The sequence below is a fragment of the Lathamus discolor genome, chromosome 12 (genome assembly GCF_037157495.1).
Source record: "Lathamus discolor isolate bLatDis1 chromosome 12, bLatDis1.hap1, whole genome shotgun sequence".
Lineage (NCBI taxonomy): Eukaryota > Metazoa > Chordata > Aves > Psittaciformes > Psittacidae > Lathamus > Lathamus discolor.
The window spans coordinates 9683381-9971738 of record NC_088895.1 but is presented as its reverse complement, the minus strand read 5'-3'; the positions used below and the strand labels follow the sequence as shown (position 1 = coordinate 9971738).

The window sequence follows — 288358 nt, the reverse complement described above, 5'->3', positions numbered from 1 at the left end:
ACTAATTCACATCTGTTCACTCATACCAAATAGGAAAATAAAAAATAAAAGCACTTGATTTCTTATAATGCTTCTGTTGTATGAGAAAAGCAGATTCAGTTCAAAATCTTTACTAGGCTGAAATAATAAAATCTATTTGACAGCTTGCAGTTCTGCTGTCAGTGTAAATATCCCTCAGAGCACCTATCTCTTTAATGATCAAACACTAACCTTAGTAGTGAATAGTATTCCTATCAGGCTACTTTATGTTGCAGGGCTTGCTGTCAGTTCACAATAGCTGAAGAACTAGATGATGTCAGTCAGAGTTTTCACTCTCCTTTACTTGTTTCCAATGAAGACTCAGAAATAGCTTAGTTACAAATGAGTTCTAAAAATGACAAAGAACCTTATCGCACTACAGTTAGGCTGTTACTAGCCAGAGCAGCAGCAATCTAATAGACAAAAAGTATATCTAAGAAGGCTTTTTTATTTGAATTCATGAGCTAATATTTTAACCTGCTTCATCTGATGGTAGAATTTTAAAAGCTGCTTTGGCTGCAAGTTACATACTCATAATACAGTAAAGTGCAGTGATTTATAAGGACCAAGTCTTGTAAGATACAGAGGCCAGCTTGAATAAGAGTTCAGTGAATAAACTAACCAGTATGTGGATATCAGTAAAAAAAAAAAAAAAAATCACTATAGGAAGAAATACATATCTCATGACAAAATTAAAAGACACAAACAAAATTGCTTCTTCCTGATTGGATTGAACTTAAGCCTCCACAACAGTGAAATGTGATGTATTAGTACCAGTACTTGCAAGATACAACAGGGAAAGTGATCTAAATGGCTGGAATGTAAGTGTTAACATGCAAGAGTGTCCAATCTGAAATCTGGTACCATTCTCAATTGCTTGTAGGAGCAGACAACATGAAATAACAGAACAGAGAATGTTACCACGACTTCTAAAACGTAACTAAAGACGAGCTGACATGATGCCTTAGAAGTAAAGAGGACAAAGCCATTTAAAATTACTATGGAAACAACACTAACATTTGCCTGCATGCACTGCCAGCTTTTTTTCCTTTTTATTAAATGTCTTTGTTTATATAAAACGAAAATGAACAGAGGAATAGGACAGATTAGCATGCTGTGCTGTCTTTCCTAGTGGCTAAAGCAGATAGATACATAGGGAAGAATATAAAAATAAGGGCAGAATACACAGTCATTCCCTTGAACGCTCTCTCAGCCTTCAACATCTGAACCAGCAGTGGTATCTCTGTTCTTAGAAACCCTCAACAACTTTCCCTTTTATAGGTTTCCTCTTGAACCCATGTTAAATTTGGGCATCAACATCTTGGTTCACAAGGAAAGGATCTCCACAGCCTGACTACACCTCACATTCAGAACCCTCACTACCTACTCTGCACCCAAGAACTTCTGACCTTTACTATATGCTCGTGTTGTTTTGTTTTGAGAAAGAACAGGACTCAGCTGTCATCCCTGAAAAACCTACAGCATATTGAATATGAACCAGAAATAAAACCTTTGATTTGTGTCTCTGTTGTTACCCAGACTAAATAAGAAAAAAATCATGGTGTATATATAAAAAAAACTTATTTTCTGTCTTTTCTGATAAATTCCATGCCAAGACTTTTTTCATATTTAATAATCTACTACAGATAGTGATTTTTTTATCAGAGGATTTCTAATTCCTCATTTAGACCCTCAATTTAATATAAACCCTCCTGAAAATACAGTAATTTTATTAAACAGGATTAAAATGCAACTTTTATGCTTCATCAACTGACACTTTTTAGTCTATGGCTCATTAAATACAGTAATTATATTTTTGTAACACCATACTGTGAGCAGGGGCTAGATCTTCAATGATTAGAAATATTTTTGAGAACCAGTTTACCTGCTGTGCCAAACATCTCTTAGAATTAAAAGGAACCCAGTCCTGCCAAAACTCTCAGATACAGCATTTATTAATGCCACATACTGATTACTGTGACTTAGATTTAAAAGGTACATAGTTTCTCAAGACCAAGTGAAATATGGGTCCAAATACACAAACACAATATAGCCCAATAATTCGGAAGGAATGAGAAATTCAAATTCAAATACAATTCAAAGAATAGTAGCTTTGAAGAGCTTGCAATCTTTCATAAACATATCTTTGTAAACACATATGGTGTCTACTTGTGTGTATACATTAGACCTTAAAACAGTTGCCTATTTGGCAGTACAAATATTACTCAGCTTCATAGCAAAACAGGCTTGCTGCTACGACAAGCATCAACCCTGTTTTCCACCAGCTGCTTGTCAAAGATGGAGTTCTAGTGACCCCTAGTGCTGGATTTATGCGGTGCGGCTTCACACAACATTTAAGACTCATTGCAGGAGGTGCATTTTAGAGGTTCTCTGAAATTAAACAACTGCGTCTAAATAAATGACAGAAGCGCGGAGATAAGGGAACTAAAACAAAGGCATTGGAATAAAAAGTATAACTTCCAATTTGTGAAGTTTTCTATTTACAGATATCAAAGATTATAGTCAGAATAGTCCCTTAAAGCATGCTGACTGTATCTATTGCTTTAGTAAAGTTTCAAAAAGCATGGGATTACTTAAATTAGCTAAGCAAATGGTGGTTTGAAGGACAAAATAGTCTTCTGACTCCCTTCATGAATCTCTACTGGCTACTGAAAAATTGGTGTTGTCCAAAATACTGACTTCTTCTGAAATACTGTCTGCCTACTGAATGCTACGTATTTTAGATCTCACTGTACAGTAAGGGTTGATCTATAAAGTGTAAGTCAAATAGATTTTTAATGAAGGATAACCATTCTGCATGATGGGTTCTTATTACTTGATTATAGGTACCCAACACTGAAGTGCTTCTTAAAATTTTTAGTACTATATATGTATTGTAGTGCTATTAATTTAATAATTTATTGGCTTGTTATAAACTATGAATGGAAGATTAATTATAGCAAAATGAGTAGCTATATGTATATATATGAGCCAAATTCAAACCTAATATATAAGAAACAATGTCTTTTAACACCAAACATACTTTTGCTCATTTCATTCTTTCAGTATGATAAGAGCTAGGAATAACAAACACATCAAGAGGGAAAATTCTTGTGATATAGAAACTTAACGAGTTTTTAAGGTAATTTCCACAAAGACATTTAAAATTAAACAGTTCCTCTTCTTCCCTTCTTCTGTGGGTGTTTTGTTTCGGGGGGTATGTTTAAGATGCAGACCTATATACTCTTCCTGCTCTTGCCTCACTTAGATGAGAGACATCAGACATAATCAGGGCAGGCAGGTTTTGCAGAAAGCCTTAAAGTTATGTTAAACATCAGTACAAGCACTATTATATCACTGTGGTTAATCTTTAGCAAAGGTATATACCCTCTCCAAAGTGGAGTCACTAAGGTCTAAAAGCCACTTCAATCAACTGAAATGACTGCAAACTGTTTACTGAATTACAGCTCTTGAGATGTGTTCAGTTCCACTAATTCTCCAGGCCTCATACCCATCATATTTTTTACACAGAAAATGCTTGATCAGAAATGTGGAATAAACAGAAGGTAGAAGAATTCATGACATGTATAAATACACATATTTACTTTTCAAAGCTTCCCTAAAGCAGGCAGCTATTGTGCACAGTTCAACTCCAATCACACAATGAAATTTCTGCCTTTTTTTCTAAACTGCTCATTCTTATCACAGATGGGAGAGCATATGGTAGAAAGCCCTTATAGTATATTGGAAACAGCTTCCACATTATAGTACATTTCATACAGAAACTACAGAGTCAGTAACTGGGAGGAATCAACCGAAGATCTACAGTATTTTAACCTTCTCACTATAAACACTTGCTGTCCTCTCAGTTGGAACTGCAGGAAAAGGGAAGACAGGAGGGTGACATGACACTAGCTCCACAAACGTGTGGCAAAAAACCTCACTCCACCCCTGAAAACAAGATTCTGTTAAAAAAGATACAAAATTACATGGAAAACTGGAAAACAAGAGGAATTAGAACCTGCCAGGAACTTAGAGTAGCAAAACTGAAAGAAAAAGGGAGAGAATAAGATTGTTTAGGAGATCCACACAAAGTTTAACTTTTCTTACAGCTTGCTACTAAACCAGGTTTTTAGGGACTACCTTATGAGGCTTAAAATTCCACCTGAAGGGAACTGCTGGCAGTCAGTCTGACAACACTGCTGTTCTAATTACAGTCCCCAACCCACAGAATGCTCAAGTTTCTTGGCTGTTACATTTGTTGTGTGAATAAGAGCTGAAAAGTGACTCCAAGAGTCCACTAAAACCCATATGGCAAAATTAAAAGTTTTGTTTTCTTTTTCAGTTTCTACTGGGAAAATGGAACATAAACTTTTAAATACACGGAACTGAGTTGATACTGCACTCCAGTGTATCATAGGAGAAACAGTCCTGCCAATGGAGGCTGGCTGATAGAGAACAGGCAAAGGAAGTAGCCAAACAGTCTTTTTCCTGCACCAATCATAGATTAACGTCAAGCCAATTTAAAGCACAAACCAGATCACTGATGCAGCAGCTCGACCCTCTATCCTCCACAATAGTTTGGTTATGTTATTCCCCAGGGCAAAAATCACATACGACCAAAGTCTTTCCCAAAGAAAATCTTTCATATATAAACAAAAAGTTCCCAAATAATCAATTAAACATCAGTCAGCACGTCTTACTGGAAACAGGTGATTGTTCTGTACTTAGAGGTGTTCCCACATGTGCCATCCAGCTAAAATGCCTTAGAAATAAGTATTCTTTCATTGCACTGAACAATGTTAATTCTACCATATATTTGCATCTGTGAGTTCCCTTCTTCCAAAGAGCTTGTTTCATGATTTGGGCTGTCATCCAGAATGTTGTTCACACACACAGACACAGAGGCTTGAAAAACACAACACTTTCTGTAGTGTTAACCACAAAAAATAAACAAACAAACAATACTTATATTTTCATAACGCTGAAAGATACCTATGACTACTTTAGCCATCAAACCTGAAGCAAGTCTTTGATTTTGGAATATGAAGCTGCAGCTATCAAGGATGCTGGTCTATGGATTACCTATCCTGTTTCAACCTGCACAAGACCAGTGAGGGATGCCTAGGCTCAAGGTCACCAGAGTGACCTTGATTAAGCTTTCTGTGAAGTGCCATCATTCTGAGTATTATTTTAAGCTCACTATACTTTTGGGGAGTACTAAACTAAATGCTGTCACCCTTCAAATCACTTTTGTTCCATCTAGATCAGCCATTATTGATAAATGCTGCCTGTAGTTTGATCTTTGCTTTCTAATGTGCACAGGCCCTGGTCTTGGACATAACAGCCGTGACTTTGCTGCTACAGAACAGCTCTTCTCCAGAGGTCCTCCTTTGCAAAGGTTCTTAGGGCCTCACTGGTAGTCCCGTAGGCACAAAACCATCTAGTTTTAATCGAACCTAGATTACTTTCTCTGAAACCTTGATTCAGTCTAACGTGAGGTTATTAACTCCATGCAAATGCCCAATGATGCTATAATACTAGCACAAAAATAAAATCCTCTGAAAACACAACAGAGTCACCAGCTACCACCTCAGAGTCTACAGAGGACAAACACGCAGCTCAGAGAGCACCTTAGTGCCTAAGGTTATTAACAACTAGTTTTTTCTGAGGTTAATGAACAGAAGCAAACATCTTCTGTGGAGTTGATGCTCCCAGGAAATGCCCTGAGTCATGATCACTACTATGATATACATTCAATGTAAATGCTTTGTATTCAATTTATACAATTTTCTACCTCAGCATCTCAGAATAGCTTACAAATGTAACAGCATTCTTCTTATGCATCTTAAAGATGAAAATCTTAAACAGAAGGGGAAATGAAGTAACAGCTAGATCACAAAGTGCTGTGTAGTACAGATAGAAGCAAAACCTGGATTTTGTTATACCTAATCTTGAGAGGTTTTTTAGAAAGTCTGTTGTGCCACGTTCTCATCTCTACAATTAGCTTTATGAGTGCTCAAACACTATGCAGAATACTAGCTCAATTTCACAAAGGATTTTACAGATGATTCACTCTGTAAAAATATTTTCTTTCTATATCAACTTCTATAACAAATAGAGAGATGAAATATAAAAAATGAAGCCATTACAAACTGAAAGACAAACATTTCATCACTGCAGGTTCAACTTTTTACTAGTATTCTTCCAAAACAAGGTTCCAGCTGAACTGACCAAATCTCAGTCTCAAATTCTTGTATCAGCATAGCTAAATAAAGTTTCATCTCTGTTTCCCTGCTCAGTGTGATTAGTAGCATAATGCCTGCAAGCAGATAAAGTGCAAAGGGATGAATATGGGGAAAAACATATTGCAAGACTGACACTAGCTCTTAATACTTGAAAGACAATATATTAAAAGTCATTATACTTTTGTTATTTGTTTGGGTTTTTTTTTTTAACATCAGCTCAGTGCACACCAGTAGTCCAAAAGTCTAACAGGAATTTAGGAATGCTTACGAGTAAATGATGCTGTAATCACAATAGCATAAAGACATGAGGAAGACAAGACACAGGCAGAAGCAACATTTGTCTAAGTTTGAAAAGTAGTCAAAGTTTCAGGTAATTAGTTTTCTTTTTAGATTCGAAGCATAGATTTTTAAGTTAAATGTAAATTAATATCAGTATCTCTTGACATTACTAGACATATTACATATCTGAAAATAGATAAATGCACAACATACTTTGTAAATACTACATTCAGGTCTTGTCATTGCCTCAGTAACACATAGGAAAGACAGAAGAAATTGTGAAGGGAAAGCAAGATCATGTGAGGTGTGAAATAGCTTCGCAACAAAAAATAAATCAACTATGACTCGATCTTAAAAACAAAAGTACTGAAGAGAGGCTAACATTGCAAATAGTAATTACTTACACTTTTACAAGGATATACAATCCATTCACAGGGATTACTTCCGAGCCTCATGGCAGCAGTGGTGGAACTAGACCTTTAGGTCCCTTCCAACCCTAACCAATCTATGATCCTATGATTTACCAGAACGTAATATATTAATATAGTGTTATCAGTCTCACTAACCTCATAGTTTCACTGTCATAATCATATAGTTATGTGAAAGTTACACGTGAATGGAAGCACTTAAAGACCCTGACTGACAGACTGAAGTATTTACTGGGGTAAACCTAACACCTGTAAAGTAGCTCTTATAGCAAATTTTGCTTATTCAATCTTTCTTGCCATAGACAAGATGTCACTAGTATCTTTGCCTCTCTCCAAATAAATCTTCAGAAGTTAACACTATCTTCTTCCTATTTTTCCCAAACTTGGCAGAATTGCTTCACTGCAGTTAGGACAAGGAATTACAACATAGAAAGAGTATAGGATGAAACCCATAGACTTTACTTTACAGGCATATAGGAGCTGGTCGTGATAGAAGCTCCTCATCCATTTCTTTGAAGACCCCACTGACTTCAAAATTGAATACGTATTTTCCCAGGGCCAGAGACAAAGGCTGTATTTCTATTAGCATCTCCATTTTCTGAACGTAGAATTCCTATGAAAATCTCACAGTTGGACTTACAGATATTTTAGGGAAAGAGTAGCCTTTATGACAAATTAACTGAAAGTACATATCATTGCACTGACTGTCAGGAATGGGCCAGACTGTGATTGTACTTTCTCAGGTTGGCATAACTCAATTTGCCAAGAGCTTTCAGCCATTTAAGAGAGATTAAGACAAGTTATGATTTACTTCTGTTGTTTTTCACAACCCTGCCCAAAAGGCTTTAACAATGTAGCCAGTGATCTGATAGCTCTTGTAAAAGCTCCATGAAGATCTCTAAATGGGAAAGTATAGAAGGGTATTTCTTTTCTGTTAGAAAGATCAACAAGAACACTCAGCTCCTTCAGGTCACAAGAGAAGCAGCACTATTAAGTATATGGCACATTCATGATCTTTCTTTGGAACCAGTCTTTGAGCATCAGTGAAATATACTCAATACATTCTCACTTTGATCACTCAGGCACATTAAAAACAGTAGGGCAATTGAGAGGCAAGACTGTAAGAAGTACCAGGATTCAATTAGTCCTCTGTAGTTCTAATTGTGTGATACCTTTGAAGGTCCTGTGTTTTTTTAATAAGCCAGCTGAGGTAAGGTCCCGATACACATAGTTTGTCAATACCATTGCTGATATTTTGCCATAAGCATACTACAAGCATTGCAGTACAAGCACAACAACCTACTGCATCTCAGTCAAAGTCTCACTTGCATATGACCATTTTTACTTTCTTGCCTGCATGCTACTGGTTCTCAAAGACAAAGAGTAAGAATTTTCTAAACCAATATACTTTTTCTACTACAATCATTACATGAAGTTAATCAGCACTCTTATAAGTAATTAAGCCTCTGCTAGGATACCTGATTGCCCATGAGGAATCCTGCCATTCCATGAGGAATCATGTCCAACTGCCTGCTCTTCCTGAGATTTTAAGGGCTGCCAACCACCACCAAGCAACAGCTCTGTATCACTTACTTCCAATTTCTGAGACACTCCATTTCTATCATGCAGCTGGTCATATTGCTTATGGGTATCAGCTTAACTTTCTTTCCTAGGAGAAGTATAAGTTTTGGTCATGCTCTTAGCATTTGTTTAATTCTTAAGTGGGTATTCTGCAGCATTCTAAATCTCATTCAAAGGTCAAGAATTTGAACTCTCCACTTTTGTAATGAATATCAGCTCATACAGGTGGTTACACGCAGGTCAGAAAGACTTTTGATGTGCATAGCTGTTTATCAATGGGAGTGAGGACATTCCTAATCTGGCACTCATCAATTTTCTCACCTGCGATTTAGAAAGAAAACTGCATCTTAACTTTTGTCCAGCATCATTACAAGTTGTTTTATACTCAGAAGCTTAAATTGACAATAGTCATGCTAGTGCCACCATTACACAGTAATAATCTCAGTAATGCACATTTAGGTGATTTAATCAAACAGTATCAATTAGAACATGTAGTTGATGCAATTCATATTATTTTATCTGAAGTGATGCTGTATAGGAATGTAATGAAGACAATTTTTCTCTGCTTTCTGTACTGCTGAGAATCTCAGAGTCACGTAGTCCAAGGCAAGTGCAATGTTGCTTATTAGACTATTTATATAAAGTAACAGCTTTTCTGTCACTACCTCATTTTTTTTAAGTTCGCAGAGTTTAACAATCCTTTCCCAGTGCCCATTTCATGTGCAGAAATAAAGCTCTCTTCCTGCAGCATTATTGCCAGCTCTTAATAGCTGCATTTAATCTTTGTTTAACAAGTAGTATTCCAGAAAAATTTACAAGTACTTGTCAGAAAACATTGCAGGATCTTGTTACATTATTACAGTTTTATATTGATTAAACACATGGCCAGTAAAAGGCATAATTATAAAATGGAGCTCACAAGCTATGCTACATCCTTTTGCAACTCTTATTTAAGAGCAGCTGATTTCACTTTCATTTATTTGTTCTACTCCCTCTATGTGAGCTTAGTACATTTTAACTTAAAAATGTGGCATAGTGTTGTAACGACTCTTACACTGCAGGACACTAAGAGCCATTGTGCTTAGCAAAAATTACAGCATTTGAAACAAGTACTGGCCCTTCATGAAGTCTGTTATAAACATCACTGGATTAAATATTAAACCATAGCAGTTTAGATTATGCTAAACTTTGTAAATGGTCTGATCAGGAAAACTGACTATTTATGTCACACTATGACATGATTTGTTTTGTTTCTAAAGTAGTTCAAGATAGAAATTAAAGCTGTGCACTCCTCAAAGAGAGTTATTAGCCTATCAAAAGCATTAAGTAAAACAGCATAAACAGTTAACACACACAACCATTCCATCTAGTTAAAAAGATGAAAATAAACTATTTGTCATTAAGGGCACTATGTGCATTAAACAGCCAAGCTATTCAATTAAATAATATAAATTATTTTGCCTATCTTACATAAACAGTACCTGCATTACAGGAATTAAGAACCTTTGTATTAGTAAAAGAAAAAAATGGTTTTAACCCCAGACTATGCAAGAAAGTTGTGTCTTTTAGCATCAAAGACAGCAGTTTGAGATATGCCTCTCCACCCATTTGACCTGGCCAGAGACAATAAAATGCAACCCAGTTGGCACGCCATCCACCAAGCAAAGTGTGGTGGGACAAGAAACTACATTGTCCTTCATGGCAGTGTAGGGAGCAGACTTTGTCAGCTGCAAGTCTGCATCACCACATTCATACTGCTGGGCCAAACCTGGCCATCCCATGGATGGTACCAGCATGCCAGCTCACAGTCGCTGCTGCAGGGATCTGCCCACTCTCCTGCAGAAAGCAGAATACTGATGGCTTCCTGAAGTTCACCAGCCCTAGCACCTCATTACTGGGATCACACTTAGTGTAACTTCATAACTGGGGAAAGATTTAGTATGTTTTTCACCTAATTAAACTTTATCAGGTCTAACTGGCAGCCCAACGACTCTACTAGGTTCCACAGTTTCTTCTTAAAATGCTTCTTCTAAAGCCCCATCTTAGAATTCGATTTTCTTTGCGTAAAGAGCCATATAGTAAAATACATACAGACTGTGGAAGCTCAGCAAAAGTTTACAGAATTTTTAAATCTGAGTTCAACTACAATGAAAAAGAGGCTATAGCTTGTTTTTTTTTTAATTTTACTGGTACAGCCATATTTTCCAAAGCAGTTGTTTCTTTCCTTTAATACTGTCAATGCCCCTGTCAAATTGTGGAAGCAAAACTGGACTGTTTTTCAATGTAGCTTGTCTTCTGTATTTAGGAAATACCCCAAGCTTCTAGAATTGCCAGTACAGAAAACAAAAAATCCCAAAGAATGAGAGGGTTCTTGCCATGGAATGCTATCTGCCTTCCATTAAAAATAAAGCAAAACAAAACCAAAATTTTATTTATCCAGTGTTCCATTTTCCTTTTTAAACTGTAACTATACATACTTGCTTTATGTGAACTAAGTGTGCGTACACATCACCTTCTGTAAGATGGGCTATTCTGCTTGTCTTTTTATAAAAGTTTCATTGACTATAAATAGGAGTTAAGTAGGTGCAGAGCAGAACTGCTCAGGACCATACTTTCCATCTCCACTTCGGATATCTAAGTGTGGGGGTTTTTTAAACTGTAGAGACTGCAACCCGTTTCTTGTCATTAAGTTATTTTCCCAAGCCCAGAACAAAGAATTATGATTTTAAAATCTGTATCTTTTCATTCCAGTTAACATTTGTTGCTGCTTTTTCATCTAAGCTAAGACTGCATGTCACTAAATGGTTGGGGCAGACTTGATGTATGTTTTTCTTCCCCTTCACCTGCTCCTAATAGAGCTATCCCCCTTCAACCATTAGTCACTCAGAAAAGAGCATTGCCTTGTTACACCTTTTGTTTCTCCATTAACTCCATCCAAGTGACCCCTTGAGTGTTGTAAAAGCTTATCATCTATTTCCTAATTGAATTAAAGTGAAACCAGACAGCAGACTGTGTACAAAACCTCAGTCAGATCTTTGATCCTTCGAAAACAAAGCAAATCTGAGCACTACAGGATTTAGCTGTGTGTGAAGACTAAAAGTACAAATCTGATTATTCGCTGCAGGGTTGATGGGAGCAAGCAGTTCCAAATCAATGCTACTGGAAAAGGCTACAACAAAATCTAATATTCCCTCCCAAGACTTTCCCCTCTTGTACAGTGTCTACAAAAATCCTCATACATTTTGTTCTAAAGTTTTGGGTTTGGTTGTTTTTTTGTTTTTAAGAGAAAAAGCCTAAAATGTCAAACCCCACCCTGCTTAGAAAAGTAGTTTAAATATCACGATTTCATGCATCTGTGAAGATCTACACTAAATCAAATCTTCTATTAATTTGGTGATTTGAGGGACACCTAACTACCAAAAGAACCAGTTTCAAAGAAATGTAAATATACATGAGACAATACACACAAATAAACCACACTACCAACTGCTTACAATCAACCATGCTTACGAGCTATGGTTCTTTCAGCATCACACACAAAAATGGTTAGTGATGAAATCTGGTCACAGAAAATATCCTGTTCAATTTCTTTTAAGATAGTGATCTTACAAAGATATAAATGAAAGCAGATTTTGGCCCGTAGCACATACTTGCGTGCAGACATAACTTCACAGAATAAGCTGTTAGACTAGAGGATGAAAAAATCCTTTTGCTTAACTGAACTGGAAATGATACAGTGTGCATAAAGTAGCTATTTATAGATTATATTTCCTTTGCAAGTAGCTTGGTGGCATTTTTAATTTAGAAAAGCTATAACATTAACTGTAAATATAAATAACAGCAATGTTGCTATCATACAAGGACTCTTGGCCTCTAACTCACTTATACATTCTCTTATGCCTCTGCTGAGAATTAAGCACTTTTTCAGGTATTTAGATTTCTTGATCCACTGTATGCTTGGCAGAAAAACAGAAAAAAGAACAGAAAGGGCATGGAAGGTTGCAGTTTATCCAAGTATGAGGGGGATTGGTTTGATTATTTATTGTTCACTGCATTAACAAGACTTTGTAAAGCTAGGACAAAAGGAATTATTGGTGCTGTGCATTTTTTGCCTTCTAAATATTATAGAAGAAAAAAACAAAAAATCATTAATATACAATAGATTATAGGCATTTTCTTTGCGTGAAAAACCTATGGATTTATAGGTTTATCTAAAGACAGCACTGGTGAATTTATACATGAATTTATCATGTGAAATACTGGGATACTGATGGGATTTACTTCTGATTTCATAGAACCAGTATTTTTAACTTAAATGGACTTAAATCATCTGCATGTCTTACAACAGATAATTCTGGCATTATGTTTCACTTTGCACCTATGTTTGTCATAAATAAACAAGGCAGTACATTTACAGTATCTCTAAGTGGACTAAAACTTCATTTTCTGCACAGGTTAGAGAGGAATCTAATAGTCCAACAAAGCAAGAAAAGAAATGTTTGCATGACTCATCTCCATAACAACCCATTTAGCTTTAACTATTAAGAATAAATGTTATAACAGAGAGCCTAGGTTTTGGCTAAATACTGTAACTCTTATTACACGTATAAATCAAAGAAAAAAATTAAGATAACTTTTGCAGCCATTTATTTACACTTTCCTGAATTATAATTAATTTCTACCTTGAGGCATGCACTGATAGAATAAAATGGCTCTCACAGCAGAACCTTATTTTATATAAGGAAAACACAATTGCCAGACTTTGTACAGTACCTCTGACATAATGATAGTTGCAGTAGTTGTTTTCAATCTGTTTTCATGTACTGTGGAAGTACAAGAAACATCAAAAGAAAGCCTAAAAAAGTCCATTCTGAGTTGACATTCTGCAAATTGGGGATTTAAATGTGCATTTCTACCACGCAGACTGGACATCACTGAAGTAAAAACTGGTCCAGACAGATAATGCTGAAAACAGTCAAACAGAAAAATTAACTGTTACTACTGTCCTTTCCTTCATCTTTGCAGCCCAGATAGCATTAGTTTATATATCATTTCAACTGTAGCAGTGCATAAAGCCTTAGCCATAACTAGGACTCCATTGTGCAGTCTGGGGCGTAAATGCAGAACCTGTTTTAAATACCTATTTTAAATACCAAACACTTGCAATGAGTTGTTCCAGGATGGAGTCAAGGCATAAATGTACTGCCTGATGCATTTGGTGAGGTTTCTTTACAAACCAGCAGAACCTTCAAAGTAATCAGATAAGAGATAGGTGTATGAATACTTGGATGGGCTGGAGTGCTGCCAATTCCCATGGATGTCAAGTCATATCCTTTGCTGCACACAACAAGCATAGGTGAACACAGGGCACAGCAGCAGCTGTTACAATGAGGAGACAGGAATATTGGAATTACTGTAGATACAGGATCTTCAACAAATAATAACGCCTAACTCCGCATGAAGACCTTACACAACTATAAGATGTCTTTGTAGATGCTGCTTTAAATCTGAGGTTATTTTTCTATTCTGTAAAAGGAGGTAACCACTGCCATTTGGGTACCAACGCCTACACGTTGTACAATTGCTGAGGCATTACTCCCTTGACCTTAGAAAAAAGGAGGGGTACTTGTTGAAGTCGCAGAGGTTGTTTCAGTCTTGAACCTGTTACACCTGCAAAATCAGTCTACAGCTGATTTGCAGGCCACAGGTGGATATACATATGCATATATGAAATGCTGGCCTGCCTCTGGAAAGTGATGACCTTGGGTTGCTACTGCCTGATTCAGAAAAAGGAACTGAATTTGTTCATAACACCAACAAGCCAAAAACTCTGGTGATAACAAAAGCTTGGTTGAGAGAGGTCTGAAGAGTAAACAGGACCTGTAGAGCTCTTGAACTGCACGTAGCTGTCTGCTACCAGGAGGAAGATAATTCATCATGATAAAAACAAACATCCATTTTAAACTTGCTCAGCAATGAGGACGGCCTTATTTGCATAATGATGGTTATTTGAATATGAGAATTTGCCTGTGCAAGACTCAAGCTCAAACACATTTAGATGTGATACAGTCTGTACAATTTTCTCAAGGATTGCAATTTAATACTATTTATCTAATGAAAGAAAAATAAATATTGGCTGTAACATCCCATTATGCTTGAGAGCTGGTTTTAAATTGCACTTGAATAAAGTAACTGAGTGTGGGATGTTTCCATTTCCTCAGGGAACGGTAACACTTCCCAAAATAGTGAAAAATATCATCCTTCTCTGAGTAGCCTCCATCTCAATAATGGGACTGCAGAGATAACAGTAACAAAGTGGGGCCTATTGCATTTTCAACACTGAGTATCAGCCATAGCAGCAATGAACCAAACAGCATTTCATCAATATAAAACAGTATCAAGGAGTCCTAAAGCCAAGTTTCAGGAAAAAAAGCCCGAGTATTTAGAGACTGGTGAATAATCATTGACCATGTTTATACTGGAAACCTCACACAAATTTTAACAAAGAGGAGCACTGGTCACTGGAATCATTTAGTAAGGAATGGTATGGATGGAACACTATTTAGTATGTTCAGAGTGTTGCCATTAGCTCTGATAAAGGCATTTCTGGGTTGGAAACTGCTGTTACACACATGACCAGAAGGCAAAAGTTCTTGTCAGGATTATGTATATTCAAATGTAATTGTGAAAAAGAGAAGGAAGTACCCCCAGTTATCTTTAACTTTTGTACTTTCATCTGATCCAGACATTGTGACAACCTCTAATGGACGTGACAAACTCCAGTTTCATTTCTGAACACTCCTAAACCCTTGGTAAGATACAGTTCTAAATCAGAAGTTTGCCAAATCTGTATCAAGTACAAGAATTTTTTGCTATTTCATTGTAGCAAAGCCTCTACATTTTTCATAATCTCAGATCCCACCTCTTGTGAGAATTGACAGAATTTCAAGATTTTCAAAAGCATATCTCAATGAGAAGCACAGGCTTGGAAGCATGGATAAACTGCTGTTGAATGTGTACGCACTGCAATAGATAAACCTACATATAAGCGCAACAAATTAAGCTAGCATTTGGCTCTTGGTAATTTCAGATGTCAAGTGTTTTTAGCAAGGATGCAACTGTCTGATTGTAGAACCATGTATTTGTCTTGCCAAACCTTAAATAGCATAGGACTGAATTCTGTGCTGCAGATGATGTGGGTAATTAACTAGCAAATCCATCCATGTGAGAGGTTATTTCAGTTGTGTCTTCAAAGGAATAAGAAAAATTATGCCTAAGCTTAGTTCAAAGCTCATCCTGCTCCTATTAAAGTCCATGGAGGGTTTTTCTGCTACTGAAGTTAACCTAAAATGACTTAATTGTTCTAATTAAGAACAAGACTATCAAGAAAGCTTTGTTCTTATAAAAGAAAGTGCCCTTGAGAAACAATTGAACTACCTGAAAGTATCATCTCGAAAAGCTAATAATGCACCTCTAAAAGAGAAAAGGACACAAACTAGTATTTTTAGTGCAATTCTAATAAAGAGTCATTTGTAAAGTTAAACAAATTAAGTAGATTTTTTCTTTTATGATAGCTTTCTCTTCTCCTTGTGAACTTCCACTGTAATCTTCCAGTGTGAAACCACATCACAGAAGCATCTATCACTGACTAAAATGCCCAAAATCTTAACGGAAAGTTGCCACCCATTTCATTGTGAACTGAGGCTGCCACCCTGCCACATGTAAATGCCTCTATATGAAACCATCTCAAAAGTGGTTATCACTTCAGACTTGTTGCTGGAAGTTCTGGCTTCTTCCTTTAAAACTAGGGTTCTATTCCCTTGATGTTAATCTAGTTCATCAAGATCAGCAAGCAGATCATTAATAAAGACTACTACAAACCCAGTTCACATTTCAGAGACTTAATTTGCAAAATGTGGCATTATCATCTAACATACAGAACAATCTGGCATTCTATACATCCACTTGGTCAATTCTAGCACATTTAAAAAAAACGAGAACAGCCTTCTTGACATTTAGTGCCTCAATACACTGATCTTTTTGCCGAAGCTGAGCCCATTGGCTTTCTCCACCATGGTGTGCAGAGTGCATGGCTTTGTTAGCAATTTAATTTCAAGACATTTTGATCAGTTTTTACAGTTCAGTAGTGCCATTATTAGAGTCATTATCATTGCCATTACATCTAGAAGAGTTAAAGGAAATGGAATTTCACTCACACAACTTGATAAATCATTTCATTAAAAGAAGGAGAAAAACAAAGAATTGTTCCTCTCACAGTGGCACACCAACCAAATGCCCTGCTCAAAAGAGAAATCTGAAGAGTGCTGGGAACATTGAAACTACAGTTTTAGATAATGTGACAAAATAGAAGTGACTGTAACCATAAAGTGCATTAGCACAGTTGAAATAATAATTTAATAGCACAACATTACCTGTCTGGAAAGCAGCTTGTCCCTTCATCTATTTATCTATTTAATCACACATGAATGGCCAGTCCACACTTACAGGAGTATCAGTTCCCTTTTGCACTGTGACCCATTTTTAAAGCTTTAATATTTCCCACAATATTTTTTTTGGTGGAGAGTGTATGTCTCTTGCTGTCTCTTGCTACTCCTGTCTCTTGCTAACTCCTAACATCCCATATTGCACCTCTGCCAGCATACCCTAGACTTACTATGAAAAATTTTTGAAGCATTTAATATAAACCTACAAACTACATGGAATCTGCCAAAATCCAAGTATAAAAAGTACTCAATGTGCTAAGTTGCTCAGTACCTCAAATACACTTTACCAACTCCCAGTTTTCTCGCATGCTCATGTAAGACAAAAGTAGTAAGTCCTTTTTACTGCCCTTCTCTTTGAAAATATCAACTCTAAAATAAATTTCAGAGAGCATTACGAGCACCTGAATGCTAGAGAGCTGCCTTGGGAACAATAAGTGGCACAGAGGACTTCAAAGGGAACAAGAAGCCATTGTTAAATGAAGTACCATTATTATTAAATGGACAAAATTGAAGCAGTGGCACTACCTGGATCTCCATCTATCTGTGTATTCAGTCGTCTGCTGGATTTGAGAGGCTTCCAGCACTGAATCTCTAAGTAGCTTGCCACTGCCTCCAATGGAGCAGGCCTAGATCTCAGCTCATGGGAATCAATCCAGCTACACAGACCTCAGTGGAGCTATACTTGCATATATACATCTATAAGTATACATTTACATCTATATATACATCTATAAGCTATACTTACATATTTGCACGTGGCGAAGCATCTGGCCATGTGTCTCATTGAGGATGCAGTTCTCAGCAGAACAGGTAGCCAGCCACATGCTGACTTGAGTAGGTATTTCCTCCACACATTCTGCATTTTTATTTTCATATATACTTAAATATTCCTTCCAACTGAACTCTAGTTTTGCTTCTTCTGTGTTTTCATGGGGCAGTTGTTTTGTATTTAAGATTCTAATATCTTTACCACAGATTTACATCTCATTTGGCAGTCAGGCCCCTAACCTAGATAACTAAGTTTGAGTTCAAGTCTTCCAGTTTAGGCTTCCTGCTAAGTTCTCAGGGTATAAACATATAAATAAATACCTTAAACCCACTAGAGGGTAAAAGGGGCAACACATATTCTATTTGTCTTTTTTTTTTCTTTTTTAAGAGTACATAGTAAGTAGAAATTATGGTCACACCTAACATGCCTAGATAATGTCATAAAAAAGAATTTAATTACCTGCATGTAATCTGTCAGTATCAAAGTCATCATAATTGTAAACTTTTCATAGCAATGCAATCATTGAACCATGCAAATTTACTGTTCCACTAAAATTAGATGAAATAGGAGTAGGTAAGAAATGAATCTGAATGGCATTTATGTCTTCAGAGAGCTCCACTGGTAAACAAAACAAGGATAGGTTCATGCTGTGTAGGGAGAAGTCAACCTGCATTCTCTCCCTTCCTCCATAGCCATTGTTCAGCATATGATAGTTGCACAGAAACAGGAAAGAAAAAGCTCCTTATGGAGACCTAGAAGATAAAAAGGTCTAATTCCCACTTTTTTCACAAGACATTTCAACCATCTCATGTTCAACTTTCCCATCAGTGAAGTGGGGGACAGTGCATCTGTATTTCAGAATCACATTCCAAAGACAAAAATCAGGAAGGAGTAGTCTATGTAAGTTCCTGATGTGGCTTGGCTGTATTTTTCTATGGATTTCTTGGGTGAAAGACAAAAACTGTGGAGTGCAGGGTTTGGTAGGCAATGCAGTAGCCATAGCTCATGCGCAATTGACTCTAGAAAGCGGAATTTAAAGTGTCCAAAGTAATTTGCACAGGTGCTATAGTCTCCATGAATCCCACTGCTGCTGAAGCTATCATGCATCCAAAATAGAAATATTTTTCTGTACATTTTATATAAACACTTTATTTACACAGTCATATTTATGCTAATTTCTAGTATCTGCCCATGCTCTAATAAATGCATTAAAACTACCTCACATACACTGACATTTTTCATCTGACATACAACTTAAAAACATTTTAAATCAGACTAAAGGTCAATTTTTGTGACATATATACCTCCACTGTCCTAGCCATTTATGGACTACCATTTCTCATCTGTCATTTACAATCAGATTGTTTCAGCCTTCTAAGCAACCTACTCCCCTGACATCTGTATCAAGCTTTAAAGCGGGTTTCAACAGACTATTTTCCCCATGAGATTTTTTTAAACAGCAAATTCTTCACTTAACTGGGCATGCCTCTCATTTTCTGCCTTAATTCAGTTTCATTTTCCTCACAGACTTTTAACAAAATTACTATGATGGATCATGCCGATTTTATATGATTCTTTACAACGGAAGAAAAGATAAGCCAAGTAAGGCTTTTTGTATTTCCCTAAACATAATACTGCTTAAAGCAGAAAGAAGAAAGTAATGTTTGCCAGAAGGCTTCAGAGAATGAAATCAAATGCTTCAGGTTATACAGTCAATGTTTGTCCAACTTTTCTCTCAATTTCACAGGTACAGTGAAAGTTATGCTGACACATCAAGAGACCTTTGGAGGAAGGTACCACATCAGAACAACACTGCTTTAGATCAAGCCTGCTAATTAATTCAGTTATCAGAGAAACTGTCACAGCATCAAGGACTCACTGAACTCCAACATGTGGAGATAGCAAGACTGTTAACAAGACACCTTGTGCTTCCCCAGATGTTCATGTTACAGAGTTCCATCATTAGGCAGAACAAGTTCTATGCTTATTAGCACAAAAGACAGTAATCAGCTGAAACAGTCTGGAGAGGAGCTGATGTCTCTAAGCCAGATGGGGACAGTTTAGACCAAACAGATCTGATCTTCCACAGGCTGGTAAATAATGTGCTCAGAGCACACTGGATTTTGGGTCTTGCCCGATTATTTGAAACTTTCTCTACAACGTGTTAGTGTTCATCATTTAGATGCATCTAAATATTTCTAACTAGAAGAAGAAAACTATGTGTCCACTGCAACAGAACTACACCAGTAATCAAAATACACAACTATTCTAGTTTTTCCCCAGATATTTTTTCAGTTTTAAGCAAACAGCAATTTCCTACTTCTCTAACAATTTAAATTCTCAAATCAGTTTAGGAACACTATGCAAAGAAGGAACTTTCTATTCTTTGTTTTTTTTCAGATTTCTGTTTATGTGGCTGTAGAAAAGTATTAATCACATAAAATTATTTGGCCTGCATATAAGGCTTGAGATTAAAGCCTTAAAGCCTTATAAAGACACTGTAGCTGCTACATTTGAGTAGAATATGATCCAAACAGTACCACTCTTTGAAGAAATAACATTTAACATGGTGCTGCCCAAGCTTAATGGGTTGGTTTTTCTGCCAGCAATTAGTGATAGTTTCAGAGTTGATTTGTAGGCTGGAAAAATAAGGTTTTAATACTGCTGCGAAGAGATACAATCTTTTCTTCATGGGAGTCTGCTAAATATTTATTACTGGTCTTGTTTAAAGCAATAGAGTGGGTAAGTCTTACTTAACAGAAAACTGAAAATACAGATGAGCCTTCTCTGAGAGAAATACAAATTCCATAGCATCATTCAGGATCAGAAGAGGTTTATGCAACCAAAGACCAGGTATAAGACAAGAGGAAGGGTTTTACCTACTTTTCACAAAGCAGTGACAACACTTACATACCTATTCCCAAATGGACTACTTTATTCATACATGCCAGCAATACAGATAAACTTATACGTTTATTACACTTTTGATCCCAACAAAAATTCTGTTGCCATTTGGAAATCAGCAGTAGATTATTATTTGTGATTATATATTGTGATACTGATAGCCTACCACTGAAAGCACAGTCCAGATGAATCAAAGCTGCATGGAGTTAAAAGTTGTAATCAAACTACTGTCTGAAATAGAAGGTTGTATTATCTTCTAGAAAGTAACCTTATCAACAAGTCTTCCAGGATGTCAGCAGCATCATTATACATCAAGATCATACACCCCAGCACAGTCAGGAACTAAATCATTAGGAAATGGGAAAAAAGTAAGGTTTAGTTGGTGTGGGAACATAGTAATACAGCAGCACGTAAGCTTCCATCAATTTACCATTTAAAAACCAGTCAAGTATCTACTCCTAGTACAAATAGGTGTCCCTGGAAGGTTTACATGAAGATCTAAACTGGAACAAGTCTTCAGAAGCTTAAGAAACTTTTAGAGCTGGCTAAAAACTTTACAGGTGTTCCATCAGTACAATAACCAAGATCAGACTTCCTCAATACACCAAAAGTAATGACTTCTAATTTGAAGCATTTTAAATTTGATATTTATTTGCTTAAATTCAATAGCTTTTATATTAAGAATGGTTTCATTGAGTTTTTTCCTGAACATTTAATAATTTAGCAGGAGGTGTCACACATCAGTGTTTATAATCACGGTCAGAGTCATCCTAAAGCAGAATGACTGCTTTAGGGTTAGCTTTACTGCATAGCCTGGAGCTTGAAGAATACTGTAAAGCAAGTAAAATTTGAAACTCAGGTTGTTGTTATTTTAAATATTTTACAAAAATATTTGTTTGCTTTCTAAACAGGAAATAATCAATCTGTTTCAGAAAATATTTTGATAATTCAAAATGTAAAGCATTGACAGTGGTAAGGAAATTATTCCAGCAGCGTTTCTGCATAATGAAGCAAAGTGTAACAGTTTCAATCTGTAGGGTTATAATTCACTGAAGCAACTACAGATATAAAAATACTAGACATTTTATGGTAGCTTTTCCTTTCCTCACACTGGTTTATTTTTGCTCTGGAAATGCAGCATATTCATTAGCCTAAAAATTGCCACCAATTAAGTGGTACATAAATTGTCTAACAGCATATTAATGAGGAATGAGGGGGTGTTTGTTATGGTGCCTTTATGCAGTGAAGAAAGAAGCATTTTTCTCAACTGTTGATATCTAGTTCTTGGATTGTTCTCCAAAGCAAAGCAAGACAGGTCTAGACTTAGACTTCTTGTTGACCAAGACCTGGCCAGAAATGCTTACTGAAAAAACATCTTTGAAGCTGCTCATAATTTGCTGCTTTTTTTGTTCAGTTCTATCCGTGCTTGCTGGACAGTTAAAAAGAAAAAAAAAATTGCTGTGTAATCTTGGCCTCAAAATAATAATAGACTAATCATAAATATTGCTCAGGCAATGTCCCTGATTAGCGTTTGCATTAGTATGTCATCTAGAGTTAATATATCAAGAGCCTGTTGTATTGGGTGTTATACACAGAAGAAATTGTTATGCCTGAGAGAACAGCTTATGAATGCAGTATATCTTGTGTCCTTGCTCCCTACAGCACTGGAAAGATCTGTTAAAGCAGTTACCACCTACTCTGCAATCTGTTTAAAAATTTAATCCCCAAGGGCAAGTCTTTGTCACACAAGGCATCGTCCATAGACAACTGAACAAACAGCATCCAACACATCACCAGAATGGGGAATAGTAAGAGCTGTAGCAGTTCAGTCACAGCACCCTGCTAAGATAACTGCACTACTTCCAGACTCAAGCTTACATACCTTCCAGGCACTCCATAATGCAAGTAGAATAGCTCAAGCCTGCAGAGGTTGGCACTACCTATGGAGACGCCACAGATTATTCTCTTTCATAATGCAAACTCATCTTGCGTCCCCTATGCTTCAAGTTACTTTAGCAAAAATAGTGGACTTTCTGCTATCCCTTGGAAACAAAAGCAGATCTCTTTCCCTTCAAAAGAATATCAAGGTTATTCCCTCACATCAGTTAGCATTCCTCAAGTAAAAGCACTCTGTGCTACAAAATGCAGCTGCATGGGACTGGCAGCACTCTGAATTTCAGGGGTTGAAGAAGCTCAAGGATTTGGTAGCATCATCTCAACTTAATATACAGTGGAGTATAGTTTAGACAGTATACTATATACAGTCTATAAAGTATAACCTTTTTATGTTTTTACCTATTTCCTCTGTGCATGGGCCAGTCTCTCAGCTGGTGCTAATCAGTTCCACTGCAAATACTGCTACATAACTTGATGCCCCTTTCTTTTACTTTACACCATAAATTAGGCACTTAAGCTAGGATTTCACACATCCTGAAGAAAAGGATTTTACAACTGAATTTGAGAACAGCCAGAATTATGCATTTGTACAGACATAAAAGCTTGGAGTGTACTACCACAATGACTATTTCTGCATATGCTGGGGTGCCCTTCTTGGGGGCAACTGAAATCCTGAAGTCTTATGATTTTATTATTATAGTTGCATTCGGCAGAACTGATTCAGTCATGTCTCATACCCAGAGGCATGATGACAACTTGATCATTTTACTCTTGAGCTAGAAGGGTTTATTCATATGGCACTATTTTAAGATAGCTCATCCATTATACAAGGAATATAAATATTTTATTCATATTAAGTAATTTTTAGAGCCCGATTGAGGTTCTAGTATCACAGGATCAACTAAGGTAACCAGATGGTTATTACTTGTACCCCTACTGCCAAATAAAATCTGAGCATCCTCTCTCAAATGCTTAATTTAGAGAACTTAATTTGGGTGCCTTTGTTGTCAATCACTCAAACTCATTTACCAAAATAAAAAATAAAATAAAAATCCAACAGACACTAGCACACACAATAAATCTCTGCTAAACTACCAGCTAACCCTGCTTTTCTCTAACATCAAAGACTGCACTATAGTAAACATGGCTTCAGATTATTTGCCTTGGGGATTCTGTGAGTACTTGGCTTCAGACACGTACTGTACAAACTAAAATGGAAGGCATTAGCATTTTGAGCATACTGAATTTTTAAGTAAGCTTATGGGGAGACCATTTTATTTGGAAAAGAAATTATACTCCTATGCTTAAAATGTTCTATATTAGTTTGGAGAGATGGTGGCTGACTAGGAAATAAAAAAATAAAAATAAAAAACAAAACCCCAACAAAAACCCGTAACGTTTTTCCTCCTGATATTTTTCCAAATAACACATGCATTGGATAAAGACTTTCCTGACATCTTTTCTCACTTGGAGTATTTTTCTGTATATTAAAATTATAGGATAAAATGGCTGTTAAGGCATCTACCTTTACCAAGATAAGACATATAGGTCATTCATAACAGATAGTTGTCCAGCCTCTTCTTGTGGTCCTCCCAGTGATGAACAGTACATACACAACCATATGCCCTCCCAGGACAATTTGTTCCAGGGCACTATCTCTACTGCCATGTAAGTCTCTTAGCTGAATATTTGCTTCCAATTTTTTCTCTTTCTGTTCACCCCAGGCATGAAAACATTACCTCCTTTGTCTCTACAGCAGCAAAAAAAGCATGACCTAGTGTGTTCACTTGTTTGTAAGGACTGGACTTGATCCCAGACTGTCACTGAACATTTTTACATTATTTTTCATTGCTATATGTCACTTCAATGTACATCTGTCTTCTTTCTTATCAACTGCCTTGCCCAAGACTTGGCTAATCTTTTGATCATGACATGCACATTTACTTCCTGTCTCACATGGGTTCACAGCTAAGTCTCATGCTCATGCATTACAATACTACACTGACCTCTTCTTCACACCACCAAATGCCAGAGAACTCTGTAGTTCTAATTTAGATACAATTCCTATTGTTATATTAACAAATAGCAATATTAAACCCCAAGACATGCAGAAAATGTGAGATTTCCTAATTAAAGAGTATAGTAATAGAATCTTCTGTCAATTTCTACTGATTAGGCAACAACCTAAAGAAAAAGAAAAATAAAAAAATCAAAAAAATCCAGGAACCTAATTTGTAATTGAATTGAACATGTCCTTCAAAAAGGCCATGACAAGTTTAGTGAACTGTTACCTGAAATTAAATCTTTACAGGAAAAAAATACAACGAAAAGAGAATGCAATGATTAACATAGCTTGAAAACGATATGTTTCTTGACTAAAAGTTCAGCTGCCAGAAATCTGAGAGCTGAATATTAACTGTCTTGGTTAGATCATCATTTAACAGAAAGGTGAAATGATCATCCAAAGCATGCTTTTGTTTGTAGCAAAGTAACAGTCTGAATTCCAAGTACTGGATTCATATTACTCATGAGTCAGCTTTAAAAAAAGAAGAAAAAATTAATACCAAGCTATCTGGAAATACTTTTGATTCTAAAATCCTAGGTACACATTTCATATTTCTTCTGGTGTGAACAACAACTTTGAGTGAAGTCATAAACGGAGAGGGGGTTGTAGAGTTTTTTGCAATGTTTTTGCACCCTGGTTTCTGTTACAGACAGATGCAGTTAGAATCATGTAACACATCTGTCAAGTATAATCATTATTTTCTCTCAAGACTGAGTCAGTTGGAAGTTGTTTCATTTATGCTAGGCATTAAGAGAAAATATAAATATCACAGAAAATAATTACAAGTCATCTGTGAGATAACTATCAACAATAGCTGTCATTGTATCTGTCATTTTGTAATGACATAACTGCAACTTTTTTCCCCAGAGAAACATCCATAGAAAAAAGCAGTGAACACATAACAACTACAAGATCTGTATATGATGTATAAAATAAAGAAAATTTTATCAAACTAGCATTTCAAACTGTTCACTATTTCTTCCTCTTTACAGTTCTATTTATTTTTATTTTCCCCTTCCTTAAAGGGGAAAAATAAGTTTGCAGACTGAATGGGCAGTTAGGACCAAAGTTTTGCTCCAGTCCTCAAATGAAGATAACAAAAACCTTCATGTCCTACGAGACTGCACATAGAGTTTAGAAGGATGACCAATTTCAACCTTCCATGTGCAGCCTAATAAAAATTTATTAAATATTTGCTAGTGTCAGAACCAATGTGGGAAAGTACTGTGTTTAGATTAAAAGAATGAATAATCCCATAGGACAGGATTACCCCCTTCTTCAACCTAAGCACATTCTTAGCAGCTTTGCATAACTTTACAGTTGATGAAATATATCCTATATGGCCTTTATACTTGTTCTAGTTTTTGAAATCTCTATAAGGCAGTATATCTGAGGACTGGAAAAATTAGTGGATACTATGGGCACACTAGCATCTTCTACCATGAAGACAGGTTTTCCTAAAGCAGGATTTGGATATCCAAAGCACATTTTCTGCATTTTGCCCATATATCTGTATTGAACATCTTCCTTGAACTTGGTTTTGAATCTACCTCTTTGCTCAGGAAATGGTGCATAAAGGCTTCTTAGTCACTACTAAACCAAATCAGAAAAAGACAGCCATTTTACCCAATACAGATTCAAACACTTTCCACACCTTTAAATATAATCCCTCATCATGCTGGTTCACTCTGACATCAATTTCATTAGATGACCTAACACTTCCTTTGCTTTAGTTCATATCCATTTTCCCACTGAACACTTATTACCAATATTTAAAATTATAATGTATTGTGAAACACTACTGGAAATTTGTTGGCTAATAATTACTATCTTTTTACAAGAGAGATCCCAGTTCACTTCAGTTTTCCATAACTTAAGAGTATTTCAGCAAGGCTGAATAACTGACAGTAACCCTAGCAAGTGTTTTGTTCCCTGTATATATTCTCTGAAGATACACGAATTTTATCTGTGACTGACATTATTAGTCTTTTCTGATACATAACATACAAAAATGTCAGATACTGTACTTATTCCCTCTTCTAAGTGCAGATTTACCACCATAATCCAAGTACCTTATTTTCATTTCAAGTACATATTACATTCAGTATGTGTTAAGCGCAACTTTATTATTTGTAACTCACAGTTTACAAGAAGATTCATATCTCTTTCTAGCCTTCTGCTATTCCGATTTCTGCATTATGGCAGGTGACAGGCATCTCTGGAAATCTGAAGCAAGCTGAGAGAATTACACGTAAAAATCAATATTCTTCAACTGGAAATGGAAAGGTCTGCTCCTAAAATCCAAGCTTTAGCATTGCATCTAGTTAACAGACGCATGTAGGATGTGGATAATCGGAAAATAACAACTAGGGTGCCAGACTGTGGTACATCATATACCCAAAACAGCAGCAGTTTGAAGAACTGTACAGGCAAAAGTTACAGCCCTGGTGAAGACTAGGTTTTTTTTTCCTTAAAAAGTGAGCAACAGGTCTTTTTCTCCAGGTGACAGATCAGAGACTATGCATAGGGTGGCTCATGAAAATAAAACAGCACACTGTGCCTGGAACTCTTAGAGTGCCTAGAGTTAGTGCTATTTAAGTATTTTTTTTTTAATTCATGCTTGGTGAAAGTACACAGAATTTAGGTAAGAAATGAAGCAGTATTTTAATCTCTTTTTATTGTTTAGCTAAGTCAATCAATCTCTAAGGAGTTCATGCCTGTGTTATAAGCAGGACCCTTGTATTTGTAAACCAATATATGAATTGTATGAAACAATTAAAATCAGTACAGCGGAAAAGCATGTGAAAACTTAGTGTCTAAAACACCTTTTCTAGAAAAAGGTCTTTTCAAAGTCAATTTTTCTAGCTATCTTTCTGTATGATCTTCCACCTTCTTCATCTTGCTTGTACAACGAGTGACCTAGCTCAGACTTGAATTGCTAGTAAGCATGGCTATGAAATTTCCAGGATTAGCTCAGCTCTGGAAGCAACACAGACATGTCAGCACAGAGCTAGCTGCTGAGGAAATAATGCAGAAAGCTCTAGTTTTTGCATAGAGGACTGTGTAACAGTCAAACTACAGCTCAAACACTTCTAACGCAGTTTATTCCAGCTGGATTTGAGGGTGTCCTTCCCTGAATCCCACAAATCAGGTCAGGCCAAAATCACTGTAGCAGAAAGTGGCTTTTTTTAAGCTACTGTATCAATCAAGATTTTGTGATACAGCTTTTTTTCATAATCACCTTCCTAGTTAACTGCATCTACACATTTGTTTCAGTTGTATTATTTGAAATGAAAATACAGCAAATGGAAGAACTGGGAATACTTCTGTTTTATTGAACTATAAAAGTGAATCATAATTCACATTTATGATTAGGTCTGTTCTGTCCAGTTGCTTGGCCTGTTGTTGCTTCTCATCTCAATTAAACCCAAAGAAGGTAGCATAGAATTTTGCCAAAAACACAGGGACATAATAGAATCTGTTTAGGGAAGTCTAAAGTGAAGTCAAATAGAAGCAGATCATAGTTAATTAAAAAGTAGTCCCAAATGCTGGGGGAAAATCACTCCTGTAGGCCTCAGGGAAGTTCCCTAGGAGCAATCAAAGTGAGAAATGGGTATCACAATCATTTGTTCCAAGCAAAGACTTCAAGAAATGACCTTGCCAAAGAATAAATACATCCTCATTTTGCAAAAATTATTTAGCTCAGTTTAATTATTTTGCCTTTGAAACATGAGTTCTTGGCTGCAAAATTATTAGGTAGCTCCTCTCAACTTCAACTTAGCATATTAAATTATTAGAAAACCAATAAAGCCGTGTTTTGTAAAGAATTAAAATAAAATATAAAAAGTAACTCAATTCACCTTCAAAACAAGCTCCATCTTCGCACAAAAGTAGTATTTGAAATACAGGTTTTGGGGAAAGCAAAAGTTTTAATAGCAGCCATCATGAGCCACTAATCTAAACCAAACACTATGCAGCTGTCAAGGTGATAATGGGGGGGAAGTCTTATGGTATATTTCAGTGATTTTTTTTTTTGTCATTCAAATGCTTCAGGTAACAAAACAGCAACAACAGTTCCGTATTGAATACTTTTCATTTGATTTAACACGAAAAAGGCACTTCAGCTAAAAAGCTGCAGAAAGCAGATGGCGCCCCTTTCATGATGGTAAAGTAACAAAAGCCTAGGAAGGACCCATTACTGTAAGGTAAAAAGGCACACTGATGCTACTTTAACTGTAATAAGAATAAATTCCATATAATTTCACATCTGCATTACTTGAACAAATTATGACATAATCTACATCAACAATGTTAAAAAAAATAAGCTTGAACTCTACAGACTTTAGCACCAATGCTTTCAAACATATATCCCTGCAGGTATGCAAAAAATAACATCTCAGTTAAATTTCCGGTGGATATAAACATGAACCAGGCTGAAGGTGTACATTTGTCATAAAATAATGCTGTTTCTTTGCCCAGTCTAAATGCCGAACTGTAGCAAAATTTATAGAGGCTGAACTTCGGTCTTACAGGAAAACATGGTTACCAACATAAAGAAAATGTTGATGTTATTTATTTTTATATTGCACATTATCAATTTATAAATTAAGTCTTGACAGATTCCCTTTAACAAATCTCAGCATTTTACCCATCTTTTTGAAATAAAAGTATGAAAAAGCAGTGCTCTCCTATTAAATTTCACAAATTTAATAGTGAAAAAGTAATATATTAGGCTTCAAATTTAATTTCTTCTCTGGGGCAACAGGAATTGTGAAAATATTTACTCATATGAATATTGTTGCTAAATTTAAAGAGTAAAATTAACCCAAATGCTTTCAACATGACGAGTTTCACTGGGACCTAAATGCATGTAAGTAAACCTAAGGTGCGCTTTGTTCATGTCTTGAGCATTAACTGGAAAATAAAGGGAAGAGGGAAGGTATGCAGCTAACATAATGATGAACCCAGGAGATTTTAAAAAGCCAATGAACTGAAATACTTTCAGACAAATTGAGTAAATCTTAACTGCATATTCAATTATGGATAATTAAGAGCATGTAACAAACACTTAGAAGTTTCAGCAGATTTCAAGCTATTACCTTTATGTCTCAGAAGTCTATTCCAGTGCAGTGCCTTTCTGAAATAAAAAAGAAAAAACATTTCAAATCTAACCCACAAAACAAAGCAGGGCCAACAATACAGATACAGTAATTTGTTCCTTTTCAAATGCTTGTGTTTGGATTTTTTTTCCAAGAAAAATTATCAGCAAAATAGATCATTTTAAGTTAAACAGTTCAGGTTAAGGATGTGTGAAAAGTTTGTTACTCATAAAGAATTTGAGTTCTGATCTTTTTCTATATGATGCAAGGTTTACCTCAGTCAGCAATTACACTGCTAAATATAGCATGCTGAGTGAAAAACAGGTTTGCGTAAGTTTTTACAAGTGAGATCAGATACATCTAATTCCTTCTGTCAGAAGAATGTATCATGCATTTCTAGGGATTAGCATAACTGTGGCTGAACAGAAAAGGCAAGCAGTCTCTCAGAAAATGAGGGAAGGGATAGGATGAGGGATAATGGTTTTAAACTGAAAGAAGTTAGATTTAGATATTGGGAAGAAATGCTCTACTGAGAGAGTGGTGAGGCCCTGGCACAGGTTGCCCAAAGCAGCTGTGGCTGCCCCATCCCTGGCACTGTTCAAGGCCAGGTTGGATGAGGCTTAGAGCAACCTGCAAGGAAGGTGTCCCTGTACCAAACAAAACCCACTGCTAGTTCCAACCCCAAGATAAACAAAGCTTAACACAGGCAAAAGGAGCGCAGCTGCCATCTTGCTTCTGCAGCCTTGTCTATTTTTAATTCTCCATAATGCTTAATTTAATTTTAGCATCCCCCTCTAGGTCCCGAATTTACCTCACAGCTCAGCCCCCCTCAAGTCCTCTCCCTCTCCCTCTCCTCAGAACTGTAGCACAGCACAGATACCCCAGAGAAATTTACCCGATTTCCTGCTGCAGCTCCTCACTCTCCAGCTGCTCCCTGAGCCCCACAGCACCGCCCTTACCCACCTCTACCACCAAGCCAAGCCTCAGAGGACCGAAAACGCGAAACACCAACAGAAACAACCAACAGCCGCTGTGGCCCCAGGCTAAAGGGCGGGGGGGGGCCGCCGGCAGCCAGTCGGGGCTCGGCAGACGAGATAGAAGGGGCTGAAGAGGAAGGGGCGCGAGGCGAAGGCGGGAAGGTGTTGTCCGGTCGCTGTAGGGATAATGGCGGCTCGTTTGAGGTGAGAAGTTGACTGCTGACTGCTGTCTGCTGTGAGCAGCTTGCTCTAGGCGGGTAGCACGCTGCCCATTCTGCAGGAGGGAGATCCTTCTAGTTGTCTGGGTACCTTGTAGTGTTCTGCAGGTTGTGGCTTCAAGCACTTGTATCCTTCCTCTTTCAATAAATAAGAATTCTCTTTGTGGAAACAGAGGCTGTAGTGCTTGAGGTAAGTCAGGACAGCAGGCTTTAAGACTGATTTTCCTTCCTCAGGTAGCAGTCATCTCTACCCCTGCTGAGTATGCAGGAGAAGGGATATTTCTTCGCATGTTTCTACCTGCAATGTGACCAGGAGAAACAGAACTAGCTTCATTCCTGGTGCATGATGAAGCTAGTCCAGCAGGGCCAGCATTAGTTGGTCTAAAATGACCTGGCTTACCCTGCAACCGGGAACACTGCAATTGAATTGTGTTCGCGTCATGTTTAAGCTGCTTTGTCTTTTTAAAAAAATATTCTGGCCTGTTGGTAATCACAGTTTATGGCACTTGTTAAATTTCTTTTTTCCCAAAAGAGTTTTCAAATAAAAGGGAAAAGGAATGTATATTTTTTGTTTTCTTCCTTTAACTTTGACATTCCAATAGAATTTTCATTGTTGCTTGGGGTTTGTTTTTTTTTGCTATCCCAAGGCTTTTTTCCTGAGTCAAGATCGGTAACTGATAATGCTTTCAGATTTATTTTTCCTAAGATGTGACATAACCATCACAGAAAAGAGGGATGTACTGGAGTGGGTGATGTCAAAGAGCCTGAAACATTAAAGTTGCTTCTTCAAAAGTGCATAGCTACTACTCTGAGAAATCTCTTAACAGATAATACTTCAGATTAGGGCTTACTACAATATATTCAAGTGCAATAGAAATAAGAAACCTCAACAAAGCTATGTGTTTGGGTTCAGACTGCTGGCATGGCAGACAGTTGCTATGTATTATGTGACTGAAAGGTCTAAACTCAAAATTTAAGGTCTTCTAATACATAAATAATTTCAGCCTGACTTGCAGTCATGTTATTTAGTCATATAGTGTATGTAAGTGATAAAAGATTCCCCATTGAGTTAACTTCCTGAGGGCATTTTATTATAGTAACAATCTGCAGGTCAAAAAAAAAAGTCATGAAGCAACCTTAGGAAGTTGACTCTCTGATTCTAGAGTTGCAACCCTAATTAATTCTTATTTCCCTTTAATAAGGTTTTTACACCTGATAACTATATCTAGTTATTGTACTGCTTGTCAGTACTGCAAATGAGCAAATTTAGCATAATGCTGCTTTCTAAGTATTTGCTGTTTAATACTGACTTTTTTTTTTTTTTTTTAAAGAAAGCAGTACCAGTGGTCATTGGAAAGAAGTTTCAATGTTATTAATGCTAAGTTCTCTTTGGGGGAATAAATCATACAGTACATTTGTTGTACTTTATGAAGTTTGATGTTTCCATATGGTAGTAGTTAAATGACTAGTATGTTAACAACAATAACATCTGCCCATATTGAAGTCGAAATAAAACTTGCTGTTGGTCTTCTTGGGCTCAGGATTTCACAGGGAGAGTTTTTGGCAGTGGAGCACCATTGCTAAAGCAGCTGAGATATTTTGTCTGGTAATATGTGTATTTACATTAAATGAAATGCACAAAATACCAAAGCTTGGAAGTGCACTCCTTATGTCACTGCTGAAGTTGGGTAATCCATAAAGTATCTAAAAAAATCTTAAATCTTTTCTGATTTTTTCATTTTTTGGAACAACTTTACTAGTATCAATATGCATTTCTCCCTCAGCTTCTAATATATGGGAATGTCAATAATGCCTTGTTCTCTAAAATGCATCAAGTACTTTCATATTGCTTTCAGATACATAAAAGTGTTCTTGAGCTGACAAACTGCAGCTGTAAAACAGGTTGTGTTGAACCAGAAAGAAAAGTGATTTTTACTTATTGACCCAAAGGTTTTAAGAAATAGGTCTAGCTTCTTAGACTTGAATTTCTGTCAGTGAAGTTTTGAAAAATGATGATCAGTGTACATCTTAATTTTAAAGCTTGTTTAGGAAAAAAGTAGATCTGATCCCAACCAATAGAGGATCTGATATTTAACTGACCTCTTTGTTTTGAAGTCTTTTGCTATTTTAGTGTAGGATGAATGAAGGCAACATCTGTACTTGTTATTTCCATATGCTTAGTACTGTAAGATGTGCACAGAATAGAGTTAACATTATTTTTAAAAACAAAATCAACTATTCTTATATTTTCTTCTCTACACCTAAAAGACAGTGGTAAGAGGCTGTAGGTGAGTTCAGAGTTCTAATTTCTGCCAACTAAATAATGAGACCAGACATTTTAAGCTTACTTTGATATTTGGGGTTTAACTTCAAGTCTGAGAACATGTATTTTTCTTTTCCTTGGTATGTCTTCCAAGAACAATCTTTCCTTTGTTTGAGGAAATAATTTTTGACATACAAAGGACTCTGGAAAAAAATATATGAACACTAAATGTTTTGTGCTTCATATCCTAAAATAGCTTTGCAGTATCTTTCAGATACTTGCCACAAGTTAGTAAGTCTTAACTATCATAATAGTATATTTCAAAGTGAATAAATAATTATAGTCATCAGCACATGAGCTATGCATGGATTTGGTGTTGGAATGGGATGTTTCCTTTCCAGCAGGTTTTTTTTGGAGCTTTTTTCAGAAATATCCTCAGACTGTCATGCATGGTTGCTCTTGTAGATGCAGGAGGTACCAAATCTTCATTAGAAATTCACTTAAGTTTTCAGGAGCATATGGAAATATTATTTAATCCTCACTGTGGGGTTGCAGGAAGGGCACTCAAAAGTAAAATGGCTTGCCCTGTGCTATGCAGTAAAGAAGTTGCTTCATGCTGACTTGAATAACTGGTAGTACTGTCACCAGTAGAAGAAGAACACTTGAAAGTGATAACTAGAATTTTAATGTGCTATATGTGGGCATAAATGGAAAAGTGCTGAAGCTGCTCTGTGATACAGACCAGCACAAGGCACAGAAGGCTTCCTGCTACAGTTGGCATAGAGATACAAGGCTCATCATTTCAGCTATGAAACATGAGCAGTGGTACCTCCTTGCATAATGCACAAGATGAATCATGAATCGTTTCTTAGCATCATTGAGGGGAATTTTTTAGAAGAAATTTAAGTTGGTTGTCGGAAATAGGTTTATTTATGGCCCAATTTGCAAATAGGCAGTTCCAGATGAAGACAAGTAGTTGACTTATCTATGATATCTATATGTAACTTTTTGTTATCAGTAAATAATGAAATTTTCGCTATTGACTATATCCTGCAGAGCAGGATCTATAAAACTTACGATTCATCATTCTGCTTTGTGTGTACTTGTATCTTTTAATATCTAATAAACTGCTTTTAAGTGAAAAGGTAAGTCTTCTCACAATAGTACTAAAGGCTTTGTAGACATCTATACTGTACAGTTTGAATGCAAATGCTACCATTATATTGGATTTCTGGAGGTATAATTTGTGGTTACACAAGTTCAAAACACTGGTGAACCAAAAGCTTATTTCCTTCGGATTTAATGGACTTACAGAAAGTCATTGGCTATATTTCGCTTTGAAGAGCATCTGTCAAATTTCTAAATTTCTGCTTGCAGGCTCCTTCTACAAGGATCCAGTGTTTGAGATGTCAGAGCCAAATAGGTTTTTAAGGTCATATCTAAGGTTCATCCAAATATGAGGGTCTTTGGAGATGATGCCTGTGATGAGCAGATGAAACAGTATAGCAAAGATGTTCATTTGTAGCCTTGCTCTTCTTTATGCTTCCTACTTCAAATGCACAAATGTCAGAAGTATGAAGAGTAGTAACTGGAGTTTCCCATGCTGTCAGTCCTGTGCCTGTAATGGCTCTTCATGCATCCTTGCCAACAGGTGTAATTTAAAGTAAATGTGAATTGGCATAGACATTGGTGTGCTACAGATAGCCTTTAAAAACTGCTCTGATGCTTTCGTCCAGTTTACTGTGGTGGTCCTGGCTGTAGATAAGAAATTAAATTGTCATGTTGCCATTTATTTCTGCTTATCTCTCTTAAGTAGTTCACTCTTACCTGCTTTTAAGTATGCAGAGTATATTCTCATGGACTTACTGGAAAACTGTATTTGGTATTAACGTACAAGTTCAAGTATAAATGAATGCAAAACTTAATTAATTTTTAAAACTTAAAATAATTGCCTAAGTCACTTCTGTTTAATTCCTGTATTTGATTTTCTGATTAAAATGTTATAGGAACTTTAATGTCTTACTGACTTTAGACTGAGCACATGTTGTTTTCTCTGGTAGTATTTTCAATTATACAGATGTGGTGTTGTATTAATTTGGATCTCTTTAGTAAGAGAGCTTCTTTCCTGTCCTTAAGAACTCTTCTGCGTCTGCCTTTATTTCTCATGCAGTTATTCTGGCTTTTGACATGCACAAATCTTATTTTCCATTCTAGCCAATACAGCATTGCCTATGTGAATTCGAAGCCTGAGTCTGCATTCAGAGCTTAAAAAAAACTTCATGTGAGAGCTGCCTAAAGTGCTGCTTTGTCACTTGAACAGGGAAAGATCTGCATGCATTATTACATATACCTCAAGAAGGTCTCTTGTGGCTTGCGCAGATTTATTTTGCTGTATCTACAGTTGTATATTCATGAATTGGAGCAGCATTAAAATGAGGCTGAGAAGAAGCTGGAATGCATGATACTTCCACAAGCACATTGCCATACTTACCGGTGGAAAATGGCAACTGTAAATATCATTGACAGTGAGGCATTTTATGCTTATGGCAGTCCTTTAGCCCTGATTTAAGGTGCCTCTGCCACTTAATCCCAAGTGTTTTGTACAATTCTACAAGGAACATTACCAACTTTTAGCTATCTACTAAATAAAATATTTGTCAGCTTGGTATCCAAAAGTAGCTGAGTAAATAGCATTTGTGTGAGTTTTTCTCAAGGGAAAAATTGTGATCTAGTGAAAGGGTCACAAATAGAGAAATCGGAAATCCAGATTCTTAGTTGTGGCTGATACTGACCTACTGTGCAGTCTTGAACAGAATACATGAGGGACAGTGCTTACAAATCCTGAATTTACACCAATTGTTAGAATCACAGAAGTGCTTGTCACTTTTTCAAGAAAAATATTTTCTAGAAAATAGATGTAATGGTACTGGTGTGCCTTAGAAGAGTTCTCAAGGCTCTGAAAGGTTCTTTTGTGTCAGCTGGGATACTTCCTTGGCTTTTTTTCTGAAACCAAAGAATCTTCCCCCCAAAAAGTGGAAAATGAATGATTTATTTTCTCTGATGTGACAACTAAGTTTCCTGGCTTATCACTTTAGAAACAAAAGGATATTAACTTGTAACTTTTTTCTCATAGAAGCACTCCTAGAAGAACACGAGAAGTGAAAGGTTTTCATGCTTCTATGGGAAGGTAAGAGTTTATCTGACCAAAATGCTCTTTATGTACTTTGCAACTTTTGGAGATCTGTCCCTTTCCCCTGCTTAAATATCACATGCAAGAAACCAGAATTTGCATTAGCCATCAACACCTGTATGAACTTTCTGCCTAAAACCAGTGTAGAATACCTGATCTCTGCTCTTCAGCATGAGATGATTTTGGGAAAGAAAAATTCTGGCTTCTATCATGTTGCCTATCACTTTTTCTCCTTATAAGATACCTTCAAGAGTGTTTTCAGAAATAACTTCCTAATATTGAACGATAATTGAGAATTTCATGAAATAGTTACTTTTCTACCAAACCAGCTGGGTGGTTGAGTAAACAAATGTAATTCTCTTTAGAGGGGTCTAGTTTTCTAATATGTGATTTCTATTAATGATAAAAGCTCCTATCATTAGGAAAGAGCTATTCATACATTTGTCACTCTGAATGGGAAAGTATGGAGCTTTAGCAGCACCCTAAATAACTTTTAAAAATGAGATTGCTTTGCACTTTATCAGCTTATATAGTGATAGATGCTAGCAAATGCCTGCTGTCACTGAAATTCGCAGTGCCAAAGTCCATCAGGGTAGGAGACAAAGCTTTGGCCCCAGACGTATTATTTTAGTCTGTTCCCCAAAGAGAGACTGAAGTAGATATTTGCTTTCGCCTGTCTCTACAGCTCAAGTCCCAAAAAAATCTAGAACAGGATGATTTTGTCAAATATTTGCAAAAGATAAAGTTAGTACAGAAGGGCTTTGAGTATCACACTACTTAGCGCGTAAACTCCTGGAATAAAAGTAAAAAGGGCAAGTGAGAAGATTGAGAGCACTGTCTGGTGACTCTTCAGACTAATAGCAGCGTGCTGTCCTAATCTACTCCTAATGTTGATGTTCATGTCATTATGTAGCCTCAAGAGCTTTCTAGATAGGTGCACAAAGCATTATCAGCAAAAAGATCTTGCACACCAAATGACTGGATTGTACATATTAAGAGTGACTTTACAGTTCTGTTCTGTATGAGTTGGCTTTCTCCTTCACTGCTCCACAGAGGAAATGAATCTGCTTTTGGTATTAGAAGTGGCTGCTTCAGCACAGGGATGGGCCAAGATACCAGCTGTTACACAGGTGTATTGCTTACAGCTACATCTGAAACATCAGTGTTTGCTAGTTACCACTGACCCTCCCTTTTTGTGGAATTTCTCTAGGACCTATAGTTGCATTTTTTTCCTCTAAAGTTGAAATGGGCTTTTGTCTGATCACTCCATATGTTGTGTATTCTGGACCATCCCCACCACAGATGTTCCTCTCCATGCATTAAAACTGGATTTCATCTCATTCGGCTTAAGCACTTGACTTTAAAAGGCAAACAAATCAAATCCCTTTCTTGAGGGTATAATGTATCATTTTCCCCTCTTTGACTGTGTATTATCGTCCTTTACATCTGATTGCATCATCAAAATCTAACTTCCTGCATCTGTGTTGGCTAATTAGTGCTTTGGCTTTAAACCTCCTTTCAAAAATACACATTTTCTGAACTAGTCAGTATTTTTATTTATTTTATACCAAGTGTTCGGAGCATGTTTAATGAAAAGAGGAAGAGTGATGATTTCTCTAAATTGGACGCAACAGAGTGAAAAGACTGGGATGCAGAACCAAACAAATCAGTAATGGGGGGGGGGTGGGAAAGCAGACCTTAGGAGTGAGCAAGTAAGGCTAGTGATGCTTCAGTGGCAGCAATCAGTCAGGTGGACCAAGTGTAATGAGAGATTTAAAAGAAAAAAGAGAAAAAAACCAAAACTTTTGCTCAAAGCATGTGGACTGTTAATGATTTGACTGTAAACCTTTTTGAAAACGCTGTTTCAAAGAGGCAGAGATCAACTGAAACAAAAACGGGAATGAAACTGTTCTGTAGACAGAAAACTGATGTGTATTTGGTGTACTTGGCTAAAACTCCACTAATCTCCACTAATCTAAACATTGTGTATGACATAGGCCACTCTTACTTTCTTCAGTTTAAAATCGTTTGGTAAATTAGAATACTACTTTTTATTGGCATTATATACTGGTTTTATTTTTGAGCAGGTTTTTGTGTTGCTGTCAGATGTATCTAATTAGTTGCACAGTGTATTCATTCAGTTTAATAAAAACTAAGTGATTTAAGTCTGGAAGCAATTTAGTGTTAAGTATATGCTGTCATCTACTGGTTATCCCATGTAATCTTGTTTCGTACGTACAGCTTTTATGTCACCCTTACTGGAGAAATAGGGGGTCAGCTGTAAGGTTGCTTCCTTGTAACTGTCTTGATTGCTGTATCTCTTCTAGGTGATGCAAAAGGTAAAAAATAACTGGCCAAATATACAAACAGATAATTTGGGGGGGCTTTAAACAAGAACTAAGTTGAGTGGGAAGGAAATGAAGGACTGCTGTGATAATTGTACCTTCAGAAATAATGTTTAGTCCCATCTTCTGGTTTTCAGTTAATCAGGAGCTGGAAGCAGGAGATAATGTGAGATACTATGTATTCTGTGTATACAGAGGTAACTTGATTTTGCACACACTGAGAATTACTTTCCGGAGAAGCTGATTATTTTCAGCCCATGTTCAAATGTTATTTGCTTGCATTTCTTGTTTGGTCATGAAGCTCAATGCCCAAAGTCATGCCTGCAAGAGCTCACACTCCTTTGGCATACTAAGCAATGTGATTACATCTGGTTTTAATTGTACTATTTCAGATATGCTGAATAAAAAATTACAAGTAGTACAAAAAAAAAAAATGCTTTTGCTACAGACGAGTGTTAGCAGGTGATCAGCTGATGTGTTCTTGGGAAATGAGGCTGTCCACAGAGAATATAGCTTCATCTGTCTCCATTGGAAACAATAGAGCATGGAGTCCTTGGGCAGAACCTATTATTGAGCCTTTATTGGAAGATGGGCAAAAGAAATTTTAATCAACTCTTGATTAAAATGTGCAGCTCAATTTCATCAACTGGAGAAAGCTAAACCCTAACAAATGAGGATTTCCTGAATGAACTTCTGCTCAAAAAGATCGTCATAAATTGCTGGGCTTGTTTTATGGACATGAGTTATATTAATGTTTGAGAAACACCTTTTCTCCTATGCTCTAATTCCATAAGAGCAGTTGGAAAGGTAGTTTGGACATGGTAGTGTGGAGGAAAAGGTTTCTTCATACCCGTATTTTTCCTTACTTTATGCACATGCAGACTTTTATCTCTCTGCCTTCTTTGAGGGTTGAAGATTAGTGCTAAAAGTTTGAGTCCTGGTGATACTGTTATTATGCTTTCTCTTCCAGTTAACCTTATGCAGAATTCTTCGAAGACCTACTTGCTTCTTTTTGTTCCTTATCCACATTAACAGGGATCCATTTCAGCTGTAAGAGCAGAAACAATAGCGTGTGGAGCATAAAATGGTAATTACAGTTGGGGAAGAAAGGTGTGATGTGTGGAATTGTGGTTCTTGATGATGCCAAGATATGCTTGTGTATGTTTACATTTTATGGTGTGTATCATAGTTTGTTACTAGCAGAATACTGGAAATAGGCACTGTTAATGACAATCGGACCTCAGTGCATTTTCTAATGATATCATATTATTAGCAGCAGTTGCTTTTACAATACCTAGAAACCAGGTACAAATAAAATGACAATGCTTTTAGTCTGTGAGAATTTAGTACACTTTACAGCCTTCTGATCGTTTAGCCTACATAATTTGTATACTTTATTTTAGTACCTTTAATAGCAAGTATTCTGTCCACTGAGCAAATGTAGAGGGACAACTTTATTCAGACTTTCATGTCTGAAAATCAACATGAGTAACATTCTAATTTTGGCCATGCGTGCTCTAAAATAATATCAAAATACTGGGTCGTAATAAAAATCAAGGTAGTATCTCTTTTCAATAATGTCTTTCAAGGAAGTATCTTTGCTTGGTTTTTTGAACAGAACACTTCTGAGTATGTAATTATCACATTAGGATTAACTTTTTCAAAATATCTGCCAATAGAGCAGTATGGACAGAATTACTTTTCTAGAGTGGGAAAGACCAAGTAGAACTTAATTTTTATTTTCTGCTTTTCTGTTAGAGTAAATCATACTTGTTGCTCAGCAGCAAGGTTGTTTAATTTCTAGTGTAGTTTTAGCCAGGACTCCTGGATGAAAGTATAGATCCTAATACTTTGATGTCCAGACATCAGACGGTTCTTACTTTACTCAACCCAGCCAAATTCTATATTAAATTTCCAAATTTATTCCTGGATTTGTTACATTTCCAGTAAAGATGGTCCTGATGGAAGTGCTGCAGGCATTTTAACCTTGATTCTTCTAGATGTGGTCCTGAACTCACAACTAATGGCAGAAGAAAAAAGATCTAAAGAGGTCAAGAAACAACAAGTGTTAGGATTTGGATTTTCAAAGCCACTTACTGGACTCAGGCCTTCTGGAAGTTAATGGGACTTGGCACATGGCCCAAATTCAAAAACTTATCTAAAGTGCCAGTGGCCTGTGTAATGCAAGACTGCCACTAGCTGAGCTGCTGCAGCTATGTTATGGCTGTGGAGAGCAGTATAAAAAAAGGAATCCAGTGTAAACAAGGCCTTTGGGAGCAAGATCTGCAACTCCTCCCAGGCCCCTTCTGTGACCTTGGGCACAATGGGTGGGTGCTTTGAACAGGCACAGTGTTAACTCACAGCAGGGCTTGAACTGAGTCTGTTTATGAGTTTCTGCAGTAAAGATTGTGGTACACAAATGCCCATACTTAGTTGACTAAGGAAAAGGGATGAGATACAGACATTGTTTATTGAAATTAATGGAATTGGCAAGTGTTTAATGGCAAATTTGTCTTTACCAGTGAAGTAACTTAATGTAGTCCAAGTACATCTAATGATCAGTAACTTTTTCCAATCACAGCATCTTTTGCAAAATATTTGTGTGGCTTAGAAAAAAAAGTATATGAAAAGTAACTCATATGTTGAAAATAATTTTAATATTTCTACACAAAATATGAAATGGCCTGCAGTGAACATCAGCCTAAATCTGTGTGAATGTTGGCATAGAGTACATTGTGCTGCTGCTTTTCATCTCCTAGTATACCACCTAGTAGATAGAAATAGACTTCAGATTAAGTCAAAGCCCTTAAATTAGGAACTAATCTACTAATATTCAATAAAATAATACAGATTGACTTCCTGGCATTTTAAAGAAAAGAGTAAGTTTTAACAGACCTAAATTGGGTCAAGATTTCAGCTTAGGATAAGTCATGTTGCTTTTATTGTTTTATTTTGTGTATTTAGGCAGTTATTCTTAAGCCCATTGTAGTATCCTTGTGCTGACTGAGATTTTGATCAACATGGTTGATCGTACTGTCATTGTTCAGTAAAATGTACACCTCACATTTAAGGAGAGAACACGTTTTCACTCCTTTCTAGAATCAACTCTTTATATTTTTAAAATGCAAAGTTGAATGATTTACCTTGTTTGAAAGGCACAGATAGAATTACAACACAAATATGTTAACTTTGGTTAGGGATGAGACTGGCACCTTGCTTGCACCTACAATCAGTACACAAATTACAGTGTCATTTCTCAGCAAAAATATTTTCTTGGATTCAGTTTGGGAAGTGCTCTGTAACTTAGGCATGCCCCACCAGCCTACCAAGATGCTGTTTGTCAAATTTCTTTCCGTAAATGCAACCTTTCTTAAATAACTTAGCTGAAAGAGAAATGAATGTTGGATAATTCAGTGAGACTGAATGGCAGGAATTTTTTTTTTTAACGGCTTCTGCAATGCTTCATATCTGAGCAAGGAAGAACTGCTAAGTTCAGAAATGCCAGGATTGTTCATCAGCCCTTTGTTGAAGTGATGTGATAAAATGTTCATAGCCTGTAGAATATAGAATTTTGTTTTGCCCGGATCTGCCAATGTATTTTATGTTTGGTTCAGCCTCATTGTAAAATCTGGGGGAATTAAAGTAACTGAGTTCATTGATCTATGAATGATTTCTAAAATGGCACATAAAATGTAACAGGGAAGGATATATCAGCTTGGAGTACTTTTTATGCAAATTATGTAATTTATCCTTTGGCATTCGCTGAGCTGTGTGTATCTGCCACAGCAGTCTGAAGGTGCTGTAAGTCATGGGGTCTAACCTGCTGCCTGTTGAAAACAAATTGGAGGGCTCCCAATTGACTTTGTGGAAGCCAAGAACTGTTTGAAAATCTTCTAAATGGAGAACTTTACCAATTGCTCATATTGGCTAGGAATTGTATTCCATGTTATACAAATAACAAAAGCTTCGCTCCTGTGATGTTATAGATCTGATTTCATTTGAGTCAGACTCATGGAAGAATAAGACTGGTAAGAATAAGATGAATTAAAGCAAGTTCATCTATGTTGTGTAATTCCAGTAAATGTTTGCTTGAGTATCTGCTCTGAAGCAAAAATAGCTGACTACTGTTAAGACAGTCATGCGTTACTGCCCCATAGAACTGCTACAGTAGTCCATTGTTCTCCATCCTGTACACCCGGTACACCTTAATGTACCCCAAATAGTCAAAACTTTAACAAAATTGAAAAAATCCCCAAGTCTTGCACATGTGTGCATGATGTCAGTGTCGAATTTGAAATACAGATGGCTTTTTCCTTCTTTAAATGTTCTTCGAAGGTAGGTGATTATATATAAATATTTTTTGTATCTACATGCAGCTGCTTCTGAAAAATGTCTAGCCAAAATCTCACAGAGATCAGTGGTGAGCAATAGTTATACCTACACAAAGATATGTATTTTATATCTGAAGATCTGAAATGTCTTCAGAAGATCAGATAAACAGTAATGAGGAGATACCAGGACTTTATGCAAAGTCGAATTCCCTGTGCGTGCCATCCTCAGCCTTTCGCTTGTCAGGGAAAGCTGTATTGAAATGATGGCGGTAGTGAATGCTGACATCTAGTGGTTATAGGGCACAGGAGAGAATTCAACTTCGTCACCTCTTTTGTTAAAGGTTTGAACCGTGCTTATCAGCGCTGCAGCTGGGTAGTAAGCTTTGTTTTTTAAATGCAGTTTCTTTCAGTTTGCATTTTTTACTTTTAAAGGCTTTGTAGTGCATGGTTTTAATTCTCAACTGCATGTTTCTCTAGCTTCTCAACATCATGTAGTCTAAATACTCTGTAAAAGAGAATACTTTCATTTTCATGTGAGTTCAACATAAGAATGTATGTGGTTATCTAATTGGAATGCAATAGAAAAGCCTTTAAATGGTTCTTGGATTTTCATGTAGGAATCGAATGGTATTAGAGGGAAGGCATTACGAGCTTGCAGCCCTGACCAGTGGCTGTTCCAAGATACAGAGACAAAATCCTGGCGTCCTGTTCAGAGAAGTATGTTAATTTGCTTTCCGAAAGCAATACTGACAATATATGAATTTGGTATTTGTTGGTCATTAGTGATTTCATGCAAGAAACGATTACCAAGAACTGTTAAATTCAAGCACATTTACCATTTTGGAAGCTTGTATAGTCACAATTTTTTTTATACTGGAGAAGTGTTCTCAGAAGTATCACTCTTTCTGGGCCTTATTCTTATGCCTTTGCTGGTGCTGTGGCCAGAGATGGGGTACTAGGCTACTGTATCTTTGGTATGACCTAATAAGTCATTCCTTGTGATTAAAGGAATAATATTTTCATTTTCTAAGTAGTAACATCCTTAACTAAGCATCACAACCATTCTTTTCCTATTTTGTTGCTTTGAGATAATTTGTTTTGTCTCACATTTTAGAGATGTACTCTGCAGTTCTGTCTCATGAATAATAATCTAGAAAAAGTTCTAATATAGAGAAATGCAAAAGATTGTGTTACATTCTAAAGACCACATAAATCTGTGTTCCCTGGCATGTATGGGCTGCTGAATTCGAAATTGCCTGATGCGATTAACCATTTTCTTCATCTGTATTCTAGCACTTATGTCAGTTTAATTTCCCTTTTTGGAAAAAGATCAATGGTAAAAGGAAGTACAGAGAATGTTAAGATGCACCCTTTAGCATTTAATTGTATTGTGTGCAGAATCTCAGCTAGATAAAACTGAAAAAACATTTGCTGTTTTGCAAAATTCAGAACTGCAACATTTTAGGCCTGAACGGTGCCAAAATCAGGCATCTCAGCCTCTACCATGGTTTTCATCATGTAATTTTGGATCTGTTGCTGCACTGTCAGAAGGGCTATCATCCACCTATATTCCTTGATGTTTAAAGGCTTTAATCCACTCTGTTATGCACTGTTCTGGAGCAGTGACACATAATCTTGCAGCAGTCCTCTGTTTGCTACCTTTTGGGAGTATTTGCTATGTTATCTTAAAGCAAAATGAGTCATAATTTCTGTGGTATGGTTATATATTACATACATATTACACTTGGATCATAGCTGCAACTAAGCTTCGTTTTTATTTGAACTTGTGTTTAGGGAATAATCTAGATCTGGAAGTACCAGAACACTTTGCAGTTTTATTGTTAGGGGGTGGTCTTAAATTCATGGTTCAAGATTTTTAATGTACAAATAACATTTTGTTTTTAAATGATCTCTATTTTACTTCTGTTGCTTGATGCTGAAATTAAAAAGTGGGGTTTGGCAATGAAAGTGAAATGAAGTAAGGTAAGCATGTATTTGTTGGAAGGCGGTTCTTTTGGCTAATGCTGATGCAGTACATATGTTAGACCACCAGGTAGAGCTACATCCAATGATTTGAATCGGGTTTGTGCTATGTAAATTTTCAAGGGTTTTGGTAACTCTGAGTATGTTTGAGAATGGCTTTTCACTGAAGTAATGTGAAATAATGGCTGTATACTTGCTAGTGGTGAAATTTTGCTTCTCAGTAGACAAAGTGAAAAGATGAAAAAGGAAATGCATGAAGACCATTTGGTTACAAAAGCTGAAATAGACTGCCGTTTAAAAAAACATTCGGGGTGAGGGTGATGTTACTACAAAGAGAGATATACTTGTGACCGTTCAGAGGCTTTCATTAGGAATAGAATTTAAGATGATTCAGGTTCCAGTTTCTACATTAAGAGTGAGTATTTTACATTTAGGATAGGTTGTTCTAACTATGAAGCAGCTGAAGTGTAAGTTATTGCTTGATTCTGACTTCAAAAACTCCTGAAATATGTTTGCACTCAAGAAAAGAATGACTAGTTGATTAAGGTCATATTTTTTAGACACAATATATCTAATGATATATTAATGATAAACTAATGGTATGCTAAGAAAACAGGTTGTCCTCTCAGGAGTGCAAGAGTTTCTTCAGTGCTGTTTCACAGCTGTGGACTTGTAGGTCAGAGAGCTTGCATGCTTTGCCTCAGTGTGCTTGTATCATTAGGAGATTATACTATTTCTTAATACATATTTTGAAAAAGTTTTGTTGCATAACATTAAATATTTCACCAAAAGTCTAGAATGATTAATGTTGCCTCCCTTGTTGCACCTTCTTTTACATTTCTTTTCTCATGTAATCTCAATCTATAAAGTCAATATATCTCTTCTTTCCCAGAAAACATTTGTTTGTCAGAAAGGAAAAAAACTTTATTTTCCTTATACGTTCATGCTTTGATGTTATATGGTATATGTTGAGTTTGATCTTGAACTGTGTGATGTGTAACAGTATATGCAGTGTTTATTTGGCAAGGCAGCTCTGAATTTGTCATGTAAAAATGTTCTTTTCCCTTCAGTCAGCTTAATGCCTATGTGCCATTCCAGAGCATGATGACTATACATGCTGACAGTCTCTTATAGTGAAGTAGTGCCCTGAGAACATTCTTGTACAGAAGGTAGATAGCCTGACTTTTCTTGGGGGCCATGCACCTGTAACTTGTGGTTGGAAGCACAACGTGATAAGCAAGAGTGTTGCTGCTGAGGAGTTTATAGTCATGGCTGGGAAATCTTTGTTTCTCTGAAAATTATGGCATGGGTAATGACAACAAATATGTGGTTGAATGACCTGAAATAGTTAAGATGTAATGGAGCTCCACTTATTTCTTATTTCAAGGAATAACAGCTAACAAGAACTCTGTTCTGGGACTATATGCACTTTCTCCAGATTAAGTCAAATTTGTCAGAAGTAACAGGGAATATAATTTTTTTCATGTGCCTACATCTAGTTTACGTTTGTATATACATAGTTCTTTATGATTTTCAAGTTAAAACAAGCCAATAAATATATTGCATGTACTATAAGCGTAAGCTTCTGATGCTGGATTTTGATATATTAAGCTGTCCAGCATCTTGCAAACTGTATGTGCAGACAACAGGTTTGGCAGTTGTAGCCATTTTAGAGCACTGAAAGAGTGTGCAGTGATGTACTGCAGGGAATACAGGGGGGGAATAATTTACAGTGCTTAATTCCAGTATGAAGCAAATTGTGGAGAGTTTTGCAAATTTCAGTGTAACATACTGCAGTTTCTTGTGGAACAGTTTTTGATGTGGAAGTAAAGCTTCTGTTATATAGGAATGGTTGTGGAAATAAAGCATAATCATCTTGAAGTGCGCCTAACTTTTAAAATGCAGATAATGCAGGGATTCTCTGATTAGAGAACTGGTGCAGTTTTGCTCATGTAATCAGTGGTGTATGAGGAGCACAGTATGGTGAGACTAGTGTAGTTCAGAGACCAAAGCATCTTAATATGCATAAGATTGGCAAAGAGAAAAGGATTAGGCTCTTTTATCCCCTACAGACAGGCTGAGCAGTACCAGTCATGCATTTCATCACAAAGTATCCAAATCAGACATTAAGAAACACTTACTGATGGATATAGAAACAAGTATTGGGATAGGTTTTTCTGTGGCAAAACAGGTAGGCAAGCATTTGTCTTTCTGGAGTGTCTTATAATGGAGATGATCTTGCAGTAGAGCAAAGGGTCTACATGACCCCTGTAGTTTCTTCCAGATTTAATATTTTATGGAGGTTTTTGTGGTTGGATTCCATCCGGGCTTCACCTGATGAAGTGGAAATGACCCTTCCTTGCAACTCTGTTCAGTTCTTTGAGTTAGTGTAATCACTCATGTATGCAAAGCAAGAAGTTCAAGGGCTTCAATGATTTCTCATCCCTCTTGCATTCCAAGCATTTGCTTGGCTTAAATGTGATGGACTTTGTCCGCATCCTTTCCCTGCTTTCGACTTCCCAGCTTCTGTTATTCTTAATGCTTTTCATTTGCTGTATCTGGCACACACTAGTTTCTTTTATCAAAGGACTTTCACACCTGAGGCCTCCAGTCACATACTTGCAGTAAAGTAACAGCTTAAAAGCAAATCCTTTTAAATCCTGAGGCCAAAGACCGTAACAAACATATCTCCTCTAGGGATCAGTTTCCAAATGTGCTTTTGAACCTAAGTCCCAGCAGGCATTTGGCTTTAAGTGTGTGATAGGGCTTTATTTATTTATTTATTGTAGAGCCATCCCTCCTTTATTGTTCGCATCTCAAGATGTGCTATTTAAACCTATACCTCTGGTGAATTCTGCCATTGAAGTGTAGATTAGCAGAGTGCTGCTGGGTGGTGAAACATTGCAGGACAAAAAGACTTATCAAAATAAAATCTTATGAGTATCAGTTACAGGGAGAATGCCTATCTCTTGTTTCAGGAGGGAGGGAGAAGGTAAATCTTGGTTGTGAATCAACGCTTTGAAAGTGTGCTGTATATGGGCCAAGGCACTCAGGCTGTGGCAGTGTGAAGGCGACTTTTAAAATATGAGTGATCTTTTGAAATACTGTGCAAGATGTGCTGTAAACTAAGGTGCAAAATGGGTCTCATAATGAGGTTACACATGAGATACTTTTAAGTAGTAGTTTCTGCATTCTGCAGGTCAGTATGCAAATGGGGACCTGCAAAATAAACTACGTACCTTAGGAGACAGCATACTTTATTGTGTGTAAAATTATGTGAACTTGTAGATTAATATTGGCACTTCCAAGGGCCTGTTCAGACATGCAGCTTTGCAGTTTGCAAGTAGATGATGACTTCTGTATTTTTTGTGGGTATTATTTCTTGGGACATTTAGCCTTGTGTGAGCTCAATGGTAGGTTGCATTATATAATATCAATTGTTTCTGTCCATGCTGAGTGTTGCCAAACTGTAAAACAAGATCAACCCCACGTACAGGAGCACAGTTCCCTGAGGACAGGGCTATGTACTAGGTAAGGATTGATTTTTATCTTGCTTTTGTCAGCTGTATCTGCTGACAGTTCATTTTCAGGTGACTGTACTATAATACCACCACTCACATTCTTTTCCTTACTCTCACAGTCATGTTAGGTTGTTATTCTTGTTTGAGGAAAGATACCAAGTAATCACAATGTGAAGTTTAAAATTAAGAAATGGTTGCACAGTTTCTTCTTTTTTGGATCTTTCTATGTCTTGCAAATCAGAGCAATTGCAGAACTTCGCTATCTGCTCACATTCTCTCAGTCTAGTAAATCTTTGTTCCTTCTCCCCCTCTCACTGTTAAAAGAGGGTTTGTTTTTTCACACTGTGGGACTTAAAGTACTAAGCAATCTCAATTCTTCCCCTTTCCCTGAACATTCCTTTAGTAATATTTCACTAAGGGGGTAAAAAGGGATTGTTAGAGACTAAAGTTATAAAGTCCAGTTCTTTAATTCTGTTTAAATCTGTCTGTCTAAATACCACTCTTCCGTTTGCCTTAGATACCCTTTGATACTTTCCAGACCTCTGACATAATTTTGTTACTCTGTGTGTTGTTCCCCAGCTTGGTGGGTGATGGAAATCTGGGATTTACCTGCAGTATATTGTAACACCAAAATAGTCCTTAAGATTTGTTTCTAATTCAACTTATTCACCCATGCAAATATCTAGCTCAGTTGACCTGATGCTTTAAATTCAAGCTAGTTAGTTTGGTGAAAAGTCAAAGCTTTGATTTGCAACTGATGCTTGATGTACTTGGCTCTCAGCACTTCAAGTTACCCAGGCTATAAAATGCTAATTTAGCTTCTCTTTGTAGACCAACTCTTTTCAGTTTGGTTATTCTTATATAAGACATAACAGTTTGAAATACAGTATTTCAAGAAAGTAACTTGTGTTAGGGCTTACAGTGAATGAAAGTAGAGTAATTGATCCAAGACATTGAATTGAAGAAAAGCAGGCAATTCTAAGGCTAAATGACTCTTAACACAATGACTTTAAAGTATTAAGCCCTATAAAAATATAATGAACTTTTTAACAAAAGAGGGAAAACAAAAAATACTTAAAGCTAAATATGCTACAAACACTATGATGAGTCAGAACCCTGTCCAGATTTTTTCCATGCTGAAAGTTACCTAAATGAGGCATGTAAATAGAAAAGTGGAAAAGAGTGATTATTTGTTCCAATTCTTTTGCACCAAAAGAGGGTGACTATTTCAATCCTTTCTTCTAAAGAATCGGAACCCCAAAGGCAGTCTAATGTAGCCTAAAGCAAGAGATTCATAAAAATATTAATAGCCATATGCTGCATTTCAGCTAAGTACCCCAAGGCAATGTGGTAATCCTCCCTGATTCTAGAAGTTACGTATAAGTCTAGATATGAAAACTAATATAAATTGAATCTATGACAGAATAGAACAGATTGTAACCAGGTTGAAAGCATGTCCTTTGGGCACAGTCAGCAGAGGGAATATATTGAAATGTAAATTAGTTGGAACACAGACTATTGTTATCAATTTGTTTGATAGAGTTTAGATGTATATGTTAGTATACTACCATTTCCCCCCTGTGCCATCCCCTTAATCTAGTCTGCATTTTGTAAAAATGATAATGGTTGCAGTTTTAGGTAGCCTCACATTGATTACAATATCCAGTAAATAGTTTTCCCATGGGAGCTCAGGTCTAGCCACAAGGCTTTGACCTCTTCAGCGCTGTAATTCAGATCACAGTTCCAGTGCAGGTTGTGTCCAGATCTTGATACAAAATAGCTTGTACTATCCTAATAAATACAACCAAGCTGTGTCATGGGAAATGTGCTATGTTGCTGTCTTGTGTTAAAGATGTCAAAAACACATGGGATTTCTACTCTTTTGGTCTGTTCGTTTTTATTCTTTTGGTCTTGTCAAGCAGTATGAGCATATCCCCAGAGAAGCTATCTTTGCAGTGTCTCTTTCAAGTAGAACAGTTCCATTATTCCTCTTGTGCAGATTAAGATTTTTTTGAAGCTGCAACTAAGAAGGGTAAATTTTGAAACAAGTTAAATGCCAAACTTTGCCGAAATCAGTGGAAGAATAAAGCCTTCTATATGCTACTGTCTCAAAAAAAAAAGTTAATCCTACAAAAAGACTATGAAAATGTAGGAAAAAAAAAGAAAACAAAACCCAAACCAGTGTAAACTGTACAATCAGCTGGAATGGGTTACATATTCAAAGCTTTATTTCCAAACTTACCAAAACTTGTGGAGGAAAACCATCTGGAAAGTATGCTTTCCAGGTCTTTATTCCTGATATTGTCAAACTTGCTATATGCTTGCAGGTCAATTCTACAATATATAGATATTTCTGTACTCATTCTGGTAGCCACTTGTTTGTGAGCTCCAGATGTGTGACAAGCTTATGTTGCCAGTAAAAGTAGTGTTATGGTAGATTATCAGCAAACTGGTGATGGGATTGACATGCATGATCACAAGTACTTGAACATTCTTTTTTTGTTTTAATTTCCTTTATTCCCATTATTCCAGCAGTCTGCACATGGAAACTGTAAAAATAAGAATTTGCTCTCATAAACTTGTCCCATGACTATTTCCTGTATTAATTCAGTGCTTCAACAGATAGGTAAGATTTTTTACAGTGGCAGAGATGTTTATGGAAGAGACACAGGAATGAATTTGTGTTCACCCTGGTCTTAGCTTCCAGTGAGCATCTGCTGTAACTCACTTAAGATGGGTTTCACTAAATGTTACCTTCACTAAATGAAGAGAGCTAGGAAAGTCATGTAAAATACATACTGCTTCTTAATCTTCATGTATTTGCAGCCATATAGGGGCAGAGTTACCAGTCTAACATTGCCTAAAGCTGAAACATACATCCCAGGTGGGTACTGACACATGAGGTTTAAGAGGTTAATTAAAAAATGAGAGTAAAAAGGTGTCTAATATTTTTCCTTTCTTAAATTTCTTATATATATAAGAGATAAATATACCTTGGAGAACTCCATCTAACAACACTCAAGCATACAAATGCCAAACAAACCTCCATTAAGTAAAAAACAGTATAAAATAAAAATAAAAAAAAAAGATTGATTTCTTATCAGTGAATCTGCAAATACTGTACTTTACTGTGGGGTGTCAGTGACATGATTTCAGATAAAGTTGGTATAAATTAGATATGTACTAATCTGGCCAAACATGCCCTTAATCTATATTTTGTTAGGTTAGTTCTCAGATTCCTTAGATTAGGAGCTCGTCATATTTTTTTTAGAAACTAATAGCATGGTCCTTTTTAAGAAGATAAACTTTTATCTTGCTCAGATAGTGTTCTTGGAGTGTCTTGCCCCTTCTGCCCTAAATTACTGAGTTTAATGTCATTGTATTTATAGTGATGTTCCCTGCTCTTATCCCACATTCCTTTTCCTGCTGTCCTTTCTTTGATGTAGCTCATTTTGTTGTTATACGCACTATATGCTACATGTCCATTCAGTGATTATTTTATATCGAGAGTGTTTTCCCATTGGCCTTGTTTAAAAAAGGTAGTAGGGGAACACTTGTTGGTTCCACCACATATGTAGCTGTGAAGAAGCAGGAGGAGTAGGATTCTGCAAATCATAGTGCCTTTTTTTATTGTTTACCTGCTCTTATCAGTTAGTTTAAAGACAGAGGCAGAAAGACAAATAGAAATGTTTAGGGGGTTGTTGAGGTTTTTAATCTTTAATGAAGCTGTGGTATAACAAAATGAACTAATTTAATCAGTGCAAATGTTGACAGGTATTCACAGGAGCCAAGGAACTTCATATGCTTTGACTTTCAGACAGAGTTTTAAAGTTTGTTTCAGGAACTTTCACCTCTTTGCTAGCATTTTCTTTGTTCCATAGTAACTTTTTTCTTTTAACTTGTCTAGCCGATTAGCATAATTAGGTTAAACCTGTTTTAGCTCTTTGTTGTCAAAGCTGATGGAAGGACCATGGGCCCATATGTATTTTCTAGTCAGCAGATCCAACAAAAGATACTATTCCCTGTAAGCCTTGTGTTTAGTGCTGGTTTGTGGTGATTACAGTTTGGGCAGAATTGTGAACAAGTCAAAAGACTGTACAAAAGTAATGTTACATGACAGCATATTAAAAGTATCAATTTCTGGGGTTTTTAGTATTATGTATTTTGATGTTTGTTTATAAGTTAATATTGCCAATAATATCAACAGTTCTCATTTGCCCTGCCTTTCAACCGGGAAGCCTTCTCTTGTAGGCTAACCAGTCAGCACACCCAAAGTTTGGAGCCTGTGCTGCCTCTAACCCTCTAATGAAAACAGCATGCATGGAACTCAAATAGATATTGTGCTGGTGTTGTAATGAAAAGAAAGGTGAAGAATGTAGAACATGAGAAGAGCTGGAGTTTTGTGGGTGCATATGAAACCATTTTTAATAAGAATATTGACATTCATTCAGCAACTGTGCTTTACTGACTGCTAATGTGCAATAATAGTTTCAGCCCGGCACAGACATATATTTTCTCCTTATAAAATAGAAGTAATGTATTTCCTGCATGTAAGAATTATATCCTATTATATCAAACACAGAGCAGTCACCCTGCTCACCTGTAGAAAGAAAAGCTTCCACTTAAATTATAGTACTTTAGACACCTAGGAACCAAAACAGGAAATGAGGATGGAAATAATTCTAGATTTAGTAGTACAATGCATCAAAACCTCAATTATAGATCTGATTAGTAAAGCTGTATTGAAGTCATTGAGCTGTATCTAGTTACCACTGTAACTAGACTGTAGCTCAAAATGTGTATGGATTAAATCCATCCTCTGTGGCACCACTTCAATGATTACTGTCAATTTACAGTACTGATGTTAATATTAGCAGCTCCAAGGGTCCTCAGGGATCAGGAGTCTGCCAATTAGACACCTTGGGGTATGTTTTTTTAAGTACAGTTTCCAAAAGAGAAATCAAACTTTTGTATAAAAAATATACTGCAATAGTATGTGAGAGATGGAGAAGAAACTACAGACCTACAGTGCATACTGAGCCTGCAGGAAAAGATCACTTGCCTCTAGCTGCAGAATGGCATTAAGGTGTGTCAGTGCCTGCGGTAAGCTGCACAGATCTAGGGAAAGGAGCAAGAGGCTTTTTGACACCTTTTGATTTCTCTATTTTTTTATATACCATCCATTTATGTTAGTCCCAGGTTACTTTGATTGGAATCAGAAGCTGCCTTGTGTAGGTGCATGTTTAGCTTTTCACACATAGAGCAGTATCTACATTCCTCAAGAAATTCTGTAATTCAGAGAAATCTTACAGTGACATCGAGACTTAGTGGAAAGCACTTCACATCCTAAAATTTTTTTATACCTTCTGTATATAAAATAAATCTAATTTTAAAAACCTGCATTTCTTTTCAGGCACAGTTCCTTTGCACAAAATCTCTATGTGGAAAGCAAAGGTTAGACTTCCTGCACCCACTTCACACCTGCTTGATTTACTGAGCATTCCTTAGCTATACCTTACAGAGCCAAATAAAGGGCTGTTATTGCAGCTCTGTTGTGGAAGAGCAAGAGAAAGAAATCTGTGAAGAGAATCAGGACAACTGTATTCTTGACCTCAACTTCATTGCTTCCTTGATTTTCTTATTGTTTAAGCACATCACAGAATCATAGAATAGTTAGGGTTGGAAAGGACCTTAAGATCATCTAGTTCTAACCCCCCTGCCGTGGGCAGGGACACCTCACACTAAACCATGACACCCAAGGCTTTGTCCATCATCATCCTTTGTACTTATCATTCTCTCTAATATGACATGCCATAGGGATGCGTGCAGTGTAAGTAGTCCTTTTAAGTTTCCTAGAACAAAACCATAGCAGCAGAAGGAATAAAGTTGCTTGATTGGCTGCATTTTAAGCCCACTTTGTGTTGGATTGTAGAATAAATGAGAGGTGAGAATACACTATGAGAGAAAGGTACTGTCTTGTCATGGAGATGATATTTATGGATTGGTACAGGAAGCTGATATTGCTGTCATTCTGTGTTAAAATGTAGGATTTCTATTTCTCATCCTAGTATTTACATGATTTTTTCACCTGATGTCTGTCTCTTTCAAAGACAGTTTAAGAAGCTTTGATATCCTACATGGGAAAGCTATACAACCGCACAGAGCATACTAGGAAATATTCGCATCATCTTGACTTCAGGTGGGATACAGCCATTTTGCAGGAAAAGCTCTGTTGAAATGTTGCTGGCACAGAGGTGTGTGTATTTCTAACCTTCCTGCAAGCTATTGAGCTGTTGTCTAAAACATGTATGAAAGTAGCTTCTCCTGATGTCTGTCTTAAACCTTTGGAGGGCTGAGCACACCCTTAACTGCTTTAGCGCTCTCACCTGGATTTGGTTTCAGTCATTCCAACTGGCTGTTTAGGCTGAAAACAATCATGCTAAACAGAGGTTGTTTCTTTCATGTTTTCCAAATGCACAGTATATGATCCTTATCTGCTTCATATAGGCTCTGCAAAGTAAAATCCTGGGCCTCTAGCTTTCTGGATGAATGGCACAATTGTAGAAAAGCCAGGTACTGGGATCTTTAGAGCAATCATGCAGTCCAGTGGCTGTCAGGAACCAGGATTTCTATTCCTGATTCAGTCACTGACCTGCTAAATAAACTTGGGCAAATAACTCTCCTGTCTTTCTGCCTCTGTACCTCTAAATGTTTGTCTGCTGCTTAGATTAAAGCAGGTGGTAACTCAGGCTGTGCTATGCTAGGAATAATTATCACAGAAAAAAAACCCTGCTGTTTTCTAGAATGTAATAACCTCAAATTTTCAGGAATTATTAGAGAGGTTTCTTGTTGACTATTATTAAAGCTGGGACAGTTTCTGTCTCAAAACAATTACAGTCTAAATGGACACACAAAAGGGAATGTGGTGGAAGTAGAGGAATAAAGCAGCCTGCTTCAAGGCTTATAGCAAGTCAGCAGTAATAAAGATTCTTGTTTCCCTGTCTTCATCAGCTCCTTATAAATGTGTTTCCTGCTGGACTACCTAGCTACTTTGGGTCAGATTCTGTCTTACTTATATTCCATAATGATATAAATATTACATATTTACTTGGTCATCTAGAGAAACTAGTACAAGAAGTATCTTTGAAAAAATGATAACCTTTAGCTTTTGGCTTCCTTTGTTCTCTGAAATATTGTTCATTAAAATACATAAAGACAAAACTCCTTTTATCTGAGAATACCAAGGAATGTGATAAATACCAAACTGCAAATCACACCTGATAAGTAGCTGATAATTATCCCTATTTTATAGCTGAGGAAATAAAGCAAGGATTGAGTTGTTTAATTTTCAAGTTTTTGTGTGTCTGATTTGTATTGGAATGACAGCTGAGTGTCCAGCCCTGAAATTCTGACTGATTCTATGCTATTGCCATATTTCTGAGAGGAAGCAGTGGTCTTCCGTAACAGGACATAGCACACAATGTAAAGCAAGCAAAAGCATTTACTCAGACGATGGTGGATATTGGGCTACAAGTAGACTGCAGAAACTTGTCCATAATGTTACAGGTCAAAAAAATGTTTCAGTGGACATGATAACATGTCACAGGCAAATACAGTGTTACAGGCTTTCATTACAGGCTTACTGATACATCAGACTTTGCACTGCTCTGTAAAGCAGCTTCAACTTCAGATAAGGAGCTGAAGGCATAATGCTTAATCACTGACCATTCACAATTCTATTTCCTTTGGCAGTTTATGTAAAGACAGTTTTGCTTCTTGCATTGGTTCATAAGCATCTTTAGTAGTATGTTGGATAAAGCCCTGATAAGACAGAGCTAATTTGTTTCAGTTGTTTCTACGTATATTTTGATTATGAAGGCTTTTGCATTAACTTAAAAACACAAAATGTTATAAAAAAAAAAAAGAGTACTGTCTTTGTCAGAAGAAGGGTGTATCACAGAGAATGGAAGAAATTAGGGAAAAGTGAGCATAACTCTTCTGCTGTAAACCACTGCTGGAGCTATTTTGTGTTCCTTTTTCCAGTGAAGGCTAAATCTTTGAGTGTGTGAGCTGTACTCCAAATTTTGAAGGAAGGACAAAGGATTAAGAGCAGGAAAAAAACCAAAGATGTAAATTTGGTGAAATGTTTACTTGTAAATTTAATGTGTAAATTTAAATAACTATGTCAGTGTATTCAGCACAATTCAGATGTATGTATGATGTAAAATAATTCTGCTTGTCCAGGAGAGGCATTTTGCTGCTGTTGCTCATGTAGAAGCAAGGACACCATGTACTGTTAAATAGCAAGAAAGCCTTCTATGAGTTCCAGCCTTGCAGCATGTTAGACAACTCTGAGGCACTGTCCCTGGGACAAAAACACAAAAAGGTTCTTTACTGCCTCTTCCTGCTTCAGTGTTATATGTGGGCTGCAAGTCTCTCAGAAGTACAGCCAGAGCCTACAGGAGGTTACAAACTATGGCTGGATGGAAGTAGCTGCTAGCATGTTTTGCTGAGCTGGCAGCTTTATTTTGCACCTGAGCTGTACCTGAATTGAAACCCAGTTCAACTTCTGTTTCCCAAGCTCAACTTTGACTCCAAAGTGGATTTATTCCAAACCATAACTAGAGGCTCTTATAATTCATGTTTTCCTGACAAGCCTGAAAACTATCACTTCTGCTCTTTTTTATCACACCCCAAAATGTAAACCAGTGGAAAATGGCTGGTTTTCCCTTCATTATTTTTCTGAGTTTAATTTTGAGAATTAGATAAATTTGATAAGACATGCTTTTTGGAGGAGGCATTGGCAACTGTAGGAGCTCTCAATCAGCTTTCCTCTCCTTTTGGAGTATACATTCTTTTATTTATACCAACTACATTTGCAGCCAACTGCCTGATGACGAGATAAAGGAGACTCATGCTTTAATGTATCTGAACTCTGGTGAATTATGAGGCATAGTATAAATTATGTTATTGAAGTCTTCAATGTGCCATACTAAGTCTTGGTTTCAAAATAGTTTTACTGTAGATCATAGAATCATAGAATATGGTTGGAAAGGTTGGAAAGGACCTCAAGATCATCTAGTTCCAACCCCCCTGCCATAGGCAGGGACACCTCACACTAAATCATCCCACCCAAGGCTTCATCCAGCCTGGCCTTGAGCACTGCCAGTGATGGAGCACTCACAACCTCCCTGGGCAACCCATTCCAGTGCCTCACCACCCTAACAGGAAAGAATTTCCTCCTTATATCCAATCTAAACTTCCCCTGTTTAAATTTTAACCCGTTACCCCTTGTCCTGTCACTACAGTCCCTGACGAAGAGTCCCTCCCCAGCATCCCTATGGGCCCCCTTCAGGTACTGGAAGGCTGCTATGGGGTCTCCATGCAGCCTTCTCTTCTCCAGGCTGAACAGCCCCAACTTCCTCAGCCTATCTTCATACGGGAGGTGCTCCAGTCCCCTGATCATCCTCGTGGCCCTCCTCTGGACTTGTTCCAGCAGTTCCATGTCCTTTTTATGTTGAGGACACCAGAACTGCACACAGTACTCCAGGTGAGGTCTCACAAGAGCAGAGTAGAGGGGCAGGATCACCTCTTTCGACCTGTTGGTCACACTGCTTTTGATGCAGCCCAGGATACGGTTGGCTTTCTGGGCTGCGAGCGTACACTGCTGGCTCATGTTCATTTTCTCATCGACCAGCACCCCCAAGTCCTTCTCTGCAGGGCCGCTCTGAATCTCTTCTTTGCCTGATCTGTAGCTTGCCTGGGATTGCTCCGACCCAGGTGTAGGACCTTGCACTTGTCGTGGTTGAACTTCATAAGGTTGGTATCAGCCCACCTCACAAGCGTGTCAGGGTCCCTCTGGATGGCATCCCTTCCCTGCAGCATATCAACCGGACCACACAGCTTGGTGTCATCGGCAAACTTGCTGAGGGCGCACTCAATCCCACTGTCCATGTCAGCGACGAAGATGTTAAACAAGACCGGTCCCATCACCGATCCCTGAGGGACACCACTCGTTACCAGTCTCCAGCTGGACATTGAGCCATTGACCACAACTCTTCGTGTGCGGCCATCCAGCCAGTTCTTTATCCACCGAGTGGTCCATCCATCAAATTAATATCTCTCTAATTTAGAGAGAAGGATGTCCTCAGTTAACCTATTGCTTGGGGAGATCTGCTGTTTTGTACTAGCTTCTATAGCGTACATATACAAAGGAAAATTTGTTGTTCCTATCCTAGAAACATAAGGCTTCTATAATGTTTTATGTTTATTAATATATGTGGGGAAAAAATCAAGGCTGGGGTTAAAAGTCTATTAAGAGAGGCTGAGCATCTATATCTCCTGGGCTGCTCTGAAATATATCTTCAATATTGCTACATTCCCCATCAAATAATGTATTCCTTATTTCTTGAAGCCATTTATAACAAAAGCAGCATCAGATTAGGTAAGGATATATTTTTTATGCTATATAAATTGCATAACATGTAATAAACATTTACTGTCTTGAGCTGTCATGAGATGTTCATCTGTGATACTTGCTGAGGCCCATATATTGCTATTCCATTCCATTGGGGTCTGAAAGACTAGACAGTGCTCAAAGCAGAGCCCTGAGCAAGAACTGCATAAACTGCATCCTTCTCTTGTAGGAGGCCCCATGATTCAAACACATCCGTCTGAGTCAGAATTCCCTCGCTTTGCTGCTGCTCTTAGAAGGTAGCAGTTTTCCTTCTGGTCTGTGCTGGTGACAGATTACAACACCTAACATGCAAATGCTGGCTGACCTGTACTGGCCACTGAGAAAGAAGCGAATGGAAGTGAATTAAAATAACTAGGATCCTGTATGAAGGTATATAGGCACAACCTCCTTGTCTTGAGGTAGTCTGAGGTTCTGGGGGCATTTATGCTTGTAAGAAATATAATCTTCACTCCTCTTCAGTGTCATTTTCCATACATGAATCTCCAACTAGAAACAGTTTTCCTTGAATGACTCCTATTGATTGATAGGAGCTTGACTAGAGGAATACATGAAGTGAGCTTTTTCTGCTTATCAAACTAATAGGAATTTTGTGCATCTGTGGCATTTAATAGGTGCAGGTCTGTTGTCATGAGCACATATTACCTGAAACCTAAACCTGGATCAGCTGTTGCAGGTATAGAATATAACTTTTGTTTTAATTGACTTAGAGCTATACCAGTATGCATTCCCAAGGATTATTGCAAAGTTGCATCCATTTTAAGAACAATATCTACAAAAAAATCAAAACAAGACTCAAATTTGGTGTAATTTCAGATCAGAAGTAGATCTTCAGTGCAGTACAGTCCTGGGTTTGTATTGACTAATGACTTCATAATGACTAATCAAAATAAGTTAAGATAAAAATGCTTCCTATTTTACTTCCTAGTTCCTGTAACAAAAGAAATCTGGAAAATTGTTCAAGGCTAAAGTCCCAATTATAAAAGTACCAAATTCTCAAAGCAGTAGCTTGTTATTCTTGCTCCCCTTCCTGCATCCCTCTTCCTCCAGGAGCAGCAGTCTTCCAGCTGCCTGATATTGTGTAAAAAAGCCCAGGTCATGTAGATGTCACTTCTTTGCTCTGCTACTTCGTTCCTTGCATGCTCCTTGAGATTGCTAGAGTTCGGCATTTGATTTTTACCAATGTGCTAATTACAGAGGAATTTGAGTATCTCCAGCAGTCAGCTTTCTGACAGCTTTCATTATTGCAGCTGTGATATGTAATTGTAAGATTTACCTTAGTAAATCCACAGACAGTCCATCCCATTATCAGTCTGTATGCTAGATGGAATAACCTGGTATGTGCCCTTTTAAAGAAAATTACTAATGGACAGTGTAAAACTCCACACTAGGAAATGATGAAAGTTAGGCTTTCATATGAAATACATTGCTGGAGTATAAAATACTGTAAAGATTCCAACAGGTGAGATGAAAATGCAGTCCCATGCCTATCTTTCGAAGTTTTAGGAAATAGTAACAGTATTTTCTTAGCTTTGTTTTCATTTTCTTAATTATCTTTTTTTTTTTTTGAGATCTTTGTGTATTTATGGATTGTGCTGGAAACTGCATCTGTTCAACTGAGAGCTTAATCAAATGTGCTGTTTACTAGTGCAGTTTATAGGATTACTTCTTTTTTGGATTCCCCATCTTCTCTGTGTTTTTGTGAAATGAGCTATATTGGTTAGTTGTTCAGATCTTACCTGCACCTGAAAGCAGCACTGCACAGCGTCTCCTCCTTTGGAACCTGGCTACAATGATCTCAACAGCATGTATATGCACTTGGTAGCCTGTAACTCTCCATCCTTTCCACATTGGGAAGATGCAGTAAACTTTACAAAAAGTAGGGCTTACTGGTTCTTAAAGAATTTGAACCATGAATTGTTTGTTTCTAACTTCTGCACAGTGGGCAGCACGAACTACTTCCCAGTTCACAGCCCCTGTGGGGTTTTCAGAATGTGCACTTCACACAGCATTGCCTGTAATATTTTAAGAGATTGCATATCAGAACTTCTGTTGTGATCACTTCAGACACCATGTCTGCACCATTACCTGGTAATATGCTTTTTGCTCAACAGTCAATTTTTACATTTTTTTACTTTATTTTTAAAGAGAAAGTACAAGAAGGTTTATATACAGCTCATGAGTTTTCTGTAGAAGTGTGTTTCATTAGTAGACTTCAGATCTATAAAACCTTGTACATGTGCTTCATTTTACTTGCAGTTGTCATCTCCTGATTTTTGAGGTGATTATTCCATCACTGAAGTTCAGTGTTTGCCAGGTGCACAAATCTGAAATGGTTTTCTTAACTTTTTCATTGAATATATGAGATTGGAGCTTTTACAATAAAGATTTTTAAGAAAACATCCACAAACCAAGCTGCAATCTTTGCAGAAAGTGTTAAATTCAAAATAATCTTCACCATATTTAAATACCAGATGCAGTAGCTTTGGGATCAGACTGTTGTCAGCAGGAAGCATTGCTGTGCATAGACACTATTAGCAGTAGACTATTCATGAATGTACATGTTAGAAGATTAAATTTTCTTGGCAAGCAAGGTAGCCCAGGGGTTAAAATCATGTCTCTTGAAACATCTGCATGCTGGTGTCCTTCAAGTTTTAGCATGCTATCTTCAGGATTATGCCACAGATTAAAGAGTTTTATTTTACCATCAAAGTTCTATAACTAGAATCTCTTGGAATAGGAAACATGATCTATTTTGCTGACTGCTCTGGGGGATTTCTTCTTTTCACAGGTTTGAAAATTAATGTTCTTTGACATTCACTTTAAATAGAGACCTGATATCCAGTAAATCAAAATAAAGATATAAATTTGATGTACAGAAATCAAGATTAGTTTAATGTTTACTATCCTTATGCAATTGGATTTCTCTTCCTGTCTACCGAGTGACAATTTCAGAGGTATTCCTGATGTGCATGTTGACATCTTACAAACTAGATCAAGATTTTGACTAATGAGTGTTTGTTTAATGCCTGCCAGTTCATACATATATGAATCTTTTATGCATTGTTAGTTTAATTTGCCTTCTGTTTCACTATGTGAAACTATAATATTTCTATTTTTATGTCAAAGCTTTTCCCTGTAGTGAGAAAAAATACAATGTATGTTGATGTATTTGATATGTATTTCTTTAATTACTTCATAGCTTCTTATGTTTTCATTGTAAGCAAATGTTAAGACTGAGATTATAATTTCTGTTATTTTCTTTTTTAAAGAAAGGCTAGTCATAAGCATAAGTATCTAGACTGTGAATTGAAAAAGTGGCAGTAATTTCCACAAGCCAGCTGTGGAGATCTTGGCAAACTCTTGTACCTCTTCTCTGTATCTTCATAGGCCATTCTTCCATACTCTCTACCTTCAGTTCTACATCTGCAGCCTTACTGTGCTGCTTGCAGGGAAGCGGAACCACAGGTACCAAGCTGCACAAACCAGCTCTCAACACATTCTGCCCTAGAAAGGCTTGTTAGACACACAGACTGCAAGTGATATGCAGATGACTGATTCTGCTGGCAGCTCAGATCTCCATTCAGCTAAGGCTGGGCTCAAGGTAATAAACCTACTCAGATATTAAGACAGTTTAGGTGTGCCTGTGCCATGTGTCTGGAATCAGAAGCTTTGGGAAGCTTGTTGTAAATAAACCTGAGCTGGCTTTGTGCATATGTATGGCTGTGTGCCCAAGCTTGTAAACTTTCCTCAAACAGCCATACTGGGGCTGTGTGCAAGACACAGACTGGCCTTTGGGAGTTACTGGGGTCTGGAAGCAGTATTGTACTGAGATTTCTATTACCTCTGGAGTGAGATTTGCTGTACATTCTGACAGTGCATACTAATAATATAGTAATACAACAAGTCCTGAATATGCAGTGGACACTGTGCTATTGTAAATGCAGCTAGTATTTTAGAAAGACGTTTTTCATACATTTGCACTACAATTAAAATTATGAAAATAATTGTAATAGAGTTCCTTGAGGGTAAACGGGTAAAACAGGATTTGCCTTGTTAATAAGGAGTAAAAAACCCAAACAAACCCAAACTAAAACCAAACACCAACAAAAAACACAGACATCCAAAAACAAGAAAAGAAAGAACAAGCTACCACACACCATTTTCTTCTATGAAAAAGTATGCTTGGAAATGTATTTGAAACCAAGCATATATATGTCAGATTTATGAGATGCAGAGATATGAGTTTGCGCAGGATGTTTTCACACATTAATATTTTCTGTGCTGGCACAGAAAAGACCATTTACTGATCCAGATCTCAGACTATTTTAGAAAATGTGCAATTAAAAGGGGTGTGTGATGGGGGGAGGAGGTAGAATTCCTGGAGTGGAATCACTCTTACTCAGGTTGCTAACCTACTTTTGAAAAGTGGAGTAATTTACTGCTATACCATGGCCATCAGCTCATTAATGAAGCTAGGAGAAAGAACTATAAAGACTTCAAAAAGAGATAACTTGGTGGAGTTCCTTCCCTTTTACCATGAACTGAAAAGGAACAACTCCTTACAGTGAAGAAGGAGTAAATGTGCAGCCTTGTGAGCCCTGTGATAGAGCAATATACGAGATACAACAGTACTGTGTCATCAGTGAATGCTTCTGAAAACATACAGGATTGGCATTATCTGGTTTAGACTTTACTCACTATGCTATTTAGCTATTGCTGTAAGTTGTGCGCTGGTACACAGACTATGGTCTTACTTGGATATCACTGTCCTTTCCTGAGAATTGCCTATACTGTCATAAAGCATAATAAGGGGTTTGATATGATGAAATTATTTTACCTTGGATACTGCATGCATTCTGTTATGCAGCAGTTGCTGTGAATCAAGTGGAAGTTCTTTCTAGTATTTGAGCTGGATCTTCAATGAGAGTAGGCAGCTGCTGCTGTGAAGTCAGTGGAGCTAAGCCAGTTTGAACAAGGTAAGGGTTTGGTTCCGTACACTAGCAGTAGACGCAAGTGATTGCTGATGTATTTGAACTATGAGAGCACTACCTGCTTACTGAAGGGGCCTGTAGGAATAGGTTTTGTTGTACAAACCAGAGAGGAGACACTCTCATTTTAGATACACAAAAAATAAAAAAGTAAAAAAATCTTATATTGAATATTGACAGCAGGAAATCTTTTGTTGTACAGAAATGTGGTGAAAAGCCAAATGTATCACTTAATGGTTGATATGGATAAACTACTGGCTAAGTGGAAAATTGTGAGCCATTCTGTTAATCAAAATGGTACATTAAGTATCACTTAGGAAATTTGAAAAGTAAATACTTAGACACTCCTAGCAATTGAATGGTTCTTTTAGTGTAGGTGAATAGCCCCACCTAAAACCAGGCCCTATCACTCCGTGTTTCATTCATTGGATATAAGTTCTCTTGGTAAAACCCTATATGGAACAATCTTATGGCATAAAGACATAGAAAATTATGTAAGATCTTTTCTTGATTTATTTTTAAGTTAAACAGAAACACAGGTTTGATTGAGTATTGATATCAAGTGGGTGTGCATCATCTTCAGGCAGGTCAAGTGATATTTGTAAAGGGTGCAAGTACAAATTGGATGTCTCAATACAGGAAAGCCATGGACGCAATATTTAGGCATGTGATGGCATGCATGATACTCTACCTGATGATCAAAAGGGGAGTGCTTCTTGAAGCCAAACAAACGGGTATATCAATATTGTGAGGAAGCTGGGAGGGTGTAAAAGACTAAAAGGATGGGCACACACAGGTGGTTATGGATGTACCCCATTGAGTCCCCAGACTTTAAAATGTGAACATAAGATGTATCCAAGAAAGTGCTGCCTTTCCTTTATCTCTCAAGAGGAGCTGATGTGCACATACAGTGGCTGGATACTTTAACCTGATAAATAGAGCTAGGCTAATTTGGGAAAGTTTTGGGCTCGCTGCAGACTCAGAAATGGCAATTCCTTTTCTGTGAAGCTCTTTCAAGGCCACAAATGCTAGATCCTAACACTGTTAGTATCAAGCTTTTCTATGTATAAGAGAGGAAGCACGGTCTTTGTTAAGAATGTGTAGGTTTATCTGTGGGTTTACTGAGAGTGCCTTTTGCTGCTGAAATTGAGATAACTGTTAGGACAGCATTTCTATTTCTAATACCTGGGGAAAGAAGGACCATAGGAGTCAACACAGATACCAGGATTAGAAAAATAAAGTTAAATACAGTATTTGAATTGCTGTAGCTCAGCCACTGACTGTTGAGGGGACTAGTTTTGGACGAGGTCGACACTTGGGCTAAAAGGCATGGCACTGAGTGAGTGCATCAGTGCAGTACAGTTTGTCAGGGTGGTAATGGGACAGCTTCAACAGCAGCTTGTGTCAGACAGCATTAATGGACAGGTTCTGATGTGTAGCATATACTGTTAATTTTCTATTATAGATTTTCAGTACCTTTTAACTTGTTACACTTTTGGCTATAATCTAAGACTGTTAATCACAATAACTAGTTACAAATTTTTCTTGTGTTTGCAGGAAAGCAAAATACAGTTAAAGATATGCTAACATGTATGTTCCAGTGGGCTTTTTTTTTTTTTTTTTTTTCCTAGAATACAGCTTTCTAGGCATTTTCTTTAAACCCTCTCTTGTGGATGGACAATTTCACCTTTCATTTTCTTCCTAGCCTCTAAATAGCATTTTCTTTGCTGTGGGCAGTGCAACAGCTATGCTCTGCTCTACTTGTCATGTCCCATTTGCTGGCACCCCAATCAAAAGCAAGTGATTTGGCACATCTCTGAGACAGCTTTTTTAAAAAAACAATGTTCCAAGGGCATAACTAGACACTGCCATTCCCAGGAACCAGCCTGCCTTTCAAAGCCCATTTGCTTTATTTTATGTGCTGCTTCCTGTTCTTTTCACATTCTCCTCTCTTTTGTCTTTTAAGCTTGAACTGTAGAGATTCTCAGGGACAGATTATAACTTTCCTCCCAGGTGAGATCAAAGAGGGTCTGTTAGAGGCCTGGTTGTCTCTTTTTCGCTTAAAAAAAATATAAAAGCAAACTTTCCACCATCTGCTAGAGCCAGCAGATGTAAATACGTTGTAGTGTATGGTAGAGGATCTAAGGTAACTTTCTGAAGCTGTTTTCAACACCTTCCTCTGCCCTTGATAGTTTATTTTAAAGGATCTAAATGCAGAATCTGAGTTTGTGAATTATGGCAAAGGAATCAGTGGGGTAGGCTCTTGAATTCCTCATTTCCAGCTGCTGTATTCCTATTGAGATACCAAAGCACATAAACAAGCTGAGATCTGATTCATTAAAAAACAGGCAATGCAGTGTAACTTCTAAAAGGTGTTCACTGATTTTGAAAATTCCACTGTTAAATTGAGAGTAATAGGTCAGTATCTCATACATGCAAGTGTTACCTGGGTAAAGTTTTATAACTGCTTTCCTGGAAGTGTTGCCCCTTTTTATCTCAAAATCTAAAAATTTGCTGTGTCAAGGTCAGCTTTTACAGTCAGGAGAAGGTAATGGATACAGGGTCTACTCATTATCAGAACCTCCATACAAAATTGATCCCCTTCTCCTACTTATAATTTTTCAGCTTACCCACTGCCTTTTTACTTTCCTTTCATCTCAGCATTCTGGATTTGTATGATGTGTTTTGGTTCCATGTGGAATAATCGGTGTCATACACCAATGCAGCTGAATTAACTGGTTTCTAATCCCAAATGGAGCAATCAGAAGCATGCAGTTAGTTGCTTGTGCTGAAATAGTCTTGTGTTACTAAACCCATAGTTGACAACTATGGCAATAGTTAAAAGAAGGGGAAAATATGGAAATCCCTGTAGAGTCTGTTTGTTGGTTTTGTACAGGAAAGAGGAACGGGAGATGGCAAAGCTCCCTTATTGTCAGCATAAGAACTTAGCATGGAGACTTGAGCTGAGGGTACGTGAACCTTCAGGAGAGAGACTGAGGAGGGGAAGAAAATCTGCAGTAAGACATGTAATTTTGCCCTCAGCTGCAGAGACTTGAACAAGTATTTGAATTTAATGTAGAAAAAAATGCAGTTGAATAAAAGGATTGGAGAAGGCGGGAAAAGACAGAACAGCAGGAGCTTAAGAAAGCAACGAATTCTCAAGATGGCTTGAGTTGAGGAGGGCAGAGGGGGTGGCTGCACTACTACATTTATTCCTTCCCTGTCATTAGAGGTTGTGCGTGTCGTGCATGTGTATGAAACATCATTTCTCTTAGAGCCATCCTTAGCTAGCAGCATTTGTATGACTTCCACAAAAGATCAAAACCAAGTTCCTGTGGACTTCATAAAATCCTAGGAATGTCCCCTCTGGAAGGGTCAAACTCTGCTGGGAGATAGAAGGTGGGTTTAGATTTTTTGTTCAGCTGTTACTCTGTAGGAGTGCAGCAACCTAAAGGCTGTTAGTTTGGTGACTGAAATCTTGGACATGAAGAGTTCTTCCTCCAACATATGCCACTTCATCTAATAAATTTGTAATTATTCTTAGCGTCTTGCTTGGTTGTCCTCTTCCAGAAGGGCAAAGCACAGAGAGGGCCAGAAGAACTTACAGAAATTCTAAGGAAAGTCTTCTAATTCTGGAGAAAATTATTATAGCAGCTGAGAAATACCACTGGGGTGGTGGTAACTGTGTGGTGTATTGTTACATAAGAATATTGCGTGGAGATCTTTGTCATGTTGGAGGCTTCTTCTAGGTAACAGGCTTCATAGCTGCAGTTCAGTCAATACAGCAAATGATGGTAACTCTGATACAGACTGGATTTTTCCACATCACCAAAATGTTTATGACCAAACTGCACATTATAGCTTCAAGGCTTGCAAACATACATGATGCTTTGAAGAAGAATGTAGTGTGTGAATTCCTTCAATGTATATACTCCCTGATTTCCCCCTCAGGTATAGACTCCTGCATTTCTTCATTTGAGACTTCTTTAGCACATTGTACGCCAGACTGCATCAGACAGTTACTTCAAAGTTTTCTTTCCTGCACTGCACTAAATTTGTTTGTTTGTTCTGCAGCCAAATGCAAAACCTCCAGCTGAGGAGAGTTTAACTGAGGATCATCCTTCTGAACCTTCCACAGAGATTTTGAAATGGTGCACTGCCGTACATGTGGAATAAGAGGTGAAAGAGCACAAAAGATTGTTACATGCTGGTTTTATTTGGCATCTGGTGAAAATTGGGTATTATTTTATTCAGCGTTGAGTTACTTAATTGGTGTATCCTGTCAATCTCAAAAATGGCAAAGGATCATACTGTGTATGGCATGACTATCCATGGTTTATAGCATCAACCTTGATCTGCCTAAAAAGCTTCCCTGTAGAATACTTGTAGTAACTACTTAAATACACTTCTGGGTAATCCGTTACTGTGTTGGGCAAGGATCACTGTTGTATAAATTGTGGGACAGAATGTAGACAAGCCAGTTTTACTTGTCTTCTGGGTGAAGCTGGTAGAATATAGATATGTTTTGCTCTGTTCCTGGACTTCGCTGAATTCTGAACTGTATAAAGGTAGTAGGATTACCCTGTGTATACCTGGGAACAGAATTTGGATTCCATAACTTTTTAGACATACCTCTAGGTCGATCCTTTTGATATTAGTTTGTGGGGTTGCTTTTATCTTATGCAGTACTCCTCACATTAGGTCTCCATGTGGTTGGTTATTAGTGAGATGATGGTTCATGCAGCATATGTCCTAAGGGGAGCCTGGGATTTCTAAGTGGGTAGTCTCACAATAGCCAAAAAAACCCACAACTGTTGCCTTTGTGTCCTGCTGTCCACTTAACTGAATATAATTGTTCAAGCACAAAAAGGCTTTTCAGCACAGTTTCTCTGGGTTTGGGGTGCTGCACTGTGACTAGTCTTGGTACTACATCAGCTTCTGTAGCCAGTAGCAAACATGAGAATGGTGCAGCTACTATTGCTATATCCCTTTGGTCTCAGACTGTGAGACCAGGTACTCAGCTACAGCTGGACTGCCTGGGAAGTAGGGTTTGTCACAAGTCCAGGCTGAAATGGGTTGTTCATGCTGTCCTGCAAAAACATGTCATTGCAGCATCTATTTCTGATAACATAAAAATTTATATTTATGCAAAATGTTGGCTGTTCTAGTTGGAATAAATCTGTGTGAGAATGTGAGTAACGGAAAGGCACTTATCAAAAGAAGCTCAGTATGAAAGGAACTGTAATTTCAGTTGCCATTGATACTCATTACTAAACTAGTGATAAACTCATCTGCTTAGGAAATAAATGTCAATGTACTTTTGTAATTTAAATGAGAACTTGTAATATGGAAAATATGCTTCCTGTTCAGATCCTTGAAGGTTTGCTTTGAAATGGGAGTCCCCTGTGATGTCTGTTTCATTTTCTTTCATTGTTAAAATGTTGTGTCACTGATGACATTTCTGCTGAATGCTGCCCAATTATAACATTGAACATCTGCACAGGGACATTATACCTTCCCAGGGGAATTATGGGAAACAAGCACATTGGTAAACAAAAGAGTAACTAAAATTATTTGTAGGAAATTTAGTCACTTTGTTGGCTGCCAAAGGTTATGGCTTACTAACAAAACATTTTTGCCTTTTACAGCTAGATCAAACATTAAGGGAAAGAAAACTTTTATAATAAACGCAAGGGGAAAGTTATGGTTTGCACTGTACTTATAAAAACAATTTCCACGGGTAAGTGGGTGTTTGGGGGAAATTGCTGTAAAATATGTGTTTGTAATATCCGTACTACTACCATATAGGGCAACTTTTAATTTATTCTTTCTGTGCAGAAAATTAAAATCTACTAAAATGCCCAGGATTCCATAAGATAATATATAGATGTAAATGTCATGTATTCAGTCTGAAGCTAAAGCATATTATCTTGGTGCCAATGTTCTGGATATTTAAGAATTCACTTGATGTTTTAATTCCAATTATGGCTTTTGTGGTCAGACACTGAAATGATTAGGCACAAAATTCCCATGCAAGTCGATGGGAATCTCATGTGTGCAAGTTTTGCAGGCTTGGGGCAATAACCACATGTGAGGCTATTTCCAGTGCAGCTTTTGCCAGAATCCTTTGCATTCAGACCTTTGCAAGGAGGAGACTGAGGACGCAAGTGGTACCTCTTTGTCTCCCACTGCTCTTTGCCATTGGGGTAAAAGTGTGGAGGGAAGACAAGTATATAGTCCAGTCAATCCATGCTGCAGGGACCTTTGAATATTCTGAAAGACCTGCAGTCATGGCAGGATTTTGTCTGTGACAATGTCTGTCCTCAGCCCACCCCTTCTTCACTGTTTTGTCACTTGAGTTTCAGACACTTCTTCCAGTCTTCCTTCTGCTTTATCACTTTCTTCTGGTTTTCTTTGTCTTTCCTTCTAGTTTATTCCCTATAAATTGACAGCATTAGAAAACCTTGATCATCTGACTTGGTGCATACTGCATCACACAGTGATACAGACGTAAATTATGTATGTGTTTTCATAAACTGTTATGTCTATTTGGACTTAAGACTGGAAGAACAGGAACTGATGACCACTGCCTAGGGCAGTGGGATCAATTCTTGCTTGGTCATTATGGGCTGCGTTATTAAACCTGACTTATATGTATCTGCAGTGGAAGCTCAATACTTTCAAGAATTGGTCTCCATTCACATTTTTTCCTCATCTTTGTGTGTTGGATTAATCAATAGCTTGCTGCCACCCTGGCAGTATTTCAAATGTTGAATTAATTTGATTATTTTCTTTCAGTGAGTACTAAAATGATCTTCAACTATTACCCAAAATACTACAATTTAAAGTCTTACTGTAATGTTCAAGACTGCATCTGAGAAGCATTGTTCTTTAATTCTTGCCTATTAATTTTTGAGGGCTAGAGCTGTTAAAATGGGTGGGAGGCATTCTGTCACACAGGAACTGTTCTGTTTTTTCAAAATGGGTAAATATTGAATATCTTTTGGTTTTATCTCAATATACCTGTCTGCAGTTCCTGCTTCCTTCCTGCCCCAAAATAAATAGACCTGTTGTTGAAATAAGAGAAAGTATATTTCTATATCTTCAAAATAGAACTAAAAATACCTGCTTGACCTGTGGGTTTTAAGGCAGCTCACAGTTGTGGTTAACACTAGCCCCCCTGCTGAGATCAAAGTCTGGCCCCATCCAGCTTGAAACACTGCTGTCAGTACCTTGTTGTTAGGCAGAAAGTAAGAGAGTGTTCCCCTCTGCTGTGGAAAAGCAATGTTTATTTGATCTTGGGCCTCTTCTGAATAATTTTGCTAAATCTAATTGCTCTTGATGTTTAGCCCACTACATCATGGGCTTTTTCAGAAGCAGCTTTTTATGCAATGGGTGAAGCATCAGAATACAGTAAGGACCACTTCAAATATCTCTCATCAAGGCAAAGAACTCTAGATAGATTACTGCAGATCAATCTGTACAAACCCTGCATAAACACTGAAGCTCTTTTAAGTTAAAATGTGCTTAAAAAACCCTTGTATTATGAAAGGTGAAATACTCTAACTACTAAGAGAGTTATGTAAAAAGAGGTAGAGAGGTCTGGTTAATTCACTCGTTCCTGTCAGTTTATGATGAAACAAAACATATGATTAAAAATTATACTTATTACCATACATTAAGATTTTATGTTCCCAAAATGTAAGCTTCCTGTATGTCAAATGCCAACCCTCTTCATAAAAGTGAGGCATGGTTCTAACATGAATGATGCTATTGCTGCTGCATATTGCTTGTTTGAAACCAAAACACTTACTGATAATTATTGTGAAGGACTTTGCAATGGGCTGTGACATTTGGTTGCTGTTCACACTTCTGGCATGCAAATGATTTGCAAATTTTGCTGCTCATATGTAAGAAGTTTCAGGGTGAAACCATAAATGAGAACAACAACAAAGTAGAAATTTCCTTTGAAAGCAGAAAATGTAAGTGAGCTTTGCTGATGTCATATCATACTGAATGATCATACACTGGGTGTTAAGCAAGGGTGATTTGTACTGCCTCCCTTAACTGTGAGACTGGGAAATGGGGGTCCTCTTGCAAAGTTCATTGCCAGTTTGATAGATGACATAATCTGTGTATTAAAAATCTCTTTTCTTGACACTTCAGACACCTCTGTTTGACCTGTATATGTGTGTGCATGCTTGCATCAAGGATGATGTTCCCATGAGTCAGTCTGAATGCAGGAGGGTTCTTTAGGCATATGCAGAGCACAGACTCGTGGGTACCAGATTTTCTCCCTTGGGCAAGAGCAGACCAGCTGCTCAAGCACCATTTGTTTCCTCCTTTCTATTACTTTTGCCAAGGAAGCTGTTAAGTTAGGTGTATAGAGTTGACAGTGTCTGGGGAAGAGAATGATCAGGAGACAATCTGCAGTTGTCTGACCCATTTTTTAATAACTGTAGAAGTAAAAACACCATTAGTAAGGGCTTTTGGTTCCACCTCACACCCTCTCCCTTGTTGAGACAGAAGCGGGCTCATCCCCTTCCTTTCTTTTTTTCTTCCCAATAAGGTGTTGAATGGCAACAGCCAAGAGTATGGAAGAAAGAGTGGGGCTGCTTTGAGGTCAATTTCAGTTTTCTCTCCATTCACCTACACAAAGCCATTTAAACACTTGGCCCTTGAGCCTTCTTGCTTAACTTTTCCAAAACTCTACTTCTCACCTCTGGCTTTAATTTTCTCTCCCTGTTCTTTCATTTTACTTCACAGAGCAGCCTCTTATTACCCCTTTCTCCAGCCCCCAGCTGATTAGGTTGCTGGCTAGCCTTCCCATTTTTCCTACTTTCCTAAAGACATTCCTACAGTAACTGTGTATTGCTTCATTAATAATGTGGTGTTCTTTACCTCTGGACCACAGAATTCTGTTTCGTTTGCTTAATATGATCTGCTTTGCTTTGCAGATTAGTCTTGGTCTGTGTATGGTTGGCTGTGCCTAGGAAGAGTCAGTTACACAGAGCTGCATGGGATGCTGAGCTACATCAACCTTAATCTGAGCCAATATAGCTGCTTGGATTTTGTGTGGTGTTGAGAGGCTGCAGCAGATCTATTGCTGCTTTGTGACCTAAGGGAAAAGAAAACTCTTTACTGCACGAAGCCTGTCTACTTAATGAGTAAAGGAATTCAGATCAATAAAAGAAAATAGCAGCAGATCTGGAGGAATTCCCTAGGGCCAGATGCATTATCTCATAGTCTTTGTACAGTATTTTGCTTCTGTGCAGTTCAGGAAGAGCTTTTCCACTGGTGCTAGACTTGGACCAGGTTAAGTTTTTTTTTTTTTTTTTTCAAAGGCTAATTTTAGCTTGGGAGATTGGAATTCTTCCACTCCTTCCACAATCAGTGGTGCAAAACAGGCTGCTCTCAGCCATGGATCAGAGCAGGAACTTCTCAGGCTGAAGTTTGCTATTCTTCCCTTCTGCTCAGTGCACAAGCTCTGGACTTACCCTCTGTACAGGGCTGAGTTTTGTTCTGAGAGGATGAAGTGATCCCTCCTGGTACACACTTGTGAATTCCACCTTCCTTTTTCATTTGATGGGAGATTTATAAAGACAGAACTCCTCTAGTCATTATCCTTGGCATTTATTTCAACATTAGATAGAATTTGTGATTAAAATCATGGCTCTGATATATTAAACCAAAGTTGGGGCGGGGGGGGGGAAGAGAGATTTTCTCTTAAGTGTTAGGATTAGTTGCTTTATTTCTAGGTTTTTCAAAGCTCCTCCCAAAAAACCTTTTAGTTTAAAGACTTTAAATTCAAAACATTTATTAATAATGTAAAGGACTGCCTGTCACTCAAAAGCTATAAAGAAATTCTGAAATCAAAGTGAAGTTGTTTTTCATCAAAGCTCAAAAACCCTGTAACTTTGGTACCAGCTTTGGTGGTGCTTTGCTTTGTTGGTAAACCCACTTAAAAAACAAACTCGTATCATAGTCCTCAACACACAATCAGTCTATCTCAGCTGGTCACTACTCATCTGGATGGTACAAAGTACTGAATTGTAAAATGTCTGGATTCTCTTTCTTGTTATTGATTTTTTTATTTTTAGGTAGCAATTATGTCCAGATTTTTAAAAAGTTCTCAATTTTTAGTGCTTTAAAATTTGAGGTATCTAGGGAGAAACATCTCCAGTCACTGCAATCCTGCAGTTTCCGCAGAGTTTTTAGGGCCTGAACATTCTGCTGTTTTTGAAACTGATGCTTTTGAGAAATACCACATTTGATCCATATGTAAAATGGGTGTTGTGGCCAAAGAGCAGTAAAACATATCTAGCTCTATATTTTCTAAGTTGTTTAAGCATCTTTGAGCAAGGGGAGTGCTGAAGTGTCCAGCATAATTCAGCCTTGTTAGTACACTTACTGGTCAACTGCCTTCCCCTGAGAGCCATTAAGATCTTTACTAAGGGTAGCTGTTAGTATCACATTACAAGAAAACAATGTTAAGGCAACCTCAAAAACAAAGGTGACTGGCAAAATGTTTTCTCTTGGTGGAAATGAGCATCACATTACATTTCACTACTATTTGTTTGCTCTGGAAAGGGGAGGCTAGGGATTTTCGCCTTGTCCTTAGGGCAGCAATTTGCTCACCTTACACTTTCTAGTACTGAAAACATTTGTTCAGATTACTGTGTTTTCATCTGATCTGCTTTCTTGTTTATATAGAGGTTGCTTTTCAGTAAAATCCAATATAATTATTGACACAACTTGCTCTGCTCTCTAGATTATATCAAACTGGCTGGAACACACAGTAGAAAATGGGTTCTCTTTGTTGCTTTAGGTCACTAAAACTCCTATTGAAGTCAGTTAAGCCAATAGACGTTCCAAAGGGTTGTCTTGCTGTACTTCCAGAACCTCCACACACAGTATTTGGAAACAGATCTAAATGTACCTGACTGACTTTAGGCTTCTCAGCAAAATGAATGTAATTCTGTTTTGTGGCAGTGGCAAATTGTGTTGTAGGGGCAGACAGAAGGGAGGTGTGGGAGCAGTCAGGCAGTGAAGCTGGAAAATGTGGGTAGAGGTCTGAGGGAGCTGGAGTGTGCGGGTGATGCCCAAGAGTAAGTTAAGAGATCAAGAAACCAGGGTATACTTTAGAGTGTGTTTTGTATATGGAAAAAGAAGCCATTATCAAATCCACGTGCTTTGGTTCTGGACTGGATTTGAAACTACTTTCCCATACAATAAAACTTTCATCTTTTTCTCAATACTTATCATGTAAGCCCCAGTTATCTCTGTTTCTCTTCACATTTTAAAATTCCGATTGCCTCAGTGGCCAGATTTCTGGCCAATCTCTAGAGTAGAATTAGTTTCTAGTTTCTAGATGTACAAGAACGGATCATGACTACCTTGATTTGGAGAGGACCATTTCTATCTCTAAAGTTTATTTTGACTTACATAATGCTCTTGTTCATGTTTAATGGAGATTATCTTTTTAATAATGCATCACGACTATATATGTTTTCAGAGATCACTGGGAGTTAAACTAAATTAAAATGCTGTGATACTTCACTTATCGTTCTATTGAAGGTAATGATATAAAACCTCTGTAAGAACTGCTGAAATGTCCATTCTTTTGGTCCAGCAACAGTGAAAACTCCTGACTGGCACTTTTAATTTGTGCCTGTGACCTGGATCATTGAAACTTTATCTGCAAGAAGAGTGGAAATCTTCAAAATGAATTTCCAGCACCAGCTTCCTGTTTACATTGTTCAGGCGTACTTACAGATTGTTAACATGTAGTTGCTGTTTATGGTTAATGATACAACTGAGGCATCTCTGTGCAGTTCTCAGCCATTTAAAACTGTCGTAAAATAACCCAAATAACAGGATGATCAAAGCAATATCGCTGACTCTGCATGATAGTGTGACTGCAGCATTTGCAGCCATTACCGTAGAGCACTATAAATACATTTGGAATAGCACAAAAGAGATATTCAGGTTACAAAAACTATAGTTTGGACCAAGATAGGATCATTAAATAAATATCCAGCTCCATTTCCTCTCCTTGAATATTGCCGAAAACTGTCTTTCAATGCGTAGTATAATATGCCTACTTTGCAGTAAACAGGTTCCCATCATTTATTTGAGAATCAGGATTCATTGAAGCAGCACAAATCAAGCATACAAACACAAGAGATTCCAGAATAATTAGAAAGCCTTTGTTGTTTTGATGTTTTTTTCTCCTTCCAGTTGGGTACTTAAGGCAGGTGACTTCTGATTTCTTTGTGAGGGCTGTGATACATATGCTTTGCTGGGTCTGGATGCTTTCAGAAAATAGTGTTTTATTTTTCATGAAAAGCTTTTAGTTGTCATTGCACAGAGTGTTGCATAAGTCAATGATAAATCAAACTAATAGATTTTAAATATGAAGCGTTAGAAGGTTTTGTAGTTTAAAAGAAATCACAACAAAGCATGAGTGCTGACTTTTTATCACTTCTCCTTTGAGACCCAGTTTATTTCATCATTGATGTGAAGCATGTAGAACAAAACAAGATGACCTGTTTTCATCCTTGGTATAATTCCACTAAAGTAAAAAGCCTTATGCCAGGAATGCATTGGTCCCTATGTAAAAAAGGTCCTCACTCTTCCCAAGAGAAGACTGAAACTAGGTTCTGTCTGTTTTCATCAACACCCTTTATCTCACATCAAGGGTAGCTGATTGAACACAAGGAATTCCTAATATGAGTCACTTGTCATTCAAGCTCTTCTGGTTGGGGATACACTATTTCTGGCTTTCTTTGGCAAAGTGAAAATACCTTGTTTAGCAGGGCCAGGGACTGAATGTGAAGCTGGCAAGTAACTTGCATGTGTTCAGTTTCTGAAGGTGGCGAATTATACTGGAGTGATTTTGAGGTTTGGGTATAAATAAATCATAATTATGGTGTTTTCTTCTAAATATATTTGCAGTATTGGGATGAATTTTCCATGCTTCGTTCAAGGAGCACTCCAGACTTGACTGCAGTAGCATACCAGTAATAACAGAAAGGATAACACAGCTTTTAGATTTTAGTGATCATTTAACTGCGGGATTTTTGATTAACATGTACTTTAGAACAGCATTCATCATATATATCTCTCAGTAGGTAAATTGTTATTTTTTAGCATGTGCTAGACACTAAAGTGATGGTTATTAAAATGCTTCCTTGCTAGTTTCCATATATATAACTATAGCTATTTCACATTACAGCAGAATTTGCTCCTCAAAGTAGGTGCACTTCTTGTAGTTTTCTGTGGCTCTTATAACAAAAATTCTTTGAATGTAACTTTAAAGGTAGACTTTTACTTTAATTTCTAGGATTGGCAGTGGAAATGACAATACAAGAGAAGCAAGAGGCAGGAAATGCTTAACGTAGTTGCAATCATTTGCCTTGCCATTTTTCCATCATTTTCATTTCTTGGTACAGTGAGAACCCTTCCAAAACCCTCTGAAACAACATGCCACTGCTGCTTGCTTGACACTGCCAGAGTCTGAAAGGGACATTAATTAAAGTTAGTGGGTAAGGAAAACTTTCAAGATGTTCACTATTATAATTTATTTTGAGTTCAGCAATTTAGGGGGCAGATAAGTTGTCTAAATCCACTTGGGGTGATAAATCCTCTAAATTTATAATAGATCTGAATAATTTTTATGTTTTCCTTGAGAACAGCCATTGCAAGTGCAGATGTGAGGATCGTTATCTTAATGACACCACAAAAGTCTGGGCAGTCACAAAGGCTTTCTCACATAGTCAAACTGTCCTGGGAGAATCTAATTTGCTGTTGAGGTATAATACCAAACAAATGCTTTTCATTAAGGAGCTGCATGAAACAGTATCAGTCTAACAAGAAGACTAGGCCTTTGAAATGTAAACAAAGTAGCTCTCAAGGTAACATCCATTGCCTTTAATTGAATCTGCCTTGAAACTAGCAGTTTCCTTGGCAGAAGAAAACAAACTTTTACTGGCACACTGCTTCACCCCTCCAGCTTTTACCTTACCACATTTGGTATCAGGAGAGGTTGTAAGAAAATGAATAGTTTTTCCGAAGTGCTACAAAACCTTATGCTGCTATCACAATGTTTGAATATAGCTCAATGGTGGCAAGATGTTAATATGAGGGTCTGAATTACAGCAGTCTTCAAACTTTTGGCATGCTGCTTTACTTTGAAAAATCATGATTTTATATCCCATGCATGTACCTCCAGTAAAGCCTTGAGGTTATTCAAGTGAGGAAGACATTGCAGGACTGGGGTGGTTTTTCCTGCTTTGCGACAGTCTAAGGCTTGACTGTCAGCAGGTATTCAATCCCCGACACAGGACCCTATATTTATGAGGATTTTTGTGTACAATCACAGCTATAAAGGTATAAAAAGAACCAAGCACATATACAAATTTAATTTATAAGAAAGTCTGTTCATTATGACACAGAGGTACAGACACTAAAAACAAGGAATGAATTCGGTGTCATTCCGAAGTCATGGTTACTGCCACTGTAATGTATATTTTATGTTCCTTTCTTCCCTGTATTGGTGCCAAAGGATACAATGGATGATCTGTTAGAGTAGACAGAATTAAGAGCAAACACTCAAGCTCGACCAACTGAACAAATGAAAAGAGGTCCGTGGGCTACCATATATATAGACCAGAAGAATAAGGTATCCAACATTAAACAAAGCATATGCAAACTTCAAATAACATAAATGCAAAAAGATATGATTCAGGCATTGTGTGTATATATTTATTTTTGTATATGTGCAACTAATTATGCAAATGTAATTGTGTTGGTATTTGCATACAGTAGAACCATGGATTGAAAATGCATCTATTGAAATGAAAATGAAATTAAATGACTTAGCTATAGGAAAAAACATATTTCTGGACCTGGAGACATGGTTAATGGTTTTTGAAATATTGTCTGTGTTGACATTGTTGCATGTATGGAAAGAGAATTTTACCAATTCTGGTTCTCCTAATGATAGTTCAATCCATAAAACTTAATTCTCACTGCAAGTCGTCAAGATAGTCCACTGCACAGTGCTGCTGTTTCAGAGTTTGGAAACTATGGCAAGGAACAACAAACACATTTGCTATAGACATTAATAACCTGCAGTTATAAACCACCAGTCTCTTAAATTCTGTAATCAGCAACTGTCATGCATTAACACATTATTCATTAGCTGCTTGTAATTTAAAGTGGAATGTAAGAGAATGTGTACATTTCCACAGTCCAGGTTGCATGCACACTGTCCCATTTTGGGTGGGATGTATTATGGAAAATGTGAAAACAACTCATCACTGGAAAGTGTGTGTTTCCAGCCATCAGGAAGAAATGTTCAGCTAAGTGAAAGTGGCCTACCATTAGTATAGACTTTCACTACATAGTCTTGTAAACTTATTTGTCAGTCCTGCACTTTTAATGAGGAGCAACACCCTAAGAACTCCTGGGGTTGGGGTTTTCTTTTGATTGTGGATAGTGTTATTTTCTGGTTTGTGGGGGTAAAACTTGGTTTAATGTTTTGAGAATAGTCATTAAAGTCAGTGAAGAGACTCTGGAAGTGCATTAAATCAGATTTAAACCTGCAGTGAGGATATTTTGAGAATGTAGCTTCCAAGTTTAGTCTCAGCAACTGGAACCTTTTTGTTGGGATTTTGATTCAGTGTGCAGTAAATGCAGCTTCAGCCTCGTGAAGAATGTGTTTCAACTAATTTTTGTTTTATGGGTGTCAGTTAAGAATACCATGTGTTTTGATGTCAGAAGCTGCTGCTTTTTACTTTGTGGCCTTGCGGTTAGCAGCTTGTCAGACTGGGGGATGGTTTTCTCTGTTTGAGCTATGTCTAAAGCTTATGGGAGGTTTTACACCTGGACCATGAAAGCTCCTAAGAAATGTGGATCTGATTTCAAGTGCAACATCCTCAGGATTTCTGTTTGATTCTTAGGCTCCTGTGTCAGGAATAGAAGGGCACATGCCAAACCTGATGATGAATTCAAAACACAAACTATCTAGAACTAAACCCAAATCTTCATACGTGTAATAGGAAAGGATTTTCCTAGCATTTTCTTTCTGCTCACTGACATGGCTTACACCCTATATGGGTATGAATGTGCTTTTGCATTCCTTTAAGTGTGCAAAATCTTGGTACCAGTTTGGTTTTTTTCCTGTAGCCTTGTACAAAAACCAAGAGCTATCCTGAACAGAATGGAAAAAAACATTTATGAAATGTCATTTAAAGCTGAAACTTCAATTCAAAGTGAAGGAAAATGCTTGTTGAGTCTGTCTCATATTTGTATGTAAAGAGACTTCCTGGGACTGTTGCCTGTGTTCTGATGGGCATCTTTCTTTGTCTGGTAATGTAAACAGTGAAAATCCACAGAAAATAGCAGGTTCTTAGAGGAAGGTAAAGAAAATTACAGAACATCCACAGCACTATGGAAAATACAGCACAGGCACATCTGCCTACCTGGGAGAGCAAAAGCAGATAGAACCTGGACTCTGCTGAGAGCTGGTGTATCTTTGAGGGTAAACTGAACTGCTGCTGGTCAAATCTTTTCTATATGACCACTTTAGATTGAGTTCTGATGAAGACTGATATGCCTAATTTGTAAGGTATTTACATAATGTGCATTTCCTTCTCATGCTTGAACTGCATGTTGACTACCTGCTTACTGGGCAGGGAGGCAACACAGGCTAACTTACACTGCATGTGTGTATGGTCAGCTATTTGCAGGCCATTATATGGGGTACTAGTATTGCCACAGACAAAAAGATAATCCTTCAGTAAAGCCTCATAATGTAGCAACCCTATGTACCTTCAAATGCTGGGTAAATTTTGGTGTAGTATTCCTGGAACTGATGTGTGGAACTCCAGTTACGAACCAGAATACCTCTATAGTATGCTCTGTATAAGTGCTAGGGGAAGGAGAAGATGATCAAAGGAGATGATGATCAAGGATCTTATTTCTTTGCCTTATTTAGTTCTTGTTGCTACATAAATAATGCAAATATGAGTGCAGTCACAGGGATCCCAGTCTTCCCTCAGCTATGAATATATTCCAATAGATTTAACCAATTATAACAAAGAGACAAAAATTACAGAAGTCTCTATTTATTGTAGTGGAGCTTCTACAACACTTTAACAGCACCAATAAACCTTAATTCTTCTTTGAAAGGTTTATTGTATGAATACCAGGCTTTGGACCGTTCTGGGACCTGAATTATAACCATCCGTTGGGCAGTAGCATTGCTGGGTAGGAATGGGAAGGTGGGCAGCTTGAAAAGAAAGAACAAAGTCATCATTCCAGTGGCTTTAATTTGTTAAAGATCTTGTTAGAGCTATAAAACTTTACCAGGTACTGCAGTCTCTCAATTTAAGGAGGGAGGTCTGGTCTGGTCATTTCATACCAAGCCATTGTTCAACTTCCCGGCCTTGAGGTTTATAGGCTGTCATGTATTGAGCTGTTCCTGAACCATGACTTTATTGAATACTTTGAGATGTTGAGGTTGTCTTTCCTCTCCTTCCTGCCTTAGATTATTAGTACCTACTTGAACCTGAAGCAATTCCACCAAATATGTAGCAGGATTTTGTATATTCCTTTGGAAGAGAGAAAGGGTTTTGTTTTCTCCCTCTTCCATGCAATAGCTCAAAAGAACAAAGCAGTCAGGTAGCATACCATTTTTTGCTGCTTCTAAACACCATCTCCTTCTAATAATATGGTTAATATCTCTAGCATTCATCAAAGGATTATTTAAAAGAAACAGAGCCTGTAGGTGTGATACTAATTGCATATGTGAAGATGGATGTTGTGCCAGGGCTAAGTGTCTGGCTTACTGGTGATGAATGTAAGAGGGTAAGGCAAAGGCAAGGCCACACCAGGAAACTTTCTGGTTTGCATCTCAAATTGCTTTGGCAATTACAATCCCGAAGTCCACAAACAGACATTTATCATATTCTTATCCTGACATGTAGGGCCTGAATTATAGGTAGTTCCAGTAAATGAAGAGACTATCATTTTGGCAAGCTTTGGATAATGCCTAAAAGCACAATTCACTGCAGGGACAGGTACAACTCTAATGCAAATGTGATCTAATTCATAAAAATACATACATTTGAACAAGGACTAATGCAGAGAAACAGGGTGACAGGGCTTGCTCCCTAGCAATTTACTTTCTTTGCATAAACTTTCCAATTGAATGTCTTGGAAAGAGCATTCTCCCAAGAGCAACATCCACAACTGTTCATGGCCTGATGTAATCCTGCCCTGCAGAGCAGGTCTGGGGTTTGACTCCTTTTGGTGGCCTGGGTAGAGACCTGCAGTAGGTATGAAAATAACAGCAAGTGTCTTTCAGCCATGATGAGTATCCTTCAGCCTTGCTAATGGAAGAGCTTGAAAGATGCTTCGTACTCAGGACAAAAAAAAAAAAAAATAATCTTTTTGGATTTTAGGAACTCTTTCAAGTTTCCTGAATTCAGTTCACAACCAGTTAGAGCAAACAGAAAGACAAATCTCAGGAAACTGATAGGGGAAAAAAAAAAAAGGCAACTTCAGAGAAGTTTGCATCAGGCCTTTGGAGGGCAGTGAATGGATGAGTGTTCCTGAATTCGTGACTGTTAGCTTCAGAGAATTTGCAGAACAAGTGAGTTTGACCCATTGTTTAGTAAATCTTGCACTGAGATTGGAATTAGATACCTTAAACTGCTATTCTGGTTCCCTTATCACCTGTGTGTAAAGAATTTGACAGTCTGTATTTTAAAGTATTATTAATAGGATTTTTAAATTACACTTATGCTTGAATGAACTAAATACTTCCACATGACAAATTGATATGAATGGTTTTAATAAACAGAAAATGAGAAGTAGGTTCATCTGTCCCTGGGGGCTTAGCTGGTTCCATTCATTCTTCTTATTAAATCTTGTCTGTATGGCACTGTTGTTCACATTGATTGATTACCTGCCTTAACCTGTAAGCTTGGGTGGGTTTCTCCTGTGCTACCATTTCATAAGGCAGTGAGATCCCAGGCTTGAAGAAGTATCTCCACTGATAAGGAAGATTAATAGGTACTCTGTGGACCAAAACTTGCCTTGGCTACAATAAACGTTCTCAAAGGAGACTGGACAGCAACAGATGAGTCAGACCTGCTGCAGCTTAGACTGTATTTTGTCAATATAAATGCTTCTAGCGAGCTCATTTGGCAAGAGATTAGAAGCTGAGCAAGATGAACTTCACTCTTTCCCTCTTCAAAAAAAAAAAAAAAAAGCCCCAAACACTATAATAACAGCTAAATAGTAATAAAATCAAACTGGCCTATAGAAACAAGAGCAAGCATTCCTCTTTCCTTTCCTGTGAAAGATAATCCCCACTACATAGTAGCAGGCTTTAATCTGGAATAAACACTATAAAGTTTATGACCTCTGTCAGCAAGCATTCAGCGTGTCAAGAAGGGATGTGTCTGGTTTCTGCTTTACTTTTGGCAGAGTATTTTTGTGAACACTTGGTCTGCAATTAGAAGAAAGACTGCAGGAATACCTGGGACCAGTAGAAATAGGGAGATTATGGTAGCTATATTATTTCGCTGTTTGACATGTAGAAGCAAAATGAGAAGTAACCAAACTGATGATAAAATTATTCTAATACCATAAAGTATCAGCTAATTGAATTTAAAGTTGAATTTTTAATAAAGCTAAAGCCAAGGACAGTGGAAACATCAAAAGCGTTAGACTAGATTCTAGGAACTGTAACTGCACAAAATTAGGGATGCTGGAGCGACTTCCCAGTTGTGTCATGGACTTTGAATTGCTTCTGACTTTAAAATATTCTGTTTTAGAGACAGGATATAAGAGGAACCCTGTTTCTCATGGTGGAATTCTCTACTGTGCATCACTTCGGCATTACTTAAGGAGCTCAAGTGATGCATAGACCTTGCTCAGGCCCTTACAGAAAGATGATCTTAATTTACAGTAAATGTTATCATTTTAGATGATAAATTGCATGATTTGGATTCTCCTGTCACATCAGGGTAGATGCATATCTGTGTCATTACAATATATGAAGTGTCCCACCCTATTGAAGAAGCCAGTGCTGATTACAAAGGGGGAAGATACACTGTGATGACCTCAGATTGTTTAGATATTGATGGGATTATAGTGTTGTGACTGATGGTAAATACAGGTAACTTAAGGTCCTTTCCAATCCTAACTATTCTATGAAACTATTTAGATTATTTAAATCTTGCCATAGCTTAAGATGAAGTCACCAATCTTCCTACAGGTCATCAAGGGTAACTACATCTTAAACTAGGCATAATAGGTAGAAATTCTTGTTTCTATATACTGGCACTCACCTATAGCCTGAAAGGGTATCTGAATGGTCTGCCCTTTTGGATCTGTCACTCACCCTTGAGGTGTGGTCTCACGGTAGGCTCCAAAGTCGCATTTGAACATGACCCCTCCAGCTACAAAGTCCTAATTCTGCATCAGTCAGCAGAAGTTTTAATGTTGATTTCCATGAAGGCAGATTTGGTCTTTTTTTGTCTGCAAGACCAGCAGCCCTGTTTCTCAGAAGGCTCCTGCCTGTGGAGGTTTACAATACGAAGCTCAACACTTCCCTTGCATTTGCTCCCTCATTGCACTTGGACAAAGCAAACATCAAATGCTATGAAATCAGGATTTTAGTATTTTACCCTTGCAACATACCCATTTTATGGAGATATTTAATGAAGCGAGAGGCCAAAAATGAGTATCAGGCAGACTGAAAATAAGTAGCTTGAAATCATAATCATTGTGAGTGTGTACTTTGATATTTGAGTGGTAGTTTGCCAACCACTGTAGTGGAATGCCATAATGGAAAAGATGACAACATCAAGATTGTTGTGACAATGTCTGATTGTTATTTGTGTGTAATTTAAGGAGTAACCTAATCTTCTGTGCTAACACACATCAAAGAAACAAATCAGTATTGCAAAGAGAGGGCAGTTTTATAATTTCCAGACTGTCATTCTTATAATACTATTCTTGTACAAACTATCATTAATTTTGTGCCTAAAGTACATTTTCAGCATAGCTCATTTGCCTTCTCCAAAACTTTTTCTCCACTAACCTTCCTTATAACCCTTAGTTTCAAGTTCTCTAGCTATGTACAACCTACAGTTGAAGGACGTCATGTAACAAGAATCGCATTAAACCTGTGTAAAGAAACGTAATTCAGTTAATATGTGATAAGATTGTACCTTCATAGTTATGTCTGTGCAAGATAAGACAGTGACCAAGTATTTTCAAAACATTGTCCCACCCTTTTTAAATTATATTTACCAGTTTAAAGCTGCAAACCACTTTAATAGCAGGACATAATCAATCCCAGACTAGCAAGAACTTACAAGTATCCACAAGTAGTTCACCCATACCAAAAGACCCTGTAGGCATTTCAGTGCCTGATACCTGTGCACATAGGCTTTTATTTATAAAACACACATGGCTGTACCTATGTTATGCCCATGTAGTATGCGCATGTAGTATATGCATTGTAGTATTTAGGTAAGCAGTTAATTCAGTTTGCATATTTACTATTGATGTTTATAAATAAATCTGTGTCCAAGAACAGGCTTTCCATGGGTAAAGGCTATGCAATTTACTGAGTTATAAAAGAACTTACCAAACTAAGGAGGACTGCCTTGGTTTTAAAAGGAGGCATTATAGGAGGTCTGAAGTGACGTGCATGTACATAGACACCAAAAAAAATTTGTCTTACAAATACATACAAATAAAAGTACATAGGTATACAAATGTGTATACATATTGCTTTACGTATCCACACTCACAGGCTGCCATTTGAGAGCATGACGATTCTAGAATCAATACTAGCTAAATTTTATGCCTTGTTGTGGTGTTAAAAACATATAAATATTGTTAGGGTTGATTTTTAAGATGACTCAATTTTCCAATCCTACTCCCAGCACGACCCCACAAACAGCTGTGTTAGCAAAACTGGTGGAATGTGTGCTAGCCTGGGAGCAGCAGCACGCAGCAGAGGCTCCTCTAAAGGGGAGGGTAGGTACGTGTTAGGTCGGTACTGCTGCTGGAGATGGCGTATCCTCAAACCACAGCCTTGGAGATCCCTCCATACTCTTTAAAGTACAACCTTCCTTTTGCATATAATAAGGGAATTCTGACAGCGTATTGGCACACCCACCAGGAACAAAGCTTCAACAGGCACTGTCAGCTGCCCCAGGGCATTACCTAAGAATAAAAGATTGAAAGGTGTGCTGTGGGGATGATTCATATACCTGGGGCTCTGACCAGGTGCTCTGCAATTAACTGCATTAACCTGCAGCTGGAGTGAGTTCAGAGCGAAGGTTAGCTATGCTCAGTTCAGTTGGTTTAAAATCTGTGCTGGGGATTATATTCAGTTATTTATATGGCTGGGCTTGGGTTTTTTGTTGTTGTTTTGGGGGCTTTTTTTTTTTTTTGTCTGGCTCTGCTGAAATGTAAAAAAAAAAAAAAAAAAGAATGCTATCTGAATGCTGAGCTCTAATAATATTTAATGCAGGGTGTACAGGAATTCTCCTTCTAAAGTTAGAGGGAGGCACCGCAAAATGACATTTACAGTTAGGATGACATTTGTTTGGAATATCCACTCACTTTGGGTAGGTGGAGATAGACAGCTTTGAAAAGCAGACTGCTCACAGGGATGACCCTTTTTCAGTTTTACAGAACATGGCAGGGCTTAAAAAATGTGCCTGCCTTAGCACATGGACAGACTACATGATCGCTTTTGAAATCTGCACAGGATCTTTTTACCCGCTGGGTTTAATTTCAGAATCCAGTGCAGTCATTAAAGAAAATAAAATTATGTTTGTTCTTTCATCTGGAGCACAGAGCAGTATCAGTTTTTCATTCCCTCCTCCTTTGCATTCCCCCTTCCAAAAAAAAAAAGATGTATAGATGGAGGAATTCACCCTATAGCTCCCCTAAAATGTCTGAACTTCCAACAGCTGCTTTGAATTGATTCTGTATACTTGGTTGCCTAATGTGTGCAACATGTAACACTGGTTTTGTGCTCTGGAACAGGAGATTAACAAAACTGGACTATTTTGTGTACTGAACTTGCAATCGGTCTGGAAAGGCCTATGTGTCCCATTTGTCCCAAATGTCTGAATTTTCTAATTACTTTCTCATGGAGTAACAGTATATTCCAACACTGCAGTGTCTGAGCACTTCCCACTCACTAACATAAAGCAGAATGTTCTTCATTTAAAGACAGGGAAACACGAAGTTAGACAATAGGCTTGTGTACACAGAGGCATTTTCCAGTAATACTATATCATTATAGTTAACCCATGCTGTCGTCTGTGCACTTCCGTATGCAGAAACAAGTATTTCATACTAAGTGGGTCTTTCACCCACCCTGTTTCAATAATTTCCAAATAATAAAACTGAATATGAAAAAAAAATAAAGTCTGGACATCTGAAAGTGATCTAAATGTAACACTTCCTCACCATATTTCATGCTGGTATAACTTCACTGTATAGGACAGTTTTGTGTGTCTTACTCTGTACCATGCTGGCAGTTTGTGTATTTAAGCCAGATTGACTCAGTCTCGTGCTTTGGCATGGGAAATACAGCCCAATACAGATACTGGATTTTGTGACGTGAGGATGGACTGTGGTGTAGGCTGTGAGTGAATGTGGGGCTCAAATAGTTTGCAGATACTCTGGACTAAAACACAGGCTGTTCAGGTTTCTCTTGTCCTGCAGCCTGACATCCTAGAGCAGAGATTCTGCCAGCCGGCTACAATAGTTTTTAGTGTCATCAGTTGAATGACAGGCTGCACTACAAATACATCAGCTGTGGCTTTTGGACAGAACCAACTTCTATATGTGACCTTTACTTTGTGAAACTTGACATGCCTGCCTTAGCTTCTGAATCAGTCTCTCCAGTGCCTCTTGCTAGATACACTAAGCATCTCTTTTTCGTGATCTGGAAATAATAAATAACATTCCAAACAATGGTATTTAAATTTCTCACTTTTCATGCTTGCTTCAGAGAATGTGTGATTGTCATCACGCCCTTAAAATGCCAGATGGAGAATGTCCAAGAGCAACACACAGCAGTGATTAAACCCGTATCACCCATTTGTGGTACCTAAGAACATAGGAATGTGGTTTGGATATGTAGGTCAGGGCAAAAGTCTGTCTAGCATGATACCCTGTCTCTGACTGTGCCCTCTAGCAAATGCCCAGGGTAAAGTCTGAGAATGGGTAAAACACAAAGCTATTGTGGATTTGATACTTTCTCAATATATTATACTATATATTGAGGAATAACATATACCTATGGGGAATATCATATACCTACCATATACGGATGGGAAACTTTTAATTACTAGATTTTAGTTCAAATCCACCACAGGAGCTGCATCATGGAAGTCAGATTTCTTTTGACCCAAACTGATGGATACTAGTGAAATTCAAGTAGATGCTGATTTATTCTAGAATAGGTGAGGGTAGAATTTAATGTGAAGCTACCAGGACATGCTCTCCATTTTGGCATCACCAACAAAGAATCCAGTGCTGTAAGGAGACAAGATAGCCAGTTCTGTAAGTCCACAGGCACCATATGTGCCTTTCATCTCCGGCTTTGGAGGGTTGTCCAGTGACTAGCAGGTGTTGCTAGACATCTGAGAAAGAAAAAAATTCATTCAGGAGAAGGAGCAAGGTTTGAATTAGAATGACAGTATTTTATTTCTCACTGTGTTCTTTCAGTTTCTTACACAGAGTACATACTCTGTATCACATTTTATCCTTCTTTATATTGATTATAAAAGGACTTACCTGCAATATTGAATAAGAAGTTTATTAATCCATACCTGCAAAACACTGACAAATGTGGGTCTCTATTATAGTCTCTTTTAAAAGGCTCTTATGAAGAGAATAGAACTTGAGACAGGAGGGTAACTTATGCCAGGATTGGTTTCTACATGCTAAGGCAGCTGATGTATCAGGCTGGTTTTATTATAGTGGTCTATATGGAGCATGAGAGAAGGTACATTGCAGGTTTCCAAACTGATTATTTCAGATATTATTTTTTTTTAATAATGTTAAGAGTAAAATCTTTCCCAAGAGATAATGTGATACATCAAAGAAAACCAGTCTAGTATTAGGAAAGTAAATGTCTCTTACCCATCTTCTGAAAAATTATTTGAAAACCTTTATTCAGAACTTCAGAAAAGGGTGCTACTGTGGCTGCCACCACCTTTACTGTGAAGTGCCATACAATATAACATGTAGTGCTGTAAAGGAACTCTGTTAGATAAAAGGACCTGAGAGATCTTTACCATTTACTTCATGAACATGTGAGAATCCTGTATCTCTGCAGCAGGCAAACGAGCTGGCCTAGGCCTCTCTGGCTCACCAAGTGGAGCGTCAAGGACAAAGGGAGGGTATGTCAGCAAGCTGCTGCATTTCAGCTCTTGTAGTGCTCTCAGGGCCTGAAGTTGGGCCAGAATGGCCCTTGCATTAGGTTGCAAATCACTAACTCTTCCAATATGCTTTTGTCCCTGCTGCAAGGATTACTACTATTAATTTGACATTTAGGTAGGTAGATAAAACTGGCTCATGGACTGTTAAAGGTTGAAATTGATACTATTATTAAATCATGCAGATGCAAATTACCTTAAGACAACAGCTCAAGTTAAAGATGGTTAAAAGGCATGAGGGTTTTCATAAGGAGGTCTGGAATTTTAGCCTGCCTCCCAAAATAGAAAATCACCTTCAATTCATTAAATAGATTGCTAACCCAAGTTCACTGCATGACACTGTAGAGACTACTGATAAAACTCTAGAATTGTTCTCTTCTTCTTGTATGGGACAAACATACAGGCATTAAGAAGTGAGGCACTGTAAAAGTCTAAACCAATCTTCTGAAGTGACAAAGACCATAGAAATAATGCCAGAATAGTCAGTGGTTTGGGAAGACACAGGATAAAGAGAACTGCCTCATCTGTTGCATCCCAACTCTGCTGCTGAACAGTTGATGAAAGACAATGCCATCTTCTTATGAAATAGGGCTATTGCAAAAAGCATGTAAGAGAATTAAAGAGTGTAGTTGTCAGTGGTTTTCAGTGAGGGAGATTTTTCAAGTTTTGTAATTCAAAGCTTCTAAGTCATTGGGTTTTTTCTTTCTTTTTAATATTATACCAAGAAGTGTAGAAAAAGTGAAAATACACTGATTTTCAGATTTTTTTTCTTTGTTTCTGGATAAGTGCATCATCTTCATGCTTTCTTAAATCTGGATAGTTAGAGAAGTACCAAAAGGACATATAATCTTATTTATTGCCTTCTAGGTCACAAGTTGGGTGATCTTTATAAAGCTTTTAACAACTTTCTACTTCGATGTAAAAAATGTAAAAGTATCAAAATTGAATACTGAAAACAGATTACTTTGGTAAGAAACAGGTTGTGAGTGATGGACACAGAACACTCAGTGACATCTTTGACACTTTTAAATCCTGGGGTTGAGGATGAAAATGCTTCACGTCAAAGTACCAGTTCCGTTCAAGGTAGATGATGCAAATAGTTGCACTGGAATGCTGTTAGAAAGATACTTTAGTGATGCTTTACAAAACAACATAGAATCATGGAATTATTTAGGCTGGAAAATACCTTTAAGATTATCAAGTCCAACTGTTAACCCAGCACTGCCAAGTCCACCCCTAAAACCATGTCCCCAAGTCTACACATCTTTTAAATACCTCCAGGGATGGTGACTTCCCTGTTCCAATGCTTAACAATTCTTTTAGTGAAGAAATTTTTCCTAATATCCAGTCTAAACCTCCCCTGGTGCAACTCGAGGTCATTTTCTCTTGTTCTATTGCTTGTTACTTAGAGAAGAGGCTGACCCCACCTCACTACAACCTCCTTCCAGGTAGTTGTAGAGAGCAGTAAGGTCTCCTCTCAGCCTCTTTTTCTGAGGCTAAAGAGCCCCAGTTCCCTCAGGCCTTCAAGAGACTTGTGCTCCAGACCCTTCACCAACTTCTCTTTTTCTTTGGACCTGCTTCAGCACCAAAATGTCCTTCTTGTAGTGAGGGGCCCAGAATTGAACACAGGATTCGAGATGTGGCCTTACCAGTGCCGAGTACAAGGGGATGATCACTGCCCTGGCCCTGCTGGCTGTGCTGTTGCTGATACAGGCCAGGATGCTGTTGGCCTTCTTGGCTACCTGGGCACGAGAGCATGAGGAGTCAAGATTCTTCTGTAGCAGGGTGGTTCATTTTTTCTTAAATCAGAGAAGATTGAGGGCTGGAGATTAAAATTTTTCTTCTCTTGCATCATCCAGGTTGTACACAAGTAATGTAAGTTATACAAAGTAGTGCCCAGAAGTGGGAGTTCCATGGATCTGGTTCATGTGCCTGCAGTGCCTGATGCAAGTGCAGCAGTAGCCATGTAGACCCTTCAGACCCAAGAGACTGTTTGCTTGAGATTTTAATACTCCCATCTATTGTTAGCTGCTTGCATTTTTATTTGTGAAGAGTTACAGATTCGTGTCTGAACGAGAGTTTTAAAAAGATTGGGTTTATCTTGAAAAGATTGGGAAATTTCCATATGGAAAATAAGGGAGAAAGTGACTGGAAGAGAATAAACTAATCCTCACTATCATATGCGGCTTTCTGTACATTTATGCTGTGCCGAGCCTAGATTTGGCTGCAAGACATGCAAACAGTGCATGCAAAAAGAATGATGAATGAAGTCTATTCAATGGTGTATATAGGAAAAGAAAATCTGTGCATTTTCCTTTTTACTAGGCCTGTCCTTGGTTTTAGTCCCTATAAAACTTTCTGCTGTGGCCTATGCTTTAAAACGATAATATCCCTGTAATATTAGGTTGTAAGTGAAAGGATATTCTCCTATCTTTGAGTCATTTTAGAATTATTGGATTTATTTCTGACCAAGGATCTTTTTTATTCTGCTTTGGCTTTAGTTTTGTTTGTTGTTTTTGTTCCTAAGAGGAGAAAAATACTGTATCTTTAAATTGGGAGTAGCTGAATAATGAATCTTGGGCAGTGAAAAGGCTAATGTGCTGTGGAAGAGAAGGAGTTTAATCTAATTTAGTTGGAGGGTGTCTGTCTGTGGTGTTGTTTTCTGGACTGTGGGAATAGAGGAGGAAAGCTGCCCCAGTGAATGGTTCCTCCTGAGCCAGAATCAGTGGGGAGTCCCTTAGATGCCACTGATCCGAAGCCAGGCCATGAAAAGGGGATTAAAGAAATGTTCTGATTTGCAATTCACACTAATGCACCCCGTCGAACCTTTGGTAATATTTCAAACCACATTTCAAGGGAAGTGCCCTTAAAATAGCCAGCTAAATTGTATTAGAGCAATACTATACAACCCACTCATCCATTTATGATTGTTTTTGGTTTCAATTCTTTTAACTGTTGGTGGTGGTGGCTTTCTAAGGCAATCAAAACTTTTGTGCATTGTGAATATTTGCACTTGCATGGGAATATTTCTCAGTATGCCTGTCCTATTAGGCAGACATGTTTATTTAAATATTGGAGGAAAACTGCTACAAGGACTTTGGGGCTACGAAAGAATAAGGCCATTTGGTTTAAAAATAAACATTTTTGCTGCGTGCCATTTCATTTTGTGAATAGCCAGTGGAAATGAAGTAAGAAAGGCAGGCTTCTAAAATTGCTGAAACAGTTCCCAGCTTGCTTTTTCTCGTGGGTGATGTTTTTCTTTTGCAGTTGCTATGTTCTAAATGGATAAATTTTTATATATATAGACACATATGTATATATATATTTTAGAATTTCTTGCCAGAATGAACGATGTGGCAAATGTAAGCAGTTCAAAAGTGCTTGAATGAATCAATACAATTACAGATGAGGACAGGATTATTGAATGGGACTAACATTAAACTGGTCTCTATGTTTTGTGTAATAAACAGCTGGCTAAAAATAGAAAACCTGAAAACAAGGTATAGGTACAGGCTTCAGTATAAGATTGCCAATATCAGTTCATGTTCTGCCACAACACTATTGTTAATTGTAAGTAATTTAGACTATTTTACTGAAAATCTTTGATGTATTAATTAACTCTTCAACTCCCTGAGCTTATCATTTCATTCCTCTTTGCTGCAGAAGTGTCAGAACATTTTATCTCAAATGGATTATTTGGGTTTTCTTTAATCCCATTTCAGAAAAACATGCCCCACACTGTAATTTCCATTGACTCCAACATGTACAGAATAGATGAAACTTTGATTTCTACTGTCCCCCATATCAAAATATTTTATTAAACTGTCACTGCAACAGATTACACAGCTTAAACTTTGGCATTGCAGGGAAGAGTGGTGTCTTTTTTTTTCTTGTCTTGTTTATGGTTTGCTTTACCTACAAAATATTTAGTTATGGTGTGAGTTATCACAGGCCTTAGTAAATATTCAGGGGTTTATAATCTTTTGATTATGGGACAGCAGAGCTGGACTTCAAGATATAGATGATTCCTCTGCACATTTTGGGGAGGTGGGGAGATAGATAGCTAGAGGGAGAAATGCATCTTTCCTGTGAGTTGGCACATTATTTGAAATCATGTTTAATTATAAAGTTTCATTAAAAATCTTTTGCTTAAAATTTTAGAAGCCTAATAAGATTTCCATTAATTTAAACATATCACTATTCCCACAACGGCCCAAATGCTTTCTTTTTCCTCTTTCATCCATGGTTAAATATGTAAATAAAATGTCTAAAGTCATTCTTCAAAGAAGACAAAAGAAAAAAGAGCTGAGGGAAAAGACAGCCATAAAATTCCTCCCAATTCTCCATAACATTTGCCAGAGGGGGGCCAACTCCTAGCCAGGGCCTAGCAGCAGGGGTGCCTGGCTGCTCCATAGAATCACACGTCTCAAATCCCACACACAGGAGAAAAAAAATAAAATAAAATATCTTTTCAGCTGGAGCCATCAAAAGGCTCTTTTCATTTATTAGTTACAGAGGTATCTTCCAGTTGCTGATTTCTCAGCGCTCTCATTTTTTCTATAATAACGTTCTGTTTGTTGGTTTCACTGACTCCAGCTCCTTGAATGGGAGAGAACCTCAGACAGCTCTTTAAAAATATAGAAAGTAAAAGAAATGATCTAAAGCAGGATGCTAAAGTAATGGCTGGAAAAAACAAGGCTGGTTTAAATTGCCACATAAAAGATCAATTAAGAGAGACACAACTACAAAGGTTAAGGGTTCCCCCCTGCCCCCTTTTTCTTTTCTCACTTTCTTTTGTATTTCTTTTTTGCTCCTTAGGAAAAAAAGGTTGCTATCAGTGCTATAGAGGAAAACAGGCCATGGTTTAGTTCATATATTTAGATTAATATGAATGGTGATATTATGTGCTTTATAAAAATACTTGTTGAAAAAAACACGTATTTTTACTAAAAAAATAAAACCAATCTTCCAAACAAGATGAACAAACCAAATATTGAATATGTTCATCTTGCACGTTATTTCAGTTCTACTTTCATTATTATTTAAATCCTACTTTTTAAAAGTAGAATTTACTTGTCCCATGTAAAAGCTTTCCCCACACTTCCCTCCTACCCCCAGCTGAGCTCTCCAGAAAAGGAATCAGGATGCATACAAATACTAAGAAAACAGGCTTAGATTAATGAAGAATGGAGATGCCCCAACACACACTCTCTCACACACATACATACACACAGACACACTAAACTAAATAAAGGGGGTTTGCCCATAACCCTGCCTGCTTTTGTAACATTCCCTAAGGAATTTCAAAGTGCTTGAGGAAAGGTCAGCCCCTAAGACCAACACTCTATAAGTATAATCTCCTCCGTCCACTAAAAAGCCACAAGAAGGAGGACTACTCATTTAAAACATTTTTATGAGGGCTTTTACTTTTAGGCAGAAACTAGGCACATCTTCAGGGGCTTAAAGACAACCATTAGCCCTGGTCTGTTGTCCTTGCTTGGCTCCATGTCACCCTTGTCACAGTTGAGGAAGCCAAGAGTTTCCTCTCTAGAGCCTAGCGGGGTATTAACTCCGACCCTGAGGGATTTGGTAGTTTCCAGGAGAATCCGTGTTCGCTTCGATAAGAAACAGGCACTAACAGAGAGGAGCCCGGGTTGTGTGGGCGAGCGCAAACGCAGAGAAGGGAGACTTTCCTTCCTCATTAATATGTTCGCTAAAACTAAGCTCAAAGGAAAAAGAAAAAAAAAAAAAAAAGTAAAAAGTAGAGCTAATCTTTTGACTTCTGATCACAGGTCTCCTTTTTGGTCTGTAAAACTGGGAATTCTAGTTTGGCGTGGGATTTAACTTCCTTCTTCCAGCTCTGATAGACCAGTAAGCAGGGTAAATCTCAAAGCTTAATTTATAAAGTAAACACAACTCACTTCAGAACGATCCCTGTCTGCAAAACCTGTTAAGTACCTTTTCTACAGTGGATGAAGTAACTTTCCCAAGGGGATGTCTCTAGTTCTCTTAGGGTTCCTTATTTAACGAAAAGGAAAAAAGAAAGAAAGAAAGAAAAAAAAGGCAAGCAACTTTTGAGTGATGCCGTCCTTTGATTAAAACCATAACCAGGTACTTGCAAAAGCCTGCCTGTCCTGCTCATTTAGGGAGTCGAGACAAAGCAGGACATTTGAAAACAGCTGAAAGCAGCCCTGGTTTATGGCCCTGACAGCGAGGACTTTACAGCGCTCGCCATAAAACACATCCTCCGCCCCACATCCTCCTCTCTGCTACAGCATCGCCCCCCCTTCCCCCGAGGGGGCAGCCCGGGAGGCACCACCCCCCCAGCCGCGGCTCCTCCTCTCCGCTGCCTACCTGAGCGGGGGCTCGGCCGGCGCCTTCTGCGGACCGGGACTCGCTAAACTTTCGGGAGAGGGCAAGGAGAAGGGACGGGAGGACAGGCAGGAGGGGAGAGAAACAAATGGGGCTTTTTCTAATCTGTGCTGATCAAGGAAAACCTGTAGGGGTCCTTAAGGAGGTTTCAAGGCGTTCCGAGTGATTGGAAAGTAATCACCGTGTCAGCTTCACCTTTCTCATGCAAAGTGGATGTCGTATGCGAGGCGGATCCTGCACAGGGTTGTTTTTTATGTTTTGGTTTTTTTTTCTTCTTTCCTATTTTATTTCATCCTCGGACTCAGCCGCCCCCAAGCCCCAGCTGCTCGGGCCGCGGGAGCTCCTGCTAAGGCGGGGACCGGAGCGGGCAGCGCTCACACACGCGGGCCGGCCTATTGCAAACCCAGAGCGGAGGGCGGCGAGAACTGGGTGGGGGTGGATTTAGGTCCCCCTCCGCAGTGGCTTAGATATTTCCTCCTCCTCCTCCTCCTTATTCTGCGCTCGGATAAACCAGTTCTCACCTCTCGGCAAGAAAGTCCGGAGCCGTGACCCGCTCTAGGGAGAGGAAAATCCCCGGAGGAAACCCGCTGGACCGACACGCCGCCCGGGACGTGTGCAATTTGAAGCCGTGGTCGCTCGGATCTGCCCAGACCCGAACTGCTCCGGCATCGTTCTGCCCGTGCTCCGAGGACGCAGCGGCGGGAGGAGGAAGGGTGGTGGAAAGACGGATCGTAAAAGTGAAAGCCCAGGGAAAAGAAAGTTGCCGGGCTCCTCGCAGTAAGTGCTGCGCATCTGTGGACTGCGGGTACTTTCTCTTTCCTCTGCTCTTTGGGAAGTTGCCCCCCCACCTCCCTCGCTGCCTGGCCCGGGCTATGGTGACCTGCGCGCCGCCGCCGCCCGCCGCCGAGCCCCCGCGGGCGGGCCGGACCGGGTACCGGTGCCGCCCCGGGCAGCAGCCGCTCAAGTGACTCCGCCGCCGGGAGCCGAGCTCCGGCCGCACGCCTGGGGCCCGCGCCGCTGCGGCCGCCGCAATGGGGCCGGCGGCGAGGAGCGTCCTGCATCCCCTGCTGGTGCTCTGCGGGCTGAGCGGCCTCTGCGCGGGGATAAGCTCCATAGACATTGACCGCCCCGGTGACGGAAGGTGCCAGCCGATAGAAATCCCCATGTGCAAGGATATAGGGTACAACATGACAAGGATGCCTAACCTGATGGGACATGAAAACCAAAGGGAAGCTGCTATTCAGCTGCACGAGTTTGCCCCCTTGGTGGAGTACGGTTGCCACAGCCATCTGAAATTTTTCCTGTGCTCCCTCTATGCTCCTATGTGCACAGAGCAGGTTTCTACGCCGATCCCAGCCTGCAGGGTTATGTGCGAGCAGGCCAGGCTGAAATGCTCTCCTATTATGGAGCAGTTCAATTTCAAATGGCCAGACTCCTTAGACTGCAGCAAACTGCCCAACAAGAATGACCCCAATTACCTCTGCATGGAAGCCCCCAACAACGGGTCAGATGAGCCACCGAGAGGATCTAGCATGCTGCCACCCATGTTTCGGCCGCAGCGGCCCAGCACTGGCCATGATCTGCAGCAGCATAAGGACAGTCTGAGCAGAACCTCCTGTGAAAATCCTGGCAAGTTCCACCATGTGGAAAAGAGTGCTTCCTGTGCGCCTCTCTGCACGCCAGGGGTTGATGTTTACTGGAGCAAGGATGACAAAAAATTTGCTGTCATTTGGATTGCCATCTGGTCCATTCTGTGCTTCTTCTCCAGTGCTTTTACTGTACTCACTTTTCTGATAGATCCTCAGCGTTTCAAGTACCCCGAGAGGCCCATCATCTTCCTCTCAATGTGCTACTGCGTCTATTCAGTGGGGTACATTATTCGCCTCTTTTCAGGTGCTGAAAATATCGCCTGTGATAGGGACAGTGGCCAACTCTATGTCATCCAGGAAGGACTGGAGAGTACTGGCTGCACCATTGTGTTCCTGGTTCTGTATTATTTTGGTATGGCAAGTTCGTTATGGTGGGTAATCTTGACTTTAACTTGGTTTCTAGCAGCTGGGAAAAAATGGGGGCACGAAGCGATTGAAGCAAACAGTAGCTACTTCCATTTGGCAGCATGGGCCATTCCAGCTGTGAAGACCATCATGATCCTAGTTATGAGAAGGGTGGCTGGAGATGAGCTGACAGGGTTGTGCTATGTTGGAAGCATGGATGTGAATGCCTTGACAGGGTTTGTACTCATTCCTTTGGCTTGTTACCTAATCATTGGCACTTCTTTTATTCTCTCTGGTTTTGTGGCCCTTTTTCATATCAGGAGGGTGATGAAAACAGGTGGAGAAAATACTGACAAGTTGGAGAAACTTATGGTCAGGATTGGTGTCTTCTCAGTCTTGTATACAGTGCCTGCAACTTGTGTGATAGCTTGCTACTTTTATGAAAGACTTAACATGGATTATTGGAAAATTGTGGCAACTCAGCAGAAGTGCAAGATGAACAACCAGACAAAAAATTTAGACTGCATGATGAATAACTCTATTCCAGCAGTAGAAATCTTTATGGTCAAGATTTTTATGTTGTTAGTGGTGGGCATTACTAGCGGGATGTGGATCTGGACTTCCAAGACCCTTCAGTCCTGGCAAAATGTTTGTAGTCGAAGATTAAAGAAGAGGAGCAGGAGAAAACCTGCAAGTGTTATCACAAGTAGCGGCATCTACAAAAAACCTCAACATCCACAGAAAACTCACCTTGCAAAATATGAATCGACATTACAACCACCCACTTGTGTGTGACCAGGTTTTAGAAAAGACTTTATCTCACCTGACAGACTTACAAATGCCCACAGTAGCAGTCAGAAATTAAACAAGTAAATGGTGCTTTTTTTTTTTTTCTCTCTCTCTCTCAGAACAGTTTAATATCTCAAGGCAAAAATTGTATCACGCTGAATTCAGGACCTGGTGAGAAGCTGAAGGTAAATGTACTCATGGAAAGGTTTTCAGTGAAAGGAATATTGTGTATTAAACCAGTCTCTTCTGTTACTAATCTGTAGTTAAGTACTTCATCCAGCCCTCAGATTTATTTAAAAGAGATAAAAAACACCCTCTTTAACTTTTTCATGTAGCTGAGCTGGATTTCCTGCAGGTTTCTGAGTAACAAGCTATAGTCGAGTTTTCTGGAGCAATGATCTGATTTTGAAAGTGCCCAGTGAGCATTGTCTCTGCAGGGAAACTAAGGTCCCAAAGAGGCCTGTCCTCAGTGAGTGCACTATCCGGGAGAGCAACTCTATGCTAACTTAAAAAGAGAAAGAGAGAAATCCTTTACAGCTCATCTCAGCCTAGTGAGTTTGGAGCGCCTAAAAATAGGTTCAATCTATAATGCTCACCAATATTCTTTCACTAAAAGAGAAACTTCCTGCACCAGACACAAACTTTGTGAATAAGAATAATGTGCAATACATTTTTTTTCTTACCATGACATGAAAAGAGAAACAAGTATTTTGCTGTACATAATGACAACAAAAGAAATCTCTTAACAAAAGAACTAAGAGGTCTAGTCCTCAGAAACCTTTTAGTGTTACATTTTGTGGCTTTTTAATGGAAATCAAGCCAATGTTATACACGTTGGGACTGATTTGTGCAAAAAAAAATGGGGGGATCAATTCAAAGAGACCCAAAGGGCTTATTGACTCTTTCTATTGTTAAACAAATTCTCACTATGAATAGATCAAGAAGCACTAGATTCTGCAAAGGGAAGCTTTGTATAGAGTGATGCTCTTTACTGTGCTGGGGCGCACAGTGTGTGCTGTATATATTTGTAATATACAATTATTTTTCATGCTCCGCTATTTTATTAAAAATAAAATATGTTCTTTAGTTTGATAATTTTGTGTGTTCTAAACTTTCTCTGATGTGCTATGTGGTTAATAAACTCGTTTTCTCAATAACTTGCTAAAAGCACACATGGAATATAATACTTGTTGTTATACTTGCTTGCAAGTATAAGCAGATAGAACAAGAATTTCCTCCAAAGATATTGCAAGTTGGAATTAAACAAATGGGATTTTGAAGTTACATCTTTCTGTGAGCCCCTGCAACTGAGAAAACTGAATGGGAAGAAGCTTTAGTGATGTAAAAAAGCTGCAGGGGTGGAGAGTAGTAGTACCGTGTTTACAGAGCGCTGAGATTACAGCAGTGACCCTCGGTTAACACCCCTTTCAGATTTGCACGGGGTATGTTCAGCATGTTAAAGATAGCCCGCTCACTTCAGCGCAGTGTGAATGCAACTCAGCCTCGACTCTTCAGGGATTTTTCTTCTACCACTACTGAAAGTATCAGTGTTATTTGGGAAAAGACTTAGGGAAGATTGGGAGAAATAAGAGGGGAAATGAAATCACACTATTTGAATACTGCTTTTGAAAAGCTAGCTGTTAAAACTATGTATGCATTTTCAAAAAGTTTAGAGTGGAGCATGATTTTGAATTAACCTGAAGTTTTCCATGCAGTTGACTGACAGGCAGTATGATCACCTGGGGAAATAGTAACATAACCTCACTTTCTCACAGAGCCTGTTCTAGAAAACCCTTTATCAGGTGTCTCATCACAGAAAGAAGAAAGGTCTTAATGGGCTTTGGTGGAGTGAGGATCCCTGTGACAGTCATCTTGTGTCTAGGAACTCTGTAACAAAAGGATCCTTTTTAGTGGTCTGGTTTTTCAGTTTATCTGTGGAAGTGTGACAGATAAATGTTTGTCCTCTTATAAGCTTTTTAAATGTTTCTAGCAACAACTAGGAACTTGAATGACAAAAATTAGGTTGCAGGTATTATTAATAATTTTTGTCTAAATTGCATATGTACAAAGCAGGTTTCAATGTAAAAATTATCCTTTGGGGGAGGAGGAAATATATTTTTCCTCCTTTATGCCTATGTGCACTGTTTGATACACAGCTTTTAGGTGCCCTGGAAGTTAATCCTGTCAGAGGACACCCTGCTGGAGCCAAAGTAGGACATTCCATGAACCAAAACCACTCCTGAAACCACTGAATTAATGCCTCTCCATCTGTGTATGTTCTAGTTGAGATGAATTATATTAGATCTGAGAAATACAGTTTTAAAATCACCTGTGTATTGCAAATTGCTACAGGAATCCTTCAAGTATGTGTTTGTTATCGTGTGTGGCGCGTTGTCAGTAACCTACCTGACTCACATCAATTTCATCTCTGATATAAATGTTAGTGCTGGTTTTACCAGTGAAAAGATTTGTTTGGAGAATGGTTTCAGGCTTCACTCCAAAATACATTAGCCACTGAAATAAACAGCTCACTATTTTTGTAGACTATAGACAATTATTTGCTTTCATTGTTGATCATGCATTTTTACAGTCTGCTACTAGGAGTCTGGAAGAGGCAAAAAATGAAGAAAGATGTTCAGCAGTGGCTGAATTCCTGCTGCCTTTCTGAATTTAATCAGTTGTCAGCTTAGGCCCTTCATTGTCACCAGAGCAGAGCTGCAAGTTCTTCTATGAAAATACCAAATATGAATGCTTGGCTGGATGTATCACGTTACAAATAGATTCTCGCTGAACTGTAAACTAAGTATTTAGATTTTATTTCAGCTTTGCAGTTATTAAATTATTTTGTTTTATTTTTCTGGTAAGCAAACTAGATTCTTCAAGTATATAATGATGCCGATTTCATTACATCAGATCTAATGTACTGTAGATGCAGCCAAGTATAATGATTGTCTTCAAGGACATCTTAAGAGTGAATTATTTCAGAAATCGTACTTCTTCTTGTCCCATAACTCTGAACAGCCTTAACAGTTTCATACTGAAGTTGCTACTTAAGGAATTGGAAGTTTACAACTGTTAATGGAAAGTGATATACTTATTTTCACAACATTTCCGTGATTGAATATAACATTATTAATAATTTAACAGAGAATCTTGTCTTAGAAGGCTGGATATTAGCAAAATGATAATGATAAAGAATTCTAAGAAAATATCACAAAAAATAATCTATATTAAATGTATTTACTTGTCACAGTAATCTTGTATTTTAGTAAAATCATGTTACAATTTGTTGAATTTTATTGGATTTTTCTCTTAGTACTATCAAGACCTGTTGGGTATTTGCTTATCAGCAGACTCTGAAGAAAAGTATCTCCATGTAGATGTATTAACAATGCAGTCACTCCCCCACAAACTTGTTGAGGAAGGAATACAAGTCCAAATGTCCTTCTGGAAAGGAAGTTTCATCACAGTCCAGTGGCATTTATCAGATAAAAATATCTCACAAAAAATCATTCTGTTAGTGTATAGATACACTGTAAATCAAGAATCAGACGTTTGCCACAGGCCTGTGTGCAAGTGCTCTGTTTTCTTTGGTCAAAGCTGTAGATGACCCATTAGGGTAGAAATTGTCTCAAAGTAGGTAGGTTCTGAGGATGCAGACTGTGTCTCAGCATGAAGTATAGTGCAAGCACCATGGTTGAAAGGATGTGACGAGCTCTATCAAGAAAAGTTGAGATCTGTTATCAGATTTTCCCCAAAGTTGCATTTTATATGTATGTTATTAAAAAGCTATTTTTCACATATGGCTGTCACAACCATGGCTTCAGACTTTATGAAAAGCCCAGTAACAACAACGTCTGTAACATACACTTCTCTTATTCTAACACTTAAAATCCATGGCTTCAAGGGGATAGTTCTGTAATGATGGGATATTATGTGCTCAGGTGGTCTTTTGATGACAGGTGGTCTCCAAAAACAGATGGCCTCAAAAGAGGAACTTTAGTGCATTTTAGTTTAAAACATTTACACATTTCTTTAAAAAAAATTTGAAATGTTATCCTTGTGTAATGCTCTTAAGTATTTTAGACAGAGTAACCGAGTTATTAACACTGACAGATGATAAATCAGGGCATCTTTTAAAAGGTGGGTGATGGTGATTATGTGGTCTTGCAGCTTGCTTTGATCAGAAGTGACAGGCCTGTAAGGTCTGTGCCACTCAATCCCCCCTGAAGGGAGATCAGCACCTGTTTGCACTTTGAGGCTCCTCTACCTCCCACTGCCTTCCAGCACTATTTCATCTTTTCTAACACACTTGATGTTGATTAGCTATAAGCAAAGTCATTATTCATTTACAAAACACTCCTTGATGGAGCTTACTCAAAACTGTATCTCAGTAGCAGTGTTTGTGCTGTTACAGTTAAGGTTGTATCAACAGTGCCATAACAAAAGCTTTATTTTCAGTGAGCTGCAAGTTAAATTAGCCTGGGTGCTCATATAAACCTGTTTGGGTTTTTTCGTCCAAACAATAGTATATATTGCCCATGAATCTGTTTTGCTTGAGCTTTCTGTATCTTTACATGTGTATCTAGAAGAGATGGATGATCAGGTTTGAGAAACAAAACAGGTCCTGGTTTGTAAGGTCAAATTTTAGTTTTCATAAGTAATGTTCCAAATGGCTTTTTTTTTACTTGTGAAATGCAATGGATATTTCTGCAAAATAGCACAAAGCAAGTCCTTGACTTCACCAAGGGCCATATGGCAGATCACATAAGCAAACCTCTACAGATTGTTTAATGTTCTCTATGGAGGACTTTGGTGTGGACTTGCCAGTCTAGATGCAAATACATGCTGCAGTCAGCAGTGTCTCATTAGTTAATTCTGGTGTGTCTGAGAACAGATGTGATTTGTGCCTGTCTGGTTTGGGAGCCCAGTTCTGCTTTTCCTGTAGTAACAAAATTAAAGCTTTGGGGAGCTGGACATCAAAGGCTGGACTGAGTGATCATTGTGTATATTTGTAAGGCATTGTTTAAAAAGGAATTCCTTTTATTTGTTGTCACTAGTTTCTTCCTTCTATTCTTCAAGATCTCCTCACAGATCTGCTCCACTGAAATCAATGGGTGTCCAGCTAATTTCAGCATATGCTTTGAATTGGACTTCCTATCCCAGGGAAAGCATGTGCTACAGGAAAAGTCATTATTTTGACTTTTTTTCCCCCACATCAGAGCATTATTTTGCAAATCCTGATAGGACATAAATTTGTTATATAGAAAAAAAATTAATCAGCAAGGGAAATTATTTCAATTATATTTTCAAAATGTGAGACTGTCAGAATGCAGAAAGAATAGTGTGTTGCAAAACCAAGTGTCATTTCAAAATGGATGTTGATCATGTTGGGATGGAGTGGAAGTTTTGTATTTATTTGTTTAACATAGTCTTTTTTGAGAACACTGCACATCTATTTATTGCAGAATGCTCAATATTAATACATCTGGATTTCCTGCTGTCAGGATACCCTATCAAGCATTCTTCACTCACTTTATATCTCTGCTCATGAGCCTGCCCTTTACTAGGGGGCTTAGACCTATATCATCCATGGGAGCTATCAATGAGCAGCAACATTTTGAGTTGAGCCCACAATGTGCTCCTTGTTTCCTGCTTTCTTCACTGATGAGCACTTCTGTTCCTCTTCCCCTCTCTTCGACTGCTGATCAGTCTTTCATCGTGTGCATGTGACTTGCTTCTGTTACCCTCCTCTCAAGTGATCCTATCCTTTTAGTCTCTAATCTGCCCACACACAGCTTTCTGTGGTACTGGCCAGTAGCTGCGACTGCTTTGAGGTTTTTTTGTTTGACATAAACGAAAAGATATTTCAAAACTTGTGTTTTATCTTCCTTTTTGGGTAAGGACTGTGGTAAGAAATAGAGGTTCAAAGTTCTGAGCTACCAAAGGTGCAGATGAACACAGGCGACTGTTGAGAAGAGACTGCCAGCTCTGAGCAGGTGCCTGAGACTTCAAAATACACTTTGTGGAAGACAAGCATTGTTTGGTTCTGTCTTGTATATTTGTTATTTTCTATTTCCTTTATTTGAGACTAATATCTTTGTGAAATAATAAACAGCAAAGGGAGAAAGAACATTTGATCAACTGATAAAACGGGAAAAAAAACCCACCTTGCACTCAAAAGCTTTTAGCCTGAGGAGAGGTTTGTATGCCTCAAAGCTTGCAAGTTTTTCCCAGTTATACCCAGCTGGTCTAATAGAAACGTTCTGTCTGCCTTCAGCCCATCTTTCTCATATCCTTAGTTCCTCACAGCTGTAGCAATGCTACCCTTACAACTGCATTACGAATAGCATCCGTGAGACTGATTTTGACCTTCATGGCTCTTTAAACAGATTTAAAAACTGGACTATGATCCCTACAGTAATTTGATAACATTAGAAGTCATGGTATTGAAATCTGAACCTTTGATATTCTTTCAGTTAGTCCATTTCTCTTCTTTTTAAGATTTAGTGAATCTGGTAAAAAATACTTCAATTTCATATTTTCATTATTTTGTCTTGTAAATGGATTTTTCAAGAAAGGACAGATTTCTATTGAGGTTTTAGGCTTTTTAATTACTGTAGGTGTTGGTGGGGTTTTTTTTGTTTTGGTTTGGTTTTTGTTTTTTTTTTAATCCTGTCATCTTTTTTTTTTTCTTTTTAAAATCAGATAAAAGAACCTTTTTTGTTCTTTGGGATACTGATTTTAGTAATGAGATATGACAGTTTCCCTAGACTTCTCATCTTTTTGCTACACTCTCAATGCAGCCTTCTAGCTTCTTCAATAAGCCTTTCTTGTTTGACATAAGACATGTTGGTAACATTTTTGTAAGTTATTCATAGACACTTAGTAGAGAATAAAACCCGAGTTACATGTCTACATGTGATTTTTATGCTAACTTAACTTGATCAATTTAAAACCAGATTTAAAAAAGTATTTCATTAGGTTGATGCAATTCCCAGTGTAGGCATGGCGATAACTGTAAAGGTAGTTTTAAGGACAGAGCACTGAACCATGTACCATGTAGAGTAAATTTGAACTGTAGGGTTTGGAAGATCAAGTCTCACTTTAGATGTTTTGCAGGTTTGTTTTTTTTTTTTTTGTTGTTTTTTTTTTTTGGGGGGGGGGGGATGTTTGGTGATTTCCCTCTTAGAAATTTTGTCTGTTGAAGCATAATGCGAGGACCGTACGCTTTCAATGCAATAGTACCATTCTGCTAACTAACTGATGTACGCTTTTGAAACAAATTCCAGTGTGGTGACAGGGGAAGTTTTGAAGAGTAATCCAATTCAGAACTCCAGCCATTACTGGTTTTGTTAATTAACTTATCTGGGGCAACAGGTTCTCCTGCATGGTGCTTTCAAATTTCTACCCTTAGAGCCCACATAGTTTGGTCTGTGAAGGGCTGTGTTATGCAGCTCTTTGATCAGTTTTGAAAACTACTCTGAGCCCTTCATTTGCAGGATATGATAAACCCAACATTTTAAAGGCAGAAAAAGGTATGTTCTCTACTCATTTTTTAACATCCACATTTGGCTTCAGATGAGCTGTTGATGGTTAGTGACCTCTGAACAAGGTACTTAATAAACCAGCTTCTGCTTTTATTAGGTAGTACAGGAAACACCAATGAGACTTGGGTATTGCTGCATTTAGAGTGGAGATCAGCATAAGAATGACTGGACAGGTTCCAGCTGTTTGTTTATTTCAGCCCTAGGTAATCAGAAGCCGCCTTCTTCTGTGTGTATTGGAAATATTATGAAATGGAACATTTGTGACTTTGCTTTACCCTCTTCCAATTGCCATCATCCACAGGGTTGCAAAGCATGACACAACACCAAAGCAGAATCACAGCCAGAGTAAGTGCTCAGTGGATCATACACTGTCTGAGAAAAAAGCAGATTCCTTTTATCTATAAATATTATGTATTTCCTAGAAAAGCAAAATTCTGAAAGAAGCAATTCAGAAGTTATTTTGAGAACTCAAGCTTCTGTTTCTATTGTACAATATCTGCACTCAAATCTCTGCCTGCTGAAACTCCCATGTATCTATGAAGCCCGGAAAGCAAACTCGTGGCTTTCTTTTTAAGTTAGGAACCATAAGGCTCAAAAGGGCTGAAAGTGTCAGTGACCTTTCTGTGAAACCTGCTGAAGTGTTGGGACACAGTTTGCAGCTTTCATCTCTGCACTGCAGCTGTGCAGATTGGAGATCTCCATTGTATAATGTGGACATGCCCAGACTCACTGTAATGCCAGTCAGGAGCATAGCTCAGGTCCTGTCATTTCCCATCCTGTGGTGGATCCTATGGTACCTAAGCCACGGTCCCTGTCCATGGAAGAATTCCTGCTTCCAGCCTGGAGAGGACCAGGGCTTCTTTCTTTTTCCCTTTTTCACTTAGAGTAGCAGTGGATGTTTAAAATATCAACAATGGCAGTGACGGGTTTTGGTTTCGTGTATGCTTTTGTGCTAGTTTGAAGTAATTTTGAGGTACAAGCTGTTTCAGTTTGGCAACCCTTGGTTGGTATCCCTTTCCTGCAAGTAATCTCCATTTGACTGCATGTTCCCACCTTCTTGTGTTAATGATCACTGTTCAGCTGGGTATTTACAGCATCAAAGAGCTGCTGTTTGAAATGCAAGCTTAAGCAAACTATCCTTGTCTACAGCAGGACTCAAAATGCAGGAGACTGATGTTCTGCTTCCTTGTTTGATGTGTTTAACACAACAGACATATCTACAACTTGGCATTTAAAAACATCAACAAAAACAAACAAGTTGGTTTCATCTGCATAACAAAAAGTTTCTTGGACTTGCAGGGAGGTTCCTTTGAAATGCACAATTGTTTCTGTCACTGATGGGAGAGGGATCTGGCCAGTCAGGGGCACAACCATTTCAGTGAGTCAAATCTATACCTGCCTCATGTTAGGGCATTTAAAACCAAACCAAACAAAAAACTGCGGGGGCTCTACCATGATATATTTTTCTTGAAGTTGTCTTTTTAAAGCGCTGATCGATGGCAAGCTTTGCAACTGATTTTAACAAGTACAGAATCAGTTTGTGACTGATTAGAATGCTACAATTCGTAACACAGTTCCAGTAACAACTTTGGGTCACTCCAGTGGGTGATTCCTGACTTGGTTTTACATTGTATTTGTTCAAAACCATACAAGACTCAAATAGCTGTAGTCTGTGAGTAGTTTAGTAAATGTATGTGACAGAATATCCTTTTCTGTCATCACAATCTGACCATGCATAAAACTCTCACTATGAGAATATTGAGTATGTTGATATTTCACATCAGTGAATCTTATTTCAAGGCAGGTTTATCTTTTGGATTTGTACTTTAAATGTACAAGCAGCACTTCAGGAAACTATGTGGTTAGTTTTTTCTTTTTTATTTTTACAAAGGCCTCCCTAAATTATCTCCTGTTTATTCTGGTTATTTGCAGAAGTAGTTTCTGAAAACAAGAAAACTAATTAGCAAAGCAAATTCCCAAGTTACTGAGACCTGTTCATGTTAGGAAAGGAATGACTGGTTTCCATTTCTTTTCTGTTTCCCATGGGATGAGTGACACATGACTAATGTGTTACTGGTATATGTTAGACCTCTGATGAAAGATAAATGCTAGTACAGTAAAAATGACAGTAAAGCAACCCCTTTAAGTATACTGTGGCACTCTGTGGTGCTGAGTAGGGCCCAGAACCATGTGGCAGTAACCACAATAATTGCTCAGAATTTCATAAATTTGCATACGCTATCTTAGATCTTTATATGGCTTCAGTTAATGTAATATCTGCTTACTTCAAACTAGCATTTGTTCATCTAAATATTAACACCAAAGCTACATCATCCTATTACAGATAGCGAACTGAAAAGCAACCAAGTGTGGACAAATCATTCCCAGGTAGTAAGGCAGGAACAGGTTAGAAGACAGGCACAGCTGAATGGCTGCAGGCACTGTGGGGCAGCTGACTCACATGGGGATGGAGGGAGAAATCACCCCCAGTCAGCCGAGCTGGGAGCCCCATTTTTTAGATACAGCATCAACAATATCTTACATCTACATCGAGCAGTGGTTCCCACAGGTGCTGTGGAAGATGTGCTTTGGGATCACAGCAGGAGCAGAGTGTCACTGTCTTTCAGAACAAGTTAGAGCTGACTGATGATATCTAGCCAGTGTGCTCCCAGTTCCAGAGAATTCATAAAGCAAGCCACTAGACTTGTTGTCTCCCATGGGGCAGGCTGATATCTTGGCAGGGCTCCCATATCCTCCTGGATTCCTGTGGGTAATTGGGAACCACCTTTTTTGTATAGGGCAAGACTGATATCTTGCCTCGGTGCTGACTCTTTCATCTTCATAAACTCAGTGAGAACAAAATCTTGAATTACCAGTTTTAAAAGTAGGAGTGAAGCTAAGGCAGAGCAAGAGGAGGTGTATGGCTTTTGAAGGGGAGTTTGAATGGTAGAAGGTTGGGAGAGAGTGGAGCTCAGTCTATGTAAGATATGTGAACGCTTGGTGACTTACTGAATTCTTGTTGTTTTATAAAATCAAAAACCTTGTTGGGTGTCTAAAATTCTATTTTCTTATTTTATAAATGTTCAGAAAATAATAATGAGGTTCTGGGAATAATCAGAACTTCCTAACATGGGCAGTAAAGATAGATAGTTTTTCCTGTGACAATATGATTGTGACATATTACACTAGCATCTCCAGTCTGGCACTTCATGAAGTAGCTGCACCTCAGCTTTGGATGTTCCAATATAACTATTGATTATTGATGATTTATTCTGCTAGTGTATAGTTACTGTATAGTCAAGAGATTCTTCATTGCAGTCACTCCTTTTTGCTGGAGAAGTTTCATTCATCTGCAGAAATCTCGCATTTGCACAGGTTATCTAAGAAGATAATCTCCATCAGGAATTTAAGACTTAGTTTTCATTAGTTCATTTTGTATATATACATATGATGGTACCTCTAGAACTGAGTTCAGAACTGCAAAAAGACAGGCAAAGTATCTCTCTTTCCCTTCCAAAAACTGAAGCTTGTGGAACATTTCTGAGAAAGGGTGTGAATTACAAGATGTAGGATTATTTGCAAGCATTCTCTGGAATTTTCACAAAAGAAGTGGTGAAAACCAGAGATGATCTTCACTGCATGAAGAGGACATCTTGTTTTCAGAGCCATGTCACAGGCAGTGAAGATAGCACTTGAGATCTGCTACCATAGAGTCCATGCTCTGTCCAGCCTCTAAAAGTTAGGTAACTGTAAGAGAGAATTGAGGCAGCTGATCCCATGAGCACTGTGAATCATTCTTGTCAAGAGAAGAATAGATAATAAGGCAAGTTTACAAAATCCTATCCTAGCTCTTATTCCCCAAATAGGAATCTTTAAAACATGTTGGAAATGATGTGACCACATTGTATTTTACTGCAGTGCCTGTAAAACTGCTGTAGGTTGAGGGGGTTTTTGAACTGAGTTCTCTTTGTTCATGCTCCCGGCACAGGCTGGGGTTGGTGGCTATGCTTTGGGAGTGCCTGTGCCAATCAGGAACAGTGCTGATGCAATTACTGGAAAAGCATCTTTTCCTGTCAGTTAGGAATTTTGTCAGTGAGGAAAAGGAAAAAATGGCCTATGTTTCTATTTTTTCCTTTAAGCTGCTCCACCTGTTAATTAGGCCACACACCCTCAGTAAGCACAGTATGGACAAGAAAGACTGGCCTCAGTAATCTTAATAACTGCAAAAACCAGTATGTCTATTGCACTCGGGCTTCAGCAGATAAATAACATTCAGGGACACAGGAAATGCAGAACACCTAGAGAAAGCTCAACTCATATATAGGAGGAATGAATAAATAAGAGGGCTTTATCTCCAGTGATTTACCAGTTATCATTGTGGTTTGAATTGCATAAGGGTAGGAGGGGAGCGATGCCCCTTTCCACCCATCAGTCTCCACCCATGGCAGCATGGTGCTCATGGAATGTTAGGCATGGGAGATAATTAAAAGCATTGTAATAACTGTATAGAATGTGTCACCGTTGCCTGAAGCTTCACCATCATCTCAATTCACACCCTACCCCTTTCTTTTTTTGCTCCACCCAAGCTTTGGTTTCCTTCACCCACTCATGACTTTTGCACTATCTTTCCATGCTGCTGCAACAGCCTCCCACTTTCTGTTGCCTTTCCTCCAGAATAACTGGTCTGTTCATCATTGTGCAGCTGTACACATAACGACTGAATTCATGGAATTATCAAACAGATCAGTATCCGCCACAATCAATATTCTTATCTATTAACAACTCACCATAATATGCATGCAGGTAGGATAAAAGCGGGGCTGAAAGTACATCATACAAGTTGAGCAAAATCAAAGAAATAGGTATGTTATTAGTGAGGAAACACGAATCTCAGCTACTCTATCTCCTGTGCTGAGCTGACATTCATGCCAACCCTTTCACAGAGGGCAGGTTAGATGTGACTGGTTTATGACATGGTTATCTACATCATGCCCAGAATAATATGTGACTTGAAGCCATTGAAATAGATTCCTGTGGAAGCAGCATTTTTTCAGTAATGCTTCACTATCTGCCTTTTCTTTTCCCAGTACATTGTGCCTTACAAACAAATAGGTTAAAAAAAGAGGAGAATGCCACATAAGACAAAAAGGTTCAATTCCTAGCTCAGCTAGGACCCCAACAGCTAAAGGGTTCCTCTGGTGAGCTACAGGCTTTAAGACAGCAATCCAAGTTTTAGGTGGGCCATATAATTTCTCAGAAGTGAGTGCAAATTTCTACTTTGATTATGCAGTTTTTGAGATGAAATGCATCAGCTTAAGTAAAAAGGCAAATCAGATCTTGGCAAAGCTTTTATCAGTAATGGACCATACAGAATGATCATACATTTTCCGGCTGACAGGACCGATTCTGTTCTTTCTGATAGCAGTATCATTGAGAAGTTATCCCATCAGCTTCAACAAGGTACATAGATGCATTCTGTGATAGCTGAGAAAGTACTCTTATAAACTATGTATGTGCCTTTTCTCTTAGCTTCTTTTCCTAGTTAGATTCTGTTGGAAAGCAGGCACTGTTTTCCATTGGCAAGCTCTGAAACTAAAATGAAATGAGCTCAGTAAGTGTATGTAAGGTATCATAGCTTAGGAAGGAATCTGGTGGTAGGTATTTCACTAGCTGACTGTAAGAGACAGAAAGGATATTTTCCATTTTTATGTATAATTTGACTACTTTTTGTCCTCAGGGGTAATCAAAACTCACTGAAAAAAAAACCCCACATTATTGGATTATTATTATTTTTCAATATGGGCTGTTCTGACTATTTTAAACCCTTGAGTATTAAATGTTGTTGTTTTGCTAATGTGGGGAAGGGATAGCTCTTACAAAAGAAATTCCCCTTCTGTCCAAACTAAAATCTCATCACATCTTTCTGACAACAGTTAAAGCTCTGGTTCTTTTTTTCTCTGAAAAAGGAATGGAGTGGAAATATTGTCATCCTCAGAGTGTACAAAGTGAATTCTATTTTTTACCTTTTTCCCCCCCCTTCTTTCTAGTCCATGACAATTAAGCTCTATGGAAAGTCCCAAATTTCTTTTTGCATGGTGAGTCTAAACCCCCTTTTCTATCTTTCTCTGAAGCACTGGAGGTTGGCCACAGCTTGAGGGTGGATTTGGCAAGTGGTATTAAACTCTTACAAATTCCTGGCTGATGAGTCTTGCTCACACACCCAGAGTTAGGCTGATTGCCTGATTGGGGGTCAGGAAAGAACGAATTTCCTCTCGGATCAGACTGGCACAGATCATTGACTTCTTTAGACTGCTTTTTGTTTGTTGTTTTGGTTTTTTTTCTTCTGCAATGTGCAATACACACTTGTAGAGTAATTGAACAAATACAGTGCTTAGCAAAAACATTTATCACTTGTAATGTACTTAATTTTTTTCTGCCCACTCCTCATAGTAATTATTACTGCGTCGTTCAGCCTTTTACTTCGGGTCTAAACTTCTCTATGTGATGGTGGGAAGTGTCTGTGAAAGGTTGGGAGCAGCAATTTTGTGGACCCTTCTGGATGAGCATCTATTGCACAATTATCTCTAACTGAGAGGTCCTGGGTTTGATGATTCAGATGCTCTTTTCCAACAAAAAGCTCCTATGAGAAAGAAAAAACCTGTTTGAGACAAACAAAGATATTTTTATTGCTATGAAACGAAACAATTGATCTGTTTATCTTGCACACATAATATGTTGGTTTTAAACTCAGATGATAGGCTGAGAAACTTGGGGCTGTTCAGCCTGGAGAAGGGAAGGCTGTGTGGAGACCTCAGAGCAGCCTTCCAGTATCTGAAGGGGGGCTATAGGGATGCTGGGGATGGACCATTCATTAGGGACTGTAGTGACAGGACAAGGGGTAACAGGTTCAAACTTAAACAGGGGAAGTTTAGATTGGATATAAGGAAGAAGTTCTTTTCTGTTAGGGTGGTGAGGCACTGGAATCGGTTGCCCAGGGAGGTTGTGAATGCTCCAGTCCCTGGCGGTGTTCAAGGCCAGGTTGAACAAAGCCTTGGGTGGGATGGTTTAGTGTGAGGTGTCCCTGCCCATGGCAGGGGGGTTGGAACTAGATGATCTTGAGGTCCTTTCCAACCCTAACTATTCTATGATTCTATGATGCAGAATTTTGTAGAGGGCAGGGAGATTCTGGGTCAATATTAAGTTTCGTCCTACAGTAGAGATCTTCAGAATTGCATCCTTTCTGATATCTGTAAACATGGCAATATTTGTTTCTGCAGACAACTAGTTCCCGGTGAGAATGACTAATTCCATGTCGCTCCTACCCAGGTTCCTGTGTGACACAACAGAATCAACAGGTGATTCAGCCTGTATAAGGATCTAGAAACCTCTAGGCTCTCTGTCCTTTGATTCAGTTACTAGACCTCAGTGAAAGTACAGGACATGAGCATAAAGGCTGTTGTCGGTACCACAAAAATGTAAATTGAATATGCAGATCACCTAGTAACAGATGCAGGCAGGTCCCTGAGTTGGTAATTGCCCCAATTACCAACTCAGATGCAAGGATGTGGAAATGCAAGAAGAATGTTTATTTCTTTTCTTTTGTATGTTTGAACTCTGAGAGTTTGAACTCTGAGTACAACCCTAGAGATACCAAAAGTCCTGGTGAAGCCTTTGGCACAGCTTCTGGCCTCCATGAAGTTTCTTTTCTGGCCTCCATGAAGTTTCTTTTCTGGCCTCCATGAAGTTTCTTTTCTGCTTCTGCAGTTCTATAGATCATTTCCCACACAGAATTTATGTGCTGAAAAGTGCATTTTCTGTATCTCCAAGAATGAACATTGACCTCATTCTATATGTCACATACTTCCTTCTATTCACTTTCTGTACCAAGAATTCCTTTTTTGGCTTTGGTGGATTAAAACAGCAGTATCTCTTTGTCATTCTTAATAAGGAATAATGAAAATACTCAACATCATCTATGTTCTATTCCAAGAAGCTGAGTACTTCACATAAGTATTTGTTCAACAAGATTTTTCTAGCAGTTCACTTTTTGTTGTGTTTATCCACATTAAAATATTATCTGCCAGGTGATTTCTCAATTCTTGTAGTGTTATGTAGTCCACATAAATAACATTGGCTTTCAACCATATTAAAAAAAAAAAAAAAGGTAGAGTGGTAACCAAGGCACATTCAGCCCAAAGATTCATTGATTTTGTAGGAGATTCCCCAGTTTTCATCACCTGAACATTTCACTCCACAATATTTAAATGAATGTTTCATGTGGTTTAAATTAAAAGCAGACACTTACAAATTGCACAGAATCTTCTGCTTTTTTTTCTGTCTCACTGATTTCCACAGTAAATGTACCAGTTGCCACTGTTAAATAATGCTTTTTTGACTGCCAGTCCTCCACGTTCATTTTGGACTGGGAGAGTGGGATTCTCTCCAGTCAGTACTTCATCACTGTAATTAAAGTCTCATATGCAAGAGTATACCTTTAGTAATACTCCTCCGTTACATTGATTTCATCACCACTTGAAAGGTTCTTATGCAATTAATGATTTTTCACAAGCATAAACAATTGTCCTGTGATGGACAGAAAGATGACAACTGACATTACTAAGGGTGGCCAAACCAGAAATGATGGCCTAACTGATTTAATTTCTTTTAACTGGAATATTGATTTCATTCTGTTGTCTTTATTTTATTTTTTTACCAGGATGCTATTTTTTGTTTTGGTTTTGGGTTGGTTTTGTGTCGTGGGTTTTTTTTCTGCTTACAAAGGAAACTCCTGCCCTATCCAAGTTAAAATCTCAACACTGCTTTCTCACAATAGTTTGCCAATAAGCTTTGATGCTTCCCTTCCTTTTGTCATCCTCAACCAACACTGGGTGTACAACCTGAAATCTATTTTTGCCTTGTTTTTTTTCGCTGTAGTTCATCACATCCAAGCTGTATGGAAAGGCTTAATTTTCTGCTTGCAAAACATCTAAAATCCTTCTTTTCTTCCTATCTATATGGGTGAAATGTAGATACCACATATTGTAACTTAGTATGTACAATGTATTTCTGCCCATATCAATGAATTCCATCTTATCTCAATTTTATCATCAGCACGTTACTACAGAGATTATCTTCCTGATATCTTGGTTGGATTGTGTTGTGGCATGATCTGCTTGTGGCTTGCCTTTACAAGATGCCCCTTCTTCACCACTTCAAATATTTACAAGGGTGTTTGTGGATTTCATTAACTAACGTCTTTCACACACTACCTATGTCATATCCACAACTACTCCTTTTGATGTCACCTTTATCACTTAATTATTATTTTTCAGTTAGGCCACTTTGCTTTTTTTGTATTACCTCTGTGTACAGGTGGAACATCTCTTAAACATCTCCTAAGTAATAGCATTGCAATCCCTGTAATACCTTTTAAGATGTCTACTCTGCTGTGATGTCTATGTAAAAATAGTGTTGGTTAAACACCTGGTGTAATATAATTGCTTCTTGTTGTGCTGACTGGTATCAGTGGCCAGCTTGCATGTGTTTTTCCTGGGTAGAACCCCTGGTTCTTTTGTATGTGTTGGGGCATTGCAAAGTGGATTCTGATCCATCACCGAGGCTCTCTAGCATAACTGCAGTGAAAATAATACATGATGATAATTATTTTGGGTAATTGTGTGACAACTGGCATTGTTTTTTGTAAGCTGGCTAATCAAATGTTCTGCTTCAGGATATCAGCTGATTGCCTCTTTGGTTGGGAAAGAATTATTGTAACACTTGTAACTAAGCCTCACAAAACCAGTCAGGTGCATCCTTTCCTTTTTGCCTCCCTCTAAAGCATTTGTTGTGTTTCTGAGTCATAATCACACTCCATCACATTAAATGCTTTTTCAGAAGTGACAGCCTGTAATAATAGCTCTTCCCCTGTTGTCCCAACCAGGGCCCCATTCAGGTCTGTTTTAAAAACACTTTGAAAATCCCACCCTTTGTTACCTTACTTTAATCCTGTTCATCTTTATGGTAACAAACCCTTAGATATGATTCAAGTATAAACTATGAAGATGTGTAAAAATGCTCACAGCTGCATGAGTCTTAAGGTTTTGTTCCCTCTTGATTAAATATTTGGGGTTTTTGCTTAGCATTCATTAATGCCAAAAGAGCCTTTGATCTTTCTTCCATGGGGGCATGGAATCTGCCTCTTGTTAGCCAGTACCAAGGCTAAACAGGTACTGAATTACTTTTGATTACACAGCTCAACCTCTTTAACAAAAGAAGGATATTTTGTTTACTTATCTTTATCTGTAATAAGTCAGGTGCATCAGAAGCTTGTGGAAAGACTGTACAATGAAAGCCTTCACCAATGTAATCAAAATTGGATGCCATTTTGGTTTTCAAAGTATAAACTTTTTACAGAGCCTCTTAAGATGGAAGGCTAAGCATTCTGAATAAGGAGGTCCCAGAGTCAAGGGAGAGCCACTGATTTATGACAAGCATAAAACAATTCAAGAAAGCTACTAATAGGAAGTTTTTCCTGCCTTTGTGGAGCCACAGGTGTGAACTGGAAGGCTCTGAGTCAAGCTCTATTGAAACAAGCTCTTTCTCAAGTGTTATAGATAGAAAATGCCTCTTTTTAATGGCTGGTTTAATAAGAGAAGAGGAAAAATAGAGGAAAGAGCAGTAAAATATAGAAATGGAATAGGAAAGAAAGGAGAGTGAGAAATGGAGCAAGAAACTAAAACCAGGTCCTGATCTGATTACGTCCCATTCTGCTCTGCATTTGCTCTTCAGCATCAATGTGGCAGGTAAAAAGTGATGTTATTTTTGAGGTGGTGGTTGCTGAAGGGAACCACACCATAAGACAGGTTTCTAAGGTTTTACACACAATGAAGTGTGCTGTATGCTGCAGTCCGCGTCTCCCTTTGCTTAGACCTTTCCACACTAAGGCTTTAGTCTCTCTCTGGCCCAATTCCTACATTTAAAATTGGGAAGACAGTATTGTTCATCTTTACTGGAGGGAGACGGGGGGAATCTCATTCATTAAATGGTGTGAGGATGCTATTTCTTTGATAATAGAGACCATATAAATATATATAAGAACCAGAAAACCTATTAGTTTTAAAGGGTAGACAAAACTGTAGGTGAGGTTTTTGACCCATTTTGAACTTGCTCTACCAAGGAAATAAAGCTAATGTTTTCACAGTGTTTGTCTGTTCCCTCCCTATATTTTTGTTCATCCTGTCAGCTAATTTCCACTAAACTTAAAAGAAGGGTGGAGATCTGAAGAATTGAAATTCCCACATATTTCAGGAGTTCAGAAGTCAGTGAGTAGAAGTCAGGGAAGGCTTTGTTCTCCTATGCTCAGTATAGGCAGCCTGCTATTGCAGGCATATCTGATGGCCTAGCAGTACATACATACCAGCTGTTTAACCAGTGCAAATGTTGATTTGTGCCTGTCAAAGCTTTTCCTATTTCTTGCTCATCCAGGAGGGCAAACAAAGGTGGATGGGGAAGGTGGGAGAAAGCTGTTTTGGGGAATCATAAAGGCAATGAGAAAAACCAGGGTGTATTATGGAAAAGGACTTAAGGCTTGGTTTGGTAGTGGGAGGATCCCTGGAGGTATTGCAAGGATCGAAGTTGCTTTTACCTAGACGTATTGTCTCTGGTGATGGAGGGAGGCAATATGGAGACAGGCATAGGGCTTGCTTTTCATTCTGGAAAAAAGGAGAAAACATAAGACAAAAAACTGTAAACTTTGATTTCTTTAATTTTGCCTTTTTATTTTTTCTATGAAAATAAAAATTAAAATCAGAAATAAAAATCAAGAGGGACAACAAACAAAAAAGTAAGGGACAGATACTCTAGATCTCTACAGTGATTTGATCATTTATTTGTACATTTCCTTATTCAACAAATTCAAAGCTCTTATTAACTCTAAAGTCAGCATTGTTAACAAAGAGCAGCTGGTACAGTGTAAACATGCCTGCCTCACCATAGTCTAAATTAGAGAACTGGAAGCAAACCCACAAAAATGGAGCCATGGCCATCTTTTATCCCTTTCATGTACATTATACATGAACTTCAAAATCTTAGCTAAAACAGTTTAAATACTAACATGATTAAGCACATTCAGTTTCATTTCATTTTTCCCTTTAGTTAAAATGAGTTTATTAATGTAAAGATATTCTATTAATTCAACCTCTGAGTTAAAATCAGAACAAGTCAGAAAATCCTAGAGTCACCATAGTCTATCCTATGAACTCTCACACTTTGCTTTTGAGACAGCTCTCTTTTTCATGCAATTCTGCTGGAGACAGGGTAGTTCCAGCTGCTTACAGGTAAAATATGTTTCTGTTTGTGGAAGAAGTTGTATTATTAACCTCCACTGTCTGCACTGAGGTAGAACAGTCTCTACAGCTATACATCTAAAGAGGCAAGTGCAAGCAAGCAAACCACAAGTACAATGGGATACCACAGAAGACAAATGTATTTGAGCCCTACCTCCTCCTGCGGCCCAGGAAGAGAAGCTGCACATCTGGGTTATGCCTGAGAGGAGGGAAATTAAGTTTCTGCAAGTGTTTGGAGAGGACGGGATTCCGAAGATGGAGCCAGGCAGTAAATGGCAGAGGCTGAAAAGGCTGTGTTTGTATGGATTGTTTAACACGCTCTTGATCCTTATTGGCAAACATCGCTTTAAACTGTTTTCATTAATCTGTTTCCTAAATCATTCTAATAATAGTCAGCAAGTTACATACTAAGGTATGTGTGATGTGTCTGCCAAACAGTCCTTGCTGTCATGCACAAACATGTATTTCACACACGCAGCCTGGGTGAAAGAATAAACGGATGGACTGTTCTGAGAGCAGGGGTTTAAAAGGTTTTCAGCTCGTAACACTGTAAAGTACTTGGAAAGTAATTAATGACTTGCCCACTCTGATACAAGAAGTCTGAGTCCCCATACAGATTAATTTTTAGGTTTTCTGATCATAGTCTGAAGCCAGAACAGGACTATATTCTCCTTGCAAAATATTCTGACATTACACAGTGCCCGTCCAGTCCATCTCATTTCAGTGTGAATCAGATGCTTTTCCGATATCAGTGCTTTTCAGATATCAGTAAGGATTAAATGTTCTTTTGTCCAAAATAATTTAGCCCAGAGAAGTGATACCGATGGAGACATATGTCTGTTTCCAACCCTCCCTGCATCGCTTGTCAGCATTTTCACATAGGTCCCCTGCAACACTCAGCAGTTACGATGCCAGGAATAACTAATATCTGGGTTTATTTATTCTGTATTGTTTGTGCTATATAGAGGCTTACTGTGTCACAGACAGACTAAATGAAATCAGCCTATATGGGATGATTAGCCTATACAATTAAAGCCACTCAAGAAGCTGAGATCATCCATTCTGACACAGCCACTCTGTGTCACACACATGCACTTAAACAGAGAAAGGGATCTTTAGCTTACCAGGGAACAAAGCTTGGTATCACATCCAGCAGGCCCCATTCAAAACCCAAGAAGAGGATGCTATCTAAATTCGTGAGACTTTCAAGCTAGTTTGTTGGATGTTATGGATGCAAAAAGCCCTTTGATGATACAGTCACTCGGCTGAGGGGAAGGGAACAGCAGCTGTTGAGTTATTTGCAAGTTCTTCAAACAAGGCTTCCTTTTTTTTTGCCTCTGCATCCTGTTAGCCCATGGTTCTGTGTCCTGTTAGAACAAGTTAAGATGAAAATCTCATTCCTGCTTATTCTTGGCCCCTTTATTCTCTTCTGCTGAATGAATGCTTTATTTTGGTTGTGTCCCAAAGCAGAACTGTGAAATTTTCTGGTTTAAAAATAGTAACTAAAGTAGAAGGAAGGTTCACTTTTGTTGGTTTTGTTTTCAAAACTGATACAAGGCCCAGTACAGAGCTCAACCATCCAAACACTGAATCAGCGAAATGGAACAGATGGTAATCTGTGACAGACATGCAGAAATGAGCGGCTGTTGTAAGGGAAACCAGGAATCGGTTTTGCTGGACTTGTGGCCAGTGGAATAGTAATACCAACTCCTGCATGGCCTTATACTGCCATGTTTGTGCATTGCCTCCTTTAGACTGCTTTGGTGCACTAGAAATTTTAGCTAACAGTGTTAAGAGTTGTTTCAGTGGATCATTACCATTGTTACCTCCTGCTATGGTGAGTAGCTGTGAACAATACACCAATAATTCAGGAGCAAGGAACTTAAGGAAATGAAAATGTTGAGGGATGGAGGCTGTAGAAGGGCAAGTAAGGAAGTAGGTGACGTCTGAAAAACTGGAGGACAGTAGGGTCATTATGGATCAGAAATTAAGTGAGTAAACAGGATAGCTTTTGTTCAGATTTTAGACACATTTACATTCCCATTTCTCTATACAGTTACAGTTGTACAAATATATTTAGCTGTCCTGCTACCACTCATATTGTAGCAGTACCTCAGAGTTTCAATTCTGGCTCAAGACATCTGTGTGCTAACATAGACCAAAAAGACTGTCCCTGCCCTAAATAACTTTTTCTAGCTAGTACAATATGATATTAGCAGGGCTTTGCAGCTGCAAGAATCAGCTGTAAAAGGATATTAAATCTAGGCCACTGCAAAAGAATCTAGAAATAAGGGGAGGGATGGAAAAGGAAGGAAAGAAAGCGAAATAGTAAAGATTATCACTGGGAAAATATGTCCCACTTTTGAGGTTTTTTCCCCCATGTTCCCCATTCAGAAAAGGGCACAGGTGAAGATGAAAGGGAACTACTATAAATCACATCACAAAAAATGGCAACGTGACAATGTGAAAAAACCCAGACAAATGGTTTGTGAGACAATCGCTGCAGCAATACTGGAGATGTCAGCACTCCAGACACAAGTGTTCACTGAGAGCAGAGTATAATTAAAGGCAGAATTTGTCTTACCTGACAGGGGAAATAAAGTGAATGTACCAAAACCTGCTGTCCTACATACTGATGGAAGGACAAAATAAAGCTTGACACCAACAGCCTCTGATGTTTGAAGATTACTGAAAGTGTCATGATAAGAACAAATGATAAGGAAGGCTTAAACAGTTTGACTCAGCGGTGTGATATATCTCATTATGCAATGATAGGTAATGACTGATCCAGGCATGCCTTCAAACCTATTACAGATCTGTTACTTCTTTGACTTGAGTACTAAAAAGTCTTGTGGAAAAGCCCAAATGTGAATTTTGGAGCAATGCAGAAGTTCTGCTTGCACAGCTAGGTCAGGTACAGATGATATAATATATAGTGATGGTATAATATACAGTGGTAATGATATAAATTGTCTAAGGGAGTAGAAGGATAATCAAGACAAGATTGAAGTGCTCACTGCCAGATGACATGCCTGCCCATCATAGTGTAATTGAGGTCTAAACCTGGCAGATCACTGTGTGGCACTGTCACACTGAGTAATAGTACCACCAAAGTGGACTTTTCCCTGTCACTGGTCTGAGTTGCTGAATTCCCACATTGTGGAAGAGGCTATCACCGGAATCAGTCATTGCATATGGCTGTAAAATCAAAATATTCATTATTTTTCTAGCTCAGATCCAGTTCCTGCCTGCTGGGAAAACTCAGTGCAGTGTAATGAAGTGGGTGGTGTGGTATCAGTAAGGAAATGAACTTCTGATAACTTAGTTGAAGCAGAGTATTTATATTCATCAGATTTTACCGGTGTATCAGTAAGAACTGGAGTTTCCAGGTGACCTAAAGGAGAGCTTGTCAGCCCAAGAACACCCATATTTTTCCTCCAGCTGTATCTAATACTCTGATAATATTAATTACTACCTCTTCCCATGAACCCGGTCTGCCCACACGCTGCGAGGACACTGCAGAGCTCTGCTGCTATTGCATCGAGTGCAAGCAGATGCTGGTGTAAGTTATTAACTGTCACTTTCAATTGAACCTGACAAGAATGAGTTAATGGAGGAGCTCCATTACAATGGTAGACAGGAAAATAAAAGCCACACTGAGTCTACTTTTCTTGTCTCCCTTGTTTTCAAAGACAGTGCTACTGGCATAACACAGAATGCCCTGTGCATTCATTTGCTGATAATGCTTCTCCCTTTGGGGGTGAGACACAGCTACTTCATGGATATAGAGTAACTTATTCAACCACAAAGAGAAACCTTTTCCTTCCTTTAAACTGTTCTCAAACTACCAAAGCAGCTACTGATGATGACCTACATATTGCTGGCTACTTTTCTCACTAATAGCAATTGAAAACTGGAGATAACAATCTTGTTTTTTCAAGTGCCTAAGATCTTACTGCTTTCATTTGTGTTTCTGTTACATTTGCCAAGTAAAACTAAGGGATGTATTGTACTGGGTGAGTCTATACCAGAGAATTTTAGAAAATGCTTGACCTGGGGTCTGATATCTGTATTTATAGTTAAAAATACAAATTAGCAGGTTTAATAAGCCAGACAGAGAACATAGGACAAAGCCAGTCATATCATTTCACCAGTGGAAATGCACAAAGCTTGTATTCAGACCAAGAAGTTCACTATGAAATGGAATAACTAAGAGAAGGCTTTTGCCTACTACTTAAACTTGGATGGAATCAGGGGGTTTTGTTGTCATTTCACTGTGCTGATTTTAAATCACATAGATTATATGCATGATAAAGTATTTGAGTGGCTGTGTCTTAGACCACTCTCCTGCAAAAGTGCCTGCATATATTATGTCTTTAAAATTTAAATATTCTTCAAGAGACTTGAGAGAAATTTCATACACGTTTAAAGTTGAAGAGTTTGGAAGTGTGTGTACATTAGTTGTCCTATGCAAGTTTTCCTGATGCACCCATGGGATTTTGTATTGTAAAGTTAACATTTCTACAGATACTTAGATTTAACTACAATTGCAGTATGGCAAATTGTATAGCAACATAGTGCAAAAACAAGTATGTCTTGTTTTGGAAGTTTTCTTTATGTCTCTTACTCCGAATGTTTCTTTTGAAAACTATTTTCTTTAATTGTAGCTGCTTCCACAAAAATGCTAGTGAAGTGCACACTTAGACACTAGACATGATCAAATACAACATCTTTCCTCATCTTCATGCTCTGTGTCTTGTATATTGTAAGAATAGTTACCAATCCCAAATCTTGCTGCATTGCTATAGTGTTGGAGCACCTTGCCGCCAGCTTTGCTTTTCTCGTACCTAACAGATCAAGTAAAATTCTTGGAAGATCACCATCCTCTTTGACTTCTTCCTGATACTGTCTTGTATTTTTAGCTGACATCCATAAAGATAATGTCTCTATGTCTTTAAAGACATAGAGACATTAAAAAGCCTTTCTGGTAATCTTTATGAAGATGTTACGCCCATGCACAACATCTGCTGAGCCATTAAGTCAGCCCCATGCATAGTGTTACAAGTACCACCTACACCAGTTGCTGCAGGTGGTTCCTAAATTTCAAAGACTGTCAGGACTTCTTAACAACTGCCCTTCGATTTCCAGCTAAAACTCATTTTCATCTTGCAGTTCATTCTGAGGCTCAGCCCACGGGAGTTTTTTTTACTGGGGCAATGTGCATTCAAAAACCTGAAAAAGTTGAGTTCTTTTGAAAGTAGCAACACCCCTCATCCCCTTTAGAAGTAAGTACATATGGATTCAAAGCTATGAGCTTTTTAAACTCTCTTTAGTCCTATTTTTTTCCTTCCAAGTTGCCCTTGATTTTGCCTCTTTGTTGCTGATTTCTCCCCCTCTCCCTTTAGTACTGTCCCTGATTTATATGTCAGAGCGGAGTGCATCTGATCAAAACATGGCAAAGTTGCTGGTTCAGCACTCGCAGCAGGGGATGGGAGAAATGGGCTATGTCTAATCCTACTTTGTAATCACTGTCACAACGCTGTGAGGCTGCCGGTTGGCACATAGGAGCAACAGCGGAATTTGGAGGAGATAATGACAGGTACTCATAGAGCATCTAGGACAGCACGTGCTGCAAAACAAGTCCTTTACGTACCTGCTCAGACTTCAAAATGAATAGCACATTGGTTTCAAAAAACAACCTGCTGTTAAAGAGTGTGCAAGATAGTGCAAGTGGCAGGAAAACTGAGCAGGCTCTAGAGCAACGTCTAGGTATGTGATTGTACTAAATTATATCTATATTCAGTCCTGCTTAGAATGAAGTGGCTGTAAGAAGCTCAACTAGGTAGGGTGGTGGGGTTTTTTTAACTTCAGCCTAAGAAAATTTTGTGGGAGGAGTCACTTTGGAAAGGTGGGAAAGCCTTTACCCTCAGGTTGCCTCAGTAAGAAGCTCCTGCTGTGATACTTGAAAGCCCAATAGACATGTCTGAATTTATAATACACTCTTGAAGTGTTCATTCATAATCCTGTAGGGATTTTCAAAGCCACAAAGAGGATGTATTTCTTTTAACTGGCTACAGGGAAAATATTAGTTCCTGCTGTAATAAACAAATAGTCTATTTTGGTGCAAGAGGAAAAATTTGAAGAGTCAGAGCAAAGGAAAGGGAACAGTTCTGACACTCCTGGAAGTTTCTGTTTTTCTAAAATATGTGATACCCTATGAACTACTTCTATTTTCTCCTCATTCTTTACTCCCTGAAACTTCACTGGTATAACCCGGTGCTCCACCAGTGTGAATCAAAATCATTGTATTCATACCAGGTAAGCTCCTTAGCCAGACTGCTGTACAATTAAAAGAAAGGGAATACTCAGATTAAAAAAAAAAATAAAAAAAATGAAAGGGGTCTATTTTTCCCTTGGATCATCTGTCCCACAGTCTCCAGGCATATCGCTAGAGAGGATCTGTGGCACTGCATCTCTACTTCATGCAGCCACTTCTGTTGCTTCCACAGTTTTGTGTGGGCTTGTGCAGGCAAATTATGGTCAGAATAACACAGGCCTCCAGGAACATGGGCCAGACTGGTGATGAGTGGAGGCTGGGATGAGCATGCAGTGGGATTCTGCTGCTGTAAGATTAAAACTGAGTTTGTGTTGCTGAAAACAAAAATAGCCATTTCTAATGATTCTTTTGATTCCTAACCCATGTCAGCGAAGTGCTCCTGCAGACTTTTACCTCTTTTGCAGCACGCTGGGACAAGCCCTAGTATGCATCACAGATGTTGGAATTTAAGCAGTATATATCCTTTGTGCTTCATCTGCACATGAAGTGAATGTCAGAAATTAGCACAGATGCTTGCTAGCAGGTGAGGTGGCTGCAGACTCTGTGCTGCTACTGCTGAAATCCCACACTCAGAGGGACTTTACTCTTCTGACTTTTGGCCTTCTGCCTTCAACACCCCTGCAGTGAAAGTGAGATGTAACAACATGTGTTTTTAGCCAACAACAGCCTAAACCTTTACCACTAACTCGTACCATCCTTCTGAAAGAAGGGGCCTATCCCATTCATGTTAATTTTGATTTCTTTGTGAATGATGTGATTTGCTGTTAGAAACAGAAAAGGAGCCGAATTTGAATTTGTTCTAATATTTATTTATCTATTCTAGATCATTTAATATACGTCTTAATCTATACTTTAGGCAAGGCATGACAGCTACTTAAATTTATCCAGCCATAGCAACCCAGCATAGGAAATGAGAAAGAACAGTTTATCCAAGTGAGGCTACAAGGAAGCTTTAAGCAGGCACAGTGTAACTTCATCCATTTTGATGAAAAGAATCCAAAAAGATTTGCTCAGAAGAGAGTGTGCAGCACCTCAGTTCCTACCGAAAGTTCCAACAAATCCTCTGACGACCGTATGTGATCAGGACCAAGTTGAACTTGTTATGTCACCACATTTCCTGTAGTGCAAGTTGGTTTTGCTAGAAGTCTGTTAATCCAGTGTGGAGTCAGTCCAGCTTTGTTCAGCTTGCGAAATCAGAGCCCAAGGTGGAATAGATGCAGATCATACTATTTGCCCACATCAGAGATCCTTCACAAGATACCTATCTAAGAGAAGATACGGAGAGAGAATTAACCTACTTGAATAACTAGTGGTTTTAGCTGCTCTGAATTACAAAGGTTTCCCTGAAGAAGGGAACTCAAGTTTACCTGGATGACCATGCTTTAATTATACATCAGTACAGGGACAACATTCTTACTGTTGTGTCGTAATTTTATATTTTGTCTGGCTTAATGAATCAACATGCACTTCTGCCCAGTCTGAGGGCTTACAGACAAACACGTTGTAGTCACCAAAAGAAATGTCACATTCTAAAAGCTTGGGACAGCAAAGGGGAAATTGGTGGACTAAGCTGAGCACTAAGAATCCTTATCAACAGAGGACAAGGTTTGTTAAATTGACAGTAAATAAAAAAGCACCCAGAAACCAGGTAAATGGCTGAACTGCAGACTGCAATGTAAGCACTTCAAATTCACCACGGCAAATTCACTTTGCCATCTGAACCTCCCATCACCCAATCTTCCCTTACCTTATTTAGAACTGAGTAACAGCAGGGTCTTATCTTGGGAAGTCACTCTCAGCTCAGCTGGGGAACAGTATACTGGAAGCAGCATTTTCCTCTATAAACACATTAATTGGAGTCCATTTTCCTCACTCTGTATGTGCATAACTTGCACTACTAATGGGAGCTATGCGGGCTTGTCAGTTTGCTGGAAACCTCCTTCTTTTGGGTCAGTGCAAGCTCAGCTGTCTTTCATGATGTACACATTCATCCACTTTATTCATTTTCCTCGTTGAAAATAATGCTTTTACTTCTGTAGTAATACAGGTATTGAGATGAAACCTGATATGTCAGGTCCAGGTTCTAAACATCATTGCTGGTTGTTATGAAAGTACAAGGCACTTGGCTGTTGAAAAATGCTCTCATTTGCAAAACTGAACATTATGAATTGGAATGGTCAATGGGAAAACAAAAATTTAATTTAGAAGATATCAGACATCAGTAGATATTGTTTGTAATGCATAAATCAGTCCATTTGTAATGACTTTATAAACTAATGTACTTATACTTCATTTTGGATTTTATGTGTATCTGGACCACTAGCTCATTGAAAGTGTGCATGAAAATACAGGTACAGGAAATCTACAGCAAAACACGCTGACATTTATTCTGCTGCAGATTTTACTTCCAAGCCCCACTGAAAGAGAATTTGGGCATGATGTGGACTCCAGGCCAAGCCTGATGTGCCAAACTAGCTTTCTTTTAGGATATGCGTAGATATTTTACAGCTGTGAATTTCACCCTGAGAACAGAACTTGTCCTGGGTTTCTACTCTTTATAAACTGGCTCATTGCCTGAAATCCTGGACACTTAAACTGTTCTTTAACTGCCTAGATTGGAAAAGTTAACAGTAAACTGTCCTTCTTTGTGAGCAACTTCAATTTTTCATGCATATTTCATGTAATAATTTTCCATCTTAGTGAATTTAAGTCCACATTTAAATTCCTTAATATGAATTCTGCTATTAAGCCTTTGGTAGGAAGCCTTTTTTTTCTCTCTCCTTTAAACTACTTTGTATTAAAATAATTACTTTTGTTTCATATATGATCAGAGACTCACCTGACCTGTCTCTGCAAGAGATTTGACAACGCCCAGGTCAATATTTTCCCTAGTAAGAAAGCTCTTTGTACAGCTCACCCTGGGAAGCTGCTGAAAAGTCTGAGCTGCAGCTAATGACAAGATTAGTTTTCCCATTTGGCAATTACAACTTCCGTGGTGCTTGAATGGTGGAGGAAATTACTGCAAGTGGAAAACGAGCAGAGCAGAAAGGATGGACACTTCAAAAGACAAAGATTTTCTCTGTCACAATTACATTGCAGCTGCCATGAGCTAATCAGACCTTGCTGATAATGTGGGGAAATATCATTTGGGGATCTTACAGCTAGATTACAAAGTAAAGTGAAAGCAAACTGGAATCCTGACTTCAATTCGAAAGGAAAAAATTGTCCTTAGATGCATACATGTGGCAGCTACAGATGTAGATAAAAGGTGCAGATATGCCTCCAGGAATATAACTTTGTCTATGGATTCAAAGGCTTGCATCATAGACAGAGCTGGTATTGCAGCCTATTATTAAAAGTGACCAGCGTTAGCCATAATATGATCCTGTGCTAAGAAATCTGATAATTTTTACTTTGAAACACTCTAGATACCTTATACTTTTGAGTAAAGACTTGGAATTTGGTAGGAGGATGTTCTTTGCGTTGTGCATAGGCTTTTTGATTTTCCTTTGAAAACTCATATGAAGTTATTGAAGATAAAACATGCTATAGATTATCTTCCATAAATGAGCAATATGAATACCTGAATCTCTCAGGAAGTTTGGATTTGATCGTACTGTTCTTTCACCTCCTCCATCCCTGAGAATGACTGGACAAAGAATACTGAAAATAAGAGAAGGAGGTCACTACAGAGTGTCAGGAGGAAGCAGAAGTGTCAAGGTGAGAGGGAGACATGAAGTTGCTGGAGAATTTTAGTTTGTATAAAGATCTTGGTAAGACCGGAACTGTCAGGATAAGGAGACTGGCACTTGGAGTCAACAGGACCAAGAATTAAAGAAGAGTTCATGAAGAATTTAAAGTGTGTTTAATCACAAGCTTGCATAAAGAGGGAAGATGGTTTCCTAGTTACGGAATCTGTCCTGGGGAGCTGAATTCAGCTGTGGAGTGTGATGCCACTGCAAACATTTAAACCACATTTTTCAGAAAACATTATTCATTTATGTATTTCCCAGTCCACATCTAACTGGAGACTCTTAAGTCTGATTTGCAGAACAGCAAAGCAATTTACACTTAATAATAAAAACTAGTCTGAAGAAGCTCAGGCCTTCCCTGTCTCAAAGCTTAAACTAATGAATATTTCCAGACTTCATATCTCTGCAATTCTCCATCTGTTAAAAAGGATAATATTCTCTCATCTCAATGTCATATTGTAAAAATAATTCATCCTATGTATTGAAAGATAAAAATCATAGGAAAAATAAGATATACAAGGAAAAACAGGCATCATATTGTAACAACTGCTGCTAATGGTGCAGTGAGGGCTCTATAAATGCCCCTTTTGTTCAGCAGTGATGCTGCTACTTGCTGCTTGATTCTGTTGCAATAGAACACGCCTGCAGACACACCCGATGCAGTGTTGGTGGCAGTACTGCTGGTTCCTGCTGTACTGCTTTTGCATCTCCCATGTACTATTGCTCAAGATTAGGATAGCCATTGTTATAGCAATGGTCCACAATACAGTGTCATCATTTCAGAGAGACTGCATAACTGGAACAAAATGTGCTGATAATGAGACTTCATTATTGGCTGAGAAACCACAGAAATTAATGACTTGAAGACTTGACAAGTCCTCTTAGGCTTCCTTCTTCATTCCTCATCCAGAGAGAGATTCTTCTCAGCTCACCTGTCTTCAGAAAATGCTGTAATACCTTCTTTATTAGCTGAGTTTCTTCATGCCTTTAGAAGCATGATGGTCATAAAAACAATCACCCTGTCCTCCTCCAACTCCAAAATATTTGAAAATCTGAAAGTAGAACTTTGAATGACAGAAGTGAGAAATGTATTAGGGTAGATACTGTAAATGTGAGAGCCATGGTCTAAGGGTGATGACTGCAATTTATTGTCAGAGTTATAAGCAGCCACCATATCCATCCTCGTGGAGAGAAGGTGAAGTGGTCATAGTAAAAAAATGCTTTAGAATCACAGCATTAGGGAAAAGCTAACCAACAGCTAAACCAGACATTATATGGGTAAAAGACAGCACCAGACTTGAAGAAGGGTTTGTTTCTAAGATGGCTGCATATTTCTTTTCCTGTTTATTTCGAATTATCAGCTCTTACTGCTTTCTACCACCTTTTCTATAATCTTTGAAAAAACAGCCAACATTATGGCTGTGTACCTTCTGAAAGAGTTCTGCTTCAGGATTATGAGATGCCTTCTTGCACTCCTTTGAAGAACAGCTTGTAACATGTGCATGTCCAAGTTTGCAATGCAATTGTGTGTGAGTCATGATGGCAGTGCTCCAACACATGGGGAGACGACCTCGAGTGATAAAACCCACAAAAGGGTAGATGTCAGGGATTGCTGACTCTTCATGCTTATTGGTTTATATTCCTTGTGGCTAGAACCCTCCATTAATTTGCAAGGCATGAATCAAGGGTGACTGTGAAGGGGCAGATGGTGCTGAATCTGACTGTGATTTAAATGAGACATCCATGGTGTATTGCTTTATACTAGGATAAATTTCAGTCTCCTAAGCATAACATCGAAATTACATTTTGGGCTAACTGCTCCTGTCCTTTTCTGATTTCCAGGTGTTCACTGTCAGATTAATGTTAGAGGTAGGATGCAGGTTAGGGCTTGTATCCATGTGATTCTGTATCACAGTATGGCAGTTTGAAACTATTATGAAGTAGTTTTACAGATTAAGGTATCTATATCACATCTCTGACTCCTGTAAGTTTAGTGATAAGTGAGAGGTACTTTTATACTGAGATAACTGTGCTATGCTAAGAAGGATGACACACCAGTAAGCAAAAAAACCCCAACCCAAACTCATAGATAAAATAACCCCCCAGTAGATCTAAACCAGTATTTACAGTAGGCTCTACGCTTACCCTTGCAGAAAAAGATGTTCCACAAAATGTTTGTGTTTCGTTTGATAAAAGAACAAGAGCATAAGTGCTGACTGGTTCTGAGTTTTGGCTTCTGCTATCCTTTCCGTCTTGCCTCTAATGAACATTTAATTGGTTCAAGCTATGTTTATCCCTACAGTGAGCTGGCAAGCCCAGATAACTGTCTAGATTCTTAGGTGATATAAATAGGCACGCTTCCAGTGAGTTTAAGGCAGAAATGCTGATCTACCCAGCTGAAAGTTTGGCCTGCTACATTTCATGTTTTAATTTTTTTATTCTTTTTCCATATGGAACTATATCTTCTGACTGAATGCAGATGCTTCCTAAACATAAGCCTTAGGATGGCAGATTGAATCTGCCTAACATATCTTCTTCCATCCTGCAGCCTTGTAGAAGACAGAAGGGAAGAGGATTTCTTTAAGTTAGATATTTTCTAGTAATCTTGTGTCAATGGGAAATCCCTACAGTTGCAAGTTTGATCTCTGTATCTATGTATGTAAACTTCTAGGGAATAGATGAGAGAGCAGCAAATGCTATTCAAAAATAAATACTATAATTCCTGAGGATTGTATATCAGTAGAACTAGTTGTATATTGCAGGCAGCTTTTTCTTGCAGCACTTTATATGATCTCCTAACACGCAGGTAATTGCACACTTCCTGCCAAATACACAATCTTTGGGGAGAGATTTTTCAGGGTTGCCAATTTATAACCAGAAGTCTCTGCATGCATTGACTAGAACTGGCAATTACTGACTTGGTTGCAAATACATGTGGATGCATGTGAGCAGAAGTTGATTCTGGTTTGATTTTTTTCCCTCCAGATTTTTCAGCTTCCCATTGCAAAAAAAAAAAAAAATATCCATATCAAATGGACACGAAGCAATGTCTGTTACTCTTCTTTTTCCTTATACAGGTATGTATGAATAACACATCATGCCCGCCCGAGTAGATGAGCTGCAGGCTTTTGCAGAAGTGGTAGGGAGATAGTAACAGACTGCCATGGGAGAAAACCAAGATGCTTTAACTCAATGCACATGTTGGAGAAAAAAAAAAATCCAAGGGAAGGCTTCCTGGTGATAGGAACCCAAAGCTTTTTGGAGGGGCAATAAGCATTTATAAAGCTACTACTATTATGTGTGCAGGAGGATTTTAGCTACTATACCAGAATTGAGCCTGCAATACTCCTCAGTGTTTGGGGAAGGGAACAGAAAGGCTGCCCCATGCTGAGCAAGGACCTTTTGTACTCTGTAACTGTCAGATCTGACGGAATGGAAGCCACTGAACAGCTCTGTCGTAGCTGAGGTAATGATTCTTGTTGACTGTTTTCCTGTTGCTGCACAGATAGGAAGAGTCACACTGTGCCTGACATCTAAGGAGATTCCACAAGCAATTCGCCTGAGTCAGCAGGCCCTTTGCTGCTGCCTGCAGATAGAAGACATGAGCCAGAATTGGGCTATCTAAAGCACACCTCTTGGGCGGGGGGAGGTGTGGTGGAGGGAGCCTTCATTGTGCCTAGAAAAGGACCAGCTTTCATTATGCAGTTCAAATATCTTATAAATATATGTAATATAGTGTAGTTGTTTCCAGTCCTGATCAGCTTTGAGAATCCCACCCTTTTCTAACTGCAGCCTGTCACTTCCTTGACTAATCCTCCCTATAGCTGCCTTAAGTTAACACCTCTTTATTTCAGAAATTGGCTTTTTCAGATTTATGCTCCACTAATTGGCTTTTTCACCCTCTGAACCTTTTCTGCTTCTTCCTGCACGCAACCCAGCCTCTTTCACCACCTAATCCTCTCTTTCCACACTTCGATTCCACCAATTCTCTTTTCCCTTCTTTTTATTTCCTCCTGAAATGAATTTGTTCTCTTTTGCTACAACCCCTGAGGCTCTGGTGTTAAAAAATCTCAGACTTATGTTGTGGTGTTAAAAAGGTCTGACTTTCTCTGACTTTCATTATCTGACACTTGTGAAATAGGCTCTGATCCTACAAACATGTATGGACATGCCAACCTTAAATTTGAGTGCAATGAGACTTGTGCCTGTGTTGCCAGCTTTTATGGTTTTTTCATGACTTGCATTGTGTTTATGTTTCTGTTTCTGAAAATCCAAATATAAGGAGTCCATGTTAGAAAGGTTCTGCTTCACATAGGGAAAAAATAAGGAAGAAAAGAAATAACTTCTCATCCTCCTGCTTGTAGAAGGAGGCAGTTAAGTGTAAATCATATAAATCTGAAAGTCAGAGGGAAAACAACTCAGTTGTCTCCCTCTATATGTATTTTAAATATATATTTTAAATCTCTTCATTGTAATCTTATTATTCAATCTTATTGAAGCTGATACAGATTTTGAATGCCTGCAGTTGGCAATGCTGAGCATGCAGTTAAACATATCTGCAATTATTTGCACTCACTTATTAAGTTATCACTGGATTTTTCTAAGCAGAAACCAAATCAGTCAGAAAGATGGATTGCCTATACAGTAACAGAACAATGCTGTGCCCAATGCATACAAAAGATTCAAAGAAAGGAAAACAGAACCAAAGCTGTGCTGTTCCAAAGGGGTATTTTAGGAACATCTGGTCTGCACTGGAAGAAGCATTTCTCCAAAAATGTGGGGGGAAAAATATCAAACAAAAAAAGTAAAATCTTTACATGTATTCAAAAGCAAAACTTTAACGAACAGGCTTTGATCTGCAAATGTAATTAGCATTAGAATTAGAGATGGAATGGAGATTTGTCTAAAAGCATTAATTCAAATCCCACGCCTGATATTTTCTTATCACTGCTGTAATTCTAACAGTGCCTGTGGCAGATTCAGAAATCAGAAGAAAGGGACAAGGGCAGTAGGTCTCCCACTGGCAAAAAAAAAAAGGGGGGAGGAGAGAGAGGAAAAAAAAGTGATACGGAATTAATCTATAATATCCCCAACCCAACTCTATTTTCAATGTATGAATTATTTATCTTCCAATCTCCAAACGCCAATATATCTGTATGCACCATTACTTTGATCTCATGCCGCTACCCAGCAACTCCTAAAATAAGATGGCTGTGGAAACCTATAGGCTTCAGGTATATTTAATTCCAATAATAGACCTAAACATCAACTACAGGTTGCTTTTGAAAAGTCTGGAATAACCCATTTTCTTGAAGCTATTCCTTCTTTTATCCTCCTGTCACTGTGCGTGTGTGCATTAGGATGCATTGTGCCTGCAGTTACACCTGGGTAAGCCTTATTGAATTACCTCTGACCGCAGTTACAGTAACAGTGAGCAGAGTTGGCCCTGGTTGTTTGGTAGAACATGAACTGAGGTAGAAAGGTTAAAATGGTCTCCTTTGTAATGTGTGGTCCTTTGTATTAAGATAGCTAATCAGTATTTGAAGGGATGTTTGAATTTAGGATTAACCTCGTTCCGGAGTCCCGTGAGCATCAGAGCATACATACGTGCAGACAAAGCTTTTTGTTTGGTCAACAGTAATACCTCCTATGCCACTTTCAATAGGGAAGAGAAGGCAGCTCTCTGCTTTGATTCCTGTGTCACAGGGCCTCCCAGTTTAGTCACATATGTTTCTAAATGTGCTTGTTTCTCAGTACTGGCAACAAGGCTGTAAAAACTTTCAAACCTGTGACATCCCTTAAACATTACAGATTGTGTTCAGGCTAAACTAGGTGGCCAGGATACTACTTCCAGACAGAAGTCAGAGTTCATACCTCTCAAACTCCTTTCCAGCCAATTCATTCATTTTCTAAATTGTGCTCTCTTTAGAAACAGAAATAAACACATGATGATTAAGCACTTATCAGAGGATTTGACCAAGCATTTACAGTTTTCAAGTCATTATTGTTATTACTATTATTAAATTTGCAGTTTCTCTTGATCGTGTTACAGTTTTCACTTCCCCCCCCCCCCCCCCCCATTTCCTAAGAAGGAAAATAACTTTAGCAGGAACAAAGGCTGAGAGGCTGAGCAAAAGGCAGCCATAAGAGTCTTATCAAAGCCCCAACAGAGTGGGAATAATTATTCACACTCTGTTGGGGGTTCTAGAAAGACCATCTGAGGAAAGGGATCACTCAGTCTTTTCAACATGTGAAATTAAAGAAAACCACTAGAAATTCAGTGCGGGGTTGGGAGGGGGAAGTGAAACAGGGGCAGCTGAGAAAAAGACGTGGCTTCTCCTCTCACAGTTCATTCACACCATTAACTGACCACTAGCCGAGCAGGCTGTGCTGGACAGTGCTCACAACAGTAGTTTCGTAACAAATCTCTCTTAATAACTTTAATGAAAGGATAATAGCAGAGCTGAAAACATGACTGGATTATAAATCACATTTAACTGATGTGTGCTTCTCACTGTCTCTCACCAGTGTGCTAGTTGTTTATTCTGCAAATGTAGAAAAATACATAGGCTTTAACTAACCAACCTAATTGTTCGGTTTCAAACACCTTTGTGTTATCTCCCACACTTGCCTTCATTCTTGAGAGGCATCTCTTAAATATTCATGGTACAGCCTTACCTTGCATCACTGAAAACTTTCATTTTTAACTACCTGACTGCTGTTTTTTGACGATCACAACCTGTCGTATTGATTAATACAGTTTCACTATTTTGCTGGACTCTCCCATCTGTATCCATTTCTTATTTCAAATGGCAGCTCTGTCTTAGACAAACTCCCTCATTTTCTTATGTTTTTCATAAAACCTACCTCTGTGGAATCCTGTGACACATCTTCAGCACTGCAGTAATGCAAAAGTCAATAATCTGAATAGGCTGAGATTTGTCAGATTATCGTGTGCACTATCTCCTTGGGAGTTAGACAAATAATTTTATCTCCATTACACAAATGGGAAACCGAGGCAGGGAGGTGTGAAGTGACTTACTCAGGGTCACAAAAGAGGTCTGGGGAGAGTAGGGATTTGCATATACCTTTTATAAGTCCAGGGCTAAATATATTGACCACTATGTCAACTTTGAGTTTACTTTAGAAAATTATGTATATATATATATATATACACACATATATGTAGTTAAAATTATTCAAAATCAGTAACGGGGCTTGACATCTAAAATGCTAGCAAGAATTGAATCAACTCTAGTCTTTTGTAAATCAGGGTCTATCTAACTAACTAGATAGGCTTTGGCATATCAGAGCTCTACTCAAACAGTTTGGGAGTGTTTCTCCTCCTGAATTGCCGCTCTGAAGTCACCTCAGGGTAAAGTAACAAATTGCCACACTGGGCAAAGCCTGTGATTTTTTGAGCACTGCTGCACTGTTGCATGCTGAAAAGCCACCATTGCCTGTAGCTAGCTTCCATTCCATCGGTGGTCCTGCAAAGAGAGATGTGGTTGCAGCAATATACAAAAATTATTATTGAAATGATGGGGTTTATGATCTTCTGAAGAAAACTGCTTGTACAAGCTGGGCTGAATGTTCCACTCCAGCCATTCACACAGCTCCCAGTTTGCTAGCTCAGCACATTAGTTCACTTTGTGTTATGTTTAAGAATTATTAATGAGGGGCTTGTAAGGCTTGCTTTATTTTAATGTATGATTCAAGACAACACTGGCAGGATTAAAATCTCAATTTTAAATGAAAACTTGTTACTGGTTTTTGTTTGCTTGGGAGTAGGTTTTACAGTAGCTTCACAGTTGGCTTTGCATTGGAGATTAGGCTGGTTATTGCCCAGATGGTACCTCACCTGCAATTACAGCCACGCTGAACGCTTTTCTTACTCAAATACTTTTCCTTCTGACTGAAGTAGCTTTTGAATAAGCACAAGTAAAATTAAAGGTGATCTCTCTGTCCTTTGGGTTTCCATTATGAAGCTGTTTCTTGACTATGTTAAACAAAAGACACTAGGCAGTTTTCTGGCCTGGGGTTTTCACAGATTTGTTGAGAAGCAAGTTAATAAAGTGCAGATTGACTCAATAGGTAGAGTACCAACCAGGTATTGAGTCAGTGCTTCATCTCTGAGCAGCTTCTGGAAATAAAGGATACTATTTACTCTTAAGAAATAATAGGTCTTCATCTCCCCACCATGTCTTGGGAGCTCTGCCACATTTTTCTGAAATGTTGGCATCCTGTTGCCATGTAAAAAGCCCTTTTTCATCTTCTTTTCAAAATCCTTGGGAATGAGCGTAGCTTGCATTCACCACACCATTTCTTACAGTGCTATGACTGCTGTTTGCCTGCCCTTTAATAGGCTGGCAGGGACTTCACTGCCTGACCTGGCATTCTGGACAGTGACAGCACAGCAATTTTGCTGCCAACAGGGGACCAGTGTAGGCAGCCCCTGGTCTTAGGCCTGTGACTTCTGTGGGCTGGCAGCTCTGGAGGAGAGGTGTATTAGGTAAGGTAGAATACTAAGCTCAAGATTTATTTTATATGGGGGAAAAAGGGGAAAGTTTCCAGTCTGAGTTAATAAAAAAAAAAAAAAGGCAGACCAGAGCCTGAAAACAGCCCTACACTGGCCAAGAAAATGAACTAGGTGATATAAACAAGTTACCCACATGTCTAAATATTGCAATCCTAAGAACAAATAGAATCTAAACTGTTCACTGACATGTGCCTCATGTTACATCTTATTTAGTACTTTATTCTATGCATTCTGCTAGTTTCTAGCTGATATGACACACTTGCCAAGGTGGTGAAAATGACAGGTGGCATAGCAGAACCTGAGATTTGGGAAGTGATTGCTACAGGTAGAGGTTGGAGGCAGAACCAGACCCCAGAGTGCCTTGCTAGCTAAATGTCAACTGGCCTTTTCCTGTATGGGCTAAATCTTGATGGGTTTGTGTTAGGAAAATTGCAGATCCCCAGCACTGTATTTTACCCGCAGGGCTAGCTGAGCTGTGTTAGAAATGTGCTGTATACCAAGGGAAAAGTATTCTCTTGTGTCAAAAAATTGTTGGTGTTGCTTTGATTATTTCTTAGAAAAAACACTTTCAAAGTAAAAAAGAGGATTTCTTTTTCTTTTTTCTCTTTTTTTTAATCTTAAAGGGGAAAAAAGCAGCAGGGAGTTGCTTTCCTTAGTCTATCTGCCCTTTAAAATCCAGCACAGAATACCCTATTAATTTATTTCCTCTTTTCCAGCATCACGTTTTGAAAAATGCCCCTCATATTGCAGATGTGCAGCTGAATTATTATTACACCCAATGCAAGGATGGAGGAATTAGAAACAATTTCTCCCCCTTTCTCCCCAGTATTGGGGACTGGTGGCCACATGGCAAGAGCCCTGCTGATTTTTCCTCCAAAGCGAACTAAAGCAGATAAGGTCTGTCTCTCTTCACTGACACACAATGTAGGGATGTGCCGCTGTTATAACCCCTGTGCCACAGTTATTGTTAGCAGGTCAAAGCACTGAATATCAATAGACTAATACCTTCACCCCTCCAACCCGTCCTCTGACTGGAATGTACACTTCTATTGCACAGCTTTCACCTTTGGCCCGCACCATCTTCATGGCTCCGCACTTCAAAGAATCCTGCTCATGTAGAAAATGCCTTATTGAAGGAATGGTCATAGCTGCACAATTATTTCAAAAAAACTCGACATTGTATTTCAGCTGAGGACAGGAGAACTGGCGAAAGTCTGAATCACTTTCAAGATTCAGATCTAAATCCTGAGGTTTAGAAATATGAAAGTCAAAACTACAATAGTCCAAACACACAGAGCCTATTCTTTGCGCCTTGAAATGTGGGAAATTAAAGAGCTGCTCTCAGTTTGACTACTCACCTTTCCATTTTCTGAGGCACCCAACAAAGTTCCCTGTGCTAATGAATACAGGTTTTGATTGTTGGATTACACAGATTATTTTCTGTCATCTTCCAGTCCTTTAAACAATTGCTTCCTTTGAAATCCCTTATGCAAGAAGCATATGACCTTACAACACTCCTATTTCTCTTTTGTATTTAACATCACAGTCCTCTCTGTGGTTATATACAATATGGGGAAAGCTATAGGTCAGGGCTATGAGGTGGTAGCTAAAAACGTAGGGTGCTCAACTATTGAATTTAACACAAAATGCACAGAAGAAAAGAGGGCTACATGGAGAATGACTTAAAGGTAAACATCTTTTTTTATATCAAATTTTCTTAGGGTTCCAAAACCCAAGGGAGAGATGGTTGCACACAGGATAGGATATAAATCTGGGGACAACAGGAAATTAAATGAGACATAAACTCAATTGCTGAAACAATCTGAGATTAAAACTTGTTTGAAGTGTGGTCAAGAATACCCGTGCTTGTTGGAATTTATACTGGAAAACCATTCCTACCCAACCAATTTTTCTCTGTCCCTCTCTTTCTCTGTGTTTTCTTTGCTCCCTGAAATGTTGTCCTGCTGGTGCACCAATACCAATCTGTCATGAATTTTCCATAAACATTTCATTTTCCCATAATCCGCCTTTATTCCACAGCATCTTTCTCCCTTCCCTGCTGGTATCCAGCCACCCCTCCAGCTCTTGTACCTTCTCTCTAGGTGTTACGTTGTACAATGGGGGCCAGACTGTCTTATCACAAAACAACAGAGGAACATCTGAGCCTAACAGAGAAATAGCTTCTCCCTGAATCTAGTGCTAAAAATGTTTCACATTTCCACAATATCTCCCATTAGCACAATAATGCACTTCACAACTAGAATTACCTATTTTTTGATCATCTTTCAGAAACAGATAGGCAACATTTAGAGAAACGGAGGCATTACTATTAAACACCAAGAAATGTTAAGTGCCATGTAAGAGATGAGGAATATTTTCAATTCCCTGTGAAGCCACAGACATGCTATAAACACAGCGAAGCTTTCACATACTTTCTGAAGGTGATTTTTTTGTGAATGTTTATTATGAGATTTGTTGTGCAGTACAATTCCTAGACTGGGATTTAAATGCAGGAAAATGCTGTGGGCACAACAATCTTGAAACAATAAATGGAACCTAACTTTGTCTAACTCAGCATTTAGAATTTTTATTGGCAGAGACTTGAAGAAAAGAACCAGAAATCGTAATTCAGCAAATTCCTTCTATCACTGCTCAACTTTCTGTCCTCGTAGTAAATTATTCACCTCAGCAATGACTCAGTTAGCAAAAACTTAAAGGCTGGATTCCAGCACCCTTGCTGTTACTGGATGGCATTATGGAGCATCCTGTTGAAAGCTACAAAAAAATTATTGAAGGTAGTACAACTCTATACCAAGAAAGGTATCAGTAATTGTGTTAATAGTCACAGTACAAAACCTCCTTGAAATACCATTTGACAGTCAACTCACAGATTTGTATCACAGTGGGGCTGTGAAGCATTGCTCACTTCACAGCCAAATTCCAGGTAGTGGAAAACCGTACCTGGCCCTTGAATTTCTCAGTCCAAGACCTTAGGAGGGGCCTTATAAGGAACAGTCTCAACCATCGCACTCCATTTTATGTCATAATTCTCCTTTTCTGTGCAGGTAAATATAAGTATCTGTCATTTTACAGTGATGTCTGTGTATTCCACATCACTGCTTTAACCTTTGGCCGTATCTTCAGAGGAGGTTTAGGCTGTAATGACTTTGGCAATGTTCGTGTGCCCTGGCATGACAGCGATTTTTGGAATTGTTTCCCGAGGCTTCCTGATAAGCACAACCTCTTTAGCGGAATACAGTGTTCTGCCTTGTTACTCACAGGACCAAAGTGGTCTGCAATATATAAAAATTTGACCTTTCCCATGTCAATATATAGGCAACAAAAAAATACAACCCTGTTGAATGGCAGAAGTATTTCATCCTAAGGCTTTTTAGTAGAATTGTAAACTCAAATAGTTGCTCAGTAACCAGCTATGCATCTGGCTATTTGTAGCATCACAGTTGATTCATCTTTGCTTTGTATCTTGAGCAATCACTGTGGAGCAAACTAGTTGTTGGCTACTTCCATCCCGATCATTCTAAGCTTTTCATATCAACTGTGTCCTGCTGTGCAGAAGGAAAGAAGCAATGAGAGATCACATTTAAAATGTCCAACATGAGCAATTACTTTCAATAAACGTAAGAACCAGCACCTTTCTTCATAGGCAAAGTGTGTCTTAGTGATAGCACAGCACCAGTAAGTCAGAGGTGCTCCCAGAACACTGCACTGTGCACTGGGAGTGTTTTTTGTTGGCAGTAGTCCTTAAGAAACACAATGTTTGCATTGCTCTGTTGAAAGATGAAATGATAAATTTCCCATAGAATATTTTTGAAATCATATAAAATAATCCATATGTTACATAGGCACAGACGTTTCATCTCTTACTTCTCTCAGCTATCATGAACTGGGAGTTATCATTTCAGGTTTCTGGAAAGCACTTGATGCAGTCAGTTCCTTTTAAAACATATTTTGTTGGAAGCTGTTAGAAAATTCAATAAGGAGACTTTGATCATAATCCATTCATTGACTTTTTTGGACTAACTTTTATATGGGATTTAAAGTGGATTCGAAGCTTCTGTTTCAAAAGCAGAGCATATTTTCCAAATTCCTGCAGTGCTTCATGGCATCAGCTTTGCTTTTGAAATAGAGAATAAGGATGCAGAGATATTAAAGCTAAGCTCAGAGAAACATGATTTTTCACCCCCTCTAGAAAAACAGGAATATCCTTGCTCTTCCTTTGAATACATAATTAGTGCTAATTGAAGACCCAGGACAGGATGTAGAATGCACAGGAGGTTTTGATCAGTGACAGAGACAAGCAAATGAAGACCTGCAATTTTCCTCTTGATGGAACCCCATGTCGTATGTGAGACCTACATGCCATAAGTCATTCTCTAGTCATACATAGTCCTCATAAGTGGTTCCCCAATAAAACCATACTGGTTCAAAATCTTCATCTGTTGATGCCTAAATGAGATGCTTGCTTAAAAATCTTAGACTATTTCATGAGACTTCATGCCAGCACTGAACTCACTACTGTTCTTTATAGCATGCACATGGATGTATGTGTGTACCACGTACATAGCTCAAGCTAGCACACACCAAGATCTTGAGGGAGCAGTCTCCTTTCTGTACCTACTAATGCAAGGGTGACTTCCATGGGTGCTAACATCTCATTTCTAACTCCCCCATTCATCAAGATGAGAAAATTGTATAACACAAAATCCCCATTCTGCTTTTAAAATTTTCCAGCCGTTAAGCAATTCCCTGGATCCAAATCAAAGTCTGCAGATGCTCTGGGAGTAAAGTCTCTGTTGAACTAATAGCACATTCTGGATGCAATTGCATTATTAAAAATGTTCATGATGGCTCCATGAATTTGCCTGGATGTGGATCAGCTGCTCCTAATTCAGTCATATGCTACATATGTCCTTATGTCCTTGGTATCATTATCCTTTTCTGATACCTTATGTTCTTGCTTCCTTCAGAATCCTTAGGTCTCCTTCCATTCCCCTCAATTTGACATTAAAAAAGTATCCCACTGCAGAGGTATATCCAGACTAATGTGACATCGAAATGGCACCAAACGGCATTGCCAGCTTTGGGAATGTATATAAGGCAGCTCCACGTTTGGTTAAACTAACAAGCAAAAAACCTACAGCTCACCAGTTCTCCGGCTTTTCCACTTGTGGATGTTTGCTCTAGATCCAAATGAGTGTATCCTTTACTCTGGAACTGGAAGAATAATTCACTGCACTTGTACAGTAAGAATTAATGGAAAAGACGTTTAGAATGTGATCTGCCTTTATGCATGTGGGGCTCAATTCAGCAAAGTGCAAAACAAATGCTTAATTTTCAGATAAATTGTGTTTTTAAATATGCATTGGGTAAAAATTCATCCTAACATGTATAAGTCCGTAAAGACATCAAACACCAGCAGTAGTCAGTATTTAATTCGCAGAATGAGATAACTTGTGAATTTTCTAATTGCAAGCAGACATTGGCTCAGGCTTTACGGAATTTGTTTAATCTTTCTGCCTTTATAAAATGTGGATATTGCTATTGGAAAGGTATACCAGCAAATTTCATTAATAGGCTTTACTGGTATAAACTAATTATACCTTTATACAGGGCACTAATGACATAAAACACTGCAGAAGGAAATTGCAGTGTTAAATGTAATCTCTGCTAGAAGGAGACCAAAAAGTACCAAGATGTTCTGGCCTGGAGGGCAGGAGGGCCAGCAGAGACTCCTTGCATTCCCCCAGGTCAGTTTTCACTAGGCTGTACCATGGAGTTCCTTAACAGGAGGGCTTCCTTCAACATCTGGGTCTTCCGAAGGGATTTCAACGGAGCTTTTTGCTAAAGTCACTCCGAAAACATTGCACACTGTCATGGATGGTAGAAAGACCTAAGAGACTTATAACTATTTCCTCGGCTTCAGCAGCACCAGACTTTACCTGGGCTCATTTGTCCCACTGCAAAGTAGTGAACATTCAGTCACTTGCATTCAGTTTTAGGTTTTTTACTTTGCTAATTCATGTTGATACTTTATGCACTTAGAACTGAAACAGAAAATGGTGAATTTTGGTGCAATTAACTATGATGAGCTTTACCATATGTTCTGCTTTATGTCAGTGTACATATAAATGCTATAATGAGTAAGTAGCTCTTCTACATCACAGTGGCCATTTAAAACGGTTGTTCTGAAATGGAATTATTTTATTTTCCCGTACAAAACATGTCAGTATAAAGATTTGTGTTGCAGTGGCTGATAAAGAAAATCCAATAACCAAGCAAAGTAAAACCTTCAATAAAGTCATAAGCTAAGAAAGACTTGAAGAGAAACTGTTTAGCTGTTCAAAAGTAATCATGTTACACAGTGCCTATAGCTTGGTGCAAAGCAGTTCTGAAAAGTTGAAGAAATAGGATGTTTTGGACAGAGAGAGCAAATTGAACTAAAGAAATATTTCTGAGGTTAGCAGTTTCATTCCCTGTCAAATTGTTCCTTCTTCAAAGATGAATTATTTCAAAGGGTAAAAATGGACATAAATAGGACAAGTCTTCTTTTTTTTTTAGTATGAGGACTTAAGTGCAAGGTTTTCACTCCGTAAAATATGTGAATTGATTTATTTGGCCTGATGATAGCATAAAAACATTAGATTTGTATTACATGGTTTGGTGAGGGCAAAATAGAATTTCTACTATACTGCAAAGAGAGTGAAAGAATGGAAGTAAAACACTTTGCTGTGCTGCAAGAACAGTTATCCCTTGGAACAGATATATAAGTGACACTAAAACCTTTGAGAGTATGGGAAAGTGAATGAAAATCTCTGATGTTCTGTTAAACAGGTTGAAATAAAAATCTTTAAAAGGGTTTGCTTTGTGATACATTCATGAAGTTGGAGATCTTCTATTGGCAGATAATAACAGCATGTGATTTCTTTTAATTTGCTAGGAAGCTTCTGCCATTGACTGTAGTCAGAAGCAGGAAACAGCACAGATGATCTGTCTGATAGAGTCCCGTGTCTGCAATGTGTTCTAAGTAAAATTCTGATGCTCTTATGAAACCCTTGTGCACATGTTCTAGGTTCCTTCAAAACCTAACAAGAAAGTTAGTTCAATTCAATAGTTAGTAAATTCAAATATTTATTCCCCTTGATGTATGCTTTAGCCCTGCTTTACCTTTAGTCAGATTAGTTTATTTATTCTCTCTTGCTATTTAATAATTATGCAGTGCCATCAGAAGATAAGCTGGGAATGAACCATGGATGAAACTCCCAATTGATTTTCCCAGGGTGGGTGTTTTGGTTTAGGAATGGTCTCCCTTGGAGACACCAGTAGAAGTGTCAGTACTTGCAGAAGGTAATGTGCTTCTGAGGCAGAACCTGGGTGTCTGCAAATTCCTGCAATTCAAATGGATCTATAATGTTCATAATGATTGAAGTTGCATCCTATATTGCAGTACCGAAGAGTCTTCTGAATTTTCCAGTGTGGTTTATGACTGTGCTATCCACTTGAAAAAATAAACAAAACCAAACCAAAAGCTGGTAAATGAGACAATTAAATGTCTTAGGTTGAGATGCTCCATAATTTATTGCAGATCTATGAGAGAACATTTGTAGATTCTATTTAATTCATTTAATAGTAATGCAAACATTGATATAAATTAAAACTCCGGAACGCTCTCTCACATCTTTTCTCTCCCCATGAGAGGTGAATGAGAATGATTTATTACTCACAGATTATAATTGCTTAAAATAGGTTATGATGTAAGAAAAAAAAATCTAATCCCTTCTACCAGGCAGGAGCAAAATTCTACAGACAGAGAAATTACATCTAACGCCAGTGTGTTAAGGAAGAAACATTCTTCTTCTCCCTTTGGGGAAACTCTAAGAACATCTTTTTAGAACTGTCAAAATTCACAAGCTGTAATAAATTATTCTTTTTCATTACCCATTTATTAAGTAGGCTGTTTGGTATAATAGCAGAAAAAAATCTGTCTAATTTTTACAGCATTACACTACTGTGATTTCTCATTTGAAATAGACAAGTTATCAAGAGCAGTGATGTGTTTTATTTTGTACATTGGGACTATCTTTCCTCTGAATTCTGATGAAGACAACTTTTGAAGCATGTAATACTCTGTCTGTCAGGACGGTTACATGTCAGGATGGTTACATGTCAGGAAGGTAGGCTGGCTCAGTGGAATTGCCAACCTTAGGGCTAGCTCATACACAGAACTTCGACTGCAAGCTTAGGAAAGTCATGCATGCAATACCCACTACTACATTTCTGCCATCTCTTTGCTAATGTACATCACAGTGCTCAGTACTTCTCCCCCTTCAAAATGCTGGATCCCATCCTCTTTCTCTGTCAGACACTGAGGGACAATTTATGAGGAAGGGAGTTAATTTACTGCTTGTAGTAATTGTATTGATGTGTCTGATTCATTCTTATTTACAATTACCTGAAGAGCTGAAGTGGACATCAGATGCAAAATTTAGTACCATGTTAAACAGGAAATCTGAGGTAAAACAGACCATGAAGGAATTCCACAAACTTTAGCAATGTTGTAAATACTGGCTATAAGATGCTGCGGGGATCTCACCAATTGTAATGCTAATGTGAAATTCTGAATGAAACTTTATGCTGGATAAATGGATAAAACCCTGGTTTAGGAGATGAGAAATCTGGAATAAGGTCTTGGCTCCATCACAAATCTCTGTATGATTTTGAGAGAGTAATTTATTGAAGATAATAATTTAGTCTATTATAAATATATGAGGGTATTATACTATAATTACATTACTATAATTTACATTATATAAAATATATAAATATAGTACAGGCCTGCCCAGGTAAAGCTGCCTTGCTCCTGGTGGTGGAATTGAAACAGTAATGACTTTGGTTTCATAAAATGAAAGTCAAAATACATATTCTTCAGGTTTGCTTAAGCTGGAGCAAATGTGCGCACTCTACCCGAGGTTTATTATGTGCAAAGAGCTTTTGAATAAAAGATCCAAAGTCAAAAACCAAATTGTAAGTGGTGATTATAATGGGTTTATTTAGAACACTGTCAGGTGTCTCACTCACGGGCCACATTTGCATCCATCCTACCCATGCTCAGAATCAAATGTCTGAGGTATAATACTACAACTGCATTTTCATATTCAATGCTCTGCAAGCCCAGGGGAGGTGTCTGGCCAGATCCTTAGCTGGCAAAATGAACCCTTGTGGGTCACACAACATTACACCACGCTTCTCCTGAGGTTCAACTGCATTTTCTATATGGGCTTGCACACATGGTAACATGTAACTACACAATGTAGCCCAGATAATGTGACTACAAAAGCAGAGTGAATAGATGGCTGCAATAATATTTTTAGGAAGTTTGTGAGAGACCTACAGTCCTTCTCCACCCCCTAAAAGGGACACACAATGAAAACAAAATAAAGACAAAATAAAAGCTACCTATCTCCTATGCCCTGAATGGCAACAATGAGCCAGGAATGCTGCCTTATTGGCTTTGGCTGAAAATATATAAATAAATGGTGGTTATAAAACCCACATTGTATCTTCACAGCCAGCAGCGACATAAAGCTGCTTTCTTCAGCTAGGAAGTGGATTACATTTTTATAACTAATCCACAGCTCTTGCACTGAAAAGATTTTCTAAGCCCCCCTTGCTACTCTCTCTTCTAGGTCTGTGCACAATAAAAGCTTCCTTCCACCTTCTTCCACCCACTTCCCAAAAGTATATCCATGGTTCTTTTTTTGGACTTTGTGCCTGTGTACATAACTTTGTGCCTTTTATTGTTAAACAGGATTCACAGACAGGGGAAAAAAAAACCCAACACCCAAACAACGCAGTGCTTCGCTGATCCATAAAACCATTATAGGCAATATTTCAGTTTCAACAAGTGCCAAAAATTCTCCCACCACCACCCCCACCACCCCCCCGAGTATAAAAAATAAAGCAGAAACAAAAATAACAAGGCTATTAATCTTTCATTAAGTTAAAGGGATGAAAAGGAATCGCTTAAAGTATCATTCTTTACTTGCACCACAAGATTGGATGCCCCCTGCTAACTTCAAAGGCTCGAGAAGAAGCTGGTTAATATTGTTGGCACAGAACCAGATTGTGGTTTACTTTAGTTTTTCTGATTTTTTTCTCCAACAAAAGAAAACATTAAGGCTTGGACACTGATTGCTGAGTAACAGCTATTGAAAGAGAGTGCCTTTTGTGCAGCTACCACTAATATGTCAATTTTCAGACATGTAATAGCTGTTCAAAAAATTGTGTCAGCCGCTGCATGAGGGCAGAAGTCTGTAACATTGCTCCTGTTTGTTCTGTGGTTTCGGATCAGATACAAATCACCAATTTTGCCTGTATGCCAGAGTGTTTGGATTTGCAATGGCTTCAGTGAAATACGGACTTTATCCATCCCAAGAGAAGTAATAGATCCCCCATAAGCCACAAAGTCACTCACCTGCTTCTCTGCGCAATTGCTATTACATTTTAATTCCTCCCCAGCCCCAAAGTTTGTGTATATTGAAAACAAAGCTAATTGCTACTGAGTGACATAATTTTGTGGTTACTTCTCTTTGTGCAGGGGTTTCTTGTCAGTGTAGTGCAAGCTGTTAAGCTGCAGCTTGTGGTTGCCGCTGCCTGGCAAAGGGTACGTAACAAGAAGCAGGGAAAAGGAAGGCAGGAAGTGTTTGTGATTGTTTGATGATGTGCTGATAGCTTAATGTGCTTGGCTGAGTTGTGTGGTGCAGGCTCATGTAAATCCATGTTGCTTGGTGTGCATGTGTGGCAAAGGGAGAAAACGTTCCATGTATTTTGCTTTTTCTGATAAAGAAATAGCTCAGTCTCCATTGCACGGTCAGCCTTCAGCCTTTTTCCTTAAGTGGATAGTAAGGAAATACATGCATGACCACGCAAAGCAAGGCCTCCTGGGCTTTGAGTACCTTAATTCCCTGGGTTTCAGTGCGACTTGTCTTGGGCACAGTAATTGTAAAGCCCAAAGAACCTTCCCACATCCACACAGAATAGCTGCTGTGCCAGATGCTGCATGCGTAAGCAGTGGTGTCCAGTTGGTCAGCTGAAAGCAAACAAGGCTACCCAAATGGCACAGGCACAGGGAGATGGGGGGGCCTGGCTTCACCCACCACTGCAGCTGGCTGTGCACAACTGGGAGGACAAAAAGCCCCACTTGTGCTTCTGCACAGACCAGATGGAAAGACAAACCTTGGAGTTAAAATCTGCAAGTGGCCAGTCCTATAGTACCTGGAAGTTCTATTCCTGTAAAAGCAAATCACTTCCAGCCTCATGTCTGGCTAGTAACATCTATGACACTAACTTCTAACATACAGGCACTGGCATCCAGACCTCTGCTGACCTGCTGTAATGTCTTGGGTATAAAATGGGATGAGAAAGTACCAGCTGGAAATTTCAGTGCAGTTTATGGAATTATTCTTCATATAAAGGGAGTAGATATTTTTAAAATACAAACTATATAAAAATAGGGTAATTGCAAATATCTATTTTATTTCGTCTGCTGTCATTCACTCCCCTATGGCAGCACCAACTGGATCTGCCCTTTTGAATCCATATTACCAAATGACGCAGGGATATCCCATTTGTCCCTGTGAAGTTCTTTTTCTATTTGCACCAGTCTATTAATGCATAACAACTGCAAATAAATTTGGCTACTTTCCCCAGAGTGTATTTCCCCCAACATCTCCCTGTCACGCTCATATCCATTATCTCCTCTAACTATTCCCTCTGGGCAAGATTCAAAATTCATCATATAGCTTACATTTAATCCAACAGTGTTTGCATAAGGCGTATATACATTCTTGTGTACGCCAAATATGACAGATATCTTAAATTCCTTCTTTAAACCCTTTTCAGGGGAAGTCTATTATGCTGTTGCTATGATGAATAATGGCTCCCTGACTTCTAATAAACTATGTATTTTGTCTGAGTTAGCCCATAAATTCTTTGGGGCAGGAGGAAAGGGCATGGCCATTATCCCTTTTGGGTTTTTCAAGAAACAACATATATTTCCTGCGCAAATTAGGAACTGGAGGCAAGTTGCAGTCTTTGGGAGGCAGGTTGCCCTACGCTTGCTATTACCAAACACGTTTCAGTTACTCCTAGTTCTACCAAATTGTATCTGTTCTGAAATGTGGGATCTCAGATGGCTGGCTCAGGCATTTCTGGGAGTATGGTGAAGGGTACATTTTTGGTGGTTTTGCGTTAAAATATTCTGTCAAACAGAGCAGGAAAGCATAAGTTATGTTTTTTAAAATACTGATACTTCAGCGTTAAGTGCTACAGAAAGGTGCATTAGGAAATTAATAACTCTGTCTCAAGGCCAGTTTGTGCTGTGTACACACCAAACACTGGAGATAAAGAGAAGCATTAACCAGCACCTCCATGTACTGAATGAGGCCTGGGTTCTCTGGGGGAAAAAAAGTGATCATGTAATTCAGAACTCTGCCATAATGTATAAGGAAGCAGGACGCTTATCCTGCTCCACGAGCACCTCAACTCCTGGCATTTTCTTATTTTTAAGTGCTTGAGTTTGACCTGAATAACTGTCACCTAACTTGTTTCTCTGTGTGTATAATAAATACTAGAGACTAGTGCAACAATGCAAAATGCAATTATTTCATTTGAGCAGCTGTATGAATTGCATCCGTTTCAGGTAGAATGGCTCCTTCCCTAAAAAATTAATTTTCTCCATCTCTCAAATTTTCTGATGGGGTTTCCAGCGGGACAGGACAGGGAGTAAATTCTGCAGAACCTGAGCAGGGATGCAGAAACAAGAGCATCACCTCAATGTCCTTCCCGGCCATGGCATCTGTGCTGTCCCCAGCAGGGACATTATCCTGAATTTTTGTCAGCAAACATCCATCTTGCAGTCTTCCTGACTTCAGTGGCCTCTGGATCAGGCCTGGGCATGTGTCATGGATGTAAGTGTATGGAAAGATTGTATTTTAACACTACATACAGTCCGGCTGCATGCTGCAGCTTTGTGACTTTTACTGCATTTATGCTTCACTTTGTGTAATGTTTATCTTGAAAAGAAGAGGTTTAAGCTTGGCTAAGCAAAAAGACTTTTCAAGAGGGGGAATGGCTGGTTCAGGCTTGAGACAGCTGTCTGTTAAATGTTATATTAATGATAAGATCCTAAAAGAGACGGTCGGGGGTGAGCAATCTTTTTCTTTCCTTTTTTACACTATCTTTGCTGAAGTTTCTTTTCCTCTTGTAGTGAAGGGGAACAGTTTTCTTTTGCTCTCTCTCTTTTTTTATCACCAACTTCAACCACAGGGTCAGCTTTGATTTGGGTGAGTCAGAAACATATTTATCTCTGAAGTTCCCCTTCTGTGCCTGGGAATGAAGTGTTTCTCCTCATCTCAGAAGAAAGAGACATATTTTAAATAATAGCAGTGCCAAGAAAAAAAAAAAAGAAGAGGTAATGATAGGTGTTTGTTTTACCTGCTGTACAGCAGGCCCAGTTTATATGTTGCTGGTACATATATGATTTTAAGAGACTTCTTTAGTTTCTCTGTGACACTGTTTATAGTTTGTTTATAGAAAGAGATCTGTACTCCAGATTTTGTTCTAAACTCTGCTCAGCTCAGACAGTTGTTACAGCAGATAGACTTGACCTAGTACTCACCCTGTTTAAGATGTGTTTTATTTTTGCTGGCATTCCATAGTTGCAGGAAGCACTCAAGCCTTAATCTGGACCACTTGTCGTGTAGTGAAAGAACAAAAACAATTTAGGGAGCAATCCTCTTGAGAAACCATACACAGGTTTTAGGGAGAGCTCTGCAGGCCTGCAAATGCTGCAGGCAGCTTTGAAATCGCCAGTTTAAGACGGGCCAATGAGGCTTTGCTGTTGATGCCCCAAGGGAAAAGCCAAATGCAGCACTCATCACAATGTGAATGCCTATCAAGAATAAACTGAGATTTTGCATGGTTTGATCATCCTCTTCCTGCCTCCTTCTGCAGTTTTGGTGGAAACAAAACTGCTTAGAATCCTGGAAACCCTAGAATGGAAACATGCTGGTTCTCAGACTCTTAACAGGTATCTCCACGGTCTTCAAGACTGAATTCTTTTGTCTCCATAGCTTCTGCCCTTGGGCAGGAGGAGTACATGCCATCAGTGCAGCTGCCTATCTGTTCAGAGGGCTGTCCGCATTGAGCAGCAAGCATATGCTATTCTTGGCTGTGGTTCTTTGTGAGTATTAGACGTCCTGACAAGGGTCTTTGTAATGTTCTTGGCTTCTGTGGTCTTCCCTTGCTGTACCCATAGTAACTGGCTTGTAAGTATGCCTGGTATCACCAATGCCAGGCTGTTATACAGGATCTCACATGGTGTACATTGTAGTCTGGTAAGAAACTCCTAACATTTTGAATCTCAGAGCAAGCAGTATTTGCTTCATCTTCCTTTAGTATTTGAACTATCACTCTTTTTTCTTAGTATGGCTAAACTAGAAAGAATGAATTTCAAGTATACTTCAGAGATACTGCTGTGAGCTTTGATTTCCTTATTTTAACCAAGCACACAATTTGAAAGAAGAGGGTCTTGGAGCAGACACAGAATGTAAGCAGTGGGTGGTGCTCAACATCTCTGAGAGTTAGCCACAAGGATTTTACACTATGTTCATGACATAGGCTTAGTAAGTAGCCTGCTAGTTCCACAAATACAAACAAGAAGATTGGATATGTAGTTTCAGATTACTCTGAATTATGCAACAAAACAATTCACATGTACTTGTGGCAGATTTGGAGGTGGAACTTGCTTTTCCTATTACTTATCCAGCTGCATTTAGGTAGATCAGGGAATTAGAAAGTTCTTCTGGTAATTTTTGGAGGGAATCTTTTGATTTCTTTATTGCAAATCCCAGTTGGAGTGTTGCAATTGCTACATTTCTGCAAGGTATATTCTCTCCAGTGCCATTACTATATTTCCTTTCACTGTACAATCCTTTTGGAAAATGAGCTCATGGGAGTAACTGGGTTGCACAAAAAAAGGAGCAGTGGACAAGTAATTCATATGTATGTGTCCATGGGAAAAAGCTACTGTATATGCAAACCTATTATTCTGTGCAAGCACTAATGATATATGGGGGCTGCGTTACTGGAGTATCTAAAGTGTACAAGCTCTCTATAAGTTTCTGAATGGCGTAGGTTGAATGCAGCTATGTGGTATATCCACATGAACTTGAATTAACTAGATGAATGTTTTGGTACTAACAATATATAATTATAACTTGTTTTTACTGTCATTAAAAGGAACTGATTTGCTGAGGTGATCAATCATTTATGTCCATTTGGGAAAAAACACATGCCTCTAGAGATACGTCACACAAATTCATATTAAAATAGTGGTCGTAGTGCATTTTGGCTTGTAATAGAAATGTTACTGCTTAAAAGCTTTTAGAACTGCACCAGTACAGACATTAATGGCTAAATAGAGAAGGACAGATACTCAGCAGATGCAAACTGCTGTCATTTATTTCCACTGAACTGCTGCAATTTATGCCAATTGAGAGAATCACTGTAATGGCCACTTCTGTCTTCACGCTGAATGTTGCCTGAGTAAACAATTAGTTTTACTAATTTAATGGAAACTCTTTGCGTGTTTTCCCACATGCACTAACCTCGGTTTCAAGATAAGAAAAGCACACAGTGGAGATCAGCTCTGGCACAGAGAATGTTATCCAGGCTGAAGTCAAAGGGTGACAGCAGTAGCTGCTACTTGCACAGTTTCTCCTTGGATGGGAAATTTGGACAAAGGGACAGGAAATTCCACAGTACTGATAAAAAATAATTCAAGAGTATGATGCTAACAAGTACAGCTTCACCTTGCAATAGCACTGCTTTTCACTGTCTGTGCTCAGAGCATTTCCACCACTGACTTGCCAGGTGTTGAAAAGGATGTTGATCCGATTGCCACTGCCTTGTGCTCCAGACTCTTGTAAACTTGGCAGTGATTTTGTATTTCTGAAAGCTTCGTGGAAGCCAGCCACTTCTAGAGTGCTTCAGGGTAGTTTTCTCTCAGGCCTTGTTGCTCCATGACTTCTGCAGAAAATCTGCTTCCCTACTTTCCTGGAGTGCTATCAAGCTACATACCTGTGAACAGAGTATGGGAGGAAACAGGGTTCATGTAGAAGTGGAAGAACTAGCATGACCAAATAATAACCCATGTATGGTGCAATTTCCAGTGAAACTGATGGTAGGAAAACTGCTAAAGATTTGAGAATTAATTCTTTTACCCCTCTTTCTTGGACTTTCTTTCTATCCTCTAAGACAGAATTTGGACTATTTAGCTTATGATGTCTCTTTTTTTGTGCTTTCCTTTCATTTAACCATCATGTGTTCAGATTTACTGACAGAAGCACATAGCCCTGAACACCGAGCATATGCATAGAAAATAAGACTTCTTCATAGATGTCTTTGGATAATGTTTAATGAATTAATGGGTTAAAGAAAGGGATGGAAGAAATAGAAATAGCTTATATTTTAATATTTTATTCAAGAAACCCTCAACAGATGTACACATTCTATTCTTATCAAGCTGGGAAAACAAATAGAAAGTTACTGAAGCAAACCACTCAGCCTAATATGAAGATTACTAGCCACCCTGGAAAAATGACATAAATGAATAAACAGGCTTCCTTTTCTTTCCTCTAGCAATGCTCCCTCACAGAGACCTGAGACCAAATCTAGTGTGATAAATCATTCCTGCTAATACTGACCATTATGAAAAGTTAAATGTAGAACTGAATGGCGATCTTGTCAGACCATTTCTTCCTTAGTTGCAGCATACATACCATGATGCATTCCTCAACTGTTGTTAATTTAAAGGTTTGAGGCTGAAGAAAGGATATTCTGGAAATGTCATGCTGGTCCATGTGGGTTAACTTAGTCTGAGGTATCTGCATTTTCAGCTTGAGGATTCAAAGTGACTTGGTGGCAGACTTATTTTTTTCTCTCTACTATTTCTCTTTAATCTGAAAATCAAGAGTTCCAAGATTTAGTATTAGAATTATGCGCAACAGATTGTTAGCACTATTATGAAAAACAATTCATACCTTAGATCATAACAAATAGAGGAGGTTTTAGATGTGCATAGATAAAAAAGAAAATACTTTATGTTTGGGAGATTGTACAGTGTATTTCACTAGGAATGGTAAGAGGAAATGTTAGTTTTGCTAAGACGAAATCATGCAGATTTCAGATTTGCCATGTGCCACAGGAACATATCTGTATCCACATAGTTAAGATTTTAGATTATTTTGGCTTTTGCTTTTGTAAAAGGCCTATATCATTATCTATCCAACTATCTGGACTCATTGTCTTCAAGCTTTTAACATATGTTCTTAAGTATGTTTTCAGGAATCAGTGGTAAATACCTTGTTTTCGGTAACACATTTCCTCTTAGTCCTTTCTCCATTTAGGAGCTATGCAATTCTGACTGAACATCCCTGTACAGAAAAAATATCCCACTGCTCGAAACTTCTTCACTTTGCTGAGTTCTGTTTTCGTTTAGAGAATAGTCAAAATTCCATACTTGATCAGCCTAGTGGTATAGTTAGCCCAGTATCCTGTCTTTAAGAAAACCTAGTAACAGATGCTGCATAGGAAGGGAAAAGGAATGCTTCAGTTAGTAACCCAGAGGTAACCTGCTTGCGGGGAGAGATTTCTCCCCGAGCCACAACAGTGTGAGACAGAGTTATGCCCTGAAGTATAAAGTTTTATATCCCTTTAAAAAACAGCTAGCATAATTACACAAAACTTTTTGTGAAGTATCTGTTTTTTCATAGAGTCCCATTAAGTTCTTGTCTCCACAGTTTGTACAGTTCAATAAACCAATTATGCTCATTATGAAAGAGATCTCCTTATTGTCACTTGTCTGTTTGATCCATTTCAATTTAATTGAATGGTCAAAAATTAAAGTCTATTTTTTCCATCTTGAAAATAAATCCCTCATTGTAACTTTTCAGAAAATAACCTATCTACTTCTGCATATTTCCTTTGGAGTAATTCTGAGTTTTTACACTGATGAGAGGTTACTTAAGCAACCACCTCACTGATCTGCTGTAAAAACAGTATTTTAAAGTTGCAATTTTCTGTGAAAGAATCTAGTTCAACATGTAATTCTCTTCTGTCTTTGTAGGATCGTTTGCTCAGACATAATGAATTCTGCTGAATCTGATAACTTTATTTCTTATAATCACAGTAAAATAAGAAGTTACTGTATCATCATTTTTGCTTGCCTTTTACACTTGAAAAAAGTACTTGAGTTCTTGATTAGTCTTCTTGTTTTAAAGGACTTGTCTTCTGCCAGGTTGAAAGAAAAGAATTATTCAGATTCTTTACATTTGATTCACCATTGCTCTGAAATAATGAACGGTATCCTTTCTTATAATGACTCAAAACATCAAGGGTGGCTTCCTACTCGCTATGAAAAGGCATAGGTCCAGCTTTTTCATTGGGATAAAAAGCTAGTTAATAAAATCAGCACAGTAGTTCAGATATGTTGGCCTGTTAGAGCTCTGACAGGAAAGTCATAGATCTTAAGAAGAAGAAGAAGAAAAAAGGGCAGGAGAAACAGAGATTCATGGGAGAAAGAAAGGGGGGGAAATGTGATTTTAGATGGTATCAAACAAAAGAAAAGAATGTTACTGTCAGTCCTCTCCCACCAAATTTGTCTCTGCCCAGTTCAGTGCTGGTTCCACTGCTCAGGTCAGAGATGCATTAAAATGCAATAAAATGATAATATTTCTGGAAAACTGGAACCATCTTGGAACTACTTGAAGAATTCTTAAAGGGACTGATCCCAAACCCACAGAAGTAAATAGGACCTTCTGCATTGATATCAAGAGGCTTTCAATTAGCCCACAATCCTGCACTGTTGAAACAAATGCTGAATTGGTTGTTGGCAAGGTATTTGTGGGGAAGCCACTTCTACTGTTACTAACAGAATTGATCATTAATAGAATTGAAACGCCACACTATTCCCTGACATGGTAACACCACCACTGTACAATAACTATGTAATGAAAACCATCACAAACTTCAGATTTTTTAAATGTTTGAAGAATTAAAATTCATCAGAAGTTTGAAACCTGTTCTATTAAGACTATCTGAAAGGGCTTGTATTTACTTCCCAACCAGCACATTTCAGAAGTCTGTGCACTTTTCCAAGTGCTATTTCATGTCCTGTTCCCAGTGATGACCTCTACTATCTGTGCTGGACTTAGGTATTATTTTTTACTGGAATGAGATCTCTTTAATCAGCTTTAAAAACATTGTGAACTGAAACTGCTCTTATTTAAAAGTTTAACTTTACTTTCATCAATTTATAATCAGAGTTCCTCTGGTATATTTGATTCCTGACAAACAAGGATAAAAGTCTTGTGCCCCCATTGCTAATGAGATGATAAAACAGCAGGGATCAAGTTTTTAATTACTACAGGCTATGCACTGGAGAGGTACCAATGATATTTTCTATTGCATGTCTAAGTTGTAACTTCAGGCTTATGACAGTCATGCTGTGTTCCTCTGCCTTTGATGATCACTCATCTTTGTCTCCTGAGAACATACAAAAATTTCTGAGCTTGGATCCTGGGGGGCTTGCAATTATTGCTGTAACCTGGCACAGGTTCCAGTGTAGTACCATTGCTGCTCAGTGAGGATCCGGTATCTGAACGGAGGGTAGGACATGCAAAACATCTATAAACTTTTCTTCTCAGACAGTCTGGTTTCTCAGTCTAGTTGCCCCTTTAAGAATTATGCTTTTAATTAAGCTGAAGAATCATTTAATATTGTTTCATTTTTTCCTATTAGAAGCACAATCTATTTATTACCTTCTCATACATAAAGGATTATGGCCACAGGCATACAGGAATACACATTTTTGGCACTAGAGGATTCAGGTCCTGGAAAATTGACAATTCAGTTTTTGGAAACGATCATGTTTATAAGCTTGTTGGGCAAGTTTTTTCTTTGAATGAAATTAATACTGATGTAAGAGATTAAAATGCATTTTCTAGTAATAAATAGCTCCATTATTAGAAAGATGGAGCTGAAGCTGATGATTTTGCAGAACCATCCTTCCTCACCATGGTTTTACAGATCTCCACCTCACTGATCAGCCTGTGTATATTTGGCCATTACTCTGGTTATTCAAATGCTTCTTTTTTCTTTTGCTCCATTCCACTCTTACATAAGAGTGACTATTTCCTTTGGCTCCACTGCAAGGCAAACAAATGAAGAGCCATCAGTTGTGCTAACATAGACAAAGCCCAGATGAAACCAGAATGAGGATGTTTGTAGGTTACATGGAAAGTCACCTCTCCCGGTTGCCTTAGGACTGAATCACTGCTTTAGATCGCCAGAAATGTGTGGGGAGGAAAAACAAAGAGGAAAAACATTGAAAGTATCTTCTCACTGACTTGCTGTAAGTTTTTTCTCTTGAGTTTGAGAAATCTGAACATAAACCAGATTCTTGAAATCAAGAAGAGGCTGTCCCAGTACAGGCCATGTACCCACCCACCAAAATTTGCTCTGAACCTGGTGCTGCTTCTTTTCTGCCACAGCTGCACAGCTCTGCCACTGTCCCACGGAAACCTACAGACATAATTTCCTTTAAACTCTTTTATGCTGAGAGAGCACTCTGTGACAAAATTTTTCCTCCCTATTTTGTGTTGCCCTTTCTGTTTAATCTCTGCTTGATATGAGAGAGGTATCTCTCAGCCTTCTTTCCTAACAAAACAAAGCTGCTATACCTTTCCTCAGTTCCTTCACTTCCTCTCTGCAGCTAAATCTTAACCAAGGAGGGAGTTTTCCATTTGGGGAAGGAGTTAGGACCACAGAAATAGTGACATCTCCAGCATGAAGTGGAGTCAGCATGAGGAAAAGATGAGTCTGGGAGGACCTAAAATACAAATAATGAGGAAGTACTTGTCTAAACTTGCAGATTTTACAATAATATCATTTGTGTATGGGCAAAATATCACAGGGTGTGCCTGCATTCAGAAATAACTGCAAAATACTCTATGAAAGCAAACTTTAACTAATATATTCATTTCAGCAAGAATTATGACTTCTGATCTGACTTGGATTCTCCAGAGACTCCATGTCAGACAAATGCTACAGAAATCAAGAGACCAGATGACCCACTTCTCTCTAGCTTGAGTATAAAAACCCCACTGCTTGGTAGCCCCATCCAAACTGGCTGTAAATAATCATTCTTAAGAAAAACAGGGTGATAACATTAACTTCAAAAAGTACTTCACAAATTTGAAAACTTCTATTAAATAACCAACCATGATTAATGCACTTGGCTGTAGAATTCAATTACATTTTAAAAGCAAATAATGAAGGAGATTTCATACTTGTTTTCTTTTACAACTGATACGACAGATCAAAAGTGTTAATGCTACAAATACTGAACTGACTAGAAACCAAATACGGCTTAAATGCACTGATTTATTTTACAAATGTAGGACATCCAAGTGGTAGACTATTGTTCTGTAGAGGCAGTCAGTGGCACTTAAGAACTATACAGCTTGTATCAACTCAAACCAATGCATAGACAGAATCAAGAGACGTTTAATATGCTACATAATGGAACTTGAAATTAAGTTGACCATAAAATGTGTATAATCTGCAGAAATCACTCCATTTTAACAATTAGTTTCCTAAAAAGAAAATGTAAAGTGTTTAAAAGATTTAGCAAAATGTGTGCATAGACCGAATAAATCATCATGGGTATCAATTATATCTTGAAAATTGTGTACTGCTTTTATAACATCAAGGACTAGTCTTAATCACAGCTACAGTGTAACTAACATTTTCTTAATGAGTGTTGTTCTATTATAAGATTAACTTGTGCTGAAGCTGAAAGAAGCTAAAAGAACTTTGAATTAAAAGAATTCCAAAGACATTTGAGAGGTACGCAGGGCAGCAGATTGTTCTAAAATATGTTGAGTTTTTGGCCCAAATGCTATTCTACTTTCTCACTCCATGAGATATCTCATAGGAGTACAGCAAACAAGAGCTGGCTTTTTTTCCAGAATTGTAAAATGTAAATATTGCAGTGGGCTACAACAGCAAAACTGTAGTAAATTCCTGTCTATATAAGGAAAAATTGTATAAAATAAGCACAATACATTATTATAATCCTTAATGTAGAGGTACATCAGTTACAACAACTCTTAAGTTTCTGTGTTTAGTTGCACATCATGCTTGACTGACATACTGTATCCATATTGAATGCGTACCACTATAATAGCTCTGACACGGCAGCATCACTTTATCAGCTAGGCAAGCTATTAAGTGAAGACCAGAGAACTTGAAAGACTCCTGAATCAAAACACAAACAAAAAACTCCAGTGAATTCATGTTTATCATCAGCATTACAAAACACTTTCAGATTTTATTATTAAAGAATACTATTATTTAGTTTACTACAGAGCAGGGTAGAGAACCAGTAGTTTGAGAGGTGACAACAATTCATTTTATGGGCACTCTAGTTCTTGTCCCCCTCTTTGCCTGGCTTACCCAAAAGGGAATCATGGTCAACTGCTTGCTATTTGTGTTCAGGATTTTGTTAACTTGGTCCATTCTCAGGCTGCTGGTCATGAATGAGATCTAACATGGGACATAAAGAAGATCGACTTTATGATCCACAAACAATTTATGGGAAGCAGCTGGTTTAGTGTGAACACATAAAGTGTTAGTACAGAGATCGTTCAGCCCTGAAAATGGGCTCTTCAATGCAGGAGCAGAATACAGCATCATTTTCTGTTATACTAAAACTATACCGCTATGAAATTAAAGGAAGAATTCCAAATGAAAATATTCATGTTTACTGAAAAGGGAACATAACTCTTGAGGCTACTGCCATACCTCAAGCCTATAATTTCTATATGATGAGAACAGAAACATTTGCATTTGGCATCTCATTTTTCTTCAGCAAATGTCTTTCCTCTGACTTTCTCACTGAAAGAGCTGTAGTGTGTATCGAGAACATTATGGTACTTATGCAAAAGGAAAACTAGATAATAGGTGTTTTTTATGTCAAAAGATTGTATTGCTTTCCTCTTACTGCTGGGTGGTCATAATATTTAAGTCATAAATGGGCAAATGTCAAAGCAGGTCTCCTGCTGTGCCTGACTCCCTCTAATAATTAGGTGCTGTTTTATTGTTCTGTGGCTTAGTTGTGAGTACAGCTGTCAGCTGACATAACTGGTAATGGAAGGACCACATTCCTCATAGCTAAACAACTCCCTTCAAAATTCACAGCATATTTACAGCCATCAGATTTGCAGTATCAGGTTCCAGACTATAGCTGTGCACTGCAAAATAATATCTGAACTGATGTGACTGCACTGTTAAATATGTGCATTTAACATAAAAAAATATATTCATACCAAATAAGAGGATCATGTTGGGAGCCCGTCCACATGTAGACAGAAGGCTCCCATCTGTATTTGCCTAAGGAAAAGTGCAATAGCCATTTACGCCTTGCCTGTCTTGCTGCTGTTTGAAATGTGTTTTACCATCCTGCCTCAGATTCTCTCTATAGGCTCCCGTGGTACTTCGAAGGTCAAAAAACTTCTGCTGGGCCTGATAACTGATAAGGGAGAACCTTCCTGACCTATCTTTTCTTTGAAGGCTTCAGGTCGCAATAGAAAAGCTTGCTTTGCTAAAGTTGTTTCCTGGGTGAAAGGAAATAAACTGTCTTGGGAAAGAGGGCTTATGGAATGATTGGTTCCCCATTGCATGGGCCACACCAGGAGCTGACCCGCTCGAGGCGACTCTTCGCAAGGTGTACTTCAAGGACACAGGTCCATGTTTCCCCCTGTGCAATCAGTCATGGGGTGGCCCACAGTGATGATCATTCTAGACACCTCTTGTCGCCTGAAACAATTCTGATGCAACAAGAAGAAAGCATAGATCTAGGAGGTGCTGATGTGTTCCCTCAGACACAAGCAGGAGATTTCCTCCGCACTTGAAAGCCAGGTATGAAATATGTGTAAGGGTGGTTCTCAGAAAGAGCCACTTAAAGAGGCATTCTTGAAAAGGAAGAAGTTACAACTTCTTGCTACTCCAGCCAAAAGGTACACAGGTTTAATGCTGCAGGATTATTTGCTCTTTGTGTACTTAACAAAACATGTCAGTAATGTGCTGTATAAAAGCTTTCCCGTGGCAGCTGTCAGACTTGTTACAAGTTGTAGTTGAGCAACCAGTCAGAACATGTGGTTTTCTTGGGGAGAGGATTGTTATGAAGATTGCTGTGTTTATTCCAGAAAATTAAATTAGCTCCTTGCTAATTTATCCTTGCTAATAATTGCTATATTCTAGCAATAACTTCCTACCGAAAAGGCACCCTCCTTCAGCGGGGACTTAGGAAAACAAGCTCATGCAAAGCTAGTAGTGTCAGGAAGGACATTTAGAAAGAATTGAATCCTTAACATCTCAGTGCCTAGCCTTTATTCAAGGAAACAGTCTCTGTGGCACCCTTTTTCCTGGGCAGAACCCGTAAGGGCATTCCCTTGTTGCCAGAAGACAGGTAAGAGACCAGACTTTGGACAGAGAATTTATTTGCCACAGCATGCTCCCGGACACAGAAATGATAAGAAAAAGTTTACTGAGAAGAAAACCAACCAATAGTATATCAGTAAATATTAGGGTTTACTGGCAGTCCCATACTGACCCTGATGAAGATGTTAATTCACTTTAGCTGTTATTTGAATAGGAAAAAGCTAGAGTGAAAAAACCAGCAAACAACATAAGACATTTTCCTGCTTTCTAAACAGTGGCTAATCACCCACCCGATTTTTTGCTAGATAAGAAAGTTCTGGTGGTGGCTATTTGCGAGAGGCTTCATGCAGTGAGAGGTTTTTTTAATTATTTTTGCCCAGGAGACAAATGTGTAACCATATGATTTCTCCCCCTGCTATGTTAAAAATGCATTTGTATTTTTTCAAGCACACCCCGATTAAAGAGGGCACATCTGTTTTAAGTCCTTCTTTATGAAAATTACTGAGCTTCCTCTGAAAGCTTATCTTTTAATTTCAAAATTCTTTGTAGCAATAACTTAGATAATAACCAACCATATTTCTGTCTTCTTTAGGAAAAAAGGGAGAGAGAGAGAAAGAAAGCACCATTTTGAGCTTTGAACTCCCCCTCCCTCCCCTCCTTGGGTCTCCTTTGAAAAGGCCCCCCTCATTTGCGTTTAAAATGGATGTTTCATACTGGTTGATTAGTGTTAGTATGGGATACCAGCCGCTCGGAGCCCAAGGCTCAGCTTGAGATCTGCGGATTATTCATCAACTTCCCCGGCAGGGGGGACCGTTCCTCACTCTCGCTGCACAGCAGCAAAGTGTTCAGCTTTGCTTTGCAAGGCTTTTTTTTCCCCCTCTTTTCACAAAGTTTTTTTTTTTTCTTTTTCCCCCTCCCTCTTCTTCCCCATGAAGGGGTTACTTGAGTGTACATAACACCAGATCACTTTTCATACCGAACCTCCCCCTCCCTGACCAGCTCGCTCACTCTGAATAGCACAGAATGGATTGGGAGGTATTTACCATATGTCTGTCTGCTTACAACCATTGTTTAAGGCAAAGATCATTTAAATACCTAAATTGAGGCTTGGAGAGGCATTCGGTTTTATCACTGTATTATGGCCGTATTATAGCAGCCTTTTTGTTCTTTTTCCTTAGGCCTGCTTGATGTTTTGCTTGATGTTTTGTTTATCATATATTAAGTTAGAAAAGATGTAGAGCACATATGTTAGCATGTGTCTGCATTAACAGTATTTCAATAACATTCATCATCATCGCTGTTAGCACTTTGAATCCATATCTGAACAGGCTTTCTTTATTTATATTTTGTTATTTGACATTAGCTACCTGTGTATGTTTGTAATATTTGATTGCTATTATTACTCATACCTATTAGATGATGCTTCAGAATCATTGAAAAGGAGTTCTCCTTGTGCAGAACAAAGGTAAATAGCAGACAATTTTGTGCGCCTGAAATCTAGCCCACTTTTTTGCCATCTGATCTTACAAAAGACGAGTTCCCTACAAACCTGGGTCTCAGTCCCAAAAGCCATTATGGATACAGGAATACAATTGCAACATGAAGAGTTTTTCCAGATATTAGTGAGCATATATATTTTCCTTTGCTGCTTTGTCTGCAGCTGCCTGAAGGCATTCCTCTTTCCTTGAACATACTGACTACACACAAAATTATAATGTCTACCAAAAGGCAGACTTACTTTAGCCATCTGAAACAGGCATGAACCTTGATGATTAGTTTAGAGGAATGTATCACTAATGGAAAGAAACCAGCACCTGCAGAACGTGACCATTCTATCAATACTTACAATGCAGAAGAATATCCTCTAGATATACTGTCCCCACTGAAAGAGTCCAGATAACTCATTTGGATGGAACTCCTAATTTGTAGATAGCAGAGACTGGATGAGATGATTCACTCTTATGAAGTATGATTTGATGCAATGATCAGATCATAAATTCTTCTTAAAATTAACAGCTACCATGAGCTAAATTTCCTCTTTTGTTTCCTATTTTCATCCCTGAAAACTCTGAAAAAATATTTTTCTTCTTTGGTACTTTTAGTGAAATATATTTCTCCTTGGGGACATCTTTAATCTACTTACAAGGAGGTTACTAGGAGTAACAGACACAGCACAGCACTGCGCAGACTTTGATAAGAAGAACTTCACACCTACATGGGCACCCCCAGTTTCCCATTCCTAATGAATCTAAACTAATGATGTTTTCTGAACCTATACCTCCTTGCTGAGCTTTCTCACCATGAAACCATGGCATGTAAAAGTCAGATGTGTTATTTTAAAATACAGGTGGCCACAAACACTGCAGTTGTGCCAAGCTCAAGGCTATGGATGTGTATCTGGCATGTTCCTTCAGGAATCGGCACTGTACTCCTACTAGGTCCTGTGTTCCAGGAGGGCTCAGGCAGGAGCAGTACCCAGCTGCTCAACCACCTCTGTTTAGAAAACAAAACTATGAGGATGTAGAAACTAAGTGGTCAAAGAATGATTTTAGGCCTATCCAGGTTTAGACAGATGCTGAAGAAATTATGCAGACTGAAGTTAAGGATTTATGTGCCTGTTTCTGAAACTTGTTTGGGGCACAAGAATGTTTCTTTTCACAGCCCTTAATGCCTCCTTACTCTTCTCAATTTGGCGTCTGCTGCAGCATGACCACAGCAGTATCTGAGTGCCATTCAGAATTGCCTCATGTGAATTCTGCCTCTTTCTTCTTTTTCCCAGGAGGAATCCATGTCATAACGACAAAAATTTAAATACATACATAGATATATGTGCATATATACATATGTATACGAACCAGTGAAACTAGTAACCAGGATGTTTGACTCCTGCAGCCAGGAGATGGGTGTTTTCATCACAGACATCAAAAGAAATATATGAAGGAGGTGGGGATGACAATGAAGCTGATAAGTCAAAAGATATTGCAAAAGATGTTGCAAGAGATGGAAAGACATATTTTACATATTGTGCTGCATTACAAATTATGCAGTCCACATAAAATACTCTAGAGACAACTTAGAGAATACACTATGTGTCTTGATTTCTTAGGGCCACTTTAGCAGGATACTGTAAATTGGCACAGCTCCACTGACTTGAACTGATTTGGGCAAATAAATTGCAACAAAGGAGACACCAAAAGAAAACTTAATGAGCTCTCAGTCATTTTATTCAGTTGTGCCTAGAGGCATGGTGACACTTCCTAGGTATTGCTTACAAAGCATTAGAGATAGTGGTAAAGCCATTTGTCCTAGAATCATTTAACATGTATCTACCCAACTCAAGTCAGCGAATCCATGTACATAAGTACATCATCTGCTTGATGCGATAAATATATGATTATATATTTGATAGTACATCTGTATTTGATACATGCCAAAGCCATGCAATGGCTAGCAACATGGATAAGAATTCAGAACATATTTAAAATACAATGGAGTTATTATATCTTCAAATTACTGTTACTGAGATCAGGATCTCTGCTATCATATTGATCACCATGCTTTCTCACCGAAGTCCATGTGTAAATTCATTGACCAGGATCATTTGTAACAGGGTCCATCAGGCATTTGACATTTTAAAAGTTACACAAAACAGAAATTAGGAAGTTGTTACCTGCAAGCATTCTAAGGGAGGTGAGTAAAATGGTGACACATGTTTTGCATGTAAGTAGATACAAACTTTTTTGAACATAACATAAGATGTGTGAGAATTATATTAAACTCAATTGCAAAATTAATTATTGGGGGTTTAAAATTGTAAAGCACCATTTGGGCTTTAAAGAATCTTCAAAATAAAGAAAATAACTCAGGTATTTATTGTTTTGCTTTCATTTACATTGGTGCTATAAATAGCTGACAAGAAATGATGACAAATAAGCTATTGTAACCCTTTGGGAGTTTATTAGGTCATTTGTGAGAGGGTTGAATAGAGTCATTTGTTGCCCTCAGGTGTTTGAGAGTCTCTTTACCCTTGGGAAAGGAATTTAACAAAGGAGTGTATTTCAAAGAAGGCACTCTGTGTTTTCCACCCTTTTTCTGAAGTGTTTTCAAACACACTCCAAGCTAAAAATTCTCAGAAGTGAGAAAAAGAGGTATATATCAGATGACCCCTGTAGCAGCTGACAGTCCTAGGGAGCAGAAGATATGGTCAGATCCTAGATGCTTGAATCCGAAATATATTTTCACCATAGGAGGCCCTGATTTATTTTTACCCCACCCACTGGGTGCAAACTTTGAAATGCACAATACAAAAGCCTTGGATTAATGCCCTACTTGCATTTTTTTTTATTTGGCTGAAATGTGACATGTCTTATATTTTGTCAGCTTCCAAAAACATTGGGCAGGCTCTTTGTTACAAACAGACATTGCATCTGCCTTAATCTATATATCTTCTTAATTAAGTAAAGGATTAGCATCTGTTTAGGCTATAATAAAACAGACTGTCAGGCAGTATCAATATAGTCATTGTAATGAATCTGCTAAACAGCTTTAAGGAAAAAAATTAGTACAGTTTTAATTATCTAGGTAGCATCTAGGTAGTTATCTGTTCCAAGAGCAATGGTCCATAGAATCCCTCCAGTTTTCCATTGGAGCTGACAGGGAAGCCAAGGGGAAAGGGAAAATGGAAGTGAATCTGTATATATGGTTTGTGTATATATATTTTTTTTGTATTATGGGTTTTTTTTTTCTTTTTGCTTTCCTGAACAGTAGCAATGACATTTAGCTCATGATTCCTATCTAAAATGCACAGAGTAAGCATTTCTAGCATCACCCATCTTGTACTTGGTTCAGGAGGTGTTATCAAGTGAATTCACTAGTCCATTATTTCTGCTTAATTAAAATACTTAGAGATGAAAATCTATGGAAATTAAAAGGTTAGTAATGACAATGATGAAATAACAGCACAGTCTGAGTAAAGCAAATTTGCAGTATGGAAGTCCTGAATGCAACAACAGCAGTTGGAGACCAGCTAATAAATATGATTGTTATTTTATTTTTCCTTGAAAGCTACTGCTGATGGGTCCAAGGCAAGATTGATCATCTTTGTTTCAGGAAAAGCATCCATCCTGTACAAAAAGGCATCCTTCCTTTGCTTAAAAGAACTTCTATTTATAGCATCTCTCAGAGAAGTGAGTCACACAGAAATAAGGAAACACCAGGCTAAAAAATTAGTGCAAAAACCTGATTTTGATCAGGGAGCTGTCACAAGGCCATTAGTTAAGACTATTGTCACCAGTGTCTTTGGCTGAAATAGGGGTAAATGCACTCTATGAGATCAAATCAATGAAATGAGATTCATTGGTCGGGCCAGGGATATGTAAAATGAAAGGAAGTAGAATTTAGCATGGATTTTTCTTCATTAATCACAAATGATAAATCTTAAGATTCATTTTGTAGCTCATTTCAGATTAATGCTGATCAGTCTTCCAGCACCACTGTTCTATCCTTTACCTTCCTGTTTGCTACTAGCAGTACAGAAAAACTGCAATGGCTCAGAGATTTTTCTGGCTTGGTATTAGGACTGATTTGTAATTTTTGCTCTGTACAACCACATGTTCTCTTTGTCATTGTAAGACCATAAACCTGAATTTGGTGGGAACCATTAAAAACTCTTGAAGTTTAGGAAAAGTCTTTGTTCTTCTAAAAACAAAAATAAATCTTTAAAAATGTACTTAATGACTTCTAAGGGCTGGAAGCTGGGGCTTTTTATCTTACTGGGAGGCTGGAAGATTTCACTGTGTTTTTAAAGCATCCGCCAGTCTCCTTTCCACAGCACAGTGTCAGGCAGGAGTTACTGTATGTTTGAGAGTGAGAAAAACAAAACAAAGCAAGGTGAAAGGGAACCTGTTTTCAAACATCTTTCTGTGTTCTGGATGGGGTTTTGTTTCCCTTGACGGAAGTCTGAATGTAGTGGGCATTTCTGACCTACATTTCAGGGAGCTGACTATTGCCTGTCTGTGTGTACATAACACATAGCAAAACACTGTCTGTGTTCTCCTTGCACACTGGCGGGCAGAGATTTGTACATTCCCAACACCCTACGGGGGTTCCCAGACCATCCCAGAGATGTTCCTGCAGATTTGGACACCATATAATTTTTCTGTCACTGAAAGGACCCACTTCAAGGAGTTTACAGCTAGAATAGAAACTAACCAAGTATTGCAAACTTTGCACTGAGTTTAAAAACCAGGTTCACAAGGTAATAAATATGCCTGGCTTTTGGCCACAGTTCTCCTGCACAAGGGGAGTCCCAAGTAGCCGGCCTAACATCTGCATGCTGGACTGCCTCCCTCTGTCCTCATCTATAAATGTTTGCATTTATAGATGGATGCAGGCTTGGAAAGTTCTGCAGAGGAACAGTAGTTCCCGTATCACATCACCTGAAGCACGTGCAGTAGCACATGCAATGGAGGAGGCTGCAGTCCTGTTGTCTGCCACTCTCACAAATTATTTCCTGGCCTTGTTCAGGGCTTCAAGAGTGTACTGTCATCCACTTAGATTCCACTTGAACCCCCTCTCAAGTGAATGCCCTCTAGCTCTTGTCTTCAAATAGTGGTGTCCATCCTTTTTGATCATACAAGTCATGTAGATTTTTCAAAGGCAGAGCTGATGCGCATGGTCCTTCTCTCTTGTTTCCTCATTTCTTGACTGAAATGTCACTGTGCAGTCACTTCACAGGTAATTCATGCAAATCAGGCACTTACTTGAAAGATGTCCAAGATGAAGAATGGCTAAGGTCTGGCTGCCCCTATGGGAATAAGCCCATGTAGCCGACGTATCTTTTTCTTAGGCTGAATTTGAGAGCTCACAGAAATCAGTTTTTCAGAACGCAAAATATTCTGACTGACTGCTGCTCATTCCTGGTTACTCTCTCTCTTATGGGCCTTTCGGTATCTTGCCTGTACTGTCACGGGTGTAACCCACAGACTGCATGCTCCTGGCTTGTGGAGACCTGCTTTCTCCTAAGCTGCTCCTTCAGGATCAGTCACTGTTCAGGATCAGTTTTGTCAAGACAATTTTATGCTGGGAAAGTACAAAAAAATTAACTAGGAGTGCTTGAGGAAACTGAGAATCAAGAAGTTAAGTGCATATGAAATTAGGCACTCTCAAGAACAGGCACCACCTAAGCAGGAGATTCCAGTATCTGTTTGGTATTCAAGTTCTATATTGTACACCATAAGCACACAGTTCCTCCATGTACCTCAGTGGAAAGTTTGTCACGTAAGTGATTTAGGTAATTAAAATCCATGTGTTTATTTCTGGAGTGCTTAGAATTAATTAGGAGCTCTGCAGAAACCTGCCACTTTCCCAATATACAAAGCCCTGCTTGCTACTGGTTACCAGAATGACCCAGCTGCTAAGGTAGGGCTATTTAAAAACAGTTGCTCATACTATCTACAGCAAAATTAGTTCACTTCTGAGAGCTGATTCCCATCAGAGTCCACATAATAACTCCTGTGAATTCCCCTGTTATTGACATCTCTGTCAGTAATTCAAGCACACAAATGAAAGACAGCTAATATGAAAACCAAACTGGTGTTACAGTAAGCAGTAAGAAATATATTAAGACCCTGAACTGAAATGCATCTTTGGTATGTGAGGTTACAGCCATACTTAGGAAGTACCTAAAAAAAAAGCCATTCCAATTGTTTCTCATTCTCTCAATCACCACCACCTCCCCACCACGACCACTACCACGGAAATCAGATGCCATTGCTGCAGAGGGATCAGCGCACCAGAGCAGCCTCTGTTAACATGTTTATATACCTTGTGCTCCCAGTTCCTCAATGGCTCTGGTTTAGCACATTGCCTCGCTCCTGTGCCCTGAGAGGAAGGTCTAGGCTGAAACATTTCACAATGAAACAATGCACTTGTTTTTCTTTCTCATGCAATCTTTGCATCACTTTATTCTGTGCTGCTTGCTTTAAATTCATTTTACATGTAGGAGGAATATCTTTCCATAGTGACAAATGTGCTCCCTTTAAATATGTAACAGTAGAGACTGAGGCCTATTAATTTTAACTTACTGTATTATATATCAAATCATTGTGATTGATTAATTCTAAATGAGAGATGCTAGCAGAAGATTTAAGGAAAAGGTTTAAAATTGGGATCAAGCCTTCATTATTTTGCTGTTCAATAATTTAAAATGACATCCTTAACTATGCAGCAATGCATTTAATTTCAAGGTACTTACTAGACTGCATCTGGAGTGAAGTTAAATGCTAAGACACCACTGAAATATTCATGTTGTTGTAGAGAGGGTGCAGTATAAGACTACAAAAGTGACTTTAGGTCTTGACAATCAGACATAGGAGGAAGAGATAAGAAACTCTTACTGATGGCTTTGACATGATCTATCAAAGTTTCTAAAAACTGTGAATCTTTGAAGGAAGTGTACAACTGCTGGTCAGGATCTTAAAACATCCATCTATATGGAATCCCACAGAACTGGGGGTGGGTTTTGATATCACAACAACGAATTCACAAGCACCCTAACTAAAACCTATTGCTTTTATAGGCAGCTTGTGATAGATTCACTGGAAATGTGAAAACAGGCATGTGTCTTTGCTTATGTAGACTGCAGATAATACTTCTGTCCATGCTTCCTATTTGTGTGAGAGCTATCTGAAGCATACCTTCTATGCCTGCTATATGAAGTACACAAGAAAGTCGAGTTTTCAAGAGTGCAGCAGTCAGTCTTAATTATATTTTATCTGGATCACTTAGGAATGAAGCCATAGAATATGAGTAAATGCTGCCACTTGTGGAAAGAGGTACATGTTTAAATGCAACATCCTTTGAAAAAGGTCAGGGAGCACCAAATGTTCGTATTTTATTTTTCTTGTCAATTCAATAAAGACAGTTGCCTTCATGCAATAAAATATTCTGATTAAATAAACTGCTGTGGAAACAGAATACAGGGTGTGTGGTTTGGTTGATGCAGCTACCCAGGTGTAGGAGACATGTAGAAACGCGTCTGTAACTTAGTTGTGCTTTTCCACTCCTTTCATCCCTGCAGACCAGATGCAGTATTTGTAGTGAGCCAGGAGCAAAGTGCTTTTACTAATACTTTACTACTATATTGAGGAATTTGCTCCGCACTTCTGTAAATAAGGATATCAGTTGTGCATTTGTGTTATTGCTTCTCATGACAGTGTATTTGCCAGATAACCAAGATCTTGACCCATCTTTCAGAAGCAATTCTTAAAATAGTGTACTAAAGTTGTTAATTCACTTGTTTGGATAGCGCTCCAGACTGTGACTGTGGACCTGATAGTGTGCACAAAGGAGCAGCCATCCTGGTGTCCCTGTATCAGTGGCACCAATGCACAAACTCAGTGCTGTGGTCGCACATAAATGCTGGGCTGCAAGGCCACTCATTCTCATGCACAGCGCTGACAGAGGTTTCAGTGAAAACATTTCAAAAATGATTTTGCAACTTAAGAAAACATACTTCAGCAATTACCATTTCCTTTACCATGAAACCAAATTCACTGTACATTACAGCTTTAAAGCTGAGATCTAAGGTTCAGATCAACTCTTTAATCCTGACTGTGGCTTCGGGTACTTCCTGATATTTATGAGAAATGCTCCAGGCCTGCAGCTGGGCTTTGAACAAAAAAATAATGAACTTCGTTGACTGTGAACAAAGTTCTATACTATTTTAAAGAAAGTTAAGCTGTGACATTTTTTTAATCCAACACTAAATCACATAACCCAAATTCTCTGCATAATTCAGGAATGAATGTTCAGAGCAATAACAGGACAATTAGATCAAACTGGGTTGCTACATAAGCTGAAACCAATCTATCTAAACTTAGAATTCTTGCTAGTCTCTCTCCTGAAATATATCCCATTGCTTTTTGGAATAATACAATATTTTACTATGTAATACCTGAATCAAAATACTGTTTCCATTCTATTTTAACATACTCCATATACTAATTCTCCATCTCCCCTTATTAGTTGAAAAATGTAAATAATAAAAGAATGGACCACATCTTACAGAATTTCATACTTATATATACAATACATTTTACAAATCTAATTATAGTTTTAAATTCTGGTGGCTTTGTTCCTGTCTGTTTAATGTGACCTCTCCATTTAATATGGGCTATTTACTGAGAACTTACATCAAATCAGTGTTTGCTCACTTTGCTCAGGATTTGGATACAAATGAAATGTCAGCTATGACTGATGTGAGTTTGTAATGGGCAGAAATTAACAGAAAATAGAGTGAAGTTGATACAGTGCAGGAAATTTTGGCAGGGATGTGATGGTTTTAAATGAGGCCATTTTCTTGTCAGGAAAAGAGGGCTCAGGGCACAGTCTGACAAAACAGGGCTTGGAATGAGCAGTGATGATAACTGCCGTGATTAGATACCCTTGTAAACAGGGAACACATAAAACAGAAAAACAGTTTGCTTCTATTGAAACAAAACACATTGTTGTCAAGGGGAATGGGAGAGAGTCCTACACAGATTCCAAGAACAGAGTGATGTTTTAAGAGTTTGAAAGAAGGGCTCAGACCAAAATAAGGATCTGAAGTGAAAAACAGAAATTAGGGATAGAAAAAAATATGCCCTCAAACAGCAGAGGAAATACAACACTGAAAAACATATTTTCCCTCTTCCTGACAGAAAATACATGCATTTGATTTGTTATGCTGAGAATTGGGTATTATCTCCTTAGTAGCAGGTTTTTTCCATAACGTGCCTTTCGGTTTCTGTTTAGGTATGTAAATACTAGCCCCCCATACTCTACCCAAGGTAGTAAGTAAACTAGGCTTCACTGTGTATTCAGGAAAGTTCCTCTATTCAAGCATAATTATAGTAAATTAAATGTGATATTAAAAACTTGCATTGTGAAGAAGCAAGGCTATTAACTCACAAGATATTATTTTGTATAGTAGGTCAGTCTTTAAAACCTTGCGCTCTCACTTCAGAAGAAAACTAATTAAGAATGTAAAAACACTGTGGTCCAGATTAGTGACTACTTATCACCTACCACAGGAACTTATTTTAAAGGTTAGTTTTGAGCAATTCCCCTTTGAATATTTTTGAACAAATATTTAATAAAATTCAGGAGCAAGATGTTGGGCTTTTAAAAATCTGTTTGCATGTGTGAGTTGCTCTGTTCTGTTGTGAAGTGTTCTTTACTTTTCTTGCTTCATCACAGCAGACAATACTTTTTATTCTGGTTTCTTGAGGTATTGCCTTTTCTGAGGCTAGAACCAAAAGAGCTACTGATACCTGGACTTGGTGTTACAAGACAGACATGAAGGCAAGAGTTCAACTTATATTGCTATGAGTTTGCAATACACTTAAACATTACACTAGAAGTATTGCAGTGAGTGTTTTCTTCACTGTGTGAATTAGAATTACTTATTTACTGACCATTCACAACCCCAAAGTGCTGCTCGCTACACAAGTTAACAGCTGTCTGCTAGTAGAGTTCCTGGCTCCCACCTCTTCAGGCATCTTTTTCCTGTTTATACTTGTACATCAAATGGGCCTTTGGAAAAATCCCTGGTTTTCTTTTGTTCTGTTTTCTTTGTTCTGTTTCCATGCGGTCTTTTCCCTTTTGGAGATGACATGTATGGGAAATGGCTTATTGTAGCAACAGGAGACAGAAGGCAAAAACAATTGCATCATGGGTAAAACAAACATCAAAGCAAAGTGTGAGCCAAGTTAGCTGTGAAAAAGTTATTTCATATGTGGTATTTCAACGTGTTGAAGTCTAGCATTGGTAGGATTTTGGCAACACACAAAAAACATGATGCAAAAAAGTTACCAAACAGTTACCACGGGCAAACTCTTGTTTTCCTCAGTGTCTCTGAGAAACCAGGCAGGACAGAGGACATGCTGCACCTGCTGCAGTTGGTGCATTGCCATTTCCCCTGTGAAAATTCATTAAGCCTACCTGCAGAGTCACAGTTCTCACTGGGCTTGGCTTGCTAAAAAATAAATATATATAAAAAAAGCAAGTCTGAAAGACTGTGAAAACCAAATTGGAACCTATCTTTCATTAACTACTAATTAACTGTCTGACAGCCCACATGTAAAAGTGAGGGTGCTTATTGTTGGTGTTTGTTTTCACTTTATAAGGAGTTGCTGTAGTAGCCAGCCTGATTAAGTACTTTTAACAACTCCCATCTAAAGATAATTAACTTCTGCAGTGAAACATAAGGAATCTGGCATAAAAAAATAAACATTAAGTACAGCAGATATTTTTAATAAATAAACATTACTATTTCCTACACACACATGCTGCTTTCTCACGATTTACGTAAGGTAAATGACTTCGACAACATCTTTATATTCTGTTTATGTTTATATACTGCGCGGCCAAGAAAATCTGCGTCTCGTGTTTCTGCAGCTCTAACCCGCTGACCCACGGGAGAGTTCTGCAGGCAACAGAGCAATAAAAGCTGCCACTGTGGGTGAAGAGCCCTCGGCAAGCGGTAGTCAGCACTCTCAGAAGCACTGCACATGCCCCACCTAAATGTATGTATTGAGTTTGTTAAATATTTATAAAGATTTAGATGTGAATAATAAAAACGACATGCTAACAGTACTCCAGCTATCTTCAAGCAGCAATACCTACACTTTCATAGTTTGAAAGCTCTGCTTTTTTAATTGTAAAAGATAATTGTGCTTCTTAAGTGGGTACTACACTGATGTCAGTACACACAACAAAACTAGCTTTAGGGGCAACCTAAATAAAACAAGAAGAGATATTTGTATTAATTACGTTAAGAATTAATGTTAACAGTGTCACCCATTTCTACCTGACATAACAGAGAGCAAGGCAAATGGAACCTTGTCCTCTATTCACTGCAGGTACCTGGAAAACTGTAAATGACCTCATGAGATCAGACTAGTCTTTTATAAAGGTAAGTTTTTAACTAGACAGTGTTACCGCTTGTCCCTTGAAGTCAGTGTCTGCAGACGCATCAGAGCCATCGAACTTTAAGCAAAGGCTCACTTAGAAAGAGACGTGCACTTGAGCCCTGGTGCTGTCTAGACATCCTGGCTTTCCACAGAAGCATGGAAAAGCTTCCCACAGAGCTCATTCCCACTTCGGGCCACTTCTAAGTCATAGGATTTGCTAGTTTTATTGTGACCTAAAATACAAGTTGTGATTCGCTGTAGCAATCATAGCGATTGAACCAGTCTCAGAAAAAGGTGCTTTTTCCCCCCTTTTATATGTATGTCAATGAGAGGACAGATGCTCATGTGTTTTGAACTGTCCACGTTTGATCTGCCTGCCGGCAGTTTAGATGCCACGCACGCTGTGCTCGTTCCCAACCGTTTCTGCTTGGTTCTGTACACCTCTGGGAAAGCGCCGGAAGCGCAAGCGGCACCGTTGTTAAACGCAGCCGACAAACGCAGCCCTTCACTAAAGCAAGCTTTATCTCTTGTTTTACTGCTCCACCTTCTGGTTAACTGAGATTTACGTGGGATGAGAAGGGAACGATTTTCAGCGGGAGCTTCCTCCTGTCACAGCTGACAGCCGCCGCGCTGCAGCCCGGCGCTGCCCGGGGGCACCGCACCGCACCGCACCGCACCGCACCGCACCGCGCGGCGGCTCCCTCAGTGCAGCACCGAAGCCAACGCGCACGCAGCCCTAACAGCCGCCGCACCTCCACTGCCTGCAACTCGGCCCGCCGCGGCCAGCGCCGCTCTTCGGGACTTTCCGGCAGCGCTCGGGTCTCAGGAGCCAATCAGAGGAGAGTGTGCGTTCCCGCCTTGCCCCGCTAGCGCGTGCCGGCCGGAAGCTGTGCGTCTGCGCACGGAACGCTGAGGCTGAGGGGCGGGCCGGCCGGCGGGGTTCGGGCGCTGTACGGTGGGCGGTATGCGGAGGAGCGGCTGGCGGGCGGTGCCGGCTGTGCGAGCGGTTGTTGGTCTGAGAGGGAGCGGAGCTCTGTAGCGTCGTGAAGGGGACGGCCGGCTGTGTGTGACCGCGGTGGAAGCGGTTCCTTCGTGGCTTGAGGGCAGGCTGAGGTGACGCTGAAGGCCCGCGGGGGCGGGGACGCCTCTGGATGGGGATTTGGGCCGTGCAAGCTGTTTGAGGCTGGTGGAGGACTTCAGGCTGAGCACAAGCGGAAAAGAAGGGTTGCTGGGAGGGGGAAGAAGACAGACAGGTCTTTGAGGCTGGTTTGCATCACTGGGGCAGTTTCAGGCAGCGAGGGCTGGTGTGTGTTTTGCATGTGTATTGCGGTAATGGAACACATTAGGCTGAACTGAGTTTCAGGTGTGACTTGCAAGTAGCATCAGTAGACCCCCAGTTACACCTGTCTGAGGTTGCAGATCTGCTATGTTCTCCAGTCTAGTTGACTTTCTTCACAGCTTCTGCCAGTCCAGATTTGACTACAAGAAGCTGTAACTTCCCCATGCTACCTGTTGTGGCTGTGTGTGGGGATTCAGCAACAGGGATTTTTGCAGAGGGGTGTATATTTTATTACTTGCTTATTGGGGCAAATACAGTAGTGCTGTTCATAATATTTATTGGAAGGAGGATGGGGGAAGGAGAAGGTTGAACACTAATGCTGTAGGTGGTTTGTCTTAGAAGATGACGGGAAGAGCTAGAGCCAGATCAAGAGGAAGACCTCCAGGGCAGGAGGCTGCCATTTCTTCTGTAGGAGCTGCATCTGTAAGTTGGTTTCTTTTTTAATGAATGACACTAGGCTTTGAAATGTCATCCCTTAAGAACTTACTGTTTTAATATTTTACTATCATAATAGAGCTAGTGGAAATAGGTAGATATTTTCATAGCGTGTTTTGTCCACTGTGATATACAATCATAGAATAGTTAGGGTTGGAAAGGACAGAGAAGCAGAACATACAAGGCTGCTGCTGTTGACGAATATTTGGGCAGAGCCTGTGTCAGGCATGTGTTCTGACCTGTTACTGTTGGGTTTAATTTTAATATGCGGGACTTTGTCTCTGAATTTGAACTAGTGTCTAGGGCTTGTTTTGTGCGTATCTGCCGTAGTCAAACTCTAGCTTGAAAATGGCTGATCTGCATTTGAAGCCATTGCCACATAGCTGGAGATGATTTTAAAGCAGTTTCTCAAATCTGGCAGTTGTTAATAATCATCTTTCATGTCATTAGTCTGGAGGGGTGTTCCTAGTCCATTTCTTGCCAGTGTCAGGTGAGTTAAAATCATGATAGAAGATAGTTTGTAATTCTTTCTCAAATGTGAAATACATGGAGCTCCGATGTGAATCTTTAATGAATAGGAAAGGAATGTAGTCAGCTCAGGATAGTGGGGCCCAGTGCTTAGCTAATGTTCTGTGCTGCAGTGGCACTTCTTAGTGTTATTTATTCACTAGGCACTAAAATTGCAAAAGTTGTTTTTGTAAAATAAGTAACTACTTGAAGTATCAGAGGGATTGTTAAAAATGAGAAGTCCAAAAATTTTAGTTATAGAGTTGGAAAGAGATTTGACTTTACTACTAGTTCAATGAATATTAACTTGCAAAAAAAGGAAATTCCTCGACCCACATTATTTTGGAGTTTGAGGTACAAAGTAATAACTCTGCTACTTAATACAGGAAAAAAAAACTTCTGTAACTGTTACACTTGAGTACTTGAGTGTTCTGTACTTGGTTACTGACTTTGTTTTGCTTTACTCTTGGGAGTATGCTGTTTCTTCAGTTGCAGTAGGAAAAGTTATTCCCAACTATTGCAGGTTCATCAGGCTGTGCCAGTTCAGCCACCTGGCCGTCACCAGCCACGTGTTCATCCATCACTGTCAGAAGAACCTAGTGGCCATGGATGCCAGAGTGTTCCACAGGGCCAGAGCGAGAGAAGGCCAGAAGGTCAGAAAGAGTGAAAAAGTTCATTGCCCTCAAGAGCACAATTACAACATTCCTTAGACTATATTTTGAATTTTTCTTCTCAAAATGAGATATATTACTGGGATTTGGAAACATTCACTCTACATCCTTTGGGATAATAGTATTGCTATTCTAAGGTGCAGTGTAACTGAACCAGGAATTACAAAAACTACCTTAAGTGTGCTCTACTCCATCTGTACCATCCCTTCTATCAGAACAATAAATTAGGAAGCAGTTGGCACAATTACCTGCATGAATACCAGTCATCAATTTAATAATTTAATTTCGTTATGCTTCTTGAATCTTCATAAGGAAATTAAATTTTCTTACCTATTTCAGATCACAGTGTATTTAAACATTTTGGTGCTAGCTGGAGCAGAAATGAAAGATCTGTCCTCCTTGTGTTTGCAAAAAGATTGATTTGGAGGATTTACATCCCTTTTTTTTTTTATCTGGCTAGTGAGCTGTCCTATTTTATATCGTTAGCTGTCTGTAAATCTTAGGAATTTGTTATGTGTTACCTGAATGTTATTATGAGATGGATTTACTACATAGCAAAAGCTGTAGCTTAACATTTCATAATTTCTTGTGGTCTTATGTATATCTGATTTTCAAAATGGAATTGTATGTATTTTATTTGTATGTAAGTGTTGACTGTAATTCTCTTCCTCAAATTTTGAAACAATAGGATTACAGATTTCTGTGGGATTTCAGGAATTGTCTTTAGCAGACAGGGGTAGGCGTCGCAGAGATTTCAGTGACCTTGGGGTGAACACTCGGCAAGCCATGGAACATGTTCAAGAATCAAAAACTGGTATGTTTATATTAGACTGTAAGCATGTAAGCAAGTTGAAATGAACAACAGTTTTGCTTTATTTCTGCTTTTAGTATCCTCTAGAGGATCAAGTAAAAAAAAATCTTTATTGTGTACTAGAAAAAGATGCAAGTTGCTCCCAGTACCTGAAGAGGAACAGTAAGATGACATGTCTGATGGCGAAGGGCTTCAGACAGAAGTTGTGTTGCATTTCTAATTAAAACTGTTTATATGTAAGTGATGATCCTTATATGTGCCTGATGTCCACTTCTTCAGGCAGGACTCTTCAGGACTCTGTAGGTTTGCTTATAGAAGTTCTGGTTTGTAATGTATTGGCTTCACCAGATTCCTAAAGATCTGATTAATATGGAATTTGAGACTTCTCAAGAAGAAACTTTGTAGTGTAAATAACAGGTGATGCACTTCTCTCCCCGAGATGAAATTTTGCATATGAAAAGAAGCAAAAGCAGGCTGTCACAGTTGTCCTGCCTTCCTGGTAGAACACAATCCTTCTTAATGTTCAATAGTGCAGTTTCTGTGCTGATAGTAGTTTTGTATAGCAAGTGAATCTGTGAAGTGTCACAACGATGTAACAGCAATTGTAGTCCCTTTTTGCATAACTGAATAATGACTGCAGCATGCCATGGGCCCAAGAATAGCAAGGCTTGGTTCCGCTCAAGTCACTTTGGGCCAGAAGCAGTACAGTTTTCATTCTCGCCTAGCTTTTCTGTCTAGAGCTATGCTGATGCTAGGTCATGGATCACTGTACTTTGCAGGCAGCTGTATTCCTGGCCTTTTGTTTTCTCTTTATAGCTTCATACAGCTATGCTTTGTATGTTTGCATTATTTTTTATTTTCATCTGAGAAGTTGTATTTCAGATGGGAAAAATGGATAATGAAACCCAAATTAAAATGGATGATCCGTAATTGTCTACAGTGTACTTTTTGCATGAGACTTGTGTCTTTAAGAGAAATTGAAATGAGGTATGAAAAAATCAGAAGAAAAACTTTAAATAAGTGATCCGAAGCCAGTTACTGTTGTGGGTTTTTTGTTTGCTTGTTTGTTCATTTGAAAAATCTTGAAATACATAAAAAGATGTCATCTTGTAACATATGTGAATGGGAATGTGGATATCTCTAGTGATTGACACTGTTAGTTTTTGTTAAATGTTTATGATTTGTGTAAAGCAAGATTAATTTGTCCACAAAAGTTTAGGTTTTGGTGGAAATTCATCTTTCTCGTATCCAGTACAAATCCTTTGGGAAAGAGGTTACTGATCTAAATGCTTGCTGTGAGAGTTTTCCTGACAACTGAAGGAAAAAAAGCTCTAATAAGTGTGTGTCTATGATAACACTACAGCTATGCGGGCATTTCGTATAGCTTACTGAGTCACGGGACACAACAGACCTCTAATCTTTGTCTGAATGCCTTAGTTTTTTGAAATGTCTCAGAACTGTTGAATTCCGATAAACTGGTAAAAGTTTGTAACTACTGACATTTTTGCCTCTCATTTTAGGTACTTCGGGTGTTATGATAAAACTAACTACAAATTATTTCCGTTTGACATCTCGACCACAGTGGGCTTTATATCAGTACCATGTTAGCTATAATCCTGAGATGGAAGCACGCCGCCTTCGATCAGCTTTGCTCTTCCAGCATGAAGAGCTAATTGGAAAGACTCATGCATTTGATGGATCAGTACTATTCTTGCCAAAAAAACTAGTGAATAAGGTGTGATACAAGAATGCTATCTTATTCTTTATTTTGACATGCATTTTATGATGCATCGTGTTTCTTACTGGTTTAGAAGTTAGAGAATTGATGTCCCACAAGCAGTGTTTAGTTGGGTTGAATATATTGGTGTAAGCTAATTTGCTTGTGTAGAGAAATTTGGTGATAAAATTCTAGTTCTCACGCTTAGATTCTGCAGGCAAGAATAATCCTCTGCATAGAAGTAGATGGTACATACAGAATTTTTCCTTTAGTTTTCTTTCTGCTTGTATCTTTTCATAACTTATGTATTTTAACATCTAAAATAATCAAAAGGGTAGTTGTAGTGGGTGTATGTGGCAAGGTTTTAGTAGCTGGGTGGTCTCGGATGGCCCCTGTGGGAAAAGCTGTGGGCCTGCCCTGTGCTGGAAATTTCCAGCTGGCTTCACAGCAAACCAACTGTAGACCAAAGCTGAGCACGTCAGCAAAGTTGATGGCTCTTCTCTGTTTAAAATGGGAGGGAAAAGCCGTGTACTGATGGTAATATATTATTTCTTGAAGTTGAGTCTTTTTCCTGTAATGGTAATTAGTAAGTGATCTTCCTGTTGTCTTACTGAATTCAGCTGCTTTAAGGCTCCATTCTTCTCTGTTAGTCATCTTCACCCAAATGAATGAATCCTAAAGTAGTTTACAGTCATATTAGAAATAAAATTTCCATTTGAGCAAAGTCTTGGAATTTTAACATGCAAGTCCAGTTGGATATTAATGGCACAAAGCGCAGAAAAAGCCTAGTTTGCCTCTAGTTTCATTGACCTAACTTTACTTTCCTCAGGTTACTGAAGTGTTTAGTAGGACTCGAAATGGAGAGGATGTGAAGATAACAATCACATTGACTAATGACTTGCCACCTTCTTCACCTACATGTCTGCAATTTTACAACATCATTTTTAGAAGGTTTGCTGTCCAAGTTATATCTTTATAAGAAGCCATTCTAAAAATGTCTGACCTGTTTTTCCTTTCCAAGGATGGGACTACAAACTGATATTACAAATGTAAATTTGTAAGCCTTTGCAGCTACCGTTACTATGTGGCCAGTCACATCTGGCAACATTTTAGTGTGCAGTTATATGCATGTCTCTGGCCCATGTTAGTGTGAAATGAATTCATACCTTTTTCCTGTGGAAGTAGATTTATAATGAAGTGCTAACTGTTGTGGGCAGTTAGTACTATGTCTGCCCTCCTTTTGTGTCTGCGGATTTTCTTCTTAAAGCAAATGGTGGTGCAGGACTTTGAACTGGCAAATTACTTCTTTTGCTGTAGTCTTTCCACTTAATCTTGGTACTTGGGCTACCTGGTTCATCTGAAGTGTAGCTTGCTTAGACTGCTACCTTCAGCTGGTTGGTGAAAGGTTGGGTTGTATGCTAATATTCTGAAGTGATTAATTGTCATTAATAAGTGTCCATGGCCTTTCTAAATTGAGTTTAATTAAAAGGTCACATGTGAATTTTATCTGGTCAGATGGACAAAAGGTGAGGTTGGGCAGAGGGATGGGGCCATGCATAGTCTGATAAAATGAATAATAATGGTAAATGACATCCATATTTCAATTTCCAGGCTTTTGAAGATGTTGAATTTACAGCAGATTGGACGCAATTACTACAATCCCAATGACCCAATCAGCATCCCTAATCACAGGTTTGGAAAAAAGGATACTTGAGCTTAGGGGTGTGCAGGGAGAAAGGATGATATTTTGGTACCATTCTGGTGGTTTATTTTGCAATAAAACCATGGACTTAAATTGGTATTCCTGGGAAGCATGGGACCTCCTTCTCACTTAGTTTCCTGTATGTGTAAGATCTCGTTACTCGTTACCAGTGTGTATCCTGATACTACGTTTAACTCCAGTGCCAGAAACCTTGCTTAAATGTCTGTAGGACTGAGATCTCTTGAGTACTTTGATTTTAAAGCTCAGAAGTGTCTTGCCTTCATTCCGAAGGCCGTTTAAGCTGTGGAAATTCATACCTGGCCATACCTGGCTGTATGGGTAGTTCTGGAACTCGCCTCTTGCTAGCTGTCATGTACCTGCTACAGGATCCCATACAGTGTGACTGTTGCTTATGGCTAGCACTAGGCCTCTTGTACAAGTTAGTAAGCTTGCGTTTTGGCTGGAGCCCTATCATATATCTGTAGTGTACTCTTTGCCATTAACTTACCTTGCGTAACCTGGTTGGTGGAAGAAAGCGGACAGTGTTCTTCTACTAGATAAACTGCTGGTGTTTTTAAAGCGTCTTAAATACCTGTACTAAAATATCTGACTAAAGATATCTTCATGTAAAATATTTTTCTTTTCTTTTTCCTTTCATTTTCTTTTTTTTTTTTTTTTTTTAAACAAACAAACTTTCAGAACCTTGTATGTATTTGGATAATGGTTTCTCTGTGACGCGTGAGGGGTCCCTGCCCATGGCAGAGGGGTTGGAACTAGATGTTCTTAAGGTCCTTTGCAACCCTAACTATTCTATGATTCTGTGATTGACTGCTTTCTAATGTCTGGGAAATTAGGCAGAGATGACTCAAGGGGTAAGAATAGAGATGCTTTAAAGCATATTAAGATTCTGTTTGTTCTTCTTTTACAGGTTGATGGTTTGGCCCGGCTTCACAAGCTCTATCCTCCAGTATGAGGAAAGCATTATGTTATGTGTAGATGTGAACCATAAGGTTCTTCGGAGTGAAACAGTGTTGGATTTTATGTATAGTCTGTATTACCAGGTTGAAGAGCAAAGATTTAGAGATACCTGTGCTAAAGAGCTGATAGGTTTAATTGTTCTTACAAAGTAAGTCTCTTTGTATTCTTGTTATCTTGGAGATCTGTTTATTTTTGGGGGATGTTGCATGTCCTGAAGTATACAATGAAGCATCAGAAGGATGAAAATGATATCATTGTCAAGCAGCAAACTAATCGAAGTGACAGCATTTACAAAGGCAGAAAGTACATGCTGGATTAGTTCTGTTTTTTCATTTAGCTTTATAACAGTTTAGCTTTTAGCTGAATTGTTAGCCTGTTACAACAGCAAACTTGATGTCACTGCTGCAGATAGGAACAAAACTTCCAGCTTACTTGAGTATTGCAATTAACCTTTTTGTTCTGCAGTTTTACTTCTTTTCTGTTTTAAGATGTAAAAAAAAGAAAAGGAAAAAAGATTAAATTATTTATTTAGGTACAATAACAAAACATACAGAGTTGATGACATCGACTGGGATGCCAATCCACAGTGTACCTTTAGAAAATCAGATGGTTCTGAGATCACCTACATTGACTACTACAAAAGGGTATGGAAACTGAACTGTCAGTGTGTGTGTTATGCTGTGTCCAGTCCTCTTGAACATCTTTATTAATGATCTGGATGATGGAGCAGAGTATACTCTCAGCAAGTTAATTTACCGGAGGTAGAATATATGGACAGTCTTTAAAGGAATTACTCTTTGGTACCTTTAGTTCTTTGAAACAAAATTTAGGTATGTCTTTCATAGCTTAACCTTCTCTACCATGGAGGCCTACTGCTGTAATTGTGAAATCTTTCTGCTCCTCATTTTCAACTGTAAAACAGGATGAGGCTTAAAAAAACTAGAAGCAAAACTTAGGATATCCATTCTAGTTCAGGGTAAATGATAAATTTCCTCTGCTTTTTTCTGACTTTGCTGTGATCTCACTTTTTTGTTTTTAAATGCTACACTTTGGATGATTTCTGAGGTATCATTCTCTTTAAGCAAAAGTTTATTCATAAACTATGAAGTGTGTTTGATATGAGTAACTGCTACAGACCAAATCTTGCCAACTGCAAGGAAGGGTCGTTGAGTTTCAGAAACTTCACTGGGAATCTTTTTTGATTCTTGTGTTGTCTTGAATTAAATTGTTCTATAGGGCAGGAACTTTGCGCGTTACTGAACTGTAGAGCAAGGCAGAAGCATTGTTGCTGTTGTCTCTTAAAAGCCAATAATTTGATCTCACCAGTAGAGAGAATAGTGCTTCCCTGTTTGGCCTTTTCTGACAAAACCTATTCCTTTCAAGTTAGATGTACTAACTCAAAGTTGCTCGTTGCTTTTGTTTTGGTTTTGTTTGTTTTAGGAAAAATACTAATTTTCTAAAGTGAGCATGATTATTAAGAAAACTGTTACGAATAAACTAATGTACAATATACATTTGTAATACAGCAATATAATCAAGAAATTACTGACTTGAACCAGCCTGTCTTGGTCAGTCAGTGCAGAAGGAAGGGAGGAAACATGATGCCAGGACCTGTGGTTCTAATTCCAGAGCTGTGCTTCCTAACAGGTACTGTAGCATTGTTTCATATCAAACCATCAAATCATAATGCATACTGAAAATGGTATTTTGACAGCAACCTCTTGCCAAGTTAAGTAGAACTGTTTTGTTTGTGTAAACATGAGTTTAGACTGAAGTTTTGTAGCCAGAAGATTAGATTATATAAATGCAGCTGAAGAGTTTGAGGGGTTCTGATGTTGTGTAGTCTTTATGTGTGGTGTTAAACACTGGCCTGCTGATAACTTCAGGAGTTTTTTGGCGGTAGAACTTCTGCTGAAGAAAAAAAGGTAAATTTACTATAAATTGATAATTTTGTAAGATGTTTAAGTACCTTATTCCTCTGAGATACTGACTTTGCACTAACTATACCTGTCCATCTCAGCACTGTTTTATTTTCCTTTGGAAAATGTAACTCAAGAGCTGCATCTGCTCTGCGGTTTCCTCTCAAGTGCAAAAACCCAGATTTCTTTTTTCTGTGCAGATGGGAACGTGTGTACAGGGCGCAACTGAAAACCTTGATTACTACTGCCACTTTATGTGTCTGCAGTGCACACATAGTTAATCTGCATGAATTTCAAGTTTGCTTTTCTTAGTCTTTTTACTCAGAAAAAGATTTTGCTGTTAACAGGATTAACTGAGAAGATGCGTAATGATTTTAATATGATGAAAGACTTGGCTTTTCATACACGACTGCCACCTGAGCAAAGGCAACGTGAAATTGGAAGACTTGTTGAGTATATCCGAAAGTATGCTACCTTAATGTCTTTTGTACTATTTTATTGTATGAATTTTTCATGACAAACTACTTTCCTGTAACAAAACTTTGAAAATCATACTGGTTTTAAAAAAAGTCTCAGCAAAAACAGTTTTCTTTGTTTTAATTTAAATCTTGTTTTTAAACAGAGATGACAATGTTCAGAAGGAACTCCGAGACTGGGGTTTAAGCTTTGATTCTCATTTATTATCCTTTACGGGAAGAGTTGTTCAAGGAGAAAAGATCCTTCAATCAGGAAATGCGGTAAATGAAGCAACTTCTAAATATTTTGGATAAACCGACAAAGCAAGTCCTTAAGGAAGGAGGTACCGCGTGTTGGTTGATAAATGAAGGATTGTTACTGAAGACCTTATGCACAAATCTCTGTCCAAACAGGAGACACTCAAACTTCTTAACTTGTTTACAGGTTCTGTTTAGAAGCCCCTGGAGGTTTTCCTGTCTTGCGTTACAGTAGTGTCTTCCTTGCAAAACAGTCCCTCTGTCTTAAATCATTTCAGATACACAATCTAGGAGACTATAGATGTTTCTAACTATCTTCCATTTATTAAAACACCAGTGCTTTAAAATGAGAGCCCACTATTTTTTTCAGTACGTAGAATACATCCGCTATCTGTTCAGTCAGAGGAGAGGTGACTTAGAGGTGAATAACATGGATTTCAATAGGTCACCGTAAAACATGATGTATTTGTTCTCTAGTAGAAGTCTGTTTTGAATAGATATAAAAGGGCATGTTACAGTATCTTTAGTTGTGTATCTGTGTTTGGTAAAGGGCTTTTTTGTGTGTGTTGGGTGTTATCGAAAAGATCTGGTATCTTCATAGTAATACTTTCTCAGCAGTTACCTTACTAAAAAGGAAGATGTAAGAAAAATAAGTCAGTGCATAAACAGCTGTGTCTTTGTAGCACAGAATCTGTGTGGCAAATAGCGACAACTTATCTGGGCTAAAAATCCTAAGTATCTTTGCATCATTGTGAATGAAGCATTTGAAGAGTGTGATTTTTTGAAAGGGCTAGTAAAGCTTATTTTCAGTCAGCGACAAGAGCAGTAAAGGAACAGTTCAGAATAATTTTTCTGTCCAGAAGCATTCCAATCTGAAGTGTATCAGGAAGTAGTTGTGGTATAGCTTGTTCAGGAGGGTGTTGATTTTCTTCCTTTACTGTCTCTTATTTACAGTTCGATTACAATCCTCAGTTTGGTGATTGGTCAAGGGAAACCAGGGCAGCTCCCTTAATATGTCCCAAGCCCTTGGACAACTGGTTATTAATATACACACGCCGCAACTATGACACTGCTAATACATTGCTTCAAAATCTGTTTAAAGTCACACCAGCTATGGGAATCAAAATGAACAAGGCAACCATGTAAGTGTCTTTAGAAAGCTAATGGAAAAATAGTTTTATTCTTAAGGCATATCTGTTAGCATGCTTAGGCTGTTAAATGAGGAGTATAGTGTGTCACACTACCAAGTTCTGTGAGATTTGTGCTAAAGCAAAGTTGCTTTCGGTAAGCAAATTGTTCAGTTTTATCCAGTGACTGACTTCTTACATTTTTATTGGTAAGAGTTTTCACTGGAGGTTCAATCATGACAAAACCAAACCATGTCAGATGTAAAGTTGTTGAGCAAATCCTTCTCAAGTGAAGCTATATTTAATATGAAAAGGAGTCTTGGGTTACATGGTTTAGTGTGTGGTATCCCTGCCTGTGGCAGGGGTTTGAAACTACATAGTCTTAAGGTCCTTTCCAACCCTAACGATTCTGTGATTCTGTGTATTTTCTTGCTGACTTTTTCTTGCTGATGTATTCTGGTTTGTTCTCATTGTAAACACATTCCTTTGAGTACCTGTGCTTGCTTTTAACTTTGAATTTCATTGCTGTTGGAAGCCTGACTTATGGGTGATTCCTCTTAAAATCTTCAAAATGTGTGAATGTTGTATGTTTATTAATAGCTGTAAAAGTGACACTTCATACAGCACTGATGCATAATGAGCACTTATGTTTTTGCTGAAGTTTCAATAGCTGTTAATTGGGGTTTTTTCTGAAAGCATTTTTCTCTTCCTTTTCAGGATTGAAGTAGATGATAGAACGGAAGCTTATTTAAGGGTTTTACAGCAAAGTATTACCTCTGACACAAACATAGTATGTATTTGAACCTGTAATTTCAAATTGCGTTAAACTCTGTTATTGGTGTTTAAGACTAGTTGGATTCATTCTCAGAAATAAAACTCTTGGCTCCTGAGTATCTGCTGTATGCCTACTCATACTGCTGTTCAAACTCCAGACTAACTATGAGTATCCCTCTGGAAAAGAGCCTTTGTACTTTGCTCTGGAGCATGGGCGCTGAAACTTTACAGGTATTTCTTTCACTGTGAACACTTGAATATTCCTCTTGAGGGTAAGAAACTTTTAAAGATCTACAACTGTTACGTAAATCTGAGAGTGCAGCTTCTTAAAAATATTCCTTTTTTTCTTTAAAGGTAGTTTGTGTTTTGTCTAGTAGCCGAAAGGATAAATACGATGCTATCAAGAAGTACTTATGTACCGATTGTCCTGTTCCAAGTCAATGTGTGATTGCTCGCACTTTAAGCAAGCCTCAGACTGTTATGGCCATAGCAACAAAAATTGCCTTACAAATGAACTGTAAAATGGGTGGAGAGCTTTGGAGTGTTGAGATCCCAGTAAGTGATTATTTTAATGTTTTTTAATGGTAATGGCTTTTTTTAATTGAGCCTTACTTAAAAACTAAGCCTTCCCTGCCCAAAGAAGAAAACTGAGTATTGTTTGTGTAGTTTCTTTTGTGTCTATGAGAAGAGGTGTGAAGTTAAATATGACATGAGATATTTAATTCAACAACTCTGTGTGTGCGGTTTACTGAAGTATCCTGAAACCACAGACCTTATGTCGGGATCTTGTTTGGCTGTAGGATGGAGATGATGGGTGCTTTGGCATGTCTTCATGTACTAATACATGTTCTGCATTGATTCCTTTTAAGCTGAAACAGGTAATGGTTGTGGGAATTGATTGTTACCATGACACACTATCTGGAAAGCAGTCAATTGCAGGATTTGTCTCTAGCCTGAATCAAACAATGACACGGTAAGATTTGAATGGGGGTAAGGGGAATGGGAGGAGAAATAATCTTTGTATCTCCCTTAACTAAGAAGTAGGTTGTATATTGTCGTCATGAAAGTGTCCAGATTGATTTACTGTACATAGTTAATGAGAACTATATATTGTGAATTATTTTTCCACTCTATCCCTTAAGGAATAGCCTTGTCCTTCTTCCACAGTGCTTGGGAGAGGGGCCAAGTAGTGTGACAAGGGCTGGGATGGATAGAGGGCATCAGAGCTAGGGATCCTCTGCCTTTGGCTGACTTATGTAAAAGCTTTTTGAGCAGAGTTGCATGTGGTGCTGAGGCATTTGTCTACCGCAAGGGCTTTGTGAGGGAAATACTGCACTAGCACACTAACTGTTGCTTGACTGCATTGACCTGCAATAAGACTTAAGTGCTCATAGCCATTTTAAAAATAGCTTGATTGAGGTAAGCCTGGGAAGTGCTTGGAAGCTCATCTGTTATTTTGTTCTTCACAGGTGGTTCTCTCGCTGTGTTGTTCAAAGTCGTGGGCAAGAACTCGTGGATGGGCTCAAAGCCTGCTTGCAGAGTAAGGGAAGGCATTCTGTTCTTCTCGATTCAGATCTAAGAAAGTTTAGCTTCCTCGAAACACATTTCCTTAGCTGCCTTGAGGGGAGTCATTACCAAATTAAAAATTCAGTTGTTAATATTGCTAAAAATTAATAGCGTTTTGTATGCATTCCTCCATTGATTTGCATATTGCTTGATAAGCATATGCTGCTTATCAGTGAGCTTCAAAGAATGTTTTAAAGGGGATGGACTTAAAGGATCACAGCTCCTTTCTATGATAGAGGCCAGCAGAGTAGGTAATGTACTTGTGCCCTTTCTTTTTTTGCAGGTAACACTTGTGTATCATGATGCATACCTGTTTCTGGTTAGTGAAGGACTGAGGACCTTAGGTTTCAAAACTTAGGGCTGTTTTTCCAGTAATAAAAATCCATTTTTGTTGTGGAAAGATTTCTCATTGTAGCTAACAGCTTTTACTCTTTTTTTTTTTTTTTTTTTTTTTTTAAGCTGCTCTAAGAGACTGGTTCAAGTGGAATAAGTATTTGCCCTCTCGTATTATTGTGTATCGTGATGGTGTAGGAGATGGACAACTATATACTTTGGTTAATTACGAAGTGCCTCAATTTCTGGATTGCTTGAAGAGTGTTGGTAAAGACTACAAGTAAGTCTGTTTCTAACAACCCCCTTTTTTACGCTACAAGAGAAATACGCGCCTGGGTACAAAAAGTGGTTACTGATGAAGATTATGTAGCCTTTTCATCTTTATTTTGATTTGAACTCAAGTAACTGCTTTTTACATGATTTGAGATACGTAACTTGTCATATATCAGGAAAAGTTTTTAGTACGCATACTTCAGTATTCAATGTACGCACTGTTCAGGCATTCTTCATTCATATGGTAGTCAATATTTGTTTTTTTCCAACTGGTTGATCGTGTCTGGTAGGTCAGTTTTTTAATTATCACTTCTGAAAGGACTGATTGTCATCCAGTCACTTTTGTTCTGTGCAGTTTTCAACATTCTGCTGTAAAACTTAATGAATTGCAGCGACTTGGTTTCATAATCTGCTTTGAAAAATGAAAATATATCCTAACAAGGCAGCACAATGCAAGTTACAGTAGTGGAAATTGAAGTGCTTAACTACTTTTGTTTGGCTTCTGTAATCGTTTGCTCTTTACCAAAAACACTATTAAAAAACATTGTCTCTTCTATGAAAATTGAGGGGCAGTGAGTAGAAGTAAGGTCTGTAGTTAGAAGATCCCTTTTTAGTCAGTTTTGTGTCTCCCTATTAAGTTAAATATAAGCTGGGTTGGTGAGTAATAGTATCACCGTTACACCTGAAACTAAAAATCTCAAGTATGAACATTGTATTTAAATCAGTGAATTGATGAAGACTTAAATGTGAAATTAATGATTAATGTCTGGAGAACTTTTAAGCTTGTTTGTAATTTTAAGTTCTAAAGAATCTTCTTCTGAAATACTTAGTGCATTTTTTTTACCATAATGTTGTTGTTTTCTTTTATTTTCACTTATTTTAGTCCCAGGCTTACTGTGATAGTTGTGAAGAAACGAGTGAATACCAGGTTCTTCGCAGAGAGTAAGGGAGCACTTAAAAACCCACCCCCTGGTACTGTTGTTGATGTGGAGGTTACCAGACCAGAATGGTGAGTTTGTATAGAAGTAGCATGTCTGTTTGCTGGCAACCTGATAATAAAGGAAATGTATCTGATATTAAATTGATTGGGGGATCATGTAGAGTAGTGCTTTCTGTACTTCTGTCCTTTGGTAAAGAAATCGCAGAGACTGTAGATGGAGGAAATGGACAAACTTTAGTTTTCATTATGCAGCACTTCATGGTTTCCAACATCCAGGATTTGTATACTTCGCAGTGTCACGTATGCTTTAAGGAATGCACAGGGTGGGTATGGGGAGGAACACGCTTTGTGAAGAAAGGTGACTATCTCCATGGTCTTAAGACTTGTTCCATAGCATAAGATTAGTTATGTTTTTCCAGATCTCCTGGCCTTTCAGGAATAGGGGAAGCCGATTTTTGTGATCAAAGGATAAGCGTATTTTGGGGGTTTACTCAATATGCATAAAGTGACTTGAAGAAAATAAGTAAGACAAATTCACGCAAAGCAGCTATTTTTGTACCAGATGGCTGAGGTTCTGTTTCTTCTATTACAGGTATGATTTCTACATTGTGAGTCAGGCAGTGAGAAATGGTTGTGTTGCACCCACTCACTACAATGTAATTTATGACACTAGCAAACTGAAACCTGATCATATACAACGTTTAACCTACAAGCTTTGCCACATGTATTATAACTGGTCGGTAAGTATTTCCTCTGGGAAATGATAATGTTTTTCTTCTAAGATGATCGCGTGTCAGTGTGCAGTAACAACTTACAAGAGGGTAGAAAAAGGCATCCTTAAAACAATCCAAAGAGCCTGCAGGTATGCTCTTGACCTAGAGTGGTGAAGTCTGGAGATTAAAATAATCATTATTCTTACTAGGACATACTTGCTTTAAGTAGTATTTCCAAATTCTCTGTCAAAAGCAAAACTGAAATGATTTTTTTTTTTTTTTACCTGCAGAAATACTTAATTCTTTTTATGGAGATGGAACGGTGTTCCTCCGTTTACCTTAAGGCTTCTTCTGTTGCACACCCAGATCAGCACACAGTTGGCTCATGCCTGAGATGTGCTTTCTATCTGTCGGTTCAGTGATCAGAAATTCTGCATGTGACTTACATTTCAGTGTCAAATGTAAACCTGCGTGAGAGGCTTTTTTGGAGTGAGGAGGGGAATGGAGTTTGGCAGTTTTGGCAGCTGTTGTTAGAATGGTTAGGGCTGGAAAGGACCTCAAGATCATCTAGTTCCAACCCCCCTGCCATGGACAGGGACACCTCTCACTAAACCATCCAACACAAGGCTTCATCCAACCTGGCCTTGAACACCGCCAGGGATGGAGCACTCACAACCTCCCTGGGCAACCGATTCCAGTGTCTCACCACCCTAACAGGAAAGAATTTCCTCCTTATATCCAGTGTTTCTGTGAAACTGTTCTGTGAAGCAGATTTCTTTAACATGCTCAGTGTATGTAATGTTGTTTTGTTTGGGTTTTTTTTTTCACAAATGGGCATAGTCTACAAGGAATGTACATTTTACATGTAGCCAGACTGTTGAACTCCAGGTCTCTGCTACAGTGAATGTGTGCTTATTTAAATGACTTGAAAGTAATTCCTTTTTTCTTTTTCCCTCTGCAGGGTCTTATCAGAGTACCTGCTCCCTGCCAGTATGCTCATAAACTGGCTTTCCTTGTTGGTCAGAGCATTCACAGAGAGCCAAACCTGTTACTTTCAGACAGACTCTACTATCTTTAAAGTTAACAGCTAAAAAAACCATTGTAGTTCCTTTCTAAGGCATGGTAAATTGTCTTGGATCTGGTTTTGGTTTAGTTTTCTTCAGAAGGGACATATGCATGGCATAATGAGCATGGGCAATGGTGGAAGTTTTTCGTGGTAGCAGGAAGAAGCTCGGGATAGCAGTCTGCATCGTGCATCTGCTACCTACAAAAATTACACTGTTTGGCATTATTTTTTAATACTTATTTAATAGTTTCTGGGGTTCTTCACAAAAGGTTATCTGTTATGTTTTAGGGAAGCCTTTATACAGAATAATTAGCATTCAGGCTAGCATATTACACTGTCAAATTTCAAAATGCAGTTGTTGCTTCCTTGTTTTTCTTGGCTATTGAAATGAGGAAAGAATTATTTCTGTATCTTATCCCAGCTCCAGGAACACATTTATGAGGCAAGGCTAGGGAATGCTTTCAACAAGAAAGTATGGCTTAGAACTGGAATGCTGTTGTGGGGGCTGTGTGACTTGCACTGGACTGTCCTACTGAGGTGCTTTTTCTTAGTTTTGTCACTTCCTATTTACAACACAGTGTGAGTAAATAGTTGTTTTACAGCTGCCAATTTGTAACTGGAATGAACTGAACTTCTTGGTTGATACTGTTTAGGGCATTCTTGTTAATTTCCATAAAAGAATATAAGTGCACTGATGAGCAAGAAAGTAAGTAGATGGTTTTTGGCTGCACAGCACAGTTCCCAGTAATGAGCAGCGCTTAGGCCTGGGTGTGCCTAATTTGGATTAGTGCTGGGTTTGGGGTTTTTTTTACTAATGCATGGTGAACCCTGTTCCTTAATTTGTGAGATTTAAATAAAGTTGTTGCTGTAATCCGTGCTGATTTGCTCATGTTAGATGTATTTGCTTACATACTTCAAGGCTGGGCCTTGGGCATGTGGTGTGACATGTGCTAGAATAACTAACTTGCTAACCATTTTTACCTCTGGAAAGCTCTTGGAGCTGTGTGTCCAGAGAAGCCTTTATCTACAGTGAACTTCAGCAGCCACCACCAGCACTGAAAGATGAGGGAGCACCAGAGCTTGTGTTCAGTTCAGGTTTTTAATTTCCTGGGCTGACAGCACTGTACCAGCTTCTTCCACATGGAATCTGTAATGAAGACAGGCAGCGGGGTTTTGTGGCAGATACTTGTTTTGGTCCTTCTGCTGTCACACAGTGATAGCTTTCCCTGTTCACTATTAGGATTCAGTATTTCTTCCTAGTCCTATATCACTTACTTATACCTGTTACAGGTACTCATTGTGATCTGGTTTCTGTCATTGGGGTCAGTAGGAAACTGCGCCCTTATCTACCACAGAAAGGTAGGAAATAGTGGCTGTGCCCTCTTCCTCATGGAACACTGTCCCAGGGCAGGTGGCTAATTCTTCCTGAGGGGTGTGGGGGGCTGACACTGTAACCAGGGAGCTGATACAGTACATTCATGAAGCATACTGCACTCTACAAAATATCAAATTATTTATTTATATAAAATATAATACACAACAGTTGTACACATGCACACACCCACACAGTACTTTACCACAAATTTAGGCCAGTTATTTTCTTTAATTAACTGTTATAATCTAGCACACGGTATCTTACAGGAATTTACATTATCTGAAGACACAATGGGGAAGCTTTGATCATTCATTTATAAACCTTCCAGAAATTACAAAAAGAAAGGCAGTCTGAAAAGTATGTATAAACAGTAAAAACAATTTACAAATGGACAAGAATTACAAAATAGTACCAGCCAATGACTGCCATCAGTGTGTACGACTGGTTTGCTGAAGATGCCAATACTGCAGCTGATATTTGATTATCACCTGGTGCAGCCTTTTTACTGGCTACGGCTTGGGTATGTGACAGTTTTTCACGTTTTACTGTAGACATGCACTCGATGGTCAATCTGACATCAGCAATATCAAAATGCCTTTAACTTAGTACTGTACCTCCACAGGGGAAAACACTGGGGAGTGAAGGGTGGTTGTGGTGGAGGTTTTAGGTGTGGGTTGTGTTTTTTCCTCCCCCCTAATTTAGAATATCGAACCAGGAACTCCGAAACTGGAGGCGGTACAGTTGACACTAGGTGAGTCTCTGAATAACTTACACTGTGTCTGAGTTCAGCTTAGTGAAAATGTTGACAAAAGAAATCAGTACAAGGGGTTTGGTTTGGAAAAGAAAGAAAAGAAAAAAGAAGCAAAAACAGGAAAAAAAAAAAAAGCATTTTGCACAGCACTTTCAAACTCCCAGGAGTTACATCAGACAGTGGATGGAGTCAGTAACAGAGTACTTGATCTTAAATTACCGTATTTGAGGGAAGATGAAGACAGCTGAATACACAGTACATACAAAGTATACGCTGTATATTTATTAGACAGTACAAATCATTGTGCATTAATAAGGCAAAACATCAAGGCTGATTAAACTAGGAGTTTCAAGACCATTTTTGTTAGTGATAAAGATTAGATAGAGTAGGGTGATCTCTCTGCACCTGGAGTCAATGAACAGAGTTTTCTTGCCCCACTCATGGTTAAAGGAGACTAAAGGCTGAGATTTATCCAGTGGAGTTGCAGGTGTGAAGTTGACTTCAAGTAAAACCACGTTCTTCTGGTCTTAATCCCCCAAAATTTTAGTCAATTTTGTTTTAAAGAAATATTTGCAACAAATAATCCATTTCTTTTTTTTTTCTTGCTGTTTTGATTAAGCAATTTCCATGATTGTATTGATGTCAGAGTTAACGCAAAGGTTTGGGGAAGTCACTGCATAGTCATGAAAGCCCTAGTTTTGACGTTTAAAGAAAAAATAAATACACAGACTGGAAGCTTTACAAGTTGTCCAGGAGAACATGACTCATTTCACTGCACCCAGCTTTTTCAGCAGTTTCTTGCCTTTGGAAAGCAGCCCCTTTTTCTTTTTCGAGGACATATCCCTGCCTCTCCCGGGACTACCAGAACCCATAGGTGACGTAGGTGACCCAGAATGGAGATGGACTGTGGGGGATGGTGCTCTCCGTGATGTACCTGTATTCTCAGGAGGAACCTATTAGGTACATTGTTATAATTTATTGAATGTTTGAAAGCTTAAAAGCTGTTATCATCAAGAACGTTGGTAACATCCCTTGTCCCATCACCCACTTAAACAAAGGGCTGGTTCCTTTCGTCTTTCTGGCTTAAAATAGTGTACAGGCTAACAGAAAAGACACATTTTGAGAGGAAGCAGAGACGACAAGAAACACTCCAAGAGCCCTGGTTTGGTTACATATCTTTAAACGAGGAGTTGGAGACACTCCTTTTGCCATAATTCTGGCTACAAAAGCCACAAAACTGGTTTTGGTTTTGCATTTCAGTACTCTGAGAGTACAGAAATGAAGAGGGGTACTTTTAGCTAGGGAATTAAGAGAAGTGTGTTAGTTACTACAGATCAGCAGTCCATAGAAGCCAAACCATTTCAGAGAAAATGACTTAAAATGCTACATGATTATTTGTTTTAAATGCCTTTTCTTTAAAATTGGCTAGCAAACTTTATGTACAGATTGAGAAGATGGCACACTGGCTTGAAAGAAAACAAAAAAAAAAGGAAAAAAGAAAAAACAAAAGCCAAAATGAACCTTAATTGCAATCAAAGAAAGCTTAAAGACCCTGGCTGCTTGATGTGTGTGCTGCAGCTATGAGGTTGCTGAATGAAGGTGAACATTTGTACGATAGTTAGATGACAGCATTCCTAAACATTTTAAACAGCTAGTTTGGTTTTTTGTTATTTTTTGTTTTTTAAATCATCAAAAGCACTTGAATGAAAATGCTGAAATTGCTCATACTCAGCCTACCCCTAACTACAGTGCTCGGCTGGCAAAATGCGCTACTACCAATTCAAATGCTATTTTCACAGTAGAATCCATGCCATGGGGGCCCCTGCTAGCTTTGTAGTTCAAGTTAAAACACTACAATTTACTGGCTGCGTGTGCAACAGTGAGATAAGCAAAGGGGCTTCAAGCCTACTTTGATTTTAAATCAAGGTCTAATTCTAATGAAAAAAAAAAACCAACTTGGTAAAGCACCCCAACGTACACCTGAAGATACCATATGTTTAGTCTAATGCATTCATCCAGTGAGCTGCATGTTCCATAACAGACATTTATTGCATTGGTAAACCAAACAGTTGCCGATATTTCAAACGTGCTCTTTCTAGGAAAGATCCAGGTACAGTGTACCACGTGAGGGGATGTTTTCAGAATTGCTGAATCATTGGCCTTAGGCAAACTGGGGTATAATCGATTATGGAAAACACATTTTAAGGCAGAAAATTTAAGTAGCTAGGTTTGAGTGTAGTGAGTTTCAAAACCAACTATACCCGCGGCAGCTACTGCACGTGTTGGCTTACGGCTCATCTGTGTGCTCGGTAAGGGCTGGGGGTCTGTGCTTTTCTCTCCACATAGGAGCTTGAAATTCCTCCCTCCCGGCTTGGCTAACAATGCAATATGCAGCTGTGGTTTGTAGGGCAGTTAGACACCAAACGCGCCTTTCTATGGAAACAGAAACATTTAGCTTAGGAAGAAATATGTTCCAAACGCTGACCTTCATCAAGTGAGGTCTAATTGACTGAGGATTCCTTCTGAAAGGATTTGTCTCCTGCAAAAACTAGATTGACTTGACCAGGTACAGTGCAAGTGTAGAGCCTGTTCTTCTGTGGCCAAGGGGTTTGGAGACATATTTCTTTTCTTTCTCCCCACAATTAAGTTTCAAGACTTGCATTAGAGAGCCAGGTAGCTTAACTGAAATCTCTATTGGTATCTTCAGTTGCTCACTTACGTGAAGGCTACATTGCCTTATTAAGGTGTGAAATGAACACTCTTCTTCTGTTTCCAAGCAGATGAGCAAAGAAATAAAAATATATATAAAATATATAATATATAAAAGTATTGCAGTGATGAAACAAAACCAAAAATGAGATACTCTAAACATGATTAGTCTTTGATAAAAGACAAGTCTCTGGGCGATTAACTACTGCCAGTTGGAACAGGGAGCCATAAGGACCAAGAGATGAATACTGTTAGTCAGCTGCAGTTACAGTTCCTGGTCAGAGGAAATGCCTGGTCCAGACTTCCCTCCACAGTAACTTTTGCCTTCCTCTAGGTACTGCATGTAATAGTAGTAGCTTAGGAGCATTACGAGGTAACTACTTGCTTAAACTCCAGTTATAACTGAAGGTAATGTAATGACTGCAATCAGATGGTAAATTTGGTTTCTCCACTGACAATGGTAAAGAGCTAGTGGGAGGCTCAGTCAAGGCATTTTCCCTCATGTATTATTTTATATATTCGAAACAATTTTAAATGGGCGGATGGATTTAAAATGTTAAAAGTAACGTCTAAATTATAGATGAGACAGAATGGAACGGAAAATAAAACATTAAGATTTTCTTATTCGGGAGCTTACCCTTTTTGCTTTTGTACGCATCGGTGTATCGTGAGCGTAGCGCGAGGGCGCGTCAGACAGAAACACTTCCACATCGTCAGGCACTTCTTCAAGGAAGTTGGAAGGAACCAGCCCCTTTTGTCCATTAAGTTCTCCCTGCAGCAGGGTAGAAATTCCAGTGAATTTTTTAATTGAAGCAAATGTAGGTTCCCGAGAGAAAGGGAGATACTTTTGACTGGTGAGGAGGAGGAGTGGTAACAGTTTCTCTGACAGTCTGTAGCAGTCTGAGTGACTGAAGAGCCGCCAACTTACATAGTAAAACCCATCTTCATCAATTTCGCCAAAGACAGTAATGATGTCCCCTGTGCAGAACGTCAGCTCTGCCTGCAGGAAAGGAAAGAGGTGACAGAGCAGGTTTTGCTCGGCAAAGGTGAACATTTTTAATACTAAATCTATTAATACTTTTCCAAATTAAACTTCTGAAAGAAAAACCTTTGGTTTGTTTTTCAAACCTATTTTTTTTTTAGCCTTCTAAACCCAGCACCTCTACCACTTGGGTTCCAGACACCCCCAAGGGCTCCCTGGGACATGAGCTGGGCTCCTCTCAACTGCATGGGTTTACATGTCATTTAGGTTTTGTAACATGTTTTTAATTCCTGTGGCAAGTAAAACGTGGGAACATACAACAGAAATCTGAAAACAGTAACTGGAAAATAATAATTCCCTACTCTTCATTACTGCATATAGAATTGTGTTCCGTACACAGGTACGCAGATACATTGCACAGCATACATCCAAAGCTGACCGTATCATGTCTTGAGCTGTATTAAATAAATCCTGCTAAGCCTGTTTGTTGATTTTCACTGAACAGGAACCAGAAATCTGCTTGCTCAGGAGCCATGAGCTTGTCACACCCATCTGTCCCAAAACACTTGACCAGTGTCTGTAATTCTAAGCTATGTTTGAGCACACCAGCTCAGGGAGCAGTGCAGCTCCCTGAGCAGAGCCATGGGCTGTCAGTACCTCTACATCAACGTTGGGAGAGCTTTCTCTGGGATCATAATCGTACAGTGCCACCATCCTCCGCGTGGAATGCTGTCTGCCACTCCGCCTGTTTCTTTCTGTTCCGGCCGCAAGGAGAGTAAGGGAAGGAAAGCTGTTAAAGTTACTTTGAACAGAAAACAAGCTGCAACTCGTCCCCACATCCATGTCAATCACCCAGTGTTGATACTCTCTAGCACAGTGATAAAAGGTCACAGATTACCAAACCTATTAACACAGGTAAGGGTTTCCAAAAAGCACATCTGCTTCATAAATACTTTCTGGACAATTGCCTGCCCTCTGTCTCCTGAGCCACTGCATCCTCTGCACAGCATTCCTTTATTTAAGTTGGTAACAATTTAAATCCAAGGAGAAAATACACAATGCTTTAAAGTGTTAAAACAGGTGAACTGCTGGGGGTAGGATGCTAACAGCTCTCTTAGAAACATCCCAGAACTGAAGAATCACCTAAAAATTATCAGGTAGGGCAACATATCTGTCACAAACTGCCTCTCCTTCTTTCCAAGCTAAAGTCCTCTTGATTTCTCAGCTACTTCACGGGACACTGACAGTTGAGCACAACAAAAAATCCACTCATACTGGCAAAATATAGAAAGATGGAACCAAGATTAAATATTAGTTGAATAAAGTCATCCAGACACTGACTGGTATCCCACAGTGTAGTAAATGGCTGTAAAAGATGCATCTGCATATAGTGAAAACAAAAGGCAAAGCAGCTCCAGCCCAGTTAAGAGCACTCCAAAGTCAGGAGCATAAAGAAAAGTGTGCATATTTTCTCTTACCTATTTTCTCCACTGGTGTGTTCAAAGGAAGAAAGCCTTGTTTTAGGAGCTGATCCATCATCTCTTCATCATCTGTTTGGATCTCAGAGACCATATTACACGGAATAAGGCCAATCCTTGTACAGGTTTCTCCACGGTAGAATCCATCAGCATCTTTGTCCCCATAAACCTGTTATTTGAAGAGCGATAATGTTGGTCAAATAATGGTTTTAGCACTTGGAATTCTGATGCAGGTTAAATGGTTACACTAAAGCACAGACAGATGACTACAGTTTAGGTGTGGGATTCTGTTACCTTTTGACTACCCTGGGTGATGCTATAGAACTGGCATTCTGGTTAATCTGAATTATGACTTCAGATAAGCAGAATGTCAAGACAGAAATGTCTTTTTTCATTAGCAGTGAAATGCACAAAACCTAAGAAGCACCATTAGAAGCCACCAGTTTCTCCCTGTGCTGAGCCAAAAGTATAGTTATGGGTTTACATTGGTGTTTATGGAATTATTCACATGGCACCAACTCTGGAGCCACCAGAACTTTGAAACTGAAGCATTTGCCAAACTGTGCCAAAGCCGTGGTGTTTTGAATAGAATTGCTTGTATAAGATCAGAAATGTTCGTGTGACAGTTAATACACTTGATGGATTTACTTATTTGAGTTCTGCTGCTGTCTGATGTGAACTAAGGTATCAAAATAGTGTGCAAATTCATCAGCGAGAGCAGGTAAACCCCTAATTTCTCTTAGCTTCCAAAAGCGCCGTCAGTTCATAAAGTCTGATAACGACAGAGAAGGCTGGGTCACGGCCTGTACTGAACAAGCGCACAGTTCTTAAGGCCAAACTGATGACTCAGTTCAGGCTGTTCCTTATTTAGGCTCAAGTGGTTCTGCTTGGGAAAAAAACCCAAAAAACAAAAAACCCGCACCCAAAAAAACCAACCTCCCCCCAACAAACAAAAACCCCAACCAAACAACAACAAAAAACAACCCACCAACCACCAGCAGGGGACAGGAAGGGGGAGACAGAGGGAGGGCCCCCCCCCCCACTGGCTCAGCTCATGTACAGAGGGTGTCTTGAAAAGACAAACTAACCCATCTCCAGAGCAGCAGATCATACAGTAACCACCATGGTCCCAAATATAAACAGCACTGAGCTAACATCAGATGTGGGATCTCTCCAGACTTCTCGGTGCCAAACATGTACATATTTGTCATTAAATAACTAAAATACCTGAGTAAAATGAATGTTTTTGCAAAGAAAAACAAGCCCTTTTCAACAAGCTTAATGTTTTTGGCATGTCTTCTCTGACATAGGGAGGGAAGTAAGATACCTAACAAAGTATTTAACATTACAAAATTGTGACCTGGACATCTGTGCTAGGATCCAATCCAACACAGTGGAAGGCAGTCGGTATTTTTAATACCCAAGTTACGATTTTATCTTTGAAATAGGCAATGCAACAAATGAGCCTGTATTTTTATAGCTTCTGTCCCAGAGCACAGTTAAATCTCAATCCCCCTTTGGACCGCAGCAGCTGCTCCTTCTGCCGCTCTCATTTCTGCTCATCCTGCACTACATCAATTACACAAAAAGCTGCTGGAGGAGATGTTTACATTTGCTGAGTCAGCAGAAAATCTGCTGGTGTTTAAAACTGAGCTCAGCAAACAGAACAGCTTTGCCTTGCAGCTGCACAAGCATACAATGAGGCAAGCTGGGCCGGAGGAGGGCTGGCTGGAACACTGTCCCTGCCACCTGAAACAGCAGAGTTCTCTTCCACGCCCAGTTTCAAGGCAGCTTGTGTTTGACATCACACAGTCAGGAAAGGGGTGGTTTTCCCAGCTTCAGAAGACTGGGAAATACCTAACTTTTGTACTTCCATTAATTAAACCAGGAGTGCCTGGCATCTAGAAACTGCAGCAGCTCTGGTACGTATGAAGGTGCAACACTAAACACTTCCACACTACCTCTGCAGGAGACATCCTCTCTGAAGCCGTTCTTCCTGCAGGACTTGTGGCAATGGGCATAGAGGGGCACCTAAATCTCTAACTGAGTCTGTCCCTAACTGACTATAGCAACACTGAGATTTTTGTCCATTCCCTAATTATTTTTAAACCACTAGCATTAGATCTTAGGTTCCAGATCCACGCAGATTTACAGCCTGAACCTCTGGAGGAATAAACCCCTTAGTCATTAGTCACACAAGTTGCTTTCTCCACAGGGAACAAAGGACACCTGCTTGTAAAACAAAATCCTTCCTTTCCTTTGGGTTTAGATCCCACCTTAATGATCTGTCCTTCTTTAAATGGCAGCTCCTCTTCTGCAGCATCAGGATTTGGGGACATTGTCAGTGGATCGTAGTCAAAGAGTGCAACAAATATTCGAGTGGAAAGATCTTCTGTGCCAGGATCTGTTTCTGATTCTTCATAAATATCTGGAGAAAGATGGTCATGACCACCATAGCCATCTATGGAAGCAAATCCAGAAAAGAGCAGTTCAGAACAAGCTGGCCTCAGCTTTGACCTATTCCAGTTAAAAACGCTTGGCATTTCAGTGAAACCCCAGTACCTCACTGCACCTCCTGTTAAGCTCAATGTTGGGTTTTGAATCAGCAAGTTGTTATTTTTCTAAAAAGCATGTAACGATGAGCATGCACGGAACGTGGTGTTGATCTCTGACACCACACTGACATTTACACATGTGAATGCAGCTCAGGTAAGAAAGCCATTTCTGTTAGGTTTACTAGAGCTTGCCATAAATTAATGAAGCATGTTAAGAGTGGTATGAGGAGTCTGATAGGCTTTATCATTACTGCAAAAAGAACCATGCTTTGGATCCACCTGATTTCCAGCACAGCTGCTTCTGCTCTTCATGGACACAAGAACGCCCATCCCAGCTGTGTTGACAGACCATGTTTTAGGTACCAGGTTTAAAACATGGTTATAACCTCTCCAGACAGGCAAGAAGAAATACATTTCAGTAGTTACTACTTCAGTGCTGGAGCTACACTGCCTATGATTTTGTTTAAACACAGTCAATAGTCAAGGTAGCCAAGCAGTGCCCCAGACCAACCCAAACACTTCTAAGATGTGTTAAAATCCACAAGAAATAGTTAGCTACGGCTGTATTTAACCGCATTAACAGGCTCCTGAGGAAAGATCATCCCCGAATGACACTGCACTTGACACTGCACTGGGATCTGGCACCAAATCAATTAGGGCATAAAAAATGAGAAGTGGCATTTTGGCTCATACCTTTCACACTTCTCAAATGACTTTGAGAATGTCCGTGATTCAACAACACGCTTAAGGACGGACTGCAGTAAAACTCAATTAGAAAATTAGGCCCAAATGGCAAACAGTGTTTGACTGACAGGTTTCAAAGGCTTTTAGTTTTATTTGAAAGAGCACGTGGCAGCGCCTTCCCAAAACAAAAGCTCTTTCAAGATATATGAAGTCCCCAGACATAAAGCCCTCCAAACCATAAGCCACTTGTGAAACACTTGGCTTACAGTGCACATCCCACTCACTTCAGTGGGTCACCTACTTTTGTTCTTTGCTCAGTCAACACTTATCATCCAGTTCACAAGATCCTTCACAATGAATCGAGAAAGTGATGTTATGAATTACGATGGAAATGTAGTTCAACTGTATCAAAGTCTTCCCAACCAATTTTCATACTAACACAATTTTTACTGTAATCTCCTCTCACAAATGGAACTCTCCCATTTTTTGGTAGTAGTTCAAACATTCGATATGGAACATTTTAGGTAAAATTCCTCTTTTTGCCTCAACATCAGATGCATTTAACATTTGGTATTTTTAAACTACCAGGAAAAAGTTTTAGAGGGTCACAGCTTTAAGGGAACAGCTATAAACTCTTGGGTCCAGAGTGCAAGAAAGAGTGTGAACAGGGAAAAAGTGCAGAACAGCAAAAGGGCAGGGAAAAATTCCAGCCAAAAAGCTTTACACAGGCACAAAGCACAGAAAGGAAGTGTTGGAGGAGGACGTATATGGGACAGAAAGCAATGGGACACGAAGGATGGGATTCTGTCCTGCTCTGCTCTCCTCCCACAGTCAGGTTACAGTCATACTCAGCCTCACCAGGTGGGTTGAGGGGTGTTCTGTAAATTAAAAATACCAACTTGTGCATCCAACCCCAAGTGCAGTTACTGGGGATTTGCTGCAAACATCAATTGTAGCCAAAGGTGTCTCCGGTAAAAGCACTGCCTGTAACAATCTGACTCAGTCACATTTGCTTCAGTGAACCAGAAAGCAATCTCTTGATTAGCTCATCAGCCACTTATCTAATGCTTTCAAGAGGCAAAGCTGTGTATCATACACGTACACACAGAATCGTGGATGCAACCAGCCAGATTCCCAACTGATGCACAGTCACAGTCACAGCTGCATTAAATTTACCACATATACACCAACATACACAAGCTGATGATCTGGTTGCAAGTCAGTCAGATTTGTTTAAAACTCAACATTAAATTATGATTACACCAAAATTTCAGGACCCCTTTTGTTTCATTGCAGATACCAACAAGAAAACCCCTAATGCCTTTTATGGGTTAACTGTTTCACTTCAATTTAGTGTGTTATGAACTATGAAAACTGAGATGTTGACCATGTGATGATTTCTATGTTGATGAAGCAACAAATACTATCAGTAGTAGGTATAATTGCCTTAGTTATGTAACACAAGTTTGTCATTTTGATGTAATTATCCCTACAAATTATTTTTGTCTTCAAGTGACACAGCCAAAGCCCTGGGTAGTCACTGAAAAGATCCCAAATGTTCGTTTAGCCCAAAGCTGTAAATCAGAACAACATTTGAACTGCTTCCTATTATAGGGCATTGGGTTGTGATATACCAGCTACTGTTTGTCCCTGCCCAGGCTGTATGAATAAAGGGGAAATGTGGTCATATGGATGGATGCTGTTCAGGTGTGTACAGCACATACTGGCTGGCGTTAGTAGCAGCATAGCTTCACAGGGGTTCATGCAATGCACTGGGCTTGGGCTTGGTCGGGTATGGAAAGGCTGCAGAGCAGTGTCAGGACAGAGGACTAAGGGTGTTTGTCCCTTACAGCTGAGCTGGAGAAACTTACCTGGGAGCAGACAGGACTCAAGAGCTAGGTTCCCCTAGCATTCTGCATTGCATGCAATGTTGTCATACAGAACCCACACTTGTTAACACGCAGCTCTACAATGTGTCTGTCAAAGGAGGAATAACGTTCGGCATACCGTATCTAGATTCAGAGGCCATGGTACGCTGCTGAGGCCATTTCTTGTGTCCACCAATGCTGCGATAATAAGCTTCTTCTTCTACAGGTGAAATATTTCCCTCACTACCTGACCGAGACCGACCGCCTTCACTGTTACTGTCCATTGTAATTTCTATGGAGAAAAAGGGAACGATCTATTAAAACATAGTGTATAGTTGCCTTTGCGGAGGCTCCTGCGGGCAGGCTTTGCCTACCTTTGGTTTCTCACTTGCATATAGTAGGACAGATAAACACTGCATAAGCTTTGCCAGATGTCTCAGACTCTAGAAATCCTTCTTCAGCAGGGTATCACAGAAATGTGCATCTTCTCTTTTTAAAGCATCTGAATTTTGTGCTTTTGCAAGTTCACACACTGTAAATATCGTTTGTTAAGTTGTTGGATAGGAATCATCGTTTATTACGAGGTTTAAACAATCCTACCTGCCAGATCTGCAAGGTCAAGAGCACTGTAAACTGTGTTTCACCTTCTAAAGTATCAACCTAAAAACAAAAATTAATCCATTTACTTCAATCCTACCTGCAAGAAGATACTCAAGTATTTACAGCTTAACGGAGAAATTACCTCAAAGAATATAAATTCTGGAACATTTTGGAGAAAGGTTTTATCATCGAATCCTAAGAACATTACATTTTGAAAGTCTTTCCCGCTAATTAAACTTCCCAGAGCTGCCCTAAGAACTTCCCATCACTAAGGTGACCCCTTTGTTGAGCAACACAGCAAAAACTCCAGGCATGCATGGAAAGGAATAAGCTGCTGCCATGAAATTTGGAGCCCGTGGTTTTAGCTGTATGCTGAGAACTTTGAACTTTGGCTCAATTGTATTTACTTCCTCCTTTCCCTTTATTTTACTCTGCTTTGCACTTTGTGGAACTACATATTACAATGATGCAATTATGATACCTTCCTTCTCCAAAAACAACACTTGCGGCCCTCATTCAGGGTTAACTTCCTCTGTCAGTGGGAGTTCTGAACAGTGGGTTCAAGTTTCTACAATGCACTACTATATGCTTTTGTATGCCCTAGTTTTACCACATTATCTGAACTCTTGATACATCTCTCATCTTCCAGGGTTTTTCTTTCTCAGCAGGCTTACAGGAAGCAACTTTTGTGCAGAGTTTTATCAAGTGTTTACATTTGCTTCACTTGTCCTCAAAGTGATTTAATACAGTGTGATGCTGAAAGTGAGAAGTATCGCATACAAGACCTTTCAGCAATTTTAATCACTGGCCTTTCAGACAGAAATTAGGACTCAGACTCTAAACTGCATAAGGTCTTTCAACAGCTTCACAGCAAACCATTTTATTTGTTAGCTACTGTACCTATTGCTCACTGGTTTGCTTGTTACCGGCATCAGACAAAATTTTAACTTATTCCTTATGGAACTTCCCCAGAGAGCATCGATGGGTTGTACAAAATACAGAACACACTGAATCATTCTTTAAGTTCCACTGAAAGAAATAAAATCTGAGATTTTTTCTATTTATCTGTTTGAGCACAGTAATTAATTTCTCTCATTCCTAAGCTGTTGCTATTGAGCTACTGAGCAGCGAGGTCAGAACTTAGCGGTTTCCATGTCCTGACTTTGTTGATATAAAGTGAGCCTCGGTAAATTTAAACACTTCCCTTTCTAAATAAAATGAACATTAAAAGGAACCCAAAGGGTTAATTCAAACCTGTCTACTCACTATTCATAAAAAATGTTTTAGCAAATAATAGAAAGAACTTAGATACAAAACTTGCTTTAAGTATTACAAGCATAAACCAGAATTCTTTACTCCTGAGGAAAAAATGGCTGCTTTCAGAGAAACGGGACAGGAAAATCTAACATTCTTCATAGCAGCATCCAAAAGCTACTTGGTTCAGCTAACAATAACCTGTCACCAGAAGCTCAACAGCCAGCCTGGAGCTGACTCTCCCCCATTTCATAGCAGAGTAACTCCTTGACATCTGTGAAGATTATCCTGGTTTACACCAGGGTGTGGGATAGCAATCAGCCTCTGAACACTTGTGCTACATTGAAGATGCTAAGACAGCTTCATGTATTACAGCTCTGTGTGTGTTCTGATCTATGGTTTCAATTATTATTATTATTTACTAGATATCAAATAGTTGTGCCCACCAGTAGGATTTTGCTTTTAATTTACAGTACAGACATTTTAGGAGGATTCTATAAAAAGGGAAAAATACTCAATATTTAAAACTGAAAGCATTCCTTAATGACCAGTTTCTTCCCTTCTGATAATTCCCATTTGTGGTGTCTCTTATTCACAGAAATGTCAGGTGAGAATTGCCGACATTGCCTACAGCATTCACAAATTAAAGTTTGGGTTAGGGACAGGAACCAGACCAACTTCACCTCTTCGTGGAGTAAAGTTCTGCTAATAGCTCACAGAGCTCTTCCTGCATTGGTTTTTCACATGTTTCCTGGTTTTCAGTTTGAATGTTTCTTATTTGTCAGTACAGAGTGCAAGTTCTAAGAGATAAGTATTTGTTCACAGTGTCTTGATTCCATTATCTTTTCTGCACTACTTTTTGGATTTTCTGGTATACACCAGCATATAGGTTAAGTCATGAGTAAACCAGAATAGAGATGATTCTGTAAGAAATACCAAATCTAGTAAATATATGGAAATTCCACAAACTTGTTACATTTAACAGCTTCCATTTTGCCACCTAAATTCCAAAAAGTAGTCAAGAAAATGGAAAGTGAATGCAAAATGATGGTTGATGAATGGAAAGATGGATGGCTGAATGGATGGCTGAATGGGTACATTTATTTTACTGACCCTATAGCAGCCTGCTTGCAAATTTCTTCTTACGTAAAATCTAACAGTATCTAAGTTTAACCAAGTTTAGAAAAGCTCCAATACCCACTAAATTCAATGAAAAGACTCCCAGTGATGTCAATGGCTACTGATTCAGCCCCCTGTGAAACCCCGGAACACTCATATTTAGATGGAGATGGTTTTAGTTCCATTTCATCCCATTTAAACTAAGAGGAACCCCAGTTCAAGACAAGTGTCTGATGTTTCTTTTTTAAGGACCACCTTCCCAACTCTGAGCTGCAAAGAACAGAAATGCACCAATCTGTCCAACTAACCAATGGAAGGGACCAACATTGGTCGAGACCTTTGTGGCACTGCACTGCCATGAGAGGACCTTCGCCCTGCATGCTCCACCCTTTCAGGCCGTCCTGCAGATGATGGATTACCTAAAAGCTAAAAGACAACAACAGAAAAAACAGGTTTGTAAGTTACATGCATGGCAATATTATGGTTACATGGTCGGACATTAATCAGCTCAATCACATTTGGAAGCATAAGCTCTAAAGGCAACTAAACTTAGTTTTTAACTGAAAGGTTAGCTGAAAAGTAAATACTGTTGCCTTGCAAACCTGCAAAAGAAAAGATGGTTCCTTGATTTATGGCAGAGTTTTGTAACCAGCAGTCACACATCAGAACAAAAAGAAAAGAAAAGAATAATTTTTGACATATTCTTTTGCCTTTGTTGTTGCTGCTAAGATGATGTTACAATCTCCTGAAGAGCAGTACAATCAGTCATGAGAGCTGTGGAGATCGGCCTGCACTGAAAGGCAAGCCTTTCTTTGCATTCAGCTATAGAGCTTTGTCCAGTTTGCAGCATGGGAACAAGTGTACATCCTTCTGTTCTTTGAGCACACTGCTTTGCTATAATGGCCTTCAGTTGTTAAAGCCTTTTAAAGGTCATTGAAATATGTAGAAGGGAGTGTAGACACTTCATCTCACATCACAGCTGGCTCTTTCTGTTCACTACCCCTTGCAGAAAGTGTTGCTATTTTAATAACCGAATGGTACTATTTTAATGCTCTCCGGAGCATTTATCATGCAGTCATTGAGATTAATACAGCCTGGGCACCAATTTCAGTGGGTGAAATTTTTAAGGATCATTTCAGCATAAACTGCTAGGCTAGAAGAGCAGGCAGCTGGTTTCTACACATTAGATTTGAGGTTTCCACTGTTGCAGACTAAGAGGGTATAGAACTTGCTTTGGTCTTTAGGGAGCAGGGAAGCCTAAGGATGCATCTATCAAAGCATGGAGACTCTTCTATAGATTAATGGACAGAAATGCAAATAGGCAAGATCACACAGAGGCATCCTTGAAAGATATGGAATGGCCCTGGCCTCTCCCTTTGGAAGAAGCTGTTTGCCTGCATTCTCATGCAGAGATGCAGTCTGCAACTTCAAAGGCAAGAAGAGATGGTCTAAAAAGGAAGGCAAAGTAGTGACAGTGCAGATAAGGTAGAAAATGGAAATATGATGAAACCTGTGACTCCATAAATCTGGGTCACTGTCACACTGGGGGGAGAATCTTGATTCTTGTCCAGAGATGTTTCATGATAAAGAGCATATCCTGAAAATTCTGGGAATGAGGTGAATAAAAACAACATGATGAAATGACATCCTTGACATTAAAAAAATCAAATAAAAAATGACTGATGAAACATTTTTCCAGTTAAAACAAAGCTTTTTTTAAAAAAGCGACATTTAGATGGGCAAAATAAAGAAAAACAGTCTTTTGGAAGAATTATAGTTCAGCTAACCCTTAATTAAAATTTAGATTCAGTTGTCCTTTAATAAAAGCAGCCATTATTGTAATTTGTTCTGTGGGAAAATCATTGTAAAGCAAATTAAACTGATTGCAGCATGACACAAAAGAGGACTGGAAAGAAAAATGTGGAATAATAAATAATAAAAATGAATGGGGAGGGGAAAAAAAAAAAGAGGAAAAAATGTAGCAGAGAGGCCCAAAAGATGGACTCTAAAAATTAACTGAGGATGGCAAAAAAAGGAGAAAAAAGAAAAAAGAAAGAAACCAGACTGATTTGGCAAGCAGATGTTAGAAGGAAGATTTATTTCACACACCAGAGAGTCTTCTGCATCTCTGTGGGATGGCTTTGCAAGTGGACCAGCTGCCCTAGAGTCAGCCATTTTTAGGTCGGTCTTCCAGCCTCCCTGAACATCTTCATTAGACAAATTATCTGTCCTAGTACATTTCTGAGTCTCATACTTTTTCTCATAACTGGGCTTGACCTGTTCACTCCTGGGCTCTACAAAGGAAGGACCCAGGTCACCAAAATCCTCTTCAATGCTGGTTTGTCTGGTTAAGGTTTTCCTGCGAGCAAGCAGTGGCCTCATGCTTTTCCTGCACGAGCAGTTAGCAGTCTCTGCACAACAGCTAGATGCAACATTGGCAGAAACTGAATCACAAGTGTATCTGAAATTAAAGCGAGATTCTTCTTCTTCACTTCCACAGTCTAGTCCACTGTCTGGGCTCCTCGATAAAGACCGGCTATATTTACATCCTTTGTCGTCTGCAGCAAAATCCTCCATGCCTGAAATTCTGTGCTTGGCTGGGTACCAGAAGTTGTGCTGCTGGTCTTGATTGTAGGGCCTAGGTGGTCTAGAGTCTCTAGCTACTGTGGGATTCTTTTTATAGGGCATACCTAAACCCTGCTTGTACAGCAGTTCAGAGTATTCACCATCCTCTTCAGCTACTTCTGGAATACTGAAAAGCTTTTTACTGTGATGTATCTGCTGTGAAAAGTCAGGCTGTTCCAAATAAGTGGCTTCAGTGGTCTTATTGCACTCCTTAAAATTATGTAATGTTAAAAACCAGACAGGGAACAAACAGTGTGTGACAAAAATAAAATGGGAGGGAAAAGGGAGAAGAAAAGAAAAATAAAGACAGAATTAGTTTTAGAGCAATGGCAAACATAAGACATGCAGCTTATTTAGTGAAAAGGATGTCATGCTTTGAATGAGAATCTGTGAAAAATAAAGACATGATTAAGAAGTTGCCGGATGTCAGATACAACCTGAGAAGTCAGTACAAACAACTGAGTGATGCTCTTAACAAGAATAAACCCATGCATTTAAAATAAAGCAATAAAAGCCGCATACAGGTTTCAGCATGGTGAATGAGAATGGCATTAAAACATAGCACTAATGCTTAGTATGTTCCTTGCCCCATGCCAAATTGCAATGTGATTTTTCTTTGTAACCAGAACCCGTATCTGAGAATTAAAATTCTGCTCTAGCAAGCTTTCTTGCTTTGCATCTGCTAAAGCATCCTATGAATAGGGAATATTAAATCTCCTGCCAGAGGAGAGCTATTCTGCAGACATTCTTTGTAAAACACCTGCGCCATTTTTACAGCTTGCCTTCCACAGAAAGGACCCTGAAAGGCAGCCTGCACTGACAGCACTGCCATCAAACCTTCATAATCTCCTACCTGCTTGATAAAACCAGTACTTGAAATCAGCCTATTAGCAGAAGCAAAAGTCTCTGTGTATAGCAGAAGTAGGTAAAAACTATCCCAGGCTGGCTAAAACAAGCACTCAGAACACAACAGGCACATTTTGTAATTTTTCAATTACATCTACACAAACATGGGCTGGTGTGACAAGAGAATCCTATGCAGTGTCTTTGCTGGACTTTGAGACGAGCGAAAAATGATGCAGGAGGTGTCGGTTTTGACTGACATGGTTTATTGAGGCTACCTGAAGGAGATCACCCCTTCTTGTACTTTACTCAATGCCCAGATCAGGCAGGTCTCTGCACACAACAGCACCAATAAATAATGACAAGATCATCTTGGAGACTTCAGCAATACCTCTCTCTCTGAGCATATTGAACTTCACTGGGTTTTGGACATCTTCCTTTTTCAGACACTAGGAACTTTCAAAGTTACTTTATATTTGTTTCATCTGTTTTCATTCCTTTTTAAAACACGTATCACTCTTGTGAAACTTTTGAGACAAACTGCCATAGAAGTAGAAAAAAGTCAATAAATATGAACATGGTTAGTTTTGCCTGGAGCTCAAACATCCCCCATTTTAGAATGCTAGATCAGGTGAGTGAGTTCAATTTTCCCTTGATCACCCGTGTCAGCCTTTGTTTTGGGGAACCACTGGACTGACTAATAACCTCCCAATAAAGCAAATATATATCTGCATGCAAAATGTTTTCTTAGGGCATCTATTAATTTGGGAAAGAATTCTCAATTACAGCTGCAAGGCATGGCTGGCATACTTTCAGATGCAAGAGGAACAGGAATCTGCTGACATTATGGAAAATTCAGCAAACACGGCTTCATTTCTTTTGTTAATTGCTGCTACTGCAAAGGGAAACTGCATCTAGTGAAAAAGGGGAAATTACCAAGCACTTTGAGAGCAGAATCTGACCTGCATTTTCTATCAGAAATCACATCAGTATGGTGGGCCTTATCCTCCAAATGAGACTCAGACACCCCATGACTCCCCAGGCAGTATTCATATACTGAATTCCACTTCTGCAGAATGAGTCAACCAACCTTCCCATACACTACCACATAAGAGAGATCGGCCTGCAGACTTGAACAGGTCTGAAATTATTTACTACACCAATTAACAGTCTGAACCTTTCCTTTAAATAGCGACATTGGCAATACTAATTTAAAATCAAGAAGTAAATATACTTTCTGAAGCACGAAGAACAAGAACAGTCTAGGGATAAGTCCCTTTTTCCCAGAGTAAGGGGACAGAAAAGGCATGCATTAAGATTTATTTTTCAACCTTTATATTAGCAGAATAATAGATTATTTTTTCTTTTTCAGAAGTACCTGTCTCATTCCAGATAATAGTATCAAAGAACTGAATGAAAACAGTTACAAGAATGGTCAAAATTCTTATATGCATGAGAAACTAGTATTGGATTTTGGTTAAATAAGAGAAAAATCAGGATGAAAAATCAACCCCTGAATTTCCCTGTAGTTCAAGTCATCCAGCTTTCTACGAAAACATGATTTAGTGTAATTGCTAGAAACATTAAAAGCAAACACAATTTACATGCATTAATATACTATGGGATATATATATTCTGTATTGGGTAGGTTCAACATTCTAAGTGTGCTTTAGTTGTTATGCTGAAGCTATCTGTCAGGATGAACACTGCTGTGCAGTGTTAAAGCAATATTTCTGATAGGTGATTCCTGTCTCTCGTGACTCCTTAGAGCACAAGAATCGCTAGTAAAGCATTTCTCAAACAAAGCTGACCCAACTCCCTTACTTACAAGCATGCTTTAAAGCCTGTGGAGGAGATAGGACTAGTACTAGAACAGGGACAAATTATTCAGACATTGCAAGCCTAAGTTGTTCTTTTACTGTATGTATGGATGTTTATATAAAACTCCTAGCTCAGAAACAGCTCACTGTCTGGGTAGCACATGTTGTAGTATATTGTTGTATGGACATGGGAAAGGTCCCCAAGCACAGAACAGAAACTTCAACTTCAACAAATACATATCGGAAAACAGTCAGTTAGTTAAAAGATCAGCTATCAAATAATGCAAAACCCAAAAGCAATACATGTATTACTTTACATTATAAACAATGACATCATAAACAAGGTTCACCCCAGTTCTAGGACTACAAAACAGCGTGATTTTTAATGATCTGCAAAATCCACAACTAACAGAAGTGTTCGAAGAATCAAAGCATGGAGGTCCTCCCAAAGTTTCTCTACAATCACACTCACCTTAAGTGCATTGTGTGAAGTCACACTGACTCGTCGCCTTCCTCCATCCTCCAGCTGCATTTCTGAGTACAGCTCTTCCTCATCTTCTTCCATAATATCAGACAAGTCAGAACCTCTGCTGCTCTCTGTATGGTACTCTTCACCGTGGCAATAGTGAGGCTAATTGACAGGATGAAATAGAAAAATCTTTACTGACTGTAAAGCTGAAAATCCTTGTTTAACACCACCAAGGGCTAGAGCATATCCTAGGTTTGCATAGCAGACTAATAGCTACATATAAATTACATCATGCAGCTTGCTGGTCTGTTCTAGTGGAGAGATCACATTTCAATTTTTTTTTTTTTGCTCACTTATGCTCCCAACTCAAGAAATCCAATCTTAATCCCATAGGTGATACAAAAAAGGATGTCTGCACTCACAGCACCCAACCTAGTTTTAGTCTTGATTGAATTCCTTGATTCTTAAATCATAAGGTCCTTCATGCATCAGTGCACTCGCTGACCAAACTGTAAAGGCCCTAGGATAATTCTCATCTCATCTGCTCTTCACAGATGTTTGTTACATCACATTGTAATTTAAAAGTGATCAGCATTTAATTCTTGCAGGATGTTACCATCATTGTATGATATAGCCAGCTAATGAAACTTGAAGCTTTCATTCTCTCAAACAGGAGTGGCCTCTGTAAACATCTAACAAATCAGATCATGAACAGAACTTAATATTTCCAAATTTTCAAATGGAGTCACCGGACTGTCAGATTGCGGAGGAATATCTGAACAATCAGATATCCTAGAAGCACTAGAATTCTAGAAATTACTGCATTCCTTCCTCCCCCAGTACTAATGAAGAAAAGACTTCAGATAGGGAATCAGCAGTTCCTTCTGGAAGATACTGGCAGCACATGGCCATTATAATGAAATTAGCAAGCTAATAATTTCTTATGGAGAAGGCCATCATAGATGAGATTTCTCCAATTTTCTCCAATTATTCCTTCCCTAACAAACCCAGTGGTAGAAGTGAGCATTTTTCATAAACAATGTAAATGAGCAATTAAAATACAAAAGTAGATGAAGCTATAAAATAAACATCTAATAATCAAGTTACACTTAACACACTGTAGCTGTTTGGCCAGACATAATTTCAGCGCTATTTCTCAAAGTGCATTTTTTGACACAGTGTTTTAAAGCAATGAGGAATTCTTTCAGCCTTACATGAAAACTAAATTTGAAACCTAATCAGATCTGAGAATACTTGCAGCCACAGAGATTTCACATCTAGCTTTGAGGAAATTCCTAGTAGATAACAGAGCTTAATCTTTTTAGGCTTCAAAGAATTTAACTTCATCAAGCCCTTGTTTCATGTGAGACACCTGAGACAGTAACAAGACCAGGCTACTCACTTGCTTTCCAAGTTCTGACCCTTTCAGGAAATCATCAACTGAAGCCCCCCTTCTTTTGACATTAGGAGAATCATAGCCATCTTCCTCCTCATCTGAGTTAGCGTACTGAGCTACGTTACTCCTTTCACTAAAAACACTCCTCCTCTCCATCTAGAAAGCAACAAGAAAATTGTGAAGCAGACAGTTCCTGCAATCAGTGGAAGAAACAGCAAATGTAAGACATTAGGACTCAAGAACACAACATTTAAACACACTCATGGTTTAAAGCAATGTTGGTTTCCTGACTGTAACCTGAGTTTTCGAGAATTTTTTGCTTGTTATATTACTCTTGCTCATAAAAAAATATACACTTTTATGCGAGCAACAACTCAGCTGCCAGCTTTCTTCCCTGTACCACTTATGTCAAAGTTCTCAGTATTCTACAGTCAGAGGCTGCTAACAAAGATGCTAGTTTCCCCTTGGCAAAGGTTTAGGAGACAGCCTAGTCACTACAACAGCATTTTTTACCTCAGTACAAAAAAAATCTATGGTATGACACTTTGAGTTCTTCCTCTGCTCTGACTCTTACCCTCAGCTAGTTGATTCCTTCTGCTTACTCTCATGACAATAACTATCAGCCACCTAACAGGCTGGGTAAAGGGCAGGAAGAAGACACACAGCTTCTTCTGCAGCAGCCTACTGCAAAGGAAGTATTTCTACTTTTGGGCACTAAACATTACAAATATCATTGGCACTATTTGATTTAATTTAGAGTGAATCGACCTGTAAAATTCTGTCCAGATCCCCGAATTAAATGTTTCAAGCATCACTAAAATTAATGTAATTAAACAAGGTTCAGTGCATGTTATGTCAGCAATTTTCAAAACCAGAAAAAGTATTTCAATTCTCTTTCCTTACATGGTTTTTAAATCAGCTTTCACCTCAGAATGCCAAACTAATTGCCTTTTCTCCCTCTATTACATTTACGCCAGTCTGCTTTATTTATAAATAAGAGCAAGAAATATACACATGCATATAGATGTATTTAGCAAACCTTACTGACCCAGAGTCATTCAGGTGGGTTTAGCATATGAGCATGACTGTCTGCTGGTTAGATTTCCCTTGTCACACTTTTTTTTGTGAATTGTCATTTTGTGAACTGTCAAAAAGATTAGCTCTCACAGTAAGTCTGCTCAGGACTTTCATCTAGCTGCCTGTTTAGGGACCCGTTTTTAAACTGCCCTTTATTTGCTTTGGTCTCTTTCAAAGTACTTCTGAACTTGGCTGACTTATCTCACAGAAGCATAAACCTCCCTTTTGAGTCCTGCAGCATCCAAGCAAAAACTTTGATGATTACTACCCCCCTGACCAGAACTAAGGTTCTGCATTTCTGAAGACAACACTTCTAGTGCTGTTATGGGCTTCCTATGCCAATCAAAAGCTGACCTTTATGGTTACAAGCATATTTGTGGCAGATCGCACAGAATTCTAGCACAGTGCTTCTTCTCAAACTACAGATCTTCGGGGTTTAGGAATAATTAGCTGTTCCTTAAAGCACATGATGAAAAAATTCTTTGATGGAAAGTACCACAATGAATAAAGCCAGCCTAAAAAAATGCCTTTTTGAAAGAAAAAGTTTGTCTTTACCCTACTGCTTTCTGCAACTCGTTGTGCAGCTTCTCTTGCCATGGCTTTTGCAACAGTATTTGGGACAGGTGTGCCTTGAGGTTGAGGGAGTATTCGGTTAGGTGATGGAGACCTCCTTCCCTGGAGCGAGCTGTGGAAGTTGGGAGCAGGGGGCTCAAGCATGTGTCCATGAACAGGGGATGCCGAACGAGTCTGCTCCCATGACTCATCCATTTTCAAATGTGGACCTAAATGTTCTTCTTTGGTTTCTGGGGCTCCGGCACTTGCTAATGGCTTAGATTTGGGAGCAGTTCTGGGGTGAGGGGTTGGAGGCACCAGTAGATCAGATGGAATGGCAGCAACAGAAGAATCCACTGATTCCCCTTGTGCAGAGAGTGTTCGAACAGTAACTTCCTTGGCTTCCAAACTCCTTAGTCTCAATAGCTCCACCAATGTGTTCTCTGCTGTTGGAAAGATCACCTCTGCCACCTGAAGTAAACAAGCAACATATTAGCATGAAGATTCCTAACTCCCTCCCCTCCAACCCCACTAAGGTACAACCTTTTAAGTCTTAACATGGAGAGAACTACTGCCAACAGAGTGGGCTGCAACAGCCCACACCAGTTAGCACCAGTTATCTTTTAACCCTTTCAATCCATTTGTCCAAAAGCTGAAGTGCTTATAGAAAGGAAGCCAATGAGCAAGATATGCACAAACAAGAGTAGGTTCTACTGAAAGCTGAGAAAAACCTGCCCACATCCAATGCTGTCACATGCTTATTGTCGCCTTTACCTGTCAGTTGAAATTCACCTAATGCGGGTGGTCACTATAACGCCGAAAGGAGAACTCACCCGTTGACCTTTTGCATAAACACCATAGCCTGTAACATTGGCCCCATGGGAGGTCCCTGTTGCTGTCAGAGTTGGTGGTTTCCAGGACACCAGTATGGTTGCTGGGGTGGACCCACCCCGTACAGTAACATCTTGAGGTGGAGCTGGAGGACCTATGAAAGACAAGAACAGTAACTATACAGATTCAAAAGCACTTACAGAAGCATAGGCTCAGTAGTTTATAGAGCCAGGAACTGGCCCTCAGCTTACAGCTATTAAGTAAGCTAAACTTCTTTACAAGATGGTCTGTACTTGCAACTTGCTGTGGACCTACTTTTTATCCCTCCAGGCTGCATAACTGTTACTTACCCATAATACAGAAATTAACAGAAAAAGGACGGAGAGAAAGGCCCCAGAGTGGCCCTGTTGGTGGAAAACTGCTGCATCTGACAGCAAATGACTTTATGGTATAAATCTCTGCACTGAATGAACACTACATACTCAGGAATCACTTTCAAAAGTCTCTGGACTGTGTGTGACTCCAAGTAATGATTTATAGGCCAGAAGCACACTGATGCTAAGGTGTCATGTGAACTGCAAGCCAGAACTTTAACCTTTTTGACCAGCAGCACACTGGTTTAAAGAATGACTGGACTCAATATGTTTGCACTGAAGAAAAAAAAGGTACCTACTAACCTTTTAAGGCATTTGCAACACATTAGTGTTGAAATACATCCTTACTTAAAAGACATTATTACCCTACTAAAAATAGCTCTACTTTGGACAGAAAGTCAAAGTAAAAATATCTTAGAAATTATTAAGTCATTAGTTTCCAGGCATCCTGTTGTATTAGTTTAACAGTCAAATCTTGAGAAGTGTTTCATGCTAAAACTTCAGAAGCAGGGTTCAGCTGTAACCATCTCTGTGTAACAGCCAGAAGAATGCAAACCTTGGCTGCTGTGAGTTTGCTCATTTGTTGCTTTAGCATACTTCAGCAACTAGAGGGAGATACAGCATGGGAAGTGTTTGGCCTGAAAAAACATCACTGGAAAGGCCTTCGTTTCCCAAATAACAAAGTCAACATAGCTAATAAGTTCAAGCCACCATGTAGGCAGTATCTCCCGACTGCCACACAACACATCTGAAGTTTAAAACACACTCCTCTCCAAGCAGATTTTGTAATAGCACTACACTTATCTCACTGAAATGATTGTAGACAAAAGAGTGAATGCTTGAGTTGAGAACATTTTTACTGGAACTAAAAATCAACAACATCAAAAGCAGCAGACATACAAGCTTAACTCCCTCTCTACTCAACCAGCATTACTCTCCTGCATGTCTCCTTACACATAAGTCACGCAAGCCAAGGAAGAGACCAGAACTAATTCCTGTCCCTTTGCTAGAATCAAATCCCAGCAGGGAGTCAATTAAGCCACAGCACGATATATGCTATTGAAATTTCACTTGCCAGGAGTCACTTGTATTTGACTATCCCTGCTTCAGAGACATTCAGTGCTCTGAAAGTCTGAATATATAGAGTCTTCTACTTGCCCTTGATTAGATGACCTTGGTGAGATGGATCTATAAGGAGAGGTCATCAAACTTTTGAGGTACACCCCCAAAATTGTGAGATTATCCTTTAAATGCATTACATTAATTCTGCTCTAGTTTTCAACATTACTTCACTGTTCTTAAATACTGGGAAACGACTGTTAACACTTATCAACATTCCTAATGTGAAAGCACTTTCCAAAACATGGCCAATTTGCTATCTTTACAAATTCAAATTGTACAATGTGATTGCAACTTCACAATCAAAATGCATTTACATCCCCTAAATGACTGTTGCTTCTCTAAAATGTCTGTGTTCATTTTCAGTAAAAAGTGCTTTAACACACACAAACAACATGCAAATAATGTGTCACAAGTAATAACTGTATTTTTCCCAGTGTTGTTCATACCAATGAAAATAAATTACTACCAGAAATACTGTAACTGGACACATTAAATACAAATGGAGATTACCCTGATAAAACAGTGTGTAATCTGTGATGATGGTAAGCATGGCTTTCCCTAGTGATCTCCCCAAAATGTTCCAGTCAGAGCAAAGAAGACAGTAACGCAGGACAGAATTAGTTTTAGATACCATAAAGCAAACTGTTAATCCCCAGTCTGCTCATGAAAGTGACAGGGGTTCCAACATAAAGCTAAATGTTAAATTATTTCGTATTTTCAGAGAAACACAACAAGCATTTTTGGGTAGGAAGGAAAATATCAAACCTGCTGGCAACGTAGAAAATTCCACAAAGGCCTCCTTTTTTTCTCGCTGTTCCAGGGGAAGTTGCCAGGGCATCTGATGGGGCTTTGCCATGACCTTCACCTTGTAGGCCATATTGGGCTTCAAATTAAAAAAATGATACTTGTAGCTAGCAGCCTTGACAATGTCAAATTCTTCTTCATTAAGAAAGATCACATGACTGTAATTACTATTTGTAGGGAGCCAGGACAGCTCAGCAGAAATCTGGGTTATGTTGTCCACTTTAAGATTAGAGGGGGCCACTATGACATCCTTCCCAACTAACAAAGTGCACTGCAGTTCATCTGAGTTACCCTTGTTTGTGATGCTCTGAATTGATATTCTGTATGTACAAGTAGAAATATTAAGCTTTTCTATAAGAGCTTTCGTTCTGCTTCCCAAAGCTATGTTCATCCGTACTTCTTTGTCAACCAGAACATTGTAGCTGCTAATGGTTCCCCATCCGGGTGGCACTACAGGTGGCTCCCAGCCCACAATGACACTTTTGGCTAGTTGTTTAATAAGGGTTATTTTTCTAGGATAAGGCACAATGTCTTCTCCAATTTCATCAATGTTCACATCCAGAGTCCCTGCGCCATTGCTGATTACACTAGAGTCTACATGACTTGGTGGACTTATCTCCAAGAGATCTCCTTCCAAAACTGGACCCGAATGGTTGATAAAATTCTGATCTTGTTCACTGCTTAATGTGCTTGATAATCGGGTCTCATTGTCTTGAACAAAATCCACAAAGTTTGAAGGGACTAGTCCTCTTTGTCCATCTAGAAGTTCCCCTGGTAAGAAAGAACAATGCCATTAAAAAGGAGCATACCTTTTGCATGTCAATGTCTTGCAAGCGACAAGATAAGGAAGAAGATATAAGTGAAAACTGCACATAAACAACATTCATAGTTTCAGAATATAAAGGCTCAGTGAGGAAAAACCCAGAAATGCCAGTAAGCTTTCTTGTCGACTTAAAGCTTGCCAGTAGGAAAAGCTGACAATATAAAATATCTTACAATTAGCTTTGCCTGCAAGGAGCGGCTTTGCTGGTGCAGAAACTATGTTAATTGACACAATGATGACGGAATAATTTTAGCAACTTATTTGGTAGTAGATGAAGGAAGGAATCAGGAGTGTGTTTGACAGATGAACTGCTTTCAATCTGCATGAATTAGCATGAATTCACAGGTTTAAAAAAAATACCTTCATAAAAGCCATCTTCATCCATATCTCCATACACATAAAGGTACTTTCCTGCCGTAAGGGGGAGCTCTGCTTCTGGATTTTCATTTGGTCCATCAAAAGGGTTATAACTGCAATGGAATACAGATGGAAAATGTGTGTTCACTTACAACCGCCACACAACTGCATATTAATCAGAAAAAGGTGTACAGTTCTAGGCCTGAACAGGATGGTAATTCCTCAGTTCAATCTTTTTGCTTCCCTTCTGAAACATACATTCTGAGCTCAGTCTAGGTCAGTTTGCTGTTGTGAACTGCAACTGTACCACCAACAGGCTGCCATGAAACATGACCTATTTGCTGAAGTGCTCCACATTTAAAACCACATCCTTTTCTATAGAATTTACTCACACACTTCTCAGCTGGGACTCTTGGAATACACTGGCCATAGTATTTTCTTTTTTTAAAAGTGAGTTAAAGCAAACTCTGTTGTGGAGGTCTTTTCTGGACCCATATTCCGTTTATCAGACAGTCTTTTATACAAGTTTAACTTTGAGACAAGTTTAATAGAGACAAAACCAGTGAGTTTACACCTAAAACAAGGTACTTATAGAGAAAAAACTTCTTACAAAGTATTTAAATCCATATCCATCCTGAAAGAAATTGTTAAGTCACAGAAAATTTTATTGTCACAGTACTTCATGTCTGAAATTTTAATGGGCAAAACAAAGATAAGCGGAACTTACAAATCTTTCTTGCACTGATGAAAAAGCAATTTATAAAACAGATTAAGACATCCTTCATGAAATAGGAGGTACACCTCATCTCATTTAGACCTTGAAGGGTAGAAATACAGGAGTGGCTAAAAGAGGCATGCCACGCTAAACTTTCTCTGACGTAAAGGCACATGGAAATGGCACTACTGTGCAGCCACTGCGAACAGGAAAGGGGTCTGCCATCCATCACATTGGTTCCTGGTAATAACTTAGTGCATGAATGAAAGTGAAGCAAAACCAAACATTGAATATTACTAACATGTATTATAGAAGTAATGAGCTTGGGGGGGGGGGGTGGAGCATGGGGGTTACCTGTATCGTGCAATGCAAAGATGGACTTTCCCAGAATATCTCTGCTTTGAGGTATTGGAATTCTGATCATTATCCATCTGTAAAGGCAGCAACAAAAAAATACAATGGTATTTCAAAAAGCACTGTTTTCCTGATGGGTGATAGAAATCACACAGCAAACATGCAACATTTAAAAATAAATGAATTCAATTATAACATGGTTAATTTTACTTGGAAGAGTTTAGGCTACAAAGGAACTGCAAGTCAGATTCTAACAGGGCAAAGAAATAGAGCTAATTCCTTGACATCTTGCTAGAGAGTCAGATCACCTGCCTAAGAATGGATGGTGGTTTTCCTCAAAAGCTTGCTAAATTGGTCAGTGGAAATTGCTGAAGGAGATGTGATGCTGACCACACCATTCCCTTTCATGCTGCCAACTAAAGACATGTCTTTAACATACCAGTCTTACTGGTCACCTCACCCTCCTAAGTTTTTACTGAAGTCTTCATTAAAGTATGGTAAACTCAGTTATTCCAAGATGACCTGTTGTAAGTGTTTCCGGGCATAATACAGCAACATGATCACACAGACAACCTAGGGTGACAACCTAATGTTTTCATCAGAAGTAACAGTAGAAATCTCATATGAGTGACTAAGTACTTAAGACAAATGCTGAGTTTAGAGCTGGTGCAAGTGTCAACTTCCAAACATCTCGAAACATGAGAATCATGTAAGATATACCCCCCCCCCACCCCGCCCCTTGGCAGTACAATCCTCAGCAGCATCTGCTGAATTCCATCTTTCTACTAACTGAAAGAAGTAATGTATTTCCTCTGAATTTACCATCACATTTAATTCAATTCTGCAAGGCCACACATTTATTCCATTAGAAATCCAGTCTACAAACCCTGGAGATTAAATTGTAATGCTGAATCAACACAGACTCCACCTATTCTAGCTCTGTGCTAGGTATCTCTAGGTAAAACAGTAATGCTTTCTGTTATGCTTCGAGCCTAGTAGAGTTTTTACAGAGATGCACTTTCCTTGTTTTACATTATGCTGTGAACTCTTTCAGAAAAAATGAACAACTTTTCACCTGAGCTTGAGAGAACTTCAAGATAGAAATACTAGTTTTAACAGTGGGATCAAATAAGGAAAAAATTGAACATAATTTTATGATCTGGAAAATGTGAATATTGAACTGCAACTTTCAGGCCTAAACTGGTCCCTGCCTGGTTTTGTATGGAAGAAAAGTGCACCAGAAAATTATTGAGTCAAGTCATCGTTCCTGTTGGGTTAGCACATCACACACTATTCTGCCAACACTCCACTTCCAGTGATGAGACAGTAATAGTCAGCTAACAGGAATGACAGTAATAGTCAGCTAACAGGAACTCCCCCCTGTGTAGCATTTGGGAATGCAGACACATTTTCAAGTGTTATCATCTTGAAAACTTTTTACAGGCATGTCACAAAGCTCCGAACTAACCCGGTAATGCTTATTCTAGAAGACTTTGTTACTAGTAACAATCAGGGAAGTTGCAGATGTATTTTCACAGAGTGTCAATTGCTTTTATTTCACACTTCACAGCATTATGCTCCATTTTTGGATTTTATTCATACACTCTTCCCCTGGGTCCTGGATACCCCTGAAAAAATGGAGCTTAATTTCTGTGAGCTTGCATAATGTAAGTATGTATCACATAATTACACTCTAGAAGACACACGATGAACAATTCTGCAAAAGAGGGCTTGACATTCTCTGTAAGACAACCCAAAAATAATAGAAAGAGGGAGTTAAATTTGATGTGCACTTCTATTTCTTGCTGTTAGTTTTGCCTCCCTAAGTCACATTGTTACACTGCTTTTTCTGGTTTGAGTACTTCGGGATGCTTTTTCTGTGGCCTCTTCAAAAAGCAGTGAATGTTCCCACTTCTCAGCTATGCTGCTAAACATACACATATATTTATTTGTGGATTCTCCTTACATATGCCCATGGAATTCCTACTGTACAAGAATATCCCGCACCATACTCAGGCTTGTGATCCATTTTAAAACATTTTACCAACTTACATAGGTTCAGTGGCAATGAATAAAGTATGCACACAGTTTCAATTCATTAACTTTCATAAGGATTAAGAATGGGATTTAGACAGCAAGGTAGTGAGTAAAATCTTAAGATCACTTCCTTATAGCTGTCTGCTCACATACTGTAATTTTCAATTCCAGGTTATAGGCTCAATATAAGTTTAGGAGACTGCTAGAAAGAAGTCCTGCAGAATGAGCTACTTCACTGTCAGAGCGCACCTGCCTGGACAGGGCACCGCTTGGAATTTCTCTTTCATCTGCCCAGGCTGTATCAAAATAACACCTTTTGGCAGATAAATAATAAAGCTGCATAACACAGACATACACCAAAAGAAACACAAACAGAAATGCTGACTTACTATGCACAGAAGCAGTGCAACAGTGAATGCATCACTGGAGGCTGAGGTTTTCATAGAATGTCAAGGCTCTCTCACACCCATTTTTTAATGTTGTGTAACTAAGATATCAGCTAAGACTTCTTTGAAAATATCAGATTAATTCCCACTGGTTAACCAAGTTAATTCCCATGGTAACCAAGCTGTCTCAGAAAATTAGAACATTCATGTCTTGACCTTCTAAAAGCAGGTGGTCCAACCTGCACTGGTCCCCTGGAGTGGAGAAGTCTTGGCCCCATAACATATATTTTCAGTAACAATTTTAAAGGACAAAGACTCACGTCTGAATCAAATCTGCATCTTGGGGTACCAGATCTTGACTTGGACAGGAATGTAGGTTTGACAGACAATTGTTCTGGTTTGTCTCCAGATATCTGAAGGGGTCGTATAAACTCTGAAATCACACAACGACTTCCAGAAGGACTTTCATGACCTGGCAGTGACCAAAACATACATAAGTATTGTTCTGAAGCAGAAACATTGCCAAGTAATAAGAAGCAGTGAGTTATCTTCTCATACTGTTAGAAATCCTTCTAGAAAAAGACTAAGGTAGGTAGACTGCAGTGCATAAAAGTTGCTAAGCCTACTAGCTCCCAGCCTTTCAGCAAATTGCATAAGTCAACAATATGTAATGGAATATAATGTAGAAAGCGAAGGTATTTTAATAAATAAATCAAAAGTTCAAGTTTTCCCTAATGAAAAATAAAATAAAATAAAAAATCCACCTGTGTTCTTTGATAGCTTCAGACAAGTTGTCTGACATGCTGCTTAACATGCCCAGCACTAAAAGCTGCTGTTGGAACCCTTCTATTTCCCTTGGGGACTTTGTCATGTACTGTAAAGTAGAATCAAGTCATGCATTTATCTTCTAAGAAAGCAGCTGAAATGCTAGTAATTTAGTTGGCAGGATATTCATTTGGAAATGAAGGGAAGTGATTTGGCTTTTTGCAGGACAAAGTTCCAAGAACACCTGCTTCACATTTCTTATGAGCTCCTCATTTATGTGGTACCAAAACACACAGTTTGATCCCAGGGCCATCTCCTCAGTTTCTAAAGAACAGAAGACATCCCACCTCCACTTAAAAATGAAAAGAAGATGACAACTTATACTGCACATTTAAAGGACCCAGGGAGACAGCCTTACAAGAGGCTGAACACTCTTGTCTTGACTCAAGTGAAAACTGGGCCCAGTGGTGAGGAGAGACAAGTTAAAACAACTCCATCAATGTTGCAAGAGGGACTAATAAAGTGTAATAAAAAATACGTGTACACTTTTTCCCTTTTACTGTTAGTTTATTCCCCAGCTGACATGAAAACAAGCAGGATATTGTAAACTGAACCTAATTATACTTGCACAATCAGCAGAAGTTACAGCAAAGCAGAGAGCTAGGGCATTGCTGACACAATCAGATATGAAAAATGCCTTCTCCTTTCTCTCTCTCTCATTAACATAGTGAATCTATGCTCTTAATTTTTTCAGACCATGGATATGTGTAGGTTCAGCATTTCTTTCCTCTCCAGTTCTGCAGAATTCTGGACAGCAGTGTTTTGCTCCTGAATTGTAAGCTTCCCAGACACATGCCACAGGAATTATGAGTGGAACTTCTTTGTTCATATTGCAGAGGAGAATAAGCTCCGTATCATCAGAGGGTTTTTCTGGTGTTCTCCTTAGTCCGATATGATTAATTTTCTCTGCACCACTGTAATTTACAGCAGGACAGCTTAAGCACATTGACAGCAGGGAAATATACAAGTCGTCATATAAAAGATTAATTACAACCAGCCCTGCTTACAGCAGTCCCCCGGGCTGAAAAAGGGCACATTTTTTATTCTTGGAACCTCTCTCACATATATAACAGAAGTCATCCCCGTTCAGAAACCTTTAGCCAATTTAGCTCCTTCTGTTTGCTGTTAATGTGCTTGCCATATCAGCCCATCAGTGCCAAACCTATAAATAGCTGGTCCAACTGTGATTATTCATTCAAAAGAAACTGCTGTTTGGTCTCATACCTCCTGGATTTTTCAGGCTTTATTATTAAATTAGTTTCACTATATACAAAATGTGGAGAAAGATTTTTGGACAACATAGCCCTTGCTTTGCATACAAACAGGATAACAACCAGGATAGAAACATGCATTATCAGGAACCCCAGAAATATCAAGATGCTGGAAGCTATTCAACTCCCTTCTTTTTTTCCATTTGTTAAACAGGGTATGTAAAATTTACCTTGAGTCCTTAACACACAGGACAGCAAACTGTGCGCGAGTTGTAATTGCCTCATATGACTGTACACCTCTATGGCTCCAGACGGTGCTAATAACTAAATACAACCTACGCAGATACCTCACTGCCCAGCAGAGTAAGACTATACCCATATCCCTCAATGTATGTCTAAATACAGCTTCTGCCTCAGAAATAGCTATGCAAAATGGATCTGTCTTCCTAAGTGGGCTTACTGCTGCCTTCAGAGCCTTCTGTTTCTCTATTCATTTGGCTACTTGCAATGTAACATCTCCCTGCTTCAATAAAACCTGTACTGGGTGCCACCAACTCCTGTCTCTATTATGAAAAAGTGCATGACATAACAGGAGCTGATCCTCTAAGGCTCTTTCCCATGCTGTGGGGCTGCTTTTATCTGGGACCACAACTGGAGATATTTCTTAAAGCAGCTTAAAAATTAATGCAGTTTCAATGAATTATAATATCTCCAATATATATTGGAAAGAACAGATTTTTGGGCAAGCCATATCATAAACCAGTAGCAGTTAGTTCCTGCGTATTCTGGACAGGAGACTTTAAAAAAAGGTCAGAAGATGCCTAAATAATACATGAAAATTCATGCTGATTCTATGTATGTAGAGTCATAGTTCGATTAAAAAAAACAACATAACATCATCGAGCAATGCCTTCGCAAGAAGAGAAACGGATCCATTGTGCATGAAGCACATTCCTCCTGAAACCTCCTGAATCTTGGTAATCTCCCGATTGTCTGGTTTGGGGATCATGAACACATGAGTACAGACAAAAATGCTACATTTAAAATCTGGCCTAACTTTACCTCCAGAATAAGAAACAATTTCAAACTGGATTCTCTTGTTCATCCTAGACAATTTCACTGCTGTCCCTGGGCTTGAACAACAGAATGTGGAAGAATCAGACCTATTAAAACTCACTGGAAACTAAGGGGAAAAAAAAAAAAAAGGCCCCTTTCCTTTTATATTTGCACTCTGGAAAAAAAAAAAAAAAGAGTTAAAAATGAAAAATTCACAAGGTCAGTTCCTAAGAACACACAGCAGCTTCTAGGAAGGTCTCTTATTTTTTCCTCTAAATACTACAGAAGAAACTCACGAAGCCAAGGGGATTTTGTCTACAAAGTCCCATAAAAACCATATACCCTCAAAATGGCCTTTATTTTCCCATGACTGCCAAGTATCTGTTAAGGAAGTCTGAAGACTATGCTTTTATGGAAAGAGGCAACGAAGAGCACCAGCCTTAATTTAAATGTCCCAACACAAGTAGCTCTGGCCATACTTGTAGTAAAATTAGTACAACCTCCATTTTATTTATTGGAACTGCTGATTCATTATGGACTACCCAAATTATCTAGAAATGCCATTTAAGCCTTTTATCTGACGAATAATAGATCTTAAAGTTTCTGTATCTGATTGTGACACTATTATATGTATAGAGTGAACTTTTTAGATTCTAATCTATTCTGGCTAGGTTTATTTCATTTCCTGATACATTCAAACATCACCCATTAGGGCAAAGCATCTGGTCATAAACTGATCTTGTTTCCCTCATTTGCTTTGCTTTGAAAGCTGTCCTTGTGTTCCCTCTTGTGCTCTTTCTTCCTCACACAAAATAAAAATAACTACACTTCTGGTTTGAAGAACTTGCTGTAGCATTACCATCATTAGTGTCAAACAGTTGATTTCAGTAATTAGAAATCCTCCACAATGGCTCAAACATTACTGTTATCAGTGCGTTCATCCTGAGAATGAATACTGTCCTAGGATTTCTGATGTTTATACACAAGTGCTGCAGTCCCTGAACAATAAGTCATATAAAAATCAGTAGGTTATTAAGAAAAGGTTTATAGAGCAAGGCCTTCAAATGCCGTCAGTACAGACTTAGCTGTGTTTTCTGTGTTTTTATTCAAGGATTTCTTGGAAGATGACTGTCTCTTAAGCTTTGAAGGCTTTTTTCAAAGCTGTTTCCATTAGCATTTCAAGAATAAAAGTAAGTTAATTTGGAGAGTTGTCCTGAGGACCTCAGAAAGTTTACTTGATTTTTACTTGAGGACTGGGGCCTATGTATATCAATTCCAGATCTCAATCCAGATTTAGGCTATCCAGAGATATAGACTGACCTTCACTAGCTGCCTAAAGGATATCTCAATACCTAATTACCTTTCCTTTAAAATTAATTGTTGCTTTGAAAATCCCGCCCTTGGAGACATGAGCAGCTAATCCCGTTTATATTAAATTTCTAGAAATTCTTACAGCTATCAGGTAATGCCTTCTGAATTCTCTATTTAGCTCACTTTAATATCCACTTATGTAAGACTTGCAGCTCCAGATACGCCTCTAAACAAGTATGCAGCACAGTGGGCAAGACCGCAAACAGCTCAAATTTTGTGTTCAAAAACCCAAGGCATACAATGTACAAAGTTACTGAAGTGAAATGAAAGAAGGATGTCACCTTGGTTCCTTTTGACTTGATTTCACATTGAGTTTAGCACCCTTCACTGAAAATAACTGCTCATCTGTAATGATAGGGAAATGATTTGTGATTTCTAGGCACTATGCCTCAATTTTTTTCTCGAAGCTTAGGAAGTTGAAATAAATAAAAGTCAAGACTACTTCATTTTTCCAGTTCCTCTTCGTACTTATTTTAAAACAACCTGGGGGGAATTTGTAAGTAATGGAAATTACCTGACAAGTGTTCCTTTGTGGAACGGGTAGTTACACAGTCATTCTACCATGGGTGATACTGAGCTGGTGAGCATACTCCTCAGCCTTGATAACAACCCAGTTATAATGTACAATCTAACATGATTTGCGTGCGAGTTTCAAGTACCTTCAGGTAACCTCTTGCTTTCATCTTTGCAATTTTCTTATGAATAATGAATGGTAAACGAAGTCATGTACTTAGGAGAAGAAGTTGCCTCTGGCAACAGGATATGACCTGACAGAAATTTACGTGGAAAAACACATACTGTATTGAAGTTACTGGGCACTATATGTGAAAGACCAACAAAATAGGTGTAATTTAGTAAGCAACTGTAGAAATTATCCCTATTCAGTTCTATTAAAATATATCCCATGAAGCCCCTTTCCAACCAAAATCACTCTGTGACAGTACCTGTGTTTTTGCAGTCAGTGTTTGCTTGCATTGAATGTTTTCCTAATGTTCTACTTCCAAGTTTGTATGGGGAAATGCCTTTTCTGTTGAACAAATGCAACTTAACCAAATACATTTCCATGTTTGTCAAAATATTCCATGCAGTTTTTCCATTTTGTATCCAGGTCTATTTACAAGTTTCTTTTATGTAATAGCTAATTTACAGGGTGTAGTACTTTCTTTTCTCATGAACTGCTACTTCAGTAAAATAGCAGATCCAACCGCCTCCCTGAAACAGTGAAGGTCAGTCTTTATTCTTCCAGGAGAAGCAGATATTTACATAAAGAACACAACATTTTAACTCTAAACACGTTTCTTGTCACTACACTCAACAAGAGAGAATTCTACTCACAGCAGTGCCTGAATAAACCTGGAACAACCTCAGTAAAGGCTTAAAAGATACTCTGAAATTTAAAAAAGTCATAAAACAGGAACAAAGCAAATTCTGTCCTCCATTTGTACAAGCAAACTCTATTTACATCGAGTTACACCTTAAAACGCACAGGGTACAACAGATAACTACAGATAAAATGCTGGTCCTTACCTTTGCCTATAGAAGTGGCTATTCCATTCATTAACTGGGACAGAGATTTACCGGGAGAACCAGAGATATCTGAGGATGCCACCGAGTTACTGCTCAGGAGATCAATCTTCCCTGCTTGCTGTCGGAACTTCTCCAGCTCTCTGGATAAGAGGTTAAACTGCTCGCTCTGCATCCGGCATTTCTCCTCTAGCTCTCGGACCTTGGCCTGCACAAGCAAGACACCATACAGACATTTGACTGAGCTCAGAGTGAGCTGTGGCTGCATCAGATTTTCCTACAGTACCAGGAAGCCAGGACAGGAAAACTATTTGGGATACACAGGCCTACAATCACATTTTTCTGCCCCTAAATTCTCACCCATGTTTAGAACAGAACCTTTTAGTAGCCCTGTATTATTGCAGTAAGTATTCCTTTAATCCCCAGTTTCCAAAAGGAAATTTCCTCATTGTATTTTTGGCAGTGCTAGAACAAAATCACTGCCAAGAACACCTGCAAACAGATCCTGCAGCTTTGTGACTTCTACATGCATCTGAATGTCACTTTTGTGCACTCTTCCGACTTTTCCTAAACCTCAGATGTATTTCTGAGGTTTGCCAATCCTCTGCTATTGAGCTGAAGACTCCTGAGTTGCTAGATTAACATTTATGTACTAAAACCCAACAACAACAAAAAAAGGCCCACAGTGGTTCATGCAGAATGTGGGCCTAGCTACTGGCTGAATTCCCTTGCAAAAATAATGCTCCTCTCTATAGATGCCAAACCACACAGAAGTAATCCAGACACCAGCCAAGAGGAGAATGTGTGTAAGCTTGTGAGAAGTACCAAAATGTCATTGTTGGCAAACATTTTTATTTTGAGGCATCAGCCTTCAACAAAACAGAACTTCAAAGATAAACTTGTGTGCTGACTTGGGAAATCTGCCTACATACAGTTTATGAATTCCTGATGCGAAAAAAAATGGATGAACTGATGGAAAGATTCCCTGGCTGAAAGAAATGCCAAAGGGCATGGGAATTTATGACTTTACAGCTTTTACTCAAAACATACATAAGGGGAGTGAAAACATGAAATCCAAATCTGCACATTCATTGTACCAGCTAAATTAAAGATACAATGATTTTTTCAATAGAATGCATTTAAATTTCAATCTGCATTTATAAACAGCCTGCATATCTATTTGCATACACTATCAGATACTTCCAAAGAGAAAACCCACAAATCTACAGTGCCCAGAGAGCAAGGAAAGAGCATAATAACATGTGTTGAAAATACTGAAGAACCAGCAAAGCTCCTGAGAAGCTCAGTTGTGAGGTCTGATTTTCACATAGGGGCAAACAGTTGTTCTGTACTCTGAAAATGTGTCAGAGCAAAAGTACCATTTTAGACCTAGAGAGCACTCATGGTCTTATGTGCTGCCACCCAAACAAGCAAAAGTAGCTCAACAGAGACAGTAATAAGCTCCTTACGTAAAAAGCTAATAAATTATATCCTAATCTGATGCTTTATGATGAACAAACATGACTTCCCTTCATTAAAACCCCCTTTATAGTATATGCCTAGTTAAACAACTGAACTAACAAAGGAAGTCTGGATACCAATTGGATTCATTTAATTGTACTAAACGTCTTTTTCTTGAAAGAAAAATGCTCTCAGTTCATAGAAAAAGGCCTGCACATACTACATATCAAGAAAACAACATATATTACATACCACTATAAAAAGATCTTAGCACAGCTAAAGACAAACAAAACACTTATAGTCTCCAGAAGAACACAAATATCTAAATTTCCTACTACAGCAGGTGGTACTGTTTGTTCCTTTCTTTTGTAACAAATATTTTTTTAAAGCTACAGTGAATTTTGAGAAGATAATTTCTTCATATTCATGAAACACAAATTAATTTAGTTCTGCCAAAGAAGTATCCAGGGTATCTACCTGCCTCATTATGAAACAGAAAACAATATGGTTACAGAGACCTTGTGGGAGTTTTACACAAACATTAAATGCTTTGATTTTTGGTGGGTTTTTTGTCTTTCATCTTTTCACTGTGGTTTTGAGCAACCAAAATATAAGCCTTTGCTACTTGTTAATTTGCTGCATGAATAATTCATCTATGTACAATTTTAAAAGAACATTAAACAAACAAAGTAGTAAACTGATGTGGGTTTTTAGATCCCCTCTTTCCAATGGGAAGCTTAAGGATGAGGTATTCAACTCACTAAGAATATATACTGACCTTTCCACATGCAGTTTTGGAAACTCTAGCATAAAATAAAAAATAAAAGCATCACAATCCAGACCTGAACAAGATGCTAAGGCTGCCTTAAAAAAAATTTTGGGAAAAAAAAATTAATGTATTATTATTATTATTATTATTATGTATTAATTTAAAACTTCTTTGCATTTCATATGCGACTATACGTTTGACTTTTCTTTTAAGCATCTACAAACTTCAAGTTGTTCTTTCATGACAGTACAAAGCCTGGATGAAAAATGCCTTCACTACCTTTTTTATCAAGGTTGTGATTTCAACGTGAGTACAAAGCTGTTACTATGTAAAGAACAAATTGTCCTAAGATCCACAACAGTGCTGGTGGGAGGCATCCCATCCCCATCTTTGTTTTTTCAGTTGAGGCAGGTTTATTGTTAGCCAGCCAGACTCACCTCCCTGTGGAAAATCTATGTGTTGGATGTCACTGCAGAGCAAGGCATGTGCTTATGCTCTTAGAAGAATTTTTATTCTATATCATGCTATAGCCTATCCTAACAACATAAAAGTGCCAGGTCTACCAGATCTCACTAAACCTGGATCTGCCTATAGCAGTGGCTGTATGAAAAGAAATCCTCTACTCCAGACCACACTTGAATGTATGCCACCTAGGACTTGCCAAGTTTCTCATACAATACATAGTGCTATTTCTAAAATGTAAACAGCTTCTTAAATGGAAAATGAAGCAGACTTCATCCATTACAAAAAATACTGTTCACACAAGACATGAAAATGAGCAACTTTCCAGGTGGACAGCTTGAATTCAGACTAGTAATTAGCTCACATATTCTGCTATGGAGATATCATTTCATGGTTTAACTGTTTACACAGCAGCAATGGCTTTCAATAGATGGCTCAATAACTCAAGGTGAAAATATCACATAAAAGTATCTCTGTATTAACAAAGAAACAATCTGAATTCAGACAAAATCCACACAGTCAGAAAGGCACCATCTTGAATAAGCTACCAAACCATTCCTACTGGGCATGCTCATCAGAAATCAGCTGTCAAAACCAGCTTCTGGGTTTTCATTAGGTCATGCCAGATTTGAAAATCAGTTTCTTGTAGAAAAAAACTTCTGATGTAAGTGATTTGGTATGAGGCCAGTAAATGCCAAGCATGCTTGCGTAACAATGGTTCTAGCACGCATCCCATGCAAGGTTAGGCAGGACTATCATACTCATTTTAAAGGTCAAAGTGCAGGATTCATGACAGGGAAAGGAAAATTTATGCCCTAAAATACCTGCATGCTGTCCAAGGTGTTCTGGATGAAGTGCAAAGCAATAAATTCCAAACAGGACACAGTAAACAAAGAGATGTGAAATAAAGAAATAAAAACAGTTTTGAACGCTTTTTTTACATTTCAAAGCAAAATACATTAGAACAGTTAACACGCATCAAACCATGCATTAACACAAACCACGCTACAGAACATTCCAGAAATCAATACCACTGCTGATCTTACATTGCAAAAGGCACATTAAATAAAACGCTGAAAATTAATAGGCTCATGGCAACAAAAAGCAAAAGCTTTGGAAACAATGGGGTTATGCAAATCAGAAGTCACAGACAAATCAGCTAAATGGAAATTCTGATTAGCTTGAGGCGGGTAAGCAACCATTTGCCTGCTTTGTTTCTACTTCTCTTTTCCTGCATCACATACTTTCCACCAGGCATTAAATAATAATTTTATATTATAACCTTAAAGGAAAGACAAACTTAATATACATGGATGATAATGAAAGCCAATGAGTAAAACATGTTCTGTGGGAATAATAACTTTCACAGATACAAATAAACTTATTTTTTAAGACGATCAGTGCATCACAAAAAACACCTTCCATTGATGCACGACCAGTAAGAGCTCACACAAAGGTAAAAAGAAATCACCTTCTGCTTAGAACAGATTTCTAACTAAAATATTGACAATGTACTTGCTATAATCTATAATATCCCATGTTCTTTATGATATGTATGTTACGTTAAGACCAAATAACCATTCAGTGCCTTTTCTTTTCCTCAGGCAGAAAAACTGGTTTACTTGTGCATCTGTATTTTCTGACACTTGACCTTATCCTTCAAAAAATGTGATTGAAAATTAAGGAGTCTGTTCTTCAATCTGAAAAACTAGGGAGGAATTGTTTAATTTAAGAATCTTCTTACAGGAGTTCTAATTTCTGCTACACATTGTTGTAATTTGTCCTATCTTGCACAAAACTGTAGGTCAGCCTGCATTTCTGAACAGAAGCAGCAAAGGGAATAAAAAGTTCTGCCAGCACCAGTCAGATATTTGAGTGTATTAATTTATTTCAATTTGAACTTTTGTGGTTTCCTGCGTAATTTAACCATAACTGTATGTATCCGTTCTAAAGGTTTCATTATTGTAAGAGTCTCAGGTTAAAACCACTAAAAACATCACTCCAACCTAGAACAAAGAGGTTTTGCACATCTTTCCTTATTCAAACTAAAACTGACAGAAAATCTAATAGGTTTTGAATATGAGTAAGAATTAGCTCCTATTCTCCATGTCACTTCTATACAAGACACACGCAGTTCTATATCTTTAGGCAAAGACTAAATCAAAGACTACACTGGAGATTTTTAGGAATAAGGAGTTGAAGGAAGGCTTGAAAAGCTACTATTGAATTTAGAGCCAATATCCTGTGCCAAGGTCATAAGTGCTATGAGCAATTACTAATGAAACACTTTTTTTTAATTTATCTTTATGAAGGATGTTGCCTTTATGGGTGATGTCAGTGTGTGCAGGTAGTTAGTGCCTTAAAAGTTAGTAAATCAGGTATCTGAACCATCTCTCAAAATTTTATTTATTTAACAGCGTTTACTTACTAAATCCAAAAGTCACTGGCAAATTCTACAAAAATCTTGCAGCATAGCTGGGAAACGCTAAGAAAGGCCACTGCTGGCGATAAACAGCAATAGGATTAGAGGCAATGAACATGGGTAGCATCCAGAGAAAAATGCTGACAGGATACAAGAATAATATTTTTCATAATGAAAGCGCTCAAAGACTCAAAGAGGCTGCCAGTGTGGGTTGTCATATCTCCATTCCCAGAGATATTTAAAAATGGACTGGGCAAAGCCTTGAGCAGCCTGCAGTGATTTTGAAGAGGGCCCTTCTTTGCACAGGGAGGTCCCTTCCAAACAGAATCATCCGATGATTCTAACTAAAAATTTGAATGTGTATCTGGCACCTGTGATTTTCAAATGCCCAGTTCAGGCTGCCTAGAAAATCCAGTTTTCCATTAAGAAGAATGAAGTGTTCTCTGTCTACTACACCCTTTGAAGGTTTTTCAATGTCCAAATTCTTTTATTAGGTTTTAAATTTTGGCTCTTTAGCATGTTGCTTTAGGCTTACTACACAGTATTTAATTAGGAACGTTAGGTAACTTATTGGTATTTGCAGCTATATTTCCAGTCCAGATAATAATAATTCCAACAATTAATCACTTCCTTTTTATATACCTGACAGTATTTTACAAAAAACAGTACCAACATTTCTATTCTATACAAGGAAAAAGTGAGGTACACACATCACTTCCAACAGCTCAGCTTAGTACACTCCTATCTGAATTATAATCTTTAAAGGATGCAATTACATTAGAAGAGAAAAAATAATAAAGTATATGCCTACATATTACTTGAACTTTCAAAGTGATGATACTGTACAGTAATCACATACAGAGTGGAACCTCCACAAGCAAAGGTAACACAAAGGGTATCTTCTTACCTCTAGCAATTGAACTGCTCCTTCATGTTCCTTCTTAGCTTCAACCTGAGCCTTGATTTTATAAAAACAGAAAACGTAAAGGAAAAAAGGAAACAGAGAGAGAAAAAAAAAGTCAGTTAGTCATACCACATGTAGTATGCTCTAACCACAGAAAGCAGCATACTGTATACTCAAATCCCAAGCCAATTACAATTTTGAAGGGGTGGCTCTGCCAATATTACTACAGAGATTTGGTTCCAAGCCACTGAAATAACTGCTTATTTTTAGGAGACTCAATCTCAGCAAATGTGAGCAGCACTGGTATTTTGTGGGACAAAGACAAGCATGCTCAACACACTGTGAGACAAGAACACATCAGAAGGATCTCTGAAACCCTTTACATTAAAACTGAAAAATAAGCTTGTTATTCTACATTGCAGGAGGTGCAGACACCTACAACACCAGCTAGGAGAAAGCAACACAAAACCTAAGCTCATTCTTTACATGTAGCAACAGTATTATCGTCTAAATAAATAGTTCACAGAACACTTCAAGGCAACCACAAGAAAGCTTGTCTGTAAACAGGTGTGCAACATTACAGTCTATTCAACTGAGACAAAAAAGAAAAGAAGGAATTGCAGAAAAGTTTATGTTATGCTAAGAAATTCAGCTATAAATTTTTGGTAGGGAAAAGTCTAAACCTTTGTGTTATGCTTACTTTATTTCCATTTAAGTTTTCACTATCTTCTTTACTGAAGCCTGTCCAAGGTAAGCAAAATGTTTTATTAACCATTTTTTAAGGCTGATGCCTATGATTGATGCCTCTGATTGATGCCATTTTTCAGGCTGATGCAGTATGATGCACTAACTTTGCCTCTTTGCTCCTTTATTAGTGTAACCCAAAGACCACAATCTGCACATTCCTCAAAGGCAAGTCTTAAAACTCTCCAATTTTGCAAAAGTCAACACCCTACAGACTTTCTAATTTAATGGGCCAGAAATTCCCACAATGGACACTGACACAGCTATGTTAACTTCGTTTTCATCATCTGTGAGGGTTACCCTACTCTGTTACTGGTTTCAGTGGAAGCTGGGTGAAGCCATAAAGTCACAACTGAAAACATACACGCAAGCTATACTTCACTGTCATGCACAGTAATAAATCCTCCTTCAGACCTGCATGCAGAGTCATATTTCTTCCTATACCATAATAAGTCTTATTGATAGCACCTGATAAATATTGGCTCCACGAGCATTACCAAACATATGATGACAGGTGACATAAAGCCTTGTGTTGTCCATCATTACAAGTTTAATAAAATCTACCCAGAATATGAGTTCTTGATAAAGGATTATAAAACCTGCATCAATAGCTATCTCTCTTTTACATCGAACTGTCTTGTATTAAGGCTTTCTTAGAGAAAAAGACCGTCTGATTCCCCATCAACACAAAACCTTGATGAACAATATTATATTTTTCCTTTTAGGCTGGAAATCTGATCAGTGTGTACACATATTAAAAAACACAGTGGATTTTTATTTAGAATATCAAAATGTATCATCAAATGCATCAGACTCCACCAGCAACTTCCTTTGTTTTGAAGTGCACATTTCTGTGTTTCATCAGGAACTTTACAAGAGCAACAAGATAGATACACTGTGAAATGTCACCTGTTACTGCCTGGGGAGTCTCTACTTTTAATTTTATGGTACTTTTTAAAGTAATTAGGTGACTTCAATAAAAAAAGGAAGAAGGAATTTAACACACATGTACTTGGTACAATGTTAGGTCATCTCTGGATGAAATGTGAGTCAGCAATTCCTGTTTAATGATGGAAAGCTTTATAGTTACTTAGGTAGTAACACATTTACTTAAATTATTTTTCTGTCAATATACATTGCACTGCAATGTTGGAAAGGAGGTGTGTTGGATACCCCCAGCCTACAGAAGGACAAATTAATCTGTGCTTATTTCCACTACCATACCTAGAGAGTCACGGGAGCTTGCATAACTCTCTACAAGGTAGAACTGTGCACAGCATAGGTATCCTCCCAAAATCTTCCTGTGTTTTGAATATTTTCCCTCTTCTACCCATACAATGTACTGATCTGGTCTTCATTCTTATCCTGTAGCATTAATAATAACAGTACAGAAGCAACTAAGCATCTTAAGAATGTTATGATGGGAAAGAATCTGAGCTTGGAAGGTCTGAAAATCAAATCAAAAAAGGCCTTTTTCTTGTTGAGTGGTATCTAGATTGAATATCACAAGTGGATTTTGTCAAGAGATGTGATGGTTGGAATGTTCATTTATGTTGTCACAGATCCTTATCGTGAAAGGCAATTAGAATTAAAAAAGACAATAGCAACTTAATCTCATTCAGAATTAGATGTTTCAGGGCAGAAACGAATGCCTGTGCAAAGTCCAAGGAAAAATATTTCAGGCTAATGAATGAAACCAGTGGGAAGGATGAATTACTTCTTAAATGCTGCTAAGTAATGTATAGACAAATTGTTATGGCAGATTTTAGTATAGGAATTCTAATCTAAAATTCTAGTAAAACTTAGTGGTAAATGATTATTAGATAGTAATTTTTAACATCAATAGTCTCATACTCCATGCTACTTCAGGTCCACTGAACAAGAATTTAATCACTGGCTACAGATGCTGAGCTAGTCACATTGAGTAAAATACCACATACAATAAAACCTTGTTTGTGTTTGAAGCCTGTCTTGCTACAGCTTAATAAAAAATGACTGGAGAAAACGGTATTACAGAGATTAGTTTCCTGTTGCCAATCTGTAACAAAAAGACTCATGTAATGTGGATTTATTAGGAGGTCACAAAATTTTGCAAGAAGAAAAGCTGCACCTTTCTTTGCTTTGAAATATGCCTAAATAGATTAATTGCAAAAGGCCAAAAGAAAATTAACTGAAGATCTCATTTGGCCAAGTGAAGTTTTCTATTTCAAGGAAACTATTTTAGATGCATCTTTTTATTCTGCTGAGAATGTATCTCCATGCCAATTCTCAACCAAATTATCATTAGCGTTATTATTTGTGTTTTCATCTAGTCAAGCAACTGGAAAAATCAACAGTAGTATTGAGACAATTGCAGCTTTTCCAACTACGATGCGCAAGTACCTTGACAAGGACTTGACCTGAATCTAATTTAGTGGAGATAGATAAGAGCTGCAACTGTCTGGAACAGAAAACCGAAGAAATCCTAACAAAACATTATTATGTCAGTGAGAATGATTAATTGTTCCAGCCAACTGACAAGAAAATGGTGGATTCCCCTACTTTGATTATCACGGAATTAAGACTGGATTCCTTCCTTCCTGACATTTAAAGAATGAACAAATATTCCTGAGCCCAGTATAGAGGGAAGCAATGGAAATACAGGGGAAATAGATGTATCTGTATCAATTTTCTCCCTACTGAGGACTTACATATATTGGTCAGGTTAATGTTTGCTGGCATTAACATTTATAAACCAATTAGTACAGCCATGTAAACCCAACAGCAAACATCCACTTGTTGCAAGTGCATCAGCAATCATGCAGGAACCAGTCTGGTGGCTGCAGTTTAAATTCTTTCAAACCAAGAGATCTGTTCCATGACCTGTGCTCTTGTCACTGCAATTCACTTTTCCACCTGACTTTCTCTTTCTTCATTTACCTTCTGCAGGAGTTCAATTTCCTGCTGTTTGGCGTTGAGAACAGCCAAGGCTTGCTCATGCTCCAACTCCAGCTGTTGCCGCCGCTCAGCAGCCTCTCGCATATGCTGTTTCAAAGGAAGAAGAAAAACTATCAGGAGTCTTTAACACATTCTACCTGCAGTCAAACATGCTGCCATTCCCAGGCATGCAGATGTTCTTCTCAACATTAAAGATCTCTGGTATCACTGGTAGGCAAGAGGGAAACTGGATGGGATTTTAATATGGTCAGTACTTAGAGGCACATTGCCAATGCTAAACTCGGGCATTCTGACAACAATCTCTGTTAGGACATAAGACTGTCATTGCCAGTGATATGGCCTCTGTGATGCACAAGTGAACAGTATCCACTTTATTCATCAGGCACACATTTATATATGGCATTTTGCTGAAAAATTAAAGATTGGGAATAAAAATAGCATGACAATTCCCTAAATGCCTCTTTATCTATGATATGCTTTTGTGATTTGTTTTGCAAATTATGACCCACAGAAATAGTTTACCTTTGCTAATCTCTATTATTTATAGCAAATTAAAGCAAAACTAACAGAGGTCAATTTGAACAGAAGTGACTATACAGTACTCAAAAACAACTTTCAAAGTACAGTTGCTGCTAATGATTCAAAGCAATATGATAAAGGTTCTTGGGAAGAGCAGAAACTGAACAATGTCAAGATACCCTTGCAGATAGAAATCTTTTTCATTACAAGTTAATATTATTCTCCCAATATCATTATAACTTTCAAACACCCTGTTCATAAATGGGAGTTAAGAAAGATCTCTATAGATTCTGATCTCTCTGATGAAACTGGTACTAAAGATTTTTATTTTCCATGTAACGTATTTTTCCCATAATACTCACAGAGCAGAGGCACAATATCTTATCTGCAGCACCTTGAGTTATTTCACAGAAACCTATTAGGAATCAGCACTTGGAAATAGAAACACGCGGCTAAAATTGACAAGAAGAGCCCAAAATACCTAATTGTGTATGGGAGAAAATTTTATCAAGCATATTGCTAACCTTTAATGAGCTGTTATTCTCTGCTACATGTTACTCATAACAAAAAGGGACAGCACAGCAGGGCTGACTTCTCTCAATCTGGGCATGTTTGCAAAGGAAGCAGAAATGTCTCCAATACTCCACTTGGCCTCTGCTTGGGATGTATTTATTTTTATTTGATGTATTAATTAGAAACAACAAAAAAAAAATCTAGGATCTTTCCAATTTATCAGTTTTCACTCACAGCTAAGGCTTATTTTCCAGGAGTGTTGTGAGGATTCAGTGTCTTGACTGTCAGCATTTCTGAAGTATGCACATAGTAGAAAAGTTAGATGGATCTGTTAATGGGTAGAATCTATTCTCCGTATTTAACAATGACCAAAAATAATGGTTCTGATTCTCACATCATCTGAATGAACATAACCTATTTTTGCTAACCAGTATTATGATTTATATTTACTGAGCTCAGCAGCTTCCATCAAGTTTTATGTAAAACTTGACACTGATGGAGCATCAGCACATTTCTTATATTCAAGAAATGGTGAGGCAATCAAGTCATTCTTACACCTTTAATTATTAGTAAGAAACCAAAGGTCTCACTTCATTCTCTGAAGATTTAGTACCAGATTTGGTACAGCATTATTTGAGACTGTTAAGTTCTTACTACTTTTACAAAAGCTACTATTTCTAGTCCTTTGGAGACATTGATAAATAATTTATAGATTCACTGTGTGGTCATGGTATTAAATTCAGCTTTTAATTTCTCTGTTTACTAAAATATGTATTTAATGATCTACAGTTCACAGATGTTAAGGTCAAAAGAAACCATTTGGTCATCTATGTTAACCTAAAAGTACCTCTCTGTCATTTTTAGTATTATCATGATCTACTTACTATTTAAAGCAGCAAGGATCTCTTCACCCCAGCATCTGTCCCTCCCCTGGCACAGCAATTAAATCTCCCCCAAACCAGAAGCAGTTCCTCCCCTCCTGTTCTGCTCACAAATTGGTTCTGTCTGCAAATCTGTTTTGCACTTCTTATCTGCACATCAGCCGCTGTCATTTCTTCCTCCAAGCCTGAGGGGAACAGGTTAGGGAAGTAGAGAAGGACTTCAGGGATCACTGGAAGACCAGCAGGGAGAAAGATCTGAGCTGCTGAATTTCTTCTGCATCTTCCTTCAGGACTGACTTTTACAGTGATAACATTGCCATGGTTTTTGAAGGTCGCTACAATCCATTTGTCCTTGCTATCACTGTCCTTAATGTGAAGCAGGTTAGAACTTTTTAGACATGTATATTTGCACTTCCCTTTTTGCACCCTTTCTAGAGGTCCTAATAATGTTACTCTAACATCAGAAAGCAAATCCACATCTGAAATAGCTTCTCTCAAACTATAGAGCTTGATGGTTGTGCAGTATAAGCTGTTTCTGAAATAACAATTCAGGGACTTCCTCAAACAGTTGTTTTTCCAAGCTTCCGCATTTGACAATGAATAGTCCATCCTAGTTCCAACCATTTCAGTTGCCTACAGCTGCAAGCAAAACAAAGGAACCCGTCCTTTCCTACAGCAGGGACTCACACAGTTCTAAAATGTGCAACTGGTTAGTGCTAGAACAAACTCAAATGGCTTTCATGTACTAAAGTCCTAAAGTCTTGTTTATGAGACAGAACTCATACATGATGCTGAATGGGGAGCAAATTTAATTCCCACCCAAGCAGTCTTACAAAAGGACTTTTCATCTGCGCTTGCAGATGGGTGTGCGCCATTACAGTGGAATGAATGGGAAAAGCTGGCTGAACACATCAGAAAATCAGAACTGTTCTATGCGAGAGGCACTGTGAAGATTCTCAGAAGTTAGCTAGTTCAGCAGTTCTTTATCTTCCCTTTTCTGCTGTGCTGATACCTCCTGAATTTCTCAAAAGAGAAACTGAATTCCTCTTCTGACAGGGAAACAAGGCTAAATATTTCTCAAAACTTTCCAATGATTGGAAAGCTGTAAACCATTTTTTCAAACTACTTATTTCCTGAGCATATGAGGACACATGTGAAATATACAATTAACTGCATCTGCTTGGGCATAGTTTAGTGCTAAAAAGGTTTCAAAACTATTCAAGACTTCAAATTCTGCCAGCTCAGAAGGGTTCTGCTCAAGGGATAGAACTACTGAACATGAAAAGCCAGGATTCCTATATCCACCAGACAGGTCTGGGGTTATTTTTTTCAGTGAAGGAAAACTTTTAAAGGAGTTGTTAATCAGAACAGTAAGAATTATGAGATATACAGGATTTTTCTCTCACTAATATTAGAAGTATTATTGCAGTAGTAGTTAAGGAAAATCAGTCAAATAACCAGATTCAGCTCTTCTACAGAAGAAATTTGGGAAAATCATTACGTAAAATGCCAGTAGATAACCTAATTAAAAAGCGGAACTGTTTGGTATGGCCAAAGAGGAAAGTATGTTCTTTAATCTGTTTTAAGAAAACAGAACAGAATCCATTATTAGAGGAGTTTCAAGTGTTCAAAGCCATACAAGCCTCACAAAATCAGCATCTGAACAGGGTTTTATTGCTCATGAAAGTGTTTTTTTTTAGCATCATAGGAGTCCAGACAATAATAATTTGTATTTTAATTTGATGAAATGAGAATTAATGCCAATTTACTTAGAGCAAAATCTAATCCTCAGCTGTTTTATGAGCCATGAATTCACAGTTCATTTCTCTTCTATGACTTTTTTCCTCATATATTTCTACTACAAGCTCTCTGAAGTGAATTTCTATAGCTATCAAGCTGGAATCCCACAGTCATCATAGAGGGAGCACAGACAAGCCAGACCTGTTGGCACAGCTTCTAGGTGTTGATCCTGCTTTATAGGTACTAGCACATGGCTCACAGTAAAAGAGCAAATTAGTGATAAAGGTCTGTGGAACTGCCAGGTTTGTATTCCAGAGAAGAAAAGGAAGGAAATAACTTCCTACTTATTCCTGGGAAAAGTTGTATTAGTGTAAAGACAGATAGCAGTGCATCACTCTTCAGTTTAATTTGGCAGTTTCATTTTTCCTTTCCCAGTAGATGTGTTTCTTATTTTTATTATAATTCTAGATTTTTTCCATCAGTACCACCTATTGACTGGTAAATAGGACACTGATAATTCACTGCACAACAATACATAGAACAGGAAACTGCCCTCGGCATTGCCTAAATAGGTTATTTCAACAGCTTATGCTTCTAGAAGCTGCTATAGTAAGCTGGTTCAACAGAGCAGTCAGTTTACCTCCGATAACCCCACAGTCTTTTGGAGGCTCAGAAAGAGGGATGTGACTTGTAACCACCTTTAATTTCCACCTGTGGCTGGAAAACCTCCTCCTCACCTCCTAAACAACATCAAATAACCCTTGAGAGAGGGTTTCAACAACATCCTAGCAATGCAACAAGCCAAAACCTCACCTCTCCTTAAAATTCAGATAAGTATCCATTTGCATAACTACAGTCATCTCCAAATGCTCAGATCTATTCTGATGCAGCCAACAGTGAGTCTGATGCCAAGTCAAAATCATTAACAAATCCAACTTTAAATAAGTGATTGCACTTGTGACAAGCACTGACTGAAGCCACTTAGCATTATGAAAACACTCTGCAAAGAAAAGCCTTGCTCACAATTTAAGATCTCGGACCTGTTATTTGCGCTTCCATCTCCTACTCCCAGGGCATTCATCCCTCCTTTGCTAGTCACTTCAGTGGTTTGAAAAAGGAAAATTTTGGGCTTGAGAAGATGAAAAATAAGCAGCTCTTTGGCAGTTTGTCAGAAAAGTTTCAGCACCAGATCAATCTTACATGCTAAATGGACAGAAAACATCCTTCATTTTTCTAAATGGTCTGAATTACAGACAAGTGTAAGAATTCTCACTGTAGTCCTCACCAGTGCAGTTCACTCACTCATGCAAACAGCTGTAATTGATGGCTTCTTTGTTGTGGGTTTTGGTTTTTGTTTGGGGTTTTGTTTTTTAATAATAGTTGATTAATGCTCTTCAAGACATGTTTTAGTGGCAGCTTTCCACATCACAGCTTCCATATTTTCTACAACTAAGAAAACCTGGGAACTGGGGCTCATTCAAACTAGTTTGTGTTTCTACCACATCACAGATCCTTCTATCAAGGTTTGGCTTACCAAGCTACTGACTTCCATCTTATTTTATCAATGAACATCAGCACTATTAATAAAGTAATAGAGGTACTGGATTGTTGGGTTTTATGGCATTATACATACCTTTAGGACCTGCTCTAAGTTCTCCAGCTTGGCTTGGAGCTGGTGTTTTCCCTTTACAGCCAAATCTCGTTCTTTGGTCACTCTGAGAAGGGTTTCTCTAAGATGGTCATAGTCTGATTTTACCTAGAAAAAATAGAATGTAATCATTGTCCAAATTGCTAATTAATGAAAGGAAAACTGTATCTGTCACAAACACTTCTGCATGTAAAAATGGGAAAAGCAGAAAAAGTTCAAAGCATGAAAGATGGAATGAAATGTTCATTGAGGAAATTGTGTGCATCTCATATACACGCATACAGGAAACATCTTCTTTCAACAAGGACTACAATCTGGCAGCCAAACTGTAGTTATGCAAATTTAAATAAGTATCAAAATAAATGACAATCAACTCCTAATTTCTCTGGATTTCAGAGGAATCAGAAACGGGTATACTATATAGACACAGAAATCTAATGTAAATATAGAAATATAACTCACCTTTATTCTTTAGTGTAAATTGACTTAAGTACCTTGGTGCTAGCTTAACCATTTCAATATGACTAAGTCTTTCGATAAGAGGATTTTGTGAATCAGTGATAGTGACTACTTCATAAACACACATAGAAAATAAGAAAATAAAATATTAAACTATTTTATCCTGCCATGGAAAAGTTCTTTCTTTAAATCAGATCAGCTGAAAATTTGATTTCTTATCTCTGACCATCTTACGACTTTATGTCATGTACTGATGTGTAACAATAGGATTGTCATAGCTTGTATCATATCAGAAGCTGCAATTTTTACATTAAGACTGCAAACCCACCAGCAATAAACATCTAGATATATCAAATACATAATGTTGACATACTATTTCCACTTCACTGCCACATTGATAGAAGGTAAGAAAGCAAAAGAAAGATCTGTATTATTTTTGGCGAACAGTGTTCCAAGAAGAATCTGTTTTCCTTTGTTAACTGCAACACAGCGCAGAAGCACGAACAATGCTGGCAGGTTTATGGACTAAAGAAAGGCAAAGCAGTACCAAGTACTGGGATACAGCACAGTGTTTCATCTGGGTGCAGCTCATGTTTCCTTCTCACTTTAGTAAAGGAAGCGACAAGTTCTTTTTTTTGTTTTCCCAATTTAATTACTGTAATTCCTTAGGAGTTTTAAAGAACAAGTGGCATTAAGCCATCTCTGACATGGAGATTTCCTGAACCTTTTCTAAAGGAATGGTTTGGAAACTGATTCAAGCTTTCTATTTGCCTTCTGGCCTCAGTTTGTTAACTCGCAAATTTTGCTATAGACCAAACAATCTAAACGGTTGCAGCCAGCCCTGGTATTCGTCTTTGCAAGAGGGCTCTTTAGGGTGCAGTGGACTAGAAAAAAGAAACAGGAAAATGGAACAAATCATGTTTTCCACAAGAACTGATGCAATTATTGTCAACCTCATGATTTTATTTTTTTTTTCTGTGCACAGATTTCTCTTTTCCTCCCCCCTCTTTTCTTTATAACTAAGGAAACTATTAAACATTGGATTTTCAGAATCTATTAACTTCCTGCATCCTTTGGATTGCATTTCATTGCTCAGATCAGTCAATGTATATTGTTGAAGAATAATGGAGTGGAAAAAAAGGAAGCAATGAAGCATCACTGTCAACAACACAATTTTGTTATTGTCTGTGATTCTCAGTTTATTTAGTGAGGGTGAATGAAGTACAATATTTTGAACAAGTTTCAAGAAAAGGTTATTTTCCTCAGGCTTTAGTTTTCCCTGTCTCTAAAACAGTTGACACCAACTTCCTACCTTTGTAAAGAATTCACTGAAACTTACTAGTCATCACAACCTGAGTAATTTTGGGGAGCTACTGAGCATGGTGCCTTTCTGCTATATGTTTTTCCCAGGAACACTGATAACTTTAAATATTCCTACAGGGCATTCTTACCAATACTTTCTGCTTTGAAGATTGTATACCACATAGAATGTGGTGACAGACACATTTATATAACCCATAAGGCAGCATAAAACTTGATGAGTCTATCATTTGCTCTTTTTTTTTTTTAGATAACATTTGTTCTTCAATGTGAATTTAATGCTCTCCTCAAGCAGGCTGTTTAAGAACATATGGGTTATACATGAACTTGAATTACACAGAGAACACATTAAAATATCAATGCTCCTAGTGGCAAAAACAGTTGACCTAAATAAAGTGCCATCATAAACAGTTTTAATTTCATGGCAGAAACAGAGAACACTTTGATCTCTGATGTTTCTCTGTTCAATGCACCAATCAATTTAGTTTTCATCCCATACCTTCACACTTGCTAAATGTGCCCTCAATTTAAGTCAGTTATGACCGCCAGAATGCTGCTAGAGCATCTTCCACTTGCTGAACACTTGAACAGAAACTACTTACTGAACACCAGCTCACCAAAGCAAACCAGCAGTTTGTTTCACTGGTGAAAAGCTCCACCAGCCTTATAACCCACCATATGCCTCGACTCTAGACATTAAAAGACCTGCCAATTTCTCAAACAACTGAACATGACTGACAAAACTACCATGAAAATGGTATGATTTCAAGTTTTGTGGAAATAAATTCTGAATGTATAACACCTATTCTCTTTTTACATAAAAGCACTACCCCATATACATTCAGATGAACATGAGAATAGGAGCCTAGTGTCACAGCACTCCTAAGAGGCCACAAAATCTTTTCACATGTCCTGGACTCCCAGAATGCAACTTTATTTCTCTTATGGAGAGTACCAAAACTAAATCATGTAAGCTATTTAAATTTCAGCTTCATTTTGTGGTTTTAAGGTAGCTAGCTTCTTCTCCTTTCTAGAGTCACATTTCAGCCAGTACCTTGTGCACAAATGAGCAGCAGTTTTATCTGTGCTGCATAACAGAATGCATAAATACTCCTCCAGCCCCATTTGATTGGATGCAGTTGGCCTGTTTTTCAGGACAGCTCTCAAGGGTGAACAAGAATAAGTTATTTTAGGCAGGTTTTCCCCTTCAGGGCTGAGCCCTAACTGTCAGTATTCTGCTCCAGCCTCCATCCAAAGTTGTACAGTTTCCCAATTTGTGATTAGTAATAATCTAAGCTGCACAACCTATCCTTGAGCTCACTGTTTGTGGTAAAAACAAAACAAAACCAAAGAGAAAACCCTGAGTAATTCCCTCTGAAAATCTCTTATATGCAAGAAGGAAAACATAAGGTCTGTTAGCAATCAGACCACACAGCAAGGATGGCATGTAGTTAACGTTGCTAGAAGTGAGAGGCTACGCTTGCAGCAAGTCTCCAATTCTGCTGAGGCTGGGATATTAAATTAGTAGCACAGGCATCCAGAACTGTAGCCTTGTGCCTTTCACAGTATTGAATAGATCTGAAGACACAAACATCCATAGTATGACAAATGACAAATTCTAACACTGTAATAGCAAACGGTAGTTTTATTATTTAGTGGCTAATGTGTCAAAGGTTGATATTTTACCTTCATAGCTTAAATTCATTTTACTGGATTTTTCAAGGTACCTCAAGCACTTCACTGCTGTAGGAGCCAAGCACTACCTAAAATAAAGCATTATTAACCATGTAGTTCTTCCCTTTCTAATAGCAAGGGGGCTAACATTTTTTGTGTAACCAACATACTGAGCCTTCACTGCATTAATGCTGCATGCTATTTCTGTGTCAGCTAGAAAATAAAACTGGCTAAGTAAGACTTCATATGCCTTGTGAAGAGTGAAGGCAATGTGTAAATAACAAAGAGGAAAAACAGAGAAATTCTAGACAGATGAATAAAATTAAGTGATGCTATTATACGTGTCTTCCTCCTATCATAGAGTCTTTTTATGTAAAACCTCAGCAACAGGGAATTTCGGATCTGCTTCGATACCAGGTACTACGCACAAAATGCAGCGTACATCCACAGCCACCTCTGAATTTTTGTCATTTGCATTGTCTCAGGGACTCATCAGAGCTCTTCTGGTTTGGAAATTCAGCAGTGGGCTACTCTGTGACACTCGCACGTCAGAGATATGAAAAGGTACAGCTACCACTGTTTTGCAAGCTTTGAGGATGGGTTTTCATCAGAGCCTATGTAAGTTACAGCTCTTCTGATATGAATGAGGTTGCTGAGCAACTCACTTAAGCCCTGTAGAAATCCCAGAGTGAAGTTTTATTTTTAGCTAAATGTAGCCCTGTAAAGTGGCTGGTTCATAACGTTTTTTCCAGTGAATGCATATGTGGTGAGGTAAGGCACATCAGCCTCTCCTTCCATGCTGGTCACCACGCAGTATTTGCCATAGATAACAATCACACTCTAGTCAGAAAGATATTTCTTGTCCCATAAAAGGTACAAACAAGAACTGAAGAAAAAATGCTTACTCTTAAAATAGCTTTTATATCAGGACCTGGAATAACTGAGACTATGCCATGTGCCATGCTACAGGGGAAATAACAACTACTAAATAGAGCTTAGGACATTTGGTGCTGGACGAGATTTTCAGCATTATATTGTGAAATATTAAAATGCAAAGAAAAAACACAGTGAAACAATCCACTTTTATCCACTCTGCAGTCTGATTTCTGTAAAAAATGAAGGTATGAGATCTGTGCTCATGATGTTACCTGGTCATATTGCAGTGCTTTGTGGGACACACTTGCATACTGAAGGCTCAGGCGATTCTTTTCTTGCCCAGCATCCTTCAGTTCATTTTCCTAAAACACAAGTAAAGAGTGTTACAGACCATTCATCTCCATTACAGCACATCCTATTAAGTGCTTAAGGAAGCAATGTTTTTGCATTATTTGGTATTAACAAACTATTAAGAGTAATATCAGGCACAGAGCCAAAAGGCACTGAAGGTGCAGAAAGCACAGAAGCAGCAGATTAGCTTGCAATTACAGTTGGCTCTCTCATAAAACCATTTTTTCAGTAGATGATCTGATTAAAGATGTGCAAGCAAAGAGAGACGACCTGAGTTCACAGGCCTGGTGTAAATAAAAACAATAATAAAAAAGATCTCATTTTGGATGTAATGAAGAGCTCAGATCTGGCTGTCTCACAGCTGGGACAAGAGAGGGACTTGGCTTCCAGAAAAATGTCATGCTATCAAACTTAGGTCTTCAGAAGGCATTCTGAGGTCAAAAGACCACAGCTGCAATGTATAATCATGCACACATTTTTATGCACACCTATTTCACTTTATTTGTAATATATACTATATGAATATATACACATTCTAACACAAATATTTTTAGAATCTGGGTAAACCATCTGTGTACGACACTGGCAGCACTATAAGAAGGAAAAAAGGACAAGTAAATAAAACTCAAAAATACAGTCAAAGGTCAAATTAGACATGTAGAAATGCTTTGTCAGGTCACACAAACCAAAATACATGCAGCTCAGGAGAAAACTGCATAATCCTTTAATATATCTGACAATTTGTGTTTCACAGAAGCTGACAAAGGTAGTTGTCTGTGCTTCAATCTTCAATTCAATTCCTTATGAAAGTTGCAATCAGTCATGCTGGGCAATCTGTAATCTTTCCATCTTACAGTGTGCACTAGACATTCTCTTCTGAAAACACTGGTTATATTTGCCAAAAACTATACTAAGATTGGTGACACTGGGCCCACTTCCGATTGATTTAGATTTCCAATATTGCACCATTAAAACCTACACTATCAGCAGATTTCTCTGCTAATTCTGCTGAGGTGTAAAGAAAAACTGTTCACATGTTTTATCACAATTTCTCTTTAAAATTCTCAATATAAAAAAACCCCAACAAGTTGCCAATTCTTGATTTACCAATATAAGCCCTAAAAAAAATATGTAAACATTCAGATATTTAAATGGTTTTCATACTGCTTGAACCAAAAATGTGCTGTATCAAGCATACCTTTCTTAAATCCCTGCACACACGATTCATGTTTTAAATAGAACACTAGTGTCTTCAATTAACAGAAGTTGTTAAACTGTCTACCTAAATTGCTTCCTAAGCTTCATTACTTGAGCATCAGAACCAGTGAAGCAGACAGATTGCTGCCTACTGGTTACATGACTAACATCTAAGAAGGCAGGACATCCAAATCTGTTTGAAATCAACCACTGGTTTCAAAATTATAAGGTCAGCTAAACAAATAGCATGATCATATGAATAGTTTCTGTCTACAGAAAATGAGATTAAAATGTTTCATAAAACATTTCACACAGAAAACAGCAGTCTGAATACCAGCACTTTTAACATATGAATTAATTCCACATAAGAGCCTGCAATGCCCACACCTGGAACACCAGTCTTATAGTTAAATATGAACACAAAGGATAGCAAAAATCAGTTTGGTTTAAATAATGACATGTTACAGCACCACCATAGTACAGTATCAGAACATCTCATCATCTTGAGGAAGCTGTTCTCTTGACTACACGTCAAGTGTCCCTGCACTGAACTAAACTAAGAGGACAAACTGCAGCACGTTCACAGTCTCCTGATTGCGGATGTACCTGGCACATATGGAGCTCAGCAATTATAATTTCTCAACTCTGTTAAAGCTGTTATTCAGGGTGCAATTAAAATAGCAGTCAGGCTTGAGAGATGCTAGACAGTCCTGAGGGCCAAAATAAGAAGAATTTCTTAGCTCCCACTGCATTTGCAAAGGTGTGAGTTAAATCAGTAAATATTTTTATAATAGTAACAAACCGCATGGAACAGTTCCTTGGATATGCAAATAAATCATTGTGTCCTATTAATTGCTGAAAGTCACTTGTAAAGCGTTGTGTGTCTATTCTGCATCTTACAAGGTGAAAACAAGCTACATTATCTGCTCTGAAACCTTTACATCTGCAGGCTCTTGTCAAGCCAGATTTGACACTGACTTTAATGAATCCATTTCCACTTGTTACAAATCAATACTACTCAGCTGACTTTAATGAGGAACAAGTGACAACGAGTTACCAGGTTTTAATAATGTTATTAAAAGGAACTCAACCAGAAATGGGGTGGTGGGAAGGGAAAGGAGAGGAGAGGAGGAGTAATTGATGGCAATCTAGGCCAGCATCTTTCATACCCTTCTTCAATTCTCCATAATGAAAAACTGTTTATGAAAGCTGGCACAGCAACTGGGCTGGATTTTAGTCCTACCTAAAGAAAATACATTTTATCATGTTATTTGCAAGGATGAATAGAAGCAGGGCAGTAACTACCCCAGGTTCACTGGTCCTTCATTATAGGCATACTTACAACATTTAGATTGCTTGCTCTCAGAAAAAGCATTAAGGAACAAAGAATAAACAATGCAAAGGTCTCAGAGCAAAAACATGTAGTAAAAGCCAGAAACTGAACCAAAGTCTTGTAAATTATTTAGTCAACTTCCTTTATTGGGCTATGGCTTCCAGAAATTATTCAAGTCATAATTACTGTGGACTCAGAAATTCCCACAATATTAGTTTCAATTTGTTGACTTGAGTCATCTCTCAACAATGGACCCTTAAAACAGAGACTCTGACAGAAGAATTCTGCTAGGTTCAATAGTTTAGCTATTACATAGTACTAGCAGTCATATCCCTGGAAGTAACCCACGATGTGGTTAACTGAAGCAGCACATACTACTGCCCAAAGCACAAGCTGGTTTCTGTGCAGTATGTATAAATAGTACTTCAATAGTTTCGCTCTCTCTCAAAGTTCCTCACAACCAGTTTCTCCACTGTTGAATGTTTCCAGATAGTATTACTTGGAGAAGCACACTTATTCTATAGTACTCCTTCTACATCTCATGTTCTCTCATGGCTGTAATAGTTATACATCGTTGTAGTTTGTGATTCTCTGTTTAATACGTCGATTTAAGCGATTTGGTCCCTTAACAATATTTCCCTCAGTATTTTCCAGATTGGCTAAATATAAACCTTCAACAAAACCAGACCAAACTTAATCCCAGCTACCCCAAAACTAAAATCCAACCAATAGGCAATTAATATACTAAAAAGAGAACTGAAATCACATATAGGAAGATGACAATTTTACTGTTTTTTTTCTATGTACAAACCAGATAACTCAAATTTCTGGTATAAATTCTTACTGGCCCATGGTCAGGCTCTTAAAGTTGCCTGATTATGGCTGCTCCTCTCAAAAGCGATGTCATACCACTTTGTATACATTCAACTATGGCCAGAGTTGCACACAAGAAGGTATTTTTCATCTGGAAGGAATCTGACACATTTGATTGATTACCTTTTTACTATGTTGTGAGTTGGTTTCATTTGGATTTATGGCTGGCTCCTGAAACAGCTTTGAAACTTCAAACATGTTTTAAGCGAGACAAAAAAATCCCAGGTTCTCACACATGAAGGCTACACTTCCTTACGATGCTACAGTGAAATATGTATTTTTCCATTCTCTCTCCTTTACTTGGCAGCTAGCATTGAATGCATTATCAACAAGGCAGCACTTCTCACTTTAGCTCTTACAACTGCCAGTTCCAAACAGAACCTCCAAGTCAACAGAATGAAGAGGTCAGCAAATACATAGGGCAGCCATCACAAATAACAGACTTACTAGCAATAGGCTGGATATGAGCTTCTTGCCTCCAGCCTGCTTGCGAATGCCAGCGATTCCCCGCTACAGACTTCCTCCTCTCAATTTAATAGCTACCAAATTCTGAAAAGGACATGCAAAGAGGCACCACTGTAATTGCTTGGACCTAAGAGGAGATTTTGTGGGATTTCACAATTAATTTTGGAGCTTGATCTAGATTTTTTAACTTCTTGACAACAAACTACTACCAGTCAAAAAACCAACCCTGTGGAAAGCATTACAACACACTCTTCCCTCATCCTTTTTTAATTTTTTATACACATAGTTCTGACTTCTTCTCACAAATTTAATGAGAATTTTGTCCTTTTCCCCCTGCTGCCCTCTCCCCTGTTCTTCATTTATTCATTGTATGTAACAATCCTGGCAATTTAATTGCGCCTAGGAAGCAACACTTGAGTCAAATGAGGTCTACCATTTAACCTATGCAAATCAATCCAATGTAGCTGTTAATAAAGACAAGTAGAGGGAAGATTAAGATCTCATCAAGCCAGTTAGTCCAAGACACAGCATAAAAGCAAACACTGACCAAATGTTAGCAGGCTAACGTGCAAGTGAAAAGGAAGCAGTACTTCATATTCCAAAAAAGCTTCTCACCAGTCTCCTTCAAGGGCTTGAAGAAATTTAACTACTAGTCTAGCATGCATCCAAAAATTTTACAAACAGGGAAATAAAAGTAGAAAATTAATGATAAGGAAAGAAACCATAGAAGCTGTATGCAGCATTAAAAGCATTGTCCCAGATTATCATCAACTACCTCCAGAACAAACCAAACCCAAGCTTTTTTTAATGTATGTAGGCAGAAGTTGCACACAGCTTTAAGCTTCTTCACCAAGTTACATGCATGAAGCACAAACCACACTTCCATGTATTACATATGTTGTGGTACGTCAGTCAAGCTTTATTCATGTCAGGACCATAATTAGCATAAATGGCAAAAAGAATCTGAAAGGTTTTTATCATGCCAGTCAAAATTCCAAACAGTAAGGATATTTCCTGCTGGATGTAAGGAATGCTTCAGGCATTCAGCTCAGATAGGCATTTTGAGTTGAGAAAATAACACTAAGGATGATCTTTTCAGAATCTGCAAAGTAAACTGAATCAGAAAACTGACAGCCCTCCCAAATGTATAGAAACACAAGTAATCCTGCAGTGTGCTATTTTTAAGGGGTGCCCAAAGCAATACACAGATATAAAGGCTCACACACCAGTACGTACTTCACAAAACATGAGACAATTAATAAAACATCCATTAAAAATATATAAAAAAAAGAGAGATATTAAAAATAAATGGTGTTACCTTATATATAAGTTGCATCTTTTGTGCAGAAGGCAGAAATGTGTGTTCGTAACAGAGCAAAAGTAAAAATTCTCTTACGGATATAAGGACTAACTATAAAACACACGGTAGGAGGATGACTTCTGCAGATTTAATACAATCTGACACCACTGCCTGGGTAACAACGTTCTACATTGCCTGGAGAAAGGCATCTGTTGCCCTGTGTGCTAGTGTGCTCATCCATCAATTATTTTTCTTTTAAAAAAATGCTATGCACTATTCATTTATTTGTAGCTCTTTTTCTTTGAGACTTAATTCTGCCAGTAACCTGGAATGACTGTATTAGAACACTCTGATGATAATCCCCTGTGATAGTTCTCTATTTTGATGTTACATGAATAGAATTAATCCAAGAGAAAAGTTAAAACCAGTCCACAGGTACTTAAAAAGGAAAAATGAAGAATTGTCTGATCTTCTCTCATGTATTTTTGCCCTGTAAATGACTCGCTTCTAAGGTCAGGTTCATCACCACCAATTCATTTCATTTTTTTTTCTTCTTCTAAGAGCTAGATCTTAAAGGCAAAACTGACTCATCCTGAATAGTACACAGTAGAGCTATTTAAGAACCTTAACATGAACAAGCTAACAGAGCTAGGCTGAGAGGCACAGCCTGTACAGCAAACTGTCATTAAAACCTTTCTGATTTTCTCTTTGTAATTAGCATGTGGATGACACAAGAAAAATACAGGCTGTCCTGTATAACTCTAACCACTATATAGTAAGGCATGGAACCAGGAGCAAGCACTTTACACAAGAGGTGCTGCTGTTCCGGTACTGTTAGTTCATGTCTGACACAACTTACATTATATCTGACAGCTTTGGCTGCATACCAGTAAGATAAGCCAAAGGAAGCACTGAAAGATGCTGACTGTCCCCTCCCTGTTCCATGAAGGGTACACTTCTGCTCAGTACTGGCTTCCACAGTTAACTCCAAGTTAGAAGGTTGCACTTCCAATAAATTACACATTTTAAGTTAGTGGAAAACTATTAAATGCACTGAAAAATAATCAGACTAAAGACTCTTTTTTTGAGGTGTTTTACTATTTCCATTTTATTCATCCTTTCAATTGCCATGATAAACTACATGTTAGCAAGTAGTACAGGGAAGTAGTTAGACATTTTATGATATTAATATTTAAAAACTAAAGAATTTCTACAGACGACATTAATAAGCATCATAAGATTTTCTGCTACTACTCTTAAAATTAAGAAAGATAAATTCAGTAATGCTTGCATTTTAAATAAAATCACAATTTAATTTCCTTTATTTTAAAAATAGGAACTTTTCCATGCAAATTATACTTAGTTCTAACAAAACAAAACAAATGCAGCTCTACCCCTCTAATCAGTAGGCTGAATTTAGCGTAAGAAACACTGTATAAAAATAGCACTCCTTAAAAAGCAGTACTAAATAAGGAACACAGGAACCGTAGCAGTTTATTGGACTTGGAAATCACCAGTGTCTTAGCACTACCGCCACCAGGACCAGATGTTATGGAGGAAGCACAAACAATTATTGCATGGTATTATTTTATACTTCAATAAGTCTCTTAGGATAACAAGCTTTGTGCTACCAACTCATTTCATTCACACTCTTTTTGTCTGTTTCTCATAACCTGTCCACACAATATTTTTTCTACCATCTCAAATCCATCACCACGAGAACACTTATTTACACTGCCATGTTGTGCAGGATCAGAGAACTGAACTTCTGGAAGATTCACCCATTTTAGAATCACATGTAACCATGTTTGATTTGCTTCTGCTCAGACTACAGCCATCACTGAAAATTGCCCTCCCTATTATTTTCTTCACCTATGGCACATCATATGTACATGATAAGACCCCCTCATCTCTTTCAATAATGAAAATGGGTAAAGTGATAACTTTAGATAGCTCTAAGTGCAATGGTTTTATTATAGCATCCATACTGGTGAATAAATACCACAGCAATCTAGCCTGCAGATGTTTATAATGAATTACCTTATATGCAAGTCCTCTTCAAGACTACTTTTGGAGTTTATAACTGCCATGGCTGAAGGAAAAAAATCATGAAGGCAGTAAAAATGCAGACATTCCCCAAGAAAGCATTATTTAATATTTGCTATTATGTTCATATTTTATGATGCCTTGCTTCCTCCACAAGGTATGTAGAATGCATCACCAGAGTCTACACTCAAAAGCCCCAGTGTCTTCTCACACATCAGGTCTCAACACAGACAGGACAAAGCCTCTAATTGGCAGTAGGTGGCATTACATTTTCTTGTTAACTTCTGCAGAAAGTACCAAACACTATCCCAACAAGCAAAGACAGCAATCGTATAACTTACGTTTCCAATACACCCTTTTAAAACCTTCTCAGCATTTGCAATGAAATGTTAGCATTGGATAGCTGCTTAATTCCTTAATGGCAAAATCATACATAATCTTGTTGTGGAAACATACTATATGTATGTATAGCTGATAACTGAAGAATCAATTCAGGGTGATTTTAGGCCTATCAACAAAATAAGGGGAAGGGAGAGGTCAATTCTCATCAATGGCAAGTTATTTACATAGGTTAACACTGCAATACTTTCAACTGATCGCTGTTCAAAGAACAAAATTACGCAGTATTAATAATGCATTTGTCAGTGACCATACAAAAATTACTTTGATAGGCATAAGTTTTAATACAAGCTTCGTACCAAAGTAATTCTACCACTGACAACAAAACTGTTCATAATTCAGCCACCCACAGCACCTTTACGATCTGCTCTAGCTTTTGTTCAGGTTACCCTCCTGAAGATTGCCACTTACCTCAAGTTAGCCAAACTACTACTTAGTGTTTCCTTAAAAAACAAGCACATTTGGTCATTTGAAAGACTGTACCTTTCAAATAACATCCAGCTGCTGGGAATATAAACACAGCAACAGATACAATAAAAATATGTTTCTGCAGCCTTTAGTAGTGAATCAATCTTAAAATTAATATTACAGCAGTGTTTTCCCTTGGACAGTATTAGAAAGTTAATCAATCTGATTTGTGGGCTGAAGTAAAATCAATATTTACTCGGGGGGGTTCTTTCAATTATTTTTACACTCACTTCTCAACACAATAAATTAATCCCTATATCTGACAGAAGGTCTAATTCTCATTTGCCGTGGCACAGTTCTAGTTCCTTCAAGGACAGCTTATACCCAAGGGAAAGAAAAATTATCCACTGCGAAGGGAGAATGGAGTGAAAAGGTCCCTGGTCTCATATAAAGGCACAAAGCAAACACAGTGTAGGTTAAATATTAACCCCACTTGAATGCTGTTATCAAGCTGGCATGATCTGAAGGGGGCATTCCCCACTACCCCCTTAACATTTTTTTTTTTCTATTTTACTATCAATACCATATATTTTTGTTTCACATCTCCAATTTTAGTAAATCATTCTTTTGTGTTGAGTCCATTGGATGTGCCAAAGATCTAACACTTCTGTAGGTCAAACCAAACACCACCAAATATTTAAGAATAATTAAAATTCATAGCATGGTTTTAGTGCTTTCTGCACAGGCATGAATCTTCATTCACCCTTTGGGATAATTCATAAGGAACTTGCTATCTGCATTTTCCACTTACTTCCATTTCACTAGTGGCAGAACAAAATGGATTAGCCAAAAAGCATGAGCAAAGCTGTTTCGGACTGGAGCTCATTAGGGCTAAGGCTGCAAAAGAAAGCATCTATTCAATTATCTGCTAAGTCATTAAGGTTTCTATTTGCTGATCAACCAGAGTGCAGACTGGTAAACAGCAATGTGAACTTGGAGATCTCTCAGTAGAATACCTTACAGCATCTTCTAAAGACCATGCATATTATTATTCTGCTAGCACACCAGTTCCAGATGCTTTTAGATAGGTACAGCTCATGGAGAGATCTTGTCAACTTTGATTAAACTGTTGAGTTCATTTTGCTATTTCTTATAACAGAAATTTCTTATTCTTACTGGAACAGAGCAAAACCATTTCTTGCTCTCTTTCACAAGATAATTAAAACACAGTTAGTTAGATCAGCTTTCACAAATATTTCTCAAAAAGCTTTCCTTTTTGTCATGCAGAAAGAGGAAAGAACAGCAAACCAGATCAGCTGTTGTCATGGTAACATCATGCCCCAGCAGGTGAACAACTCAGTCCCTTGGCACTAAAAAAGGATGAAATGTGCTGAACCTAAGCATAACATCAACTACAGCTCAACAAGCTCAGTGCTTTTTTGTAGACTTGCATATTTTTAAGTAACACATTTAGAGAGGCAAACGTTAAAAAACCCGTGTGAACTCTGGTGACATTAGCAGTTATTCAATTGTCTCAGAGTAATTTTATTAGGTAGAAATTCACGTTGCGTAATTTTGGAGATCTCTATGCAAAGTTTAGCAAATTTAAAAAAAATCATAAATTACTTTGAAACAAAATGCAGTATTTCATTTCCAGGCAGATAATGACAAAAATATGCTAAATAGTTTTAGGGGTTTGGTGCTAGAAGCATCATTCAAGAAATAGCTCTTCATGCTCTAAAAGTTGTTTTTTCAGAACAGATAATAGTACAGCCTTCAGGTAAAACTGTACAATTGATTTTTCCATCTTCTGTTAAGCTAAGATAGTATATATAAACACCAAACAAATGTATGAGTTAGTATTATGAGCCACTGCTATTCCTGCATGATTTCTTTAACAAAAGCTGTACAAAACTCTGCATTAGTCCTTCTAGAATCAAACCAAATCTCATCTACCTCTAACCCTTCCAAATCTACCTCAATACACTTCACTCCCATTTACAGAGATCACAACGCTTCATTTTCCTGCCTTGGGGAGAACAAACACGCAGGTAAGCCATGACCCTTCGCCATCTGCAGGGCTCTCAAACAAATGGAAATCATGTACCGCATTCTGTTAATCAAAGCTGTTTTCAAACCATTTTAGAATCAAGTCTAATTAATACATAATTCTGGAAGCAAGAAATCCCCTGCATATGGAAAAAGGAACAGTGGCTACTTGAAGACAGCTCTACAGCTTGGAGTTACAAACATGGCATTAGGAAAGGTTATTTGACAGAGTGCAAATGAAGACAATGGGAGTGGTATCTCCACAAGAATCGTACTTCTAAGTATGTTGATTTTGGATTCCCCTCCTGGTTGCAGACATCCCTGACAAGCTGGGACAGTCACCAGCAAGGAACACTCTGTAAATGTGGTCCTGGATTATTTGACTGGCACTGAACAGCAATAGAAAAGCAGAATCAGAGACAGATACTAACACACAAAATTCCTCCTGTGTATCACACCCTACACAAACACACAAGCCTTTAAGAACTACCACAATTTCTTATTTTGCTGTCACCAATCTGCTCTGTATCTCTGTAGGTTATAAGAACAATTTTCCAGGCATTTTTGAGGAGAGCAGAACACAGACGAAATAATTTGTATTAACATATTTTTGTTAACATAGCATAAGAAACAAAACAAAGTCTAAACAACATATTTGCAGTTTTTCTTTCCTTTATCTTCTCTTTTCTAAATCTAATTAATGCTGCCAGGAAGATAGTGGTTAACTATTCTGCTTAGTATAAAATAGAAAGAAAATTAAATCATCAAGGCCCTAATTCAGACAAGGAACTAACACCTTTAGAGCAGTGGAATATTGAAGCAATATATATGAACCCCCTAGTATTTTCCCTTTCATTAAACTCTGACACAAATCCCAACAAGAGTCCTAACTGCTTTCAACAGTGGAGAAAATCATCACTTAGAAATCTGCATTAAAGTTGCAGTCACACTTACTTCTTTGCTACGCTCAAGTCTTGGCAAACATATCACTTGGCATCTCCAATTAATCTTAAATGTGTTTCACCATGACTAATCAGGTGTATCTTACCCTCAGTCTTAAAAAATTAATTATTTCATTATCTAGCATTACATGTGGTAACAGTAAAACATATTTCACTCCCACTTACTCAGAAAGCAGTCCTGTATATATGCAACTGCATCCACCTTCCTTCCTTAATGACACAGGCAAACAGAGTCAGAGTCTCTTTCTGCTCATTCAAGCTGTACCACATCATACCCTTAATTAAAATCTATCTTCCTTACTAGCCGAAGCTGACCTTTTAGCCACTGCCTGGAAAGAGAATATCACTCCCCTGGGGGCTGTTCAAGGGGAGGGTCTTCTTGTGCCTGACACCTCTCAGCCACCAGATGAGATCAGGCAAATGCACATTAAAACGGGTAATTCAGTAAGGTACAATTAATATTATTTATACAAGGAAGGCTGGCAAGCCACACTCAGCTTCTCACTTCCTCAAGTACATGAGGAAGGGAAGCTTTTTGTGATACATCTGTAAATATTTACAGTTTGGTTTATTCTTTAAGTCAATTATTAACTACTTGAGGCTGAACAGGAAGATTCTGCAAGGTTTCACTCAGTTGCTGTATTCAGCTTCTTACTAGTATATTCCTGAACTAGACCAGACATTCTGAGACTTAAGATATTTGTGTTATTTAAATAACCAAAGCTTATTCATAGTTGTTTCCAAGATAAAACCTTGACAAACTGCGGAAGCACAGTGTTACTTTTTTGCTTCTTGCTCATTTATTGAGATGTTTAAAATAGTTAGAGACTGCAAAAGGATTTTGACTTATGCCACTCAATCGGAGCACTAGGAAATTCAAATTGTCTTTGCCCATAAAATCTTTTAATATAAGCATGCATTACTCCTGAATATAGCTCTTATAATTTTTCTTGATGTCACATCATATAAAATTCCAATGATTTTATGTCCCCCTTAAAAACATATGCAGTCTTTGCTATTGTGATTTGTACATTTGCGGGTATTTAATCAGAGTTTGATATTTAAAACATAAACAACCTGAGAACAGCCCAGAAGTCTGAAGGCCATCAGGGAAACCAACCAGGAAGAGTCTAATCAGAGCACAAAATTCATCTTTGGTGTAAAATGCCTGTTAATCAGCAAATGATCATGAGAGAAATAGAAAGGAGAGGAATAATGATGCAAAATATTTGATTTTTGAACTGAAAATAAATCATGACTCACATGATACATAAAGGGAGAAAAAAATCCCAACTCTGGGGAGTGAAAACAACCCTACTCAAGGAAATCTCTGAAAATCATTGGACAATATAAAGTATTACTGCTGCTACTATTGGAATATAGTATTCTGCTTTTCAACATTAAGTGTTGAAGATTTCTCATGCTGAATTAAAGATCAAAAAGAAAATAATTCCAATGCTAATGATATTTAGCTTTAGGGCTCGTTGTATTCAATTTTTTCAGCTCATATAAATCAATTGTCGTAGCAGCTACACATTTAAAGCCTAGTGGAAGTTCTCAGGAAAGGCTTTGAGGAGAGGCAAGAAAAAGAAAGATACTGAAAACCACCAATTACAGAGGATTTCTTACTTGTTACTCATGTATATATCATATTGCTACTCATCAAAACAATGTCCAAATATCAATCTTATGCATTTAAAAACTTACTTCTAAATGAATTATGATTTTAAACTCCCAGTACTCTAACTGAAAGATACTGCCAACTAGTATACACTAACAAATACTGTTTGAATACTAGGTTTTGGGCTTCCCTTTGTGACAGAAACTAAGATGCATTTCGTGCAGTTTCATTCCACCTGAACTTATGTTCACATCACAGTTTCTGATCCTCACTTGCTGTGCATTATCAGTTCAATGGAGGAAAACAATGAACAGAAATAACTTATCTTTGTTTATTAAATATTTGTTTGCTGTGATTCTTACAACTATCAAAATTCTCTTTTTCTCATGAATCATCAACTGAAAAAAGAGAAAAAATTATATTTGATTCAGATAAGCCTCATGCTTCGTCTTTGTATAGCAATGTCCCAAGCCAAACACAGACAACATCAGCATGACTTCTGCTCTCTCAACTCATCAATTAAAACCTAACCTACAGCTGAAAATCTATTAATGAAGTAAGAAATGGGTCTCTCACAAGGAAATTTTAATTCTCTATGCAACACACAAATCCTTGGAGAACATTTGAAAACTACACAAAGTTTCCGGCACTTCAGATACTTCAGACGAGATACTGTCAACTCTAGTTCTACCTATTATGAATTTCATTAACATGTATTTTTATTCATATTAAAGCATTTTCAATTATTAGTCGTCCCATCCCATCCCACCACCACCACACCCACCCCCCCCCCCCCCAGGTGTATCCATCTGTAACAAGGAATGCTGAGAGATGTTCAGTCTTCAAGCAAACTAATCAGCTCTAATAAAGCCAAAAGAAATCAGTTCTGGTTAAATATTAACAGATAACAAAGTTAAGTGATACTTCTGAATTGCAATGGTGTGAATTTCAAAATGGAAGGTTAATCAAAGGGAGGTTCAATTTATCTCCCATTATGAATGAAGATTTTGAATTAGGCAGCATTTCTAAGCACATGAAGAACTGACAAAGACAGTGAGAGTGTATGTGTTCATAGGATGGCTATCAGGAAACCTCAGGATAAATAGAAGAAGACCACAAGACAGTAGAGAATATTAAAAAGAACATAGCTTAGCTGCATTTCTGACCATATTAATTCAAAAATATCAATTATATTAGCTGACAATGAACTCTGCCTCTGCACTTTGAAGGGATACTGCATGGTGTCTTACCTGTCACTAACACAGAAGCAAATGCAGCTAGCTACCCTCTGCATTTTTTAATATAGACTGTGATATTAGTTATGCATGCAATTTAAATGTTGTAGTGCAGGGATGTCAAATGCAAATGATGCCAAGCCTTTTCTCTTCTTGAGATCTAGATGAAATCTCATCATACTAATAATAGGTTTAAATGAAGTTGAGCATCACTGAAGTCTCTCTGCTATCAGCAAAGCGAAGAATGAAACTGAAAATTAAAGATAGCTTCAGATGGCTGCACATTTATGAAGTTTTCCAAAACACAGATTTCATATCACTGATTCTTTTTCCACTCCTATCTACTGAAGAATGACACCTGCTTGCAAAAAAAGTGATTACCAGAGATCACTGAGGTACAGTGATTTCTGAGTGATCAGATCTCTTAACAGATCCCCCTGCTCCAGCAACAATCAAAATACTTGTCATTCCAGTAGGCATAATAGCACATAAAATACCAATATTTCTTCTAATTTCCTAATGCAGAATATTTAGCTCTGGAACTGCAAACAGTTTCCACTGCCTTTAGCACTAAACTAACTTCTATTTTCACAAAAATATTTTGACAGGAATGTACATCTGTGAGATCCTGCATTTGTGAGGAGGCTGCCTTTTGGTGAACTATCATTTCAGTATTAATGTGCATTTTAGAATGGAGGAACTGTAAATGTGGATATAAATATGTAAAAATCATGGGCATACACTCATGTTCTGTTGAAGGAGAAGCAGTGTTTAAACATGCTAGTTTTGATCAAATGTTTTATTTCATCATACACACTCAGTTTTGATTTAGTGCCCCAATCTTCATAGGTAAACTACTAATTTCAGCTCTGCGCTCTCAAACAGAGGCTCTCATGAACATGTTCTTTATTTCCCTGCATGCATGGGCCTTAGAAATTTGTGAGCCTAAACTACCATAAGCACAAGCAAACAGGAAGGCAGAGTTTCATTTGTTCAGTTTACACGCATGTAAGAAAAATTATGAGCATTTTCAGTTGCTAAAAAGAAAAGTTCATTTTGAACAATGAATTGGCTTTCTCCTCAATTTGCTCATCCCCTCATTAGAGATCCTTTCCCAGCATTACTGGTTTACTGTTGTTCAATTTTGTAAGCTTCCAGCAAATTAACACTTAATTGAATTCCACAGAAAAAGACGTTACAGGCTTTCTCCCCCATGCCTGATTTAGGCACATTTTCTTCTCCTTCAGTTTATGCTACATTTAATAGTGGAAATTATTTTAAAGATCTATTTCTGATGATTATGCCTGTTATATTTCAGAGGATTATTATCCCTCTCTATCTTTGGCTAATTCTCAAAGACTTGATCTGGAACAACTTGTGAAGGCCAAAAGTGGTACTTACACAAAAGACAATTTCTTTTCCTGTCTACTTCCCCTTTATAGCACTACAACCACCGTGTGGCAGAAGGCACAAAGTCCTCACATATTTCCTTCTTTCACAAATAATACTGGCAAATGGTGGAGAATGGACAGAAGAGCTAGAAATAAATCATTATCATCCAAGAAAACTGGATGTAGAATAAACTCTCCTTGTTACAGACAAACAATCTACTTGTGGCCAAGCCTACACATAAAGTAATCCCTTTACTGTTTTAAAGTGTTCTGAAATTCTTTTAAGAAAAAAAACTTATTATTTACTGGCAGCATGTCATGAATATAACCTTCCTTTAAAAAAAAATCTTCATATATAATTATTGCTTTTTAAATAGCTATGCTTCAAATTGTTTGAAGTATGATAGGAGATTATCTGCTTAATCCATTTCTTTCATTCAGGCATTTTAGATTGCATGCAACTATGCAAAGTTTAGTTCTGCTTAACAGACTTGTGAAGCTCTTCACAAAGCAGTAAATGAGTCAGGAGAAAAAATATACAGCCTTAGGGTGGTTTAAAAAAGAAAAAAAGTGTAGTGAAATTGAACTACAAGGGAGAAATTTTGAGTTACATCTTACTGACACTGTAACTAGCAAGAGAATTCATGTTACCTTTCTCCTTTTATTTTCTGCTGAAAAAGCAGCTGCTGAAGAAAGCTTGTTAGGTTCATTTCTTCAGACTTACAATTGTTTCAGTCCTTGTCAAAATGAAAACTGCCACCTGATTAGGATCTTGACCAAATGCAAAATACTGCAGCCCTCAAAACACTCAGATGATGTTTTATTTACCCAGAGGAAATGAAACTCACTGCCAACGTGTTTGGTATTCACTTTTCATGTCTGATGCAGAGGATCAGAATCTGGGCCTTTTCTTTACCATTTTCAGCATAATTCAGTATGATTCAGTCTTGGTGTTGCCAAAACTGTATCACCTTAATTGGGCTTTAACTACATCATTAACCAAATGACTTCACATCACTTTATACTTTCCTTAAGAATGACTGGATTTGAGTTAATGTTGTCTCCTTAACTCAGTCTCTTAACCATTGCTAGCTGAACCACACGTAGAAAATGACAGAGCAGTTTTCCCTGAGGGTCCCAAATTGCCCACAATGAAGTGATCTGCCTCCACAGGGCGAAGATGGCAAGCTGAACGTCATGGCAATCTACATCTTTGCATCGAAAACCTGAAAATCCCAGTCCTGTTCCCAGGACAGGCTGGAAAACAGTCCAAATTTTGAGTATTTTTTCTGTGCCAGACCGTCAAACGGCATTATTGCTTATGTGCAAAATGTGTGTTGAAAGTTGCTCAAATGCCAAAATGTGTCTAATCCTGCTATAATGTAGAGAATAATTCCTAAATTTAAGAATCAATTGCTTTGCTGTCCAATGAAACGTACACAACAACAACAAAAAAATAATCTCCTCTAGGCAAGTCCTGATTTTAAACATCAATTCAGACTTCAGCAAACACCAGTACTAAGCATCTGGAAAAAAATGAAGCTGTACAATTCCACTGTTGCAATTTAGTGTTTTCATCTGTGCTTGTTCTGTATCACAACACAATCAAAATTGCAATATTCAGTGCTTAGGTGTCATCCAATACAGAGTTATAAAGTGCTTTGCAAATAAAGCTCTACAGTTCTCTTGGGTAATATTCCTTTTTGTGGAGGATTCTGACTTTTTTAGTTGTGGTTTTATAAGAACTCTGAACAAAAACTTGACATTTCAAATTCTTTGTGCAAATGAAAGGAAGGAAAGGTTCTTGTTTTAAATACAATCTACCTGACACTGCTGCCCTAGAGCAGTTCCTTGCCAACTTGAATCTTTGGAACACCAAGTCTTTGATTTCAGGAATTCAAAGGACTGAATTCTTAGCTTCTAAAATATGAAAGAGACTAGGGTGACCAACCAAGCAAACAAGCTGGCAACAGAATAGTTTGCCATCTTCCAATTTAAATTACTCTTTCAGTAACCCTAAAACATGGTTTTCAAATGCCCTGCCAAATCCCAAGCCAATTAGTTAGTGACATTTCTGATTTTAAGAAAGTATCAGCAATGGTCTACATGCATTTACCACTTATGGGTTTTAGCTTTGCATATGTTTAATACTCTATGGATTAATACAGAATAAAATATTCCATGATAAACACGTACCACATTTGAACTTTAGTTTTACAAATCTTAGGACTGGACACCAGTCCTGCTGGGGGGGGGGGGGGGGGGGGGGGGCAGAAATAAGATAAAAAGGTGAAACAAAACCCCCAGAGACCAGATTTCCTACAAATTTTCTTAAGTATTCAAAAGAATCATGGTGAAACCCAAATGAGACTGCCCAGAGCATTCTGTGAAGTGAAACCACATATAAATAAAGAGAGAAAAAATGGTGTCCCACCAGCAGTAATAAGCAGAAGCTTCTGTGGAAAGCACAGCAAACTCCCAAAGTGCTTTATGATCTTCAAATACTGACTGGTTAGGGGAAGGCAAGGAAATTTAGTCCTATTCATAAAGGTGTGCATTGGCACACTTGCTCCTGTCCTCTACAATAAACTCCCTCAGCAGGCTCAATCACCTTGCTAGCCCCTGGCAAGGTACTGACCCTGCTTTAGACACATTTTCAAAGGCAAAATGCTTTTTCCTGCTTTTGAGGTGTTGACACATTCCTCTTGAACATGGGAAAACTGTTACAAACATATAGTAAAACATCACCACAAATTAGACTTCAGTGTTTACACTTTTAGTGAGACAATCTTTCTCTGATGCAAAGCATATTCTTCCTATAGACCGAATTTGTCACTGAGATGCATTCTCAACCTGAGGTATTTTCCTTTTCTTCTCAAAAAGGTTTATCACATACTCAGTGGGTCTACACTACAGACAGAGGCAAATACATAAGCACAGAACAGCTTCTCTTTTCAACTAGGTGAGCTAAGAGAACAGGGTTCTAAAAATAATTTGTTTTGTTCAGCAACAGCTTTCATCATTATTCCTTTCGCTATTCTTGCAGTCTGAGAGGAAGGCTAATTTTTCTTCACAGATCTCTGCATGTGTTCTAACAGCTCAACCCAGGCTCTGATTTTCCACCTGCTAAGGAACCAGAAGGGACATTTGCAGGGTGGGACATTAATGACACTTGAATCAAACCTGCTTGAGAACTTCTATTGCTATATTCTAAATAAAAGATTCAAAAGAGGAATTGTGGGGGTAGAAAATGGGAAAGAAAAATATTAAATCTGTTGTTCACTAGCAGAAATAACCATCCTGCTTTAATTCATTGATTTGGTTCTTGCAACTGAAAATAAACAGAACAATCTCCGTTTCTTCACTTAAAGTGCAATCTAGTTATACACCTTAGTCATTCCCATGAGATGTCTGTATCTTTCATTCCATTAATGGGCTAAGACTACAGGCAAGCAATACCTTCCTACAGGGTGAGCCACTGTTCTCATGAAGACACCCACCCATTCATCTGCTATTGCGTGGAACACCCCAGCCTACCCCCTGATTTCTGATCATCCAATTCACAGTTTGATCAGGTCTCTGCAACTGCTGAGTAGGACACAAGCTCCCTTCTCCTTCACTGACAGATGCTCTTAGAACTGTGAAGTTTGGAGAAGGACACGACTGATGGAAACCAGATGGAGAAATCAGCAACATGCCCAGAGGACTTCTAATGATTCACAGATCACAGTTGGTGACTTGGCCTTGGAAAATGATAATAAGCGCATTATTACAGAGCTTCTGGAGCTTCTTATTTCATCAGAATTTTAGAACTATGGTGTGTTTTTTCAATATAATTTAATTTTTGTACCGAGTACCCATCAATGTATGGTTCCTAAAGCACCATGTGTACTATTTGCAGATATAAGCAAAATTAAGCCCTTAAAATGCATTTTCAGATAAATAAGTTGAAACAGTTATTTTGAATTTGCCAAAATGTAAATTTACAAAAATTCTGCTTTTCTTCAAAGTCATCATCATACTTTTCTTCAGGATTGACCACTGTACATCTATCACTTTGAATAGATCAGAGGTGTATAAATCAGAACCTGCAAATGAAAGTTGGCAGTGACATTACCATATGCTGTCAGAGGAACTGCAGTCCTAAAATATCTATTCTGCTAAAGCACAGATTATTTCGTCATGCACCACCCAAAACAGCAAGATTAAAATCCTGACTGATTTCAAATAGTTAATACTTACCCTGAAAATAAAGGGCTTCACTCCCTATAATAGAAATACCCCACCTAACTGACACCCCATGGTACTCAGCTGTGTTAAACCTGGTTTAATAAAATTTTTACAGCACCTTTCCAACTCTTTTTTTTTTCCAGCTTACTAAATATGGTTTTACTTTTTCCCAGAGGTAGAGATTTCCCCATCACACTTGGGGGTTGTCTTGGTTTTCAACTTAATTATACAGTAATGTGCTAAAAATGGTGTTCCATGGGAGGACTGCAGTCTTATTCATTTTACAGATGAATATGCAGTCCTATTTCAGGAAAATTATTTCCAGAATCTGAATAGTTGAGATCTTGTAAAGGGTATGTCCCAGCTCATCTGTCTATCTCATTTGGTTCGTGTGACACTCACGAGGCTAGAATCCAAGAAACAGAAATGAAACTAAATTCCAAAATTGAAGTAAAGAAACATCACTAACAAAAATACCCCACTGATACAGCACCACAGGGGAGTGGGGTGGGGAAAACTCACAGTGATTTACTGTAGTGGCGATGTTTTGCGAAAGTAGTTTTTTCCCCTCCGTCATCTGCCTAGGAGAAACACATAAACTGCAGTTCACAGAATGTAACTAGGAAAGCCAGGCATTTGATTCACCAGATTTTTTCTGTTCTGATCTGCAAGTCTAGCTCTGAGGCTGGCAATGGTTTCACTGCAGCCATAACAGCAGACAGTATTTACATGGCATGCAGACACTGCAAGGACATGAAGAAATCCAGGCACTGCATCATTTCCCTTTGGGCACTGAAGAGCTAAGAGAACATCTTTCTCTTTCAAAGTAATGCTTAGCTGTGCCGCAAAATATAAACTATCCTACTAAATGGACAAGATAAGGTTTCAACAGAATACATGTGGTTGGTTCAGAGGAATGAAGTAATTCAGAAACAATCAACTTTTTCCTTTATATTTACTGTTTTTTCAATATACTGCCCGGGCTGGTATTGATCTTTCAGTCCTCTCCTACCATCACAAAAAATACACAGAAAGGTGTGAGCCCAAAGGCCCTTTCCCAGTGTATAATCTCCAACACCAAGGACTCTGTAGCAGGGAAGAAGAACAGGCCACAGCACTCTTGGACAATTCTGTTCATAGCATATAAGCTCTTTCTTTTCCAACGTGACTACCGAGCCATTTTTTATTCGTTGGAATAACAGAAGCAATTACAGCCTGCAACAATTCAGTCCCAGTGATATCTTAAAAGACAGTGGCCATATAAACTAAGAAAATGGCGAATCGTTGATCTGTATGCTCAGTGAAACTACTTACTTATTGATCAGTGTGGCTATTTAACATTACTTTCTGTTAAATCCATGCTTTGTCATTGACACTTGTGACATCATCCTTGCTTACAAACCTAATCTGAAGACTTTTCCACAGCATTGTGAACTCACATACAACAGAAATGCATAAGCCACACATCAGGTCAGTTGCTCTTCCTTACCAGAGAAGCCGAATTTACTTCTGCCCTAGAAAAGTTGTCTGATTCAAAAACTGCTTCAAGAATGCAAAATTTTAGAAAATATCTGCAGTAGTAAATGAAGGAAAATTCAATTTCTCATAAAACTTTGGACCCAGTGCAGTGGTAATCTGCAAGTCAATTCTGGAACTGATGGCAACGTCTTGGAGACTGTTTACACTAAAGGAAATCCAGGATTCAAGTGCCAACCTTAGTATGGGTGGTATTGCAGCCTGCTGTCCTGTTCAGTTCTTCGAACCAAGGAACTGTAGTAAACACACCACACTGCAAAACAGTAAGATTTTAGGGAAGAGCCTTTCATGATAGACAAAAGCTCCTCTTTGTAACATCCCTTAACCCAACGTTTCTTGGGCACAAATTCATTGTAAGACAGTGGCACCAGTGCTGTAATGGACAAACAGTAAGAACTACTTATACAGAGTCAAGAAATGCTGACCTAAAACTTCTGTTTGGACTGCTCTTTGCTACAATTACCCTGACCCACACAATAAGTCTGTTATTCTTGTGTCAAATTCTCTTGACCTAATCATGCATCAATGGCTTTTTAATTTATTTATTTTTAGAAGAGAGAAGGGCAGAGGCATTTTGTTTCTTAGCTTCCTCAGCAGCTTTGAGAAAAGGAGATAAAAATTTCCTCTTTGCTAAAAACCTACGAATTACTGCTCAGCACTGAGCCCTGTAAAATATGGTTATACATAGGCTTTATGGTCACTACAGAATACATAAAACAATGTATTCGGGATTGGTTTTTTACATACATTGCTTCTATCTATTCTCAGCAAGTCTGCTGATGACACCAAGCTGTGTGGTCCAGTTGATATGCTGGAGGGAAGGGATGCCATCCAGAGGGACCTTGACATGCTTGTGAGGTGGGCTGATGCCAACCTTATGAAGTTCAAGCATGACAAGTGCAAGGTCCTACATCTGGGTCGGAGCAATCCCAGGCACAGCTACAGACTGGGCAAAGAAGAGATTCAGAGCGGCCCTGCAGAGAAGGACTTGGGAGTGCTGGTCAATGAGAAAATGAACATGAGCCGGCAGTGTGCGCTCGCAGCCCAGAAAGTCAACCGTATCCTGGGCTGCATCAAAAGGAGCGTGACCAGCAGGTCGAAGGAGGTGATCCTGCCCCTCTACTCTGCTCCTGTGAGACCTCACCTGGAGTATTGTGTGCAGTTCTGGTGTCCTCAATGAGACAAGGGGGACACAAAATTACAAAATGGAATATATAAACCTTTAGAATCAGTTTTAAGTAATGTTAAGTTTGATGGCTTTGTAAGAGTAGCAATGGAAAATTACTGAGGTGCATGATACATAGACAAAAAAATGGAATGCAGCTAGAGAACACACTGAGCATTCTTGTACAAGATAAATTGTTATAGTTGACACAGTTTTAAGAAAAACAGTCTAGAAGAACAGGACACAGGGATAAGGAGTATCTGGGAATGGCAGGTGTCCAGGATGGGCTACAGTTAAACTAACTAATAAGCAGGAGGATAGGAGGATTATTATGTCTCTGGTGCTAACTAACCAATTAAACTGGCATGAGCATCTACTGCGCGTGCTCCAAAGGCTGCCAGAAGTGATGATGGATGAATCGTTGGAAGAAGTAAACGACCCTCAGAGACCACCACCACAATTCTGTACGCATGCGGGGAACTTTCTGGAAAATGATGTAATGTGTGTATGCCCAGGGACTATATAAGGACGGCTTGTGTAGCAACAGAGAGACACACGTTAGGAGGAGCTATCCCCCGTGTCTCCCAGCGCCGCAATAAAGAATACCTGCTTGTCAGCTTGAAAACTTTGTTGGCAAGTTTGTTCCTGGAGTTTTCTCCAAATCATAAAAAGGACATGGAACTGCTGGAAAAAGTCCAGAGGAAGGCCACGAGGATGATCAGGGGACTGGAGCACCTCCCGTATGAAGACAGGCTGAGGAAGTTGGGGCTGTTCAGCCTGGAGAAGAGAAGGCTGTGTGGAGACCTCAGAGCAGCCTTCCAGTACCTGAAGGGGGCCTATAGGGATGCTGGGGAGGGACTCTTTATCAGTGACTCTAGTGACAGGACAACGAGTAATGGGTTAAAACTTAAACAGGGGAAGTTTAGATTGGATATAAGGAGGAAATTCTTTCCTGTTAGGGTGGTGAGGCAATGAAATCGGTTGCCCAGGGAAGTTGTGAGTGCTCCATCCCTGGCAGTGTTGAAGCCAGGTTGGATGAAGCCTTGGGTGGGATGGCTTAGTGTGAGGTGTCCCTGCTCATGGCAGGGGGGTTGGAACTAGATGATCTTGAGGTCCTTTCCAACCCGAACTATTCTATGATTCTATCTGACCTGTTACTTGGACTCCTGTACCTCTGGATTCATAGAAATAAAGAGCACCTTCAGAGTAGTACACGGCACAGTGATTATGGGACTCACCAGGAATCATAATTTGTAATTTCACTCCAAAACCTCAGCTGGATTCCCAAACTGACCAAATAGGTTATTTCCTTCCTACAGGACTTCTAGGATGGGAGAAAGTCTTTGTTTAGTAATAATCTGGCACTCTAGAAAATCTGTGAGGCATCCATTATTTAGTCAGCCAGCCTATAAAAATTACATAACTTTTAACACATTTTTAATTGCTTTTAATTATTAACATTTACATTGCTCTCAAAATGACAAAGTGTCTCAGCTGGAGACATGGTTAAATTTTTAATAACATTGGAAACCAAAGCAGCAAATCTCAGACTGGATTTTCAACATACACAAAATTACATGCATGTGTATTTATAGATATACTATTGTCTATATAAAGATGTATAAAATTCTCTCTCTCTATATATATATATATAATAGATAAACATAAAAACATATATATGTTTTCCTGCATGTACGCTTAATGAAATCTCAGGATGATTATGTTGAGAAGGTAAAAAGGAATTTAAGCTCAGAAGGCTTTTAGACTCCACAATCTCAAAGAAAAACAATTGCACAGACCCCTAAAAAAGCCCATCTTACCATATCCTTAATTAGTGGAATTTTGTTAGAAGAATGCTGAGGCTACTAGAGATCATGGCACGACAGGCTTGCTCTATGTATTTCACTATGCACTATTTCAACTAAGCTAATTTCAATTAAACTTCATTTTGCACTATGTATTTCACAGGTCTAGTGGAAAGCAATCACTTAAAAGAAAACCCCTTACATGAATTATTTTACTCATGTACCAAGCAAGCTATCAATAACCTGGTCCATTAAAAAGCATTGCTTCCCAAACAACTAGCTTGCCTTTTTTTTTTTTACTACCCCCTCAAATGTCAATTACTTTGCAATTCTACAGTTGAAATGGGCACTGGAGATCACTAAATACAACATTTACTGTCCCAAACACTTACTGTAGATAAGCTGCACCTATGTTTCCTCCTTGTCTCTCTGTGGCTCTCTTAGGGCTTTTCCAAATTGCTTTTTAACAACTTATCCAACTTTCTATGCTACATCTTCAAATTAATTTTACCCTTGTTCTAACCCTAACCCTAACCTTAGAAAGCAGAGGTAAGTTAAATATAACAAGTTAAGTATAGCACAGCTTTTTCTTATGACTTTTGCCAAAAAACCTGAGTTTTTCTTGACTCTGTGACTATCAGATATCTTCCATTTTACACAATCTGGTCATTTCAGATAAAGTTTATAGACATGTTTGTTGCCAAACAAACCTTTTAGCTTCCAAAGTTTCCAAACATTCATTTTCGAAACAAATCAGGTCTGTCTGCTATGTTAACCACAAAAGAGTAAATGAGCCTCAACACTGCTAGGGCTAATGTCATTAGGTTGCCAGGAGACACCTTGAATATAACCCAGATTGACTCATAGCTAAAGACAGCCAGCCAGTAATGCTGTTAAAACATCCCCACAGGCTTCTTGCTCCTTCTTTTCTGGAAAAATTATTCACACAATTACAAAATAGTCAAAACAATTTTAAGAAGAGTACCGGAAAGCAATGAAGATAGCTCCCTCCATGATTCAGATACAGACATACGCAGCTGCTCATGCTCAATCCTTTCTCAAGGCATCTTTAACCACTGGTCACTAGCATCATCCTTTAAAAAGGATGTCTCATAATTTTGACATCCCTCTCACTATATAATTTTCTGTTTGAGCTCTAGATGAGCCTCAATCCTCTGAAAGGAACCTCAGGAGTACAAAAATGAAAGTCAGACTCCTCATGAAGGACTTAAACCAGATTGGAGAGCTGGAAGTACCCCTGAACTCTTGAGATATTAGAAACTATTTACCATAGGCAAACACTGTGGAGAAAGTTGCTTCACTCTTTAACAAGAATTAGGAAGCATCTTTCCTTAAGGAATGAGTGTTACAATTATCCAACTTTCAGGACCTTAAGGAAATGGAAAAGCTACACAAGAAACGTAGGAAAATTGGGTTTGTTTCAGAGCAATGAAAAATAATAGTGCTAATACAGTGCTAGCAAACAAGGTTCTAGTTTCCTTCTAATGCTTCTGAATAAAACCTGCAAACAGTACTTCTTGGTTCAAATCCAAACAATAATAAAACGCATGTGTGACAACCAGTGCATAATTGTATGTTCACCAAAGATGAACAACCTGCTAAAATCACCTCCTAAAGCTGTCAAATTGGGTCATAGGGATAAATACATAATTCGGAAATGCTCGGAATACATCTTGCCACTCTTCCTACTTTTACTCTACTTAGGAGGGTTTTGATTTGTCTTTTCTAAATTGACTTCAAACACAAGTATTTCCAAATTTGTATACTAGCCAACATCTTTGACAAAAGGAAGTAAGAACAGAAACTCTTACAAATACATGTTTGTCAGGTTTCTTTATCTTACTCTCCACTTAATAGCCTTGGTTTCCATTTCAGAATCTGACAGGAGCAGGGTTTATTCCACTAAACCAAATTACAGGTATTAATTAATGGCTCTCGCTTGTTTGCCAGCTCCTGCATGCAGAAGGGTAGATAAAAATGTATTTACAGCAGAATTTAATTACCCATTTTCAAGCAACTGGCCTCCTGGCAAAAGTCTCCCAATGTCGTGCAGAATAGAACTCGGATTAAGAATTAATTTACTGTCAGCAATGATCTGCAATTTAATGGCTTAATCAAGTTTGCTACAGAATTGGTAGAGAGCTCTGGAGCCTAATACTGCCCCAGAGCCTGCTGCATCTCAAGACAAGTTTCAGAGATCCATTACATAATCATCATCCAGCAAATCCAAGATCTCTCTCATGCAATCAGGAACTGCCACTAGCAAGCTTACTGCTCACATTACAAAGTTATACCTCAGGGGTCTGAACTTCAGTGCATGCATTTGACGCTCCTCCTCTTCCAGCTACATCTCCCAGAGAAACCGTACTTGCATGAATATAAAGATTAGCAATGTAAACACAGGCCAGTGTGTGACTAACACATTCTCTCTTGCCCTTTCAAATCATAACTGAAACATAGAAAACTTAATAAAAAGAGATGAAAAGTTTTAAAACAAAAATGCTTTATTTTGGCTTTACAGTGGTCAGTATGATTACAGAGTTCTTTCTATAGGAGCAGAGCTGAAGATGAAAATAAGAGGTTAAAACTTTGAAAATCAAATATGAACTGAACCTTTTGTTGGAAATCTGAAATTTAACAGATCTTTATCATCTTTGAAAATAAAATCAACCCACATTTTCTGCTAGAAGCCAACTGACAGAATAATAAAAGTGCTGACACAGAAAACGTTATGCCAGAAATAAGGGTATAAAAACTATTCTCTTGAGGTTTTAAGGCCAGATTTTCATGATCTCAGAGTCTCCAGCCTTTCAATACATATAAATAACCTTCTCACATGGGGTGTTTAGCTGGGCTGAAATATTCCAGATGCTCTGCAAATTACCACTGTTGTCATAATATCCTGGGGGCAACTCCTAAAAGTGCTTTCAACACTGCACCATCACCACAGCTTACCTATTTTACTCCTTTTTTCCTGCTAAGATTATCAATCATCCTTATGCCTCCCATTCTGTCACCCATCCATATTTAAATCACATCTGGCACAATGCTACTGATACATCCAAATGTTTTTTATTCAGCACTAAGGACTAATTCTTTTTTTTCAGGGTTTTCCCCCTTTTTTTCTCCCCCTCACCCTTTCCCCTTCTTTTGTTTTTAACCCCCTCCTTTTATTCCCCCCTTTATTTGAATATAACCTTACAGCTTTGCTCCCTTATTTTAGTCCAGGTACTTCTAAAGAAGCACTACATCACTATGTGGAATAATACTTTATATACTGAACTTAAGAAAGATGGATGCAAAAGATCCTTTCTTAACTTCTAAGTATAAAATGAACTTGACTACATTCAGAATTGCGCAGACAGGCCCATTCTGCAGTCCTACACTTTCACGAAAAGCTGATCTACACATATGGTGGAAGAATACACTCCCTATTCATAGTTAAATGAAACTCATGGGTTAACATGATGAAGCTTATGTGTAAGTGAAGATACAGTACAAGTCTAAAATACACCAAGCCCAAGTTCATGAAACAATTTGTATGAAGAAAATCCTTAGATAATAGCAAACTCTTGTATCTTAGTATTTAGGTTAAGGAATATGCTGTTGTCAGAACTCAAGCATGCACCAAAGGTAAAACAATCATAATTCTGAAATACCAAACCAACCCCAAAAAAACTCCAGAAATGCACAGACATGATGAGCTACATGATAAACGTAATGCAGTGGATGGATGTTTTAGTAGTCATCACTTGCATAATGTAATTGTTTTAATACAGGAGGTAAACTGAAAAGATGAAAAATGCATGTTCATAAAGGAAAAAAACCAACAAAGTCTTCAGTGATACCTTGTCATTCCTAGTAAGTCTGCTGTATTAAGTATTTCTCAGCTGAGTTTACATACAATATATAAATTGACACCAAGTCCTTTAATGAGCATGTTAAGAGTACTGCAACATGGAGTCAGACATCCAGAAATCTCATTAAGCATTTGATCCCATGCATTCTTAAAGTTATGAGAAAATTACTGTAAGCATCTGCACCTTAATTAAAAAGCTAATTAGGCTTTATATATAAGACTGAGCTTTAATTCTCCAGCCTTGCATCCACACAAGTAATTCACACTAATAAACATTTCCTTAACATCTGTATAGATCACTGGACTGTTACATCCTTTCCTTAACAAATGCATTGTTTCCATATAACCTACAACACTGCTCTGTTAGCTACCTGCAATGCCATGTTCCTCATACCATGAAAACTTCTTCAGAAGCAAGAAAACTCTATATTTTTACTCCAGTTTTAGAGGGTTCCTGCACATTCTGTTTGGAATTCTATAGGCGTGTATTACAAGGATATGTTATGAAATATTACAGCTTTTATTCTCTGAATTTTTAGCATGGGCTTGCCTCCAAAGACAGCTAAGAATATAGTTGTTAAACTCTTCTTAACAAATAAGCATATACTTCATTAGAAAAGCAGAATGTTCATTCACAGAAAATAAGAAAAAGCCCTTTTTACAACATTATATCTTTCCCCTCTCAGAAGCGTATACGCCAGGACAGTTACGTTCATAAAGGAAATGTAAATTACCAGTGCACATGAACAGACCCTAGAGCATGCAGCAATGATGGCAATGACAATACTGGTGAGCTCCTGTTGTTCTAATAATCATCTCCCTGCCCATTATGATATGACTTACAATTACAGTAGTGAATTGAAGAGAGCAGCTCCTATTCTCCCTAAATAATCCTTTCACATCCCAGACAGATCTTAATGGAAGCAGCAGGCCTAAATCTGCAATCCACACATCACAACTTCCATGCATGATCTAACACTGGCTTCTTCACTTTCACTCCAGCAGCCTCATTTGTTTCTCTTCTCTCCACAACAGTATGCCTAGCATAACATAGATGCTTTATTACCACAGATGAAGTTTTTTGCTACCATCACAACAGGAAGCTTTCTGTTTTCTTCATGTTTTCAAACTGTCAACTATACAAACACAATTTACACTCTCTCATATAAAGTTACAACATGCTGGATTTCCTTTCAACATGGGACAGCGGCAGGCATAATGTTTTGCTTTGTAAATTCAGAACAGAATTTTCTTTCTGTCCAATCATCTTCAGAACCTACATACCGAATTCTTCTCACCAGCTGCAGAGGGCTCGCTGCTAAGAGCAGGCAACAGCAAAGCCCGCCCCCATCTCAAGTGGGAAGCCAGGCTGCAAACCATCAAAATACCAAAGGCACAAAATAGCATGCTTGTCCCAGTTTCTTAATGTTATTTTGGTATATTTAAAAAAAAACCCCAACAACACATAACTCATTAATTATAACCTTTCAAAAGTGTGTTTTCCTTTCCCCGAAACTGTTAAAATTTAGCAGAACAGCAGCTGAAGTTCTAATAAAACTATTTTTAGCTTTTGTCATGCAGAGAACCTCATGAAGAGTCTCATCTTTCTATTAATGCAAATGTATTTAAGCAGTCAGTGAAGGAAACTTTAAAATATGCTAATCACTGTTTCTTTGGACCCCAGTCTCTAATGTCTTTGCCGATGCGTACTTATCATAGGCTAAGTAAACGGAACATGATCATTTAAAGTGTCAATAGCTAGTCACAAATCCATGTAGTGACAGCTATATGTGCATTTTACTGCTGCATTTATAGATTTCATAAATTTTCACATTCAACATCCTTTTAGTATATAATGTTCTTATTTTCTGGTGTCTAAGCTGTTGCCACAGTGTGTTATAAATGGAAATGCTTTTGATAATCACATGCACTGTTTTTCTTTTTAAAGTGATTCAGCGCTGATGAAAGGGGCCAGATTGAGGCCTTGCAGATTGGAGTTCCCTGTTAATCCACAAAGAAAACAAGGCACTGTCAGGGCAGTAGCTGGGCCAACTTCCCTCCAGTACATCTCCATTTAAATCCATAAGAGAAAAAGAAAAAACCCAAACAACACACACATCACATCTCTAAGTCACAGCCTGCCTCTGCCTGCTCATATCCTTGGCCTTGCTTCATATTTTTACTAGCAGAGAAAGTAATCAAGGAAAGCAGTGCATTTCTGGGGTTAGACTGCTGCCCGTGAGCTCCTTTGTAGCACACATTTAAATCCAGCAGCCACACAACACTTGTAGGCCAGCACATGGAACTTCAGTGTGTAGTTAAAAGATTACATTAATTTTATCTGCTAAAGCACTGAGGTAAAGTTACTGGGTCTTACTTGGCTTCAACACTACTTCTTTGAAAGCAGGTCAGGAAAGATGAGTATTTCTTCAGTAGGTCTATACAACTCTCAATTTTGTCACTATTATTCATGAATGAGTATATATTTTATTAGCAGCGTGGCCAAAATACTGGAAAATATTTTGGATTTAACTCATCTATCATATGGAATATAGGAGCAAGCATCACTTGAAAGACAAGGCCCAGACACTCGTCCAAACCACTTGTTAACTCCCATGTATAAAACTGGACTAGAAATTTAAAGAACGAAGATCATTCTTTAATGACACACAAATATGTCAGCAATTAGGGGAGAATATGATAGCACGGAAATAAACAAACCCACAGGATTTTAAAATACCACAAGTAGCTCAGCCAGAATACTTAGAACAGAGCTACCTGGATTAGTCATATGACTACATGAACGCAACTGGATTGTGCATCACTTGTCTGTCTTTGGTTTTATTCCTCTCTCTCCTTTTCTTTTACATTACTATTATTATTAGAATATTTTGCTTTATTTCAATTATTAAACTGTTCTTATCTCAACCAACAAGTCTTACCTTTTTCTGATTGTCCTCCCCATCACACTGGGGCCTGCAAGGGATGGCACTTGGTTGCTGGCTGGGGTTAAACCATGACAGTGACTAAGAGCTTCCTCAGACACCTTCCTGCCATATTCATGTAAAATCCTGCCTACCCATAGGGAACTATCAGTGAAGAGATAATGGACTCTTCCCTTCTTAACAGTTATACAGCTGTTTTCTTATCTCAATAAAATTCATATATAATACTAGCCTTGGATTTTTGTAACAGATCAAATCCCATTGAAATGAACCCTCCAGTCATCTCTGGAAGCACTGGTTGTGTCTAGAATTGACTTGTCTTGTATTTATTTTTTATTCTGTTAACTGAAACAATACAGCTGTTAGATTAGATTTCATGTGTTTGCCTTTCTTTTTACCTCCAGGTGAAGATGCCTACACCATTCGTTTCTGTAATTTCAACTGATAGATATGATCCACAAATCTTCATGGCAACTACACAAAACATGCTGTCAACTGTGAAAGAAGGAACCAGGAAGTTTCCAAATATATTCATGAGTGGTCTTCATGCAGTGTGCTTTGCTTTGAATCATACTCTGCTCCTTCGTGACTATTACTGCAGATTTTATGAATTCTAAAAATCCCCATATTTGCCTTGCCGAAATGAATAGTCTCAATTACATCTCTGAGACTGTGCACTTAAGCCAAGATACTTTTGGCTCTATATGAGCATACTTTTAAAATGTGTTGCTAATAATTTATATAGCTCATTATCTCCTTGTTATGCTGAGCACAATTAATTTCCTTCATCCACCTACTGCCTCTCAGGTAACGATGAACTAATGGTTTGACAGTGACTGAAACTATTAAAAAGAAAAGAAAGAGTGAGAACATTCCAAGTGATGATTGCTTCAAAACTGTTTTAACCAATGTAGCTAATTTCTGGCCCTTCAAAAATCAAATAAGCCATACCAAGGCCATGAATGATGTACCACTAGTGGTACATATTCCCCAGGGAGAGAAAAGTGGCCTTTTACATAGAGATCCCCAAACATAGTTGAAAACACAGTATCTGTGAATATAAAATATGGATGAGTGCTAAGCACAGGTTAAGACAGGAATCTGTAAACTTCACCACACACTAATATGCTCCTATTCACACATCTGTATTTTTGGTTATGCTTGATGAAAGAGGACAGCTCAGAAATACAGTTTTATGTATCTTTTTTACATCCAATATGCTTTTCCCCTATATGCCTTTTATCTCTGATTTACACCACCAAGCTGCGGGCTCATTACAGGCTCTAATATCAGAAAGGTTTTATATTCAGAAAGGGATTTCACTTAAAATATCTTTCTCAAAATTTACTGGACAAGCAGCCTAGCAAATGCAGCTACCACAAAATTCTGCAGTCTGATTTATTAGGAAAAGTTAATTAGATAATGTTCTCTCCTCAGACATACTATTTTGTCTTAAAGATGATTAAACAAGAAGCAAATGTAATTAGGATATGAAAAAGTATAAGCAAAAAAATTAATCTTATAATGCATTTCAGAAAAATGAAGTAATAAATCACCTTGCTTCATAAGCCTTTTGTTTTGCTGTAATGGAGACTGCATTGAGATTCTTCAGTTTTCTTATCTGATACTAGTATTATATTTGTTGACACAATTTAGGAGGAAACTGGGACTGGGACAACACAGTACATTTAGGAGAAAGATAATATACACAGCTAAGGCTTATGCAGATGGCAGCCCTTCAGAAAGGAATGAACAGAACGCTGGGTAGTGAGACTTATGAAAATATAGACTACATCCATAAACACAAAACCAAGATTAAAAAAAAAGTATATATATATATATGCATATATATATGTGTATATATAAATAAATATATGCAGTGTCTCTTAGACAGAACCCCACTTCATATCCCAGGTTCAGAAAATAACTTTTAGGGGAAGTGGAACCTTTGAAGGTTTGTATCACTGGCTGGTTGTTGGCTGGATGCATTTAAATGACAGTATGCAAAAAGAAAAACCATGCCCTGCAAGCACTACCCATATAATCTGCATCCGGTTCCTGAGTCTATCTTAGATTTTCTTTAGATATTACTTAGCTCATTCATTCTGTTCCTTATAAACAAACAGAGATAAAAGTGTTTTGTTGTTCTTGTCTGTTTAGACCAAATTCACTGCTCAGTTATCACAGTTATTCTGAGATAATTTTGGGATGTCTCCTAAATCTGCAATCGCAAACCCCAAACGCCTAGTTTTTAATAAAAGAATCTTCACAGTTTTAATATATACACTAAAGCTTATCAGAAGGCCTTACATTTGAATTTTATAATTCAGCAGGATTAATGGATGTATTCATAAGAGAAATCACAACTACCTGCACTTGAAAAATACATATCATATATTTTCCAGAATCATAACACGACAGCAAGGCATCCAGCACAGACAAAATCGCCCTGAGTCTGCTAAAGGCCTCACTCACCTATGCTCTTTTGGACATCTGAGCACGCCTCATCTCTCCAGAGCTCCTTTAACAGCCACTCTCACACATGCAAACCACTGGGTCCCAGGCAGCAACAGCAACAGTGCTTCAGAGTACCTGCTCCCAGATGGCTCCTCTCCTGACCTACCCTGACTGATTACTCCATAAAAGAAAGAAAATGGAAACTGTATTATAAGAGTGTTTCATTGAAAGGTCATATTTGAGTCAACAACCTTTTTAAACTCAGAGAGTAAGAATATTATGTTCTAGGGAAGAAAGAAAAAAGGTCAGCCTGCTTTCATGGCTACTGATTTAATCCAGTGTGGCACTGGACATATCTCATTGTTTGGGCTTCTAAATATCTTTCCCTGCTCTCACTCATTCAGGAAAGTAAAAACCTGCTCTAACCCCGATTAGAAAAAAAAGTGTTTTTTAAAACCACATGAAGATCTATTTTTGATGGAAGTTCTCTTCACAGCTAGCAGATAGGAAAGGCTTTTATTATACTGGCACTGTATCAAGCAAATCAAAACAGAATTTTACATTTGAACAATCAATCTAGAATTTAAACAGTCAATTGAGAAAATATCATTAGAAATAGAACATTATCTAAGTAATTTCATTGCTACAGAGAAGAAAACTGATGATGGAATGGTAAAGGGAAATAAACTATTGAAATACCTCATTGGCACTTCATGCTATATGTTTAAAAATACAAGAGACCAAAAATAATAAAAATTCAAATACATTATGATTCATTTCAGCATTTATCAAAATCCAGATGCTGGTTTTGCCCATGGATATTGCTGACATCATTGCTAAAAATCTCACACATGTCCAGGGTACAGGAAAGACAAGTGATCTCAAAAAGTTCCTTTCATAGAGCTGGCTATGCAGCTTAAACACTAAGGTCTGTATCAGATGCATTCATATTTTTAATTATTATCCCACTACACCAAGCCCTACTGTTCTGCCACCATTAAGAGCCTGAAAACCAGCTCTGAATAGCAAATAATACTAAAAATATTCACAAAAAAAAATTAAAACACCTAGCACTCTGACCTCAGGAAAAAATGAATTCAAGCGAATCTTTGGAAAGCATGACAGATTCCTGTTTTGCACAGAGGCAAAAAGGCTTCAATTGAGCTCAGTGTGTATTTTAGAGAAAAATACATATTGCAATAGAACAAAGCCATTACAATTTTTCCATCATGAACATGTGATAGAGGGCTGTATCTCTCAGCAAAGTGCTGTTGTTATAGAAACTCTGCTGACATGTTGCTAGTACGGCAAAAGTGGCATTATACCCACACTAATGTCCTTTTTATCAATCCCAGTTCTAAACACAGAGCACTTGAATTTACAGTCAGGGAGCTGCACGTCATTCAGTGCAGCTGCAGGCAGTGTCAAATGCTGCTGTTGCATGGTAACTAACAGGTAAGTGGTACAAGTCTGTTCTATTTATGTACACAGAAAGCTTGTGACAGAAGGCGAAGGGAACATTTGTCTGTAAATAACAAATTTGGTCTCTGTTTACTAAAATACAGGATTTTCCGCCTGCAGTGAAACCACTCCCAAAACATACAGTACCAGAATGAAAGTCGAACTTACTGCTTCTGATTCTCAGTGTAAATGATTAAAAGTTATTTTTCCTGATACAGCTGCAGGAATTAATTAAAAATTAAATAGGAGTGAACAGTAGGTAAAAATTTAGCCTCAAATACTGTAACTACAAGATGAAAGAAACAGTGCTTAATATGTTGTTAGGAAATTTTAATCCTGGCATCAAAGTATCTAACTCTCTCACTATCTGTACTGCAATATTATATGAACAACAGTGTTTTAAAAGGAGGCTGGTATCAAGCCCAAAGTTTACGCTTCATCCAGAAGGCTGCTACTGCCCAGCAATCATTTTCATTTCTTGTGTTCCACTTAAATACTGACAAATGAAGCTAAGAGAACAGACTCTGAGTGGACACAGAGTCTATGACAGTCTATGCCGGACTTAAACGAGCTGCTGCAAATAATCATTTCTCTATTCTGTTCTCAAGACCCTAATTCAAACCACTGCTTTTTGTTTTACAACACCTTATGCTGCTTAAAAGCACAAATTATTTATGTGAATTAAATGAACAGCAAAAATTCCCACTAATTTCATTCACATCCCATCTTTGTCTCAAGTTGTTTTTTGTATGTGTACTGGGTCTAGGTCTACACACAAAAGCTAACTTCTCAAATGCCTACTGTTAAGGGAACTTCTAACCACAATGTTAGGAGATTGACTTCACTTCTTTTACCAGAGGTATCTTTCACCAGACCCTAATATTCAGTTCACGTCACAACTATGTAATTATTCTTTTCAGAAGCAGAGATGCAGAGAAGGCTCTAACAGCCATTCAAATTATCACATTTATGCACTTTTCTCTTGTCATATCAAATACCATTACTTTTGATGCAATCAAACTAATATCCTTCGAATGGATAAATCCAGCACCAAATTTAGAACCTCAAGCTTTAAGTATCAGGCTCTTAAAGCAAAGCTTTAAGCCTTTACTTTCAGTTCAGTGAGGTACAGTGTAAGAACAGTGAGAACACTACTTTTAAAAATGGTATCTTTTAAAGAATTTTCTTTAAATTATTCTATTCGTTACTGGTTGCGAAGTCCTTCGAAGATCGAACGTGCTACATGAACTACATCTTATAAGTCAGTCAGGGACAATGAACAGACACTGAATAAAAGCATGCAGAGTTCCAAGCTTATATTATTTGCTTCATTATCATTATCAAATTAAGTCAGCTGTAGTTTTTTCAGTGTTTCTGAAAAGACAGATAAAAGTATGGACAGTTTCTGCAACTTTTAAGTTCATAGAAGGATTCTCATGTCCCAGTATCTGAAGTGCTAGGACTTGTTTGTACTGGCAGTAGCATGAGAACAGTCACCTGCTCATCACTCACCCCCTTTAGGCATGCTACACATTCCAAAATGTGCCATTACAACTGCTTCTGTTGCTGTAGAAGGACCTGATCTGTGCAAAAAATTATGCTGGGCCAGGCAGGTGCAGAAGTAGCTTGACTAAGCAGGCACTTCTGTGAAATGGACAACCATGAAATCATGGCTTTGCTATCCTGAGCAACTGACAAGTGTTTAGAAGATAACCCTATACACAGTATATCTCTACTCATCAAACTGCATTTACTACTTAAAATAGACTAAATTGACTCCAAAATTCAACTCAAGACAACAAGTTCAATCTAGTTTCTCTAGCAATTTCCAAAAACTTGCCTTCCTTTTCACAGCATTTCTGTTTACATTAACAAGTTTAAAAAGAGAAATCACACCCATTATAATTTCACAGTCCAAAAAGAAGTAAATTCCTCGGTGTAATGAAAGCAAAAGCAGATAAAGTAGCAATTAATTAGAGGAAACAAAATGTAGTGTTCCATCTGCACCTCTGATTTTAAGAAGAAACAGAAATTTGTCCATTTATGTACTAAAATGTCTGTTCCTAAGTGAAAGTATTTTATGTAAAAGAAAGAATTCAAGACACCTCACTGGGACACATATTCCTCTCCTGAAGTTGTCTTCAGGTACACTAACATTATTATATAGTTTTTATATTCAAAGGACCCTTCTCTGATTTGAAAAGGTGCCTGAAACTCAAATGTGTGCAAACACAGAAATCCTAATGGAAAAAAAATCTCCTGACATTCAGAATCAAGTGTCAGGATGTAGATACCAAAACAGACTGGAATGTGCTGATCACAAGCACTAAGCACTAAGCCCTGTACTTTCATACTCATGCATCCAGAACAAATCATTGGAATTACAATTTCTATCACATTTTTGTTTACTGAACTCTCATTTCACACTCAAATTATGTCCCTACTACATATAAGTACTACTACTGTTCCACAAGATCCTAAGAAATCAATACAAAATCTATTGCTATAAAGATTGTTGAGGTAAACACTCCTTCTCTCAAACACTCCCCCTCAGAAAACCCCAGCTCCCTGATGTTAGTGACACGCAAACAAAACCACCCCAAACAAAACCAAATGAACAAACAAAAGCAGCAAGAATGCAAAACTAGATTTGTCTTTAAATTCATCAGCCATAAAAGAGTAAAAAGAAATAAGACTTACTAAAAACTGCCAATGCTGATGATCTTGATTTAAGGTGGCGACATGAGACTTGGAAATCTGGGTCTCTTCTAAAAACTGAGTCTGATCAAATATATTCTGTGATGTTGCAGGCTGCAGACATGATGGATCATATCCAAACTGTGTAGAATAAAAACAGAGTAAGTCAAGTGACCAGTCTGTTAAAACTGCATTTGTATTAGCTGACTAGCAGTTGCTCTTCCTACAACACAGCATGTTTCATTAATAAATTTTTCACTGTCTGTGCCCCCAAAATCTGCTTGAAAGTGATGGCTTGATATACACTACATATGACAGAAGCCAATCTAAACTAGTAAATTCAACCTTGCTGAACAAATACTTTGTCAGGGCAGGGAACAAAACTCAAGCTCAACATAAACCTCCAAAATAAGGCTTAAATAGTGTGGTTATTGGTCCCTTGTAGGAAATCCATGTCAGAGAGTAAATGAAAAAAAAAAATCAGTTTCAGTATTTTCTCTATAAAATGTAGGGACATAAAACTAGGCAGAAAAACTCTGACTAGTATTTATCGTTAGAGACTGGAGTTTGTCAGTATATCTCTTTTTATTAGCAACAAAGTTCCAGCAAAGCTTATACAAAGTACCATTTGAAATCTTGAGGATTTTTTGCCAGCTCACGCACATAACTCCCTAGATTAAGAGCAATCACCGGTTTGATATTTCATTTTTTTTCTGGATGGAGTCAGCAACACCAACATTCTCTTTTTAAACATCAACATTTCCTTTTTAAAGAAGGCTTGTGAGCAACCACCCCAAATGCACTATATTTTCATGTAATAATAATTTGAAATGCACATGTTTCTGAGGAAACTTAAAAGATCCTGAATTTAGGATAGTTCAAAACTACTTAATACTTTGG

At 38.3% G+C, this 288358-nt stretch overlaps 3 protein-coding genes and 2 long non-coding RNA genes across 17 annotated transcripts; 3 read left to right on the top strand and 2 right to left on the bottom strand.

Moving 5' to 3' along the window:
• Positions 1-26838: 26838 nt before the first annotated feature.
• LOC136020951 (uncharacterized) lies at positions 26839-30927 on the bottom strand. The gene is made up of 3 exons (XR_010615613.1): positions 30755-30927; positions 29792-29829; positions 26839-26928 (listed from the first exon to the last, which is right to left on the bottom strand). It is a non-coding gene; the product is annotated as an uncharacterized LOC136020951 (long non-coding RNA).
• LOC136020950 (uncharacterized) lies at positions 30899-69537 on the top strand. Its single transcript, XR_010615612.1, has 3 exons — positions 30899-30972; positions 36383-36436; positions 68159-69537. It is a non-coding gene; the product is annotated as an uncharacterized LOC136020950 (long non-coding RNA).
• A 26343-nt stretch (positions 69538-95880) lies between these two features.
• Positions 95881-100231, top strand: FZD10 (frizzled class receptor 10). The gene has a single exon (XM_065692804.1). The coding sequence runs from the start codon at positions 96984-96986 to the stop codon at positions 98739-98741; it is 1758 nt and encodes a 585-aa protein (XP_065548876.1). The 5' UTR covers positions 95881-96983; the 3' UTR covers positions 98742-100231.
• Positions 100232-175376: 75145 nt separating this feature from the next.
• On the top strand, positions 175377-193249 carry PIWIL1 (piwi like RNA-mediated gene silencing 1). 7 transcript variants are annotated; one of them, XM_065692784.1, is made up of 22 exons: positions 175377-175637; positions 176471-176554; positions 177597-177726; positions 178433-178558; positions 180076-180290; positions 181102-181223; positions 181884-181964; positions 182903-183100; positions 183485-183596; positions 184479-184599; positions 185219-185336; positions 185494-185608; positions 186539-186726; positions 187429-187501; positions 187840-188040; positions 188355-188458; positions 188955-189025; positions 189511-189664; positions 190541-190666; positions 191190-191337; positions 191601-191771; positions 192272-192301. In XM_065692784.1, the coding sequence occupies exons 2-21, from the start codon at positions 176474-176476 to the stop codon at positions 191730-191732; spliced, it is 2616 nt and encodes an 871-aa protein (XP_065548856.1). In that variant the 5' UTR covers positions 175377-175637; positions 176471-176473; the 3' UTR covers positions 191733-191771; positions 192272-192301. The 7 variants fall into 7 exon arrangements, with proteins under 7 accessions (XP_065548856.1, XP_065548855.1, XP_065548854.1 ...); XM_065692783.1 differs by lacking the exon at positions 175377-175637 and adding an exon at positions 175692-175754; XM_065692782.1 differs by lacking the exon at positions 175377-175637 and adding an exon at positions 175703-175905 and having other exon boundaries at positions 176474-176554.
• A 193-nt stretch (positions 193250-193442) lies between these two features.
• On the bottom strand, positions 193443-287592 carry RIMBP2 (RIMS binding protein 2). 7 transcript variants are annotated; one of them, XM_065692668.1, is made up of 23 exons: positions 287462-287592; positions 249925-250014; positions 245309-245431; positions 240005-240109; positions 236345-236395; positions 230327-230531; positions 224657-224808; positions 221914-221990; positions 220848-220957; positions 219626-220435; positions 217367-217518; positions 216537-217004; positions 214911-215060; positions 213512-213670; positions 209861-210586; positions 208060-208177; positions 204918-205070; positions 201948-202132; positions 199672-199840; positions 198851-198948; positions 198140-198211; positions 197849-197983; positions 193873-195455 (listed from the first exon to the last, which is right to left on the bottom strand). In XM_065692668.1, the coding sequence occupies exons 4-23, from the start codon at positions 240104-240106 to the stop codon at positions 195267-195269; spliced, it is 4281 nt and encodes a 1426-aa protein (XP_065548740.1). In that variant the 5' UTR covers positions 240107-240109; positions 245309-245431; positions 249925-250014; positions 287462-287592; the 3' UTR covers positions 193873-195266. The 7 variants fall into 7 exon arrangements, 5 of the variants coding, with proteins under 5 accessions (XP_065548735.1, XP_065548740.1, XP_065548739.1 ...); XM_065692667.1 differs by lacking the exon at positions 209861-210586; XM_065692663.1 differs by lacking the exons at positions 193873-195455; positions 209861-210586; positions 249925-250014; positions 287462-287592 and adding an exon at positions 193443-193523 and having other exon boundaries at positions 245309-245390.
• Positions 287593-288358: the final 766 nt, after the last annotated feature.

Coding starts and splice junctions, on each gene's coding strand:
- FZD10 (XM_065692804.1), top strand. CDS start 96,984: ATGGGGCCGGCGGCGAGGAGCGTCCTGCATCCCCTGCTGGTGCTCTGC.
- PIWIL1 (XM_065692784.1), top strand. CDS start 176,474: ATGACGGGAAGAGCTAGAGCCAGATCAAGAGGAAGACCTCCAGGGCAG. Junction 184,600..185,218: donor AGAGCTGTGCTTCCTAACAG/GTACTGTAGCAT, acceptor TGCTGTTAACAG/GATTAACTGAGAAGATGCGT. Junction 191,338..191,600: donor ACATGTATTATAACTGGTCG/GTAAGTATTTCC, acceptor TTTTACCTGCAG/AAATACTTAATTCTTTTTAT.
- RIMBP2 (XM_065692668.1), bottom strand. CDS start 240,106: ATGCGAGAGGCTGCTGAGCGGCGGCAACAGCTGGAGTTGGAGCATGAG. Junction 217,005..217,366: donor TTTATGCAAAAGGTCAACGG/GTGAGTTCTCCT, acceptor TGTTTACTTCAG/GTGGCAGAGGTGATCTTTCC. Junction 197,984..198,139: donor ATGAAGATGGGTTTTACTAT/GTAAGTTGGCGG, acceptor ACCCTGCTGCAG/GGAGAACTTAATGGACAAAA.